The sequence below is a fragment of the Maylandia zebra genome, linkage group LG8 (genome assembly GCF_041146795.1).
Source record: "Maylandia zebra isolate NMK-2024a linkage group LG8, Mzebra_GT3a, whole genome shotgun sequence".
Taxonomy (NCBI): domain Eukaryota; kingdom Metazoa; phylum Chordata; class Actinopteri; order Cichliformes; family Cichlidae; genus Maylandia; species Maylandia zebra.
In genome coordinates, this window is record NC_135174.1 from 10,502,293 (window position 1) to 10,747,110 (window position 244,818).

Here is a 244,818-nt window from a genome sequence, read left to right on the forward strand (position 1 = left end):
ACTCGACGCGGCTGTTATACACCCTGTTATTGTCCTCTCCTGTTCACAGTTCAAATAGGAATTGAAAATGTTGCATGAACAGAGAACTATCGAGCATCATTGGCACCAGCAGTCGTGCTTAATATATTGTTTTCAGTTGTTTTGATAAGATTTTTTGTGTCTATATACTGATTACACATTAGCAGCTCCTTTTTGCAATGCAGTGCAAAATCAAAGGCAAAAAGCCTGAAAACCCCCCAATAGATACATATTTAACGTTCAATCTAATGAAGATCATTTCATGTGTCTGAGATGAGACCTAACGCACAAATTTGTAAATTTGCACCTAATCGACAGCCTTGCAATTACTGGCACTGCAGATGTCATTCGTTGACTTCAGCTCGAGGACATTTTCGAGATCCTTCCTCCTAGAAATAATAGTGAAATCTTGAAGCCTGGATTTTTAAAGCTTTTGATTAAAGACGGAAGATTTGTCAAGTTTAGTGTGGGCATAGGGGAGTAACCAAATTAAATACGGGAAACGAGACCTTTCTGCTTGCTCACATGTGTCATCTCTAAGGTGGTCGTGTGTTTTGTCTCCGCTCCCTCCTTCTCCTCCTCATGTTTTCCTCTGTTTTATGTGTGTGTCCTGCTCATCCTTTTCCATTCAAACCCCCGTTTACCATGACAATAGTTGCCTGCAGAGACCCTCTCCCATGTATAGCCCGACCACCGCTACTGGCAGGAGCCCATTCAATCCCATAACTCGACTCAGGCTATAAAGACCCTGGCAAGACCAACCAGGCCCCCCTGTAAATGGTCGAAACCACACTTGTTCTGTCTGTCGGCTATACTATCAGGGAAGGGAGGCAGGGTGGTAGAGCAATTGGGTTTAAATACTTGGCTTTGTCAGGGGTAAAAAGGAGGCGTTCAGCTTTATGTGCCCAACAGTATAGAGCTGCAGACTGAATGGACAGGAAAACTGTTAAGGACAAACTGTCAAGTGTTTACTTTGAAAAGGAGGAACAAAGGAAATAGTGTATGACCAGATTGTTTCAAGATGAGACGTGCTCATGTGAGCTTATGTGCTAATTTACTCTGAGAAACCTTAATTATGCTGTATAACAAGTACTGGGGTTACCTTTTTAACTATGTGACCTTTCACATCTAACTTTAAATGTCAGAGAAAGTCCAAAAATATTAGCTAATCTTGTTTTAAAGGATAAGCTAAGATTAGCTAAGATTAGCTAACTAGCTAAATGATGTCTACTTTTCATGTACACATTAATTTATCTTCTGACTTTCAGGGAAATTTGAACTCATTACCAACTTTTAAAGACAGTAAAGCGACAGATGGAGTTGCCATTTATAATAGTATATAACCATTTATTCGTTTTTGCTGAGTAAGGAAAATATGGACAAAAACTTGGTCCCTCAAGTCAGGTAAAAAGAGGCCTCAAAGTCCCCTCTTAATGAAGTTAAACAGCTACAATGCACACTAAAACATAATTTCTTTGTACCCTTTCATCAATTTAGACTCATTACAAACTTGCATATGACTACTGTATCCTTACGTTCTTTTGCTTACCATGTATACGTTTTTTAAAAAAAATATACTATTATATTAGCATTGCCTAAAGTTTTACTTGCTTACTTACTATTCAAGATTTGTTGAAAACTATAATTTACTTACTGTTGCTTGGTGACTGCACCAAATTATTTGGTAGCTGCGGTGAGCAACTCCTTCAATCGCAGTTTGATTACATGAGTCACCTGTTGGAAGGCAACCTGGCTCTAAATGATCATGGCCAGAATGACTGCAGTCTCTCAGATTTACAAGGTTTGCAAATAATCACAGTCTAGTCTTTAAACACAAACTTGACTGCAACTTTTTTGCAACAATTTTTTTGCAGCAGGGAACTCTACTCAGCTGGTTGCTAACTGCTTGAATTCCTGTTGTATTCCTACATAAAAGCAATGAATCTCTGTGCATGTTTGCTGATTTTTCACATTTTGTGATCTTGTTGCCATTGTATTGCCATCTTGACCAGTATTACCACGTATAGACGCATTACATAGTAAAGTGTTGATGTAACATTTCAGTAAAACTTACCTTTTTGTTCCTGCACACCTGTAGCACAGTCGTGTGATTTCAGTTCCTGCACTGGGAAGAGGAAAATTGTGGGTTTTTGAAAAAAAAATTTAAAACTCAAATAAATATTTTCCTGTCACGTTATCTTTTTAATTACACATTTGTCACTGTCTCACACTCACATCTATGCATTAGACAAATGTAAGTCTATTATTCTTATTTTTTAGGGGCTTGTATTACTGGGCACCATGGGTGAACGGCTAGTGTCAATGCTTTAGGTCATTTTTACAAATCTTTCCTAAAATGCTCTGAGCAAAATGAGTTACAGCTGCAGAAAAGAAGTCAATTCAAAATCCAGCTTGCCTTAAAAATGCAGCCTGACAGTCTAATATGAGGACGTTTGAAACTGTAATGTACCCACTGATTCTGGAGGTCATTCTGTTTTGTGCAGATGATTGCCAAATTATAAGAAACACAGTCATAAAATGTTGCCCGCTCTCCTTGGTGATACTTGGAGGTCATATGGGTTAGCAGGCAACTGTAGCCTCTTTAGCAGAAGCCATGTATGATTGCTCCCCATCTGAAGAGCTGCATTTGCTCCAAAATCAGTAATTTACTTGTGGGGCTTTTGCAAGGTCTCCATTTGATTGGGCAAGCTGTGTTTTGTGTGTGTGTGTGTGTGTGTGTGTGTGTGTGTGTGTGTGTGTGTGTGTGTGTGTGTGTGTGTGTGTGTGTGTGTGTGCATATATGATTATGTGTGTGCATGCCTTAGACCTTGGGAGGGCTGGCTGTGCAAGTCCCAGCTTGCCCCAGCGATGCCACACAGCCTGTCAGAAATGAAAGATAATGGCAGCCTACAGCCGGGAAATGTACGATATACACCAGTAATTCTTATGAGAACAAATACACAGCCAGCTGTAACACAAAAGCTGTGATATATGAGCCAGCCACACTTACTGGCATTTTTTTTCCTGTTACAAATCTGGGATTATCTCTCTAGAGAGAGAAAGAGCTGAGAAAAGAAAGAACAAGGCACTTATCTGGAGGAAGAGTTGCATCCAACCGTTATTGACGCAGGTGACCCACAGTCAACAGATTGCAGTGTTTAAGATAAAACAGCTGACAAGTACTGCTTGTGTATCAGTGTGTGTGTGTTTGACTGTGTGTGTTCACTGACCTCACACAGCCAAACACCTATAAAGAAACAGAGCACAAATGCCTACAAATAAGCAATGAGAGGAAAGAGATTGTCATTGATTTTACCTTAATCCTTTTTAGAGGGACAACAGAAGTTGTCGCAGAAGTTGTGATCAATTGGAGGCACCAGGTCGGATGTGGAATTTTCCACCAATTTGACCCAGGAAGTGTCACTTTTGTCTCTAGACTGAATCCTCTGAGCTGTCAGAGGCCAGTTAGCCGATTACAAGATCCTGGTATACAGTAACAAAGTAACGAAGAATAAAACCAATCAATACTATAGCTCATCAATGTTAGAATTTTCAAGCAAGTGTCAGAAATACAAAGCAAGGGAGTTTTAAAGATTAAAGCAGCATGGCTGGTGATAGTGTTTGGTCTGAACTCATCTTATGGATGAGTTCATGAAGCTGTGCCAAAAATATTCATGAGATGCTGAATTGCCTGTCAAATTGTATCTCCGAAAGGAGAGGCTCTGATTTGTTGCTCTGTGGAGAGATAATGGGAGTAGATGAGGAATAAGAGCGATGGGATGTTAAGACATTTCAAGAACTAAAATTGGGATTGAGGTTGATTTGGATTGTGATCATCGGAAGCTGAATGCATTTTCTTTGCATAAATTTGTAACGGAGATAAACATACAGTATCTGATCCAGTTTTGTGGTCGTCCTGCTATAAAAAAAACAAAACAAAAACAAAAACCCAAAAACTGAAGTGAAGTTTTACATTAAAAAAAACAAATAATCTGCTGCTTAAAAGAAACTAAAATGGGTGAATACAACCAGAGGTGAAAAACGACATGATATTACATTGTGTCTTTATTAATGGAATAGAAACTGAGCCAAAAAGCATTTTATGTGATGTTATTAATCTGTCATGTGGCAAACGTTAAATCCTGCTACAGCATTTCAGTCAGGTTGAGGTCTGGACTTTGACTGGGTCATTTCAGCACCTTTATTCTTTTCTTTTTCCGCCACTCTGTAGTAGATTTACTGCTGAGCTTGGGACCATTGATCTGTTGTATGATCTAATTTCAACCAAGTTTTAGCTGTTGCACACATCGTCTCACATCAGACTGTAGAATATTTTCAGCATACAGAGTTCACGGTTGACTCAGTGACTCTAGGTGCTGTGGCTACAAATCATCGCTCCTTCACAGCTGATGTGACGTTTTTGTGCTGATGTGCTGTGGCTGTTCTTCACTGTGCATTATAATCGGAAATCTCCGCTTTGGTATTCTTAGTCCATTGTTCCAGAAGCCTTATATTTCATTCGGGTGCAACTTTGCAAGCTTAAACCATGCTGCCATGTTCTCTTTTAAGAGGAGAAGCTTTCTCCTGGCAACCCTTCCAAACAAGTCCTACTTGTTTGGTCTTTTTCTAATTGTGCTGTTATCTTTAACATTTAACATACTAACTGAGGCCTGCAGAGCCTGAGATGTAGAGATGTAGCTCTTGGGTTTGTTGCAGTTTGACCATGGAGTGAAATTGCTTGGATGTCCATTTCTGGGAAGAATAGCATCAGTAGTTCAATAAGGATGTAATTTCTGTCAAATTTCATAAATGTAAGCTATACACTGCTAAAATTAGCCCTGTCTTATCCCCCCTGTGAAAACTTTATTTGTTGACAGGTACAGGTGTAGTAAATGACTTAATAAAAAAAAAATCATCATTCAAAAACTGCATTTTGTATTTACTCTGGTTATGTTTGATTAATATTAAAACTCGCTTGATGATCTGAAACATGTAAGTGTGACAAATATGCCAAAAATTAAGAAATCGGGAAGGGCATAGGATGTGAACAAGTGGCCTCAAGCCCAAGTGATGGACTGTGATGTGCTCAGTTCCTTCAAGTACCACAATCAAAAGAAGAACTGAGGACATGTCAGATGGTACAGATGGTTTTTTGCGCAGGTATGATGATGGCGTGCTTTGTGTGCAAAATGTTTGCAAAGCAGTCACTTAGAGAACGAAACAATTAAAATGCTCAAGTTTTGTTTGGATCAAGAATACCAGCGGCACTGGTTTTACTTTCACCACGTGTCCATATCCTTCACATATACTGAGTCGTAATGGCCCCATAACACCATCGTGACTGACTGGTAACAGCCAGCAGCTGCTCCTCAGTCCGGGCAGGTCCAGGCTTGCCTTGTTCAATGATTATTCCTGCTTGTCTTACACTGGACACAATGGCCCCTTCCTCTTAGCCTTGCACAGCTATTGACCCAGTGCTAACCAATTGGAACAGAACGAAACGAGCGGGGTAACCAAACCGTTTCATTAAGAACAATAAGAGAAGTGCGATGTGGGAGAGCCACATTCCTGATGTCTGTAATGACTGCGTATATTAGTGGAAATGTGACAGGCTGTTGCCATTCTTATTCACCTCACAGAACTACGCAGTGCTTTAGTGGCTACTTGGCACTGCCACATCATTCAAGCCTGCGACATACTAGATAGTAATGATATAGTAATGATATCTCTGCAATAACTTTAAGGTACTGTGTTAAAGTCCGGGGCACTATTTAGAAATAGATTTACTTTTTATATCCAAGACAGGGATCTAGTAGCTCCCCTATTCATTCATTTATTCAAATTTTCCAGAAATTGAGCATTTGGTTAGTTTAGGTAAACCATAGTGTGAAGCTAAGCAGCAATCCTACCATGTCAGCTGATCTCAGTTCCTGCCCACATCAGCTGAAGGCTCAGCTGATACCCTTCTGTACATATGTCTGGCAAATCTCATAGCAGTTACAGCACCTGTGCAGGCCGCTTTGCAACCCACTTCCAATTCAGCTTTTAATCCTCTACCATTATCATATCTGTTGCCATGGATGCCTCCTCTTTTCTTAGTGGAGGTTATGTTTCCTAAAATAAACTTAAAACCAGTGGTGGACCATTATGTCTTTGTTCTGGATACTGCAGGTCTTCTTCCTCAATTTCACCTTATCCCTAGCATCCTCATCTATCACGCCAACCGTCCACATGTCTTCCTCCACTACATCCCTCAACTTCCTCTGAGGTCTTCCCATTTTCTCTATATTGACTATCCTTTGTCCAGTATATCCACTATCCCTCCTCTGCACATGTCCAAACCATCTCAGCTTTGCCCCTCTACACCATAAAAAAATACACCCTAAAAACAGTAATATTCCGGCAGCTGGGGCACCAAAATAACACCAGAAAATAACAGAAAATAACTTTCCCATGAAAATATGGTTATTTTCAGTAATGACAATACAGTTTGTTGCCCTAATTTTCCATTGGATTTTGCCTTTTTCAAGTGCTTTTAAACATTAAATTAGGAACAATTTAATGTGATTAAACAATGAAATTACCTATAAACAAGGTCAATGAATGCGGCAATATGAATAATAATATGGTACTTAAATGTACAGAAATATACAGTTAACAGTTGGTTTAAATAATAACGGATTGCATTCATATAGCGCTTTATGAGACCCTAAAGGCACTTTACAATTCCCCTCTGGCCATCACCAGTAGGTGGTAGGTGAAGTGTCTTGCCCAAGGACACAACGACCGAGAGTGTCCAAGCCAGGGCTCGAACCAGCAACCTTCTGATTATAAGGCAAACTGCCAACTCTAGCATTACATTTGAACTTAGCAGTTCAATCTTTCAAATAACTGACACATATTTGTGAAATTATGATGCATTTGTGAATGTATTTTAACAATCTACATATGCATATGTACAGACAAATACATTTAAAAAACAAGATAATTATGTTTTATTACATTTACAGTGATTTTACGTTAATTTACATTTGAAATGTAAGATCACAGTCTATTTATGTGAATTTAATGTTATTCTAAAAGAACAGTACAAAACTGTAAAATACACAGTAAACTACTTTTATATTACAATTTTTCTTTACAGTGTAATTTAGTCTCCAAACCACTCAACCCGAGTTGTCCCTCTAATATACCATCTTATAAACCTTCTCTTTCACTCTTGCTGCTATGCTTCTGTCACAAATCACCCCTGATGCTTTACTCCACCCACGCCACCCTGACCACCCTTCACCTCCTTTGTACACAGTCTATTGTTGGCGTAATACTACAAATTTCAGTTTACAATTGCTGGGCAGATCAAATTTAACGGCACAATGACAGAACAGCACTTTACATGTATACACACTTCAGCATTGTTTTTGTTTTTGTTTTGTTTGGCAAACACAAGCACAAATCTTTGCATAAAAAGCAAAATCAGGAAAAAGAAGAGGACGTGGTTAAACAGCTGAGTCACAGATTGGCTGGTTTTCTTTCTTGCAGCTCTGGTGTTCCGCGTTGATTCCAAACTGCAGTTTAATGAAAAGTTTGTATGAACTATTAGAGGGATTTTTTAGTAAGAAGAACAAATATATTAAATAGGTGAATTGAATATGATGATATAGATCCATCCTTTTATTTATAGCTTTTAAGATTAGTTTGAAAAGGGACTGATGGTATAATTATTGCTTCCATAGCATCCATCCTATATGTAATACACTGATGTTAGTACTGAATTTCTCTAAATTTTATTTTACAAATGTACTATTTTATTTACTGATGAAAAATCAGTGTTAATGGGCTGCACATTGGCTTTGAGGAAAATCATTCCTATTGTCTTGTTAATATTTAAACCAGGACAGAACAGGTCAAGCTGCTATGTTAACCTTTCCATAGCCATTCTCACTGTTGCTTCACAGCTGTTAACTCAACTGTGTAAACCATGTCTGTCTAAGTAGTTTTTGCACTTATGGACAGATGCAGTGAAATAGTTGCTGCACATTTAAAATTTGCGTCAGAGTCTGCAGAAGACAACTGGGTTGGATGTTGGGTGCAAGAACCAATAAGCGGAATCAGTCGGTAAGCAGACTAACAATTCCAAGCAATTGTTTGTTGCTTTAGAACGACAATGCACCACTTACCTATCTAAAGCATCAAAACCAATGTTGGCACATGAAGTCTGGACTCCATTTACAGCTGCTCAGCACTATAGGGGTGTGCTGCAACAAACTAGAGATGCATCCCTAAATCACTTTCTTTAAATTTGCAAGAGTGTGCCCTTGCAGATGACCACGCTCTCTTAACACGCTTTGAGCTTTGCTTTCATTTTGGGGAAGGGACTTGCTGTTCAGAGGCATTTGGTATATGCTACTAGTATATCAGTTACTCTATAAACATGAGTGGAAAAGAAAAGTTTAATAATGCTGCAGCCTACTACAAGGGGATATTGTTACTAGAAATTTGTTATAACTTTCTTCACAGTGTGGATAGAAAGCATCATCGGGTTACAAATGATGTTTGGTTCAGAATGTAGCTGTGTATATGTAATGTAATTCCTCTGATGCAATGTGTGTTACAGTGTCGGTGTTATTGTTATTTTTTTGTCACAGTTCAGTTGTGGAATATTACAACATATAACCTAAATAATAGGGGTCCTAATACAGTTCCTTGAGGAGCACCCACTGATGACTTCATGTCAGCCCACTTAGTGCACGGTTAATTTTAGCACGCTTTTCTATTTTGCTTTTGAACGTTCTCTTCTCTTTCCCCTCCTCCCGTGTGTACTGTGTGAACATCTCATAACAATTCCATGAAAATGAATCCAGTGAGACGTAACCTACACACAGGGGGGAGCACAGGAAGGAGGGGGTGGGTGGTCACATAAACATGGACACGCAGAGCGAGGGGAAGAAAGAGAATTACTAACCATCGGAGAGAGTCTGAGAGGGCATTCAGGGAGAGAGCATTGTCAGAGTGATCGCTAATGAGGTACGTGCATGTCGGTGCACCTATGTGTGAGTGTTTGTTTGTTTGTGTGTGTATGTGAGTGTGTGTGTAATTAGTGACTGTGAGCCCATGAGTGCAGGATAAGAGCAAGTCTTCAGGGCGGCTGGAGGACACATGGCATAGAAGGGGAGGATTGTCCTCTGGAGACGTGTGTGTGTGTGTGTGTGTGTGTGTGTGTGTGTGTGTGTGTGTGTGTGTGTGTGTGTGTGTGTGTGTGTGTGTGTGGACGGTGTTGCACCACTTTGATATTATTTGGCACAAGTATCAACAAGATAATGTTGCATATAACAAAGTCCATTAAGAAACTAATGTCAAACCCAGCCCACAATTTCATGGAAAACATGAAACAAGACACACACACAGACACACACACGCACATATATGTGCATGACTTGTTGTTTGGAAAACATGAACCAGGTCTGTGACCACTCGCAGTCAGTTGCCACCCTCATCTTGAGTGTATCAAGATGGCAATAAAACAATAATTTGCTATCAGCCTGCTATGAGTTTGCAACTGAATGGGGTCAAGTCGGCAATTATATGCAGTCTGTGATGATACGGCAATTAAATGTGATAAATTGGCAAAGAGCAGGCACAGAAATTTGTATGAACTAACTCATATTCAGAGTCCATTCAGAACCTCATTGATTTGAAGCAGAAATTCAAATATTCACAAGATTAGTGACATCACATAGGTGCTCTGCAACCTAGCTTTTATGTAGAAATGTAACCAAAATGCAACCAGATGGCAACCTATTGCAAAGAGACACGCTGCATATGAGTTGCACTTAGCAGCGTAGGCTGACAGACCGCAGCGTGTTGCCAATCATCAAGCAATCATCAGTTTTTTTCTAGTTGCAAGGAGGTTGCTATCTTATTTTTGCTCTGGTGTGACTGAGCCATAATGGATCCAAGCTTTAAAGAAATGCAAATGAGCTACAGCTATAGTTGCAAATACAGGGAGTGCAGAATTATTAGGCAAGTTGTATTATTGAGGAATAATTTTATTATTGAGCAACAACCATGTTCTCAATGAACCCAAAAAACTCATTAATATCAAAGCTGAATGTTTTTGGAAGTAGTTTGTAGTTTGTTTTTAGTTTTAGCTATTTTAGGGGGATATCTGTGTGTGCAGGTGACTATTACTGTGCATAATTATTAGGCAACGTAACAAAAAACAAATATATACCCATTTCAATTATTTATTTTTACCAGTGACACCAATATAACATCTCCACATTCACAAATATACATTTCTGACATTCAAAAACAAAACAAAAACAAATCAGCGACCAATATAGCCACCTTTCTTTGCAAGGACACTCAAAAGCCTGCCATCCATGGATTCTGTCAGTGTTTTGATCTGTTCACCATCAACATTGCGTGCAGCAGCAACCACAGCCTCCCAGACACTGTTCAGAGAGGTGTACTGTTTTCCCTCCTTGTAAATCTCACATTTGATGATGGACCACAGGTTCTCAATGGGGTTCAGATCAGGTGAACAAGGAGGCCATGTCATTAGTTTTTCTTCTTTTATACCCTTTCTTGCAGCCACGCTGTGGAGTACTTGGACGCGTGTGATGGAGCATTGTCCTGCATGAAAATCATGTTTTTCTTGAAGGATGTAGACTTCTTCCTGTACCACTGCTTGAAGAAGGTGTCTTCCAGAAACTGGCAGTAGGACTGGGAGTTGAGCTTGACTCCATCCTCAACCCGAAAAGGCCCCACAAGCTCATCTTTGATGGTACCAGCCCAAACCAGTACTCCACCTCCACCTTGCTGGCGTCTGAGTCGGACTGGAGCTCTCTGCCCTTTACCAATCCAGCCACGGGCCCATCCATCTGGCCCATCAAGACTCACTCTCATTTCATCAGTCCATAAAACCTTAGAAAAACCAGTCTTGAGATATTTCTTGGCCCAGTCTTGACGTTTCAGCTTGTGTGTCTTGTTCAGTGGTGGTCGTCTTTCAGCCTTTCTTACCTTGGCCATGTCTCTGAGTATTGCACACCTTGTGCTTTTGGGCACTCCAGTGATGTTGCAGCTCTGAAATATGGCCAAACTGGTGGCAAGTGGCATCTTGGCAGCTGCACGCTTGACTTTTCTCAGTTCATGGGCAGTTATTTTGCGCCTTGGTTTTTCCACACGCTTCTTGCGACCCTGTTGACTATTTTGAATGAAACGCTTGATTGTTCGATGATCACGCTTCAGAAGCTTTGCAATTTTGAGACTGCTGCATCCCTCTGCAAGATATCTCACTATTTGACTTTTCTGAGCCTGTCAAGTCCTTCTTTGGCTGTAGCTCAGGTGGCAGAGCAGGTCAGCCACTAATCAGAAAGTCGGTGGTTCGATCCCAGGCTGCCTCCTGGCTGCATGCCAAATATCCTTGGGCAAGATACTAACCCCGTGTTTGCCTACTGGTGGTGGTCAGAGGGCCCGGTGGCGCCAGTGTCCGGCAGCCTCGCCTCTGTCAGTGCGCCCCAGGGCAGCTGTGGCTACAATGTAGCTGCCATCGCCAGTGTGTGAATGTGTGTGTGAATGGGTGAATGACTGAATGTAGTGTGAAGCGCTTTGGGGTCCTTAGGGACTAGAAAAGCGCTATACAAAATGCAGGCCATTTCTTTTGACCCATTTTGCCAAAGGAAAGGAAGTTGCCTAATAATTATGCACACCTGATATAGGGTGTTGATGTCATTAGACCACACCCCTTCTCATTACAGAGATGCACATCACCTAATATGCTTAATTGGTAGTAGGCTTTCGAGCCTATACATCTTGGAGTAAGACAACATGCATGAAGAGGATGATGTGGACAAAATACTCATTTGCCTAATAATTCTGCACTCCCTGTAGACAAGCTGGAACATTAGTACAAAAATGTCACTGTGGATACACATCTTACAGTTTCAGAGAGCAGAGATTGTCTTATAACCTGCACATGCTTGATGTTTGTGAAGCTCGCAGATTAAGCAGCTACTAGATAAAGATTTATAGTGAATACACACACACACACACACACACTAGAGGGAGAAGGTTTTTCAGCATTAGTCCAGGTGGTGTATGGGACCATGTTGGGGGAGGGTGCTATAACATTACTCTCCATCAGCTCTGACATAGGTGGGATCATCAGCCAGGTGTGTGCAAGCCCTGCGGTACAGGTACACCTCCCCCTTCTCTCTCTCTCTCTCTCTCTCTCACTCACACACACACACACACATATAAATACAGCCACCCCTCCCTTGCCCACTTAGTAGCCTCCTTCACCTGATGGCCAGGGTGCTGAGTCGGAGGAGTCTGTGTGTATTATTATGTGTTCCAGGCACAATGAAGAGAGAGGGTCTGTCAGTTGCCACCTGTTGGCCAGCTGTCAGGGTCCCATTTCAGGGTCACCTTTCCATCTTTCCACGCAATAGTTACATCTATCTATCTATCTATCTATCTATCTATCTATCTATCTATCTATCTATCTATCTATCATACCTGCAAGTGACATAAGTTTAATTTACTCCTATCAGGCCCGAAAAACCAACCAACCATTACGACACTACACAAGGAGGTGGGGGAAGGTTCAGGGAGCACCGAAGGGGTATCTAAATGTGTCTCGTTTGATGCTGATCAATGGGTCGCAGATACCACCCTCTTCATGTTACATTACCATCTCTATGGGAGCCTTGATGGAGAGTTTCAGGGGTGGGGGTGTGCAAAATGGATGGATGGACTAGAAAAACCAAATGATGAATGAGTGATGGAAAAAGGGAGGCATGAAATGAGCATGAGGAGGAGGTGGACGTGACAGGGGTTGGATTGGAGAAGGGATCAGTGCAGAAGTGTGTGTGCGTGTTTTGGGGGGGGTTGTGAGAAGGGAGAGATAATTTCCTCTGAGGAGTCTGAGTGGTGAGGTTGGGATGGGGAGGTGGGCAGGGTGGTGGTTGTTGTTGGGCGGGGGGGGGGTGTAATGGCTTTGGGTGCTGCCTTAATTACACCAAGCAGCCAGTAGATGACAGAATGAGATTATTTTTCAGGAATTGTACGCAGGGTCATTAACTTGTCACTGTTAGTTGCTCAGCCATACAGCATATACACAACACAGAAAAAGGAGATCATAGGAGACTTCTTATAGTATAAAATCACAAATCACCACAAAGTTTTAGTTTATGAAATTTAAATAAGCCCACAGAGAAAAAGGAGGTTGAACTCGGCGCCTTCTTCGTGTGAGGGAACAGTGTTACCCATTTATCCATCCACTGTGCCACCATGCTGTCCAAAGAGTCCAGACAGTTCCAACTGTAGAAATTGTGCAAACAAAGCAGTGCAGTGATTTTTTTATAGTGCTCAAGTTTTATTTCACTTAAATGCTACGTATAAAAATCTCAACTCGGTTACTGGCAGTCTCAACTTGATCAACGTATAATCAAATTCATTTAAAAAAAACAAAACACAATCTGCTGGTGATTACAAAACAACAAACAAAAAAACAGCCTTTGGAACAAAAGGTTTGGGGTTTGAATCCTGACCATGGCAAACGTCCAGTAAGTGTCCCCTGGCTAGGTCCTTCATGCTACTCAAGCTTACTTTGGGGTATGATTGAGAGACACATAACTGAAGCCATACCGGCTCAGTTGTTGAGGAACCAGGACACCACAGCAGGCAGGTCCCCAGGTACAGGGTGTGCAAAGATACCCCTGAGACAATCCAGCACATAACAGCAGGGAGCAAGAGGCTAGCAGGCAGGGCATACATGGAACACCAGAACCAAGTGGCTGGCATAGTATAGGGGAAAATGGGAGTGGTGGTTGACCATAACCAAGCAAAGATCCTGTGGAACTTCTAGATACAGACGGACAAACCAAGTGATAGTGATAGAAAGTGACAGCAATATCAGGAAGAAGGAACAGGAGAAGCTGGGGAAATAGGGTGGAGGGTGAAGGCAACAGTGGTCCCAGTGGTAATCGCAGCAGTCGGGGCAGAAACCCCAAACTGGGCCAGTGTCTCCAGATCCCAGGAACATCCAAGATCTCGGTCCAGAAGAGCGCAGTCATAGGAACAGTAAAGATACTGCTCAGGGCCCTCAAGCTGTAAGGAGTGGGGAACTTTTCTTTTTTAAATTTATCTGTCTTTCTTTCTTTTTATGCATTCATATATAATTATTATTTGTTTGTTTCTTATAATTACAATTCAATTTAAAGTCCATTTAATTACTGGGGAATTACACCCTTGCACAGGCTGTATTATGAAGCGTTACTGTTTTTTCTTTCATGCTTGCAGAACTGTCTTAAAGCATCTAATCAAGCCGGATTTTGATCAAATATGAGATTTTTAGATTAATTAATTAATTGTCAATTAATTGTTAATCCTGCATTCCTGGCCCAGTTGCATATTAATAATAAAAGAGAGTAGGACAACAATTATCACAACACCAAAGTCAACTCCAGCTAGTCGTACAAAGACGACTTCTGCTCCATTGTGTATGCAGATCAGTGTTGTCCTCTTAGCTCCTCTCTAGCATAAGTGCGCACTTATTTAGAGTCAATTACAGACAAGACTTAATGAATGCCAGAGCAATCACACGTGTGTATGTGCATGCAAACGCCAGCGTGTGCGTGTGTCCGTGCACGCTCAAAGAGAGGAGGAAGAAAGCGCCGGCGTCAACAAACCCATCGGTGCAACACGCGGTGAGCATCAGGGGCCGCAATAAGCGCTCTGCACGCTAATAAACCTTCTGCTTGAATTAATGACATTCAAATCCCCGAAAACACCACAACAGCATTGCTGTAATTTGAGCTTCGCACCCTCAGCGGCGGTCATGTTTCACCCAACCTGTAAGTTATTGGTCTCGGGTTGCCATCTATTGGCCGTTCCCCAAACGCAGCAAGACTTCTATTTGTCCGGCTCTGGGCTCTGACCAGTGTTAAGAAATTAGCCATCAGTATTTAATGGTGTTTATAGTTTCAGTGTAAAAGGGCACTATCATCATTGTCGGCTTACGTTATTGCACTCACGAGGCGTCACATCTGATTTGATTCTTTCTGCGTGCCCAAGAGAGGGTTACTGATTATCTGACAAACCGAAAAGGTCAGTTTATATGCCAATTTCATTATGATATACCATACTCAGAATTTTAAAAAGAATCACTTCTGTTAGCAGTAACGTAAAGTAAAATATCTATATTCACTGAAACAAAAAGTGTACGTGTATTATAATGGATTCTCCATTTCAAGGAGTGATTAATGATGTTAATGTATTAAAAACACAACTTCAAAGTTAAGAAATAAATGTGTAAAATGACAGAAAATGATCTGGTAGCTCACTGGCCAGACTGTCCTGTAATTATAAAACAAAGTTTCTGTGTTAACTCACAGAAAATGTCCTTTTTTGTGGATTTGTTGTAAATAAATATACATTTATATAGTCAGTAGTGAAAAAACAGGAACGTTTTTGTTATGTTATTGTTTATCTATTACTTGATTACTGTGGTGCAATATGAGCAGCTGTGGTGGTGGGGATGGGGTGTTGTTATCAGAAAAAGTTGTAAAATGTTTTCAAATAATTTAAAAGTCCAAAAAATGCAGCTTTTCCAAGTCCATTCAGCGGACCAGATTGGAGTCTTTCCCAGGCCAGTTCTGCCCCTGGTTGTCGACCATGGTCTAAAATAGGGGCGGGGAACTCCAGGCTTCAACGGCTGGAGTCCTGCAGGTTTTAGATCGCACCCTGGGTCAACACACCTGAATCAAATGATTAGTTCATAACAGGCCTCTGGAGAACTTCAAGACATGTTGAGGAGGTCATTTAGCCATTTAAATCAGCTGTGTTGGATCAAGGACACATCTAAAAAAAAAGATCTGTGCGAGTCACAGTCATTCATGACAATTCACAAACTCAAAAACCACAGACACAGTGGGCTCCAGTGGTGCAGTCTGGTAGAGAGTACTAACTTATGAAGCAATGCTGAGGTTGTGAGTTTAAGCATCAATCTCTGGCTATCTGAGAACAGACAACACACAGTCACGGATTTTGTCCTCTTGTGTTCATTGCCAGGTAGCTAAAACGCCACCACTTTTAATAAAACACACACACATACACAAATTCACCTTTTAACAGCTTTCTACGATTGAGCGCATGAACCCACCTGTTTTTGTTTTTGTTGTTGTTTTTTGTAAACATATATATATATAAAAAAAGAGGTGAATATTAAAAAAACAGAACATCCATTTGTGACTGGAGTGCTTTAAAGGCTGTGGTTTCCAGAGTGGTAAACAAATAAACAAAATGGCATTCCAGCCTCCAAATACTGAAGTAAAAAACATATTTGACATGATTTGTGTCTGAAAGCAGTTTCCACAGACATTAAAGTCAGAGGCTGTGCTGTATCAGTAAGGCACGCTGATGAATTTAGAGCCTTGTGTCCTTAGAGTTCACGGCAGAGCGTCCAGGAAGCTGTGACTGCTGGGTAAAAAGTACCAAATAAAACTTCCATGTGGCCACTAAGGTGTACTGTTACTGGCCAGTGCAAGTGGACATTGAATAGCCCAGGACAAGATCAGTCACACACAGATCAGTTATTAGTCCATTGTTCTCCTTGTTTTCATGCATATTGAAGGCTTTCATGCATGTTGTTTTGTATATTGAAAAAATACATCTGGAATTCACCAGTCCGTACAAAATCTAGAAATACTGATGGTTTTATCAGTCGTAAGTGCTGCCAAGCACCATTTCACACATCCTAATCTTATCAGTGGACATCAGCTTGGACTCCAAGGACTAACAGTCAGAGGAGATGTGCGTTTAGGTCGTACTTCTCGCAGAACTTGTCTGTGATGGGGATGCAGGTGAGGTACTCGCACCAGTCGCACTTCACGGGGTAGATGTAGAAGAGAACGGCCAGAGCGGAGAACAGACCCAGGAAGATCAGCAGGAAGACGCAGATTTGGACTCGCTTTCGGTACATATCGGAACGGCCGAAGCTGGTGGGTGAAAAAACAACAACAACAAAACAACAGTGACATCATTACTTCCCTCAGAGAACGGTCATTGTTTTGCATCAAACCTCTTAAATCATGAAAGTGATGAAGGGAATGAAAACACTGCATATAGACTGAGGAAACGTTCAGTCAAAGGAAAGAATAAAGAATCTAGAGGTAAGTCAAGTGAATGCTAAGCTAAGCTAACTAGCGCCAGCTTAATTTAGCTTTAAATATAAAGTAGTGGCAACAGTTTTCAGTCTCTTCAATTTCCACAACATGTGAACCGTTCCTTTCATTTCTTTATATTTTGCTTCCAAGGAGTCAGACCTTCCTTCAGCAGTAGTCCTCCAGGCTTTCTGAAGGTCTTTCACAGCTTTTCTTTGGACACTTACTGCTTTTTCACTCGTATTCAGAATCTGTTTTAAACTGTATCTTTAGGCACTTTGTTACTAGCAGCCTGTCTTAAAAAACATAGAAAAGATAAAAGAAAAGAGGAAAGGAGAAGTAGTAGAAGCAGATAAACAGTAGATGAAAGTGTTTAAGAGATGCATCTGGCCCTTCAGTTAATCCCTCTACTCCATCAGACAACACTGAGGTATGCTAGATTACACAAGAGCTACACAAGAGCTGGACTGAACACACATAAAAGTGCGGTCACATTTTGACCTACCATGTAATACCATCTAGAAAGCATCTGATTAGCAGCTGCTTCATTTCTTAGCATTAAAATGGCCTCGAATGTACTGCCAATGCAGTAAAGCCTGGATAGAAAAGCACACAGAGCAATAGTCACTTACCTGATGTATGGGAGGAAGGCGAAGGACAGGAAGAATCCGGAAACGAAACCACAGATGTGGGCAAAGTTGTCGATCCAGGGAAGCAAACCGAAAGAGAAGAAGAACACAGAGATGGCCAACAGCTTAGCAAACGCTCGCCACGGTCGCTCGAGGATCTGCCAGCTCTGAAACAGCTCCACAAAAAGACAAGCCAGGATGCCGAACTGGCTGCCAGCAGGACCCACCTGGGAAGAAAAAGACAGGCACCTATAGATCGCACACAGATCGACTAAATGAAAACAATGTATAACTATGATATTTTTTGGCAACATCAACATCAGCTTGTACCTCTGCTCTATAGGGCAGGAAGATGGCAGAGGCCAGGTTGCCAGTGATGCCACTGAGCATGTAGATAATAGAGATTCTGAGCCAGCCAGCCAACTTCTCTATATCCCTCAGCACCGTCATCTGGAACAACACCGAAACCAAGCAGTGCAGAATTCTGCAGGGACAAGCAACCAGTTATCCTTAACATTCCACAAATGCATGCACATTTTCACTGAAGTATTCAGGCAACTAAGTTTTTCCCATAATTTAACATCTTCATGGCTGCTTTAAATACTGAAGGGAGAAAGGAAGAGTGCAGTCACCCAGCATGAAGAAACAGGGACAACCAGAGCCGAGAGAACTGATCAGGGACCTCTGGGTTGAGGAAAGGCAGCAAACCGCAGACATCGTCCATGCAGGCCACCTGACACAAATGAAAACAACAATACAATCAGTCAGGGTTACGGCTACAACAGTCAGTGATGCTCTGCTGCCACCTTGTGGTGGAACGTGCCAGAGGTGAATGCAGTCCACAGTCCATTCTGTTGCACTGTGTGCTGCAGGCTCCAGTGGCGCAATCGGTCAGCGCGCGGTACTTATACGACAGTAACCTGCAGAGCAATGCCGAGGTTGTGAGTTCGAGCCTCACCTGGAGCAACAATGTTTTAAATCACCAGGCTCTCACTTAAAGGAGCAAATTTACACAGGCCACTGTTTTTAAACATGCAGTTAAAAAAGGTGTGTGTGTGCTGTTTGTCCTACCTGTGAGCAGAGCGTAGCCTCCTCATGGAAGTAGCCATGCATAAAATCACAGTACTCTCTAGAAGTTATTTCACACCTGCAACACGAATTCAGGTTTTTAAGTAGAGATCAGTGTACTAATCTTTTATTCAAACACATTTATAAAGATACTGTTAATGTTTGACGCTGTTACTGAGCACGTGTTGTAAATAAGTGATCCCGATCCTCACCGTCCTTTGGTTCCGATGCAGCAGGGCCGGCCTGTGATGGTGCAATCAATGTGGGGGAGGTTAGTGTGATTCCCCGAGTTGAACCTTGTGCAAACCTACAAATCAAAACCACAGTGAAAGTTTCTCATCGGATTACAGTTACAACAGTTTAGAAAAAAAAAAACCACACACACACACACAAGGAGAACAAGGAGACAACTGTTTGCCTCACATTGACTTGAACCAAACCACTTAAATGCAATATTACATTAGTCTTTAGAGACTCTCTTGCAGTACAGTTGTACTGAGCTACAGTTGTATAATCAGACATCTTAGCCTTTTGGTATATGACTGGCTTAGAAACAGAATCATTGCTATCTGATACTACCTGATCCATGTATCTACTCGTTGATAAATAATAGTATCAGATGAACACTTGGCCCATCTGGAGTTAGGGGTAGGGTTTGGCTTTGGTTACGAATTTTAGCTGTAACACTGAAAAATGCTTAAAGACTTCAGTGGAAATGTATCTCCTAGTTTCCGAACAGTGGCCTGTTTAGCATTTGTTTTAAATAAAACCAAACCCTTAATCTAACCCTGTGGATGTTGTGAGGTTAGACTGATAACATGTTAGTGCGCTTACAGGCCAAGAAGTGATGTCATCCGGCCACTCATGCGGTGAAACAGAGGCTGGCTCCAGACAGATTCTGCAAAATCAAAAGTACAAGAAATAAGAGTGAACACTGACGTCTTCCAGCAGGGTAAGTCGGCTCCAACAGCTCAGCCCACACATGGATAAAAACAAAGTCTGTCCGGCAGACTGTTGCTCTTGTCTTAAGTTATGAGTCCTTCATCCAAAATTGTTTTCTATTAAAGCTGAAGAATGATAATCATGTTACCTGGGGTCCTGATGGCAAACGGCACCATGTTGCCGGAGCTCACTGTTCAAAGAAGGAGCACTGGGGTGCTGAGGCCACTTCACCCACACTGCCAGTGTGCTCTGCAGAGCAAAGACATGCCATGTATATTCAGAATGCACTGACACTATACGTCAATGGACTGGTTCTTGTATAGCACTATCTGAGTACTGAAAGTGCTTTACACAACATGCTTCATTCACTGTTTTCTACCTAACATGCATACACACTCCAACAGCATCAGAGAGCAACTTGGGGTTAATATCTTGCCCAAAGATATTTGGCATGCAGACTGGAGCAGACAGGGATCAAACCATCAACCTTCCAATTGGTAGGTGACCTGCCCATCAGTAAGGTATCATTTTCTGAGCACAAGTTTCAATAAAATCATAGTGTGCCTGAAATAAACAGGTCATGGTTGGTGCTGAGACTCTTTCAAATCTAAGCTGGTGTGACTGACCGAACACTCCTCCTGTAGAGTCTGCAGGCAGCCGGAGCGATCATTCCTCACACAGCAGCCCGATTCTCTCTCTAGTGCTCGCTTCTCCTGGATCAGCTTGTGGATCTCTTCATCCTGACGCATGCACGGGGAAAACTTGGCTCCCAGGTGAATCAGCGCTTCCTGTGGCGAAGAAGAGATGACGTGACAATTTGAAAAGAAAAAATGTCCATGTAGATCCTATGGTAAATGGCCTGTATTTATATAGCGCTTTACTAGTCCCTAAGGACCCCAAAGCGTATCCAGTCATCCACGCACACATTCACACACTGGTGATGGCAAGCTACATTGTAGCCACAGCCACCCTGGGGCGCACTGACAGAGGCGAGGCTGCCGGACACTGGCGCCACCGGGCCCTCTGACCACCACCAGTAGGCAACGGGTGAAGTGTCTTGCCCAAGGACACAACAACCAAGACTGTCCAAGCCGGGGCTCGAACCGGCAACCTTCCGATTACAAGGCGAACTCCCAACTCTTGAGCCACGACCGCCCTCCTAACACCTCTGTCAAATAAGTCTTTCAAGACACCAGCCACAGGAAACAAACAAATACATTTGCGCATTCATTTCAACTGAAGATTGTGTGATTAATTTAAATATGGAACCTGGTGTGTTTAAATACTACTACAACAGAAAATGTATATTTTAACCATTTATTCCTTTATTTAGTCAAAAATCATACATGCATTTAATTTCGACATGCGTTTGAATCATTTAACTTTAAACTAACATTTAACCATTTTTCCATTGCTTTATTGTACTATTTATACATTATATTTATATGATATTTGTGTGTATTAGTAGCTAATACAACAAGTGTTCATGAATACATGAGCAGATTATACACACTTATGGTTAAAGAGGGCGTACAGCCTCTTTCAATTCTACATCACTTTGTTCTTTAATTATCGCATTCACAAGATTTTTAGAAAACTCGACTTCTGACCTCTGACCTTGAGGCAGAGGTCACTGAGATTCAAACTCGCCTGCGATTTTTAGTAGTGTGAAAGGCGGTGGATAAAAGACTGGAAGTACTTACAGAGCTCGGACCCACCCAGAAGTTTTGCTGTTGCACAAACTTCACGTTTTCATAAACCCCCTTGTTCCTCAGCACCTCAAAAATAAAAAAATAATAAAAAATAAAAATCTCAATATTCAAAAATTTGTAACAAAGCAGCATTAAACCCTTATAAAAGTCGAACACTTTACTTACCGAGTCGACAGTTTCGTGTTGCGAGAAGCCGATAGGGGCAATACCGTAAATGGTGACAGCCAGAATGGTAATGAGCAGGTGGACGCAGGTGATCCAGTAGGTAAAAAAAGGCCTGGAGAGGGAAGCATTTTTAATGCATTGTTTACTTTTTGCATTTAAACATTTCTAAACAGCCACATCCCGTCTCACCTGTGATCATCCATGTCTTCAATCTGCCGCTTGACGTAGCTGTCTATGCGTTTGCGATACGACCGGTTAGTGAGACGTCCGACTATGCCCAGCCCGTACGGCCTCTTCTCTCTGGCAAAAAGCTTCTTAACCGGAACCACGATTCTTTGCCCTCGCTGCTGATGGCTGTTGACGCTCACCACCTCCTGTTTCAGGCGGACTTTGGGTTGGACCGCAGAGCCGGATTTTGCCTTCCGCCACCCTCGCTCTAAAGGCCTGAATCGGGGAGGAGGAAGCATTCTAAGGGATTGCAGCTCCTTTCATTTTTTTGTGTGCATGTGAAGGATACAGTGGAGACCTACATCATGAGATGACTCCTCTCTAGTTCGTTCCTATCCAGAGCGCTTCCCGTGAGCTCGCTCTCATCTAGCTGTTTGAGGGCAGCCTCCGACGGAGTCTCAAAAACCTCGTCAGCATAGCTGGACAACTCATCCTGTAGGCCTTCCTGCAAAGACTCATCTCATAAATACATCGTAGACAGTATTTTTAATTTATTTCACAGAAATAAGCACACATGTTTTTGCTACATGAAGCCTCTGCGGGCTATCGCATTCAGAAGATTGCAGAACTGAAAATTATGCTGCAGGAAGTTCTTATCCTGAACGAAAAAATGCAAGCTTTATCAATCTGTGAATTCAAATGAATGTCACAGTGACTAAAAGTCGCTTTGAGAGAGTGTGTCCACTGCTCACTCTGGTGAAGAAAGAAGTATCTAGGTCATCAGGGAAATCCGCAGTGTCATCTTCGAAGAAACTAGGAGGCATGAAACTCCGTCTGCGCCGCCGCCCAGCGGTGCTCTCGCCTAACGTCCGGCCCTGAGAAACGATCATAAACAGGACATTTCAAACAAAGATGGAGGAAATTTTCTAAATCACATCGACAAAAGCACCTTAATAATAAAGGTATTACTTTATCATTGGGAAATGAGAGCCACAAGGTGGCTCACTGGGTTCATGGTAATAGTGAAAAAGCTCTAACCTGCTCACCTATGAACCCCTCGGCGTCACACTTAAATGAAATATCTAAGTATCATGTTTTTTGGCCTGTCTGTCACCGTTGCAACCAGAAAAATGCCCAACAGATTTACTTTCCCAAGTGGATCATTATGCCGTTTCCCATACTGGTCTACTTGATTGTCATTGCTTGTTCGATCTGCATTATTTATTTATTTTACTTTTAAGAAAAGAGAAGTTGGGAAGAAGCTCAACAGAAGGAGAGGGAAAGAAAAACAGAGGAGAAGAGAGACAGAGAGAGAAGATACAAAGGATCAGTTTGATCACCTGCTGGAAAAAAAACACAAGCAAAAAGAGAACAACACAGTAGTGAAACTTTTCCTAAATCTTCCCCAAGTAGTTTTTGGTAACTAAACCTAGCACTGATGCAAAAGAGTGAGACCGCGTATCTTAATGATGCGATGTGGCCTCTGCGGGTTTGCACCTATATGAGCTCAGCTCTTCCAGAGTGCTCTGAAAACAAAGCAGCAGATAACTGAGCATTCACTGGTGTTGTCACGGATCATCTGCTGGTAAAACCCCCAGTAATCCCCCCCCACCACACACACACACACTCTGAACAGTAGCATAATTGCTTTACATATGTGTTCTGTAGCTCGTGGTTCACACAAGGACAGTCACGTGCACACTGCTGTAAAGTATAGCGCCTGACTTTAATCCCCAACAGGACACGCAAATCTCCTGTTTTACACAACATGCTTGTGTACAGAAAAAAAACCTGCCAAATCATTATGGTAAGTGTATTTTTTCTGGGACAAATAAGAAATAACTTAATGTAAATCAAAGTCCTTTTATGGGCTATCTTACTAGAATCTGTTGCATGAGCTTTTAATACCAGGAAGGAGGAACATGCATGACTATCTTGACAGGCAGCAGTGTAGAAGAATTCAAAGACAGCAAGACCGTCTTAGGTAGGAATTCTGGAATAAACAACAAATATACACCTTCATTAGCGCCGCCGCCGCCTTGAGACTCATGACGGCGACAGATTCTCGCTTGCGTCGTCGTGGGAGACGATTGAGGGCAGAGCGTGAGCTGGAAAATGAGCAGAGGGAAGCTGTGCCGGGCGTCATGGGAGTTTGCAGGGCGCTCAAGCCATCTACTTCTTCCACATTGCGGAAGGCACGACCCCGAGCCAGGGGGTCTACGATCTGCACACAAACACAACGCGTCGCACAAGTGTGTCGGTTCACCACAACCTTTTTCTTTTAAGCTCGATTGACACGACAGAACAGAAGAGGCAACAGGGATGCACATACACATCGATATTAGGGTTAAATTGATGTAAAAGGGGGTAAGTAGATTTTACTTCACATGTGCTTTATGTTTTACGTCTGATATGATCTTTTATACTAAAATTAAGGGCAAAGTTTCAGATAAATTTGCTAAACCAAGGGCTTTTTAGGCTACTAGCACTTAGCGGGCTACGCTGACATGCTATTAGCTACACAGAATTCACAATGAAAGGAGTACAGAATTATTAGCCCCTCCCCTCCCCCGCCATGAAAATTTAATTTTTAAGCATTTAACAGAGCAAGGAATTTCAACACAGCTTTTCCAGCATCCTAGATTTATTTTGAATGCTTACATTAGTATTACTGTGTACTGTGTGACTCAATTCATTCAATTCAATTCAATTTTCTTTATATAGCCAAATCACAACAACAGTCGCCTCAATGTGCTTTATATTGTACAGTAGATCGTACAATAATAGATACAGAGAAAAACCCAACAATCATATGACTCCTTATGAGCAAGCACTTTGGCGACAGTGGGAAGGAAAAACTCCCTTTTAACAGGAAGAAACCTCAGACAGAACCAGGCTCAGGGAGGGGCGGGGCCATCTGCCGGGACCAGTTGGGGTGAGAGAAGGAAGACATTTCTTGATGATTTTTCAGTTCTTATAACTTTGAAATGCTGTGATAACTTTCTATATCCACCTCATTCTCTCAATAATTCTTTTTCTCAGCTCTAAAATGACTTCTTTGACTTTTGGGCTGATGCTTTCTAAAGTGACGGCTCAAAGTTTTGCAGTTTTAACTTGGGACTGATGATATTAACCCTGGTAATTTTTATTTTTTTCTGAAATAATTATATTTTTGTGTAACAACAGAAATAATTGATGCTTTCTAAAGACGTCTAATGTGTTTAAAAATGCTACTTGGAAAAACCGTCATCTGTAACTGTATAATTAATATCAGTGCTGCACTCATTATTGTGACTTTCAGTGGCTTGTTGTTTTTGCGGTTAGTCAAACAAATCGTCAATAAAAAGTTCTTTCTCTGTTAAGACCCCATCAATTGAACCCTACGAAAGCGAACAAAGCAAGGCGCTAAAGCGACCCCGATTTTCAAGATGTGACATGAAGAACAGGAGGAGAGAGGTGGGGGAGAAATGTGACGAAAGAAAAGGTGCCCATCTACGTCTCCATCCCTCTAACATGCGCCCCCCCCCCACATTGGCGCAGGCCTACCCTCTGCATGCCATAGTGGTGATGACTGGGGTGGAGGGGTGGGAGGTAGAGGGGAGGAGGGGTCTCAGTGCTGGCAAGGGAGAGATTGTCTTGGCTGTGAAGCTCCATCTCCCTCATCACCTGCGTCTTCAGACCCCCGTACAGATGACTGCAGTGCTGCAGGCTCTTCCTCCTCCATCGCTGGGTACTGTCGCTGTCTTTACTCACCCCAAACCAGTCAGCCGTACCCCTGGGGGAGAGGACACACTCTGCTTAGTGAAAGCATATACTTTTTTTGATGTAGTGGTAGTGTGTCAGAAATGAATCAGGTTCATCTTAGCACAAGAACTTAATAATGAATCAGGATGAAATACGGGCCATGATTTTAAAAAGTCAAGAAAACAACACTTTTATATTATAACATCTAAGATGCTCTTCTTGTACTTTTATCTCTGTCTAATGTGTGCAAGTTTGAACCCAGCTTTGAGAGCCTGGATGAAATACACTGTCTTGTTTCCTTATATAATTTACAGCCCTCTGCTGGCAGAAAAGAAGCAGATGTTGCCTCATATTCCCAGAGTAGATGACACAATATGGGTCTTTGTTTATTACATTTCAGTTCGATAAATGTGCATTCAGGTCCCCCTTTTTCCAAGAACTGTGTCCGCACATCAGGCTGCGTGTTAACCGATCAGTGGGAGGAGGGGGAGGCTGTTTAGAGAGCAGAACGTTTAGTAATAAACACTCAGCCCTCATCATCAAGAAAAACGCCAGCTGGGGAAGCCTTTTAAGGCTGCACAAGGACAGGGTGGGGGTGGCGCAGCCCTGATTACTGTCCCTCCAGAGAGGGATCTCTTAAAAAGAGGAAACAGGTTTGGAACAAAAACAAAACAACGGTAGGATTTAGACTGGATGCCTTGAGCAAGAACGGAGACGTAAACAGCGGGATTAGAGAGAGAGAAATAAGGAGGACAGGAGATCCAGACTTCTCAAAAACTTTTGCACAGTTACAAAATGTTTGTTTCCTTAAATGCAGCTAGCAATCACACAAACCTCATAAACAATATTAAATCCTGGTGGAACAACAAGGCCAAATTTCAGAAATGGGCTCATTTCAGGCTCGGTGACAGTTGTTTGTTTAGAAAAGCAGTTCTTTTTCTTTTTGGGCACACGCACGAGCAAGCGAGCACGTCTTTTTCTTTCTTTTCTTTTTCTTAGTCACCCACACAAAACGCGAACAAAACATTCAGACTGCTTGACGACAGCACAAAACAACCACACATCGCAGAAGATTAAAGCAATTTTAACACGCGTGCATTAGTCTCCACATCCTCCAGGTAAGGCTGGTACACATGAAACAACAGTCGACGTAATTATGGGCTCACACGGCATTTTGGGCATCAGGGAGAAGAAAAGGCAGAAGGGTAAAGCTTTGCACAATCCAAACAAACACTACACAAAAAATCCAGGTAGCTATAAAACAATTAGACTACTGCTGGTTCAGTTTGCACATGCCCAGTCTCATTCATTCATAGCCACATGTGGAGGCAGCAAGTGTGACCACTGATAAAATTACTATTAAAGTCAAAATAGACATTATTTTAAGAACGCATTGTAATTCACGGCAAACTCATTCAAGTTGTTTTCCTATGTACGACTTTATGTTGGTTTACATTTTTCCTATAATTTAATATTTACTTTTCAACTTTTATGTTTTCTAGAAACAATATGAATGAGTTTTTTAATACATAACTACAAAGTACAACATTGTGCTGTGAGGTAGGTAAATGGTTCATCTGCCCTAGTCTGAGAAGTCCAGAGTCTCTCTCATGAGTTACATTTTCTAAAGCCTGAAAAACGTGTGCAGCACTCTAGTTCCCTCTAATACTTGTGAACCACAATATGCTGAAAGGTCATCAGGGATTTATTTGTCCATCCATTGAAAGCTGGTTGTCAACACCATTTTTTAAAAGGCCAGCATGTCACTGACTTTCCAAAGCATCTCATGCTGAGCCAGATGTTTTGCTCTGCTCCAGTTTGCCTCAGCGCACTCACCTGTCCTGAGATCTCCAAGAGGGCTTTAGGGTATGGCTCATTCCTGATTGGGCTGGGGACTCTGGAGCTGAGTGATCTCCATCGCCAGTACTGTCCCCGCTTAGCCCCTGACTCCTAATAAACCTCAATCTGCCAAATACAAACTGATCCTTCACAAATCCCACATACAATGTTCCATAAGGGGATTTCCTGATATCCAGGCCAGCTCTACGTCACCGCTAAGCAAAGAGCGGAGGATCAGCACATGTCTGGAGTCTGCTGAACATCCCTTTCTTCTACTGTGCTCTCCTGGTTAATCAAAGTTTGAGAGAATCCAGTGCTAAACTCCTCAGTCAGACGGGAGGCTGATGTCCACATCATGACGTGAAAAGAAATCCACAGAGAGCTTCCAATTTCATCCAGCTGGACTATATAACACACAATGAGTGGGTGGATCTTTGTTTTCTGAACTTGTGTCACCAGCACACACAGCCTAAATTTCCATACCCGACAAAGAGCGTTAATTTGTCTGGAGACGTCCCTCCTTAAGAGCTCACATGAAAGGATGTGACCTACTGGGCAAAAAAGACAGCGATGCTGGTCCTCGTCAAACTGAACATTTTCCCCACATCAACAGCCCCCAACGATCTCTATCAGTGAGTCCCCTCTCCCTCTGCCGGCCTGTGTCTCTGCCTTGTTTTGCAGGAGTGAATGTAAACACCAGTTCTCCCTCTAACATACCACAGGAAATGGAACGTTAGAAGGAGGGAGAGAAGAAAGATCATCATGGGCATTAGGAGGGAGAAACGATGAAGGGAGTGCACCTTGGACATGCCTGGACATGACACATACACACATACTGTATATACACACACTACCGGAGAGGTTTATTTTCTCATCGCTCCAAGCTAAAACCCCAATGTGCTCTGCAGTTCGGAAACTCGCGTGAGCTTCTTTAAGAAGTCAAACTGAGCATGTGAACTTGCGGTGAATGGCAAAGTTATCTACCGTTTAATTTTGTGGCCTCCTTAACATGAATAATGACCCATAAAGAGCGCTCCGCTTGTCCTCCAGATAAACAAACATCAGGGTGTACTCCAAGATACCCCGCGTGCACACAACAAATCACACTCAGAGACGTGCTTTGTTTGAATAGTAAAGATTTAGCATGGATTCGTGAACTCTTGCGGAGGAGGGACCTCAGCTAACCTCCACGAGTCACATACAATCGCATTAATTCTCTCACGAACATCAAACGCGTCCTGTGCTTCTTCCACAAATGCAAATAAAAAGCTAATACATTTCTGCAAGATGAAATTAGAACATTAGGACACTCTCTTTTGAAGAGTATCTGTAGGTTTGAGTTGCGGCTCCGTCTTCAAACGTTTACATTAATTTAATTCTGTTTAAGCAGCCGCTTTGAAGTGGTATGACGCACATAAGATAGCCAGAATGAGCGTTTGTGTTATGTTGTCTCCTACAAACCATGTGGTCCTGTGTATGACCTGGACTGACACCAACAAACCCTCGCAGCTGTGGCATGAAGAAAATGTGACCAATGAGTTTGAAAATCTTTTAAACCACCATGTCAACTGAAAACATAACAAAGACAACACATTAAATGCTGAAACTTGTACATCTTAATGTTTTTTGGAAAAGACGTTGGGACAGTAATGTGTTTTTCTTTGTGTTGCATCAAGTGTGAACCAAAGTTAGTTTTGAAAAACACGTTTGCACAGTTATTGCTTGACACGCAGTTTCAGCCGCTCAACGCTGTCATATTTAATAATGTATCAGTTACTGCAGGCAGGCCAGTTTAGTACTGTCATACAGTACTGAGCAAAACTCATGAGTCACCCCTCATTTCTTTATGTTTTGCTTCCAAGGAGACTGACTTTTCCTATCACTTTTTAAAGTGTTCTTCTCTGGGCTTTCTCAGGCTCTTTCATTGGCTTCTTTCAGTCCCATCCTTGTATCTGACCATTTTCAGATGAATAATATTTTTGTTTGTAAAGCCACTTAACACTGACCTATGAATCATTCAAGCATAAAACAGGCACGTACCTCAAAGGATGGACCAGTGTTGTTTCTACATGTAACAGACAACTTAGCAGTAACCCATTGTAAACTGTATCTTTGGACACTTACTAACAGCCTTCTAAGTCAGGAACACATAATTTGTTCCAATTTCTTTGGCTGAATCAAAGAAAAATGCCAAAAGTAAAACAGTTTTGACAGACATAAAATAGCATTTTTGCATTCATAAATGATGACTGCCATAATATAATGTAAATATAAATATGACATGAAGCGTTCTGGGTGATAAACATGTCATCATCATAAAATGTATCAAATCTTACACGAACATTTCAAAAGAAAATCATTTTTAGGGCCCGAGCACTGACAGTGCGAAGGCCCTATTGTATCTGCTCCGTTTCTTATTATTAGGGCCCGAGCACTGACAGTGCGAAGGCCCTATTGTAATTGCTCTGTTTATTATTATTATTAGGGCCCGAGCACCGAGAGTGCGAAGGCCCTATTGTATCTGCTCCGTTTCTTATTATTATTATTATTATTATTAGGGCCCGAGCACTGACAGTGCGAAGGCCCTATTGTAATTGCTCTGTTTATTATTATTATTATTATTATTAGGGCCCGAGCACTGACAGTGCGAAGGCCCTATTGTAATTGCTCTGTTTATTATTATTATTATTATTAGGGCCCGAGCACTGAGAGTGCGAAGGCCCTATTGTATCTGCTCCGTTTCTTATTATTATTATTATTATTATTATTATTATTATTATTATTATTATTATTATTATTATTATTCACCCCAAACAAGGGCCTTTTTGAGGGCCTAAACATGCTCAAAAACTCATGAAATTTTGCACACATGCCAGGTCTGGTGAAAAATTTTGTATTTTAATGGTTTTACATATGAGCACTGGGAAATGGCTCTACAGCGCCACCTATGCCTTGTTAAATGCAGCCCTACGACCACATCGTTTAAGCTACATGTATGAAATTTGGCACACATGTGTATCATGCCAAGACGAACAAAAAAGTCTGTGGGCCCATTGACGCAAACCCAACAGGAAGTCCGCCATTTGGAAGAGAAGGTGACATTTTGGGTCTGATTTTGCCATTTCCATGCCTCGAACTTTAACGAACTCCTCCTTGGGATTTGGTCGTATAAGCTTCAAATTTGGACAGTGTCAACTACACCCTTGTGCCATGTTAAATTGCGGAGCTTTTGAGTTTTCACAATACTATGAGGCCGTGGCGCCATGGCGAATTTCGATGACTCGCCATGAAAATCTTATTGCCTCTCATTCTGTCATACATGTTCCGATCTGGACCAAAGAGCACACATATGATAAGGCTCCACCCCTGAACATATTTCAACTGCCATATTTGACACCAGGGACAGCGCCACCTAGTGGGAACAGGAAATGTCATGTTTTACACTTTGGGGTACAGTATTGTGATGGGTGACATCTGCAGCCTCAAATTTCTCCAGGAAAGCCTTAAGGAGTTGGTCTTGGGTTACAGTGAAAACTGTGACTTTTCGCAAAAGGGTGTGACCCCAGCGGCATGGCGAACTTTGATGTCACGCCATGAAGAAACAAATTAGTATAACTCAATGAAATCCAGTCTGATCAGTACCAGACTTTACAGGCATGATGTCAGACCCGCCCTGAACAGATTGATGTGCCCATTGTCGGGAATACGGACAGCGCCACCTAGTGGGAACAGGAAATGTCATGGCTTTAATTTTGTTGTACTGATTTTCACAGGTTCATCGTGGCCACCTCAAAAGCGGTGAATATCACCATCAGTCCCTTGTGATGCTTCAGTGCAAAAATTGTGACTTTAAACTGAACGCCGCACCCTGGTGGCAACGCGGTTCACCATGAAAGATGAAGTGGCTTTTGAGGGGCTTGGAAAGTTTAAAAAGTCTTGAAATTTGGCGCACACCTCCAATGTGGTTAAGGCTTTGTTGTTATGTGATCATTTACATTGAATATCCCAAAATGGCTCCACAGCGCCCCCTACAAAATTTCAAAATCACAGCCCCTGCTCTGTGTTTTATGTATGAGTCTGAAACCTGGTAAGCTTATAGGAGATATCAAGATGTACAAAAAAGTCTCTTGGAGCAATATCCCAAATCCAACAGGAAGTCAGCCATTTTAAAATTAATGTGCAATTTTGGCAACATTTTCCCCTCTTTTCAGGCATCGTTCTTTGACGAACTCCTCCAAGGGATTTCATCATATTGCACTATTCTTCAGTGTGTGGAATCCAAAGACCTTTGTGTTGTTAAATTGCGAAGCTTTTTACGTTCAGGGAAACGGGGTGGTTATGGCGGCACATAGACTCTCAATCACTCGCCAAAACGCAGTAATCTGCTGTTACTCAAAAACACAATGTCCAATCTCACCCAAAGGTCGCAGGCATAATGAGACTCGAGTTCGGAAATGTTTGTTATGCCATTTGTAAATAATGGTTAGAGTGCCACCTAGTGGAACGACTAGCTAATCATGAATGAATGAGTTGAAATGTTAGCTGGTGGTTAAATGCATGAATTCCATCAATGTGACATCGATCGGACGTGCTGGTTTTAGGTGTTGGGCGTGGCTCGACGCGCCGGGGGTGCGAGGGCCCTCATAACGCTGCTTGCAGCTTTAATTATTATTATTATTATTATTATTATTATTTCGGCAAATGAATTGGCCGTTTGAGGGCCTAAACATGCTCGAAAACTCATGAAATTTTGCACACGCGTCAGGTCTGGTGAAAATTTACGTATTTTAATGTTCTCAGACATGGCCTGGGAAAATTAGCTCAGTAGCGCCACCTAGAAAAATGAAAAACGCGAGCCCCCGGTATGGGTATGACCTACATGTTTGAAAGTCGGTACACCTATATAATGTTCAGAGTCGAACAAAAAAGTCTATTATAGCAATGTCCTAAACCCAACAGGAAGTCCGCCATTTTGGATTGAAGGTGACATTTTGGCTCTGATTTTACCATTTCCATGCCTCGAACTTTAACGAACTCCTCCTTGGGGTTTGATTTCATAACCTTCATATTTGGTCAGTGCCAACTACACCCTTATGCCATGTTAAATTGCGGAGCTTTTGAGTTTTCACAATACCATGAGGCCGTGGCGCCACGGCGAATTTCGATGACTCGCCATGAAAATCTTATTGCCTCTCATTCTGTCATACATGTTCCGATCTGGACCAAAGAGCACACATATGATAAGGCTCCACCCCTGAACATATTTCAACTGCCATATTTGACATCAAGGACAGCGCCACCTAGTGGGAACAGGAAATGTCATGTTTTACACTTTGGGGTACAGTATAGTGAAGGGTGACATCTGCAGCCTCAAATTTCTCCAGGAAAGCCTTAAGGAGTTGGTCTTGGGTTACAGTGAAAACTGTGAGTTTTCGCGAAAGGGTGTGACCCCAGCAGCATGGCGAACTTTGATGTCACGCCATGAAGAAACAAATTAGTATAACTCCATGAAATCCAGTCTGATCAGTACCAGACTTTACAGGCATGATGTCAGACCCGCCCTGAACAGATTGATGTGCCCATTGTCGGGAATACGGACAGCGCCACCTAGTGGCAACAGGAAATGTCATGGCTTTAATTTTGTTGTACTGATTTTCACAGGTTCATCTTGGCCACCTCAAAAGCGGTGAATATCACCATCAGTCCCTCGTGATGCTTCAGTGCAAAAATTGTGAGTTTAAACTGAACGGCGCACCCTGGTGGCAATGCTGTTCAACATGAAAGATGAAGTGGCTTTTGAGGGTCTTGGCAAGTTTATAGAGGCTTGAAATTTGGCACACACCTCCAAATGGATGAAGGCTTTGTTGGCATGTGATCATTTTCATTGAATAGCGCGAAATTGCTCCACAGCGCCCCCTACAAAATTTCAAAACCACAGCCCCTGCTCTGTGTTCTATGTATGATTCTGAAACCTGGTAAGCTTATAGGAGATATCAAGATGTACAAAAAAGTCTCTTGGTGCAATATCCCAAATCCAACAGGAAGTCAGCCATTTTAATATTAATGTGTAATTTTGGCAACATTTTCCCCTCTTTCCAGGCACCGTTCTTTGACGAACTCCTCCAAGGGATTTCATCATATTGAACCAATCTCCAGTGTGTGGAATCTAAAGACCTTTGTGATGTTAAATTGCGAAGCTTTTTACGTTCAGTGAAACGGGGTGGTTATGGCGGCACTTAGAGTTTGAATCACTCGCCAAAAAGCAGTAATCTGCTGTCACTCAAAAACACAATGTTCAATCTCTCCCAAAGGTCACAGGCGTGATGAGACTCGAGCTAGGAAATGTTTGTTATGCCATTTGTCAGTAATGGTTAGAGCTCCACCTAGTGGAACGACTAACTAATCATGAATGAATGAGTTGAAATGTTAGCTGGTGGTTAAATGCATGAATTCCATCAATGTGACATCAGATCGGACGTGCTGGTTTTAGGTGTTGGGCGTGGCTCGACGCGCCGGGGGTGCGAGGGCCCTCATAACGCTGCTTGCAGCTTTAATTATTATTATTATTATTATTATTATTATTATTATTATTCCGGCAAATGAATCGGCCTTTTGAGGGCCTAAACATGCTCAAAAACTCATGAAATTTTGCACACGCGTCAGGTCTGGTGAAAATTTACGTATTTTAATGTTCTCAGACATGGCCAGGGAAAATTAGCTCAGTAGCGCCACCTAGAAAAATGAAAAACGCGAGCCCCCGGTATGGGTATGACCTACATGTTTGAAAGTCGGTACACCTATATAACGTTCAGAGTCGAACAAAAAAGTCTATTATGGCAATGTCCTAAACCCAACAGGAAGTCCGCCATTTTGGATTGAAGGTGACATTTTGGCTCTGATTTTACCGTTTCCATGCCTCGAACTTTAACGAACTCCTCCTTGGAAATTGGTCCTATAAGCTTCAAATTTGGTCAGTGCCAACTACACCCTTGTGCCATGTTAAATTGCGGAGCTTTTGAGTTTTCACAATACCATGAGGCCGTGGCGCCACGGCGAATTTCGATGACTCGCCATGAAAATCTTATTGCCTCTCATTCTGTCATACGTGTTCCGATCTGGACCAAAGAGCACACATATGATAAGGCTCCAGCCCTGAACATATTTCAACTGCCATATTTGACGTCAGCGACAGCGCCACCTAGTGGGAACAGGAAATGTCATGTTTTACACTTTGGGGTACAGTATTGTGATGGGTGACATCTGCAGCCTCAAATTTCTCCAGGAAAGCCTTAAGGAGTTGGTCTTGGGTTACAGTGAAAACTGTGAGTTTTCGCGAAAGGGTGTGACCCCAGCAGCATGGCGAACTTTGATGTCACGCCATGAAGAAACAAATTAGTATAACTCAATGAAATCCAGTCTGATCAGTACCAGACTTTACAGGCATGATGTCAGACCCGCCCTGAACAGATTGATGTGCCCATTGTCGGAAATACGGACAGCGCCACCTAGTGGCAACAGGAAATGTCATGGCTTTAATTTTGTTGTACTGATTTTCACAGGCTCATCGTGGCCACCTCAAAAGCGGTGAATATCATCATCAGTCCCTCGTGATGCTTCAGTGCAAACATTGTGACTTTAAACTGAACGGCGCACCCTGGTGGCAACGCTGTTCACCATGAAAGATGAAGTGGCTTTTGAAGGTCTTGGCAAGTTTATAGAGGCTTGAAATTTGGCACACACCTCCAATGTGATGAAGGCTTTGTTGTCATGTGATCATTTTCATTGAATATCCCAAAATGGCTCCACAGCGCCCCCTACAAAATTTCAAAACATCAGCCCCAGCTCTGTGTTTTATGTATGAATCTGAAACCTGGTAGGCTTATAGGAGATATCAAGATGTACAAAAAAGTCTCTTGGAGCAATATCCCAAATCCAACAGGAAGTCAGCCATTTTAAAATTAATGTGTAATTTTGATGACATTTTCCCCCCTTTTCAGGCCTCATACTTTGACGAACTCCTCCAAGGGATTTCATCATATTGAAGCATTCTTCAGTGTGTAGAATCTAAAGACCTTTGTGATGTTAAATTGCGAAGCTTTTTCCGTTCAGGGAAACGGGGTGGTCATGGCGGCACGTAGAGTTTCAATCACTCGCAAAAAGCAGTAATCTGCTGTCACTAAAAAACACAATGTCCAATCTCTCCCAAAGGTCGCAGGTGTGATGAGACTCGAGCTTGGAAATGTTTGTTATGCTATTTGTCAATAATGGTTAGAGCGCCACCTAGTGGCATGACTATAATCCTGGTTGAATAAGATGAAATGTTAGCTGGTGATTAAAAGCATGAAATCCATCAATGTGACATCACATCGGACGTGCCGGTTTGAGGTGTTGGCAGTGGCTCGACGTGCCGGGGGTGCGAGGGCCCTCATAACGCTGCTTGCAGCTTTAATTAGGGCCCGAGCACCGAGAGTGCGAAGGCCCTATTGTATCTGCTCCGTTTCTTATTATTATTATTATTATTATTCACCCCAAACAAGGGCCTTTTTGAGGGCCTAAACATGCTCAAAAACTCATGAAATTTTGCACACATGCCAGGTCTGGTGAAAAATTTTGTATTTTAATGGTTTTACATATGAGCACTGGGAAATGGCTCTACAGCGCCACCTATGCCTTGTTAAATGCAGCCCTACGACCACATCGTTTGAGCTACATGTATGAAATTTGGCACACATGTGTATCATGCCAAGACGAACAAAAAAGTCTGTGGGCCCATTGACGCAAACCCAACAGGAAGTCCGCCATTTGGAAGAGAAGGTGACATTTTGGCTCTAATTTTGCCATTTCCATGCCTCGAACTTTAACGAACTCCTCCTTGGGGTTTGATTTCATAACCTTCATATTTGGTCAGTGTCAACTACACCCTTGTGCCATGTTAAATTGCGGAGCTTTTGAGTTTTCACAATACTATGAGGCCGTGGCGCCATGGCGAATTTCGATGACTCGCCATGAAAATCTTATTGCCTCTCATTTTGTCATACATTTTCTGACCTTGACCAAAGTGAACACATATGATAAGGCTCCACCCCTGAACATATTTCAACTGCCATATTTGACCTCAAGGACAGCACCACCTAGTGGGAACAGGAAATGTCATGTTTTACACTTTGGGGTACAGTATAGTGATGGGTGACATCTGCAGCCTCAAATTTCTCCAGGAAAGCCTTAAGGAGTTGGTCTTGGGTTACAGTGAAAACTGTGAGTTTTCGCGAAAGGGTGTGACCCCAGCAGCATGGCGAACTTTGATGTCACGCCATGAAGAAACAAATTAGTATAACTCAATGAAATCCAGTCTGATCAGTACCAGACTTTACAGGCGTGATGTCAGACCCGCCCTGAACAGATTGATGTGCCCATTGTCAGGAATATGAAGAGCGCCACCTAGTGGGAACAGGAAATGTCATGTCTTACACTTTGTTGTACTGATTTTCACAGGTTCATCGTGGCCACCTCAAAAGCGGTGAATATCAACATCAGTCCCTCGTGATGTTTCAGTGCAAAAATTGTGACTTTAAACTGAACGGCGCACCCTGGTGGCAACGCTGTTCACCATGAAAGATGAAGTGGCTTTTGAGGGTCTTGGCAAGTTTATAGAGGCTTGAAATTTGGCACACACCTCCAATGTGATGAAGGCTTTGTTGTCATGTGATCATTTTCATTGAATATCCCAAAATGGCTCCACAGCGCCCCCTACAAAATTTCAAAACCACAGCCCCAGCTCTGTGTTTTATGTATGAATCTGAAACCTGGTAGGCTTATAGGAGATATCAAGATGTACAAAAAAGTCTCTTGGAGCAATATCCCAAATCCAACAGGAAGTCAGCCATTTTAAAATTAATGTGCAATTTTGGCAACATTTTCCCCTCTTTTCAGGCACCGTTCTTTGACGTACTCCTCCAAGGGATTTCATCATATTGAACAAATCTCCAGTGTGTGGAATCTAAAGACCTTTGTCATGTTAAATTGCGAAGCTTTTTACGTTCAGGGAAACGGGGTTGTCATGGTGGCACGTGGAGTTTCAATCACTCGCCAAAAAGCAGTAATCTGCTGTCACTCAAAATCTAAATGTGCAAATTCTCCCAAAGGTCGCAGGCGTGATGAGACTCGAGCTTGGAAATGTTTGTTATGCCATTTGTCAGTAATGGTTAGAGCGCCACCTAGTGGGACGACTATAATGATGATTGAATGAGATGAAATGTTAGCTGGTGGTTAAATGCATGAATTCCATCAATGTGACATCAGATCGGAGGTGCTGGTTGTAGGTGTTGGGCGTGGCTCGACGCGATGGGGTGCGAGGGCCCTCATAACGCTGCTTGCAGCTTTAATTATTATTATTATTATTATTATTCAGGCGAAACAAGGGCCTTTTTGAGGGCCTAAACATGCTCAAAAACTCATGAAATTTTGCACACATGCCAGGTCTGGTGAAAAATTTTGTATTTTAATGGTTTTACATATGAGCACTGGGAAATGGCTCTAGAGCGCCACCTATGCCTTGTTAAATGCAGCCCTACGACCACATCGTTTGAGCTACATGTATGAAATTTGGCACACATGTGTATCATGCCAAGACGAACAAAAAAGTCAGTGGGCCCATTGACGCAAACCCAACAGGAAGTCCGCCATTTGGAAGAGAAGGTGACATTTTGGCTCTAATTTTGCCATTTCCATGCCTCGAACTTTTGCGAACTCCTCCTTGGGGTTTGATTTCATAACCTTCATATTTGGTCAGTGTCAACTACACCCTTGTGCCATGTTAAATTGCGGAGCTTTTGAGTTTTCACAATACGGTGAGGCCGTGGCGCCATGGCGAATTTCGATGACTCGCCATGAAAATCTTATTGCCTCTCATTTTGTCATACATTTTCTGACCTTGACCAAAGTGAACACATATGATAAGGCTCCACCCCTGAACATATTTCAACTGCCATATTTGACACCAGGGACAGCGCCACCTAGTGGGAACAGGAAATGTCATGTTTTACACTTTGGGGTACAGTATTGTGATGGGTGACATCTGCAGCCTCAAATTTCTCAAGGAAAGCCTTAAGGAGTTGGTCTTGGGTTACAGTGAAAACTGTGAGTTTTCGCGAAAGGGTGTGACCCCAGCAGCATGGCGAACTTTGATGTCACGCCATGAAGAAACAAATTAGTATAACTCAATGAAATCCAGTCTGATCAGTACCAGACTTTACAGGCATGATGTCAGACCCGCCCTGAACAAATTGATGTGCCCATTGTCGGAAATACGGACAGCGCCACCTAGTGGCAACAGGAAATGTCATGGCTTTAACTTTGTTGTACTGATTTTCACAGGTTGATCGTGGCCACCTCAAAAGCGGTGAATATCACCATCAGTCCCTCGTGATGCTTCAGTGCAAAAATTGTGACTTTAAACTGAACGGCGCACCCTGGTGGCAACGCAGTTCATCATGAAAGATGAAGTGGCTTTTGAGGGGCTTGGAAAGTTTATAGAGGCTTGAAATTTGGCACACACCTCCAAATGGATGAAAGCATTGTTGTTATGTAACCATTTTCCTTGAATAGCGCAAAATGGCTCCACAGCGCCCCCTACAATATTTCAAAACATCAGCCCCTGCTCTGTGTTTCATCTATGAGTCTGACACTTGGTAAGCTTGTGTAAGATATCAAGATGTACAAAAACGTCTCTTGGAGCAATATCCCAAATCCAACAGGAAGTCAGCCATTTTAAAATTAATGTGTAATTTTGATGACATTTTCCCCTCTTTTCAGGCTTCATACTTTGACGAACTCCTCCAAGGGATTTCATCATATTGAAGCATTCTTCAGTGTGTAGAATCTAAAGACCTTTGTGATGTTAAATTGCGAAGCTTTTTCCGTTCAGGGAAACGGGGTGGTCATGGCGGCACGTAGAGTTTCAATCACTCGCAAAAAGCAGTAATCTGCTGTCACTAAAAAACACAATGTCCAATCTCTCCCAAAGGTCGCAGGTGTGATGAGACTCGAGCTTGGAAATGTTTGTTATGCTATTTGTCAATAATGGTTAGAGCGCCACCTAGTGGCATGACTATAATCCTGGTTGAATAAGATGAAATGTTAGCTGGTGATTAAAAGCATGAAATCCATCAATGTGACATCACATCGGACGTGCCGGTTTGAGGTGTTGGCAGTGGCTCGACGTGCCGGGGGTGCGAGGGCCCTCATAACGCTGCTTGCAGCTTTAATTATTATTATTATTATTATTCAGGCAAAACAAGGGCCTTTTTGAGGGCCTAAACATGCGTCAAAAACTCATGAAATTTGCACACATGCCAGGTCTGGTGAAAAATTTTGTATTTTAATGGTTTTACATATGAGCACTGGGAAATGGCTCTAGAGCGCCACCTATGCCTTGTTAAATGCAGCCCTACGACCACATCGTTTGAGCTACATGTATGAAATCTGGCACACATGTGTATCTTGCCGAGTCGAACAAAAGAGTCTGTGGGCCCATTGACGCAAACCCAACAGGAAGTCCGCAATTTAGAAGTGAAGGTGACATTTTGGCTCTAATTTTGCCATTTTCATGCCTCGAACTTTTTCGAACTCCTCGTTGAGATTTGGTTGTATAAGCTTCATCTTTGGTCAGTGTCAACTACACACCTGGGCCATGTTAAATTGCGGAGCTTTTGAGTTTTCGTGATACGGTGAGGCCGTGGCGCCACAGCGAATTTCGATGACTCGCCATGAAGATCTTATTGCCTCTCATTCAGTCATACATTGTCCGATCTGGACCAAAGAACACACATATGATAAGGCTCCACCCCTGAACATATTTCAACTGCCATATTTGACATAAGGGCCAGCGCCACCTAGTGGGAACAGGAAATGTCATGTTTTACACTTTGGGGTGCAGTATTGTGATGGGTGACATCTGCAGCCTCAAATTTCTCCAGGAAAGCCTTAAGGAGTTGGTCTTGCGTTACAGTGAAAACTGTGAGTTTTCACGAAAGGGTGTGACCTCAGCAGCATGGCGAACTTTGATGTCTCGCCATGAAGAAACAAATTAGTATAACTCAATGAAATCCAGTCTGATCAGTACCAGACTTTACAGGCATGATGTCAGACCTGCCCTGCACAGATTGATGTGCCCATTGTCAGGAATACACAGAACGCCACCTAGTGGCAACAGGAAATATCATGTCTTTCACTTTGTTGTACTGATTTTCACAGGTTCATCGTGGCCACCTCAAAAGCGGTGAATATCACCATCAGTCCCTCATGATGCTTCAGTGCAAAAATTGTGACTTTAAACTGAACTTTAAATCTGGTGGCAACGCGGTTCACCATGAAAAATGAAGTGGCTTTTGAGGGGCTTGGAAAGTTTATAAAGTCTTGAAATTTGGCCCACACCTCCAATGTGATGAAGGCTTTGTTGTTATGTGATCATTTTCATTGAATAGCGCAAAATGGCTCCACAGCGCCCCCTACAATATTTCAAATCATCAGCCCCTGCTCTGTGTTTTATGTATGAGTCTGAAACCTGGTAAGCTTATAGAAGATGTCAAGATGTACAACAAAGTCTCTTGGAGCAATATCCCAAATCCAACAGGAAGTCAGCCATTTTAAGATTAATGTGTAATTTTGGTGACATTTTCCCCTCTTTTCAAGCCTCATTCTTTGACGAACTCCTCCAAGGGATTTCCTCAGATTGACGCATTCTCCAGTGTGTGGAATCTAAAGACCTTTGTGATGTTAAATTGCGAAGCTTTTTACGTTCAGGGAAACGGGGTGGTCATGGCGGCACGTGGAGTTTCAATCACTCGCCAAAAAGCAGTAATCTGCTGTCACTCAAAAACACAATGTCCAATCTCGCCCAAAGGTCGCAGGGATGATGAGACTCAAGCTCGGAAATGTTAGTTATGCCATTTGTCAGTAATGGTTACAGCGCCACCTAGTGGGAGGACTATAATCACGATTGAATGAGATGAAATGTTAGCTGGTGGTTAAATTCATGAATTCCATCAATGTGACATCAGATTGAACGTATTGGTTTTAGGTGTTGGGCGTGGCTCGACGCGATGGGGTGCGAGGGCCCTCATAACGCTGCTTGCAGCTTTAATTATTATTATTATTATTATTCAGGCGAAACAAGGGCCTTTTTGAGGGCCTAAACATGCTCAAAAACTCATGAAATTTTGCACACATGCCAGGTCTGGTGAAAAATTTTGTATTTTAATGGTTTTACATATGAGCACTGGGAAATGGCTCTAGAGCGCCACCTATGCCTTGTTAAATGCAGCCCTACGACCACATCGTTTGAGCTACATGTATGAAATTTGGCACACATGTGTATCATGCCAAGACGAACAAAAAAGTCTGTGGGCCCATTGACGCAAACCCAACAGGAAGTCCGCCATTTGGAAGAGAAGGTGACATTTTGGCTCTAATTTTGCCATTTCCATGCCTCGAACTTTTGCGAACTCCTCCTTGGGGTTTGATTTCATAACCTTCATATTTGGTCAGTGTCAACTACACCCTTGTGCCATGTTAAATTGCGGAGCTTTTGAGTTTTCACAATACTATGAGGCCGTGGCGCCATGGCGAATTTCGATGACTCGCCATGAAAATCTTATTGCCTCTCATTCTGTCATAGATTTTCTGACCTTGACCAAAGTGAACACATATGATAAGGCTCCACCCCTGAACATATTTCAACTGCCATATTTTACATCAGGGACAGCGCCACCTAGTGGGAACAGGAAATGTCATGTTTTACACTTTGGGGTACAGTATAGTGAAGGGTGACATCTGCAGCCTCAAATTTCTCCAGGAAAGCCTTAAGGAGTTGGTCTTGGGTTACAGTGAAAACTGTGAGTTTTCGCAAAAGGGTGTGACACCAGCGGCATGGCGAACTTTGATGTCACGCCATGAAGAAACAAATTAGTATAACTCAATGAAATCCAGTCTGATCAGTACCAGACTTTACAGGCATGATGTCAGACCCGCCCTGAACAGATTGATGTGCCCATTGTCGGAAATACGGACAGCGCCACCTAGTGGCAACAGGAAATGTCATGGCTTTAATTTTGTTGTACTGATTTTCACAGGTTCATCGTGGCCACCTCAAAAGCGATGAATATCAACATCAGTCCCTCGTGATGCTTCAGTGCAAAAATTGTGACTTTAAACTGAACGGCGCACCCTGGTGGCAACGCGGTTCACCATGAAAGATGAAGTGGCTTTTGAGGGGCTTGGAAAGTTTATAGAGGCTTGAAATTTGGCACACACCTCCAAATGGATGTAGGCTTTGTTGTCATGTGATCATTTTCATTGAATAGCGCGAAATTGCTCCACAGCGCCCCCTACAAAATTTCAAAACATCAGCCCCAGCTCTGTGTTTCATCTATGAGTCTGAAACCTGGTAAGCTTATGGAAAATATTAAGATGTACAAAAAAGTCTCTTGGAGCAATATCCCAACTCCAACAGGAAGTCAGCCATTTTAAAATTAATGTGTAATTTTGGCGGAATTTTCCCCTCTTTTCAGGCTTCATACTTTGACGAACTCCTCCAAGGGATTTCATCAGATTGGACCGATCTGCAGTTTGTGGAATCTAAAGACCTTTGTGATGTTAAATTGCGAAGCTTTTTACGTCCAGGGAAACGGGGTGGTTATGGCGGCACTTAGAGTTTGAATCACTCGCCAAAAAGCAGTAATCTGCTGTCACTCAAAAACACCATGTCCAATCTCTCCCAAACGTCTCAGGTGTGATGAGACTCGAGCTTGGAAGTGTTTGTTATGCCATTTGTACATAATGGTTAGAGTGCCACCTAGTGGAACGACTAGCTAATCATGAATGAATGAGTTGAAATGTTAGCTGGTGGTTAAATGCATGAATTCCATCAATGTGACATCAGATCGGAGGTGCTGGTTTTAGGTGTTGGGCATGGCTCGACGCGCCGGGGGTGCGAGGGCCCTCATAACGCTGCTTGCAGCTTTAATTATTAGGGCCCGAGCACCGAGAGTGCGAAGGCCCTATTGTATCTGCTCCGTTTCTTATTATTATTATTATTATTATTATTATTATTCAGGCGAAACAAGGGCCTTTTTGAGGGCCTAAACATGCTCAAAAACTCATGAAATTTTGCACACATGCCAGGTCTGGTGAAAAATTTTGTATTTTAATGGTTTTACATATGAGCACTGGGAAATGGCTCTAGAGCGCCACCTATGCCTTGTTAAATGCATCCCTACGACCACATCGTTTGAGCTACATGTATGAAATTTGGCACACATGTGTATCATGCCAAGACGAACAAAAAAGTCTGTGGGCCCATTGACGCAAACCCAACAGGAAGTCCGCCATTTGGAAGAGAAGGTGACATTTTGGCTCTAATTTTGCCATTTCCATGCCTCGAACTTTTGCGAACTCCTCCTTGGGGTTTGATTTCATAACCTTCATATTTGGTCAGTGTCAACTACACCCTTGTGCCATGTTAAATTGCGGAGCTTTTGAGTTTTCACAATACTATGAGGCCGTGGCGCCATGGCGAATTTCGATGACTCGCCATGAAAATCTTATTGCCTCTCATTTTGTCATACATTTTCTGACCTTGACCAAAGTGAACACATATGATAAGGCTCCACCCCTGAACATATTTCAACTGCCATATTTGACACCAGGGACAGCGCCACCTAGTGGGAACAGGAAATGTCATGTTTTACACTTTGGGGTACAGTATAGTGATGGGTGACATCTGCAGCCTCAAATTTCTCCAGGAAAGCCTTAAGGAGTTGGTCTTGGGTTACAGTGAAAACTGTGACTTTTCGCAAAAGGGTGTGACCCCAGCAGCATGGCGAACTTTGATGTCACGCCATGAAGAAACAAATTAGTATAACTCAATGAAATCCAGTCTGATCAGTACCAGACTTTACAGGCATGATGTCAGACCCGCCCTGAACAGATTGATGTGCCCATTGTCGGAAATACGGACAGCGCCACCTAGTGGCAACAGGAAATGTCATGGCTTTAATTTTGTTGTACTGATTTTCACAGGTTCATCGTGGCCACCTCAAAAGCGGTGAATATCAACATCAGTCCCTCGTGATGCTTCAGTGCAAAAATTGTGACTTTAAACTGAACGGCGCACCCTGGTGGCAACGCGGTTCACCATGAAAGATGAAGTGGCTTTTGAGGGGCTTGGAAAGTTTATAGAGGCTTGAAATTTGGCACACACCTCCAAATGGATGTAGGCTTTGTTGTCATGTGATCATTTTCATTGAATAGCGCGAAATTGCTCCACAGCGCCCCCTACAAAATTTCAAAACATCAGCCCCTGCTCTGTGTTTCATCTATGAGTCTGACACTTGGTAAGCTTGTGTAAGATATCAAGATGTACAAAAAAGTCTCTTGGAGCAATATCCCAAATCCAACAGGAAGTCAGCCATTTTAAAATTAATGTGTAATTTTGATGACATTTTCCCCCCTTTTCAGGCCTCATACTTTGACGAACTCCTCCAAGGGATTTCATCATATTGAAGCATTCTTCAGTGTGTAGAATCTAAAGACCTTTGTGATGTTAAATTGCGAAGCTTTTTCCGTTCAGGGAAACGGGGTGGTCATGGCGGCACGTAGAGTTTCAATCACTCGCAAAAAGCAGTAATCTGCTGTCACTAAAAAACACAATGTCCAATCTCTCCCAAAGGTCGCAGGTGTGATGAGACTCGAGCTTGGAAATGTTTGTTATGCTATTTGTCAATAATGGTTAGAGCGCCACCTAGTGGCATGACTATAATCCTGGTTGAATAAGATGAAATGTTAGCTGGTGATTAAAAGCATGAAGTCCATCAATGTGACATCAGATCGGAGGTGCTGGTTGTAGGTGTTGGGCGTGGCTCGACGCGATGGGGTGCGAGGGCCCTCATAACGCTGCTTGCAGCTTTAATTAGGGCCCGAGCACCGAGAGTGCGAAGGCCCTATTGTATCTGCTCCGTTTCTTATTATTAGGGCCCGAGCACCGAGAGTGCGAAGGCCCTATTGTATCTGCTCCGTTTCTTATTATTATTATTATTATTATTATTATTATTCAGGCGAAACAAGGGCCTTTTTGAGGGCCTAAACATGCTCAAAAACTCATGAAATTTTGCACACATGCCAGGTCTGGTGAAAAATTTTGTATTTTAATGGTTTTACATATGAGCACTGGGAAATGGCTCTACAGCGCCACCTATGCCTTGTTAAATGCAGCCCTACGACCACATCGTTTGAGCTACATGTATGAAATTTGGCACACATGTGTATCATGCCAAGACGAACAAAAAAGTCTAGGGGCCCATTGACGCAAACCCAACAGGAAGTCCGCCATTTGGAAGAGAAGGTGACATTTTGGCTCTAATTTTGCCATTTCCATGCCTCGAACTTTTGCGAACTCCTCCTTGGGGTTTCATTTCTTAACCTTCAAATTTGGACAGTGTCAACTACACCCTTGTGCCATGTTAAATTGCGGAGCTTTTGAGTTTTCACAATACTATGAGGCCGTGGCGCCATGGCGAATTTCGATGACTCGCCATGAAAATCTTATTGCCTCTCATTTTGTCATACATTTTCTGACCTTGACCAAAGTGAACACATATGATAAGGCTCCACCCCTGAACATATTTCAACTGCCATATTTGACATGAAGGACAGCGCCACCTAGTGGGAACAGGAAATGTCATGTTTTACACTTTGGGGTACAGTATAGTGATGGGTGACATCTGCAGCCTCAAATTTCTCCAGGAAAGCCTTAAGGAGTTGGTCTTGGGTTACAGTGAAAACTGTGAGTTTTCGCGAAAGGGTGTGACCCCAGCAGCATGGCGAACTTTGATGTCACGCCATGAAGAAACAAATTAGTATAACTCAATGAAATCCAGTCTGATCAGTACCAGACTTTACAGGCATGATGTCAGACGCGCCCTGAACAGATTGATGTGCCCATTGTCGGAAATACGGACAGCGCCACCTAGTGGCAACAGGAAATGTCATGGCTTTAATTTTGTTGTACTGATTTTCACAGGTTCATCGTGGCCACCTCAAAAGCGGTGAATATCACCATCAGTCTCTCCTGATGCTTCAGTGCAAAAATTGTGACTTTAAACTGAACGGCGCACCCTGGTGGCAACGCTGTTCACCATGAAAGATGAAGTGGCTTTTGAGGGTCTTGGCAAGTTTATAGAGGCTTGAAATTTGGCACACACCTCCAATGTGACGAAGGCTTTGTTGTTATGTGATCATTTTCATTGAATATCCCAAAATGGCTCCACAGCGCCCCCTACAAAATTTCAAAACCACAGCCCCAGCTCTGTGTTTTATGTATGAATCTGAAACCTGGTAGGCTTATAGGAGATATCAAGATGTACAAAAAAGTCTCTTGGAGCAATATCCCAAATCCAACAGGAAGTCAGCCATTTTAAAATTAATGTGCAATTTTGGCGACATTTTCTCCTCTTTTCAGGCTTCATACTTTGACGAACTCCTCCAAGGGATTTCATCATATTGAACCATTCTCCAGTGTGTGGAATCTAAAGACCTTTGTGATGTTAAATTGCGAAGCTTTTTACGTCCAGGGAAACGGGGTGGTTATGGCGGCACTTAGAGTTTGAATCACTCGCCAAAAAGCAGTAATCTGCTGTCACTCAAAAACACAATATCCAATCTCTCCCAAAGGTCGCAGGCGTGATGAGACTCGAGCTCGGAAATGTTTGTTATGCCATTTGTACATAATGGTTAGAGCGCCACCTAGTGGAACGACTAACTAATCATGAATGAATGAGTTGAAATGTTAGCTGGTGGTTAAATGCATGAATTCCATCAATGTGACATCAGATCGGAGGTGCTGGTTTTAGGTGTTGGGCGTGGCTCGACGTGCCGGGGGTGCGAGGGCCCTCATAACGCTGCTTGCAGCTTTAATTATTATTATTATTATTATTATTATTCAGGCGAAACAAGGGCCTTTTTGAGGGCCTAAACATGCTCAAAAACTCATGAAATTTTGCACACATGCCAGGTCTGGTGAAAAATTTTGTATTTTAATGGTTTTACATATGAGCACTGGGAAATGGCTCTAGAGCGCCACCTATGCCTTGTTAAATGCAGCCCTACGACCACATCGTTTGAGCTACATGTATGAAATTTGGCACACATATGTATCATGCCAAGACGAACAAAAAAGTCTGTGGGCCCATTGACGCAAACCCAACAGGAAGTCCGCCATTTGGAAGAGAAGGTGACATTTTGGCTCAAATTTTGCCATTTCCATGCCTCGAACTTTTGCGAACTCCTCCTTGGGGTTTGATTTCATAACCTTCATATTTGGTCAGTGTCAACTACACCCTTGTGCCATGTTAAATTGCGGAGCTTTTGAGTTTTCACAATACTATGAGGCCGTGGCGCCATGGCGAATTTCGATGACTCGCCATGAAAATCTTATTGCCTCTCATTTTGTCATACATTTTCTGACCTTGACCAAAGTGAACACATATGATAAGGCTCCACCCCTGAACATATTTCAACTGCCATATTTGACACCAGGTACAGCGCCACCTAGTGGGAACAGGAAATGTCATGTTTTACACTTTGGGGTACAGTATTGTGATGGGTGACATCTGCAGCCTCAAATTTCTCCAGGAAAGCCTTAAGGAGTTGGTCTTGGGTTACAGTGAAAACTGTGACTTTTCACGAAAGGGTGTGACCCCAGCAGCATGGCGAACTTTGATGTCACGCCATGAAGAAACAAATTAGTATAACTCAATGAAATCCAGTCTGATCAGTACCAGACTTTACAGGCATGATGTCAGACCCGCCCTGAACAGATTGATGTGCCCATTGTCGGAAATACGGACAGCGCCACCTAGTGGCAACAGGAAATGTCATGGCTTTAATTTTGTTGTACTGATTTTCACAGGTTCATCGTGGCCACCTCAAAAGCGGTGAATATCAACATCAGTCCCTCGTGATGCTTCAGTGCAAAAATTGTGACTTTAAACTGAACGGCGCACCCTGGTGGTAACGCGGTTCACCATGAAAGATGAAGTGGCTTTTGAGGGGCTTGGAAAGTTTATAGAGGCTTGAAATTTGGCACACACCTCCAAATGGATGAAGGCTTTGTTGTCATGTGATCATTTTCATTGAATAGCGCGAAATGGCTCCACAGCGCCCCCTACAATATTTCAAAACATCAGCCCCTGCTCTGTGTTTCATCTATGAGTCTGACACTTGGTAAGCTTGTGTAAGATATCAAGATGTACAAAAAAGTCTCTTGGAGCAATATCCCAAATCCAACAGGAAGTCAGCCATTTTAAAATTAATGTGTAATTTTGATGACATTTTCCCCCCTTTTCAGGCCTCATACTTTGACGAACTCCTCCAAGGGATTTCATCATATTGAAGCATTCTTCAGGGTGTAGAATCTAAAGACCTTTGTGATGTTAAATTGCGAAGCTTTTTCCGTTCAGGGAAACGGGGTGGTCATGGCGGCACGTAGAGTTTCAATCACTCGCAAAAAGCAGTAATCTGCTGTCACTAAAAAACACAATGTCCAATCTCTCCCAAAGGTCGCAGGTGTGATGAGACTCGAGCTTGGAAATGTTTGTTATGCTATTTGTCAATAATGGTTAGAGCGCCACCTAGTGGCATGACTATAATCCTGGTTGAATAAGATGAAATGTTAGCTGGTGATTAAAAGCATGAAATCCATCAATGTGACATCACATCGGACGTGCCGGTTTGAGGTGTTGGCAGTGGCTCGACGTGCCGGGGGTGCGAGGGCCCTCATAACGCTGCTTGCAGCTTTAATTAGGGCCCGAGCACTGAGAGTGCGAAGGCCCTATTGTATCTGCTCCGTTTCTTATTATTATTAGGGCCCGAGCACTGAGAGTGCGAAGGCCCTATTGTATCTGCTCCGTTTCTTATTATTATTATTATTATTCACCCCAAACAAGGGCCTTTTTGAGGGCCTAAACATGCTCAAAAACTCATGAAATTTTGCACACATGCCAGGTTTGGTGAAAAATTTTGTATTTTAATGGTTTTACATATGAGCACTGGGAAATGGCTCTACAGCGCCACCTATGCCTTGTAAAATGCAGCCCTACGACCACATCGTTTGGGCTACATGTATGAAATTTGGCACACATGTGTATCATGCCAAGACGAACAAAAAAGTCTGTGGGCCCATTGACGCAAACCCAACAGGAAGTCCGCCATTTGGACGTGAAGGTGACATTTTGGCTCTAATTTTGCCGTTTCCATGCCTCGAACTTTTACGAACTCCTCCTTGGGATTTGGTCGTATAAGCTTCATCTTTGGTCAGTGTCAACTACACACCTGGGCCATGTTAAATTGCGGAGCTTTTGAGTTTTCACAATACCATGAGGCCGTGGCGCCACGGCGAATTTCGATGACTCGCCATGAAAATCTTATTGCCTCTCATTTTGTGATACATTTTCTGACCTTGACCAAAGTGAACACATATGATAAGGCTCCACCCCTGAACATATTTCAACTGCCATATTTGACACCAGGGACAGCGCCACCTAGTGGGAACAGGAAATGTCATGTTTTACACTTTGGGGTACAGTATTGTGATGGGTGACATCTGCAGCCTCAAATTTCTCCAGAAAAGCCTTAAGGAGTTGGTCTTGGGTTACAGTGAAAACTGTGAGTTTTCGCGAAAGGGTGTGACCCCAGCAGCATGGCGAACTTTGATGTCACGCCATGAAGAAACAAATTAGTATAACTCAATGAAATCCAGTCTGATCAGTACCAGACTTTACAGGCATGATGTCAGACCCGCCCTGAACAGATTGATGTGCCCATTGTCGGAAATACGGACAGCGCCACCTAGTGGCAACAGGAAATGTCATGGCTTTAATTTTGTTGTACTGATTTTTACAGGTTCATCGTGGCCACCTCAAAAGCGGTGAATATCACCATCAGTCCCTCGTGATGCTTCAGTGCAAAAATTGTGACTTTAAACTGAACGGCGCACCCTGGTGGCAACGCGGTTCACCATGAAAGATGAAGTGGCTTTTGAGGGGCTTGGAAAGTGTATAGAGGCTTGAAAGTTGGCACACACCTCCAAATGTATGAAGGCTTTGTTGTTATGTGATCATTTTCATTGAATAGCGCAAAATGGCTCCACAGCGCCCCCTACAAAATTTCAAAAAGTCAGCCCCAGCTCTGTGTTTTATGTATGAGTCTGAAACCTGGTAAGCTTATGGAAAATATCAAGATGTACAAAAAAGTCTCTTGGAGCAATATCCCAAATCCAACAGGAAGTCAGCCATTTTAAAATTCATGTGTAATTTTGGCGACATTTTCCCCTCTTTTCAGGCTTCATACTTTGACGAACTCCTCCAAGGGATTTCATCATATTGAACCATTCTCCAGTGTGTGGAATCTAAAGACCTTTGTGATGTTAAATTGCGAAGCTTTTTACGTTCAAGGAAACGGGGTGGTCATGGCGGCACGTGGAGTTTCAATCACTCGCCAAAAAGCAGTAATATGCTGTCACTCAAAGACACAAAGTCCAATCTTTCCCAAAGGTCGCAGGCGTGATGAGACTCGAGCTCGGAAATGTTTGTTATGCCCTTTGTCTATAATGGTTAGAGCGCCACCTAGTGGGACGACTATACTCATGGTTGAACCAAATGAAATGTTAACTGGTGGTTAAATGCATGAATTCCATCAATGTGACATCTGATCGGACGTGCTGGTTTCAGGTGTTGGGCATGGCTCGACACGCCGGGGGTGCGAGGGCCCTCATAACGCTGCTTGCAGCTTTAATTAGGGCCCGAGCACTGAGAGTGCGAAGGCCCTATTGTATCTGCTCCGTTTCTTATTATTATTATTATTATTCACCCCAAACAAGGGCCTTTTTGAGGGCCTAAACATGCTCAAAAACTCATGAAATTTTGCACACATGCCAGGTTTGGTGAAAAATTTTGTATTTTAATGGTTTTATATATGAGCACTGGGAAATGGCTCTACAGCGCCACCTATGCCTTGTTAAATGCAGCCCTACGACCACATCGTTTGAGCTACATGTATGAAATTTGGCACACATGTGTATCATGCCGAGTCGAACAAAAAAGTCTGTGGGCCCATTGACGCAAACCCAACAGGAAGTCCGCCATTTGGAAGAGAAGGTGACATTTTGGCTCTAATTTTGCCATTTCCATGCCTCGAACTTTAACGAACTCCTCCTTGGGATTTGGTCCTATAAGCTTCAAATTTGGACAGTGTCAACTACACCCTTGTGCCATGTTAAATTGCGGAGCTTTTGAGTTTTCACAATAGTATGAGGCCGTGGCGCCATGGCGAATTTTGATGACTCGCCATGAAAATCTTATTGCCTCTCATTCTGTCATACATGTTCCGATCTGGACCAAAGAGCACACATATGATAAGGCTCCACCCCTGAACATATTTCAACTGCCATATTTGACATCAAGGACAGCGCCACCTAGTGGGAACAGGAAATGTCATGTTTTACACTTTGGGGTACAGTATAGTGATGGGTGACATCTGCAGCCTCAAATTTCTCCAGGAAAGCCTTAAGGAGTTGGTCTTGGGTTACAGTGAAAACTGTGACTTTTCGCAAAAGGGTGTGACCCCAGCAGCATGGCGAACTTTGATGTCACGCCATGAAGAAAGAAATTAGTATAACTCAATGAAATCCAGTCTGATCAGTACCAGACTTTACAGGCATGATGTCAGACCCGCCCTGAACAGATTGATGTGCCCATTGTCGGAAATACGGACAGCGCCACCTAGTGGCAACAGGAAATGTCATGGCTTTAATTTTGTTGTACTGATTTTCACAGGTTCATCTTGGCCACCTCAAAAGCGGTGAATATCACCATCAGTCCCTCGTGATGCTTCAGTGCAAAAATTGTGAGTTTAAACTGAACGGCGCACCCTGGTGGCAACGCTGTTCACCATGAAAGATGAAGTGGCTTTTGAGGGGCTTGGCAAGTGTATAGAGGCTTGAAATTCGGCACACACCTCCAATGTGACGAAGGCTTTGTTGTCATGTGATCATTTTCATTGAATATCCCAAAATGGCTCCACAGCGCCCCCTACAAAATTTCAAAACCACAGCCCCAGCTCTGTGTTTTATGTATGAATCTGAAACCTGGTAGGCTTATAGGAGATATCAAGATGTACAAAAAAGTCTCTTGGAGCAATATCCCAAATCCAACAGGAAGTCAGCCATTTTAAAATGAATGTGCAATTTGGGCAACATTTTCCCCTCTTTCCAGGCACCGTTCTTTGACGAACTCCTCCAAGGGATTTCATCATATTGAACCATTCTCCAGTGTGTGGAATCTAAAGACCTTTGTGATGTTAAATTGCGAAGGTTTTTACGTTCAGGGAAACGGGGTGGTCATGGCGGCACGTGGAGTTTCAATCACTCGCCAAAAAGCACTAATCTGCTGTCACTCAAAAACACAATGTCCAATCTCTCCCAAAGGTCGCAGGTGTGATGAGACTCGAGCTTGGAAATGTTTGTTATGCTATTTGTCAATAATGGTTAGAGCGCCACCTAGTGGAACGACTAACTAATCACGAATGAATGAGTTGAAATGTTAGCTGGTGGTTAAAAGCATGAAATCCATCAATGTGACATCACATCGGACGTGCCAGTTTGAGGTGTTGGCAGTGGCTCGACGTGCCGGGGGTGCGAGGGCCCTCATAACGCTGCTTGCAGCTTTAATTATTATTATTATTATTCACCCCAAACAAGGGCCTTTTTGAGGGCCTAAACATGCTCAAAAACTCATGAAATTTTGCACACATGCCAGGTCTGGTGAAAAATTTTGTATTTTAATGGTTTTACTTATGAGCACTGGGAAATGGCTCTAGAGCGCCACCTATGCCTTGTTAAATGCAGCCCTACGACCACATGGTTTGAGCTACATGTATGAAATTTGGCACACATGTGTATCATTCCAAGACGAACAAAAAAGTCATTGGGCCCATTGACGCAAACCCAACAGGAAGTCCGCCATTTGGAAGAGAAGGTGACATTTTGGCTCTAATTTTGTCATTTCCATGCCTCGAACTTTAACGAACTCCTCCTTGGGATTTGGTCCTATAAGCTTCAAATTTGGACAGTGTCAACTACACCCTTGTGGCATGTTAAATTGCGGAGCTTTTGAGTTTTCACAATACTATGAGGCCGTGGCGCCATGGCGAATTTCAATGACTCGCCATGAAAATCTTATTGCCTCTCATTTTGTCATACATTTTCTGATCTTGACCAAAGTGAACACATATGATAAGGCTCCACCCCTGAACATATTTCAACTGCCATATTTGACATCAAGGACAGCGCCACCTAGTGGGAACAGGAAATGTCATGTTTTACACTTTGGGGTACAGTATAGTGATGGGTGACATCTGCAGCCTCAAATTTCTCCAGGAAAGCCTTAAGGAGTTGGTCTTGGGTTACAGTGAAAACTGTGAGTTTTCGCGAAAGGGTGTGACCCCAGCAGCATGGCGAACTTTGATGTCACGCCATGAAGAAACAAATTAGTATAACTCAATGAAATCCAGTCTGATCAGTACCAGACTTTACAGGCATGATGTCAGACCCGCCCTGAACAGATTGATGTGCCCATTGTCGGAAATACGGACAGCGCCACCTAGTGGCAACAGGAAATGTCATGGCTTTAACTTTGTTGTACTGATTTTCACAGGTTGATCGTGGCCACCTCAAAAGCGGTGAATATCACCATCAGTCCCTCGTGATGCTTCAGTGCAAAAATTGTGACTTTAAACTGAACGGCGCACCCTGGTGGCAACGCGGTTCATCATGAAAGATGAAGTGGCTTTTGAGGGGCTTGGAAAGTTTATAGAGGCTTGAAATTTGGCACACACCTCCAATGTGATGAAGGCATTGTTGTTATGTAATCATTTTCCTTGAAAAGCGCAAAATGGCTCCACAGCGCCCCCTACAATATTTCAAAACATCAGCCCCTGCTCTGTGTTTCATCTATGAGTCTGACACTTGGTAAGCTTGTGTAAGATATCAAGATGTACAAAAAAGTCTCTTGGAGCAATATCCCAAATCCAACAGGAAGTCAGCCATTTTAAAATTAATGTGTAATTTTGATGACATTTTCCCCCCTTTTAAGGCCTCATACTTTGACGAACTCCTCCAAGGGATTTCATCATATTGAAGCATTCTTCAGTGTGTAGAATCTAAAGACCTTTGTGATGTTAAATTGCGAAGCTTTTTCCGTTCAGGGAAACGGGGTGGTCATGGCGGCACGTAGAGTTTCAATCACTCGCAAAAAGCAGTAATCTGCTGTCACTAAAAAACACAATGTCCAATCTCTCCCAAAGGTCGCAGGTGTGATGAGACTCGAGCTTGGAAATGTTTGTTATGCTATTTGTCAATAATGGTTAGAGCGCCACCTAGTGGCATGACTATAATCCTGGTTGAATAAGATGAAATGTTAGCTGGTGATTAAAAGCATGAAATCCATCAATGTGACATCACATCGGACGTGCCGGTTTGAGGTGTTGGCAGTGGCTCGACGTGCCGGGGGTGCGAGGGCCCTCATAACGCTGCTTGCAGCTTTAATTATTATTATTATTATTATTCAGGCGAAACAAGGGCCTTTTTGAGGGCCTAAACATGCTCAAAAACTCATGAAATTTTGCACACATGCCAGGTCTGGTGAAAAATTTTGTATTTTAATGGTTTTACATATGAGCACTGGGAAATGGCTCTACAGCGCCACCTATGCCTTGTTAAATGCAGCCCTACGACCACATCGTTTGAGCTACATGTATGAAATTTGGCACACATGTGTATCATGCCAAGACGAACAAAAAAGTCTGTGGGCCCATTGACGCAAACCCAACAGGAAGTCCGCCATTTGGAAGAGAAGGTGACATTTTGGCTCTAATTTTGCCATTTCCATGCCTCGAACTTTTGCGAACTCCTCCTTGGGGTTTGATTTCATAACCTTCATATTTGGTCAGTGTCAACTACACCCTTGTGCCATGTTAAATTGCGGAGCTTTTGAGTTTTCACAATACTATGAGGCCGTGGCGCCATGGCGAATTTCGATGACTCGCCATGAAAATCTTATTGCCTCTCATTTTGTCATACATTTTCTGACCTTGACCAAAGTGAACACATATGATAAGGCTCCACCCCTGAACATATTTCAACTGCCATATTTGACACCAGGTACAGCGCCACCTAGTGGGAACAGGAAATGTCATGTTTTACACTTTGGGGTACAGTATTGTGATGGGTGACATCTGCAGCCTCAAATTTCTCCAGGAAAGCCTTAAGGAGTTGGTCTTGGGTTACAGTGAAAACTGTGACTTTTCACGAAAGGGTGTGACCCCAGCAGCATGGCGAACTTTGATGTCACGCCATGAAGAAACAAATTAGTATAACTCAATGAAATCCAGTCTGATCAGTACCAGACTTTACAGGCATGATGTCAGACCCGCCCTGAACAGATTGATGTGCCCATTGTCGGAAATACGGACAGCGCCACCTAGTGGCAACAGGAAATGTCATGGCTTTAATTTTGTTGTACTGATTTTCACAGGTTCATCGTGGCCACCTCAAAAGCGGTGAATATCAACATCAGTCCCTCGTGATGCTTCAGTGCAAAAATTGTGACTTTAAACTGAACGGCGCACCCTGGTGGTAACGCGGTTCACCATGAAAGATGAAGTGGCTTTTGAGGGGCTTGGAAAGTTTATAGAGGCTTGAAATTTGGCACACACCTCCAAATGGATGAACGCTTTGTTGGCATGTGATCATTTTCATTGAATAGCGCGAAATGGCTCCACAGCGCCCCCTACAATATTTCAAAACATCAGCCCCTGCTCTGTGTTTCATCTATGAGTCTGACACTTGGTAAGCTTGTGTAAGATATCAAGATGTACAAAAAAGTCTCTTGGAGCAATATCCCAAATCCAACAGGAAGTCAGCCATTTTAAAATTAATGTGTAATTTTGATGACATTTTCCCCCCTTTTCAGGCCTCATACTTTGACGAACTCCTCCAAGGGATTTCATCATATTGAAGCATTCTTCAGGGTGTAGAATCTAAAGACCTTTGTGATGTTAAATTGCGAAGCTTTTTCCGTTCAGGGAAACGGGGTGGTCATGGCGGCACTTAGAGTTTCAATCACTCGCAAAAAGCAGTAATCTGCTGTCACTAAAAAACACAATGTCCAATCTCTCCCAAAGGTCGCAGGTGTGATGAGACTCGAGCTTGGAAATGTTTGTTATGCTATTTGTCAATAATGGTTAGAGCGCCACCTAGTGGCATGACTATAATCCTGGTTGAATAAGATGAAATGTTAGCTGGTGATTAAAAGCATGAAATCCATCAATGTGACATCACATCGGACGTGCCGGTTTGAGGTGTTGGCAGTGGCTCGACGTGCCGGGGGTGCGAGGGCCCTCATAACGCTGCTTGCAGCTTTAATTAGGGCCCGAGCACCGAGAGTGCGAAGGCCCTATTGTATCTGCTCCGTTTCTTATTATTATTATTATTATTATTATTATTATTCAGGCGAAACAAGGGCCTTTTTGAGGGCCTAAACATGCTCAAAAACTCATGAAATTTTGCACACATGCCAGGTCTGGTGAAAAATTTTGTATTTTAATGGTTTTATATATGAGCACTGGGAAATGGCTCTACAGCGCCACCTATGCCTTGTTAAATGCAGCCCTACGACCACATCGTTTGAGCTACATGTATGAAATTTGGCACACATGTGTATCATGCCAAGACGAACAAAAAAGTCTGTGGGCCCATTGACGCAAACCCAACAGGAAGTCCGCCATTTGGAAGAGAAGGTGACATTTTGGCTCTAATTTTGCCATTTCCATGCCTCGAACTTTTGCGAACTCCTCCTTGGGGTTTCATTTCATAACCTTCAAATTTGGACAGTGTCAACTACACCCTTGTGCCATGTTAAATTGCGGAGCTTTTGAGTTTTCACAATACTATGAGGCCGTGGCGCCATGGCGAATTTCGATGACTCGCCATGAAAATCTTATTGCCTCTCATTTTGTCATACATTTTCTGATCTTGACCAAAGTGAACACATATGATAAGGCTCCACCCCTGAACATATTTCAACTGCCATATTTGACCTCAAGGACAGCGCCACCTAGTGGGAACAGGAAATGTCATGTTTTACACTTTGGGGTACAGTATAGTGATGGGTGACATCTGCAGCCTCAAATTTCTCCAGGAAAGCCTTAAGGAGTTGGTCTTGGGTTACAGTGAAAACTGTGAGTTTTCGCGAAAGGGTGTGACCCCAGCAGCATGGCGAACTTTGATGTCACGCCATGAAGAAACAAATTAGTATAACTCAATGAAATCCAGTCTGATCAGTACCAGACTTTACAGGCATGATGTCAGACCCGCCCTGAACAGATTGATGTGCCCATTGTCGGAAATACGGACAGCGCCACCTAGTGGCAACAGGAAATGTCATGGCTTTAATTTTGTTGTACTGATTTTCACAGGTTCATCGTGGCCACCTCAAAAGCGGTGAATATCCCCATCAGTCCCTCGTGATGCTTCAGTGCAAAAATTGTGACTTTAAACTGAACGGCGCACCCTGGTGGCAACGCTGTTCAACATGAAAGATGAAGTGGCTTTTGAGGGTCTTGGCAAATTTATAGAGGCTTGAAATTTGGCACACACCTCCAAATGGATGAAGGCTTTGTTGTCATGTGATCATTTTCCTTGAATAGCGCAAAATGGCTCCACAGCGCCCCCTACAATATTTCAAAACATCAGCCCCTGCTCTGTGTTTCATCTATGAGTCTGACACTTGGTAAGCTTGTGTAAGATATCAAGATGTACAAAAAAGTCTCTTGGAGCAATATCCCAAATCCAACAGGAAGTCAGCCATTTTAAAATTAATGTGTAATTTTGATGACATTTTCCCCCCTTTTCAGGCCTCATACTTTGACGAACTCCTCCAAGGGATTTCATCATATTGAAGCATTCTTCAGTGTGTAGAATCTAAAGACCTTTGTGATGTTAAATTGCGAAGCTTTTTCCGTTCAGGGAAACGGGGTGGTCATGGCGGCACGTAGAGTTTCAATCACTCGCAAAAAGCAGTAATCTGCTGTCACTAAAAAACACAATGTCCAATCTCTCCCAAAGGTCGCAGGTGTGATGAGACTCGAGCTTGGAAATGTTTGTTATGCTATTTGTCAATAATGGTTAGAGCGCCACCTAGTGGCATGACTATAATCCTGGTTGAATAAGATGAAATGTTAGCTGGTGATTAAAAGCATGAAATCCATCAATGTGACATCACATCGGACGTGCCGGTTTGAGGTGTTGGCAGTGGCTCGACGTGCCGGGGGTGCGAGGGCCCTCATAACGCTGCTTGCAGCTTTAATTATTATTATTATTATTATTTCGGCAAATGAATCGGCCTTTTGAGGACCTAAACATGCTCGAAAACTCATGAAATTTTGCACACGCGTCAGGTCTGGTGAAAATTTACGTATTTTAATGTTCTCAGACATGGCCAGGGAAAATTAGCTCAGTAGCGCCACCTAGAAAAATGAAAAACGCGAGCCCCCGGTATGGGTATGACCTACATGTTTGAAAGTCGGTACACCTATATAACGTTCAGAGTCGAACAAAAAAGTCTATTATGGCAATGTCCTAAACCCAACAGGAAGTCCGCCATTTTGGATTGAATGTGACATTTTGGCTCTGATTTTACCGTTTCCATGCCTCGAACTTTAACGAACTCCTCCTTGGGGTTTGATTTCATAACCTTCATATTTGGTCAGTGCCAACTACACCCTTATGCCATGTTAAATTGCGGAGCTTTTGAGTTTTCACAATACTATGAGGCCGTGGCGCCACGGCGAATTTCGATGACTCGCCATGAAAATCTTATTGCCTCTCATTCTGTCATAGATTTTCTGACCTTGACCAAAGTGAACACATATGATAAGGCTCCACCCCTGAACATATTACAACTGCCATATTTTACATCAGGGACAGCGCCACCTAGTGGGAACAGGAAATGTCATGTTTTACACTTTGGGGTACAGTATTGTGATGGGTGACATCTGCAGCCTCAAATTTCTCCAGGAAAGCCTTAAGGAGTTGGTCTTGGGTTACAGTGAAAACTGTGACTTTTCGCAAAAGGGTGTGACCCCAGCGGCATGGCGAACTTTGATGTCACGCCATGAAGAAACAAATTAGTATAACTCAATGAAATCCAGTCTGATCAGTACCAGACTTTACAGGCATGATGTCAGACGCGCCCTGAACAGATTGATGTGCCCATTGTCAGAAATACGGACAGCGCCACCTAGTGGCAACAGGAAATGTCATGGCTTTAATTTTGTTGTACTGATTTTCACAGGTTCATCGTGGCCACCTCAAAAGCGGTGAATATCACCATCAGTCCCTCGTGATGCTTCAGTGCCAAAATTGTGACTTTAAACTGAACGGCGCACCCTGGTGGCAACGCGGTCCACCATGAAAGATGAAGTGGCTTTTGAGGGGCTTGGAAAGTTTATAGAGGCTTTAAATTTAGCACACACCTCCAAATGGATCAAGGCTTTGTTGTCATGTGACCATTTTCCTTGAATAGCGCAAAATGGCTCCACGGCGCCCCCTACAATATTCCAAAATATCAGCCCCTGCTCTGTGTTTTATCTATGAGTCTGAAACTTGGTAAGCTTATAGGAGATATCAAGATCTACAAAAAAGTCTCTTGGAGCAATATCCCAAATCCAACAGGAAGTCAGTCATTTTAAAATTAATGTGTAATTTTGGCGACATTTTCTCCTCTTTTCAGGCCTCATACTTTCACGAACTCCTCCAAGGGATTTCATCAGATTGAACTATTCTTCAGTGTGTCGAATCCAAAGACCTTTGTGTTGTTAAATTGCGAAGCTTTTTACGTCCAGGGAAACGGGGTGGTTATGGCGGCACGTGGAGTCTCAATCACTCGCCAAAAAGCAGTAATCTGCTGTCACTCAAAAACACAATGTCCAATCGCTCCCAAAGGTCGCAGGCATGATGAGACTCAAGCTCGGAAATGTTTGTTATGCCATTTGTCATTAATGGTTAGAGCGCCACCTAGTGGGACGACTATAATCATGATTGAATGAGATGAAAGGTTAGCTGTTGGTTAAATGCATGAATTCCATCAATGTGACATCAGATCGGACGTGCTGGTTTTAGGTGTTGGGTGTGGCTCGACACGCCGGGGTGCGAGGGCCCTCATAACGCTGCTTGCAGCTTTAATTAGGGCCCGAGCACCGAGAGTGCGAAGGCCCTATTGTATCTGCTCCGTTTCTTATTATTATTATTAGGGCCCGAGCACCGAGAGTGCGAAGGCCCTATTGTATCTGCTCCGTTTCTTATTATTATTATTATTAGGGCCCGAGCACTGACAGTGCGAAGGCCCTATTGTAATTGCTCTGTTTATTATTATTATTATTATTATTATTATTATTATTTCGGCAAATGAATTGGCCGTTTGAGGGCCTAAACATGCTCGAAAACTCATGAAATTTTGCACACGCGTCAGGTCTGGTGAAAATTTACGTATTTTAATGTTCTCAGACATGGCCTGGGAAAATTAGCTCAGTAGCGCCACCTAGAAAAATGAAAAACGCGAGCCCCCGGTATGGGTATGACCTACATGTTTGAAAGTCGGTACACCTATATAACGTTCAGAGTCGAACAAAAAAGTCTATTATGGCAATGTCCTAAACCCAACAGGAAGTCCGCCATTTTGGATTGAAGGTGACATTTTGGCTCTGATTTTACCATTTCCATGCCTCGAACATTAACGAACTCCTCCTTGGGGTTTGATTTCATAACCTTCATATTTGGTCAGTGTCAACTACACCCTTGTGCCATGTTAAATTGCGGAGCTTTTGAGTTTTCACAATACCATGAGGCCGTGGCGCCACGGCGAATTTCGATGACTCGCCATGAAAATCTTATTGCCTCTCATTTTGTCATACATTTTCTGACCTTGACCAAAGAGCACACATATGATAAGGCTCCACCCCTGAACATATTTCAACTGCCATATTTGACACCAGGGACAGCGCCACCTAGTGGGAACAGGAAATGTCATGTTTTACACTTTGGGGTACAGTATTGTGATGGGTGACATCTGCAGCCTCAAATTTCTCCAGGAAAGCCTTAAGGAGTTGGTCTTGGGTTACAGTGAAAACTGTGACTTTTCACGAAAGGGTGTGACCCCAGCAGCATGGCGAACTTTGATGTCACGCCATGAAGAAACAAATTAGTATAACTCAATGAAATCCAGTCTGATCAGTACCAGACTTTACAGGCATGATGTCAGACCCGCCCTGAACAAATTGATATGCCCATTGTCGGAAATACGGACAGCGCCACCTAGTGGCAACAGGAAATGTCATGGCTTTAACTTTGTTGTACTGATTTTCACAGGTTGATCGTGGCCACCTCAAAAGCGGTGAATATCACCATCAGTCCCTCGTGATGCTTCAGTGCAAAAATTGTGACTTTAAACTGAACGGCGCACCCTGGTGGCAATGCAGTTCATCATGAAAGATGAAGTGGCTTTTGAGGGGCTTGGAAAGTTTATAGAGGCTTGAAATTTGGCACACACCTCCAAATGGATGAAAGCATTGTTGTTATGTAACCATTTTCCTTGAATAGCGCAAAATGGCACCACAGCGCCCCCTACAATATTTCAAAACATCAGCCCCTGCTCTGTGTTTCATCTATGAGTCTGACACTTGGTAAGCTTGTGTAAGATATCAAGATGTACAAAAAAGTCTCTTGGAGCAATATCCCAAATCCAACAGGAAGTCAGCCATTTTAAAATTAATGTGTAATTTTGATGACATTTTCCCCTCTTTTCAGGCTTCATACTTTGACGAACTCCTCCAAGGGATTTCATCATATTGAAGCATTCTTCAGTGTGTAGAATCTAAAGACCTTTGTGATGTTAAATTGCGAAGCTTTTTCCATTCAGGGAAACGGGGTGGTCATGGCGGCACGTAGAGTTTCAATCACTCGCAAAAAGCAGTAATCTGCTGTCTCTAAAAAACACAATGTCCAATCTCTCCCAAAGGTCGCAGGTGTGATGAGACTCGAGCTTGGAAATGTTTGTTATGCTATTTGTCAATAATGGTTAGAGCGCCACCTAGTGGCATGACTATAATCCTGGTTGAATAAGATGAAATGTTAGCTGGTGATTAAAAGCATGAAATCCATCAATGTGACATCACATCGGACGTGCCGGTTTGAGGTGTTGGCAGTGGCTCGACGTGCCGGGGGTGCGAGGGCCCTCATAACGCTGCTTGCAGCTTTAATTAGGGCCCGAGCACTGACAGTGCGAAGGCCCTATTGTAATTGCTCTGTTTATTATTAGGGCCCGAGCACTGACAGTGCGAAGGCCCTATTGTAATTGCTCTGTTTATTATTATTATTATTATTATTATTATTATTATTATTAGGGCCCGAGCACTGAGAGTGCGAAGGCCCTATTGTAATTGCTCTGTTTCTTATTATTATTATTATTATTTCGGCAAATGAATCGGCCTTTTGAGGACCTAAACATGCTCTAAAACTCATGAAATTTTGCACACGCGTCAGGTCTGGTGAAAATTTACGTATTTTAATGTTCTCAGACATGACCAGGGAAAATTAGCTCAGTAGCGCCACCTAGAAAAATGAAAAACGCGAGCCCCCGGTATGAGTATGACCTACATGTATGAAATTTGGCACACATATGTATCATGCCAAGACGAACAAAAAAGTCTGTGGGCCCATTGACGCAAACCCAACAGGAAGTCCGCCATTTGGAAGAGAAGGTGACATTTTGGCTCTAATTTTGCCATTTCCATGCCTCGAACTTTTGCGAACTCCTCCTTGGGGTTTGATTTCATAACCTTCATATTTGGTCAGTGTCAACTACACCCTTGTGCCATGTTAAATTGCGGAGCTTTTGAGTTTTCACAATACTATGAGGCCGTGGCGCCATGGCGAATTTCGATGACTCGCCATGAAAATCTTATTGCCTCTCATTTTGTCATACATTTTCTGACCTTGACCAAAGTGAACACATATGATAAGGCTCCACCCCTGAACATATTTCAACTGCCATATTTGACACCAGGGACAGCGCCACCTAGTGGGAACAGGAAATGTCATGTTTTACACTTTGGGGTACAGTATTGTGATGGGTGACATCTGCAGCCTCAAATTTCTCCAGGAAAGCCTTAAGGAGTTGGTCTTGGGTTACAGTGAAAACTGTGACTTTTCACGAAAGGGTGTGACCCCAGCAGCATGGCGAACTTTGATGTCACGCCATGAAGAAACAAATTAGTATAACTCAATGAAATCCAGTCTGATCAGTACCAGACTTTACAGGCATGATGTCAGACCCGCCCTGAACAGATTGATGTGCCCATTGTCGGAAATACGGACAGCGCCACCTAGTGGCAACAGGAAATGTCATGGCTTTAATTTTGTTGTACTGATTTTCACAGGTTCATCGTGGCCACCTCAAAAGCGGTGAATATCAACATCAGTCCCTCGTGATGCTTCAGTGCAAAAATTGTGACTTTAAACTGAACGGCGCACCCTGGTGGTAACGCGGTTCACCATGAAAGATGAAGTGGCTTTTGAGGGGCTTGGAAAGTTTATAGAGGCTTGAAATTTGGCACACACCTCCAAATGGATGAACGCTTTGTTGTCATGTGATCATTTTCATTGAATAGCACGAAATGGCTCCACAGCGCCCCCTACAATATTTCAAAACATCAGCCCCTGCTCTGTGTTTCATCTATGAGTCTGACACTTGGTAAGCTTGTGTAAGATATCAAGATGTACAAAAAAGTCTCTTGGAGCAATATCCCAAATCCAACAGGAAGTCAGCCATTTTAAAATTAATGTGTAATTTTGATGACATTTTCCCCCCTTTTCAGGCCTCATACTTTGACGAACTCCTCCAAGGGATTTCATCATATTGAAGCATTCTTCAGTGTGTAGAATCTAAAGACCTTTGTGATGTTAAATTGCGAAGCTTTTTCCGTTCAGGGAAACGGGGTGGTCATGGCGGCACGTAGAGTTTCAATCACTCGCAAAAAGCAGTAATCTGCTGTCACTAAAAAACACAATGTCCAATCTCTCCCAAAGGTTGCAGGTGTGATGAGACTCGAGCTTGGAAATGTTTGTTATGCTATTTGTCAATAATGGTTAGAGCGCCACCTAGTGGCATGACTATGATCCTGGTTGAATAAGATGAAATGTTAGCTGGTGATTAAAAGCATGAAATCCATCAATGTGACATCACATCGGACGTGCCGGTTTGAGGTGTTGGCAGTGGCTCGACGTGCCGGGGGTGCGAGGGCCCTCATAACGCTGCTTGCAGCTTTAATTATTATTATTATTATTATTATTCAGGCGAAACAAGGGCCTTTTTGAGGGCCTAAACATGCTCAAAAACTCATGAAATTTTGCACACATGCCAGGTCTGGTGAAAAATTTTGTATTTTAATGGTTTTACATATGAGCACTGGGAAATGGCTCTAGAGCGCCACCTATGCCTTGTTAAATGCAGCCCTACGACCACATCGTTTGATCTACATGTATGAAATTTGGCACACATGTGTATCATGCCAAGACGAACAAAAAAGTCAGTGGGCCCATTGACGCAAACCCAACAGGAAGTCCGCCATTTGGAAGAGAAGGTGACATTTTGGCTCTAATTTTGCCATTTCCATGCCTCGAACTTTTGCGAACTCCTCCTTGGGGTTTCATTTCATAACCTTCAAATTTGGACAGTGTCAACTACACCCTTGTGCCATGTTAAATTGCGGAGCTTTTGAGTTTTCACAATACTATGAGGCCGTGGCGCCATGGCGAATTTCGATGACTCGCCATGAAAATCTTATTGCCTCTCATTTTGTCATACATTTTCTGACCTTGACCAAAGTGAACACATATGATAAGGCTCCACCCCTAAACATATTTCAACTGCCATATTTGACATGAAGGACAGCGCCACCTAGTGGGAACAGGAAATGTCATGTTTTACACTTTGGGGTACAGTATAGTGATGGGTGACATCTGCAGCCTCAAATTTCTCCAGAAAAGCCTTAAGGAGTTGGTCTTGGGTTACAGTGAAAACTGTGACTTTTCGCAAAAGGGTGTGACCCCAGCAGCATGGCGAACTTTGATGTCACGCCATGAAGAAACAAATTAGTATAACTCCATGAAATCCAGTCTGATCAGTACCAGACTTTACAGGCATGAAGTCAGACCCGCCCTGAACAGATTGATGTGCCCATTGTCGGGAATACGGACAGCGCCACCTAGTGGGAACAGGAAATGTCATGGCTTTAATTTTGTTGTACTGATTTTCACAGGTTCATCGTGGCCACCTCAAAAGCGGTGAATATCACCATCAGTCCCTTGTGATGCTTCAGTGCAAAAATTGTGACTTTAAACTGAACGCCGCACCCTGGTGGCAACGCAGTTCACCATGAAAGATGAAGTGGCTTTTGAGGGGCTTGGAAAGTTTAAAAAGTCTTGAAATTTGGCGCACACCTCCAATGTGGTTAAGGCTTTGTTGTTATGTGATCATTTTCATTGAATATCCCAAAATGGCTCCACAGCGCCCCCTACAAAATTTCAAAATCACAGCCCCTGCTCTGTGTTTTATGTATGAGTCTGAAACCTGGTAAGCTTATAGGAGATATCAAGATGTACAAAAAAGTCTCTTGGAGCAATATCCCAAATCCAACAGGAAGTCAGCCATTTTAAAATTAATGTGCAATTTTGGCAACATTTTCCCCTCTTTTCAGGCATCGTTCTTTGACGAACTCCTCCAAGGGATTTCATCATATTGCACTATTCTTCAGTGTGTGGAATCCAAAGACCTTTGTGTTGTTAAATTGCGAAGCTTTTTACGTTCAGGGAAACGGGGTGGTTATGGCGGCACGTAGACTCTCAATCACTCGCCAAAAAGCAGTAATCTGCTGTTACTCAAAAACACAATGTCCAATCTCACCCAAAGGTCGCAGGCATAATGAGACTCGAGTTCGGAAATGTTTGTTATGCCATTTGTACATAATGGTTAGAGTGCCACCTAGTGGAACGACTAGCTAATCATGAATGAATGAGTTGAAATGTTAGCTGGTGGTTAAATGCATGAATTCCATCAATGTGACATCGATCGGACGTGCTGGTTTTAGGTGTTGGGCGTGGCTCGACGCGCCGGGGGTGCGAGGGCCCTCATAACGCTGCTTGCAGCTTTAATTAGGGCCCGAGCACTGAGAGTGCGAAGGCCCTATTGTATCTGCTCCGTTTCTTATTATTATTATTATTATTATTATTATTATTATTATTATTATTATTATTATTATTATTATTATTCACCCCAAACAAGGGCCTTTTTGAGGGCCTAAACATGCTCAAAAACTCATGAAATTTTGCACACATGCCAGGTTTGGTGAAAAATTTTGTATTTTAATGGTTTTACATATGAGCACTGGGAAATGGCTCTACAGCGCCACCTATGCCTTGTTAAATGCAGCCCTACGACCACATCGTTTGAGCTACATGTATGAAATTTGGCACACATGTGTATCATGCCAAGACGAACAAAAAAGTCTGTGGGCCCATTGACGCAAACCCAACAGGAAGTCCGCCATTTGGAAGAGAAGGTGACATTTTGGCTCTAATTTTGCCATTTCCATGCCTCGAACTTTTGCGAACTCCTCCTTGGGGTTTCATTTCATAAGCTTCAAATTTGGACAGTGTCAACTACACCCTTGTGCCATGTTAAATTGCGGAGCTTTTGAGTTTTCACAATACTATGAGGCCGTGGCGCCATGGCGAATTTCGATGACTCGCCATGAAAATCTTATTGCCTCTCATTTTGTCATACATTTTCTGACCTTGACCAAAGTGAACACATATGATAAGGCTCCACCCCTGAACATATTTCAACTGCCATATTTGACATGAAGGACAGCGCCACCTAGTGGGAACAGGAAATGTCATGTTTTACACTTTGGGGTACAGTATAGTGATGGGTGACATCTGCAGCCTCAAATTTCTCCAGGAAAGCCTTAAGGAGTTGGTCTTGGGTTACAGTGAAAACTGTGACTTTTCGCAAAAGGGTGTGACCCCAGCAGCATGGCGAACTTTGATGTCACGCCATGAAGAAACAAATTAGTATAACTCAATGAAATCCAGTCTGATCAGTACCAGACTTTACAGGCATGATGTCAGACCCGCCCTGAACAGATTGATGTGCCCATTGTCGGAAATACGGACAGCGCCACCTAGTGGGAACAGGAAATGTCATGGCTTTCATTTTGTTGTACTGATTTTCACAGGTTCATCGTGGCCACCTGAAAAGCGGTGAATATCACCATCAGTCCCTCGTGATGCTTCAGTGCAAAAATTGTGACTTTAAACTGAACGGCGCACCCTGGTGGCAACGCTGTTCACCATGAAAGATGAAGTGGCTTTTGAGGGTCTTGGCAAGTGTATAGAGGCTTGAAATTTGGCACACACCTCCAATGTGACGAAGGCTTTGTTGTCATGTGATCATTTTCATTGAATATCCCAAAATGGCTCCACAGCGCCCCCTACAAAATTTCAAAACCACAGCCCCAGCTCTGTGTTTTATGTATGAATCTGAAACCTGGTAGGCTTATAGGAGATATCAAGATGTACAAAAAAGTCTCTTGGAGCAATATCCCAAATCCAACAGGAAGTCAGCCATTTTAAAATTAATGTGTAATTTTGGCGACATTTTCCCCTCTTTTCAGGCTTCATACTTTGACGAACTCCTCCAAGGGATTTCATCATATTGAAGCATTCTTCAGTGTGTAGAATCTAAAGACCTTTGTGATGTTAAATTGCGAAGCTTTTTCCGTTCAGGGAAACGGGGTGGTCATGGCGGCACGTAGAGTTTCAATCACTCGCAAAAAGCAGTAATCTGCTGTCACTAAAAAACACAATGTCCAATCTCTCCCAAAGGTCGCAGGTGTGATGAGACTCGAGCTTGGAAATGTTTGTTATGCTATTTGTCAATAATGGTTAGAGCGCCACCTAGTGGCATGACTATAATCCTGGTTGAATAAGATGAAATGTTAGCTGGTGATTAAAAGCATGAAATCCATCAATGGGACATCACATCGGACGTGCCGGTTTGAGGTGTTGGCAGTGGCTCGACGTGCCGGGGGTGCGAGGGCCCTCATAACGCTGCTTGCAGCTTTAATTATTAGGGCCCGAGCACTGAGAGTGCGAAGGCCCTATTGTATCTGCTCCGTTTCTTATTATTAGGGCCCGAGCACTGAGAGTGCGAAGGCCCTATTGTATCTGCTCCGTTTCTTATTATTATTATTATTATTATTATTATTATTATTATTATTAGGGCCCGAGCACTGACAGTGCGAAGGCCCTATTGTAATTGCTCTGTTTATTATTATTATTATTATTATTATTCCGGCAAATGAATTGGCCGTTTGAGGGCCTAAACATGCTCGAAAACTCATGAAATTTTGCACACGCGTCAGGTCTGGTGAAAATTTACGTATTTTAATGTTCTCAGACATGGCCAGGGAAAATTAGCTCAGTAGCGCCACCTAGAAAAATGAAAAACGCGAGCCCCCGGTATGGGTATGACCTACATGTTTGAAAGTCGGTACACCTATATAACGTTCAGAGTCGAACAAAAAAGTCTATTATGGCAATGTCCTAAACCCAACAGGAAGTCCGCCATTTTGGATTGAAGGTGTGATTTTGGGTCTGATTTTACCGTTTCCATGCCTTGTACTTTAACGAACTCCTCCTTGGGATTTGGTCCTATAAGCTTCAAATTTGGACAGTGTCAACTACACCCTTGTGCCATGTTAAATTGCGGAGCTTTTGAGTTTTCACAATACTATGAGGTCGTGGCGCCATGGCGAATTTCGATGACTCGCCATGAAAATCTTATTACCTCTCATTCTGTCATACATGTTCCGATCTGGACCAAACAGCACACATATGATAAGGCTCCACCCCTGAACATATTTCAACTGCCATATTTGACATGAAGGACAGCGCCACCTAGTGGGAACAGGAAATGTCATGTTTTACACTTTGGGGTACAGTATAGTGATGGGTGACATCTGCAGCCTCAAATTTCTCCAGGAAAGCCTTAAGGAGTTGGTCTTGGGTTACAGTGAAAACTGTGAGTTTTCGCGAAAGGGTGTGACCCCAGCAGCATGGCGAACTTTGATGTCACGCCATGAAGAAACAAATTAGTATAACTCAATGAAATCCAGTCTGATCAGTACCAGACTTTACAGGCATGATGTCAGACCCGCCCTGAACAGATTGATGTGCCCATTGTCGGAAATACGGACAGCGCCACCTAGTGGCAACAGGAAATGTCATGGCTTTAACTTTGTTGTACTGATTTTCACAGGTTGATCGTGGCCACCTCAAAAGCGGTGAATATCACCATCAGTCCCTCGTGATGCTTCAGTGCAAAAATTGTGAGTTTAAACTGAACGGCGCACCCTGGTGGCAACGCGGTTCATCATGAAAGATGAAGTGGCTTTTGAGGGGCTTGGAAAGTTTATAGAGGCTTGAAATTTGGCACACACCTCCAAATGGATGAAGGCATTGTTGTTATGTAACCATTTTCCTTGAATAGCGCAAAATGGCTCCACAGCGCCCCCTACAATATTTCAAAACATCAGCCCCTGCTCTGTGTTTCATCTATGAGTCTGACACTTGGTAAGCTTGTGTAAGATATCAAGATGTACAAAAAAGTCTCTTGGAGCAATATCCCAAATCCAACAGGAAGTCAGCCATTTTAAAATTAATGTGTAATTTTGATGACATTTTCCCCCCTTTTCAGGCCTCATACTTTGACGAACTCCTCCAAGGGATTTCATCATATTGAAGCATTCTTCAGTGTGTAGAATCTAAAGACCTTTGTGATGTTAAATTGCGAAGCTTTTTCCGTTCAGGGAAACGGGGTGGTCATGGCGGCACGTAGAGTTTCAATCACTCGCAAAAAGCAGTAATCTGCTGTCACTAAAAAACACAATGTCCAATCTCTCCCAAAGGTCGCAGGTGTGATGAGACTCGAGCTTGGAAATGTTTGTTATGCTATTTGTCAATAATGGTTAGAGCGCCACCTAGTGGCATGACTATAATCCTGGTTGAATAAGATGAAATGTTAGCTGGTGATTAAAAGCATGAAATCCATCAATGTGACATCACATCGGACGTGCCGGTTTGAGGTGTTGGCAGTGGCTCGACGTGCCGGGGGTGCGAGGGCCCTCATAACGCTGCTTGCAGCTTTAATTATTATTATTATTATTATTATTCACCCCAAACAAGGGCCTTTTTGAGGGCCTAAACATGCTCAAAAACTCATGAAATTTTGCACACATGCCAGGTCTGGTGAAAAATTTTGTATTTTAATGGTTTTACATATGAGCACTGGGAAATGGCTCTACAGCGCCACCTATGCCTTGTTAAATGCAGCCCTACGACCACATCGTTTAAGCTACATGTATGAAATTTGGCACACATGTGTATCATGCCAAGACGAACAAAAAAGTCTGTGGGCCCATTGACGCAAACCCAACAGGAAGTCCGCCATTTGGAAGAGAAGGTGACATTTTGGGTCTGATTTTGCCATTTCCATGCCTCGAACTTTAACGAACTCCTCCTTGGGATTTGGTCGTATAAGCTTCAAATTTGGACAGTGTCAACTACACCCTTGTGCCATGTTAAATTGCGGAGCTTTTGAGTTTTCACAATACTATGAGGCCGTGGCGCCATGGCGAATTTCGATGACTCGCCATGAAAATCTTATTGCCTCTCATTCTGTCATACATGTTCCGATCTGGACCAAAGAGCACACATATGATAAGGCTCCACCCCTGAACATATTTCAACTGCCATATTTGACACCAGGGACAGCGCCACCTAGTGGGAACAGGAAATGTCATGTTTTACACTTTGGGGTACAGTATTGTGATGGGTGACATCTGCAGCCTCAAATTTCTCCAGGAAAGCCTTAAGGAGTTGGTCTTGGGTTACAGTGAAAACTGTGACTTTTCGCAAAAGGGTGTGACCCCAGCGGCATGGCGAACTTTGATGTCACGCCATGAAGAAACAAATTAGTATAACTCAATGAAATCCAGTCTGATCAGTACCAGACTTTACAGGCATGATGTCAGACCCGCCCTGAACAGATTGATGTGCCCATTGTCGGGAATACGGACAGCGCCACCTAGTGGGAACAGGAAATGTCATGGCTTTAATTTTGTTGTACTGATTTTCACAGGTTCATCGTGGCCACCTCAAAAGCGGTGAATATCACCATCAGTCCCTTGTGATGCTTCAGTGCAAAAATTGTGACTTTAAACTGAACGCCGCACCCTGGTGGCAACGCGGTTCACCATGAAAGATGAAGTGGCTTTTGAGGGGCTTGGAAAGTTTAAAAAGTCTTGAAATTTGGCGCACACCTCCAATGTGGTTAAGGCTTTGTTGTTATGTGATCATTTACATTGAATATCCCAAAATGGCTCCACAGCGCCCCCTACAAAATTTCAAAATCACAGCCCCTGCTCTGTGTTTTATGTATGAGTCTGAAACCTGGTAAGCTTATAGGAGATATCAAGATGTACAAAAAAGTCTCTTGGAGCAATATCCCAAATCCAACAGGAAGTCAGCCATTTTAAAATTAATGTGCAATTTTGGCAACATTTTCCCCTCTTTTCAGGCATCGTTCTTTGACGAACTCCTCCAAGGGATTTCATCATATTGCACTATTCTTCAGTGTGTGGAATCCAAAGACCTTTGTGTTGTTAAATTGCGAAGCTTTTTACGTTCAGGGAAACGGGGTGGTTATGGCGGCACATAGACTCTCAATCACTCGCCAAAACGCAGTAATCTGCTGTTACTCAAAAACACAATGTCCAATCTCACCCAAAGGTCGCAGGCATAATGAGACTCGAGTTCGGAAATGTTTGTTATGCCATTTGTAAATAATGGTTAGAGTGCCACCTAGTGGAACGACTAGCTAATCATGAATGAATGAGTTGAAATGTTAGCTGGTGGTTAAATGCATGAATTCCATCAATGTGACATCGATCGGACGTGCTGGTTTTAGGTGTTGGGCGTGGCTCGACGCGCCGGGGGTGCGAGGGCCCTCATAACGCTGCTTGCAGCTTTAATTATTATTATTATTATTCACCCCAAACAAGGGCCTTTTTGAGGGCCTAAACATGCTCAAAAACTCATGAAATTTTGCACACATGCCAGGTCTGGTGAAAAATTTTGTATTTTAATGGTTTTACTTATGAGCACTGGGAAATGGCTCTAGAGCGCCACCTATGCCTTGTTAAATGCAGCCCTACGACCACATGGTTTGAGCTACATGTATGAAATTTGGCACACATGTGTATCATTCCAAGACGAACAAAAAAGTCTCTGGGCCCATTGACGCAAACCCAACAGGAAGTCCGCCATTTGGAAGAGAAGGTGACATTTTGGCTCTAATTTTGCCATTTCCATGCCTCGAACTTTAACGAACTCCTCCTTGGGATTTGGTCCTATAAACTTCAAATTTGGACAGTGTCAACTACACCCTTGTGCCATGTTAAATTGCGGAGCTTTTGAGTTTTCACAATACTATGAGGCCGTGGCGCCATGGCGAATTTCGATGACTCGCCATGAAAATCTTATTGCCTCTCATTTTGTCATACATCTTCTGACCTTGACCAAAGTGAACACATATGATAAGGCTCCACCCCTGAACATATTTCAACTGCCATATTTGACCTCAAGGACAGCGCCACCTAGTGGGAACAGGAAATGTCATGTTTTACACTTTGGGGTACAGTATAGTGATGGGTGACATCTGCAGCCTCAAATTTCTCCAGAAAAGCCTTAAGGAGTTGGTCTTGGGTTACAGTGAAAACTGTGAGTTTTCGCGAAAGGGTGTGACCCCAGCAGCATGGCGAACTTTGATGTCACGCCATGAAGAAACAAATTAGTATAACTCAATGAAATCCAGTCTGATCAGTACCAGACTTTACAGGCATGATGTCAGACCCGCCCTGAACAGATTGACGTGCCCATTGTCGGAAATACGGACAGCGCCACCTAGTGGCAACAGGAAATGTCATGGCTTTAACTTTGTTGTACTGATTTTCACAGGTTGATCGTGGCCACCTCAAAAGCGGTGAATATCACCATCAGTCCCTCGTGATGCTTCAGTGCAAAAATTGTGACTTTAAACTGTACGGCGCACCCTGGTGGCAACGCGGTTCATCATGAAAGATGAAGTGGCTTTTGAGGGGCTTGGAAAGTTTATAGAGGCTTGAAATTTGGCACACACCTCCAAATGGATGAAGGCATTGTTGTTATGTAACCATTTTCCTTGAATAGCGCAAAATGGCTCCACAGCGCCCCCTACAATATTTCAAAACATCAGCCCCTGCTCTGTGTTTCATCTATGAGTCTGACACTTGGTAAGCTTGTGTAAGATATCAAGATGTACAAAAAAGTCTCTTGGAGCAATATCCCAAATCCAACAGGAAGTCAGCCATTTTAAAATTAATGTGTAATTTTGATGACATTTTCCCCCCTTTTCAGGCCTCATACTTTGACGAACTCCTCCAAGGGATTTCATCATATTGAAGCATTCTTCAGTGTGTAGAATCTAAAGACCTTTGTGATGTTAAATTGCGAAGCTTTTTCCGTTCAGGGAAACGGGGTGGTCATGGCGGCACGTAGAGTTTCAATCACTCGCAAAAAGCAGTAATCTGCTGTCACTAAAAAACACAATGTCCAATCTCCCCCAAAGGTCGCAGGTGTGATGAGACTCGAGCTCGGAAATGTTTGTTATGCTATTTGTCAATAATGGTTAGAGCGCCACCTAGTGGCATGACTATAATCCTGGTTGAATAAGATGAAATGTTAGCTGGTGATTAAAAGCATGAAATCCATCAATGTGACATCAGATCGGACGTGCCGGTTTGAGGTGTTGGCAGTGGCTCGACGTGCCGCGGGTGCGAGGGCCCTCATAACGCTGCTTGCAGCTTTAATTATTATTATTATTATTCAGGCGAAACAAGGGCCTTTTTGAGGGCCTAAACATGCTCAAAAACTCATGAAATTTTGCACACATGCCAGGTCTGGTGAAAAATTTTGTATTTTAATGGTTTTACATATGAGCACTGGGAAATGGCTCTAGAGCGCCACCTATGCCTTGTTAAATGCAGCCCTACGACCACATCGTTTGAGCTACATGTATGAAATTTGGCACACATGTGTATCATGCCAAGACGAACAAAAAAGTCAGTGGGCCCATTGACGCAAACCCAACAGGAAGTCCGCCATTTGGAAGAGAAGGTGACATTTTGGCTCTAATTTTGCCATTTCCGTGCCTCGAACTTTTGCGAACTCCTCCTTGGGGTTTGATTTCATAACCTTCATATTTGGTCAGTGTCAACTACACCCTTGTGCCATGTTAAATTGCGGAGCTTTTGAGTTTTCACAATACGGTGAGGCCGTGGCGCCATGGCGAATTTCGATGACTCGCCATGAAAATCTTATTGCCTCTCATTTTGTCATACATTTTCTGACCTTGACCAAAGTGAACACATATGATAAGGCTCCACCCCTGAACATATTTCAACTGCCATATTTGACATCAAGGACAGCGCCACCTAGTGGGAACAGGAAATGTCATGTTTTACACTTTGGGGTACAGTATAGTGATGGGTGACATCTGCAGCCTCAAATTTCTCCAGGAAAGCCTTAAGGAGTTGGTCTTGGGTTACAGTGAAAACTGTGACTTTTCACGAAAGGGTGTGACCCCAGCAGCATGGCGAACTTTGATGTCACGCCATGAAGAAACAAATTAGTATAACTCAATGAAATCCAGTCTGATCAGTACCAGACTTTACAGGCATGATGTCAGACCCGCCCTGAACAAATTGATATGCCCATTGTCGGAAATACGGACAGCGCCACCTAGTGGCAACAGGAAATGTCATGGCTTTAACTTTGTTGTACTGATTTTCACAGGTTGATCGTGGCCACCTCAAAAGCGGTGAATATCACCATCAGTCCCTCGTGATGCTTCAGTGCAAAAATTGTGACTTTAAACTGAACGGCGCACCCTGGTGGCAACGCAGTTCATCATGAAAGATGAAGTGGCTTTTGAGGGTCTTGGAAAGTTTATAGAGGCTTGAAATTTGGCACACACCTCCAAATGGATGAAAGCATTGTTGTTATGTAACCATTTTCCTTGAATAGCGCAAAATGGCTCCACAGCGCCCCCTACAATATTTCAAAACATCAGCCCCTGCTCTGTGTTTCATCTATGAGTCTGACACTTGGTAAGCTTGTGTAAGATAGCAAGATGTACAAAAAAGTCTCTTGGAGCAATATCCCAAATCCAACAGGAAGTCAGCCATTTTAAAATTAATGTGTAATTTTGATGACATTTTCCCCTCTTTTCAGGCTTCATACTTTGACGAACTCCTCCAAGGGATTTCATCATATTGAAGCATTCTTCAGTGTGTAGAATCTAAAGACCTTTGTGATGTTAAATTGCGAAGCTTTTTCCGTTCAGGGAAACGGGGTGGTTATGGCGGCACGTAGAGTTTCAATCACTCGCAAAAAGCAGTAATCTGCTGTCACTAAAAAACACAATGTCCAATCTCTCCCAAAGGTCGCAGGTGTGATGAGACTCGAGCTTGGAAATGTTTGTTATGCTATTTGTCAATAATGGTTAGAGCGCCACCTAGTGGCATGACTATAATCCTGGTTGAATAAGATGAAATGTTAGCTGGTGATTAAAAGCATGAAATCCATCAATGTGACATCACATCGGACGTGCCGGTTTGAGGTGTTGGCAGTGGCTCGACGTGCCGGGGGTGCGAGGGCCCTCATAACGCTGCTTGCAGCTTTAATTTAATTTATTTCTATTATTTTCAATATAGCGTGTAAATGCTTCACAAATCAGCTCCATTTTTACTGAGAATTTCAACATGTTTTAAAGATAAAGCACAAACACAACACAGATATGTCACCTTTGGAGTTAAAGGTGTGATCTTACAAGCAAATAGCATCTGTTTTGAAGACTCAGTAGTTATTTGATGTCTGTATGTTAGTCCACCAGCTTTCAGTCTCAGTTTAGCTGTTTTACTCAATGTTAAGGCTGGATTAGACATTAAGCAACAAACATGTTTTTAGCATCACTGGACAAAAAAAATAAACCCATATTAACCTTTCAGCATACTGCAAATCAAGTGGAGTGACAGAGAACTGGAGTCCTTTACTTCCTTTTGGGCTTTGTCTTTGGGATTTAGGAAATCGAACCTGTGCTGAAAGCCCATTTTCAGGTCCTGTTTTAGATCAGGTGAGTAGTTTAAAGGATAGAATTTGTGTTGCAACGGGTTAAGCAGTAGCTTTTCACCTGAAAGTCTGAGTCAAGACTCACATGACAAGATGTTTCAACTAACTAAGTCCATGCTGGCATCCCTGGAGCTTGCTGAAACCCAATAATCTACCACTAGTCAAAAAAAATCAACTAACAGCTTCTACTCGCTGTTATCCTGGCCCCCTACTTCACCTCTCATGTACCTGATGATTTGTTTTGGTATAGATGAACGCCGCCGGGTCAGTATCTTGGGGATACAGGACCGCCTTCGGATGGTTGACACCCTCCTGGGGCTCCTCTGGCCCTTTGGGGGAACGGTGTTGATGCGTTCAAAGTGCACCCTTTTCTCACTACGTTCACATCGGAGTAAGAGGTTTGAAGGGAGACAAAGAGGGAAAGAAAAAAGAAAAAAGCAAGGCCAAAGTAAAAGGGGGGGAAAGAGAAAAAAGAGAGCAGGATTAATTGAAAGGAAGCAAAAGCATCTAATAGTTTAGTTGAGGAATTATTAGAATTATGGATTTTGCTTGCAGAAGCAGAAAGAGGAAATTAGCAGCTGGAGAAAATAGGAAGAGAGGACAGAGGAGTTCTCTTTATATACCCCTGTGTGTGTGTGTGTGTCTAACCTTTTAATGGACTGAGTGATGGAGGGCAATCTCTCCGCAGGAGGTCTGAGGTAGTTGTTGGAGGTTTCCAAGGCAGCAATGCAGGTCTGAGGGTTTTCCCCTGGCATGCTGACGCTGCGCAGGCGCCTCACTGGCTGTAACGTAAACACACATAAACACACACACAAATGATACAATCATGCTCTGTACCACTGGGAATGAGTGACTGCATGTCAAGGAACAAGCTAATTCCACACAGAAGAAGCAATCCGCTAGGGTTAGAGTTTTCAGTGCTACGGTCTTCTTCATTTGATGGAATTTACTGAGTTGCCACCAGAGATGGGCAGTAACGTGTTACAAGTAACGCGTTACTGTAATCTGATTACTTTTTTCAAGTAACAAGTAAAGTAAGGGATTACTATTGCAAAAAAACGGTAATTAGATTGCTGTTACTTCCCGTAGGCACGCTGCGTTACTGTGTTACTAAAACCGTGATTTTTTTGCTAGAGTGTCTCATGACAGTGACGTAAGCAAGTGCGACGTTTGTGACAACAGCTGTGTGCAGATCAACAATGGATCATATATCGAGTGCGGAGAGAGTATGAGCGTGCAGCGTTTAAAGCGTGGAAGTACTGACCTTACTTTGAGTTTGATTCCATAAAAAGTGACAAAAACATTAGCGTCCGTTGTGCGTGGGAAGAAAACTTCTTTTTACAGCGAAAAAAACCCCCTAAAAGCAAGCACCGAGTGCTCAACGACGTAATGGGAAATTCACAGAGAAACTCGCGGATTCTTCAACTGACCGCGGCACACCTGCACCACACTCAGAAAAATAAAGGTGCCAACTGGAACCAAAAGTGGTTCTTTAGACTGATGCCATAGAAGAACCTTTTTTGGTGCCACAAAGAACCTTTCAAACAATGGTTCTTTGAAGAACCATTTCTTTCAGTGGTTCATTGAAGAACCTTTAAAGGTGCCCCAAAGAACCATCAAGAAATGGTTCTTTGGGGAACCTTTAATGGTTTTCCAAAGAACCTTTTTAAAAATGGTTCTTTAAAGAACCATTTTGAAGGACCTTTTTTGAGTGGTTCTTTAAAAAAAACCATTTTAAATCTTTCAAAATAAAATGCATCATAAATTGAATTTGAGTAGGGTAAAATAAATACGAGCACAGCGTAGACATATATTAATGGTTTATTGTCATTTTGTAGTTACAAAAAGGCATTTTAACCCTCAGCACAACATCACTACTAATACATGACACATATTAGTGTTTTAAACAGTAATAATTAAATAAATTTGCTATACTATAAATAAATATATATAAATACTATAGCTACAGATAACAACAATACATGTATTGTTTAATTAATAAAACATCAGAAAGTGATAAAACACATTAGAAATAGCAATAGCTTCATAACAGACCAATAAATCAACACATTTTCATCAGCAGATGTTTGCATGTTCAGTAAAAATATTTCAACAACAAGTTTATGATTAAAATGATCAATGAACTTTAGCATTACGCCATGTAATGTACGTTTCATGTTGTACTCATGGTCCTTTGTTAGTCCAGTTTAGGATAATGTCTCTGACGTATGTTTCATATCAAATACAGGGAGTGCAGAATTATTAGGCAAATGAGTATTTTGTCCACATCATCCTCTTCATGCATGTTGTCTTACTCCAAGCTGTATAGGCTCGAAAGCCTACTACCAATTAAGCATATTAGGTGATGTGCAACTCTGTAATGAGAAGGGGTGTGGTCTAATGACATCAACACCCTGTATCAGGTGTGCATAATTATTAGGCAACTTCCTTTCCTTTGGCAAAATGGGTCAAAAGAAGGACTTGACAGGCTCAGAAAAGTCAAAAATAGTGAGATATCTTGCAGAGGGATGCAGCAGTCTCAAAATTGCAAAGCTTCTGAAGCGTGATCATCGAACAATCAAGCGTTTCATTCAAAATAGTCAACAGGGTCGCAAGAAGCGTGTGGAAAAACCAAGGCGCAAAATAACTGCACATGAACTGAGAAAAGTCAAGCGTGCAGCTGCCAAGATGCCACATGCCACCAGTGTGGCCATATTTCAGAGCTGCAACATCACTGGAGTGCCCAAAAGCACAAGGTGTGCAATACTCAGAGACATGGCCAAGGTAAGAAAGGCTGAAAGACGACCACCACTGAACAAGACACACAAGCTGAAACGTCAAGACTGGGCCAAGAAATATCTCAAGACTGGTTTTTCTAAGGTTTTATGGACTGATGAAATGAGAGTGAGTCTTGATGGGCCAGATGGATGGGCCCGTGGCTGGATTGGTAAAGGGCAGAGAGCTCCAGTCCGACTCAGACACCAGCAAGGTGGAGGTGGAGTACTGGTTTGGGCTGGTATCATCAAAGATGAGCTTGTGGGGCCTTTTCGGGTTGAGGATGGAGTCAAGCTCAACTCCCAGTCCTACTGCCAGTTTCTGGAAGACACCTTCTTCAAGCAGTGGTACAGGAAGAAGTCTGCATCCTTCAAGAAAAACATGGTTTTCATGCAGGACAATGCTCCATCACACGCGTCCAAGTACTCCACAGCGTGGCTGGCAAGAAAGGGTATAAAAGAAGAAAAACTAATGACATGGCCTCCTTGTTCACCTGATCTGAACCCCATTGAGAACCTGTGGTCCATCATCAAATGTGAGATTTACAAGGAGGGAAAACAGTACACCTCTCTGAACAGTGTCTGGGAGGCTGTGGTTGCTGCTGCACGCAATGTTGATGGTGAACAGATCAAAACACTGACAGAATCCATGGATGGCAGGCTTTTGAGTGTCCTTGCAAAGAAAGGTGGCTATATTGGTCGCTGATTTGTTTTTGTTTTGTTTTTGAATGTCAGAAATGTATATTTGTGAATGTGGAGATGTTATATTGGTTTCACTGGTAAAAATAAATAATTGAAATGGGTATATATTTGTTTTTTGTTAAGTTGCCTAATAATTATGCACAGTAATAGTCACCTGCACACACAGATATCCCCCTAAAATAGCTCAAACTAAAAACAAACTAAAAACTACTTCCAAAAACATTCAGCTTTGATATTAATGAGTTTTTTGGGTTCATTGAGAACATGGTTGTTGTTCAATAATAAAATTATTCCTCAAAAATACAACTCTCCTAATAATTCTGCACTCCCTGTATATGTCATATCAAAACAAGCCCACACCTGCAGTTGTTTCAGTTTTTCACTGGCGTTTCCTGTCAGCTGGTCAACCTCACTCAGGCGGACATCCATATCAGCCAACCAAACGACAAGTTCCTCCCTTTGTGCTTCAAATCCCTCCCACTCTGAGACAAGGAGCTGAAAGAGAGAAAAGAGTCAATTATAAAGAAGAGAGAAAAGTGAAACCCTCCTCAGAAGGTCTGACTCGCATACCTGCAGTTGACCTGTGATGGACTCCAGTTTGGCGTTCACGTCATCCCTCGTCGATGCCAACAGCCGAGTCTGCAGGGTGCCCTGGAAGAGCTGAGTTAATGTTCGACTCGTCCTGGTCAGGCTCTCCAGCTGGATGACCCGAGGTCTCCCCTCTCGCCGCTGCCTCTGAACACAGAAACACAAATTGCATCTGAAGCAGGAGGTGCAGATTTTTATTGCTATTCATTTCTAAATGCAGGCTAGATCACGTGGAGGTATTTGGAAAACTTTTTTGGCCAGCGGACGACTGTTGTCCTGCAGAAAGTCAAATCAAACATATGCGATACACAATCAATTCACAAGAACACATTATAAAAAATAAGTCCAGTTCTTGCCTGATTTCAAGTGAAATCTGCATCAAAACAGGGTGACAGAAATAAAACGAGTGCACAAAGCCTCACTTTGTACAAGCCTGCTATTACAGTTCTCCTCTATGCAGACGACTTTCCTGTTTTCAAGGCACAACTTGGATCTGCTGTACGAATCTTATGGACACACACTAAATGAAACAATAGTGTGCATGACTCCAGATTCTGATCCCTCATCCTAATACGGTCCCAACATAGCAACAGCAATAAAGCAAATGTTGAGGCTTCAAAATACAAAGTCCATAAACCAATGGCTGACGTGGGTTTTATCATAAGGGTGATAAATATACAGATTTCAGTCTGTCTTAGAGATTTGATGTTCATTTACCTGCAGATGCCCTATACATACCTGCTCCATGGTTTTTCACAACATTTTGCACATCACTATTTAATACAGGAAGTAGGTGAACTAAAACAAGTCATCTTTCTTTGTGAGAGGACCATATTAATGAAACAAACCTCATCATAGGGATCCCTACAGATGCTCCTGCTGCTTTTCTTCCTCCTCATCCTAAGCTTCCTTCTCCTTGTCCTCGCCTTCCATCCAATTGTAATTCAACCTAATTGTGTTTCTCCCCCTCCTCTTCCTCATTTTGTTGGAGCTGTGAACACAGTTAATGTGAATCTGGATTAATTTGTGCAAACAAGAAAAATCTACAGCTTTTTGGTCAGAGGTGCTCTTGTGATTTAAGCCGGGTAGAGTAGATTTATGTGTTGATGCTACCTGCTTCAGCTCTGGCTGCTGAGTGATATTTACACCCTGGCTGGATTACAAACTTTAACCATGTGCTGAACTTTGGCCCAGCGTTGATACCTCTTGTTAGTATAACGACCTCTTCTTAGCTTGTATGTATGATGGTGGATAAATGAAATATACAAAAAAATTAACTATATTACAAAAGAACATCTATCTTGGAAACATCAAATGACCGGAGTTATGAGTTATGACTTGTCAACTAGTCCGAAACTAAGTTATGCAGGAACAGTCAAAGACACACCTTCTCATGTCACATTTCTATTCATTTCTATATAATTCGATTAGACAATAAAGAGTTATCTAATCTAATTATTCATTCAAAACTCTTATGCATAGCTGTATTTTATACAGCTCATACAGAATTCAAAGTACAGGTTCATGTGAGTATTTAATGTACAGCTCATATCTACAGAATTTCAGAGTTTCTAGAGCAGACACAGAGCTCACGTCACAACAGGCTTCAGGCGCCATTTTAGTGACTTTAACAATATATTACATTTTAATTTCGGTCTAGCTGACATTAGGTTATGTACGCAGCACGCAATTGAACCACATATTTTAGAAGCCAAAGGTTCAAATTAGCTGGGAGCAGCTTCACTTCATTATAACAGTGGTTTTGTTAGGAAAACAGTTGGATACTAAATTGCGCTGACCTCAACGGCTAACGTATCTAGCTAATCGCTACTGTTAGCACAACATTAACAGCAAGCTACAATGACGAGTAACAAAAACAAAACAGTAATAAGGTTTCAATGAAAATGTTTTACCTTTTCTAACAGTCCCAGAATCCACAGCTCCAAAGTCCAGCAGGTACTGAAGACTGTTATCCGTTTCGCTGTCACCGTCCGTGAGTTTTTTTCCCGAAAGGTCAAGGCCCGCCGCTCGCGCACTCTGTCTGCGCATGCGCATCCCAACGACTGACCCCCTCCGTCCGCTCCCGGGAGGTTATAGTATGACGTGTTCTGACGTCACTCTCTCTCTCCCTGTCATTTATTTGGCTCGAAACACATATTAACAAATTGCTCAGTGATGAACAACTACTCAGATCATTTACCTAAGCAGTGCGCTTTGTCAAAACGAAGTGTGTTCATTACACTGACATTCTGTTCTGCAATTGTTATTTACTTGTATTTTATAATTTGACTTTACATACTGCTGGGTGGTTTGTAAAGTTTACAATAACTAGTATTATCATTATGCTATATTTTCAAAAATATATAATAATCTCAAAAGTAATACCTTGGAGTAGAAAATAGTAATGCTTTATTAAAATTTAAAACTAAAGTACAGTATTTGAATGTGTGTATTGTGTCTACTGTTTGCAAATATTTCTAACTTTTATTTGAATATTCAGTTTCCTACCATCTTCTCTTAAAGGGTAATTGCCAGGTATCCCGCCCTCCCCCTTCGCACACACATGCACACAAAGAAAACACACAGTATAATTCACAGCCTCATTATAGTGAATAAATATTTATGCCATTTACACCATCAAACTTAGATTGCTAAGGATGAAGAACCTTTTGTTCTTTAAAGAACCATTTGTAATAGCTGAAGAACCATCCACAAAATAAAAAGGTTCTTTGACGTATGATGGTTCTTTAAAGAACCATGAAGACATCTGAAGAACCATTTAAGAACCATAATTTTTCTGAGTGCAGGGTAAACCTCCACCTACCCCACTCCTGGTTTACAGGTGAAAATAGAGCAACAGGACCGCTAGTCTTTGACTTTATTTATTTTCTGCTGTGTTTTACTTTCATCTACAGTGGGGCAAAAAAGTATTTAGTCAGCCACCGATTGTGCAAGTTCCCCCACCTAAAATGATGACAGAGGTCAGTAATTTGCACCAGAGGTACACTTCAACTGTGAGAGACAGAATGTGGAAAAAAAAATCCATGAATCCACATGGTAGGATTTGTAAAGAATTTATTCGTAAATTAGGGTGGAAAATAAGTATTTGGTCAATAACAAAAATACAACTCAATACTTTGTAACATAACCTTTGTTGGCAATAACAGAGGTCAAACGTTTACTATAGGTCTTTACCAGGTTTGCACACACAGTAGCTGGTATTTTGGCCCATTCCTCCATGCAGATCTTCTCGAGAGCAGTGATGTTTTGGGGCTGTCGCCGAGCAACACGGACTTTCAACTCCCGCCACAGATTTTCTATGGGGTTGAGGTCTGGAGACTGGCTAGGCCACTCCAGGACTTTCAAATGCTTCTTACGGAGCCACTCCTTTGTTGCCCGGGCGGTGTGTTTTGGATCATTGTCATGTTGGAAGACCCAGCCTCGTTTCATCTTCAAAGTTCTCACTGATGGAAGGAGGTTTTGGCTCAAAATCTCACGATACATGGCCCCATTCATTTTGTCCTTAACACGGATCAGTCGTCCTGTCCCCTTGGCAGAAAAACAGCCCCATAGCATGATGTTTCCACCCCCATGCTTCACAGTAGGTATGGTGTTCTTGGGATGCAACTCAGTATTCTTCTTCCTCCAAACACGACGAGTTGAGTTTATACCAAAAAGTTGTACTTTGGTTTCATCTGACCACATGACATTCTCCCAATCCTCTGCTGTATCATCCATGTGCTCTCTGGCAAACTTCAGACGGGCCTGGACATGCACTGGCTTCAGCAGCGGAACACGTCTGGCACTGCGGGATTTGATTCCCTGCCGTTGTAGTGTGTTACTGATGGTGACCTTTGTTACTTTGGTCCCAGCTCTCTGCAGGTCATTCACCAGGTCCCCCCGTGTGGTTCTGGGATCTTTGCTCACCGTTCTCATGATCATTTTGACCCCACGGGATGAGATCTTGCGTGGAGCCCCAGATCGAGGGAGATTATCAGTGGTCTTGTATGTCTTCCATTTTCTGATGATTGCTCCCACAGTTGGTTTTTTCACACCAAGCTGCTTGCCTATTGTAGATTCACTCTTCCCAGTCTGGTGCAGGTCTACAATACTTTTCCTGGTGTCCTTCGAAAGCTCTTTGGTCTTGGCCATGGCGGAGTTTGGAGTCTGACTGTTTGAGGCTGTGGACAGGTGTCTTTTATACAGATGATGAGTTCAAACAGGTGCCATTCATACAGGTAACGAGTGGGGGACAGAAAAGCGTCTTACAGAAGACGTTACAGGTCTGTGAGAGCCAGAGATTTTCCTTGTTTGAGGTGACCAAATACTTATTTTCCACCCTGATTTACGAATAAATTCTTTACAAATCCTACCATGTGAATTCATGGATTTTTTTTTCACATTCTGTCTCTCACAGTTGAAGTGTACCTCTGGTGCAAATTACTGACCTCTGTCATCATTTTAAGTGGGGGAACTTGCACAATCGGTGGCTGACTAAATACTTTTTTGCCCCACTGTATTTGAAAGACTGAGTGTAAACACACAAAATATTTTATTTTATGTGCTGGAATGTGCAGAAAATAGTTTTAAATGTTAAACAAATTTCTTCCAGTCAGAGAATGTTGCATATAATTTAATTTTTGCTTGATGCATAAAGTTAAAAGATTAAAACTAATAAAACAAGTTTTAAAAAAAGAGACTTTTCCATTTGATTACATTTTGTATGATGGATTATGTAGAAAAAGTAGAATTGGGCTGAAAGATCTATCGCTTTATCACCTCTTCAGGTTGTAAATCGTGTTTTTAAAAAGTAACTAAGTAACTAAGTAATTAATTACTTATGAAAATAAGTAATCAGTAAAGTAACGGGATTACTTTTGGGGGGAAGTAATCAGTAATTAGTCAGTGATTACTTTTTTCAAGTAACTTGACCAACACTGGTTGCCACCAGGTGAAAGACCGCCAGATGTTGTTGAAAGCGCTCAAAAACATTGATTTTTTTCCAGTATAACATGTGCTTGTAGTCAGAATTTTACACCTCTTATCTTGCTTTTACTCCAGACATGCTTTTGAGTCCTGTGCCTTCACCTGGTTGGGCGCTGGCGTGTCATCCGGTGTCAGCTGGATGGTTGGGATGTCCAGTTTCAGCCATGGTGGCTTCTTCCTCTGCAGGCTGCTGTTCCTGCTGCTCGGCTCATCCATGCTCGCTGCCTCTCCTGACACCTGCCAGCTGGGCAACACAAACAGAGAAGGAAATGGGTTTTTGGAAAAAGTGCTCAGACAAATTACCGAACTGTCACAAGCCAAAAAATCCAAAGTGACCAGCTTGGTCGATTAATCGCAGACAGTAGACAGAGCGTGCTAACAATAAACAGCTGTAATCCACGTGATGTGACCTCGCACAGACACAGTACTGAGGCAAATTCCTGAATAATCCAAATTATGAGCCACTAGTCTGCCAACAACTTGAAGTCTTTTCCTAACAAACTGAATCACAGTGTGGAGTGACACTGAACCACAGTTGAGCAGATCTACTATATGATCTTCTTTCAGATGATTGTGTCAACTGAATTACTGACTGAAATAAACATGCTGATATTATTAGGAGCAGCGGCCCACTATTTTCTTATTCTGGCCACAAGCAAGCTGCACCGTTCCGCCTCCGGTGTCCTGAAGTTTAACTCCTCAACACTGATAGCTTCAGTTTGCTCCTTTGCTCCAGGTAAGGCTCAAACTCACAAACTTAGCATTACTCTGCTGTTTGCCGTCTTACAAGCAGCACTGCAGCACATTTAGATAACTTAATGCAAACACATGACACATTATTTCAGCTGAGCTTAAACTTTTCTCAAACACCAGTTAATATTTTCTCCATTCCCACAGGATACTCAGCATTTATCTGCAAACTAAGATCTACCAGTACTTACTCCTCCCCTGGAGTTTTGGAGGCACGTTGGTGCAGCTATGTTTCACAACCACAAGGTGGCACTAAGCTGCTCACATGGAAGGCTTGTGCTCAGATAAAACACAAGCACGCCACTTGTGTGGAGAGAAATGGATGCTGTTGCACTGCAGGCCGCCCGTTAACAGACAGCATCAGACAGAAAATTTGACCCAAGCTGAGCCACACCAGCAGACGGAAAGATAAAAAAAAGAAAATAAAAGGCCGAAGCTTCCACTGATCTCAGTTGCTCACTGGTTTATGACTTTGAAGGCATTCAGAGAGTGAAAAGGGGTTTTCCTGTTTATCTGTTTCCACAGCAGCTGTATGGGAATTCATGAGACATTTCCTCAGTTTGTGAATGTTTGCTCTGGAACTTTTTAATAATGTGCAGAACCAAAACTGTCATTTGTTTCTCAAAGCTGCTGCTGCTTGATGATGTGTGCACATTTTGTCTGTTTACTGTCTCACTGTTTATTTAGTTACTCTACTCTAAAAACGATCCTGACCTACTGGCATATGTGAATTATCTGATTAATTATCTGTGTTGGTGTAATTGATGTTCTATATGTGATATATTGTGAAAAGTTCTTGCTGTGCTGAAGAGTCAAGCACCGTCTTTAGAGTAATTTTTAAACTACTTTGTGCTCATTGCTTAAAGAATATCAGACAAAGTATTGTGTAGCTATCAAAAGCCAGCAGTGTGTTTGTGGGGTTAAAGTTGTCATCAACTTAGCACTACTCTACCCTCCCACGCACGCACACACACGGTCTAGCTTAAATCTCATAAATCGAAGAGCCTAAAACTCCACTGCTCCAGGTGAGGCTCGAACTCACAACCTCGGCATCGCTCTGCAGGTTACTGTCTTATAAGTACCGCGCGCTGACCGATTGCGCCACTGGAGCCCCTGCAGGACGTCTGCATTTCAGCTCATTTTGAGAAGTCTTTCTCAGATCACAGTTACAGCCTGTGCCAAGTGGAAGTCCTTATGCATGAGTGAAGGGGACTATTACTGCATAATAGGACATCTGCATGGGGCTCTAGTGAGAAGTAATGAGCGACCACCGCCGAGGTTTCTGCTGCGAATTGTTCTGTGATTCGTGGCAGTGAGTGAAATTACAGGCTCTCCTCTTTTGCCATAAAGTCAACAATAATCTCTTCCATCATAGGTGATCCCGGAGCTGATATTCAGACTTCTGGCCAGAAAATCAAAGGCGGCAGCAGGAGTACTTCTTGATGCAAACGAATCCAGACAGGACGGCATGTACTTCCAAAGCCCAAGAACTCCTGCACACAAACCTATAGAGTTGCAGCAAAAACGCGAAGGAATCTCTTTTTTGGATAACTTGGCTTGTCATTTCGAGAGTGTATTTTTCAGTAAAATCCGATTTTCTTGTGTATCTGCTCTCAGGCGAAAAGGCCATGTCTATTTTGATAGTGATCTTTACATGGCAGTGCCTACAGAGCAGGTGTGAACTCGATGTTGTCAGTATAGGGTGGGCGTTTGCACAAATAAAGCGTGATTACTCAGCTGCAGATGGTAGTAGGAGTAGTGACACAACAAGGAGCGTGAGTTGTGCATGTTCTTTGTTGTAGACAGTATGTTTAGCTGTATTATATGCTGGAGCTATTCAGGTTGGTGGAGTCTGGGAGGTTTGGTTTGGCTAAAACAAACTCATTTCTGCTAAGCACAGTTTATTTTGGAGGGGTTGTGACAGATTTAAGTGAAAAGTGGAAGGGTTCACCACAATCATTTGTCTAGGTGGTAAAAACGTCAGTCCTGACAGAATAATCGTACCTTCTGTTAGATTGCTTCAACCTTAACTGTATTGTTCTCTAATACTCAGCCTACACTATAAATATTCATGTTAAATATCAACACAAACCGTTAGTGACAGCAGAACATAAGACTGAAGGAGCGGCAGCGTCATCCCTTATCAAATAATGTATCTCAATATTGCATTAGACTGCCAAATATTTTGTGCAGACATTCATGGTTCCCAGGGGATAAGTCTACTGACTTTGACGATCCCCCCGATTGCTCAGCCGCCACCATGAGGTTTATATTTGTGGTTTTGCATGAGCTGTCTAGACTGCCATGAAATTTTGCACAGATGTTTCTCTCTCGAGGTAAATCGTTAGGCTTAATTTTCACCTTATCCAATACTTTGTTTTGCATTTAAAGTCTGCAAAACTAATCACACCCTCATCAGCTTGCTCTTTGCGCTTTGTCTTTAGTCCAGCAAGATTTCTTAATGACCTGTTTAAGATGATTATAAATGCTTTTTAAGACTTATTTCACATCCATATTGGCAGAAGAAAAGGATGAGGGATACGAATGAGAATCACAGAGCCAGAATTAGTCCAGAGCACCACCACTTTAATGTCAGCGTAGCTCCAAGCACTGTCTGGAGTTACAGGAGTGATGCTGCTAATGCAGAGTGGGTTTCACTGGAGTGGGATTTTCGGTACTGCTGTTGGTGTGTTATGGCAACCGATGTTTTTCTGACTTCCTGCGCAACTGTACAGCTTTAACACCTAACATGTTCACTTATGAGTGGGTATGTCGCATTAGCAGACACCTCACACTGCAAAACAAAACACAAGCTGGGTGTTTTATACACGCTGTAGTTTCCATTAGTGGCTACTGGCAACATGTTGGTTTTAATTTATAGTTTTGTTACTGCATGGTCAATAATACCCCGCCCCTTCCAAAAAAAGATAATTAACAAATGTATAAAAAAAAACTTCAGAATGTGGAGGTTTTCAGACACTTTAAGGCCCAAAATTAATGTGACTGGAATTTACACTTTAAAGACCCTGTTATAAATACCTACTAACATGCTAAAACACTAACAAAAATCCATTGTGTGGTTTTCTATCCAGAAATGGAAATTTTTACTGTATTGGCAGCGTGTTTGGGATCATTGTCATACTGGCTAAACATACAACAATACTTCAATCTTTCTGGATCAGTAATTCCATCTATTTTGAGAAGATCTTCAACACTGCTGTCTGAAATGCAGCCTCAACCCATGAAAGAGCCTCCACTGTGTTTTACAGATGGCTGTTATTTGACCTCTTTCCTGACCTAGATGAGAATCCGAAGCAAAAAATTTAGACCTAAAAAAGACCTAAGGCATAGGTGTCAAACTCTGGCCTGCGGGCCAAATTTGGCCCGTAGCCTAATTACATCTGGCCCGCGAAGCCATACAAAATTACTATTAGAGCTGGCCTGCTGGTATTATACCGTTCATGTACTGCTAATACTACAATTCCCAGAATGCTCTGTTGGTGTTTTGGCTGCAAATACAATTTTTATTTAAGAAATGAATTCCACTGATGTGTTATTTAATTGGAATTTCGATTTTGCATGTGTGCAATATTAAGTTATATATATACGTTTATATAAGTTATATATATTGCTTAGTATTAAGCTTTGCTTGTTCCATACTCAGTTTTTCAGCAAAACTTGTTTGAGTCCATAAGAAAAGATTCATTCTTATATTTGGAGGAAGATTTTTTTCAATGAATATTAATGTTAGCCCGCGACTTTGATCCAGTTTTGAATTTTGGCCCACTGTGTATTTCAGTTTGACACCCCTGACCTAAGGCAACTGATTTTAAATCCAGTTCTTGTGTAATTTGGCACATCTCTGTCTTTTCTCCCTGTTTCCTTTCCTTAAGAATAATGGCTTCTTGACAGCCACTCTTCACTGAGACAGACTGATGAACCAAAAGGCCAGATGCATCTCTAAGGTCCTGTGTCAGGTCTTTGTTGGATTATTTCCTATTTCTGTAAGTCATGACTTTCATGTACTGTTCATCTGCTGTAAATAGCATTTAGGCCTGCCACTTCTTCTCTTGTCCTCCACTTGTCTAGTTTCCTCAAACTTTTCAAGGAAACACTGAACAGCATGCTCAGATTAGACCAAGTTTTAGGCTTTTTGTAAAAATGTACGGTTTATTGGTGCAAAAATACTGTTTTACGTCTGTCAAACATTTTTTATAGATTCAACGAAAGAAAACGTGTGTTTTTTCAACTGGCTGCTAGCAAAGTGATTCAGTTTAAAATGGGTTCTTTGCTATGTTGTCTGTTATGTGTAGACACAACGCTCTCTCCTCCTTTGAGTTGGGTTCTTTTTCATGATTGAATGATTCGTAGGTCAGTGTTAAGTGGTTTTACAAACAAAACATTCCTCTGAAAAGGTCCGGTACAAGGACTGGACTGAAAATAAGTGCTGATGAAAGACTGAAAGGCCTTTAGAAAGCCTGCAGAACAGTTGCTCAGGACCACTTTTTAAAAATTACAAGAAACTCTGGGACAGTACAGTATACAGTAAACACTAGCGTGCTACTGCCAATTTTCAAGGTGATCAAACAGATGTAATTACAATGTGGCTTTGAACTCAGATTATCTAATAAAGTATTTTAGAATTCTTCTTTGTAAGTTGAGAATGCACATGTAGATGTAGAGTGCATTCATGCACTGGGCCAACGCAATTTTTGGTCACAAAGTAAAATATCAAACAAAAGTTGGATTCTGTTCTTTTCGCCTCTCAGCTGCCTGTGTCAGTGTTTTGGTGCCTCTGCGGTCACATGAAGGAGTCTGCGCGTTCTTTTATAAACACACCCCTGCAAATAGAAGGCTTCACTAAAATCCTTTGCTTCACCACATCCTTTGCTTATTTTGTAGTGGTGATATTGTGTGTGCACGGCAACATGAACTCAGGCACTCTGATATGCACTTTTCAAGTAAGGTCAAAATTCACTCACATGCATGTACTACACAGCGCTCGCCTCAGCCCCCCCGCATCAGGTCTTTGTAGGTCTCTGCTAGAAGGTGCAAAGCGGTCCAAAATCAATATCCCCATTTTTTATCTGGTTTTGTAACATTCGCCATTTGTTATTCCATAATCTTGATCTCTCTCCTCTTTTTTTCCTCTAGTTGGATTTTTCATGACAGGCAGATTAGGTTATGTAATCCCCGTGCTGTATGCCACATGACATCGCCCTGCTGTTCAGCCACAGAAGCTTGTACTGCCCACGATTCGATGGAGGTGATGCTGTGATAGTGTCGTGAGCAGGATGTGGTGTCACTGATATCGGTGAGTCAAATTGAGCAAAAAAGCAAAAGATAGTGTCATCACATAATCCAACTTGCCAGTAAAGAGCCTTCATATTTCAGTTCTGAAAATTATCCTCTCCTTTTGAAAGCATTAAGACTGACTACTTGCTCTGGATGAAGTAGCATACTTTTTATGATAGCAAAAAAGAACGTTTAAAGGCTTTTAAGTTCTTATTTTGGCTTCAATTTGCCATCAAAACTCCAATGTTGTCATGTCAAAGTGTTACCTCAAAGGAAATATGAACTTCTGTGCACAGCCTGCTGTGCTTTCAGGGGACTGCAGCAGAATGGTAGCGTAATTGGATCTGCTTTACATGGAGTGACATTTGCTGACGTGTCGAGACAGAATAAAACAAAGGCATCTCTTTGGCACCGAAGCAGGACTTGTCCTGACACTGCTCCCTGATCCTTTGCCTTTGGGGTGGCTGTAGCTCAGGCGGCAGAGCAGGTCATCTACTGATCGGAAGGTTGGTGGTTCAACTCCTGGCTTCCCCTAGTCTGCATGCCAAATATCATTGGGCGAGATACTAACCCCAGATTAGTCTCTAATGCATCAATCGGAGTGTGAATGCGTGTTATTTCGCTAGAAAGCATCGGGTGAATGCACAAGTTGTGTAAAGTGCTTTGAGTGCTCAGAAGAGTAGAAAAGCGCTATATAAGAACCAGTTCATTTACCATTCTGGTGTTTGAGGCTGCAACCAGTAACTGTACCATGTAAAGCTACCGTGACTGCATGTCAGTAAGCTTTGATATTCAGTGGCTCATCATGTTAAGCAGGCCACAATCTGCTCTCTGCACTGTCTCCCTTTTATTCTCTAAATCTCTTGCCTTCTTTGTTCTTTTTCTTTCTTTTTGGCTCCTCTTTGAGGGTGCAAGACTTTCATTTACTCTGCTTTTTAATATTCAGTGTACTGCCCAAAAATTGTTTGGGTGCTTTGGTAGGATGGCTAAAAAAAATTCTGTATATTGAATATTTAAATCAGAGTGCTGTATTACATCAACTTCTTTCATGCAAAGACCGAGTAACACAGTTAACTTAATCCATGCATCTTTAGAATATTTAGCTTTAAAAACTCTGTGACAATGTGACACTTGGTAAACTAGCGTACCTGCCAGCCCAGCTGCTGCTGCTCCTGCCAGCCAGGCAAAAAACAGTCAATTAAAACACCCAGGCATCAACTGTTTCCTGCTGTCCAGTATAATCTCTGGGCACTGGGTTGGTTTTAGTGTTACTTTCCATTGTTTCCATTGGCAGGATCCATCTGAACTTCTTTTCTATTTTCTCTCCGGTAGCACATTTAGCAACCCTGGCATTTTATCTGTGATTGTACAGAATTTCATTCAGCAAGAAGTCAGAGAAGAGCAAAAAAGGCTTCTAGAGTTCTGGGAAGTAAGCAGGCTTAGCTTAGCTAGATTTCCACGACACAAGACGTCAATGCGTCTCTGTATCAGTGACTCCAGGCACTGTCTTCTACTTTTTGTAACAATTCATGTTCTCAGAGAGAAATGTTTTCTTCATTTTAAAACCCTTGGCTCGCTTTCCCTCAAAGATCAATGATGTCTGGCTAAATTTCTGTGCTTTGGTTTCATTGCTGGAAGCAAATCCACAAATCCCAATGATTCCACTTGATTTAAATACACTTGCATGGTGTGGCCATGCCTTAATACCAGCATAATTTTATTTTTACATATTTTGAATTGTGGAAAACCAATAAAAGTTTTTCAGCTGGCTGAAGCCAGTTTCATTGCAACCTTAATATACTGACTTTTGACAGATTGCCCAGACTAATCTTTTGCATTACTGTTGCCTTTGATAGCAAAGCAATAGCAACTCAAATAACAGTTCGTTACAAACCAAGATGTGCAGAAGAGCATCTTTGAATGCACAGTATACTGAACTTGAAGCAAATGGGCTACAGCAGCAGAAGACCACACTGCGTACCTGTCAGCTAAGGACAGGAAACTGAGGCTACAGTTTGTACCAGCTCACCAACTGCTACCAGTTGGACAAGATTGTAAAAGCATTGCCTGGTTTGATGTGTCTTGATTCCTGCTGCAATATTCTGATGGTGGGTCAAGGATTTGGCGTGAACAACATGAGGACATGGATCCATCCTGCCTTCTAGCTTGCTTCAGGGTGGTGATGTAATGGTGTAAGAGATATGTTTTTGGCAAATGCTGGGCCCCTTAGTACCAACTGAGCACCATTTAAACATCACAGCCTACCAGAGTATTGTTGCTGACCATGCTCATCCCTTTATGACCACATGGTATCCATCAAGATCACATAGTATGTCACATTCCTCAAATCAACTCAAACTGGTTTCTTGAACATAACGATGAGTTCACCGTACCTAAACAGCCTCCACAGTCACCAGCTCTAAATCCAACAGAGCACTTCTGGTATGTGGTGTAATGGGAGATTCATAACCTGAGTGTGCAGCCAGCAAATCTGCAGCAACCGTGTGATGTTATCATGTCAATATGGACCAAAATCACTGATGGATGCCACGAAGGATTAAGGCAGATCTGAGGGCAAAAGCAAGCTGTACCTACTACTGTATCCACTGAGTGTTAGTGAAGTTGTTACTTGGATTTTATTTGTGCAGTTCTTTCTAATAATAATGCCAGACAACTGTTAAATTTCAGGTCATATGTTTATTTTCATTTGAAGGATATATGGTATATTTAGTAAAGAGCCCTGGTGTTTCCTTTGCTCTCCAGCAAGAATGTGTTATAAAACTGACAATTATCAGTGCAGTTCCAAGTTGACTGGCTTGGACTCAGCATAAGATTAAAACTCAGACAGCCCAGGAGGGTTTGAACTTTATTACATTGGCACTGCTCTGTTCTAATAGGCACTACAACCTGCCAAACAGCACCACTGGGCCCATTTCAACTTCAGTGTTAAAGTAGTTTTTCTTCGCAGGGCAGCGCTTTTCTGATTTACTGCCATTTCATTGCATTCATCTGTTCCTACAGATCCTTTTGCACACAAAAACCCTTCTCCCAGAGACTTCCCACAACTGTGCATCTCAGTTCTTTTAATTATTTGTTATGGTTATGTAACAATGCATGAAAATTGAATTGCATTGAATTATCTTGCGTGCTTCTATCATCCTACCCTCAATCCCAACCCCCTACAAAGGGACTACATTTGCTCTGGGCTCTCATCTGTGCCAGATGTTAGTCATAACACAGTAGGTCATTTCCTTTCTGTTTGCAGAGTTTGGATGATGAGTGCATGCGTGTGTTTCTCTAATCTGCTACTACCTCTAAACAAACACTAATAAATGATTAAACATCTGCCGCTACAGAAACAGAATTTCGGTCATGTCAGTAAGTAAAAACAAGAAATGATGAATGACAAATAAAAGAGAAGAGCAGTCACGTCTTTCCTTGCCAAAAACATTAATTAAAATTGTATGTTGACTTTTGGACTTCCTGACTTTCTAAATTTGGCAGCATTAAATGCTTCTTTTAGAGGGTTTCTTACTGTAAAAACATAAAAGTACTGTGCTGAATAAAAGATTTACAATAACATGTATAAAAGTAATTTAGATCTTTAGACATTATTAAGAGGAGACTTTAACTTTTGTGTCTATACCCCAACTCCTGGTTATAAGACGCAGCCTTATTTAACATTTTGGCAGCCACTCTGAGGCCGAACGCTGGCCAGAAAAGATTATTCACCACAGAAGTCTAAGTTGGACTCATTGCTAAATCGTGTTCTCAGCTGCATATCCGAAACATGCAATATGTTTGAAAAAGAACAAATAAACGAATAATATGAACATAACAGTTTATATTACCATCAGTCTTTGTGCCATAATCCAAGCAGCCACCTCCTCTCGTTGATACTATTTTTGCTTTTTCTTTCTGCAGCCTGCTTATTAAATGCGCTGGATGACAAAATGATTTTGCCCAGGTTAGTTATAATTAGGCTCAACCCAAATAAATGAGACTCAAATTTGACAAAATAAAAACATTGTAAAACAGAACAAGACTGTAAAGCAGCTCCTCAGAGACATCAGTGTTCAGAGTATTCAGCTGCACTGAACTGAATTATCTGGACTCACAATCAGATGAATTCAGCTATTTATCAATTATAAAATTCTATGTCCCAGACACAGGAAGGAAAGTGAGGATGTCGACTGATATTCATACCATTATTTGGTGATTTAAAAAAAAAGATTCCCGATATATCGGCCAACATATCTTTTTTCTTTCAGATACATGAAACATAAACAGATTTCCTAACATTTGTCATATGTAGTTATTTGTTTACTTATTTACAGTATCCCTCCGATGTCTATCTTTTAAATGTTCATTCATTGGCCAATATAAATTCCAATACTAATAGATTGGTAAAAAGCTAACAGACTGGTAAATCGGTAAGTTTCTATGCATTCTTACAAGAAAGCCCACCACTGATTGCCTGTTTAACATCAATCTGTAGATTGTTCACTTACAAGTTTGATTGTGCTGCAAAACGCGCTGACAGACTCACAGTGGGGGGTCTTAATGAGTTCAAACCATCTGTCTAAACACTGCTTTGATTGTCCTGCGGCGTCTGTCTTTTATCTTCTTACCGAAGATTACACGACAGTGAGCAATTCATTAGTTAATCAGCCGCTGTGCAGATCAGCGCACAGGGGTGCGGGAACATATCCCACCCACTTAGACACACACACACAAAACCACCAAAAAGAAACCCACACACAAGTGATGCTGCTACTTAAGGCTACTGTATGTGTGTACATAAACACATCCCACTGTCAAACACAACACACTGGAATAATTTATAAAAGAGACAGGCTGATTAAGACCACACTGTAGTCTAAACCTGTCACAAAGACGTCTTTGACACCTTGCATCCCATTCCTTAGTGATGCTTGGTTTTCTCATTCACAGAAGATGAACGTTTTTCAAGCAATTTTTCCATCTGCTTTTGAATCTTTGCACCATCTGCCATGACAAAAACTCTCAAGAGCTCCTCATCTATTTTAGAAGAAAACCACAGCCCTCACCTTCCTCTATAAGCAACCTCCCTCTGTGCCATAAAACTGCTTTAGTCAAACGTGATCTGGTTGCACACTTTGCAAAACAATTTTGAATTATTAAATGAAGCTGCAAGGCTTCTTATTGACAGAATCGCTTGTTTACAGCAGTTTGATGTTTCAAATGTCACAAAAAAGAATAAAATGTCAATTGATTTTATAAACTTTTGAAACTTTGCCTTGAGGACACTGGTACAATCAGAAGCAGAATTAAAATAAATAGAAATGTGCCGTGTTCATCCTGTCTGCCTTTCACAGCTACACTGTAGGCTAGGAAATGCCTCACATTCCTGGAAAGTACCTTGCAGCCTACTTCTACTCTAATTTGTCAGCTGCAGTATGATAAGTGTGAGAACCGTGACCGATCAACATCAGACTAGATATACGATGATCAACTTTTCCAAGGAATGTGTTACTAAAAAGCAGATTTTTATTCTTGTGAAACTGAAAAGCTGACAGGGAATAATATTGACTACAAGAGATGCGAAATCTTTAAAAAATTCAATTTGATATTGTGGTTTGACACATATTAATAAATGTAATAGGGGCAAGTTTTATTATCTCTAGTAAAGCTTTATTGCTCTCCCTTAACAATGGGTTAGAGGTACTATCACCCAGTAAAGGCTAAAAAAAAAAAGACACTTTTTATTCAGTTTTATTTACAGACCACCAGTTTGCAACAAAAGCCTTTTATGCTGTAAGGAAAAAAACTTACATATATGGAGAGTAACCCATGAGTCTCCTGTAGGCAAGCAGAGAAATGTTCCCTTTTACTCCAAGAACCAGATTTTATCATTACTTTCTAATAATTTATACACTCTAAAATCTAAATGCAAAGTTTATCTGCTTACAAATATGCTTGGCAGAATTGCTAGAATGTCCTTTTGCCTTAATGCAGAGGGCAACGGCATAAAAAAGCTGCTTAGCTATACAAAGATAAACAGAAGCCCAAACAATGAGAGCAGGTCAGAGGTCAAATCTGCCTCTTAGTACAATCATGTCTCTCAACTAGTGAGCTATCGAAGCAGGATGGATTTAATTGGGGCAGAAGCGGGAAGTAAAAAATCGACACCTACACTTCCTGCACTCTTAGTTTTGCATAATCCAAAAGTCTCAGATGTGTTTCACAAAGGAAAAAAAATGTCTCCTATGAATGTCATTAAGAGATTAAAGGATTGGCACAGACTAACGGCATCAAGTGTTTCCACACTGTAGATTGACACGTGGCCCGTGGGGAAGCAGTTTCAGACTGACAAGCAGGAAAGGCAAGCAGACGTGCGTGCATTCAAAATCCGACCCGCTGCACTTTAATTCACACCCACACAATTCTGATGAAGCAGTCTGCATAGGAAGACAAGCCTTTTTATCTGTGCAGAGCTAGCGATCGCGTCGAACCTCAAGGTAACCATTGCTGGGAAGCAAACAGTTCATAACACATCAAACTGTGACAGTGATGCCAGTAAAAAAAAGTGGCAAAAGTTGCAAGGATGCATTCATTAAGGCTGGGAAAAGTTCTCCAAGGACGTTATAACGTGATAATGGGACGCGACCTCACGCTGCCTCTTGACTTGAGATGACCTGGAATGCATCAAGGCAGAGAGGAGAGGAAAAACAGAAAAACAGATGGAGAGAAAATGGTTTTTATGTCATGTTGGGAGAAGATGAAAGATGGGTAAGAAAGAAAAAAAAAGACATGCTGCACCAAGTCAAAGAGCATAAAAAACCCAAAGGAAATCCAGTGCAAAGCAGAGAACAAACAGTGTGATACTGTGTGGAGAGGAGATGGACACAGAACACACAAAATATCCCTCTGAAACGAAAACAGTCATCTGCATGTCCAAACAACATAAACAAGCTGTTTGTTGTGTATGTGTATGCATCCATGTACACGTCTGTCTGTCTGCTATGCCAAACATCTGCATCCGTTTACCTGTTTCTGCCTTTTAGTTACAGAGTTTCGTTTCGGTGCATGAAATCCTTCACATGTTCATCTTGTCAGAGCATTGAGAAGCCTGTAACTGAATTTCCTGAGCAATGCAGATACGATCAAGCTTTGAATTACACTGCACTATTAGGACGTTATTTACACATTAAGCAAATGAAGCATTCGTGTGGCAATCGCCATCTTTGTGTACTGAAACTGGATGTGACAAGCGGATATGGATCACACTGTCAGACAACACATCAGTCGGCATTTGACTCGTCAGTCTCAAGTCCGAGGCCCACTTGTCCTGTAAACTTTCCACAGACTTGTAACCACAGCTATCGTCCCCCTGGTGGCTATCAAAAACATTGCAAGCTTAAAGGCTAAAAGCACTTCTCTTCATTTCGCTCAAAGCACTGAATCCATCTTTTATAGTTTTACGTATAATCTTTTCGGATTAATTGATGGTATCATTATTAGTTTAAACAGTAGGTAATTATTGGCAACTGCAGATAATTCAACACAAAAGACTCGATGGAAAACCTCTCTGTAAGAATTAGCCTGCAGCATTGCCATTCATCACTTTAAATGTTCCAACACCTCATAGCTTCATAGCATATATCGCTGCCAAAAATGCAGCTGGAGAGAGCGCAGCAGTTTACAGCCCCTGTGCCTGGTATGGGACTTGAGATGATGGTGCAGAGTTTTGCCAGCAAGAACGGAAGACTGGTTCCCCCGCCTACCATCCTGGTCTGTTATAAGGTGGCAACACCAGACTGAACAATAACGTGAGGGAAGAAGAGACAAAAAGAAAGGAAGAAAATACTGAACAAAAAGTCAGTGACAGAGGGTAAGAGAGACAGAAGCCAAAACAGAGTGAAAGAGACTACACAGTAACAGCCCCGGGAGAGCAGACTGAGACTGACGATGGGTTTTATGTTTCATGGCATCTTAGAATCAGTGATCATTAGATCCTCAATAATAAATAAAAGGAGCACTTTATAAGGTTGATTCTGGGCGCTTTTAGGACTTCCCTTTCAGCTAAAAACAGGACTAGCCGACCAATCACCATGCCCTCTTCTGGGGCGGGCAAGGGGAATTCATGTAAAACCAAAGACTGACTTACGCCAAATAACTCTGAGTCTGATGGTTAACCTGGGTTAGAGCACTGCGTTCTAGCTGAAATAGCCAGAAAACACAAGATTTAACCCTCATTTAATGTCAAAGGCAAAGATAAGAGTTATACATAACCAGAGATGGGAAGTAACGCATTACAAGTAACGCGTTACTGTAATCCGTTTACTTTTTCAAGTAATGAGTAAAGTAAGGGATTACTATTGCAAAAAAAGTAATTAGATTACTGTTACTTTCCCATAAGCACACTGCGTTACTGCTTTACTAAACTGTGATTTTGTGAGAGTGTCTCATGACACATGCGACGTCTGTGGCGTGTGATCAACAATAGATAATATGGAGTGCGGGAGAGAGTACGACCGTGCAGCGTTTAAAGCTTGGAGGTACTGACATTACTTTGAGTTTGATTGGTTAAAAAGTGATAAAAACATTAGCATCTGCTGTACAATCTGCGTGGGAGGAAAACTTCTTCCTAAAGCGAAAAATTAAACTTCAAATCTGAGCAAGCACCTAGCACGCTGCCACGGGAATGTGAGATTCATAGAGAAACCCCCGGCACCGGGCAAACCTCCACTGGCTCCACTCCAGCTCAACAGCTGAAAATAGACTTAAGGGCAACAGGACTTAGTGCTGCTGAATCTTTGATTTTATTTGTTTTTTGCTGTGTTTTACTTTCATCTATTTGAAAGACACAAAACATTTTATTTCATATGCTGGAATATGTAGACAATAGGTTTAAATGTTAAACAAATTTCTTCCAGGTCAAGCCAGTCGCATATAATATAATCTTTGCTTGATGCAATGTGCATGAAGTTAAAAGATTAAAACAAATAAAACAAGTTTTAAAAAGAGATTTTTTTTTCATTTCATTCAATTTTACATGATGGATTATGCAGAAAAAATAGAATTGGGCTGAAAGGTTTGGTGCTTTATTCAGGTTGTGTTTTAAGTTTTTAAAAAGTAACTAAGTAACCTGCCGCTAACCAGTGAAGTAACAAGATTTTTTTCTTGGAGAAGTAATTAGTAATTAGTAACTAATCACTATTTTCATGTAACAAACTAAACAAAGCATTAAAAAATGACTGCTCAGGGAAGAAAAAACGAATTTCCACAATAAATTTTTACCACCATTGATTGCAAACACTCACATCAAGATAACAATTTAAATGTTTCTTTAAATGTGGTGTTGATGGCCAGTCTGAGCCTTGCACAGGTGCAGACTAATCGAACAGCAAAATCTGTCTAAAACAAATGAACCCTTGAACTCAAGCCAAAAGGACTTTAGAAGAACACTCATATACTGTAAGTCAGTGACCTTAACTGGCTAATACTGTCACACTTGCGATAAATAAGTTACTAATTAATTAAATAATAATATAATACAATAACTGTTAAAAGGGGCTTTAAACCAGCCAAACACTGGGGCATTGAGAGAATGTAATAACTAGGAAAAGAAATATTAATAACGACTAAAAACGAGACCAAGGGAAGGGTTGACTCGCAGGGAAGGGGACAAACAGCACATGCGCCTCATATGAAGCTGTTTTGTGTTAGCTGCATGGTGACAGGAAGGTCACCACTACAATAAGTGTCTAGTCAAGTGTGGGCTCGCCTGGAGACATGAATAGGCCTCCTCAGCAGCCGTCTAACCCTCCTACTATTCCTCCTTCCTGCCGTCTCTCTACGTTGCCAGCAAATCCATGCTGTGAGCGCCAATACAACAGCTTCCTCTGTTGGCTGGCCTTGTATGAAAAGTTAATGGTAATTGCCCACAGATGCCACATTAGAGTAAGATACCGAGGGGGACAGAGAATTGGCTCTGAAAAGAATATGAAGGAAAAATGGTGGTCATAATTGTGGTTTCAAAGAAACACAGAGGAGTTATTCAGGATTTTCATAAAGCAGTCTGGCCGGGGGAAAGCATTGTCATCAAACAGACACTGAAGAAGTGTTTGGAGGCCACATAATGGCCAGATTAAAATTCTTTTTTGACAGGCAGCTTTCTATTCATCCGGACTTTTATTTTTTAAATTTCGAGATAAAGATGATCTTTTCTCACTGATTTTCTTTTCATGCTGAGTGAAAGTATTCTCGCCAAAGTCACAAAGAGGCCGGAGTGATTTGATGTTCCAGCAATCCTCTACGCTTTATGATATTACCACCTGCAACAAGTCATTTAGCAAGTATGTCTCCAGTTAGAGTGCAGTAGCTGTGGAGCAATAATTAGCCAACAATGATGGATAAACAGATAAAATATTTGTCTTAAAGTTAGGATTAAATAGTAAAATACACTGGATACACAGCTGAAACATGCTAGGAATACTAATACTGCCTAAGAATTCTGGATAACTAGGTAAGATTAATATTGTAATACTATATTTTCCCAGCTGGCCATTACAAAGAACACAGGTTTAATTTTGGTACCAACTGAAAGACCTCCATAGTGGGTACACTGCTAGCTGTTCATTTTAATCCATGTAGAAGCAAGTCTCACCATTAGGCAACCATTCTGGTAGCACCTCTGAGCAATTATTATCTAAATGAATGGAGAGAAAGTCTTAACTTTTCCAATAAAACTGCTTGAGTAGAATTACAAAGGATTATTACTGGGAAAAAAACAAAGCTTGTTCCATAGTGTTGACATGAACAACACCCCTGGTGCATTCCAGAGCTCTTGAGCAAATGCCGTGGTAATTCAGATTTTAGATTTAGTAAGCCAAGAAAAACAATAAGTAGACTTACCTGCATTTATGCTAACAAGCACATGTGCCTCACGTCCTTCCCTGTTTGTCTGTTTATTGCTTCTTTGGAGGCAGAGGCGAGGCAACCGCAGCCTTTGTCATTCCAGAACTCTCCTAAAAATTTGATTCAGGATACTTGGAGCGCCATCTCTTTCACTTTTAATATTGAAGTAAGGTATTGTCCCTCCAGTATCACTGCACACCCACTGCAAGTCTACTCTTCAAAGACTCAACATACACTCGGGAAATCTGTTCATGCAGCTCCTACCCAACTCATCCTGAAACAAATGTTTCACAGTAACTGCAAGACTGCACATCTGCCCATCGGTCATCACCCCATCACACACTTATCACACTGATCCACTCATGACTGTTCCGTGACCTGCATGTCCGCACTTACACTGTATAAATAAGTGAACCCACAACAATCTGTTGCACGGTACTTCATCGAATTTATGGAGTCTGATTTTTATTTTTACGCGAGACTTGAACGATCGAGGAAACTTTAGAGAATATTAAAATCAAACTAAAAATGCATACTTATGTCAGAGTGCAGAGGTTTCTCTCTATTTATTGCTTACAGTAAATAAAAATAACACACATATGAATGTGAACACCTTTTTTTTTTATTATCTGTCACTACTTGCATGGTGCACTGAAAGCACCTGTCTGATCTTATCTGAGGAAAAAAAATGAAAGCGCAAGCACCATGTAGTGACAGGAAAAAAAGAAAAAAGAGGAAGAGACACAATAATGGAGAGAGAGGATTAGAGAAATCCCCGTCCAGATCTGTGCAGATCAGCTCAAATCTTGATCATTTGTTTCTTGGGGGGTGGGGGGTGGATGCAGGGTAAAACAAGCTGCACATACTCAACTATTTAACCATTACCTGTTAGTGCACATTTAGGAAAGTCATGTCATCGTACTGTTAATCATTCATGCTGCAGCTGAAGGTCTGAATTTGTTGCCAGCCATGAAAGGCAGCCGCGGTCTGCTGCCCCTCTGCACACTCTGTAAAAACAAACTTTTTTATGCAGCCAGCACCAGACAGTTACCAAACAATCAGACAACTCCTCTGTGTACACTATCTACCCAAAAGTATGGGTTAACTCATGTTGGACTTGTTAAAGATGGCTAGAGGATTCACACCTTTTACCTGGCTTCACTACAGAATTTGAGCTAATCTGCTGATGCCTCAGACTTTCCTCTTCCAGAAAAACACATAGGTAATTTGTGTGGTACACGTGCATGTAAATCATGTGCTGTGCTGTTGTCATTTTTAGATGTAACAGCATCCTGGAAGGGCAGGAAAGGCAATGGAGGCAAGTGTTAGTGCCAGTATGCAATTGCATGTGCACGTGCAGGCACACAAACGGAAGTGCACAAGAATAACAGAGATCGTCAGCTGCCCCGGCACAGAGAGAGGAGACTTTAAGTCTACCTTTTTAAAGTAAACCTTGTTCTGCTCTGCAGCTAACATGAGCCTGACGTAGCAGCACACACTCAAGGTTCTCCCTAAAAGGGCCTTCCATCTGTTAGCTGATCTCCATGACAGTGGAGTAAAGATACTGCATCAACACAAAAGAGCTTCTGGAGAAGCAGCTGAACAATATGAAGAACTACCACAACAGCAGCCAAGTCAAAAATGACAGAAAAGGCACGGAGAAGCTGGTTAGCAGCAACTCAACTTTCAAAATAAGAGTCAGGGGATGACACAATATTCAATATTAGTACAACAATTGTGATTGGATAAAGAATATCTAAAAAGCACTGCAGAGTGCACTTGTGATTCTATGTGCAAAGCTGAGAAAGCTTAACTATTTAAAAAATCTAAATATTGTGACAGTACGATTCAAAAGCTTTTTGAGTTTTCTCAACTCGTGATAGTTTTTGTTGATTTTACAAATATACACACATTTAGACAAGAGTTCTGACAACTTGAACTTTCTTGTTCACATAATTGCACTATACTGATGGGCTTAACAATAAAATTTAATGTTAAAAAGCTAGTATTAGAAACATAAAATTTGCAACAGCCGGCCAGCTGGTTGTATTCTGGTTATATTCCTGTAGAACGGGAAGTTTGCTGTGTGAAAATGTGAATGTCTGTCTACGTAAACAGCAACAGATGTGCGATTTTTGACAGTTTATCCCAGTTAATTACTGTATTATCAGAAACAGACTGCATGTAACTACCAAACTTGACCTTATTCAATTGCAGATATCTGATAACACACTGACTCCAGCATGTGGCAACATTTACGTCAGGTTTTAGTGACAGTGTTGGAATACTTAATCACCTCATTTTGGAGAAAAAAAATAACAGATGTGACATAACTTTATCTCATTGGATAAAACAGACAGGTGGGATAGGCTCCAGCCCTACGATACTCTGAATTGGAGAGTAGAAGAAAATGGATGAATCACTAGATGGAACAGATATTCCAAAACTCAGCATATTGCAAAATGTTAAAAATCTCAATAATATTGTATCGTGAGTGAGGCATTGTGACAATACTGCATCATATATTGTCAGCAACTAGGAGCAAACACAAACCCAAAGGTCAAAGCCTAGTGCACTCCCACTGCCAATCATAAGTCTGGAAAAACAAGAATGGATTAACCTCACGGGAATATTTTAAGTAGATGAACAAGAAAATTCAAGCTGCCAAAACTCAAAAACGTATTGATTCAATTTTTGTTGATATTTTGCTTTTTCTCAGCTTTTTCTTTTTATGTTGTGTGGAAAAAACTGCATGTAGTTAACCCAAACTGGGGGTTTTCCTGAACTATAACCAAATAGGTTTTGTGCCGAACCCTAACCAAACCACAAGTGAAAGCAAAACATAAAAGCAGCCAAGACAAAGCTTGAACTCCACTGTCAAAGGAGCTTGCAAAGAAAAGCGTCTGGACTTCTTTAAGTTGCTTGAAGACGTTTCACCTCTCATCCGAGAAGCTTCTTCAGTTCTAAGGTCAAATGGTGGAGAGTCCCAGATATAAACCTAGTGGGAGTAACCCCCCACAGAGGGACAAAAGGACCCCCTGATGATCCTCTAATCGCCTGAGCCAAGGTGTGAAACTGGGTGTGGGTCCCCATCAGCCAGAACTCCACTGTTGATCAGAAGTCAAGAGTTTGTGTGTGTCTGCCACTTAGACTGCAGACTGGCCAGGGATGCCTGCAGCAGCCAGCTGAAATGACAGGCACAAATCGCCAACACAACCATTTAGTTGGAGGGTTTCTTGAGATGTTTAGGAGTCATCAAAGATTACACTTTCACTGAGTTAGTTTAGCATCAGTATACCATTGTTTAAATACTTCTAAACTGAAATTGCCACTAAGGCTGGGGAGAATGTTGCTTCTTTTGCAGTTATTTGATCAATTTGACCTCCTTTTGTAAAAACACGCCTTTAGAAAAAATGCCTTTTAAAAAACGGACGACCAAAGGAACCACGACACCTCCCATTCAAATTTGCGCAAACCTATTTACCGACATATCCTACATGAATGAACTAGTTGCCCGATAACAAGTAGTTGCATAAATCACATGAAAAATGTAGAGTATGGCTTGTAGGCACTAGAGATGATCCACTCCTGGGCAAGCTGCCATGAAAAATGAGTTGTAGAAAATGCTTGAGGGCTCCTGTAAAACCAACGCAGTTTTCCACCCTGGTGCACCCAGCGGAGAGGGCTCAGTATAAACATGAAGGTGCATTTCACTTGTGAGAGCAGCGGCCCAGAAATAAACCTGCTATTGTCACCGTCGCTTTTATGTCTAACTTGTTCAAACAAGCTCGATGCGGCAACCTCAGTGCGCCCAGGCAAGAGACAAAGACACACCTGCAAAATGTCTTCATGCTTTACAGATGCCTACCGTTTTACATCTAGGTTATGCTGTTGGCTTCCTGTTTAGCGCTGTGGGTGCATGTGTGCTGTCGTACTTTTGTCATCAGGTTATATTAGGCGCTTTCAGTTCTAATTTAGGGCCACCATCATAATCAGGACTTCACAGCAGAGGTGATTTATGACACCATGAGCTGCTTTTCCACGTGTATTTATAACAGAGTTGTAGAGTGATGAAAGGATCTGTAATAACAGCAATTTAAAGCAAAGTTTAAAATCACCCACATATATTTCCTTTAACGTGAGAAATTGAATGTTTTTCGCTTTAGAAATGTTAGTTTGTTTTGATTATTATATTTTAAAGATCAAATGATATGTACAATCTCCAACCACTCTCTTTGGTATGCCTGTTCAACTCAAACATCCAAGCAGCCAATCACAAGCCACCATCTCAGTGCATTAAGGCGTACTTGGTCAAGACGACCAGCTGAAGTTCAAACTGAACATCAGAATTGAGAAGGAAGGGTAGTTAGTTGGCTTTAGTGCCAGACGGTCTGAGTATTTCAGAAACTGCTGATCTTTCGGGGGTTTTCCTGCACAACCATCGAACCAATGATGGCCTGAAAAAGTGAAAATATCCAGTGAGCAGCCTTGTTGATGTCAGAGGTCAGAGCTCACAGGAAGACAGCAGGAAGTCAGATAACCACTCTTTTAACCTGAGGCATGCAGAAGAGCATCTCTGAACACGCAAAATGGCGAACCTTAAAGTAGATGGGCTACAGCAGCGGAAGACCACACCAGATGTCACTCCTGTCAGCTAAGAATGGAAAACTGAGGATAAGATTCACAATAACGTGGGCGACCGTGGCTCAGGGGGTTGGGAATCGCATCTGTAACCGGAAGGTCGCCGGTTCGATCCCTGGGCTCTCTGTCCTGGTCGTTGTGTCCCTGGGCAAGACACTTTACCCTACTTGCCTACTGGTGTTGGCCAGAGGGGCTGATGGTGCGATATGGCAGCCTCGCTTCTGTCAGTCTGCCCCAGGGCAGCTGTGGCTACAACCGTAGCTGCCTCCACCAGTGTATGAATGTGAGAGTGAATGAATAGTGGTAAAGCGCTTTGGGTGCCTTGAAAAGCACTATATAAATCCAATCCATTATTAATAATTGGGCAAGTTATGCCTGAAAAAGCGTTGGTTGGTCTGATAAGTCACGATTTCTGCTGCAGCACTCGGATGGTAGTGTCAGAGTTTGGTGTAAACAACACAGCAGCATCAATCCAGCCTGCCTTGTATCAACAGTTCAGAAAATCATAGAAAACAGCAGGTTTACTTGTTTAGAAGTGGTATAAATCTAGACATTTTTCATAAAATACTTCATTGTATGTCCAAATTCACTGCCAGATCCATTTCCCTCCTAAATAAAGAGCATCCTGCATCCTGTCTTATTAGTAACATCAGGTACTACTAACATACAACACAACACAGTTACAGCTGAAAGAACAGAATCTTAACGAAACATGTGTTTGTGACAGCTGAGCAATGAATTTGTTTTTGCCACACTCCATTAAGCCATCACTGAGATCGCAGGTTTTAACCCTGACCAAAACTGCTGTGTCCCTCAGTAGGGAGTTTTTTACAGCTGCGCCAGGTGATGTGTGTGTGTGTGTGTGTGTGTGTGTGTGTGCGCGCGCGCGCTTTACAAGTGTGTGTGCAAGTGTATGCTCCTGCCATCTGGCCCAAAAATTCAGCTCCCTACCACGTTTCCGAACAGGAAGGCAAAACAAATCCTTGATGACACGGGTCAGTGGTTTAATTGTCTCTGTGGGATTCCTGCGCAGCCAGCAACTCTAGCAGTCCCCTTCATCTCAGCAACAGACGAGCCTGCAGCACTCTGAAATCAATTCATCACTCTTAAAAACCTGCAAGTGCCCTAGCGTGTGTGTCTGTTTGTGTGTGTGAATCATCCAACCCTGCCTTGACTTACTATATCATTTAAGAGTAGACAACATACAGAGATATTTTGCCAGTGGGTAACAAGGTCTGCCTTATTCTGACTTTCCCTTCCTCTCTTTCATACCTCATTAGACCCGCTAATGGTCCTTATGTCTTGGACTTCCACCCATTTGACAGACCAAGGTATGTGTCACACACATTTGCTACACAACAGCGTGGCGTTTTAATTCACAAGGCTTAAACTCCCTTAGTACACACACACACACACAACAAGCATGAACGCACAGTGCCACCAATGGGTGTTTGGTGTGAGCCTCGGGAGACCCCACCCAGAGAGCCCGTGTGCTGCAAAGCAGTTAAAACACAGCGTACCTGCACCACGAGTGAGATGCTGACAGCTCAGCTCCCGCCTTATAAATACTACACGGTGTGTATTCATTGAGCAGCGACGATGTCCGCTATGACAGGCGACGTTATTCCCACCTACCTTCAAGATGAGGCCGGTTCCTTCTGCCGAGTACAGCACAGAGGGGTCCCCGCCAGTGAAACGCTCACTGCCCTACATAAGTTCTACCTGCCTCATCACGCGGCCAAAAGGAAGAGTGGTCTCCCTGTTAAGCGCGAGCTCCAGATGTTGGTGAGGGCGGTACCGTGTTCACGTGCCATAAAAATGTGAAACAGCTGCCAGCTGAAGCTTCCGTACTATAGCGCGTACACCGGATTCTCCGTCAGCCACTGAGCTGCTCATGTGTAGTCTCTCACCCGGTCCGCCTACTTTGCCGCTGCTGCCGCCACCGCTGGATGGACGCCGACCGACAGACCGACCTAAGGGCGACTGGAGGGCGCGTCTATCGGCGATAACGAGCAACTACAGGCTAGGCGATAAAACAGGCTAAGAGTAATCTACATAGTTGTAATTGTAAGGTTTTTAGGCCAGGGAAGATTAGAAATACCATCTGGTCTCACAGTTATTTAAGACGGGGTTTTTTTTCAGTTTAAATTAAAAGTTGTACATCTATGTGAGAATTACCTACTTGAATAATAAAGGTTGTTTGCTTTAACACTATTTACTTTCATTTATTTTTCCTTGAACTTTTTAGATTGTGAGCACAGTCAGCCAAAACTAAAAATTATAAAACAGTATCTGAGAGTGTATTGTTGTTTCTTTTCCTATGAGTTTGACCTTATCCCAATACAGTATACAGAAATCACTGTAAATGTCATATGCAGTATTTTAACCTAGTTGCCATAGGGCAAGAGGCAGGGTTCTGGGACAGGTTACCAGGCTAACACATGGAGACAGATAACTATTTACACTTATGGGCAGTTTAGAATCACCAGTTAACCTAACCCCACTAACTGCATGTTTTTGGACTGTAGGAGGAAGCCGGAGAACCCATGCAGACACAGGAGAGAAGAGCCAAACTCCACACAGAAAGGCAGGATAATGGATTTGACCCCAGGACCTTCTTGCTGTAGGGTAGCAGTGCTAACCAACATGCCACTGTCCTACCCCTCATTCCATCAGTTGCAGCATGAGCAAGGTCGATATAGCAGAAATCCAAATTTCTGCTAATTTGGATCTGGAAGCAAAGTGATGTATGAAAAAGTACTTTCCTCAACATTCCTTTATAAAGCACCTTGAACACTAATTGAGAAGGATATATAAAACTCCTACAATTTCTTAAAGCCTATAAAAATGTCACAGCAGTAAAAGTATGTGTATGATCAGGAAATGCCCTTAAAGCATTACAAGGAATAATAATTCAATTCAATTCAATTTTATTTATATAGCGCCAAATCACAACATAAGTCGCCTCAAGGCGCTTCATAGATACAGAGAAAAACCCAACAATCATATGACCCCCTATGAGCAAGCACTTTGGCAACAGTGGGAAGGAAAAACTCCCTTTTAACAGGAAGAAACCTCCGGCAGAACCAGGCTCAGGGAGGGGCGGCCATCTGCTGCGACCGGTTGGGGTGAGAGAAGGAAGATAAGAAAAAAGACATGCTGTGGAAGAGAGACAGAGGTTAATAACAGATATGATTCAATGCAGAGAGGTCTGTTAATACATAGTGAGTGAGAAAGGTGACTGGAAAGGAAAAACTCAATGCATCATGGGAATCCCCTGCAGCCTATGTCTATTGCAGCATAACTAAGGGAGGATTCAGGGTCACCTGGTCCAGCCCTAACTATATGCTTTAGCAAAAAGGAAAGTTTTAAGCCTAATCTTAAAAGTAGAGATAGTGTCTGTCTCCCGAATCCAAACTGGAAGCTGGTTCCACAGAAGAGGGGCCTGAAAACTGAAGGCTCTGCCTCCCATTCTACTTTTAAATACTCTAGGAACAACAAGTAGGCCTGCAGAGCGAGAGCGAAGTGCTCTAATAGGGTGATATGGTACTACAAGGTCATTAAGATAAGATGGGGCCTGATTATTTAAGACCTTGTATGTGAGGAGCAGGGTTTTGAATTCAATTCTGGATTTAACAGGAAGCCAATGAAGGGAAGCCAAAACAGGAGAAATATGCTCTCTCTTTCTAGTCCCTGTCAGTACTCTTGCTGCAGCATTTTGGATTAGCTGAAGGCTTTTCAGCGAATTTTTGGACATCCTGATAATAATGAATTACAGTAGTCCAGCCTGGAAGTAATAAATGCATGAACTAGTTTTTCAGCGTCACTCTGAGACAGGATATTTCTAATTTTAGAGATGTTGCGCAAATGGAAGAACGCAGTCTTACATATTTGTTTAATATGTGCATTGAAGGACATGTCCTGGTCAAAAATGACTCCAAGGTTCCTCACAGTGTTACTGGAGGCCAAGGTAATGCCATCCAGAGTAAGAATCTGGTTAGACACCATATTTCTAAGCGTTTCAGGGCCGAGTACAATAACCTCAGTTTTATCTGAATTAAGAAGCAGAAAGTTAGCGGCCATCCAGGTCTTTATGTCTTTAAGACATTCCTGCAGTTTAACTAATTGGTGTGTGTTATCTGGCTTCATGGACAGATAGAGCTGGGTGTCATCTGCATAGCAGTGAAAATGTATGCTATGTCTTCTAATGATGCTGCCTAAGGGAAGCATGTATAATGTAAACAGAATTGGTCCTAGCACTGAACCCTGTGGAACTCCATAATTAACCTCAGTGTGTGAAGAGGACTCTCCATTTACATGCACAAACTGGAGTCTATTAGATAGATATGATACAAACCACTGCAGTGCAGTACCTGTAATACCTACAGCATGTTCTAATCGCTCTAATAGGATATTATGGTCGACAGTATCGAATGAGTCCACTGTCAGAGGCCATAAGAAGATCATTTGTAACCTTCACTAAAGCTGTTTCTGTGCTGTGATGAGCTCTGAAACCTGACTGAAACTCTTCAAATAAACCATTCCTCTGCAGATGATCAGTTAGCTGTTTGACAACTACTCTTTCAAGGATTTTTGATATGAAAGGAAGGTTGGAGATTGGCCTATAATTAGCTAAGACTGCTGGGTCTAGAGATGGCTTTTTGAGTAAAGGTTTAACTACAGCTAGCTTGAAGGCCTGTGGTACATAGCCGATCATTAGAGATAGGTTGATCATATTTAAGATCGAAGAATTAATTAATGGCAGGACTTCTTTAAGCAGTTTTGTAGGAATGGGGTCTAAAAGACACGTTGATGGCTTGGAGGAAGTAATTATTGAAGTTAACTCAGAAAGATCAATTAGAGAAAAAGAGTCTAACTTAACATCAATGGTACTAAGAGTAGCTGTAGAAAAATAAGAAAAATGCTCACAATTACAAATGCCGCCAGTGTCCCAGTAATTCAAATCATTCCAAGAGCAAATTGTACTCATATTGTAGGATTTAGAAGTGTTAAAAGAGACAAAACATTGTTAACTAAGAAAGCATATTTAACAACTGGACATATCCCTCATTATTAGGGTCTAAGTGAAGAAATAAAGTTTATTATGTTCCAGAAGCACTAAACATGCATGAAATCTATATTTAAGATCCCGCTAGACCCCAGGAATATTTGTGTACTGTTAAGCTAGTGAAACCTAATGTAATGACTGAAGAGCAGAATTGTCACGATCAGAAATACATAACCGATATGTTATTGCATTAGTTCAACAAGGTTTTGGAGAGATGAAGATAATGGCTTTGGCTTTTTTGTTTGCCACCAGGTAAAGAAGTGAAAATACCTTAAATCTATTTTGCATATATTTTGGCTCAATGATTCAGTCAACATATATGCAAAGACTTGAAACCGACAACAACAACACAATTAAATGCAAAAATAAAATACAATAATTTGGGTAACTTCAAGGTTAAATATTACAAAAACATATGCATAAAAAATAAAAAACAAATCAAAGCATGAAAAAACAGGTCAAATTAAAAAGAGGGAATCAATACAGACTAACCAAATGCAAAAAAACGAAATAAAATTATAAGTTTATCACATTTCATAAATGAAATAATGTCTGCATGAATTTTATTACTATTGCTGATGCATTAAATGGCATTTTCTTTATTTATCTTAGATATTGGCGTTTTAAACATCCATATTTCTCTGTATGTCAAGGATAAATCTATCCAAGGGTCCTACATATATGCTGGAACAAACATGTCATATATATATATATAGTAAAGTAATTTTATCTTCTTGGTCAGAGATCTCTTCCAGCACAGGTACTGCAGTAGTGATTTATTCGCCCTAAAACAGACTCCCCTTCAGGGTCAGTGTCTTGGTCTCCTGGATCTTCTTACCATCCTCTTCTATACAAAGCCATCTAAAGTCTTTAATAGGTTCATCTGACCACTGTCTCTCATCATAACCCCCACAACATTTAGTTCACACGGCGATGTGATTGTTGTAAGCGAAACAATATTGCCCACAGGTCATAGCCTAGAAAACGGATCATATTTGCGGTCACAGGTTGTGCAAGCCTGGCCAGGTGTTCCTGGGTGTGTTAGGGATAAATTTTCACTTCAGTAGAAATGGAGGTTACATGAAAAAATAAAGAATGCAAGGCAGTTATTTAAACCTGCAGAAATGGTATAATGACTAGAAATATGCATACACAAAAAATCAAAGCAAGAAGCCATTGAACCTTTGGAAATTTGAGGGATTACAATGTCCAAAAGTAACTTAAAGAACTATTCAAGGATGGATGGAAAGGAAAGAAGCTAATGTAGAATATATTGTATTTTCAAGTTGCTTTTAAAATTAGGTTACATCTAGTTATACACAAGAAAATGTAAGATGTTAAAATGAATTGGGAACCAGTTGCTAAATAAAGTGTTTCAATTATGCTTAAATAAACATGCTTACATGCTCCTTGAAAAAAAGAATCATTGCCAAAACTGTTTAGCTTTGCTGAGGTTTGAAAAGGGATGTTGTGTGGTAAACAGCTGTGTGCAGTTTGTCTTTTCTGAGTATTGGAGAGCAGGTTTCCTCCTGCTGCCTGTTTAGTTGTGAGTTGCTTGGCTGCATGCAGCACTTCAAAGGCCACTTCCTTCTACTGCTGGAGGCCAGAACAGGAAACATCATTTGCCAAGTTCTTTTTTCTCAGCACTATACTGAGAGGGACAGAACCTCCGCGATCGTAAATGCTGTATCGACCATCCAAATCCTGGTTTAAGCTCATTTACAGACACTCAGGTAACAGCACAAATACAAGAAGCCATAAACATGTGCACACATGTCACTTAAAGCTATTTCCAGTTTGTTGTGTGGCACATCACGTGGGAGTACAAAGAACCGCTTCTGTCTGTAAAAACTGCTTGTGTTGAGGAGCTGCACCAAACTAGCTTTGAGGATAATTACCTTGGGTAATCAGAACAGACTCGTGCTGTGCTTTTAGGAGACTTTTATCAGTGTTAGAGGGAAATATGTTAACTTTTTTGAGTATTATTTTAAAGGTTGAGATTTAAAAAAAACATTAGAGTACAATTTAACACAGGATGAGTGAAAGATAAGTAGCTAATGTAAAACAATCATAACTGTATGGTTGTATTTATTTTACTGCTGACATGCAGTTTATAAACATTCAAATCACACAGTCTGGAAACATGTTGGAATGATTGTGCTTCTTGTTGCTGGATTGAAAACTGCTGTGTTGCCAAGACCTGATTATTCATAAATGCAGATGTTGTACAACCTGGAATTGTACAATCACACCAGTGAGTTAGTGGTTACTAATTTATATAAGGCAAACAAATGTAAATCAACAAATAAAGTCAACAGCATACAGGTTTGTTTGGGGTTTTTTTGCCTCATATTGTTGGACTTCATTGAACTGTCATTAGATGGATCCCACAGCTTATTCGGTTTATTTGGTTTTGAAGGCAGCAAACTTATTTATTATTAATATTATTTCTCTAACAAATAAAGGGCTCTCTGTGTGTTGTACTGCTCACTGAAACATGTACTCCTGCTGATGCTGGCTTTTTTTGTTACAGCAGGTAGAGAAATCATTTTATTCGTAAATAAAGGAATCTCTGTATGTGTGTTCATCTTTCTTTCATCCTAGTCTAAGTGAGTGAGTTTGAAGTCATTTAGGTAAGCGGTGGTCTTTTGGGGCGGTCTTTTATTGTTTTGTGAAATAAACAAATAATTTATTACACATAAACCTCCAGCAGAACTAGGCTCAGGAAACGGCAGCCATGTGCCATTAAAAGCCAGCAAAACTATTTGGTTGGTTTAATCAACAGTTATCAAAAATTAATAATTGATTTAATCTTTATATTGCAACTCAGCTCCAGTGGTGCAGCTAGTCAGCGTGCAGTGTTTCTAAGGCAGTAATGTATGAAGAAATACTAAGGTTGAGGGTTCAAGCCTCACCTGGACTCTTCAGTGTGGAAATTATGTTACATGACCATAAATAGCAATTTAATCTGTGTTAGTCTCACTACTTGATTTAAGTAAATGTTCATAAAAATCATTCAAAATCTTCCATTTTCATTTAAAAGAGCTTAACAGAATTTCAACACCATTAAGGAAATCTTCAGTCACAGTCTGGTGCTCCAGTGGGGCAATCAGTTAGTGCACAGTACCAATGACTTAATATACTGGAAAGCAGTTCTGAGTTCAAGCCTCATCTGGAGCAGGCAGCTTTAATCAATAGCAAATATGGTGAACAACAAAGAGCACATTCTAGAAAACCTAACAGTCCACCTATGGACCATCCATTTCATTTCTTAAGCACTACAGGACACATACTCTACATTAAAAGGCTTTTTAAATCCTCATGGCCAGTCAGTTTGAAGCAATAACTGGAATATATGTCTCTAACAAAAAAACTGCATACTTGTTTTAAGAATACAAGCTTGGTCTTTGTAGGTGTGGACAGATTCACACTTGGCACCTGAAGACTCAGAAGACTGTTGGTGCTTGTTTGAAATCATATATCTTGCTCTATGGTGGTGTCATTTTAATGTATTTACTTTTATTTTAATTATCTGTGCATGTTCTCATTTTTGTGAATTTGTGATATTATTTATAGTGTGGCTACAAACAGTGGTAGGGTTTACCTGCTGACAGGAGACCATTATCAAAACTATGTTCCTATAGATGTTCAGTGTATGTAGGCGAGTAATTGTTTGGAGTTGTTTCTTTCAAACTGAACGATTCTGGCTTTTTTAATCTCATCTCTTTGTTTTTCTATTCAGCTCAATTCGTGCGTTAACTTACTTTGGCACAGTATATGTGTAACACTAAATTCAAGTCGACAATCATAATAAAAAGGTTATTTCTAATTTACCATGTTAAGCTTTGGTAATAATTTTGAGCCACATAAGAGGTTTTATGTGACTTTTGACATGAGAAGGGTTTTTTTTTTTATAGCTTATTATTCTTCCAATTATTATTGATGTAATGTTATTTAATCACTATAAATATTAAAGGGCCACTTGAGTAACTGTGACTCTTCAACATTAAACATCACTTTTAATGTATATTTACCCAAACAAAAAGACACTCTTGCTGAGTTTTTTTGGTTCACCATATAAAACTGCTATGGACAGCTAGAGTCAATCAGGAGAATTAGGAGTGGCTTAAAAGGAGAGGAGCTAAAAATAAAAAATAGCTTGTTTCAGTGGATGATCTGACGAGCTGTTAAAAAAAAAAAAAAACGTGGATCTGGAAATGAGCAAAACAGCTCCCCAGTAAGTTTACCATTGCTAGAAATCCAAAGTTTACAACTCTGAATTTTGGTATCCAGAAGAAACGTTTAGTTTCTTTATTTGTTGTTTATTTATTTGTTTAAACTTCACTCAAGCTTCAAATTGGAAACAGAAACAAGTCCAATAAACAATATTAGCTTACATACAAGGCTCACTGAGTCCAGTGAGGTAGTTTTACACTGGCTCATTTTCACGTCTTGTGTTAAGATCAGCAGAGGCATTAAAACTTGGCTTATATGTATGTGATCTCTATGTGCACTGCAGTGTGGTTCATAACGTTATGGGCTGGGCTCACACCCACTGTTCTGTAACCGGCAACTTGTGGACCTGCAGATAAGAGCAGCTGAGACAAAAAAGATTATCATCCAAATTACACTAGTATTGACTCATTTTCTTTATTTTAATGTTGCTAACAGAAGCACTAAATTCTGTTTTAATAGTTGCTAAGGTTTAGAGAACATATTCATTAAAATAAACTTATGATTCAGTCTTAGTTTTTTAAAATGTTACTTTTTAATGTGCGTGTGTGTCTTTGTTCATTACATGGGAGCAAAAAGCCCTGAAGCAGATACAGCAACTAATCTGCTGAAATGCCTATAAATTAAAAACTATTAACAATAGGCTGAAGAAAAAGAATTCTACCATCAATGAAGGGGGGGGGGGGCTCAACTACAGCTGCACCTTGAGCTCTACCCCACCAATGATATGGTAAATATGCAGTGTGACGCACATACGGTAGCAGATAGTGTGGTGGTGTGTCGCCCGCACCCTGCCCTGGCTGCGGTCTGATAACACAGAGGCAGAGAGAGACAACACATCTGCTGAGAGGTCAACCAGTACAAGCTGTTTTCTTCAGACAGTAGGAACTATTACTTTTGCTATTTCACTCATCCTTCTTTTTTAGCATTTAGGTTAACAGGTTAATGCAGCGCAAAAAATGGTTGATTAGTTTCTTGTTTGTTTTTTTGGCTGTAAAGACCTAACACTTTGCATATTTGGCTACAGTGGTTCTGTGTATGATAGGCCACAATGTTGTCCAAGAAGGAAAAAGACTTAATTAAGGAAATATGGGAAAGACTGACTCCTGTGGCAGCAGAGATTGGAGCAGATGCACTCCTTAGGTAGGTTGAGACTTACCTGTGTAACCTTCATACTTTACTGCATTGTCTTTAAATGGTTTTGCATGAAGATTTAGGCTCCTACACACAAAGTAACATCTCCAGTAAGAGTGTGTGTTGTGATAAATAGATTCCTCTACCAATAAGCTTTCATTTCAGTTTGCAGATGTTAATATTAGATTTTAGTATTGTTACAGGATTTCCTAGCCATTACTAAAGTAAGTAGTTACTGCAAACAAATCCCGCAAGAGAATGTAACGCTTATCTAGTGCTCACTGCTGGGTAATTCCTGAAATCTCTAATAGGGATTTCAAGGTGTTGGCAATGATCCGAGATCATTTTAGAAACTTGTGGGCCTCGAGTTCACACAAATGATAGTTGGTGACCAAAGACAGTCAACATGTAGCACTTACTCTGTTGCTCCTATCATATCAGCATGGAAATAATTTCACTTTTCCCTTCTTAAGGATGTTTGCCTCTTATCCGGGCACCAAGACATATTTTTCCCATGTAGACATCAGTCCTAACTCCTCCCACCTGCTTTCTCACGGGAAGAAGATAGTCCTGGCTATAGCTGAGGGGGCCCAAGACATCAGTCAGCTAACTGTCACCCTGGCTCCCCTGCAGACTCTGCACGCCTACCAGCTTCGGGTAGACCCCAGAAACTTTAAGGTGCCTAAACACCTCAGACCTATTTACAGCCCTTCCATCCCCTTCTTGCATTGGATTTTTTTTTAATTTACTTTTAATCTTTTAATCAGAGATAATCAGTTTTTTGTTATTCAGATTTTCCTATTAAGTATATCTACTAATCCAGTAAAGCCTGAACCACAAAATAATTGCCAGAAACTCATGTATCAAATATGATGCACTTGCTACAGGGTTAATATATATACTTGTGCAATTTCTTTGTTGTATGCTATAAGGCGTACAGGTGACTGCAATGTATGAAATTGTATTTATTTGTGCATTTTAATTCTGCATGCAAAAGATAATCCTATTAGTATGTAGGGATTTTTTCAGTAATTCTATAATAGAGTTTAACTGAACTAAAAAGAAAACAACAGATTTACTAACTGTAAGTCTGCTGCTGTTTTGTTTTTCCAGCCTGTTCAGATGACAAATCAACTAGTTTGTTTTATGGAGGAGGAAAAAAAATGGAAAAATGTTTTTTTTAATCTTTTGACAGCACTAATTAAAATAAATAATACATTTGATTAAATGGGTTCCTCCAGGAATATTGAAATGGGGTGCAAAAAGGCAGTATGTGAACCAGTCGGGAAATCTGAAAAATGGTTAAAAAAAATTATAAGTGAACAAAATGACAATGTGTATAAGTATACGGTATTGTATTATACATATATGACAATTGTGGATGTTTGGGGAATTACAAGCTGTGAAACTAGCCGTTGTGAGGCGAGAGGGTGAGGAGGAGACGATATTTTTAATGCATTGTTTGGCACTTAAAATTATCAGACATGCTTTCTGTGCAAATTACACAATACTACATCACTATATTAACAATAACACACTGAGGACGACAAATGGCAGTGTGTGGGTTCATGATTTTCAGAAAACTGACACATACTATAAATTATGTAAGTATGTTGTTCACTTTTTACCAATCTTTTGTGTTTCTCCTGCAGCTGCTGTCGCACAGTATGCTCGTCAGCCTTGCCTGTTACTTGGGGGATGAATTCACACCGGTGGCTCACGCCGCCATGGACAAGTACCTGTCAGCGTTTGCTGCTGTTCTTGCTGAGAAATACAGATGAGACTCAAGCACTGGGTTTCCAGAAAGCATACGAGGCATTTATGATGCTATGTAAAATCTTTTTGTTTTTCTCTGTATGTGTCTCTGTCATTACTTTGTTACATTTTTAATGGTAAAAAATGTGCAATTCGTGTGTTAGTTTTTGTGCTGTTATATTATCAAATAAAAACAAATCGAATCTGTGGTGTTTCACGCATTATCATATCACGTTCAAAATGCATTGTGTTGATCATTTTCAAGGAATTCATCATTTGACTGAGTTAAGTTTTTTTAGTTGCTCACCGTCATGTCAGCTGATAATTTACATTATTTTACTTAAGCAAGCTTTCCTACTGTAAAATATTTTCATAATAAATAATACATTTACAACTACAAAGGCACATTTAATATTAAATCTAATCTGTTTTTTGTTTTATTGTTTTATTTTTCTAGTATTACAGAAACAAAGGATTCAGGTTTTAACACCAGTGAATTGGGAGGACTCTCCAGGTTTATCTATGGACCTCAAATAAAGTATTTACGGTACACAGAGCAACAGTGCCCCCATTTGGTAAACTGGTGGTAATACAGACGCATGCTGATGCAATATTCAAAGCAGCTCATAGACAAGATGTTAAATGTCAGTTTTTTAGATATTTAAGTGAAATAACTTCTGTAATTTACAGACATCTTTGTTGTGAGGTTGATTACACAAAAATTAACTTTTTTTAGGATTGCCAAAACGTGCTAATACTCTTTTTTACTTAATGGGAGTGTAAATGTTTTTAATATCATGACAGCAGAATGAACTGCATTCATTTCTTCATCCTTGCTTTTACCTTTGCTGGGTTTTTGTTGTTGTTGTTGTTGTTGTTGTTGTTGTTTTTAACATTTTGAGTTGATTGTAGCAGTCATCTCATGTGAAGAGCATGAGAGATAATTTATGCCTTCTGTTTGTATCTGCGCACAGTTACGCACGGTTGTAATTTTACAATCTACATTTTACAGGCTACATAGTCCAAATAATGCCAAATTACTCATAATTTAGGAGCTGTACTACGCTTAAGTTAAAATCCTCAGACTTCTTTCCCAGTAAAGTAAAAATGCACAGGCTTGATAGTTCCTGTGAACCCTAAACTTGCAGAGACTGGTGTTCTCACCTTTGGTTCTTATCTGTAGCTTCGCGTACGTGAAAATCCATGAGTCAGACAAGGTTGAAATATTTTTAATGAGAGGGAAAAAAGACAAAACATCAGAGACACAGATGAAATTTTTATACACCTGACATCTGTGAGGACCGTGCCCTGTTGGCCTGAAGTAAGAGTCTGCTTGAAGCAATCTTAGCATTAAAATAACTGGGAGACTGCGCAATATGTAAGGAAGCAGTTACAGTTAGAGCACATGCTGAAGAGTAGGTGGGGTGTGGGTGTAGATGAGATTGGTAGAGGAAGGGCAGGTGATTGGGGGGATTTGAGAAGATGAGAGTTGGAGATAGGGAGGGTGAAGGGAGCTACTGTTGTTCAAACGTTGAGCAATCAGCAGTCTTCTCCACCTTTCGGCTGCTGTATTGAAATGTAGTACTGTGGGACACCCTAAAACGTACATTTTTCTTCATAACTCACTAATAAATAATACATTTTCTATCATTTTAATAATAATAATATTACAGTAATATTACATTTAATGTAAGATGTCAGAATATCTAATTATGTGAGGGTTTTTAAAAAAAATTTAATTTTTATATAGTTAAAAACCAGGTGTAGATGTCAGGTACGCAGTGGGGGGAATAATTATTTGATCCTGGGGTAAATTTGTACGTTTGTAATTTGCAGGTTTACTGTACAGTGACTGTACAGAATATCAAACAAAAATCTAGAAAAACACATGAGACAAACATTATAAATTCATTTTCAGGTCACTGAGGAAATGATTATTTGATCCCTACAGTCCAGCCAGAATTCTGTTTGTGCTCATTTCTTTGGAAGTGAGAAAAATACAAATTCACCAGAGAATAAAACAATTATTTCCTCATCTGTACCATCAGACTTCTGTTCTAACGTCATGAAATGTGACGTCCTTGCAAGTAAAAGTGACCCTAGGTAATTTTGAAGAGTCTAATTCAATCGTTAGTATCATAGACATGTTCACAATTTCTCTTAAGAATATTGTTTGAATACATGAATTAGATACTTTTTAAAAAAACCCAAATAGCCTGTGTTTAATAAGGAGCTGTGATTTAGCTCTTCAATACACCATTTTTCAATGTCATTTGGTGAAAAATATTTTTTTATTGACAGAAAAGTTTATTCTCATGGAAAGATAAGGTCCTTTTGTTGGGCCTGATTTTACAGCTATGACTCCAGATGTACATTTACAAAAGTTACTAAAGTGGAAGAAAATAAAAACTGTAACTGGTGATCTCTCTCTGGGCATTTGTTCTCGGTAGGTTATGAAGATATTCTTCGATCGTTATGTGTTTGTAGTTTTACTTTTTCAGGGTTGAGTTAGCACGTTTATTGTGTAATGTATTTTCTGAAATTATACGTTTTTGTTTTCCATTATTTCCTCAAATGTGAAAAGCATAAATATCTACTTCTATCTTGTTGATAATGTTTAAAAACACAGAAGGAGCCCGTTTAATCTTTCGTATTAAAAATGAAGCTGCTGTGAGGAGGGTTAGGGTTAACACGGGTGAACACGGCGCTGTCTCTGGTGCTGAAATTAGTTTGATTCCACTGCACTTAGCTATAATTTTGTATTTTCTAATTAGTTGTTTTTGTATTCAATGTCCTTTTTTCATTCATTTTTTTAAGTGTAGTGTAGGTTTTTTTCTGTTAATTCAGATTTTTTTTCCACACCTCATTTTATTTTGTAGCTTAGCTTCGGTTAACTACATTAACTCTTCTATAAATAAACACAAATATCTTTATGCCCAGTTTGTGGTGTATAAATAGCTCTATTGTAAAGATGTGTAGAGGTGAAGGGCTAATTGATCAAGTAGTGGGGCGGTCACGTGCCCGCCCAAGTCCATGGGTTCACTGTTGAGTTCTCATTAATTTCTGGGGCTATTCCGCCACATTTGATAGTTTGCGTTATTCAGCTATAACTAAATAAACTAATCAAATGACCGAGTGACGTAAAGTCATCCGCATGACCATTTTTATCACTGCCAATTCTATCACAGCACCCTGCTGCTTTTCTGTTTCTTTCCCCGTAGGATTGTCTCCCACTTCTTTAATGTCATTTCTCTCCCTTACCTATCCTCTTGTGAATTATGAATTCCGCCGCTTTTCACAGGCTTAATGTCAGAGTTACAGATATATGGGACAGCTCAGGAACTGCACTGTATCACAAAGTCTTCCACCGTGTAAACCTGAAATCAGTGTTGCAGCTGACCTGTTCCGCTGTGGAGAAGAACAGCTATTGAACGGCTTAGATTTAAGACATTAATCTTAGACACTTCCACCCTTTGAGTCCCGTCAAAACTTTCAGTTTTGTTTGTTACAGATTAGAGGGAAGAAGGAAACAATAGTCTAACGCGAAACTTACCGCTGTGGGGAAAGGGGGGGACACGCGTCATTTCGGTTGTAAGATATGCGATAGTTGATGTGTGTTCATTTATTGGAAGCGAGTGCGTAATTGTGACTGGTGGGTGGCCCAAAGCTGTGAGCGGAATGCTAAATCTTTGGCTCTGTCCTCTAACTTGGTCCTTCCTGCTGCAGTGGGCAGACAGAGATTTTAATGTTGCATTAATGTATTTTCTATCATTAAAAAGGGGTAGGTGTCAATGTGACTGTGTTAGTGCGCAATCTGCAGAAAAAATAAAAAACATGGGCAGTGTGAGCATTTACGCATGAGACACATTAGCTATGTCTTCATTGCTAAATAGAGGGGTCGGGATCTGACGGTAAATGATGTTTGGTGTTCTTCTCGGTATAGCACAGGTCAGCTATACACACGGATGTCAGGTTTATAATGGAATAGTTTATAACAGTGTAGCTCTCCTCTGGATAAATCTTGCGCTCCACCTCAGTCTTGTTCCCCTGGAACACACTCATTCGCGGTGCTTTCTAACAAAATACTTCAACCTTACAGAAAACCATGCTGGTTCTTCTTCCGCCTCCTCTCATTTATCTTAACAGCAGAGACAAACACCTGCAAATCTCTCATTTGCACTCCCTCGTATGGTGTGTACACTTTTGAGCAACTAATCTGCGCTGGACATTGGCAGGCAATTATGGATTACTGATTCCATCTTTGCAATTAAATTAGCCCAATATTATATAACCCAAAGAGCGTTCCACTCATCATTCTGACAGCTCTGATAGCTATAGTTCAATTAAACTATTGACCTAACTAACTGCAGTTATTTAGTGTCACTCCGATGCCCTCAAGTAGCACCACACCTTTACCTATATAGCTTCATAGATTATGAATGAATAATTGTGGGAAAAGGTACAGTTGATACAGATTTCAGTGCTTTCATTTTTTTCTCTCTTTTCTAAACATAATACAGCGTTCCTGCGGGAAAGTAACAGTAATCTAATTTTTCTGCTCTTGCTCTTGATGAAGGCGGTCGCACTTTTCTCCTCTCCTCCTCTCCCTTAGCTTCCCTGCTTAGCCTCTTATGTCCTTGTCTAGTGTCATGTTTTTTGTATTACTTTTCCCTGGAACACTCTCTCACAGTCTGTTCTCTAAAACCTAAAAGAGGAATTATGGATTGGATCAACTGGTCCCTAGATGCAATTGACACCCCTTTCTCAACGAGAAGTTTGGGCTTGGGTGGGCCTGAGTGCTGAAGATATCTACCTATTCGGAATCATGGTAACAGGGTTCTGGCTAATCGGAGCTGGCTTGGCCCTGACTTATCGAAGAATTAAGAAAGCAGAACCGGCTGTTCAAACCCCCACAAGGCTGCCCGCTGGGATTGGAACGATGGGAGAGGCGTGAGTTTCTCAAAATGGGCTCATTGAGTGCAGCACGGATAAGATCTTGGAGATGCTACGGCTGCTAGCTCGGAATAACATCTCTGGGCGCAAATTGGATGACATCTCGGGGAGGCACGCTGCCGTGAGTTCTCAGAAATCGGCTCCTTGAGCACAAGAAATGACAACATCACAGAACCCAAGTATGGCGAAGCTCGCGGCTCTCCAACGGGAGGTTGAGAGACCAGTGTTGGACTGTAGAACTGCTTTGAAATTCATATGAGCTGTTCGCACTAAAGTAAAAACACCATCACTTATGCGGATACCCGTTTGGCGCCAGCTGCAAGGCTGGGGCTGAACAACAAGGACACCTGGGTTGGCTGGAAGACTGTTTACTTAGCCTAGCAGGGCGAAGGACACTGTCTCAGCTGAACTCACACATACATATACACTGATATGCACACACTCATCCCCCCTCCCTTTCCAAACGCCTTCGACGCTTATTCCCTTCCGATGCTGACGGTGGATCAAGGAGACCAGCGCACGCAGGCCCGGATGCACTGTCTAAATCGGCTGTCTCTCACCCTTTACCCACCCCTGTTGCTTGTCATGTGTTTCTTTGGTGTATTTAGAGTTTTTTCATGTGCAGAGGTGTTTTTTTCTGTTCTCAAACTGGTCTCCCTGTTGGAGCTCAGTCTGGGAGGAGTTATTTTTTTCTCCTTATCTTTCCTCATGTGGTGCATTTTCCATTGTTATACCTCTCTGACCTGTCTTCCCCATGTGATGTTTGTGTAATGTATGTGTGGTCAGAGGGTAAGATGGCACCGCCATTGCGTGCAATAGGTCGGCAGCCTTAGGAAATTTCCCCTTGTGGGACCAATAAACGTTTATCAAATCAAATCAAATTACCATTTTTGCAATAGTAATCCCTTACTTTACTCGCTACCTAAAAAAAGTAATCGGATTACAGTAACGCGTTACAAGTAACTGCCCATCTCTGATTGAGAGTGAGGAGAGCGGCATAAACAGTGAAATAGAAAGTGCAAGCAAGATAAATAAAGTACATTTAAAAAATATAATCTTAAAATTAAATGTATGTATGTTTGTTTGTTCCAGTTGTAATTTACAACAAATCCCCAGCTGTGCACGCAATTCATCGCCCAACAGAAAATGAAATAAACAAAGTAGTATCTATAGTGAAAAACAATAGGGTACTCTCGTTAGAATGAAGAACAGCCTGTTACTGGTTATTTTGCGGTTATGGTTGTTTTTACTTACAAATCCTATAAAATATATGGTTTCTATTTTGAAGTTGTTATTATTTATTAGTTTAGTTTTTATTATAACCTTTGCAAGAGTGAAATCCGCTCTCATATTTCGCCATGTTACAGTCTAAAAACCTAAAAGTACAAACGAGATCCTTTATTTGCCCTCTACTCGGCATCCAGCCCCCCAGTGTGATATAAGATATAACTTATAAGCATGTGTAAAATTTAAAAAAAAAATACAAAGGGAAAACGTAAACTTTGCTTCAGTGGGCCTTTATTTCTCTTTTGAGGTGATCCATAACATATTGAAACGGGCGTTAGATCTCCTTCTGGCTTCCAGATGCAGACGGATCTACATTTTAGTGGTACTGCTTTCCGAGAGCGGACACCACCACGGCCAAGAACTTCTGGAAGGTAGCCTGAACCTCTGGGGTGAAAGCGGAACCCAGTTTTCCAGCAACAACAATGGTCAGGCAGTCAGAAAGCAGCTGCATGGAGAAAGAAAAAAAGGTATAAGAAAATGTCGTGTTTGCATTAAAAAGAAGAAGAAGAAAGGCGGGTTCTGAGGTTTACCTTGAAGTTGTCGGGGTCGACATGCAGCTTCTCTGAGTGCAGGACGCTCAGCTCGGCGTAGGTGGCTTTAATGTTGTCCATGTTCTTCAGAGCGCGGTCCAGACCGTGGAGCACTTTGATTCCGTGGGCAGCGACTTTCGGGTTGGTGCTGATGGCTTCGGCGTTGTAGAGGTTACCGAAGGAGGTGAAATACCTCTGAGTCCAGGGGTAAACGATCAGACACCTGCAAGGGAGAAACACACGTGAGTTTGGCCACAGGGCACGTCATAGGAAGGATTGTCCTCTTGCAGAGGTGTTCCTTACCTGACCAGAGCCTTGGGCCCAATGTCGTTATAGTCCAGGTTGGAAAAGATGTTGGAGATGATGCTGCGTTCGTTTTCGCTCCACTCAACCATGGTGGCGTTTGATTATGATTTTTTTCTTCAGGCTTGAAGGAAAAGGCTGAATAGTGCTTCACTAGACCCCCTGCATCTATTTAAATGCGTCGAAGCTCCCCCACCCCAAATGAGAAGTCTGCTGTGATAGGCTGGAGATGATGCGCGTGAGATAAACTGCAGACTTCACCAGAAGTTTCTGGATTTGTTGATACGGTTTTGTTATTCGTGTCCTGCGCAATTTAAGCAAAGCCAAAAACAAAATTTCAATTAGCGCAGTTATTGTGCGGCCAAAGATTCCAAAGCCCAATATTTTATGCGCAAAATATTCCCAACATATTCTATTACAGTTATTTCAAATGCAGTCCTCAAGTCTCTGATAATTCTTATTATTATTTTTATTTTATTTATTTTTATTTATTTTTATTTATTCAGCTGTTATTAGCTGAATCCTGAGTTGCTGTTGAGTTTTTTATTTTATTTTATTTATTTATTTATTTATTTATTTATTTATTTTACTTTTAAACAAATCACACAGAGGATAAAATTCATAAAATGCGAAAAAGGCCTTTTGAAAATTATCTGTCAACATTGATTAAAGTGCGTCCCCCACTTTTTAAAATCTAAATAAAGTGTGTATATATTTTAAATGTGAATTCAGATTTTTTTTTAAAATATGGAAATGCATAATTCGTCTGTATCTGCCTGATATTATACAAATAAAGGTTCAACAACTTCACATCTTCACAAAAATATCAACATTATATAGAAATATAAGTAAAAAGGCTAAACATTTATGCGGAGAAAAATGAAAGAATTTATTTATTTATTTAGTCTTTATTTGTCTTTATTTTAAATGTGAGGAATGGTTGCCAAGCAGCTCGAGAGTGTTTGACGCTCTTTAAGTTATATCTCGTAAACCACACCGGTGTTATCTGCAGCAGCGAACCCCCCTCCACCCAAACCCCCCTGCGTCCACAGATGCATGTGTTTTGATTAAGAACACTTGAGCTGGCTGATAAAGGCCGTCTGCTCTATTTTCTACCACTGATAGGAACTTATTTTATGAACCGAGCCAAAAAAGAAAAAAATGCTGAATTAAAAAATTAAATCTGATAAATCTGAGAAAGCTTTAAACAGCTTCAATTTGATAAGAAGAGCTGTTTTTTAATCTTGTATTTTTAGTATATCCTAGATCCACCGAGTGTACTTGCATATATTATAGAATTTTGCGCTCTTTTCTGTAAGTGCGTAATGTGCATGCACGCATTTTTGTAACTCCCACCTGCATCCATAAATGACCCACATTCTTTGCGATCACGAAATCTGTTTTTTTTAATAGATCATTTTCTTATACTTATATTGTACTTCATTGGTAAAATTGTTTAAATGATGATCACATCACGAAAATATACTTAATTTTTTTATTGATTGATTTAAGTAGTACGAATCGAATCGAATTGTTTTGTAAATATTCAAAATTATCATTATTATTATTACTACTACTATTACTATAATTTACTTGGTTCAGGCCTCAGTAAAGCTGGAAGTAATAGAAAAATGTGTTCAGTTTTATGAATCAATCAGTTTTATTGGCATTAATTTCACAGCAACTCCTTAGACACGAGTTCACTCATTGTTCTTAGAACTGTAGACTTTCTGCACATGATATCACTCCGCCTGAGATGTTCTCCACTCATCAGTCATCAGGGGACCATGTGCTTCACCTCTAACTTCTCACAAACTTGCAAAGCAGAAAATGTGGTTACGTTGCACTTTTGGTATCCTACACGAAAAAAATGCAGAGTGTTTTTTTGCAAATTCACACCCAAGATGTCACCAGCAGATATCACCCTCTGCGTTGGCCTAAAGCCAAACAAGTTTCTATCAGGTCCGGTGAATGAGTCCTATCTGCGTCACAGCTTGTGGCTTGGTATCAGATGCCCTGGGTGTGACCCAGGGGGGCAACTGAATTTAAGCACAGCTCCTCGCCGGGTAGCATCATCAGAGAGAGAGAGACAACCGATCCAACATGAGTCTGACTGAGAAAGACAAGGCTGCCGTCAAGGCACTCTGGGCCAAGGTCTCCAAGGTTATGGATACTGTTGGAGGCGAAGCTTTGGGCAGGTAAGGCTGTATTGGCACTTCTTTATTGAATTCAGTACAATTGAATTTTATTTATACAGCGCCAAATTACAGCAACAGTCGCCTCAAATATTTAAACACACTTCAGATGTGTGTTTCCACTACTTAAAATAAGCTCGTGCTCCAGGTGAGGCTCGAACTCACAACCTCGGCATAACTCTGCAGGCTACTGTCTTATAAGTACCGCGCGCTGACCGATTGCGCCACTGGAGCTTGTGACCCACCATGTTCATCTCTGCTTCCACAGGATGCTCCTCGTGTATCCGCAAACCAAGACTTACTTCTCCCACTGGCCGGACCTGACTCCCGGTTCTGAGCCCGTGATGGTTCACGGAAAGCTGATCTTGGGTGGAGTCACTGAGGCCGTGTCCAAGATTGACAACCTGAGAGGCGGCCTGCTGGAACTGAGCGAGCTGCACGCCTTCAAGCTGAGGGTGGATCCATCTAACTTCAAGGTAAGACGCGGATCATGTGCATATGCGATTTCAGTTATAAACAGAGGTTATTGTCTATTCCTATTTCACGCACGGTTAATTTATGTAACAAAGTAATCCAACGTATTGAAAAGATTGTTCTTAAGAAGATCGAGTTTATTGACTATGCATTTGCACTAACAAACAGTCTGTTTATTAAAAGCGATTTCTGCCGAGCAAACTTCATATATTTGGTGTAAACTGTTTCCTCTCTCTGCAGATGCTGGCTCATTGCGCTATGGTGGTGATCGCCATTATGTTCCCTAAAGATTTCACCCCGGAAACTCATGTCGCCTTCGACAAATTCTTGGCCGCCGTGGCCCTGGGTCTCTCTGAGAAATACCGTTGAGATGTCGGCAGCGAAAAGCGCAGTTTGTGACCATTAAAATCATGGTTGGAAAACGAAAATAAAGCATGTCGCCAAAAATAATCCTGCTCTGTGTGTGTGTGTTTTTCTTTTTTTAAATATCCCACTGTGTCGTTTCACACCTGCACACGTGACACTGCAGAAAAAAGTCCCAATAAAGAGTTTAGATTAAATGGCAGTGTTCTTTTTCTATGGGGAAGAACTGAGAAAAAATGATTTTATGTATTTTTATTTATTTATTTTATACTAAACAACAATCCATAGATTACAAACTGCCATGGAATAACAGTATCAAAAAGAAATATCCAAAAGTATGCCCTTTTTTAAATATATGGAGTGAAAGACAGAGCTTATGGATATATTGAATCCTGCACCACAGCTGTAAATGGAGTCATTTCATTATGATTCGGAGTTTATCATCACCTAGAATGATCCTGCAAAAACGAAGAGACAGTGACACTGGTGTATCATTCCTGTGGTTTAATTTAGTAATCCAGTTATGTGTAACTTCTCTTACCTGACCAAAGCAGCGGCCACAAGACCTCCCCCAATGGGACCGACCCAGTACACCCAGTGGTAAGTCCAGTAACCGGTCACCACAGCTGGACCGAAAGCTCTGGCAGGATTTAGACACGTTCCTGATATATCACCCCTGCACATAAGTGATAAAGTTAAACAAGAGGAAAAACAAGTTTTTAAATCATTTACTTAAGCACAAGATAAAATCCTGCTTAAGTAGGCCAATAATGCAAAACACTTTAGAATATGCCTAAAGCACCAAAAGCAATCAGACCAGGATATCATATATTTTTACAATATTATTAATGGGTCAAAATTTTTGATTCATTAATATATCAAGGTGAACAACACTAGAGGGCAATTTCAAGCCAATAGCACAAGTCATCTTCAAGTGCAGGATCTACCATGGATCGCACTACCAGAAGGAAACATTGCAGAAGTTGAGGACAGCTACAAGTATCTGGGAATCCCACAGGCAAATAGCAAGAACAAGATCCAGGCTATCAAATTAATATCACCGCCCTGCCTGTGATCAGGTAAAATGGTAAATGGCCTGTATTTGTATAGCGCTTTACTAGTCCCTAGGACCCCAAAGCCCTTTACACATTCAGTCATCCACCCACTGGTGATGGCAAGCTACATTGTAGCCACAGCTGCCCTGGGGCGCACTGGCAGAGGCGAGGCTGTGGGTGAAGTGTCTTGCCCAAGGACACAACGACCGAGAACCAGCAACCTTCCAATTACAAGGCGAACTCCCAACTCTTGAGCCAAGATCGCTGCTGGACAGGGCCCTGTGTCTCACCCTGCCAAGACATTGATTATGACCGTACAGCCCACCAGGAAAGGAGCCAGTGGGGTTTTCGTCCTGGTATTGACAGCCACCAGCAGCACCACCAAAGTTATCAGGCAGGTCATGGCCACCTCTCCGAATATGGCTCGTGACAGCTGGCTGTCTGACTTGAGGATAGTAAACGCTGCTCCCGTGGCATTGATGAAGCGTTCTGGAGGGGTCATCAGCTATGAAACAGTAGAGTTGTGGTGAAAATTTCACAGGATACTCAAACATGCATTTAGAAGATGTGAAGGTGCTGAACCTTCAACTGACCTTGGCCATTCCAGCCCCCACCACTCCTCCAATCAGCTGGCAGACAATATAGAGCCCCGCCATCATCAGGTCCATCCCTCCACACAGGTAGATGGCAACAGTGAAGGGAGGGTTAAAGTGAGAGCCACTGGGAGGAGGCAAAGGAGCAACAAAGACAAAGTTGAGAACAAACTGAGCTAACTCCACTCAAATCTGGTAAATGTCTACACCGTAAACCTTTAACCCAGAGTTATCAAACATAAGGCCCAGGGGCCAGAATGGGCCAGCAAAGACTCCTGATAAACACCTCCCCATGAACACTCATGCTACTTCAAAGTAAAACAAGGTGATAGATTAACAATGAAATGACAGAAAAGTTATTTTTGTCACTTACTGTAAAAATTTATTTTTGTTACAATGAAGCCACAGTCAAATAAATAAATCTGTGCATTAACAAAAATGGTCTGTTTTATAATTACAGGATAGTTTGGGCGATGACCTATAAGAAATTGTTATTTGTTATGTGATTTTACACATTTAATTCAAACAATTTAACCCCAAAGAGTTATGCCGACAGATTTCTTGCATTTTCTGCAGTGACGCGCTGTCGAAACTGACCTTCCTTTTCTTATATAAAGACATCACAAGGATTAAATGTGTCATGTGGCACGCTACGTCAAATCCCTGCTTTACCCTCTAGATTTTTTAAATTGATTTATTTGCATCAATCATACATACACTGCCTCGTTTATCTACAAAAGATATCCTGAAAAGATTTAAGGTAGGTAAATGAACTTTATCTTTAACCTTCAAGTAACCAAGGTTAAAGTTTGACATAAATGATATTCAAACAAACAATCCAACAACTAAAACATAAATGCCAACGTTTGACTTAATAAATAACTTTACCTGATTTTATCCATGACAGCCACCAGCACGGCTACAGCCAGACCGTGCACCAGGGCTGGCTGTAGCCGTCCAGCTTCTGGTACGTTCTCGATCACAGACACACAGCCGATGAAAACAAAGAACAAGGTCCCCACAATTTCAGCCAAGCAGGGCTGGTACAATCTCTCGTATTTGTTAGGTTGAGGTTTCAACACGGGTTTAGTCTTCATAGGCTCCATTAGAGCAGAATCTCCCATTTCAATTTGCTCCTCGCCCATTGTCGCTCCTTATTTGCCTGCACCTGCAGCTGGCTTCTCTGTACTCGGACCAGTGTGCCGAAGTGCCGAAGGTGCTGCAAGGTGTTGGGGTTTATTAATAATCATCCCCCATAACCTGCACACTGCAAACATATTGCATCACTGGTCATAAAAGCATAAAGAATGAATTATTGAGCCATATAAATGTTCTTCACACCTGTTCAGCCATGCTTGGCAGTGTTTGAAGGAGTGCACTTAAGTGACATCTTTAAAAAAAATAAAACATAAAACGCATAAAACATAATGATGCATGAGGGAGGGGTGGAGGTCACAAGTTCCAGAGTTAAAGTATTCTTCTGTCATAACAATCATTGTCTTTGCTTTATTTGCATCCCCTGCCAAACCTAAAGCAATCGCCAAGCGTCTATATAGATAAGCTAGATTAGAGACTTTGCAGAAAGTTATGGTCCAGGGTAGGTGGATTTTACACTCTTGGATAACAACACTGAACTTTAGATTATGTCAGACTAATTACATCCTAAACTAAGATAAACATGTATGTACCGAAACATATTTATATTATTTAATAGACAAATGGCATCAAAGAGGCCAAACGTCACAAAGAACAAAGAGAAAAGAGCGGTCAGAATCGTGCATCTGACCGTGAATCAAAATCTTGTTTCTCAAATTTATAACACAAGCAGCTCAGCCAGTGCAAATACAGCAGAAAATAATCAAACAGTGTCATATGACAATATATCAACCATTGGGACGTTTTCTTTTTCGGCAAATCCTCTTTTTTTAATATGTGTGACATTTTTTTAGCGTTTATGCACTGCTGCAAGTACTTTGATACTTTCCCTCTATTGACCCTGAGACGCGACGGATTCAATAAAAAGAACTGAGAAAGTAAGTAAGTAAAAATATTATTTATATAGCACCTTTCAGGACAAAGATCACAAAGTGCTTCACAAGAAAAAAACATAATGTTGGTCTGTGCTGTTTTGACTTTGTTTTGTATTTTTGTTTCCTTATATTGTTGGAAATATGTTAAGTTCTTGTGTTGCCGCTAGTAGTTAGGATTTAGTCGAGTTTCATTCTCGTTTTACTACTTTTATAACATTTATAAGTCTTCTCTTGTCTTCAGTGTCAATATGTCGTATTTCTTGTCTGCGTGTTACATGTCATCAAGCTTGTGTGTCACGTCTTCATTTCTCTGTTTCCTGTTTTATTTTGAAAGTCTCTTGTTTCTCTGTTCAATGTGTTTACTTTTCCCCTGTGAGGTAGTTATGTTCATTTGTGTCAGCTGTTTCTACTTCCCCTGATCACCTCCTGTGTGTATTTAATCTGTTTGTTTTCATCCATTCCTTGTCAGGTCATCTGTTGTTTCTTGCCATGTTTCCAAGTTTCTTGTCCAGTTTCATGTCAGGGTTCTTCATGTTGTTTTTTTAGTTCTCCCAGTTTAGGTTAATGTTTAGTTTTGTATCAGTGTGCCTTACCTTATGTTCTGCTTCTGAATACTGTGACAAATACCAGGGCATTTAAAACAAAGACAAAAAATTAACCAAATGCAATTCCAAAAAGATGAGTTTTTAAGTTGTTGGGTTTTTTTTTTAAAGAGACTACTGAATCCACAGATCTCAAGCTCACAGGAAGAGAGTTCCTTAATGTGGGGGCCACAGTGTCAAAAGCTCTGTCTCCCTGATTTCACAGCCTTGTTTGCTGTATAACAGGGGTGGGCAACTCCAGGCCTCAAGTGCCGGTGTCCTGCAGATTTTAGATGTGTCCAATTAAAAAAATTTAAACGACCTCCTCAACATGTCTTGAAGTTCTCCAGATGCCTGGTAATGAACTAATCATTTGATTCAGGTGTGTTGACCCGGGGTGATATCTAAAACCTGCAGGACACCGGCCCTCGAGGCCTGGAGTTGCCCAACCCTGCTGTATAACAAATAGGCCCTGATCACATGACCTCACGGACCTGCTAGGGACACAGGGCTGTAGAAGTTCAATAATCTAAGCTGGTGCTTGTCCATGAAGAGCTCTAAAAGTCAGAACCAGAATCTTAAAATGGAGCCAATGGAGCTGTATTAGCAATGGCGTCACATGCGAGTACTTTGGTCAGAAGCCTTGCTGCAGCGTTTTGAACAACCTGCAGATGTTCCAGGGAGTTTTTGCTTAGACTTATAAATGATCAATTACAGTAGTCCAAATGTGATTAAATAAATACATGTATAGCAGCCTCCAGTTCAGTACGTGACACAATAGGACTTAGTAAATAAGTAAGTTAGATTTCTTGATTGTTTCATTGATTGATTGATTGACTAAAGCTTACTTACAAAACACTAGAAGGTGTTGCGACCCAACTTGTTTTCCTTGAAGTTTACTATTTCTGTTTTTAATTCGTACAACCTGTTTCTTCAATCTTATCACATCTCACAGTGAGGTTAGATAAGATTATGAGATGGAGATCAAAAGATTATAGTGATAAGATTGTACTATAATGTTATGTGTATTATACAACACATCTATTGACAGCATTCTTCAACGGAGTAATTGTACATCCACCTTTTTTCCTATCTTAAATCCAGTACTGTGCAAATGTCTCATTTCTTTTTATCTTTTTTTATATCTTTCTCCCAAGGACAGACTTTATTGTTTTTTGGTCTGGAAGTTCTCCGGGCTTCCTAAAGGTCTTTCAAAGTTTTTCTTGGACATTGACTGCTTTTTCACTCACTTTTAGTCAACTGCTTGTACCTGAGCATTTTCAGAGAAAACCAGAGCCACTTAACACTGACTCGTGAGTCGTGATTTATCTAACCACTTAAAAAAGCACATAACTCAAGGGATGAACCAGTGTTGGGTTTTCACATAAAACACGAGTTAACAAATAACCTATTTTAAATCTTTAGGCACTTTGCTAATAGCAACCTGTTGAAAAACACATCATTTATTCCTTCCAAAAGGTTGATTCTGTTCATCTGGACGTAGCATTTTCAGCATAGCGTAGCGCAACATAGCATTTTCAGCGTAGCGCAATGCTATGTCCAGATGAACAGAATCAAACCTTTTGGGATTTACTTACCTGAATGATTGAGCATGCATCAAGACATTATTTATTTCTATTTGTACAGTTAAATGATGCTGACATGGTTTGACGGGCATAAAATTATAGTTTTGCTCCACGAAGCTGATTACCAAAGAGCTATTAGCTAAAAGCCTGACATATCTCAGCATTCTGTGGAGGACAAAAACAAGAAGTGGCAGGCTAAAACCTAAAAAACAATCAACAGTAGGGGAACAGTATCTGAAAGTCATGTCCTTAAGACTTGACAAAGGCCTGTTCACTGAAGCCTCATCAGAAATGGTCTCTGTGGAAGACTGGCTGGAAACTGGAGACTGGAAAGGAGGGAGAAAAGGCTAAGGCATGCTAGCTTACACGAGAACTGGACTGAAAAACGGCGGGAACGGGTTTTATGGTGTGTTGAATTGAGAATTGAAGCAGGTCAGGAGAGAGGTCCAACAGCGAGTGCTTACAGCCATCTGTAAAACAGGTGGAGGCTCTGTCATGGTTTGGAGAGCCAGTGGTGTTGAGGATCTTGTCAACATTGATGGAATTATGAAGACAGACAAGAACAGTCAGATTTTGATCTGCCACGCAGTAACATGTTTAAGGCATCTGATTGGCAAAGGCTTCATTTATTAACCTCACACCACCACTGCAGTAAAAGCATACGTGTATAGAAACACACACAGTGGACACTATCAGTCATGGGCTGGTCTACCTAGGCAGAGTATAAAAGCGCTACATAAGAAGCAGTCCTTTTACTTTCAAACTCAACAGAATTGTACAAGCTAGGTTTTTTCGTTATATGCTGTCTTTCATCAACATGTATTAGCACGTTTCAATAATTCCCCAACGAGATTTACAATGAGTGACTCAAGACTTTTGTTCATTTTGATTATGAAATTTTCACTTGCAACGGAGTATTTTGTCTTAAAAAAAAAGAAAAAAAAGAATCTACGTTTCAAATATCATTGGATCGAAGTACACCAGTTTATGATTCTAATCTGCCTTTATATTTTAAGCCACTGGCCTGTCCTTGTACCGTCATTTAAGTAATAAAACTATTAAAATACTCCTTGCCATGTGGGACTTTGATTCAAACAAATACAAAAGACTCAACTAAGTAGTGCAGAGAGCAGACAGTGTGAGCGTTTGAAAGAAACTTTTATTGTTAAATATGCCTGGACTTTTTCCAGCCAAACAATAGAAGCCAACAGTTATGGTGGATATCTGTAGGCACAGATTCTTCCCATGTTGCTGAGAAATGTATGACCATCCGAATGGAAAAGATGCCAAGATACCCATCAACTGGTTGTGGTCTCTGCAGTCCTCTTTAATGAATTAGGCCTTCACTTTAGCACAACTCGAGTTTTATGGTCACCGATCAACAACCTGCGAAAAAAGATAATCTTTACTGGTTGTTTCCATCACATTTATTATCCATTTATTGTCATGACCTTTCATTCATCTAAGAAAGATTTGCTAAAATGCACATGATGTGGTACAAAGCCACTGTGTGCTTTTTACACATATTCCATCTTTTGTAGGATGTGTGTATTCTGAATACACAGATTCTTCAAAGAGGCATAATCTAAATAGAAACAACATTAGAGAGACTTAATGTAACTGCAAAGTGTTTCTCATAAGACCCCAGGAGTTCCAGTGTAGTAGGTGTGTTGGGTCTATAAATGGTTAAGAAGGATTTAATACTTAAGCATTATGATTGGCCTTGCAGAAGTAACTAATAATAAATAAATAAGACCTACCGAAATACTAAGAGTATTTAAAAAGGTGAACGTAATATTGTGGCTGACTATCGTACTTGAACTGACTTGCCACCCACTTTCATCCCAACAGTAGTACTGCAATGCTACATGAATATGGCCTTTTTTACGAGGAACTACAAATCTATACTAGACATATGTGAAATGTGCACGTTTGACTTTTGGACGCAAAAGCAAATAACATGTCCTGAATCTTTACCTGATGATGCTGACAGTTAGCAGTGCACCAGCAACGGGTCCAACCCAGAAGACCCAGTGATTGTCCCAGTGGTTGGCAGCCATGGCAGGACCAAAGGCACGGGCAGGGTTCATGCAAGCTCCAGACAAAGTCCCTCTGAAATAACAGTCATGACAAACCAACACGTTAATACAGCTGGAGATCAGTGATGCAGATCAGCAGCACACTTCTCATGCAAGAAAAACAGGATATACAAGCAATGGGATAATGGTCCACATGCTTGTGCATGACATAAAGACTCATTTAAAAGGGAAACTTGACGAAGTTAATAAACTCATGAGGATACATTAGAGGAAACAGAGATTAACCTGTTCCAGTGGTTCTCAGACCTTTGCTGCCATGTCTTGCTTTATGAGCTGAAAGAAGTTCACACCCTACATCTTTTAATTTGTATCAGTGATTTAAGTTAAAAAAAAAAAAAAAGTTTAATTTTAGTAAAGTAAAAAGATGATGTAGTAGCAGTAGAACGCTCTTGTTTATTTTCCCTAAAAAAAAAATATCATATTATCATATCATACTAGTTTCACTTTCATTCCCCCCCATTAGCAACACCCCCCAAGGTGGCACTGCCCCACAGTCTGAGACCCCCTGGGCTATAATAAGAACCAGTATCTTTAGGTTCTGCCATTTTGAATTTTACTTTTTCTCCTTTTCAGTACTTATTACAAAAGTCAACCAAAAGCAGGACAAAATAAACAAGTAGACCTTTTTTTATTATTATTATTATTTTAAATCTGAAACCACGGCTCCTATCAATGCCCTAATAGTGATCAGAGTCTAGCTCCCAGTGATTCCTCCTGAGATTCTTACCCAGCAAGTATGTTGGCAGCCACAGTGAGGCCAATGCAAAAAGGAACCCCGTCTGTTTGGGTTCTCCTGTTGACGGCCCCCAGGCACACCACCATGGTGAGGATCAGGGTCAACAACATTTCTACCAGGGTGGATCCACCAGCGTCAGCAGAGACCACTTTAAAGGCTCCTCCGAGGGAAGCGGTATAGTTATTAGAGGGATACACTGCCTAAAAGCACAACAAGTAGAACACATAGGATATAACATGACTGGAACCTTAACTCTTTTTTCAGTAAATCAAAATATCATTTAATGATCTTAAATTACAATCTTGTATGGTAAATGTTTTTGGCTCAGTCTTGATAAGGTCAAGTCAATGATGTTATCAATCTTGAAGTCAAAGTGCTGCTTGGTAAGTAATCAGAAATCACAATTCTGAACTGTCATAGTGTGTCATCCATATTTATACACAGCAAGTCGAAAATATTGGGTTCAATGATGTAAAAATGATGACATAACCTTGTAAATTCACATTTTACATGACAAAACATTAGAGTCATGCCAGAATAAACAAACACTGACTTACTCAAAACTAAGATCAAAGTAAAAATGATGAAAAAATGAAAATTCAAGTCTTGAGAGCCCATTTTGACTGATTTTTACAGATTTTAAAACATATCACTCCATCAGTTAATTCATTTATTAATTATTATTATTTCTGCATTGCAAGTTTTTTTTTAACTTTTACATTGAAATATAGAAATAACATAATTAAATGAAATATATAGTGATTTGCACAACTTACAGAAAACTATTTGTAACAAAATAAAACCCTAAACATATTGTTGACATCTTCTTACCACTATCTAAAGGCCAATGATTACAAAGAAAAACAAATTTTCCACACTGGCAGTGCATGAAATAACATTTTTTGCATTTTAGCATTTAGTTAAAAAAAATCAACAATTAGACTGACGACAAAATTTAACATCTTGACTTATAATGAATTTGCGTCTTTAGTATTTCATCTTTTATTTAGACTATATCTTACCTTTGACAAAAAAGCACCAACCACTCCTCCGGCCATCTGAGCTACGATGTAAGGTACGAGCAAAATCAGCTTCATCCCCCCGCACAGGTAGACGCTCAGCGACACTGCAGGATTAAAGTGTCCCCCACTGCAAGAATTGGAATTAATTTTAGTCTATAAAGTGATCAAGCAGTCACAACTGTCCGTCAAAAATGGATGAATAGATGAAAAAGGATCAAAGAATAGAGTGGGATGAAAAGAGCATTTGAATAATGTGTTTATGTGTGTGCTACCTTTGTTGTATCAAACTGAGGCAATACAAAGTGTGACAAAAAAATGCATCAGAATATTTTTAAAAGGGTTTTTTTGCTGTGGTTTCCAACACCTAGATGCTCTTTAAATTAAAGCAACTTCTACAAGTTAGGGCTTTTTACTCTAAGCACTAAATCCTAAAAATATCCATAAATTTCTTTTTTCTTTGCTTTTACACTAACCAAAATCCCCCCAAAATTCTATTTTAATACTGTAAGAACAAGAAGAAAAAACAGTATATAATAAATCTGTACCTGATTTGTCCAAACACTGTGATCAGCACTCCCAGGGCCAGTCCATGTGCCACGGCAGGCTGGATGACACCCCCCGTTTCCACGTTCCCGATAACAGAGGCACACCCCACAAATACGAACAAGCAGGTTCCCAACAGCTCAGCCAGACAGGGCTGCACGTACAGCTCATATTTGCATCGTATCTTACTTCTGTTGCCAATGTCTTTCTCCACCTTCGGCTCCCCCATTTCGGTTACTGTGAAGACCTCTGTCTTACTTTCTAGCCCTGACATGCTGTATTTGAAACCTTCTGCCCTGTGCTTGACTCCCTCCACTTCCACTGGTGGACTACAGTACGATCAGCATATAGTTCTGTATATAAGCCACACATATGATGATGCAAAAGGGAAATGCGTCCATGCGTTTTCGCTGTGATGCCCCTCCTGCCTGCAATTTTTTATACTGCCAAAATATTTAAGATGAGCTTGTTAAATGATTAGTCTTGTCGTGGAACATCAAAGTAGTCAGGGTGAAGGTCCTGTTACACAATCAATGTTTAGTTGTGTTTTTTTTTTTTTTATTGCTGAACCTAAGCTCATCAATAAGCCTACAGATACCAATACAAATAAATAAGTAACTTTTATGATCTATAAGGTCCCCTAAATAAAGTCATCAGTCAATGATACAACCCAACACAAAGTCTACCTGCGCAATTAATGCAATCAAGAATTCTCAGAACTTATCGTGGTGTTCACTCCCAAGAATATCGCACGCACTCTGGATAAGCCAAGGCTTTAAACATAATCGTTCAGATATGACGTCCATAACAAAGTAGATAACTGACAGTTCAACGACATCTTACACAAAAGATTTTCTTTAATTATCTGCACTTGATTGATCATCAAATATAATCAATAACAAACTAATCTGTCACTTTCTCTCAGCTAGGGTCAACATTTTGCAGGTAAATGTGAAATTAACGAGCATTTGTATGTATTTCACTATTTATGGCATGCAAGTAATAATCTGATCAATAAATTAAATTAAAATGGCACATGAAAATCAGGAAAGCACAAATAAGTAACATCTGTGATTCTTAATACATTCTTTCATCTCCATCACACAAGAGCAGATTTGTTGATGTTTTGGACATGTTCACAATTCTCATCATGTCTTCGACACATACAGGGATATCAAGGATGCTTGTGAAACTGCATTTTGCTGAGGCCGGGACTTTTCACACCGGAACGAATCCCAGATGAGGGGCTCGGCAGAGAATTAATGACTTCCTCTTTCCTTAGGCCTCCTTTAACACGTCTTCTCCCGCTGTTGGTTTTGGCGGACACACACAAAAAGTGGCGCAATTTAATGCTCAAAACGCCAACTGAGAGAGACCTGTGGAAAGAGAACATGACCTGTTCTTGTTAATGGCCACAGCAGACATTCAAACTGATGAGCGGGGGATCTGAAAAACACGCACGAGTACGACAAAGTAAATACGCTGACAGTCAGTTTGTCACCATTGTAGTCAGAGAACATCCTGAAACATAGCGTCTGTCACTTTGATGTCCTCTCACAGCTTACGTGTCCATTCATAAGGCTAACATTAAAGTGTGCATTACCCAGATTAAGCTTATCCTTGGTGGCCCAGCAGATATTGTAGTGCTGAAGAAGTTGTTGCAACAGTTCCTTCTCATCCAAGAACTCCAGACGCTCAATTCTGAAAGAAATGAAAATCTACTCAAGACTTTGTCTTAAAATGTGACTTTTCATTTCAGGAAGCTACAGTCATGTAGACTGTGGCGGGACCTTAAAAAAGCTAAACTGAAGCAACACTGAATGATTTCAAACTAGGTTTCAATAGATTGCTGCACTCAAAAAACAATATAAATAAATCGGGGGGGCTTGATTCACAGTACTGGATAATGCAACAATCCTATAAATACCTTTCACCGAGGCTTTTTCCAGATGAATTCCTCATAGTAAAACTCCACAACATTCCATATACAATATTCAATATTCTCGTTATCTCCAGTCAGAGAATCCATAAAAATGGACATCAATTATAATGTCAGGACTTCAAACTTTACTGGCCTTCACTGGCAGCTTTACTAGCGCATAAAATGGTAACAGTCGCAATTTAACTGGATTAAGATGAAGAAGCAAGACAAGAACCCGAGCAAGTGCACTCTACGCTCGGCGAGTATCAAACGTAACCACCAAAGCCGGACCTATCGACAATAAGAAAACTGGAGATATAGATTAAGCTAAAAAGTTCTTTAATGAGCTAAAAATCACATAAAACTCAACTAATGTATATAAAGACATAAGACATAATTAAGTGAAACAATTTTAAAAACATTTCCATATTTTAAAAAAAAAAACAGATAAAGATGAATTCATAGCTGAAAATGAGGAAAAAATGTGGAACATTTGATTTGCTAAATATATATTTGCTTACTTAATCCAGTGTAAATGTATAATGGTAAAATAAGGAAGTGAAAGCACTGTGGGAAAAGAGCAGAGAGGTGGAGAAAGGGGAAGGATTTGAAATAAAAGAGTGTTTTAATGAGTCAGCAAGGTCACGAGTTCATGGACGACAAGAAGCGAATTTCGGGTAAATGGCCCTGGAAATTTACCAAAATGTGTAAATCATGACTCTGCCACGGCATTCACAGCACTTCCATTTACCAACTGCAAATGAGCTAACTTGTAATATCCGTATCGGAAAAGTGAAAAGGGTTATAAACATTTAAAGCATTCAAATAAGTTCAGAATCGTCTGCTTCAGCACAGCTGAGCTGCTTTATTTAACCAAGATAAATAAAGCAGCTATATGTTGATATGTTAGAGGACCTGAATACTAGAAATCCCTCCACCATCCACACACAGGTGGAGATGGGGAAAAAAAGACAGTAAAATAAACTCTTTTCCACCAACGCAGAGCCATTGCTGGTGCAGAGCCAACACTCTGACAGTACTTTAGTGCATCATGACATAACGTAACCAAACATTACATAGAGTTACATAATAAGTGTTTGGGTAATTTCTACAGAAGCACAGACCAGATAAGCAGATATCCATCCTTCCATAGAGAAAGCATTTATATAGCCCCAAATAGCAACAACAGTTGCCTCAAGATTCTTGATACTGCCTGCATTACCTTGCCACATCATCCTGAGGGAGCATAGTGTAGACCGTCATCATATCTAGAGCGTCAACGTGTTCCCAGCCAGTTTTCAGAAACCGATCCTTCTGCAAACGAAGACAAATTAATGTCCTCCCAAATCAAAATAAATAATACAACCAGCAACGCAGTGTCATTTGTTAGTGTACACAGCATCTCTTGGATGTTCAATTCAATTTTATATAAGGAGCTTTATTATTGTAAGGTAAAGACCTCACAATAATAAAGAGAAAACCTCCAAAATCAGCCGACCCCATGTGAGCAAGTACTTGGCAACAGTGGGAAGGAAAAACTCATTTTTAACAAGAGAAAAAAACCTTCTCCAGGCTGAGTGAGGGGACTCAACTTGTTGGGGGTCTGTCTAAAACTTGACAGCTAGTTAACCTGCTCATAATCCCTCATGATGTGTATTGATGCTAACAAAGTCACTGATGAGATGGAGGTTACCTGAGAGTCCAGAGTCTGGCAGGCCTCCACTCCCGCCAGGGTGCACTGGCGACGCTGCAGGTTCTCGATCATCACTTGACCAAATCGATCGCTCATGTTGACCTGGACACAAAGACAGCGCATAAATCACATTTTGCTCCCTGTTACTCAGCTCCAATCTACATGAAGCATTTCAAATACTCAGTGTGTCGTACTTAGGTTGCAAACAGTTGATGACTAGAAAGGTACAAAAGAATTTGCAACTAATGCTTGGGAAAAAAAAAAACAAGTACTTAATTATGAAGTTGTTAAATTTGTTTACCTGTTCATAGTTGATGAACATGGCAGTGTGAAAGGTTTCTGCTGCCCAGTGAACAAGGTTGGAGGAGTGAGATGGTGTCATGTAGACCAGCACACACTCTGACAGAAGCAATGTCGGTAACCTGGAGACGAGACCAGCACGTAAAAGAACAACATATCAAGAATGCACTTAGTGAGATCTCGGCAAAGACAAAACATTTATCCACATGCAGAAGAATATAATGTGCAGAAATGTCTTCATTTAATCCAGTGTAGTGGAAAAAAGTGAAGGTGCTCATATTCCTGTAATGCTGGTAGATGGGGAAAAAACAGCTTCCTGTTCTTATGCAAGCTTTCAATAGTAAATTAGGCCAAAAAAAAAAAAAAGTTCCCAGCTATCTCGAAAAGGTCCACTGGCCCTGCTGCAAAAATGTCCTTGTCTTATCTCTCTATGCCCTATTTTCATTCAACACAACTGGTAAAGTGATGCTACAGCTGAAATCTAAATATCAAACAGCTGAAGGATAGAAGGTGGCTGTAAAGATTCCTCATAAAAAAAAAATGTATTAAAGTGGTGTCTAAGGTTGTAAAGGCAACCACAATAACACAATAACTTAAAAATGAATAATCTATTATGAGGTACACATTCATATAATAGACAGAACAGGAAACCATAAAAGCACACCACTGTTAAGGTTCTTTGTGTTTCATTTATAAAGCCAATTACTGTGTAAAATGTAAATGAAAAATTAAAAAGCAAATGATTTCCAAATCTCACAAACCCATATTTTATTCACAATAGAACACAGAAATGTCACAGTAAGAAAATGTAGCATTGTAAGAAAAACGTTTTTTGATGGCAGTAACATCAAAAAGTTCAGAAAATCTGTAGGAATCTCTGTGCGCAAGAGACAAGAACGTACATTTTGCACATCGTTTACAGGCTCCCCAATTGCTCAGTGACCTCATGGTTCTACTAAGAGTTTTGGGCTCCTAACGCACAGGAAGTGCAAGACACAATATTCTAAACTCTTATTTCAAACATTTTTTTCTACAGATCTTAAACAGAATCCTGCATAATTTTAAACTTAAAAAAGCTCATTTGTAATAAGTCATAAATAATCTACAGTGCTGTGTAAAATATTTCTTTTAAAATGTATTTATTTGAGACATGTGTCACACTTGCATGTTTCACAAATGCAATTTTTAAATGATCATTTCTAAAGGGACAAAACTTTTGCTTGTGTTTCTCGCTGGCTCTTTTTGTGTGTTGCAGAGTTGTATGTGTCATGTACCTGTAAATGCAGTGGTGTGTGGCATACAAAGAAACACAATAATATAAATAAACTACAACTATGGCGGTTAAAATGAATCTTCCATGTCGCGTTTCGCAATAGAACAAATTAGCGCTCAGATCTGCTGTTCATGAGTCATGCTAGCTCCCCGAGTTAGCATGTTTAGCAGAATGTAAGCAAAACCATGACTAAGCATACAGACGCATTTTAAGTCTGACTGAGTTTTAGTGTTTCATACTCAAGCGTGCCTTATGGGCGTGGCATGCAAGCTGCAGAAGGTTGACATTCCATCTGCTTTGCAGCCACACACATCAGTAGGGTGCCTCTTGTTATCTTCAGCTACTTACACACAACAAAGAGATAAGCTGCAATTCTTGAGGCCCTGAGCGAAAACAAATTACAACTGATAGAGAGCTGTAAAAGGTACTAATAAAGTGGAATGATAGGGAGCTTTTTTAAAATAGATTTTTCCATTTAAGAGATAAAATACAAAAATGTATAACACATACTCTGGGTTAAGTTGAAACTTTTTCAGTTTTTCATCCAAACTGGAGATGTCTCTGAGGTCCGCCCCAATGATACAGTAACGATCTGATTCGAGGCTGTGGGCATCTGGAGAAAGACAGAACCACAGTTAGAAAGAGTTGGAGTCATATAATTGGTATTTAAAGCCACTGAAGCATCATCTGGATACCAAAATAACTGCACCAGTTACTGCGTACCTAGCAGTAAGGAGTCTGTTGAGTGGGTTTCGATGATGGGTTTGGACAGAGGAGGTTTTGTCCTAATCAAAGAAAGCAAAGTCATAATTAAAACAGAATATCAGCAGTAAATAAGTATCCAGGTGTTCATACAAACTAGCAGAGATTTTCAGTTCCAAAGTGTTAAAAATGTATTTATACATTATAAATATACAAATCAGAACTATATAATTATTAGTTCATTAAGTGCATGTAGCTTTTAGTGTATTTTTCAACTCAAATTCCCTGTTAGTAAATTAATTAATGTGGCGTTTAAATTTTTCTTACAGGCTGATTTGTTTTGCAAATACAGTTACGATGTTACTCCAGCCCTTTTGTGGCCCAGCTGTAAATGATCTTTTTTATGAAACAAGAGGCTCTAGCTCCCTCTATGGATCGCTCCTCTACATTACAGTCACCAAAGAAACCAATATAAACATGACATTCCCTTTCCTTTCATTTAGTCATAATTAAATCCGCAGAGGAGGTTATAAGAACCATTCTGTATGCAAATATCATTGAATGAGGCTCGCTTCATTCCCCTAGAAAAATCCCAGATCCAGGCATTTGATTCTTGCATGCATGCACAAAAGGTTCAGCCTTGGGTGATCTTGTTATATATTTAATGGATATAAATTAAGATAATTAAACCTAAAACGATGACTAATATGCAAGTTCAAACTTAGAATTTTAAAGACTGGAATACAGCAGAAAAATCACGTTGTCTTACTTTATATTGTGTATTTTCCTTGCCACAACAGTTGGAAAGTCAACTTCAAAGAACTTCCGTGGCATGAGGTTTTCATCCTATAACACATATAAACACAAAAGATTAGCAGTAAGTTTTTTGAGGGCAAATAGAAGGTATTTGGATGCAGTCACGTCACAACATGAGACATGATTAAAGTCACAGATTAATGAAAATCAGATTTAGAGCAAGCTGATTGCTTGCAAACCTTTAGCCTCCAAAATGTGGTATCCAGTCCAGCACCCAGGTTGATGACTTGACAGTCACACTGTGTTTTCCTTAGAAACGCATCGAGGAGGTGGTTCACTCCCTGCACACGGGCGTAGTAACCTGTCAAATCACATGAGACACGCAAAAACTAACTAAACTGTACAACAAGTGTTATGAGCTGGTTATATTTCACCAGCTTATATGTTAAATGACAAATTATGAAATTATATTACAAATACTAGACAGAGATTGTCCAACAAGCTATAAAAGGCCACGTGGTTTTAAGGAAAGCTGCTTCATTACTTGCCTCTGTTGATTTCAGGGGCCTTTCGGTCTCCTACAGATCTTACAAAGTATTGGATATAAGGGTCCTTCCAGTAGCCTTTACTGGTAGCAAACCTATAACATAGATTTTATATACTACATGAAGCTGTGTCATACATTCAAAGCCAGATTACTCATTGAAATATTAAATTGATGCTTATGATAGAAACCCACAAACAATACTACTAAACAGCCTAGTTGTGTCAACAACAACCAGAGAGGAGTTTCTGTATTTCAATGGTGTTGCTGTAAATAACGATAGCATTGAAATATCAGGGTAACTGACTCATGCAGAATGAGCTTTAGCCTTTGACTTCTTCGCCTTACGTTACCTTTACTGACTCCAAATGATGTTGTTACCTTTTGCATGTGGTTGCATCGTCACACGTCGCCCTCACTGCTTCATCAGCAGTGTCCGTGTCTGTGAAGGGTTGCCGAGCTGCCATTGGTGATTCCCGTCCTGCTGCTCGTCCACCTGCTGGGCTCTGGTTACCTGCTACAAGCTAACTAGTAAAACTGCAGAGAAAACACCGCGAGCGTAGTCGGGAGGCGGAAGTCCTGGTGAAAAGCCTGCAAGTTACGAGATGGCAGAAATAATAACCGGTACGTAACGAGGTTATAAATATCGCTGCCTATTTACAAACTACTTGGAGCTGAAAATGTATGAATAAACAACTGCCCGGAAGCAAAATATAATCACCTCCGGCTTGGGTTTGCTTTTCAGATTAAGAGTACTACAGGTGCTCTTATTTTGAAAAAGGAGGAAATAAACCTCGAGAGGTTAAAGGGGGGAAAAAGCAACGCAGAGTGCTGCAGTACTTTTGTGCAGTACTGCAAATGTTAGTATTGATCATATTGTGGTGGACCACTAGAGGGCTCCACTCACACCCAGTGTACAGGAAGTGTGTTCCTGTGTTTTGTGGCGCGATATGCGCAGTTGATGTTGGAGACGAATAAAGAAGGAGTGAGAACTGAGAGCTGTGTCGTTGATGCTTACCTCCACAATATACCAAATAAATAGAGGGTCAGTACAGACAATACCAATACCAACATTAATACCTTTAACGTATAAAGACCACTTATGCAGGGGAGAACGGTGTGTCGTGATTTATGAGATGAATCATGACCAATTAGCACATTTTTGACACATTTTAATGGGCCACTGAATCACTGTGATTGTTAGTTTCTATAATAATTAGTTAATACATGGGGGGAAACACCTTGAAATATTTTGAAACTGGATTATTTATTTATTTATTATTTATTTTGAGACCTGGGATCCAAATGCACCTGTCTTTGAAGCACTTTGGGTCACTTCTGTTGTTTCAGTGTGGTATAGGCTATAAATAAATTAGACATGAAAGTCGACACAAAAATGTTCAGACATTTTTTATTACGTATGTTTGAGATATCTTCTTCATCGGATGATACCCTAGACAAAATATGTTAAATTTGGAGCTGCCAGAGAGGACGTTCATGCAGAGGGCTGGTGTGACAGAAAGCTCTGGATCGGTTCAGATGGGAGGCAGATGATCCGCAGTAGCGACCCCTACAGGGGACAGCTGGAAGAAAAAAAAGGTGTGTGAGGTAAACCAGCTCTTACAGGATAACACTAACAAAACCACAACGATCAAAAGAGTTAAATAAGCACGTAGGCGTGCATATGCAGAACAATAACATATGAAATTGGACCTCTGACACAGGTGTGGGCAAACTGAAAGGGAAATCCCACCACGTTAAAGTCAGTCTCACCGAGGACACCGAATGTCACTCAGATGATCAGACAATTAATCCTTTTGAATTCTGCACAGGAAGATAACAAAGTGTACAGCTGCTGAGATCATGAGACAAAGACTGTAATAAGCAGCTGTGAGGTTTGCATTAAACAGTCTGATACTGTCAGAGTGATTTCCGAACAATCCACATGACTGCATTAATGAACAGCTGAGTGGCAAATCTTTAAAATCCACAGTTTCGATCTTACAGAAGCGTAATGCATTTGGCTCTTGGCATAAGTCTTTTGGAGCCATTTCACTGGTGTCGGTTACTTGAGTTGAATGGCATTAAGGGTGAATATATAGCCTTTTTTATTGCTGCATAGCAAAAAGGATGTGGGCTCCATTCCCAGACTTGGTGATGCCAATGCTTCCTGTAAAATCCATCTCTTTCTGTGTATTGTCATTGCTTTCGTTTTATTTATTTATTTATTAGAAAGAACATCTTTTGTGTTCATTCTTGGTGGGTTTGACATAAATTTGAGATCATTAAACCCTGGAAGCCACGTTAAAAGAGTAGATCTTTATCAGTTGAATGAAATTCCTAATTATTATTAACATAAAGCCACATAAAAAGTCTGTAATATCAACAGCTTTGAAAGTGTCTTTTGCAGCAGCTGCATACCCTGCTCCCATTTTTTTCACTTCCAAGCTGTTTAGTCACTGGTCTTTGTGGAAAGTGCCATCTTTACTTGCATTTTTTCCTTATCTTTTTGTTTTATAATGTGCCTAATTTCTTTTGTTTCAGGTCAGTGAAACTTTTTTATTGTATTTTTGACTGGCTTAGGTCAGAATATATTCAAATGGTAATATGTTTTTTTCTTTAGATTTTAGTGACTTGTCGTTTAGGAAAGCAGCAAACCAAAGGCTCTTATCTGTCCTGCCAGTTTAAATTAAGTCTTTTTTTCCTTTGCTTAAATACAATGAGTCTGGAGACTTTTATTAGATTTTGCATAGTGAATTTTTGGTGGTGTGACTGTAGTTAATGATGTGGTCCATCTTCATGTTAAAGAAAAGGAACATTACTGGAGTCAAAGTTCATTACTGGAACTTAAAACAAATTCCTATAGTTTTAAGTTTTACAGTAGAACAAATTATCGGCCAAAAAAATACACTGCGTGAATGAGCATATAGAGGGCTTTCAAGCCTGCAGGAAACATAAAGCAGGAAATATTTACAAATTCACAAACAAGCTAACAAAGTTAAATCTACAGTTGTGTGAAACAAAGAAGGTTTTTAAGCACACCCTCAACTACTTCTGTTGGAATTAAGAGGGTCAGAAGGAGCCAGCTGCTAATGCACTTGATTCATTGGCCATTAGCAAGTGTGAGCACCTCTGTTTTGGCAGTTTGTAGGTCTGGAGCATTCAGGTGCATTAACATAATACCACAAGAGAGCACATTTACTCCGAGGTCAAACCGTGCAATGCTCAGAGAAACTGAAAAACAAAAACCCTTGAGCTACATCCTAGACTCTGCAGGCTTCAGTAACTCATTAAATATTAAAGTTCATGACAGTACAATTAGAAAAAAACAAGTATGACTTGTTTGGAAAGGTTGCCATGAGCCCTTTCTACCCCCCCCCCCCCCCCCCCCCCAAGAAAACAAACAAACAAACAAACATGGAAGCATGGTTTAGGTTTCCAAAGTTGCATCTGAACAAACCACAAGACTTTTGGAACAAGGCAAGAACAAAGTGGAGATGTCTGGCCATAATGCACAGTGCCGTGTTTGGCAAAACCCGAACAAGCACAAAAACACCTCAGACCAGCTTTCAAGCACGGTGGTGGAGGGGCGATTTGGGCTTGTTTTATAGACACAGGATCTGGGAGCCTTGCAGTCATTTAGTCGGCCGTGAACTCCTCTGTACATGCAAATATCTGGAGTCAAATATGAGCTCCAACAGAAAGACTGAAACAGGAAGGAAAGGTGCTGCAATCACTCAGCCTGACTGAAGTGCTGTGGCGGGATCTCAAGAGAGCTGAGCATAAGAAACAGCCTGCAAACCTCAATAAACTGAAACAACACTGTAAAGAGGTTTGGGCCAAACCTCCCCAACAAATATGCAAGAGACTGATAAACTCACACAGAAAGCAAACACCTGAAATTACTGCTCCTAAAGGTAGCTCTACAAGCGGCTCAATCACTTGCACTTAGTTTTTCACAGAACTGACTGAAGAAAGAAAGCTTCCTTTTTCACACCACTGTAGATACTATTTTTTAAACCATTTTAAGCTGCTGGGAAGAGGAAAGAAGGTTGAACAAAATGAATGTGGTTCTATGTGGAAACCCTGTGAGCAAACTCCTAGATGCTTTATATTAACTAGATCCACAAGGTTTAAGTGCATTCAACCCATTTGAGCTAAAACCAAAAATGTGTCTGTTTTTTTTAATTTTCACTATATTAGTGATATTATATGATAGTGATAAATTGCTAGAAGCCCTTTGTACCCCCCCTTCCCCCATTTTCCACTATACTAATATTAGTGATAGAAATGAAAAACAAAAACAAACAAACATCCTGGTGTTTTAGTTTAGGAGGGCATTGTTTTGAGTAGGTTTCTCCTGGCAGTGTCCAGGTGGAGGTGGTGCTGCCTGGCAGATGCTGGCCGTGCACTTACGTTACTTCCTGCCGCTGTGTGTGTGTGTGTGTTGGCAGTGGCAGAGGTGAGGTGCTGCTGCTGCGCATTCAGCTCTCAGTCATCTGCTGTGCTCTGGTGGAAAAAAGCGGCCGACGGATTATCCAGCTCCCCTAACAGTGTTAGCTATTCGGCTAACAGACAAGCCAGCAACCGAGAGGAGCCATGAAAAGCCGCCGGAGCCGGTGAAAGTTAGCCACGGGTTACTTTGGGACTTTAATGCACGCAAGGATACCAAAAAGGAGGTTCGCGGGTCATGCCGTCGCCCCCAGCGGGAACTTTTGCCTAGAATTTCCACTTGGGAAGGGCTAGCTCGGGGGGCTAGCTCGGCTACGAACTATTTTTAATTGGCTTTGGGCTCAATGGCTCTCGCTTGTTTTTCCCTGTCATAGCGACAGCTTGGAAAATTGGGAGAGGCCCCCTTGTGAAGTTCATGACAAACCAAAGGCCGGTTTTGAAGCTTAACTTCGGACGACTAAACTGGCAAGGGAGCGAAAATGAAGAAGCAGTTCAATCGGATGAAACAGCTCGCCAATCAAACAGTCGGCAGGCAAGTATTGTGTTCAGCTCCGAAGCTTTACAGGCGAACTAGCAGACACACTTTTCTTCTTGCTGTTCTGAGCAGCTTTCTAAAGCTTGTTGGACCGGAATTTAACTCTTAACCTTATTGTAAATTAACACCAACTTGTTTGGTAGCAGTTCTGACTGTGAAATTCAAAGAAAGAGAGTCACATGAACTGATATTAATTTAAAAAAACCTAATAAAAGGAAAGGCTACACTGGCAAGTAGAGCAGGTTTCATGAATGAATCGTTTGACAACCAGACTGAAGGATGAAAAACTCTTAAGGCTGAACTGATTTAGCAGCTTTTCAAATGGTTTTTTTGGTAAGTGCTTATGTAGAAGAGGGTGAAGATTTCAAACCTGGCCATTTATTATTAGAGCATTAAAAAACAGTTATAAAAGATACTGGGTTTCCTACCATATCAGCTGTTAGTCATATAAAATGATAAGAGTCTGTGTCTGATATCTCATGAACACTATACTGATTATGTCTGTGACAAAGGGGTTAAACCTTTGCTGTCTAGTCCATGTCGTTTCCTGCTTGCCCCCGTGCAGCTGAGTGTAGGCATCAAATTCAAGCGCTGTGCTGACTCTAAAGCCTATGAGACCGTGGCAGTGGCTTTATGTGCCGCCTCCACTTTTATTTTTGGGTTGTTTTACAGTTAAAAATAGCCCTCTTTTATTCTTGACGGAGCCCTTCACTCAATAATGGGTCTGAAAATCAGTGTTTTAGCTCATCTCTCTTTAACACAATGCTCTTCTGGTTGATTGGCTGACCCTTGCAAACAGAAAGTTTGAGCAGCTGCTTCAGCGCTGGCATCCAGAGCTGTGTGGCTGAGATCACTCCAGAAGTGATATCCTCAATTATTAAAACTGTCTGAAATGGAGCTTTAAAGCAGTCCAAAGCCTGAGATATGGTTTAATATTCACATCCGTCATTGTAATCATATTTAAAGGAAAGAAAACAGAGAAGAGCATAGCAAATCTCCTTTCGTCATTCCTTTGAATTTGAGGCGTGCGGCAGTGTTGAGGCTAGATCCGTTCTTAGAAAAAATAAGTAAGGGTTTATTTTGTCGTGTGTGGACCTGTCGGCAAGTGCTTTTATGTTTCTGTGTGATGACACATGCTGTCCCTGTGTAACTGGATATCTAAAGCTGGCGATAAGCTCAGCCTTGTGAAAACATGAGGGTGAGACATGTCAAAGGATCTTTTCACCCTCAGAGGTTTTTCTCATGATGTCAGGTGTTATGGGTATGCACCTTAGGCAGATATTGGGCACAGCCAACAGTGGATGGTACCAGATAAAAGACCCTAACAGGTGGGTTCAAGGATTTTTTATTTTATTTTTTTACAATGGTTAACAGTGGTTTAAAAAATAGAATATATAAGTCGCCTAATTTAGAAATAATTTGTGTAGTTTGGACTTGTAACATTTATAAGTAATAAATCGACCAACTAATCAGCAGTAAATGAAAATGCACATGAGCAGACAGGGCTGGCAGAAAATAAGTTGTTGGCAGCTTTGTTAAGTTGCGGTTATTAGTGTGTTGATGCGCATTCTGTGTTTACTTTAGCAACAGCAGCACTGACATGGAGGTCTATGGAGATATTCTGCTCCTAAAGCCAAAAACTCAGGACCAGGAGAAGCAGGACAGCTGGAATACTCATAATTCCCTGTCTGCACTCAGCAGCAGTAAATTAGAAGTGGAGAGAGTGTAATGCAGAAAACAGACACGTGTGTGCATGCAGTAGTTACTTGCTCTTATGTATGCACAAGTAGGGTTAATCCCTCATACACTCATATGCACGGCCTTCTGAGTGAGTGGTCTGTCAGCGGTTGGATTTGGAGCAAAGCGAGCATGCTCTGTTTCGTCCATTATGTTTGTGGCTGCTTGAGTCTGCAAAAAGCCTGGGAGTGCAAAAGGCCGTCTCGGCCGGCCCCCCTGGGTTCCTGTGATTGTGCGAAGGCAGAACACTGTGTCCAGCGAGCAGCCGCTCTGAGGAAATCTCTCCTTCTACAAACAGGAAGCTGCGTCCCAGAGCCACGCTTTCTAAAGAAGAAGGAGAGAGAGTTTCGGGAGAACTGATGTTGAATCAAGACAGTGAAACAGAAAGATAGCGGCATGTGATTCATGTTGGGGATTTTATTTTCTCCTCTCCTTTTAGATTACTGTGGCTTGCTGTCAATGAACTTTCTGACCCTTGGTCTATCTTTGTTTGCGGCAGGTAATGTGCTCAGATAGTGACACCTTTGGAGGAGATAACTTGGCAATAGGAAGTTATAGACTATGACTGCTGTCTGCATTAAAATGAACGCTCACAGACCTTGAATGAAGTGAGAATTTTACTCCATATAACTTTCAGTTAATGGGGACTTCATATGCTTTTCCTATTTTTTTTTTGCCATACAGTTGATGATCTGCATATTAAACATGAACAAAGCCTCCGGTGAGTTAAAAGTTACAGCTTCAGGCTGCTCTAAACACTTTGTTTCAGATAGTTTTTCTGCTTGTGAGAGAGCGTATATCCTTAATATCTTAGGCACGCATCAAACCCACAAACCTGCCATTCAAAGTTGATGAAAGCATAGCTTAAGATAAGAATTATTTTGAATCGGAGATCTACTCTTGTTAGAGAATAAAGCATAAGGAGCTGGAAATGCACGTCACATGTCTTATCTGTGTTTCATGTCAGTAACTAGAGTGACAGTAACACTTTGGCAATAATGGGTGGTGCTGAAGTGTGAGACAAGCACATGTATGTGTGGGAACTCGGACATAGATGAACCAGAAGAGTTTTTCAAGTTAAGCATGTTGGCACACCCCACTGCCTACCACCTCAACTAAATTTAGATGTGTGTGACATAATCTGGGTTGCAGAGGTAGATTGCCACAGTCACTTGCATCTCTTTTAATTATAGCTGCTTTGTTGTGTGCCTCTATTCTCCCAGGCGTGCGGTCAGCACATTGACAAATACTTTTAAATATCATCCTCTCAGCTTGCACTGTTTTCATCAACGCTTTTATCCTTCTCCCCCATTGTTAATAATTGACTGGCTTTATAAACAACAATATTATATAATCCTCTTTTGATGGTATATCTAACAACATAGCTGAGTGTTATGCAATTTAATCATGCATTGTATTTGAAAGTCCTTGATCGACTTGAAGAGAGGCTCAAGTTGAAAAGAAACTCTCCCTACAGGAATCAACAAAATGTCACCGTAGAGCTAACAAAGATAGGTGACTCTGGGCGTTCCCCCTCCACATTAACAATGGCATGTATCAGCTGGGATGCCTCTGTGGCACTGGTAAGCTATACGTGCAAGGTTAGGCTGCTGTTTCCAAGTGTTGCTTAAAACCAAGCGCTACATCTCAAAGACTGAAAATGACAGTGTACTAACAAGATCACTACCATGTGTCTCAATAATGGTTCCATCATAAAAAAAGTTCAAATAACTTAGAAAACTGCCTGTCACCAGGGGAAAAAACTGGTGGTTGTCAAGTGACTGCACTGAATATTTTTTGCATTTGGTGATTGACTAAAAGTATAGTTGCTTGCTTGGTTGAGTGTGGAGTCAATTCAATTCATATGTTGCCAAATCACAACAGCACTCACATCAAGGCACTTTATATTGAAAAATACAGACCATACAACTTTACAGTGAAAATCCCAACAATCAGACGTCCCTCTTTCAGCAAGCACTTGGCGACAGTGGTAAGGAAAACTCCCTGTTAACAGGATGAAACCTTTAGCAGAACCAGGCTTAGGGAGGATGCAGCCATGTGCCGTGACCAGTTGGGGGTGAGGGGAGGAAGAGATGACGAAATAAAAAGCACACTTTAGAGAGAGCCAGAGCCTAGTAATAACTAATGATTGAATGCAGAGTGGTGTATAAACGCATAATGAGTAAACAACCCAGCGTCCAATTTATCACAAGGTCGTCTGGTCGGAGGTCACCTGTCTCCACCCAGCTGCAGTCTGACTCACACTGATTGCTAATTTGCCGACGCGTTGCAGTCAATCTGAGCCAGTCTGCGCTGAAGAGCACATCTCGTGTGCACACGTGGCTTTGTAGCAGGTGACTCCATCTTATAGCAGTTTAATCGCCGCCTTGATGCACCACAGTCACTTTGAAGATGGCAGCTAATTATGAGTGGTTGCTGCAATTTCAAAGCAACCATTTCAAAGCCAATGAGATGGCACTTCATTGCACACAGCCACAGTAATTACTCTAATAGTAAACATGGAGCTTATTTAAGTTTCAGTTTGACAAAATAATTTTTAAAACTCATTTTCTGCAACTTTCTGTCATATTTGAGACTTTTGAATCAAGAAAATAATTGTTGTTTGCATCCCTTTTACGGTTTTGCACACTGGACTGTAGTTTAATTACCTAGTTATTATTAGAACATTTGGATATGAATATTGGTGGTTAGCTTTATCTTGATCTGTCTCTATACATCTTTGCTGTTCATCCCCATCTTATGCTTCAGGTTAATTTATCGGCTTACGTAATCAGCCACATTAGATGCGCCGTATGAGCTGAGTCACTCCATTATACCTCCAGCTCCTTTCATCTAGGCCCAGTATCCATTACCGTATGCCTTAAGCTGCCAACTGTTGCTGCTGTAAGTGCAGACCCTTTTTGGCTCCTGAGTTTAGTGACTGTGTTGAGTGGCCGGTAACAGCCGCTGTATTGTGTTCACGGCTTTACTTAATCGCTTTCTGCGTTCATAGTAGATCACCATGGTTACCATTCTGAACAAGCAGCATCCACGGCCGTGCAGCGAGGCGCTCTTGTTGTTAAGAAGTCACATGCAGCGCACAGTTGACACACTTTTCTCCAGAGGCTGCTGCTTCAGTGAGGCACGTCGGGGTCAGCTCTATTCACTGTCAGTCAGCTGATGCTGGCAAAACAATTATTGTTTTGTTTGTTGTTTGTCCTCTGATCTGGCTGCACACAGCCTATTTTTGACTCTGTGACACTGCATTTAAAGGTTTAAAGTGTTGCTTTCAGGTGAAATACCAGCGTCTCCACGATTGGGCACGTCATAAACACACCTCACCAGGTTCCTTTGTTCACATCAGCATCAGGAAGCTTAGCTCAGGGATACCAGTCAACTTCTTGTGTTTCTCTTGGCTTGTAAATGGTTTAGTCTGGTTTCGATTCAGCTCATAAATCACACATGTCATTAATTGGGCCAGTTGCAAAATGGATTTAAATGGCATGAATATGGCAGTGAGTTTTTTAAGTGCCTTTCCCGCAGTTTTTGTTGAGGTACCCTAGAAGTGTGGCTACTTCTTATTTTTTATTATTAATATGATCCTTTCTGTTAGCAATCAGAAATATGATGCATATTCTTTCAACCAGCTACATTTAGGCCAGCAACTGGAAATTGCTGATGCAATCGCAGGGCTGTGAGTGCAACACCTCAACCTTTGCATTCATTCAGGTTTTGCAACAGAAAAACAATAAAATGATATATTTAGGGGTTTTTTGTTTCAAAACAGGCAAGGGACCTAAACCAAGGGTGTCTTGCAGCATCTACATGAACAATTGAACAAACTGGTTGGATAGTATGCCCTGTTTAATGATCTGTGAAACGGTAGCGCCACTTGGCCAGCTTAGGCCTCAATCACACAGGCCTGTATTTTCCAACTGGTTGGCAAGTGTTTTCTGGAGGTTGCTGTCAGTCACTGGTTGGAATCAGACACAAAGAGGGTACTGCTCTCAAAACCTCCTCATGATTTCTTTGGTTGCTAACATATTTAATCTAAAATTAAATTAATTAAAATGATTCTAGACATAACCAAGTGGCACAAGGGTGTGATCTGTAGTGTTGCAATGAAGGGAAAAGTACTTGATTTTTAAGATCAGGACCACACCAAGAGCACTCCAGCATGTACACTAGACCAAAACATGGATTGCATATTGTGGTTTTGTAATCACTTTTTGCATGTGTGCACATTACTGTGTGTGTGTGGGGGGGGGCGTTTGCATTTTTCCACATCTATGTTGAAGTCTTGTCTGTAGGTTTCTGTGGGTTATTAGATGTTTTACTGTGGCTTTCTTCTGGAGAGCATCTTTCCATTCATCTCAGATTCCAGATTATTCTGGTTTGGAGTCTTTAACTCCCCCCTAATCGCCTCTGAAAAACATAAATAAATAAATGGATTACCCTATTTGTGCGTCTTTCCTTCGGACCCCAAACCTATGGTCCCTTCTCTGTCAGTCTGTTTCTCCTTGCTCCCTGCCTCTGTGTGGTAATTGAAAGCAGCTGTGTGGAGGTTACCATAGTTCATAGAGAGCAGTTTTTGGAGGAGGGCCCAGGATTTGTTTAGAGCTCAAATTTCCCAAAATTCAGGCAAATGACCGTCTTCAGGTTCTCTCAGTTGGAGGACTGAACCTGCACTTGGAAAAGTTTGCACAATAATTGGGCACAACCGCATCAGTGTAGACTACTTAAATGTCATGCCTCCCTTGCTTGACTCACAACTAGGGATGGGTATCGTTTAGGTTTTATCCGATACCAGTACCAAACCGGTACTTTTGAAATGGTGCCGGTGCTTAAACGGTGCTCGAACCGGTGCTTAAAGAATGGAGAACACACACTTTGTCCAAAAACCTCTCATGTTCAGCTGTTTTTTTTGTAAAAAAAAACAAACAAAAAACAAAAACAATGTTAGCCTTTTCTGCAGCTATAGGGGATTTATGGCATCACTCTTGGCTGGAAGCAGTGCTTAAACAATGGAAACAACACAAACTTTGTCCAAAAACCTCTCATGTTTAGCTGTTTTCCACTTTTTCTTTGGTCATTTTAGCCTTTTTGGCCAGGGTGAAGGGAGCATCTGCCATCAAACAAGAAGACAGCCGCATGTAACTACGACGGTGTTTGCTAGTTCACCTTACGTGCATTAATGTAATAACGTGGTTAGCCTACTCAACGTAAATTACACACGAACAACATTAAGCTACTCACGCAGAAAAGAACGGCTGCTGCGGCCATCATCATCCGTCATCATTTCTGCTACACTGGCAGGGCTAGGGGCCAGGACTCTCCTCTTCGGGTTTTGGGGGGATGTTGCTAACTCCGGGTCTGATAACAGACACCACACTCGCAGTAGATGTGCACGGTGTGAGGTCTCGCAGCAATCTATCAAATACAGTGCATTTCTTGGCTTTTAAAAGAAACGCTATGCATCGCCAGGTGTTTCATTGGATTTGAGGTGTTACCTCCTTTGCACAATATCACCTTAAAGCACTTGTTGCAGGCTGCTGAGTTTGCATCTTTTGCTGTGAAGTACAGCCAGACTTTTGGGCATTTTTAATCTGTAGCTCTGCTCTAAAAAAACGTATGTACCTGGGTCCGCCTACTATCCTCAGAAACACAAAATGATTGGCTAGAATTCAAAGTGTATCACAGCTCAGGAAAAGAAAGCACCGAAATAAAGCACCGAAATGTGCGCTGCTTTTTGGTCTGGTTACTACCGTTTATGTCAGAACCATACCGGTACCCATCCCTACTCACAACCATTTATTAGTTCATCCCTAGAAATTCAGATGTTGGCTAAAATACAGCACTTATTCATTGGAAGTATTGCTTGTATGAGCTTAATATAACTATGGCACACAAGGAAAAAAAATAACAATACAGCAGGCAGTAAACTGTCCCTTCTCTCTAACAAGAAGCCACCACCCCGTGTGAAGGCATTAACAAACAGTCTGAGGTGTGCCTGTGTTTTCCCAGCCTTCTCTCTTTAAGTGAATCTAATCTGTCTGACCTCTTCAAGTCCAACTATTAGTTTGCTATTAATAGTTCAGGCAGAGCAGGGCTGCATGCTGTGCGCATGAAGACATGAGTCTGAGCTCTTGCAGCTTAAGGAAATCAAGGCTTGTTGAGCAAACAAGAAAGAAACTGAAAGAGTAAACAGAAACACACCTTCTGTATTGTTGCTCGTTTTATTCACTTTAAGGACACACTGAAGTTTGAAGAGAAACATGACTTGCTTGACTGCTTGAGCCATGGAAACAAACTAAAAAGATCAACACACTCTTTCAACATTCCCACAGATTCCAAGGGCACAGCTTTGATTTTAATTTAACTGTGGAAGCCAGCGTTTCAGGGTTAACGTCATTTCCCTCAGATATTTTTCAAAGTGTATTGAACCACTTGTCTGCCGTCATCTGTCAGTGCTAATTTGTGCTCTCTTGTTTATTTTTTCTCACCCACAGAGCAGAGAAAACAGAAGTTCTCAGTGATGACCTCCTGCAGGTAAATCATTAACCGGACACTGTAGAGCTCTGACCAGCTCTCAATGTGGGCGTATGTGTCAAGCAGGGGTTGTAGCTGGTTGTGCCATTGTGTCTGTGTTTTGTATGAAATCAGTTTTTATTTACATCTCTACAATTAAAATATTTGGAACAGGTTAATTGATGACATGTTCCTCAATAAGGAACCAGGAGTGCTCTCAAATGCACTGAGTATTGAATCCAGCACTCCACTGTGGTGCTGACACTGAGCTTGAGCTTATCGTCTACTGAAATTTCTAAAGTATTGTGTAGTAGTGTATAACTGATTGTCATTAGTATTAGATGTACAATGCTGTGGAAAAGTCTTGAGTCACTCCTCATTTCTTTATGTTTGACTATAAAAATAAACAATACATGCAGTGCTTTGTTGAAATATCTGATGTATAAGGCTGCTGCCGATTGGGAACCAAAAATTTCCCTTTTGAGTTCATCACCTCTTGCTACCGACTTTAAGTCCTTGAGCCTTTTCTCCCTGTTTCCCTTCCCCACAAATGGCTTCTTGACAGCCAAACTAAAATTGATACCATTTCAGATTCTGCTTTAGCAAACAGTAACTGGATCAACTGAAGGTCCAGATGCCTTTCAGGTCCTCTGTCATTTCTTTGCTGGATTTTGTTCTGTCTCTCAAGGACATGAATTTGCTCTAGATGGTTTTTTACACCTGCCAACTTGTGCAACAAGTTGAAAAAAAAATATGTATCTGAAAATGGGCATCTACAAGGACTGGATAGAAAATGACTGAAACCAAACCAGAAACACTGCAAAACTTTCAGAGGGGCTGGAGAACAGTTGCTTAAGACTTTCTCAGCTTCAGCAGATTAATACTATAAATTTGCCATTCTGTTGCTGCTTCATGCGACAGTTACAGCCACAGTGTAGGACGGATCGCTGTCGTAGGAACTCGATCTCAACAGCAGTCAGACTGTACAATATCCACACAAGATAAATGCTGTATAAAAGCACATGTATATTTTATCATTCCCACTGCACTTTATGTACATTATAAAAAAAAATATTGGTGTATTCTGGCTTTTCTTTTTTTCTATTTAAATTTTTCTAATATAGCTCTAATTCGCCCTTTCTTCCTGTCGCTTGTGCAGCTGTAACAAGTGAATTTCCTCAGTGTGGGATTAAATAAAGTCTATGTTTATGCCAGTTACTTGTCTTGTCTTCTAGGGTAGTCACTGGGAGCACTTTGCTGTTGACTTCTCGGTACTATGAAGTGACGAGCCAGGACATGAATTTCAACCACGGAAGCGTTAATTTTTAACTTAAAGAGTGACTTCACTGAGTACTGTAAAATTTAGCAAAGAGTTGTCATGACAAGTGCTGGGTGAATAACGGTATATCAGTGCATTCATTTGAGTAGTACTTGTGTAACTCATGTGGCTGTTGCTGGTACAGGTGAGAGTCACCAGGCACTCTGAGACACAATATTGTGATTTTTAACATTTTGAGATATGCCGAGTATTGAATAACATATATTATAACATCTGTAGTACTGAATATTGTAATAACGTATATTGCAATTTATCACCTTTTTAAAAACTGCTTTGTCTATATCTGTTTTAAACGATAAGATACAATCATCTCACTTTGGCTAATTTTTGCTGCAAGATAAGATTGTCAAGCACGCCATCACTGTCCATAAATGTCAGTCAGTCTGCAATTGAATGTTGCAGTCGAGTTGGCAATTACATGCAGTCTATTTCTGATAATATAGCAATTAACTGTGATAAGTCTTGAAAATCACGTATCTGTTGCTGCCTACAGAGACAGAAGTTCACAACACCCTCACATTCCAGACACAAGCTGCAGTCGGTCACAGAATATGTAAAAATTCTGTGCAGCCACTGATTTTTGTAGATGCAAGGAGGTTGCTGTCTTGTTTTTACTCATGTGACTGAACAGGTAGGAGACAGCTTTGTTAGGCTAAGGTTGTCCAGTGTTGAATGGTGTTACGATTAAGCTGATTTAATGTTTACTTGGGTAACGTTAATGTGAACGTGCTTGAGATGAGCTCTCTTGTTTGTAATATTTAATTTATTTCATAAAAAAAAATTCAAATACTACATTGATACAATATCACCATGCTAAACATTGCGATACTATGATCTATCAATTTCTTTCCACCACCTCATTGCTAGAAAAGTGCTGTGAAGCACATGCAAAGTACTTCTGAACTCTGCGTGCAGAGCAGCAGATATATCTGTCTGCTGCCTCTGAGCTGATCTGAGGCAGACAGCAGGTGGGGCTGGGGCAGAATACTGGCTGCTCAGCAAAGACATTCCAGCAGTGAACATGGTCTCTGTTTTAATGGGAGATGAATATAAACTGTCAAGGAAGCTCGGCTGCCTTTGCGCTACTTCCTGCAAAGAGATGCAATGTCCATCACCCTCCATTATTTTCATTGGTCTCTGCACTGTCACCTTATATTGCTGATTATCTAAACCAACAGTAAATGAGAGATGATGGACGTGAAAATGAAGTGAGCCTCATATGGACAAAATGCACATTTGAGTGACAGCTAGAACATCAGATTCAGAGCCAGCTGGACTTACTATAATTCAAGTGGACAACAGTGGTGACTTTAACCGCTTGGGGTGCTTTTTCACTGAAGAAAGGAAGTTATATTTTTCTGACAATTGACTTTGACCGCTCCTCAAAGACACTGTTGTTCTACGTCTGTCTGGAAATCAGCTGTTGTTTTCCTGGAATCAGTCTCTAGGATCTTTCTGATAAAGAAAAATGGAGTGAGTCACTCAGAGATGGCGACTCAATCACCTTTAATTTCTCCGAAGGCTGCTTTCACTTCTTGTCTTGAAATAGGAATTCTCTGTTTGTTTCTTAGTAAACTTTTGTGTTGTTCTAATGTTTTTGCAGAAGACAGTTTAATTTGTTGTGGTACATCTTCTGTTAATACCCAGTGATAATGTATAATTTCCAAAAATGCTTTTAATCCCACCTACTGTATAGCCACTACAGCAACAAATACTCTGCTTTGGCAGTAGATGTGTTGAGTATTGTTAATTTCTCATTTCTCTCAAGTATGGAACGCCAGGACTGCCATAATGAATTAATTAAATACACCATTAAATAATTAATTAAATGTGGCAATAATTAATTAAAATGTGAAATACATAAATAATTAATTAAATGTGTCAATAATTAATTAATTAAATGTGTCAATAATCAATTAAAATGTGAAATACATAAATAATTAATTAAATGTGTCAATAATTAATTAATTACATGTGTCATAACTATTTATTTAATTAATTAATTCCAATTTTAATTAATTATTGCCACATTTAATTAATTATTTAATGGTGTATTTAATTAATTCATTATGGCAGTCCTGGCGTTCCATACTCAAGGGCCTTCTGAGCATGACTTAAAACGCTAGTAAGATACATTAGCTAACATAATGATTGTCTATACACTTAATTAATATCCACTGAGGTTCTAATACATACCCTCATAAAAAAACAACAACTTTGTTTGGATGTACTGTATAGAGGTAAGTGTGGCCACATCAAAGCAGTAAGAAAATCCTCATTGCATCTTTGTATCCAAGCAGTGAGTCGAAAGAATTCTCATTCATGTTTTTGTTTTTTTTATACTGTCATGTTGCACACCTTGGTGCCCATTTGCAACCACTGTAACTCACTCAAAATGCCACTGGTAGAATATGGATGAACAACAAGTAAAGATAAACCAGTGCTCCAGTTTTTTTAGATCCTTAAATAGCTTCCGGTTAAATATCGAGTTTAAGTCTCATTATAGATAGATGTCATAGATGTGTTTGCTTAGTACATCCCCAATAGGAACAAGGACCAGTGATAACAATAATGACCACTGTAAGTCCAGGCAAGTACTCTTAGTAGTTTATTTTGCTCCAGTCCACTCATAAAATCCAGTTAAAGCCTGCATGTTGGCATGGTAACCCACTAGTGTTGACTCAAACCTACATTAGACGAAGGTGGACAGTTTGTTCCTGAGTGTCTGGCTAGAGATAATCGAATTCCCTACGTAATCACTGCTTACTATTAATCTGCTATTGTGCCTATGTTCATGTTTTACTTATTTGTGTCTTTATTAAGTTTGTCTGTAATATATTTGGTTTTAATTAATGGCACTTTGATTAATCTCTTTATGTAATAAGGGATGATGGAAGTACTGTCTGAGAAGCAGCTTAGATTAGAACAAAATAGAATAGAAAAGAATAGCTCTTTATTCGTTATACATGTAGAACAAAATTGTGGTTGCTCAATGCCAACTATGCAGGAATAAAATATAAATGATAAGACAGCAGGCAAAAATAACAAACAGGGGAAATGTACAGAATCAAGAAGAATATATGCAAAGCAAGAGAAAGGCGCAGAATGCAGAACAAAGTGCAGTCAGGTTCAAAAAGTATTTGAGCAAAGACACAATCTTTTTTTTGCCTCTGTACACCACCACAGTGAGTTTGAAATGAAACATGGTGCGATTGAATTGCAGACTTTCAGAACCATTTTTATATGTAGACCCACATTTCAAAGGCTTCGGATGGATAAAATTCCTTTGGAGTCTGTGACTGTCTGAAGTCAAGAGCCCATGGACGTCACTAAATGCTGTATTTCCTCTCTTGGGATGCTCTGCCAGGTCCTCAGCTGCTGCTTATTTGTGGGCCTTTCTCCATTCTGTTTTGTATTTAATAACTGGAAAGCATGCGCTGTTGGACTGAGATCACATGACTCAGTTGGCTATTGAAAAGAACCCACTTCTTTTCCTTGAGAAACTCTTGCTTTTGCTGTAAGCTTTGGGTCATTACCCATTTGCACTCTGAAGTGTTGTCCAAGCAGTTTTCAGGATTTGAAAGCTGAGCAGACAGTACAACCCTGTGCACTTCACAATACATCCTGCTACTTCTATCAGCAGTCACATTATCAGTATATCTTAGTGACGTAGTTCCAGTGGCAGCCTTACATGCCTCCACTATGTTTGACAGGTGTTGTGCTATGCTTCAGATCATGAGCTGTTTCTCTCCTTTTCCATCTTTTCAGTTGTCATTCCAGTACTTGTGGAAACTAACCAACTCTTTACAGTCAGCTTCTTTCTTAGCTCGATTGCCTCAAAGCGGTCCTCTGCTTGATCCTCCGAGGTGGGAAAGAGTCAGCCAGCATTCCTGTGCCAGCTGCCTGCCCATTTCTTCTTCTCTGTATATAGCATCAGTCCACATGGGTACTGCAGAAGTACTTCAGAAATATCGTGTTGCCAGTGTAATAAGTTCGGAGCCACCTGTTTGAACACTTCTGTCATTGATCCCTCCTGCAAACAAAGAATATTTTGTTTCCCATCCAAGGCTTACAGAATAATTCCACCCTTAATGCGTCATCTCAAGCTATTTTTTGCTCTTTCAGGACATGTTCAGACATGTTAACATCATTTCTCTTAGGAACCAATAAATAAACACATCCACTGTCTGTCTTTTTCCTCCCTGTCTGTCCTACATATTATTGGGATTCCCTTTCCTATGACGCATCATGGGATTGACCAAGTATTGACCTCATCACACGGCAGGAGGGGAAAAAAACACGCCCCGCTGCTTTTCAGCTTCTTTTCGGATCTGCCGAGACTCCTCAGGATAATTTATTCTTTCTCTGGCCCCACTTTCTAACAATGTAAGGAAGAAAGTTCCTGCCATGTAATCCAAACATTTCCCATACACCCACACAGGAATTTAGGCCCTTCTAGAGGGGAATCCCCTGAATGTTTTTGTACCAGGCACTAAATGAACTGGGTCTAATCACTGTTCCCAAGCCTATAACGCGTGTATCCTTGTGTTCATGTGTGTGTTTTGGTTAGATTGTATTTAAGCCAGCTGTTTTAGGAATGCCGGGGGCCACCATGGGTCGGTACTGACGTAAGAGCACAAGGAGAGGGGAGGGAAGGGGCGGCACACGGAGGCGGATATCTGCTGTGCAGTTCCTGCGTTCCGACTCCGTTCTGTTTTTGGAACACAATTGTGCGGTATTTGGTTTATCCTCCTCCTGAAGTCGCCTCCCTCCATTTCTGCTCGTGTTACCGTCTAGATCTCACTGTTCCCCTTTATAATTTGAACATCTCGTAAGTGCATGTTTAGCGCTTTGAGACATTTATAGAGTTCTGATTTCTCACTTCAGTAGAAACCTGTTCTGTGAAGTTGCTTTCCCATTTTTCACAAGTAAGGCCAACTTTAACCAATCCCTTGCGTTGTCACGCTGTGTTCACCAGGCTTCTAAGTACATGTGAACAGTAACTCGCCATCAGCCCTTCCATTCCATAGCGACAGTCGGCCTAATGTTGACGCTGACCATCGCAGTCAGACACCTGGCACGACAAGCACAGTGAATAGTGACCCTGGGGCGTTTCAGTTGGCCTCTGTCCTTCAGCCTGAATAGCTGTAACTTCAATCAATGACAGTATTATATCTGGTGTCAGGCTAAAGGCACAGAGTGGATCTGTGGAGTCAACTGAGTAAACAGGAGAAAGTCTGTGTAATCAAAAAAGCCTTTTCAAAGCCAAAGAGCTGCTCGCCATGGGTCACATCTCGGTGGGCGCTGCTGGGAAGACATTTCCGATGAGTCACGTGTTTCGAAGATAACATTCCAGCGTTGCTCCGCAGGAGCAGGCCTTATCAGTCACGCTTGAACTTTGACCCCTGACCCTGACAAGGCCATCACAAATCATATTTCTGCATGGAGCTGGAGCTCATTAGCCCTCAGCTGGGCGCTCTGCCATGTTGGGTTGTGATGACAAGTTAGTGGGGTTGATGAGATTAATCTAAAGTTCTTTAAAGAGGCTGGTTACACTTTTCCTTTTACAGTGGTTGACACTAGCGTAGTTGATACTACGTTTAGTTTTTGCATAGGCCAGTACAGACAATAACATCAGTGACAGCACTATTAAATTGTCTAACACAGTGGTGGACGTACAGTAACATAAGTGTAATGTATTTGTGACACAGTTCAATGTTCTCTTAGGTAGTGCAGAGACGAGGAAAATAGTTTTGTTGTCTGAGGTCGTGCTGTGCTTCTGGTTACTTGGCATCATATTTCCACGCTATCAGAGGTTGGCTCCGACTGCTTGTCTAGCCGCTGATAGACTTCCTCAGCTTCAGTCTGGGATTTTAACAGAAAACGACACAAATAACTGCTAATCGGTTGAGTTGACAGGTTATGGGCAGGATTCATCACTTTTGCTGCCTAACTGCTGCATAATTATTCTGTTATTAGCCACAGCGGCTATCGGGTATAGTGAATGTTTAGCATTTAACATGTGCACTTTCCAAGTTACCTTAAAGTGTTGCTCAGTGTTGTAAACATACGCTACTTCAGCTGCTAGTGGGGGGCAGAGCTGTGTCAAGTTGTGTATCAACTGCATTTTCTCTCTGTAATCTTCATTGCTGCGTTCCAGTTACCTTGGAAGTTGGGTGTCGGTCACTTCTGAGTTATTTAGCTTGTGGCTCTATATAATGTTAGTGACAGCTAATATCCCTCTCATTGGTTCTGACTGTGATCACTGCAGACCCACCCAGCTGCTGTTTAAACCTTCTGTTTGGGATGGGCAGCCAATCAGAAGATAAATGAAATGTAGGCAGGTAGAGGATGACGTGGTGGCTATGAGTCATGTGAAGTACTCTAAAGGAGTGCCTGAGCCTGGTTCTGCTGGATGTTTCTCCTTCCCACTGTCACCAAACTGCTTGCTCATTGTGTTTTTCTCTGTTGCGTTATTGTACGGTCTACCTTACAATACAAAGCGCCTTGACACGACTGTTGTGGTGATTTGGCGCTTTATAAATAAAAATATGGTTGTCTCCTTTTCTAATTGTGATAAAGTATAACATTTCTTGGGTGTTTGTGTTCTCAGTGTGCTCTTTCTACCTCAGCAAAAAGCTCTTTATTTGCCTAAAATCTCTTCTTGTATGTCTTGTGCACAGATTGAACGGCGCATGGAGCTGGTACGCGTGGTGTCCCACAACACACACAAAAAGATGGTGTCGTGTCTACAGGGACACATCGGTGCAGAGGCAGAGAAGAGACATGTAAGCCATCAAGCTTGTGGCTATAAAACCTGTTAAAGCAAATCAAGCAGCTGTTGCAGGATTTAGCTGTTCCTCCCACACACGTCGGGTTCTTTTTTATTTATATATATTTTTTCCTTGAATGTGTCCACAGTAGGAAGCACAATCTATAATTTCTCTTTTGTTTTGTTTTTCTACCCTACACCACCCAAAATATCCACCTCAGTCTGTACCACGCCTCTATACAGGAAATGGTCAGGTAAAAGCACTTATTCCACTTCTCCAATCCTCAGCACCACTTGCTCCATTTCCCATTTCCAGCATCTGTCATCTTCATTCACTATGCATGACACACTCGGCTTTGGGGATTCTCTCGATTAAAAACAGGATGCTGCACACACATCAGTGTTTATTCGCTGATGTAAATCATATAACTGTAAAAATAAGCTGTCATTTAGCAGAAGTGTCACTTCCTTAGTTTTCGTCTTAAATTGTATTCATGGTCTATTTTTTTCCCTCTTCTGCTCAAAAAGCTCGCTTCCTCTTTCTGAATTTACGCTTGATATGTTCAATGGAAAGTCCTAAACCAGTTTTCCATTGGCTTGACCTTGTATGCATAAGTTCATGTGTTTGTGCACCCGCATCTAATCACTGTTTGCATTTTTTCCTCCACTAAACACACAACAGAAAAAGCTTCCCCTTACGGCACTGTCCCAGGCAATGACTGAAGGTGGAAGCCAGTTGGGAGAAGACTCCTTAATAGGGTGAGTGTGTGATTGATTGACACACCAGAAATCTAATTGCCTTGTCTGGGCAACGGTTGCCGATATAGAGCAGAAGCACCCCAGAGAGTGTGAAATGCAAGGTCTCACATTCAGGGTAAGCGGCCTTCCCGGTTCTGTTTGTCTGTCAGGGGCTTTCAGCAGTTCCCTTACAGAAGAATCAGATCAGCTATTCTGGTGCTCATACGCAGAGTAGTTGAGGATCTAGAAAGTAGATGTCTACAAATCTACACTGCAGCTATGAGTCTGTCTGGAAAGAATAAGGAAGGGGAAGTATGAGAGTCTGCTTGCACATGTGATTCAATCATGCCAACAGTTTTATTGATATCTGGAACTCGCTGTTTCTCGTGTCAAGGCTTATAGGTTTCATATCTGGGAAAACTGCAGCTCAAAACTGATTCACTCGTAGATAAAGTGTCACTAGGTCACTTTGTGCTCCTGGCTTTGAGCGGCTACAAATGATGACATCAGTGACCTGGTTTTGTTCTCAGCTGTTGGCTGTGGACAGATGAAGGCCTGGTTACGCAGACTGTGGTCCTTCTGTGTTGTTATGTAAATTCCATTTTGCAAAGAACACGTGTGATTACACTGGTTACAGAAGACCTAACATCCACATCTGTTAGTGCGGATATGTTAATGAGGCATATGTGTGACTTTGCTTGATTTTAACAGGCCTGTCTCTCTCTCTCTTCATGTGCTTGTCAATAGGAAAATGATGGAGGTGTGCGGAGATGCAGAGAATCGTCTGGCATCAGAGCTGATGCAACATGAGCTGCAGATAGAGAAGGACGTTCTGGATCCACTTAGCCAGTTAGCCGAGGTCAGAAACCCTACGCATTAATATTAACTTAATATAAAGGAACTGCTTTTTGAATGGCTAAAATATCAGCTGCACCCATTTCTCCACTTTAACTGGTGTCATTTATACTTTATATGATTAATTTTCTCTTGCTTTGTGCTGCCCAACTCCAAATGAACGAAAGCTTTTTAGTAAAAAGCAGCTAGTTGCTAGAGCAGTGACCCATTATGGTGATTGTCCTGTGTTTTTCGAAACATCCCAGCCCTCATAACACTAGCCAAAGTATCCTTGTCCTAGATACTGAACCCCGAGTTGCTCCTGATCAATTCACTAGAGTGTGAATGTTGGATAGTAAGCACTTAGGCATAGAAAAAGTGCTTGTGTGGATGAGTGAATGAGACGTTTTTTAAAGCTGTTCTGAGTTAGTAACTAGAGTACAATAGTGCTATATAAGAACCAGTCCATTTAACAATTACCATATTTTATTAAACCTCCAATAGTCATGCAGGAAAATCAGTGGCAGTGCCTTGCAGGTCTTCTTCAGAGGTATATTTTCTTAAGCTTGGTGTGTTTTAACCATTCATTTAGGTGGAAATCCCTAACATCCTGAAGCAGAGGAAACAGCTGGCCAAACTGGTGTTGGACTATGATTCTGCCAGAGCAAGGTGTGTCTGAATGTCTTTCTGCTTGTTAGGCGATGCATTCTAAAATACCTGGAACTGCTAACACAGTAGCATAAATCACATTTATTCACAGGCATTAACTTTTTTACAGTGCCCACATTTCAGATTGCCGTCTGCATTTCCTGCTTTTTCCTCTTTTCTTTCCGTATTCAGATGGTTGCAGGCAACCAAGTCAATAATCTCAGGAACAAACACTCAAGCACTGACGGCCAAGGCTGACTTACTCAAGGAAGAGGTGGATGAGGCCATGAACAAAGTGGAGCTTTGCAAGGTAATCTTTATGTGCAAACATACTGATTCATTTCTGCAAGTCTATATCAAGGCAAACTACCAGTCATGTCAAATCATCAAATCAGGACCGTATCGAAGAAATGCCACTTGCAAGGTCATGACCTGATTGATAATGTAACTCAACTGATGCCATTAAATGTAGACTACTTTATTCATGGCTACTTGTTGTGTTTAAGACTACTTAGGCTTAAAAGCAATCACATAGCAGAGTTAAAGTGATCTGAGTAAAAGAAACTGGAAATAGGCCTGGGAGTAAACTCATTAGAGCAACAACTGGACATTCCAAGACCCTTGGAATGGCCGGTTTGCTGACGCATGCAAACTGACTCTGTCCTGTCAGCTCTCTGTGTGTTTGTGTGAATCTACTGAACTGAGTCACTGGTGACTTTAGTGTCATGACTCCATGATGTGTGTTTCTGTCCAGGACGTACAGAACTTTCTGTAAAACTTAGGATTTATGAGTCGTGCGAAGCTTAACCGGCCACTGACGCCTGAACTTGTGCCACCTGAAGCACTTTTCCATTCGAGGGATGACATTAGTAGATATGATCCTCTTTAATAGCCTCACTAATTCCCCTGTTTTCCCTTATAAATGATAACTTAACATCATCTTTATATATCTAACATCATGCCTTTTTGTTTCTTCTACAACAGGATCAGCTTGCTGCCGACATGTACAGTTTTTTCTCAAAAGAAGGCGACTATGCCCACTATTTCGTAACGGTGAGTTCACTGTGTCAACAAGCCAGCGCTGTTGTTGCATGACTTTCCGTGGGAACATTCACAGCTGCAGAGTAGCTGTGGGGCGGATGCTTGGCAAGCTGTTTGTATTTACTTTGCTGTCATGTACTTTACTGCTCTTATTATTCTGCTGTGTGTGTCTCTCTGTTTCTGTAGCTCTTAGAAGCTCAGGCAGATTACCACAGAAAGTCTCTCACTGTTCTGGAGACTGTCTTGCCAACCATCCAGGCTCAGCAAGGTATAAGATATGCAAACATGCTTTAAGCACACACACCTGTTTAGCACAAAATAGTGCAACGTTGTTATGGGGAAAATAAAAGTCACTTTCCCATGCATAACATGTGACGTGACCCTTTTGCTTATTTCTTGGAGGAACCTCCTGTACCTCCTTCCCAGCAGCAACCTCTGTTTTACCTGTTTTTTTGGCTCCCCCTTTTAAATATCTACTTTACATGGAAATTCACTCATATGTGTCCTGACTTGCAATGAGGAGAATCAAGTTTTCATTCTCAGCTGACTCTAGAAATCCAAAACCACTGCTTTCAGTTACATCCCGCCAATCTCTTTTTCTTCCCCACGTTTTGACATTGTTAAAGGTACAGCGTGTAAAATATCACCACTAGATGGTCAATAGATTACAGATTGCAGTCAACTGAATTCTGTCTTCTTACCTTGTCAGATTCGAGTGCATAATCTTAACGACGCTGGCTGCTCTAGGACAATCACTTGGCCCTGTTTCTATTACTATTTATTATAACATAGTTGAATATTATCAACACTTAGCAATAGATCAGGAATAAAATGAAAATGGATATGTGTTAATTAAATATTTTGGAGTATTTTGCATATTAACTCCATGCCTCTAGCTACGGTGGCCGTTTTAGGACAAACAACTCTGGCTGCCGTTCATCTGTAGTGTGTAGGCGGTCAGTGCGCTGTTTACCTCAGCTGCTCATCCTCGTCTATTCACGGGGAGAGGAGGAGACTGCAAAACTTTGAAAAAGGTATCCAATGCAGTGTGATGAGTCAGGAAAGCTCACTTAGCTGTTGTTGTTGAAGATGGCGGGGCTTCCACCAGTCTGTGCCCGCTCCTTTGTATATTTAATGGGTTAATTCTAAGTTCAGTTTTTTGGAAAATGTAATAAATAATCATATTTATGAGTACGGTATTTTTCTTTTCTATTAAATAAACTCTAAAAATGACTGACTATACCTTTAAAGGGGTCCTGACATTAAACAACAGTCCTCGACTCTGAGAATTTTAGGATTGTGATGTCTCCTCTCAGTTTGTTTTCATCTTACGTGCACTCTTTAGCTGTGTCTTGTTCAAGGAGTTTGTTTTTTCTGCATTAAACGCATGTGGTCTTACACAGACTAGCCTGGTCTCCCAGCATGTGGCAATGACTCATGAGCTCCACACACACCCACCTGGTTTTGGAGCGCCCCACACCACCCCAAAATTCTTTCCCCGGCCCTCCCTCCTTACTTGCCTTTAAGCTCACGTGCTCACACTCGCTCATAAACACATAAAGATTACAGAACAGTCACTTCTGTTGGCTGAGAGCCTGTGGTTATTATTTGGCGACACCTTGTAAGGGGAGTTTTTTTTTTGTTTTGTTTTGTTTTTTTTTTAACAAAATGGCCCAAAGGGAAGTTTTTGACCCAGATATCTACCATCCAAACCAGTAACAGGCCTTACTCACACTTATATGTATTTTACAATTATAATAATCTGGTCTTTCATGTGTTTCTAATTCCACTCTTTGCTCCTTTCTTCTCCTCTCTATTTATTATTAACTCTCTTTACATTCAGATTCATGGACGGAAAAGCCGGCGTTTGGCACTGGTTTGGATGAACACCTGAAGAGGAGTGGGAGGGAGATCGCCCTGCCAATAGAGGCTTGTGTCATGATGCTTCTAGAGACGGGCATGAAGGAAGAGGTATGGAAGTTATAGATTGTGGCAGGGAGTGAAGACGAGATACTGATTAAAATTTAAGTGCTTTGGATCATTGAAGTAAGATATACGGTCACCAGATCCTTTCAGTTAAACCTTATTAGTAAGTGGTTGCTTTATGGCCGAGATTCAGTAAGGTGCTCGCAACCTTCCTCAAAGATTTTGGTTCATATTGACATGATAGCATCACATAGTTGCTGCAGATTTCTTGGCTGTGCATCCATGATATGAATCTCCCATTAAACAACATCCCAAACGTGCTCCATTAGATTGCGATCTGGTGACTGTGATTTGAGTACAGTGAAGTCATTGTCACGTTCAAGAAACCAGTTTGACATGATTTGAACTTTGTGGCGTGGAGCATTATCCTGCTGGAAGCAGCTAACAGAAAATGGGTACACCGTGTTCATAAAGGAAGGTCAGCAACAATACTCAAGCTGTGGCATTTAAACAATGTTCAGCTGTACTAAGTGGCCCAAAAATATCCCTCAAACATTACACCACCATCCTGAAACAATGTTTTTTACATCCGATTCACCATCCAAATGTTGCAATAGAAAACAAGACTCATTGGACCAGGCCATGTTTTTCTCTTATGAAATGTAGCCTCTGTGTCCTGTTCTTAGCTGACAGGGGTGGTGCCGAGTGTGGCTTTCTGCAGCTGTAGCTCATCGGGTTCAAGGTTCAGAGATGCTCTTCTGCATGGAGTGGTTGTAATGAGTGGTTATTTGAGTTACTGTTGCTTCTCTGTTAGCATGGTTGTGTCATTCGACTTGTGGCACTGTGGTGGAAAATGCCAGCAGATCAGCAGTTTGTGAAATACTCAGACCAGCCCATCTGCCACTTAAACTGCCTTGATGCTTCATTTGACCTTCAGCGGGTCATCTTAATCATGTCTATGCACATAAATTAATTCATTTGCTGACTTATGATTAGATATTTGCCTTAAGGGGCAGTTGAACAGTGTATAAGGGAGCAGCCCAAAGCAGCTTTAGAAGAATTTCCATTTTTGTCTTGTTGCTGTTTTGCTTGTTTAAAATGTGCTCGTCCGTTTGTTAATATCAGTTGGAAATAGTGCAATAAGGGAGTTGTCATCTAGCATGTAGCATGTATCAGCTGCATAACTACGGTGATTAGTGCTTTGCTGTCTCATAGGGTTGCCAAGTGGCAGCATGCATAATGAGAACAGTAACTGATCGAGACAACTGCCCGTGCAGAACCACAGGAAGTGTTACGACTGTTTGACAGCTGATCTCCAAAGGTGCTGATATGTGATCTAAACCACTCAAGAACGTTATTGGAAAAACGTAGACGCACTGCTCCAGAGAGTGAGCGAGGATTTTGGGATCGGTCTTGTCAACAGCTGCACTTAAGCCAAATAAATAAGAACAGCAATCTTATTAGCATCATACCGCAGTGAACACTTACTATGGTGAGGGCAGTTTCTGTGCTCTTTATCAGACTGGAACCTATCAGGGATGACATATCGCTTTAAGAAAGCACAGACTTCCATGTTGTTCTGCATTTACTCAGTGTGCTCCCGCCAAAGTTTGATTTCTATAAGAGGTTTTAGTACAGCCTCTTTTTAATGCTTTTGATAGGTTGTCGATGCTCGTTTTAGAAATCAATTCTTATCTAGTTTGATGAGCTTATTGGCTTTTACTTTATTACTCGTTTTAACCAGTGAACTAAAAGTAATGCTGGCATTTTAATTAGAAGTGGCATAAACGGCTCGACTGGTCATTGAGAAAATTGAAACTAAGCTTTTAATTGTTTGTTTACACGAACATCTAAGGAGATGGGCAAATTGCAAATGATTTTCCGTAACGCTGTTCCAGAGAAATGGTCGCCATGTTATGATGAACGCGAATAGACATGAAATGTTTACGTCTCTCCACCCTGATACAAATTTAGAATACAATGTGCTGGGACGTGGTCGTCTCCTGTCCATAAATCAGAAGGTTTTGTTTCCCCTGTGATTGTGTAAAAAGGGAGGGAGGAAAGAGGGCAAGTGTTAACTCCAAAGCACATTATTTGTTTCCTGATTCATTCCTCTGTGAGCCCAGTCTGTGTCATTATGGTGTGAAGACAGCCTTTGTTTATGTGTAAAGTAAATAGCTCGCTATGCTGTGACTGGTGGGTGTGTTTGTTTGCCTGCTTTAAGGTTTCATTGTGTGCAGCTGGCAGAGGGAGTATACGTAGTGGATACAGAGTCCGTCTGTAACTGTCTGTGTGTGTGTGTGTGTGTGTGTGTGTGTGTGTGTGTGTGTGTGTGTGTGTGTGTGTGTGTGTGTGTGTGTGTGTGTGTGTGTGTCAGGGTCTATTCAGAATTGCAGCAGGGGCATCCAAGTTAAAGAAGCTAAAGGCGGCGCTCGACTGTTCCACTTCACAGCTGGAGGAGTTCTACTCTGACCCCCACGCTGTCGCTGGTACGTTCCAAACCGGCACCGTTCTTCAGCTGTTGTATCTCTTAGTGTAAAATTTGGACCAAAATCTAAAAAGCAAGCAAATATTTGCTGTTTATTATAATTAATGTTTCTTTCAAACTTTGTCTTTTCTTCTTCATATTTCAGTGACAAACTCAGGGATAGTTCAATTTCACTCTTCACGATTCTAACTGATAAATGGCGTAGCGGCTCGATTTTATTTCATCTACATTTTTGCCTGTAATAGTGTTTTTAAATAAAACTATTGTGCACATGTGTGGTTACAGGAGCACTAAAGTCCTACCTGAGGGAACTCCCTGAACCTCTAATGACCTTCCAGCTTTATGATGAATGGATCCAGGCATCCAGGCAAGGCTCTAAATAGTCCTGCTCAATCTATCTTTGCACAGCACATTACTTGCCATCTGGAGATTACACCAGCAATTATAAAGGACGGAAACTTCAAAAGTTGATAAATAAACATGTAATCAAAGGTTTTTAATATGCTTCTTTAAGTTTCCTGTATAATGTGAGAAGTGAGAATGATGACAAAAACTCTCAAATGAATTTGATTAAAATAAAAGCAGGGTAGTTTATATAAACAATTTTAAATTTGCCATGTGAAACCTATAAATAATTAAATTTTAATGCTTTATTTTGGTGGATTTGAAATACATATTTTTATGTATATTTTTGGCTTCTTATGTCTTCCATAAATAATGAGCTGTGCTGTTATTTATCTACTTTCTTCTATCATTCTAGTGTGTCAGACCCAGACAAACGGCTCCAGGCGCTCTGGGTTGTATGTGATAAACTACCAAAGAACAACAAAAACAACCTGAGGTCAGTCGCTGAAACCTACATAGGGACTGATTTTGCTTTTGTCTGTCACGCAAGACTATTCTCAGCTCTCTGCCCTCCGTGTTTTCTTTTAGGTATCTGGTGAAGTTTTTAGCCAAACTGGCTCAGGAGAGCGAGCAGAACAAAATGACCCCTAGCAACATTTCCATTGTCCTGGGACCCAATTTGCTCTGGGCCAAGACTGAAGGGTGAGCGGGCAAGACAGAATAATCTGTTGCAGCTTACTTGTCAGTCATGTTTAAAACAAGGGAGATGTAACAGTGTCTGGGAGGTCAGAGCCTAGTCTAGGGTGGTGAAGAAAACGTAGAAACGATAGTCTGTTATTTAAGCTTATTTCAGTTCATCCCTCATTATGTCAGAAAGCATCTAATTTTTGCACATCTATGTATGCACACCCAGGAGTCTGGCTGAGATGGCTGCAGCTACCTCTGTGCACGTGGTGGCCATTGTTGAGCCCATTATCCAACATGCTGACTGGTTCTTTCCTGAGGGTAGGTCTTGGGTTTCCTCTATAGCTGCTTATTTTCAGTCTGACCTTATTTACCTTCTTTGAAGCCATTAGTCCTATCAGTATATACGGCAGTCATGGGGAAGGCAGCTGATATTGATTGCCTTGCAAGGCCGATAATCAGGAGTGAAAGGGGACTGAGATAAGATGACCAAGGTCAAACAGTTTTCGTACTTTAGAGGCTGGCTGGAAGATGTCTTATACATACAAGTTGCTTTAAACACTCACCAAATCCAGTGAACTGAAGAACTAAATGAAAGTAAAACTCCCTCTTACTGTTAATATGTAACAGAGTCAGTAGTTTACATGCTGGGTTAAATAAACACACACGCCCCCACTAATATCTTAGAGAGTCACACCTCGACCAGGTGCTTTTGGTGGATTCCAGAAAATCCCAAAGACTTGTTCATCCAATTCTTGTTTTTTAAAGTCATTAAGGATGGATGGTGTGCATTCATTGCATCCTGGAAAAAAACTGTTTAACAAAATCATGAAAAGCCAGAAATACCATGACATCCATACTGATGTTGGATGTATGTAAAGTTCTGAGGCAGCTGCATATTTGTCTGGGTTGCACAGGCAGGTTAGTTAAAGCCTCTCTTATAGTCTCTGTTGAGGGCCTGTATCTTAGGCAGAGATGATATATTACTAGTGTTGCCATAATTGAGCATCTCTGGTGCACATACAGAGAGGGATGATGAGACAGTGGGAGCTATCACCTCACAATAATAAGGACTTTGGTAAATTGCTGACTCTGTTTGTGGAAACTCCTTTCACAGTCTGTAGACAAACACTTTCAGGCAAATCTTTGATTCTTAATTTCGTTCAGTTAAATTTGAATTGTCTTTTTGAGCAGCTTATGAGAGGTTTTTGGAGCATTCCAGCCTAATGTAAACTGAATAATAGGCTAATGTTTGTGTCAGAATAAACAAAGTAAACATCTGTCATCTGGCAACATCTGCTTCTTCTTACACATAAAAATGAGTGTTTTCTGTGTTTCAGTCTAACAAGCTTGGATAACGACCCGAGACCTCCATGGTCTTGTTCAGTTAGGTTCTCCCTCTATCACAGGTCACAAGCTAGCGTAAAGTAAAGAATGCAAACATGGATTGATTGAACATTCTGTGCATTACAGTGAATAACGTTAAATTTACGTTAAATTGTTCGTTTGCTGTTTTTTTTTTTTTTAACCAAAAGGGGGCGCTATAACACCCACCTGCACTCTTTCTTTATACAGTTTAACCTGTTTTTCTTAACTGTGTTTTTATAGACGTGGAGTTCAATGTTTCTGGCATGTTTGTGATGCCCACACCTGCATCCAACCACAACAATCACTTAGATTATGACTCCGGCACCATTGAAAGGAAGAGACCTGGCAGCATGGTGGGACCAGAGAACGACACAGGACGCAAAGACAAGTAATCCTCCAGAAGTTGCTCGCTGATCACTCTGATTCATTTGTGCCTTTTAATCCAGCTGCTTTCTTATGCTTCTAGATAATGTTGGTGTAAATAATCCGGTCACTTTTCTCGTTATGCTGTGGTGATTCTGCCCTAATCATGAATCTCTTTTGGTGGTTTTTGTTTCTCTCCTTCACCGTCTCCCTGCTATCCCTGTGTAGTACCACTAACAAGCACTCGGACCACACCCTTCGTAGAGGCAGTAACACTTTAGGTAGAAAGCAGCACACTTCACCTGCTTTCCAGCCTCCTTTACCCCCCGTGGAGGCTCAGGGACAGGGACACGGGGCTGGGCAGGTTCCCCAGGCCTCGGCTGAGCCCCAGTCACAAGCTTCACCTGGGGGTTCAGGGTCTGATCCTTTCCAGCAAAGTTTGGCACAGGGTCTTGCTGCTCTTGCAGCTGCTCAGCAGCTTCTAGCCCAGCACACAGAGGAGCTCAGGTAAGAGGTGTTTCCCTGCATCTCTGCTGCTGGTGGCAAAAACGTAGCATGCCTTACAAGCACACATGCATGCTTTTATGTTTTCAGGGTTCGAACTGCAGGAAGACATTAGTGAATTGTCGGTAAACGCACAACGTCAATCTGATTAGTTGCATAAAGTGGAGAGGTTTATTAATGCATGGCTCACTGGCACCTCATAGACATCAGCTCTTCTCTTGGTCACCTTAGTTCAGCTGGTGGTTTCTCTAACAAAACCACAAGTTTTCTTACGCCACCACCAGTTGCAGCTATGCAGACGACTCTAAAATCAGCCCACTGAAATGGCACAACAATGGCCTCTGTCATTCCACTAACAGTCGCTCTCAGGGCCTCTTGACTTCCCATCCCTCTGCTTTCCTCCCCAAATCACTAGAATCAGCAGGAAACTCACACTAACTGGCTTCATCTGCTTTGAAAAGCCTGGACATTGGCGCCTGTTATGCAAAGACTGAACGAGTGTCTTTGATTTAGTTGCTGAAAAGACAACATTCATTTTCAGACAGATGACACTATTCAGCTCAGCTTTTTTGGCTCTACAGACTCCACTGGGAAAGCAAATTTAGATGAGCCTCCCAGATTATATTTGTGGCACATACTATGCAGCACATGAGAGGGGTTTGCTACTACTAAAATAAATCTGATTCTACTTTAATAGCTCTTAAAAACATTCAAGGCTGGATGCTGTTGCATATGTGCTACTCAGTTTCGGCCAACTTGAAGGTTTAAAGCTTCTTCTTTTTTTTCTTTTTTTTTGGTGTGTGTGTGTTCTTTCTCTTAAGCAGCCCAAAGCTACGTGACTCTACATCCACCCCAACCCCTGCGCTCCAGAGGAATGGCTCTGGAGGAGGCAGCCAGGCTGCTGGCCAGCTGGGCACTGGAACCCCTGCGGCTGGATCCATGGGGCCCAGTCCACATATGATGCGCAGAGGTAAGAATCTACACCCTAAAGTGGTGCAATAAGTCAGTCATTCATTGCTTAGAAATACTAATTAAATAAAGATCTAAATATGTTTAGGACATCAGTACAGCTTCTGCATGGGTTGAATTCCCATAATTCCTCCCTCTGAATAGCCAGACCCATGCAAACAGACTTTAGGGTGGGACCATCACTGTTTGCATGGCTCTTGGAGATGGTATGAGATTGATGGCTAGTGAAAAATTAAGCCAGTACCCAAGTCCCAAAAAAATACAGTTCCTCTAATGGTCACTTCAGGTTCCAGCAGCTACTCACAATTGATCAGGGAATGCACGTCTTTCCCTCGTGACCTGTGGTTGGCAGAAGGTGCCTAGGCCTGTGGGACTGGGGCCTAGATTTTCTTATACAGATGGATATCGTATGTATACTTTTGGACTTTTATTTATGTTTCCCACCAATAATGGCAGTTTACCTTTTGCTTCCAGGTACCAAGAAGCAGGCTCCTGCTCCTCCCAAACCCACAAACCCTCCACCCAGTCAGCCCTGTAATTCTGTAAACCACTCCTCATCCTCTGTCTCCTCCCAGACTTTCAGTTCCACCCCCAGACCCCTGTCTAGCCACTCGTCCACCTCTGTAACCTCCCCCACCTCACATCCAAGTGCCACACATCGGCGCCATTCGAGTAACCAGCCCCCGATCCAGGCGCCGAGCCATCCACCCCCAGAACCTCCGACGCAGGCCAATCCCTCTGTGCAGCCCACATCCCTCGGCCAGCCCAGCGGAGACCAGCACAGCGCCGACCCCTCACCCCCGGGAACCCCAACCCCTCCAGACACCCCTCCACCCTGCACTAACAGCCAGGATGCAGTTACCCCTCCATCCCCATCTCCATCTCCCTACCAGTCGGGCTCGCTTCCCCGGCCGCGGCCTGTCCCCAAACCACGGAACAGACCCAACATCCCCCCGCCGCCCCAACCCACCACAGTGACCAATGAGACCAACGGGATCTGCACCAAGATGATGGGTGGGTACCGTTTCTTATGTGAAGTGTGTGTAACAGTGTCATTACTAACCTAATACTAATGTACTGTAATTCTAACACTCTTCACTGTAATACCTCTGCAGGTTAAAGACACACTTGTGAGGTTTGTTGATAATTGACACTTGCAGTAGCACTTTTTTTTTTTCCTTTTAAATACATATCATCATCATCACAGCCTGCCGGCTCTTTCACATCCTTTTTTTTTTTTTTAAACTTTGATGCACGACTGTCCCATGATGTGTGATGGATTTTAGTGAGAAACCCACTTCTGATGTGAAAAGCAGATATTTGATACGGTTGCACTTGCTGCTTCCAGTCGAATGATGAGGAAGAAATCTGCAGATAATATTTGTTCCTCTTGAGATCTTTAAAAAAAGAAAAGAAGAAAATGTTGTGTTTTTAAACACTCAAACTTCAATTCATCAGTTGAGTTGCAAAGTATAGAGGGAATATAGCCTCACTGATCTTTACCCACTTATAGTGGGCCATTCATTCGAGTCATTGAGACACATTTCACCCCATGTTTTCTAAGCACCTCCCACAGGTTGGATTGGATTAATGTCTTCTTCTTCTGTACCATACAGACTTTGCTAGCTACTCCATTATATAAAGAAATACCTGAAGGTGAAACACGAATCATTAAAATCTTTCCACCGAATTCTTTGGCTTATGTTTGTTCACTAACTTTAAAAATGTTGTGTTTTTTCCATTAACACGGAAAGACACCAGAGAGCTTCACACTGATGGACTCGATTAAACTGTTCACTTTATCTTCCACTGCTTCTCAAAAACATGTTTCTAGAAGTGAATGTCTCACTACAGGTAATACGGCAGTCTGGCATCAGAGCTGTCATTGCTCACGAGTCATTTTCATCGGCTGTCACTGTGTAATCACAAACAAAGGGGTTTGAAACTCTGATCAGCTCTTAGCGAGGCTTTCAAACCCTTCACTGTCCGGGAAACTCCGTTCAGATTTTCAGAAATATGAAGTGATCCGTGTTGTGGAGTTTTTAAGCTTTTGTATTTTTTTAACTCATGTGCACCTCTAACATGCATGTTTGTGTTTCCAGTATTCAGAATCATGTCCACCCCTCCACCCACCCCCAAAACAGTGTAATGCCCTAGTTTTAATAATTGCATTCAAATGCAAATGAGTTTTCCAGCTAAAATTAAACAGAAACATCTTTCCGGACTTTACATTTTCTCTCTGCTTTCACTGGTTTGTTGCACTGCTGCTTGTCAGTCTCTGTTGCACAGCGCCACCTGCTGGCTGGAGAACTCCTCACTTGCCAAACCTCTGCTCCAGTTTAGTTTTAATCTGCGGAAAATGTGACACAGTTTGACTGCTCTGCAGCAGCTTTAAGTGTTTTCATACGTCGGGCACGTGTTTGCCATTATGGCTGCTGTTTGTCATGTGGGCATTTATCTTTTTGGGATGTTTATGTAGTGTTTTATATGAATTCCTACATGCATGGGAAACCCATTTGCAGTCCCTTGCTAACATAAACAGTAAGTGGAATTATCTGCTTCAGCTGTTACCACACACATCTCCTTTTATCTAAAGATTATTTGCTATTGTGACTAAGCTTACGTGTTTCCTCACTGCAACTAATCTGTCTTCCATGATGTGTCCCACTTTGTAGATCCGGTGATTCCTTTCCTCACGGCAGTAGACCAGCAGCTGCCGACTGCCACCGCCTTCTCCTCCTCCTCCTCCTCGCCGCCTCTTCCTAAAGACTGTGACCTGGAGAGCGAGAGCACTGTCCTATAAGGAGGCGCCTGCCCATATCTGCAGCCCTCGTATAAAAGATGAACCTCTCCAACTGTGCCTGGTCATGAAGGACAACAAACTAATGGTGGCCATCATGGAGGTCAAACAGCTTCCTGTCAGCAAAATACATAAAACATTTCTCCAGTCACATGATTAATCTTTGACATGCTAGTTTATTATATGCGAGCTCTATTAGTATTTTTACCCACTACTACACACACATTTTAACATCACATTATTATAGGGGGTAAGCTAGATGAGTGGCAGTGTGTCTTAGAGCGTTACTACTGGTTGTCTTCACTTTTATAAATGCCATAAGTACAGCTTACAGTCAGTATAGTTATTGATTATATAACACATCTTTAAGCTAAAAGGGGTAAAACATCACTATAAATTAACAGAACTGAGCTGATCCCAGCTCACATCAGCTAAAGGATCTCACACGCAAGCCACTTTGCAACCCCCAGCTCCTTCGCTTCATTCTGTTTTTAATTTAATTCATACGTGTGAAACAGTGTACTAGGAAATCTAGGAGTGATAGTCATGTAAATGCCAAATTTTTGGTTTATAGTCCACATGCAATTGGTGTTTTCCACTGTTTCTACTGTTGTTTAGTGCAGTTCGTGTGTCTCAGCTGTCATCGGCACTCGCTTCCCGACAGTCTTTTCGACCTCCATGATGTTGCCAGATGTGATTTTTGCAGGGAGACTCGTGATACAAAGCCTTCACCCTGCGACATGTACCGGCCCCTCTGTCTTTACACCGCACTCCCTGCAGATCAAGCTCCAGACAATCGTCAAAGAAGAGCGTAGCAGAAACGAAGGGCAGATGATGGATCAGCACTGCTGTTAGAGACGGTGTTACGGCAATATAAAAGAACACGGTGGGGTAATGTGGGGCAGCTGCCAAACTACGGACTGATAGGACTCAGTTGTATTTGGTGTGAGGTGGGGGTTTTCTGTGTGTGAGTATTTTTCAGTGTTGAACATGGCCTTAGATCAAGAAATAAATAAGTTGTATTTTTAAAAGGTGGATGGAATAGAAACCAAAACAGTTGAAGTGTAGCTGTGACTGCAGGTTTCCAGTCGTCTCAAACACTTAACTTTCCCTTTTCTCCCCCTTTATACTTTTATTTCTTTTTCCTCCTGCCTGTATTTATTTACCAATTTAAAACAAAAATACATTCCCTAGTGGCTTGACATCTTTAATGCAGTCTTTAAATATGCACCATGCCTTATTGGTTCCTCCCAGAACTATGAAATACGCATTTACTGTATGGAGGGGGGGGTATTCCCTTCTAGTACCACAGTATTTCTAAGAAGCTGTGTCGGTAGCGGGTATATTTCAGGCCGTGTCCGATAAGAAACTGTGCGCGTCTGCATTGTTCTGCAGAAGTTGTGTATTTAAATATATTTTGGGTTTTCTAAGCAGACGTAGCAGGGGTCGACCTGACCCTCCCAGCCTGAATGCAGTCAGTATTTTTTGCCTTTCTGTTTCTCCAGTCTATCTTAGTGTGCTCTCCGGCGTTCGCCAGGGCATTACACACAGCGGGGCTGAGCGTGAGCGAATGTAGTGAAACATCACCCTGAGCAGAAAGATGCATAAAGAGCTGATTTTGCACTTGAGCGCAGGCCAGACTCATTGAGTGGTTTTCTAGTGAACTCGGTTATAGAGGGCTTGGGTTTTTTCCCCTCTCTCTCTGTCTTTCCCACTGAGCTGAGTGAACACGGTGCTGTGATATCTCAGTAGTGATGTGGTGTTAGATTTTTGCCCGGTCTGTTGTTTTTGGATTTTTTTTTTTATTTTAAATGGCTTTGTTATATTTTCTGTGTAAACTTTGCTTTATTGTTATTATTATTTTTTTGGCCTCTGATAAATGCAGATTTTGGTTCTTAGAGAGCTGACCCAACATGGTACCAGGTGAGAAGGTCTTGGATGCTGGAGTTGCCCTGAAAAGAAGTTGAGTTGTGTTTTTCAGAGACAATCAAAGCATTATGATCCCCTCCTTTCTCTCTCTGTGCACTCTTGTACCTTGCTGCCTTATCCTTGTGCGTTGAGAGAACAAACAAATGCCATTAAACTAGAAATGATGATAATGATGCTGCATTTTTAAGTTCCATAGTTTTATATGTATGCTGTCTGGTGAGCTTAAATATGGGGGGAAAAAACATGTAATATGAATGCTTTCCTTTCCAAAGAAAATAAAGTATATGAAGAAACTATTTAAATCTGTTCCAGGTTGATTGTCTTGTGCCTCGACTCTTGTCCTGTAACAGCCTTAAAGAATGAGGGTTAAAATATTCCTGTAATATGATTTTAAAAAGGGTGACAAATTGCTAATGTCACTGATTAAAAAGCTTTTTTTTTTTTTGAAATTGCATTAACAAAATGTTACCTATAAACATTTGTTCCTGTTGCCACTGAAGGGCTATATGCAATTATGCTAAAACAATCAGGTTAAACTGAAATAAGATTATTTGGGTCATTAAAATATTTCAGTTGACTGTAGACTGAGCTGTTCACATGACGACTATCCACGCTTTCCACGAGGAGGGTAAGCCACAGAAGCCTGGCCCTTCAGAGTGCTGCCACAGAGGATATTAATGGAAAGATGACTGGAAGGGGAAATGGTGCACAAGCAACAGGGATGACTGCAGCCCTGAGAGGATTGTTGGAAAAAGTCGATTCAAGAACTTGGGAGACCTTCACGAGGAGTGGATTAGAGCTGGTGTAAGTGCACCAAGAGCCTCCGTCACGCTGCTGTCACGTCCCTAATCTCAAGCCACCAAAGACCAACCAGATGAAGTGTTTTACGTGGGCTAACAAAACCAAACTGTCGCTAAGTTGTTCCCTTTTCAGATGAAAGTACATTTTAAATTGACTAAAGTCTGGAGTAAGAGTGGAGAGGGTACTGTTTCCAGTCACGTCAGGTGCTGCTGCTGGTGGCGCTCTGTGTTTTATCACGTCCAGAGTAACAGCTGTATATCAGCAGGTCGATTTATGATACTTGATATGCTTTCTTCCTTTTACTGCAGATTAGAATTCAGCAGAGATTTGCACATGGACTGATTCATGTTGATACTTATATATCTGCTATCAGCTGATAATAATGGGCGTTCAACACGTGGGTCACTCTAAACCTATCACCTGAAAGCACAGATAAATCAAACGGCGTTACTTTCAGGCATTTGTTTTTATTTAAAACATTTTAAACATATCCTCCATCTGAAAGCAAACAGAAAGGTAAAATGATCACAAAACATTAGCAACTTTTCATGAAAACATATAAAACGGTTATAAAAGAGAACCAATAAGTTAACCTAGCTAGACTAACAGAAGTGTATTTAAACCTAAATATCCAGGGAGGGTAAATGCTACCAGCTGCACAGCTTTTATACATTAACTGCACCGACATGCAAATGACGGGGACGAGAAACACCGTTACTAGACCTGTAGCAGCTAGGAGTGTATTTTTTATTTGTTTATTTTTACAAGGTCACAGTCACCTCGTGAGCCTGACTAAAGCTATGCATTAAGAATAAATAAAACGGTAATTTCCTGGTGACACACTTGGATAAGAAAGTGAACTGGGACTTGGAGGACAGGGGAATACAATTTAAAAAAAAAGAAAGAAACGAGCAGTGCATAGCAAAAAACAATGAATTTACAATTTCAATAGTTCATAAACAGAAATACAACACAGCTACAGGTACACTGTACTGTAGAGGAGTCATGACATCACCATGACAACCAGAAATGCAGGAAATGTCCATTTACAGTGTGTTTTTCCTCCCCGCACCCCCTGTTGACGCGCATTCATCCAGAGGCCGCCCACTTGTTGGAGCAGAGATGCATTCAGAACACTAGAAAGACTCGACAAAGTGCACAACCATTAGCCGTTTGCCAGAAGCAAACAGCTCACGCTTCACAACGAAGCTGGCTTTCACCTTTGAGTACAGCCAACAACAAAAAAGGACACTAATCACCCACATGCTCTGAAACTACAGAATTTGACGATGTGCCGATGGCGGGCCGTAAAAGGTGCAGCATTGTTTGCAAAACGTCACTCAGAACCCTCAAAACAAATGTGCAAATGAATGTGGATTTCACCGAGTCCTCACAGGGAGAACAGCAGTGATGCTGGATGAATACGAGCGGACGTTCACAGGCTTTAGTTCGGGTGCAAATGGGCTGCATTTACTCAGTTGGTCAATGCGCATGTTGCAATGGATTGTAAGTTGCAGTGACCAGCTGCTGAGGAGTCACAAGGAGACTGCAATTGTTTGGAGACCGGTTGCCTGGTGGGAGGCAACATGTCTCCAAACAATTGCAGTCTGCATCTAATTTATAAACGCAGACAGATTGCATGTTACACTGACTCTGAGTCAGTCTACGCCAGTGTGCGCAACTCATCTGTGTGGTTTCTCTTTGCAGTAGGGAATTCAACTCAACAGTTTGCCAATTGGTTGTATTCTGTTTATCTTCCTGTAAGGTTGCCTAGCACCTATTTGATTTGCAGTTAAATCGCCAACCTGCAGCAACTACGTCACTAGTGGTGGAGGAATTTATGGGCTTCTGGCTGGACTGGGAATACAAGTGGTTAATTTTTGTTTTATGTGAATTTTGACATCAACAGATTTCATGCGATTGCCGGCTTGACCCCCTTCAATCGCAAACTGATAGCAGTCAGACTCCATCTTATTGCCGTTTTATTTCCATCCGAGTCTTCAACGCAACAATTCAAAGGCAAAAAATTGATTGCGAGCTGTCATGGTAGAGTGTTTACACTTGACTGACATAACAATGTAACCTTAAAGGATGCAGGCCAAAGAATCCTCTTCAGATCTGTTTGTTTGTTCAAATGACAAATTTGATTTTATCACTGCAAGATGAGTTTTGACATTTTGAGTTATTTTAACACATTTTATAATAATAATAATAATAATAACAAGAAGAAGAAAAATTAAAATATTAATAAAACTTAAATTTGTAAATTTCTACAATCTTTACGGCCTTGCTTTGCTTCCATAGACATCAGATCCTCAACACTTTAGGACCAGAGCTGGGTGTGTGTGACGTTAACTCGCCTCTATCAGAAGAGAAAAGAAAAAGGATTTTCATCATAGATGTCACAGTAAAGGAAATAAATATGACTACAAGTCATACAATTCATGTTCTAGATTCACAATTTGGACATAAATTGTTTAAAAACTCCTACCGTCTACTATTTCTGAATGTTTAAAATATATCCTGCAGTATGGGTGGCAGTGAGCGCACCATCAAACACTAACACTGAACTACACCTGTCAGTCATCTTGAGTCCAGATAACTGTCATCAGCCTACATTTATGCTTCGTCTTTACAATTTTCAAATATGATCTGATAGAAAATATAAACTTTATATAGTCGTATAATAAACATGTAAATAGTCATACCAGTTGTTGTCGTTGCTTAAACCTCACTTTAATGCAGCATCACAATCAACGGCCTTGAAAGGCTTCCTTCTAACAATCTTTACAAATTTACCAATTAATGCGCATTAAAAAGAGATGTAAATAACGTTGATAAGTGGCGGGAGTATTGCGTGTGTGCTGTGGAGTTCCTATTGATCTGTGGACACCTGAATAGTCCTGCTCTACCAGCACCTGAAGTAATAGCACTGCTGCACACGGGGCACTCGTTAACTTGTGGTTTATCTACATACAGATACAGCGCATTTCCATTGTGTTTGCTATAGATGACGTGGTCTCTGTTCCCGTTGGTTTGAGTGTCTGTGTGTGATCTTGGCACTTTGGTTATGGAGAGCAGAGTGAAAACTGAGCCAGCCGGCCTTTTCGGTTTGGCCCGACATCTGCCCGCATTTCTTGCTTCTACCAGGCCAAAGGGGAAGACAGTCTGGGGCTTCTGGGGTTTTCCGGAGTCTGGATCTCACTGAGAGCTCTCTGCAAAAGAAAAACCATAATCTCCTCTTATTTATACTCATTTTACCCCATTATTTTCAGATTTAGAGCACATTCATTTATTCCATAGACAGGGCCGCTTTGCAGCCTAATCAGTTTATAGCTGCAGGCAGCCGGTCTGTGTGAGAGCACTGTTTGAATGCCTCATTGTTTAGTAGGTTTGAGTCTGTCACACGCCTGCTGAATATATCCAAAATATGACTGTCACCTTCTGGAACAAGTCAAATTTAGCCTTGCTCATCTATCAACACCTTGACAGAGAACAGTGGAGTAATAGCTCACCTCAAACTTGGATACGAACTCTGAAAAAATGCCAAAGAAGGTCTCTGTGCTGGAGGACTTGCTGTCCTCTCCAAAGTAGGAGGCCACCTTGGAGAACTCCTCCATGGCTCTGGTCTGCAAAGATTCAAGAGACTGGATCGCAGGGTGGCTGTTCTCCAGGAAAGTCTGTGGGCACAAACATACAAATATACAGGGGCTCTTAATGAATGGTGCAACTGGGTGAAGATTTAGAAAACAATTAGTGATGCTGCCATGATGCCCTGATTTCTCTTGTCTCTATATTTACACTCCTCCATGATAATGGATGGGTGCTACAAAATTGTTTGAGGCAAAGCAAGGTGCCACCACCTGTACACTAACAACTCTTTTACTGAAGTAGTCCTGGTTTGGAAATGTTATTGATATCTATTGAGAGTCCATACAAATATGTCTGGACTTTCCTCTTATACTCCTGGTTACTGACACCTAATAACACGAGCACAGGGAATGTATCGTATTGTTTCTTTGTTGTTTTTCTCCAAATACCCTGCTTTCCTCCCACAGACCGAGGAGCTTGCTTGTTAAATTCGGATTAAATGTCAGACAGATACAGTGCACAAATAAATGTTTGAATGAGTAGCTTTGTGGTCAATTAGACTGTTGAAGTGCAACATTATCATATTATTTGTGTTTGTGTTACTATCCTAAACAACCAGGAAACGGTTAGCTTAGCAGTGCGAAACGGGCAAGTCATTATGTCGCTTGTTTCAACAATATGGAACCCAGACAACAAAACCAGCTGATTTTGTCAAGTTTTTCCTGAGCTTTTATAATATTTTTTACACTTATATTATAACCTGTATGGTAGTAAACATCAGAGTGCTTGTATTCGATGAGAACTGGACAGGGCCAGCCAAGTGATTCCTTTGCTAAGCTGAAACTGCAAAGACACAAGAGTGTCTCTTTAACTCTTAACCGTTGATAAACAGCATTCATTTATTTACAGATTTTACTGTAGGGGTGCATGGTGGAACAGCGGTTAACACTGTCACCTCTCAGTATAAGGGTTCAACCCTGCTGCCCACCTGGGCCTTTGTGTGCATGTTCTCCCTATGACATTAATCTGAGTGTCGTTCCTACTGTTTCAGCTTTGTGATAACATGCAAACTACCCATTGTACACCCTGCGTGTGCTGGAATAGGCTCCAGCCTTGAAAATGGATGGGTTTTATCGTACACTCATGACTGAAGTGAAGTGATCGTCAGGGGTAGACTGGATCTTCTGACAGGCCGCCCTGATGTCCTGCACGGTGGAGTGAAGGTCACTCAGCTCTGTTGTAATGGCCCTCTGGTTCACTGTCACAGGAAAATATTGGAGATGAGGTAACAAACCCATTGAAACTCAAAGGAAATATGCAAATCAAACTGTAACAACAGCATAAAATATGCAAAAGAAGCACACCTGATTCTACTGTATATTAACTATTAACTAAGAGCATTGTACCTTTAGCTGCCAGAGGCACTGTTGTGAGGTCTCTGGGAAAGCTGAGCAGCTCTGGGAAGTGTTGGCACAAAGACTTGGCCAAAATGTGGAGAAAGGTGGATTTCCCGTCGACTGTTTTGGTTGTGCTTAGCTAAGAGACAGAAGGAGAAGCGCATGAGCGACTAAACACTGAACTCGAGCTTACCGTGTTGAAGGCACAGACATCCGTGCTGTACCTCAGTTAGGAAGTTGATCTTAAAACTGGTCGTCCTGTTGCTCTTCGGCTGCCCGTTGTTCAGGTAATTTCCCATTGCAAGAACAAACTGTTGGTAAAGTAAAGCCGTAAGTATTCACTGCTAACACAGATATTCACAGATTTATTTTCATTTCGACTGCTCATTTCATACCTCCAGGATCTTGGCTAATTTCTTGCTGCTCCTGAGCTCCACTGAAGCCTTGTAGATGTAATCGTACGCGATCTTCATCTCCTCCGTCCTCTCCTGTAGGGTCGTTTTAAAGTAGAGGCTCCGCAGGCGAGTCTTATAATCAGGCACCATTAGCATCTGAAACACAGACAATGTTAAATCATTTAGTTTTACTCTTTAAAACATGTCTGATCATCTCTGACATTTTTCCCTCACAGTCACCTGGAAAATGAACTGGTCCGGCTCGCTCAGCTTGCCCGGGTCCTGATCAAACTGTTCGTACTGTTTCACCTCTTCTTCGTCTGGGGCATACAGCAGCAGCTGCTTGATGTGGGCCGGCTCCAGCCTGTCGGTGGTCATGTTCATCAACACCTGACGCAGCTCTTCGGGGGAGATTTTCAGATGGGCGATGAGGATGGCTGCAGGGAGGAGGAGGAGGGTGAGTAGGCGGGGGGAAATGTGGAGAATTTATGTACCAAAGAGGATCACTGTGTTCCCGCTCTGCTGACAAACCCTTCATCTGCGTGTCTTTCACTCACATTTATTACCATGTGTCTGTAACATGTAGCTCTGAAACCCAGAGTCACATCATAAACCCGCTAATTAACAGTGAATTAGCAGTGCCGTGACAGAAGACAGAAGTTGCTGTGCCAAAGAGTCCAATCTGGATAACTGCAGAGAAGCAAGGCATCATTTTTAGACTTTTCATTGTCTTGCTATATTGCTACACTGGCCTCTATTGTTACACTGACGTAAGATGACTCTTTGTAATTCTTTGATCAAATTTGGCCAAATCTGATCCACGATCTAAGAAGAACATAAATATACATGTCTTTTTCTTCTTGTAGAGACTCACTCTTTTTCCTTGTGAATGAAACATGAACGACCTGTTGGTACTGTTAGGTTTGCCTACTTCGTGACTTGCTTGCTGTGTAATTATATTGTCCTCAACGTTCCAGCGAATAGGTTCAAGCTACAAACCTATCAGGTACCAGTTAGCACAAAGCAAATCTAGAGAAAAATCAGTCAGAAGGTATAAGGAGAGAGCAATGATCTGTGGCCAAATCCATTTTCTTTAAGGGAGTTATCTCGCTGTTACTTCTGCAGTGCACTTGTTTTCACCTTCATTCCAACCAAGGGAGGTGAAATGGACTCATGATGGTTTATAACTGATATTCCTGAACTTTAACTCACTTGGATCATCCAGTGTTCCTTTAATTTACTTGAACAGTGTAACTGTATCCATTACGGTGGCCCTGAGAGGTCAAATGCAACTTAAAATGCAAGCAGGTAAAAAAAAATGCTGCAAAAGCACAGAGCACACATGGGAAGCTGAATAAGTAGTAGCAGAAGTTTAACAGCTGCAGAGTCAGTGGTAATTTTCAACTCTTGATTCTGTTCCATTATCCTTGTTATGCTAATATATATGTCTGAGTGCGCTCTCACCTGAACCCTGCCCTTCGATGCAGCGTTACTACTTCAGGCTAACATGTTTTTATCAGGTTAATCACTTTATCAGTTAATTTTCATCAAGTTTATCAGCTATATATTATCTTGTGGGCACAATGTGGATTTGATACCTTGTCTAAATAGTGTCTATAATTCCTCTTCCACATCAGTTACGCAGAAAATGTTTGGCCTTCGTTAAGTGATGTTCTTTGTCTTCTACTTGTGCAACGTTTTTGTAACTATAAAAGGTATTTTTGCTGCAGTCTCACATCCTTGATCCTCGACCCTTGTGTCGTGTTTGTGTGGCACTCACAGGCATTGTAGGCTTTCTTATGAGACAGAATCTCCACCACGTCTTTCTTTTTTAAGTTCTCTGGCTGGAAGGCTGGCTCTGGAGGAGAGACTGATAATTTTAACAAACAGTGTAAGGATGCGTTCTCCTGGCACCAGGGGTCAATACGCAAACTAAGTCTAAGAGGCTGAACGTGGCGGGTTGGTGGGTTAATAACACACTCTGCCATTAGAGGCCAATAAAATGATTTTTAATCGGTAACAGCAAGTTGTGTGGTTTGTTTTTTACATAGGCAGATCTGTGTTATTACTGATAATCATGACAGAAAACAAGAGGGGGATATGGTGCCGTATGGAGAATGGATTTGAGGTGCAGGTGAATGAAGCAGCTCCAATGGAGAACATAACTGTGAAGGTACAAACACAACAGGCGACGTCAATAAAGACACACATATATTCAGATGCAATGCAAATGTATCGTTTTAGACACAAAGAGGTTAAGATGACTTGATGTGTATGAATTGATGAAGACGTGACAAAGTTACAAAATCACTCACTGGATCTGCGTTGAGTCCCAAAGTGCAGGTCCAGGTCTAAGTGCTTCACCATGTCGGTGAGCTTGTCATACTCTGAATCCTCCCCGAGCTAAACACAGACAAGGACACACTGTACTCTCCGAAGGCACAGTCAAACTCAGCTTTTTTAACTTATTTCTTTTATGTTTGGTGTTCAGATTTTATTCATGTCTGATAGGAATATATGCTGGGATCAAAAAGGCTCAACGTTTTAACATCTAAAAGCAGATCAAGTCTGGCACAGCCTCTGTTTACAAAAACAACATTGTTGCCTTGATGACTCATCGGAGACACATAAGGAGGTTTTTCCAAATATGGATGGAGATATGTAGGAGTAGTGAGAAAACTCACAGTCCGAGTGGGTAGATTCACATGTTGTTTTCTTTTTTTACCGACAGAGCCATACATATATGTATCCGTACAGCCTCTAACCACAGGGTAATGCAAGATAACTGGAGATCACCACTCACCTGACCCCATATTGTTCCCTCAGAGTTCTCCACCTGCTCCCAGCGGAGCCTCTTTACACTCATGTGGTTAACGTCTGAGGCTTGCTGGCCCGGCTTGGGCAGCGGAGGTGGGTCACAAGGAGGAGGTAATGGTGGAGGAGGTGGTGGTGGAGCCTTGAAGATGGAAAAACAGTTACTTAACACTTAAGCCATAGTGTTCTAGTTCAGCACAAAGACAGCAGTTCTCACTACTGAATCATATTCCCACTGTGCGCATGGACCTCACAAGTTTCTTGTATACTCTTTAGCAGTTGTAGACAAAGAAATTATTACTGCTATTATTAGTTATTTAGGGTATGGGTCTGTCGTGGAAAGCAACAGCAAAACCGGGGACAGAGCACGAGGTTAAGCTAGAAAGAGCATGGCAGGAAGTACTGGGGTTGAGATGGGTTGCAAAGTGGCTTACAGCACACTGTGGACAGGATAAAGAAGATTAAAACAAAATAAATAGATTTCCCACTCAGGTCTATAGGAGAATATCAGCTGAACTGTGTTGCAAAGAGATCATGTGACCTATCGGGATGAAGTTGATGGTCTGCCTGAATGCTGTTCTCGAGTAATGAAGTCCAATTAAAATCTGGAATCATGTTAAATTCACGAACAGTGTTGGGGGAATTTGGGGTTTTGGTGGAAGAATACAGTCTCAGACTGGTCATGTAGTCCTTTTATTTCTCCTTATCCTCTGACGTCCCACAGGTCAAACCACACAGAGTCAAGGTTGGGCTACACTTAACATACTGAAGGCGTTAACTTTCAAATCAAGCCTCTTAAGTGGTTTTTGGCCTAATAGATCTTCTGTCATAAAAGGCACATTTGGGGATGAAATAGATTTTAAAAAGTTGATTATAGATCAGACGGTACATCAAATCCGAAACTGGCTGCTGGCAAACATGAGCGATGTTAAAAGGTTAAAATGGGGCAAATGATGCAGAATCTTGATTAGCACCAGAGTGTTTAAGTGCTAGTTTGCACCTCTGTTGCTAAGCGCTCTTGGTTGCAGCACTGATGGAGTGAACCTCTTTGTGTTTTCATTTTCTATTTCTGTGTGCTGATGTCTTATTTGTACTTCAAGTAACAAGACAAAAAACAAACAAACCACAAAGTGCAGATGTTACCTGTTTGGAGGTGTGGTGTTCCTGCCTTGTGGTTTCCAAGGTCTTCATGTGACTGGGGAGGGTGGAGTGAGAGGTTGGAGGCTGCGAGAGCAGCGAGGAGCCCGCGTGGCCCTGGCTTTGACATTGGGATGGGCTGTGCTCCTGGAGGGACGGCGGCAGTGGGCCCTGGTAGCTGTGTTGGTGGTGGAGCTGGTGGTGCCTCTGCAGGACGAGCTGGCTCGGCCGCAGCAGCTGCGGGGAGGGCTGCGGGGAGGGCTGGCGGATAGGCTGAGGCTGGCTGAACTGTCGTGGGAGGTAGGTGGGGCGGGAGCGCAGGGTTTTGGTGGAGGTCAGGGTTGTGTGGCCGAGGCGGGTGGTGGGTTGGAAGCGCTGGAGAGTCTTCTCATTTTCGTCTCTGCTCGGGTGCTTTTTGTGTAGGGGAGAGCGGCAGGACAGGATGGTCCTCGGAGGGGGTGGAGGAGGAGGGATGATGGGGTGGTGCGGTTGGAAGGGCATCCGGCTGCGGGGCACGTGCTCGGGTGAGAAGCGCACTGGTGGGAGAGGGTCGGTAAACGGAATGGGAGGGGGTATGAGAGCCTGCAAGGCCGGAGGAGGCGGGGGGCTTTGGGTGGGAGGTGGTGGGATCGGTTCGGATCCAGAGGAGTAGCAGGGAGAGGAGGCCTCGTCGCTGCTGCTGTGATCCTCACTGCCGCTGCTGAGCTGCCGGGGCATGAAGCCGATTTCCTGGTCCTCCTGGAAGCTCATCTGGAGGGAGGAGGAGTGCACCATCAGCCCCGAGAACCACCTTCACCTCCACATAGTCTAGTAAACGGCTAATAAACAGCTTCTACGTTTTAAAATCCAGTCTATTCAAGCTGATTAGGTTATTATTAGGTTCATTACGGCTTTGACGTTTGCTTGAAATGTTGTACTGAAACTTACTCCACTGCCTGTTTATATTTGAACAGAAAAAGCGACACGGGGTGCGATCAGAATGTTTTGGAACTCTGACAATTTATTTTAAAGAAAGGTTTTGTCTTTGTGCACCTCTGGACTACTTCTAATAGTGCTGCTTTTTACGTCCCATTCATCTGTGATTTCTATCTAGACCACAAACGTTGGCTAAAAGCCGACATCTGTGTCAGACTGACCCAGCTTTAATGTCCTGAACCATCTGTGCTGGTGAGAGGTGGGTGTCCGGCTACCACCAGCGAACCAAAAAGCAGTTTTCAGTACATAAAGTCCAAGCTTGCTCAGGAAGGTCAGACTGTTCACACAAACTTCTACTTCAGCTCCATGCAGATCTGGCTCCCTACAACTCTATCTTTTCCCCAGAAATAAAGTTAAAGTTAACTAGTTCACTAAAATCAATGCAGAGGTGCACGAAGATGCAATCTTGAAGGGGTGACTAGCCAAATTCAAGTTTGCTTGTTTAAAAAGGAGATTTTAATTTACAGGTGTAATCCCAAAATATATTTATCACACTTCATAGCAAGTTCAGAAATTCTGCTTTTTTTTTTTCTCTCTTTTTGACTTTTAGAATAGAAAATATCTACAAAATAACATCAAATCAAAGTGCTGATCTACAGAATTTAAAACCCATGCACTTAAATATCTCCAAACCTCTATATAAAAACTATGAAAATAACAATACAATATATTATAATATAACATAATGTGAATGGAAAAGAACCGTGACAATGCTATAAAAAGCCCAGTACTTATTCTAAATACAGATTACTAAACAGAAACATGTAGATAAAACTATGATATAACTGAGTATCGTTTTACTTACAGGCACAACTCTTCTTCTGAAACCATGACAACCACCTTGATATATCTGTTCGTGTGACACAAGTGTTCATTGTAGCGTACATTAGAGGTGCTCTAATGTAAACATGCAACACTACAACGTTAATACTTCTCTAAATGTTCAACTTGCTTACTGTTTATTAAGGAGCAAATGCACAAACAACAGATTTTCTCCTTATCATGCTAAATATATAAATCGAGATCACGGTGGTCTAACAGCTTCCACGCCGCAGCGGCGCACATTCTGTGCAACTGAGTCAGACAGGATGACATTTTCCCGTCTGGCCCAATCAATATTGTGGCAGTGAAAGTGAAAGTATGACCAGCATTAGCTTTTATTACAGCATTACTCGCACTCTGCATTGAAATTTAAACTCACTTGTAATTTAAAAGTAATGAATGTAGCAGCTTTAAATGTGAAATATAGACAATAATAATAATCCTGTGATGCATGACGCACGTTAATTGCAGGCACGGCTTCCAGTTATTCCTCTCACTGAACCAGCACCTACAAGAGTCTGAAGGTTTAATCAATGGAGATTTTATACTTGTAGAATGTAAACATTACAGAAGCTAGCTCCTTCTGCATAGGCTGCTGTAGGCTGAATAGTAAGTCACTCACTCTTAAGGTTAGGTCCATAAATTGTTAGACAAGTCTGGTTTAAAATCCACTGCGGGCTAGGGGTCAGGGCTCAACAATGAGAGCGTTCCACTTTTTCTGCTCCTGCTCCAAATAAAGGTAAAACACTTGTAGCATAGTTCTGCCTCTCACAGCTGGCAGCTCAGCGGTGGAATAACTGAAAATCACGTCTTAAGAAACAATAACGCCTGTTTTTCTTCCTCACCTCCTCGTAGTCGTTCTCCCCGGGCACGAAGTCATCCACCAGAGTGACCCGGTGGCCCAGCTGCTCGCTCAGGGAGTCCAGGAACTTGTCTGTGTCTCGGCTGCGTGGCGGCCGGGAGAAGGTGAACAGTTTTTTGCGGTGGGTCAGCACGTTGTGGCCGCTGTCTGAGTGATGAGGGGAGGCCGGGGGGCTCTCCAGACTGACATAAGGGTTGGAGTCTATGCTGCTTTGATGGTGGATTTCATACACGGGAGTGGGAAGAGGCTCCTTCCAAGACAGGGACAGGCCAGATTTACGATTACCTGTAGAGACGCACATTAACAACGATGGCCTCGATTTATATTTAGGCCACCTTGACGTGAGGATCTTTCCTCTTAGTAAATATCTGACATTCTAGACCATGTAGTCACCAGGAGGATTATTTCTTCTGAGAGGTAACCATTGCAAAATAAATAAAAAAATAAACTGAAAGCTTGTGTGTTTGAGTGGTTGCCATGCCATGTTCACATCAGACTGGCAAAAAAATAGCATCACTTAGCAGCAATTCTGCTTGTTTGCCACCTATAAGGACACATCGTCCACCACAACCCCCCAAATCTCATCATGATGTAAACATGGCATCAGTCACGTGCCACCAAGGCCCAAAACTGATCGGCTTCTATCACTTTGCATGTCATTTTATCTGTTCATTATGCAAATATGGGACCCTGGTGGCTTAAAACAGCAAGATGAAAGCATGTATCTGAAAGCGTGTGGATGCGGTGAGTTTTTAGGAACCCAGAATACCTGTGAGGGTGGGGAGTGTGAGGGGAGAGAGAGGGCTCTCGGGCTCTGGTGAGGAGCCGCACTGCAGTGGAGGCACACTCTTTCCTGCGTACACGTTCTCCAGCTCCGTATACACACCTGTCATCTACAGATGAAGGCATGATCATCTCATTAGCACATTATTGCTGGGCACATTTTCTTTGAAGGTCTGCTGCTTATTAGTGTTTTAATTTTTTTTTTTTTTCGGTTAAGCTGCAGACTCACATCTGACCAATTATCAAAGTAATAGTAATGATCAGCAAACCTTCAAATCAAGTGAGACCAGAGAGCACAGAGATCATAGCTAGCGTTCCGTAAATGCCAGTCGCTGAGGAGCTAGGCGCGGGAAAGCTGCGGGTATACCTACATGATTGAGGTCAGGGGACTCGGGGAAGGAGGTTCCATCTCCTGACTGCCTCTCCTCCGGGCTCCCGGATTCATCGATATGAATTCCTAAAGCACAATAAAGCATGAACAGTGACACGTGTTCATCCACCATCCACCTCCAGCCTGGGAGGAGAGCGGATGAAGCAGAGCAGAACAGCGCAGAAGGAGCAAAAAAAGCTCAGGTCCCGCAACGGGGGTTAGCAATGGTAATGGAAAACTGGGGAAAAGTAAAGTACCTGAAGCCTGAAACAGCCAGGAAATAAACACTGTTTCAAACTGAGAGGTTGGGGAAGTTTTTAAAAGCAAACGGATGCTGAGAAATGGATGTAATGTATGACCTGGTGATGACTTTTTTTCTTTTTGTTAGTAGCAGTCCTATGTGAGCTCAAACACTTACACACATTCCCACCTGGGACTTGGCCACTGCAAATAAAGCCTCATTACTTATCTCTGATAAGACCTGGATCAATGGGAATTTAGGTAGCGGCGGGTGAATAGTACAGTAACTTCATCAGGAATCCCCATTTACTGTCTCATCGTCGATTTCTCTTGTATGAGTTGTGTTATAACGATGGGAACACAGATTTAAATAAGCACACAGCTTATTAGCAATAACAACCCCATTTAAATCCCTCTTGCTTTACAGATTTCATTAAAGCGGCATTAACATTCTGTGTTGGTCACCTGGGGCAAACAACCTTGTTACGACACCATTTCAGTTCATCCAGCAGTGACGAAGCAACGTTCCCACTCAAGTCTCTCTTTTTTTGCCTCCCGAGGGAAAAAAATCTTCATCTTCATCAGCTAAATGTTCACCGGCTCTACCTTTAATTGCTAACTTTGTCTTCCAGCTGTCTTTGCGCTGTAGCCTACAGTGGCTTATTAAAGCTTTTACATCAAAGAAAGGTTGCCCGACGACAAGATAAATTGCTTAAAGTGGTTATATTGTAGCAGATGTGTTGCAGGAAGGAGCTCGAAGGCTTTTTAAAACCTTTGTATCAAACCCAGCTGAACAATTTCTGGAATTATAATGATTTTGTGCTAAAGGACAACAGGCTCTCATTGAACATGTTTATCCCGCTGGGACGTTGCCGTGCATAAGCGTACCCATTCCTAGGTGAGTCCCGATGATGCAGTCATCGGAGCTCCTCTCTCGGACGTTGTTGCGGTACGACGACCCCGTCACCCGCATGGAGCTGCTGCGCCGGTGGTGCTCTGGACCGTTGTCAGGCTCTAATAATGCTGCAAAACACACACACACACACACACACACACACACACACACACACACACACACACACACACACACACACACACACACACACACACACACACACAGGGTCAGATTGGCTCTACTTTGCTATTTATATAAAAAGCACGATAAACATCGATAGTACATCATGATAAAAATCCAATTCAACTTCTCATTCGTTTCATGCCTCACCGTTGCTCTTGTAGCCAAGGAAACGAGACAGCTTGCCCTGGCAGCGCTCCTGTTCATCGTAGGTCAGCAGCTGGTAGATGAACTTCCAGATCAGCTGCTTGGCTGGAGTGTCCAACACTGGAAACACGTCCACGATCAGGGTGTCCACGTTCCTGCAAACACACGTGCTCCATATCCACTCACTGTCTTCTTTATATAATTCCTGCTCATGGCTGACTATCATTCAGTGCAAGGGTTTATTTTATATTCTTTGTACCATGTAAAGCTGAAAAAGAGACGCTGGGAGAGAGCAATGAAAAGGGTGGGAGGATAACAAAGATGTCACTTATGGTATGATTTATGTTGTTGGGTGTACGCTGTATGCATATAGAGTTGAATAACAGTGGTATTTTAATCCTGCTGCCTCACATGTTTGCATCATGTGCTGAGCTAATTCATCATCCCGTCTTTCTCGATCCCTTCATCCTATATAGGAAATAATATCAGAACCTAACTTAAGCTGTAACTTCCTGCTTCCGCTGCTAACCCTTCATTTGCTCAATAATCCATGTCTTCTTTTGCTAACAGATTCCTCTGTAACCCTGTAACCCTCTGCTCCCTGTCCCTTCGCTCACTGACCTGTGCTGGAAGAATGTCTCTAAAGCTTTGCAGACACTGTATCTCTCCTGGATGGTCAACAGGTGCTCCAGCTGCTGGCTGAAAGTCCGCCCGTGGACTTTGATGCTCGGTGGAAGAATCTCTGCAACCCACTGCAGAGAACTGAGACCAGGAGACCTGGACAGCATGTATGGAGGAAACCAAACATTAATTTTTCCATTCCTACTTACTGAACTAATCCTTCTCCTTCATTCAAAACTAATACACTGCTACAGGCTAGGTCTAGTGTCAGATTTTTGGTGTGCTAACCTAGAGCGTGGCAATGTGGTGGGGGCCAGACTAGAGGATTCATCTGCATCTGTTTGGTCTGAAGAAAAGTCAGATGGACCCTCCTCCACCACGAGAGTGGGCACTGCCCCGCTGCCCTGCAGCATAGACACCACCTTCTCATGGGAGCAGTTCCTAAAGCAAGGGAAACAAAAAGGAGAGACGATGGCTGTTAGCTGTATAATAGAAGGACTGAAGCAATGTGCACAAACCAGCAGAATCACTGTGTTATTATGTAATACTAAGATAAGTATTGAAATTGAAAAATTATGTAAGCAGACATACATAAAAACTACATTTAACAGGATTATATAATAAAAAATATTTTGTTTCAGTCTGCCCAGAAACACTGCTGCTGCTCTAAGACACCTTGCAAGCCACGAGAAGCTTCCCACACTTACTTCTATATTTTGGTACAATATGTGAGAGCATCTTGTTCTTTATGTGATGTACACAGACACTATGAATCCAAATATAAGCCCTGGTAATCACGTACTGCAAAGTTTTAACAAATACACGTTGTTGTTTTTTTTACCTTAAAGGTATGAGGACTGCAAAAATAATTGTTTCCATCATTATAACAAATATATCATTTTCCACATTGTTGCAGACGCTTTGTAAACACTAGACTGTAACGTCCAAATCTCTTGTACTTTCTTTTCCTCCTTCTTGCTGGCGAGCACCTCCCACTGTTTTCCTGATCACCTCCTACGGCTGCAGCAGCATGTTATCAGGGAGAGCAGCGAAATTATACATTGCCAATCAAATGAGTACATCAAGCAGCCTGGGAGATGCGCTGTGACTCTTCTTTCACATGGTTATCAGGGTGACAGGATAAGTAGTGCTGTTTCCTCACATGGAAATACTGTCTGATGTATTGCTTGGTATAGTGTATTTGCTGAGCTCGCACATGTACAGTTCAAATTCAGATTTCTTATGTGCACTCCCACACTCACTCACGAGAAGGAGAAGGTCAAGAAGTTGTCAAGTCTACAGAAGAACTACAGTGACTCCCACGAGGAAAGTTCAGTTTACATAAAGGCTGTGATCACGTTCATCAGCCCATGCGCGCATAGGGCACCTGCACACGTGTCAAGGTATGTGAAGGAGCGCTTCATTCACATACCCCTCAGGATGGGCTGTAAGAACCCATTTTTCCTGGAGATGTAATTACTTGAAAATGTGGAGATCTGATTGTCAAATATCCAATAAAAAAGAGCTGAGTACTGTGCAAAAGTCTTGAACCACCAGTCATATTATCATATTTTGCTTAGAAAATGCGAATAGGTACATCATTTTGTTTGCACAGTTTTAATTAGCTTTAAAGTCAATATTTGGTATAACCACGTTTTTAATAAAATCCGACTTTACTTTTCGGTGCTCATTATTAGATCCCCTACTGCAGCTGTAAACATGACAGTCTCCACTGTGTTTTACAGATGGCTACAGACATTCACTCCAGCATCTTGCTTCTGACGTTCTCTACATACTGGCCAAAATCTGATCCAGACCTGTCAAATTTCATCACTCAGACCTGTTACCACTGCTTTTCAGACCAGTTCTTGTCTAATTTGGTATACTTCTGCATTTTCTCCCTGTTTCCCTTCCTTGAGAATGGCTTCTTGACAGCCACCTTTCTTATTATCTTATCTTATCTTATCTTTCCACTGAGAACCCTTCTGATTGGACATTATGTGTTTTTGTAACAGGCTGCTAGTAACAAAATATCTAAAGATACAATTTAAAATGGATTCTTTGCTTAGTGTAGACACAACACTGATTCATCCCTTCAGTTAGATGTTTTTTTTTAATGCTTGAATGACTCATAGGTCCGTGTTAAGTGGTTCAACATGAAAAAAGTCCCCAAGACCACAAAGAAAGTCTGGCTCATTGGCAGCAAAATATAAAGAATGAGGACTGACTCAAGGCTTTTGCTGAGGGCTGATAAAACGTGCTGGTGTAAAAAAAATGCTATCTTTGTGGGTTTTTCAAAACACTAAAAATTCTGCTCATATATAAAGATAACAGGCGATAGATAGTAACAGATATAGTTATGGTACACATCCCTGAACTAAATAATGACTCTAACGAAAACACTGCTGTACGTCCTGACATTGAACTTAATGCCAGAATTTAGCCTGAAAACGGTCACTGTGTAACAAATTTAACAGTAACACCATCATTCGTGCTGTGAGTTGTAGAAATGAAAGATTTCCTGTAAGGTCTTGACTCGTCTTATCTTGTGTTGACTGATCAATAAAGTTAGTGCTGCTGTGCAATATGTAAAAATGCAGGCAACTCCCTCAGAGTGGGGATACTCATATGGATCCTGCTGCTTTAGATCGTTTTATGAAACTCCAGGTAAATCAGAGGAAGAAATCCTGTAAACAGCTGAAAGCAATAAACACTGTTCTCTTACAGACAGCACTCAAGCATGTCTAGGGCTTTCTGTGTTTTCTTTGATATACATATGTTGATTTGCATCAAAGTAAAGAGTCTGATAACTAGACTTTAAATTGTGTGCCAAAAAAACTGTCTATTTAATGTGAGATTTGTTTGGGTAGTGATGAACAGTTACTAAAACCTATGGTCTTGCAGTGCACAGCTGAAGACACAGTCCACAAACTGTTTCTATGATGAAAATCTCATAAAATTCAGCACAGAAACTATGAGCGTCATGTGCTTGTGAAAATATCGAGGAGAATCTACGTCAGAAAAAAATCAGAAGGGTTATGTGTTTGTGATGGATTATCTGGCTCAGTGAGAGCTGTTTTTCAAACTGAGGCAGAATAAATGGCAGCAGATGGCTTCTGCTGGAGAAAGACAAGTGCTGATGTCTAAATATACTGTGTAAGGTCAAGAACTCAGGCAGCAGGGAAAGGCAAAATACTACAAACTACTACTGCTGCTAACAATAATTTCCATTAAAGACAAACCTCATGTCCAGTCCGTTGAGAAAGAGGATACGGTCGCCTGTTTTCAGTCCACATTCCTCGGCAGGACTATCTGAGAGGTCGACAAAGATGGCAGAAAATCAAACATCAATCAGAGACTGAAAAAACCCCCTGAAACCAATCCTTCCAGCTAACGAGGTGCACAGAACAGACGGGCACAACGGGGGGAGAGATGGTGACTAATGTGATGCTGTCAATCTGTGTATGAGAGCCAACAAAGCCCATCAACAAACAAGATGAGCTCCATGCTAAATCTTATTACGTAAGGAAACAGTGCTGTCAAAACAATCCCTGGCAGAATAAGTTCTGACTGGACTGTACCCATCGCCTCCTCATCTGTCAGCACACTGTGGATGAGGAGCTGTCATGTCATTTGTTTTTTTTTCTTGTTCTTTTGGATGCAGTAAAGTCTTAATGGGGAAACGGGGTTGTGGCTTCCGGGCTATCGGCAAAGAATCTGTGGTCAGATCACGATGAGAACTATGCCACCCACCTCCACAAGGGCCCACTGAGTCAGTCCGCTCTGGCTGTTTCAGCACATGTTGGTGGGGGATGATGGTGGGCGGGAGCAGTGCCGTCATCGTCAAACACACACACAACGCACACGCACACCGCCTTCCTCACCAAGGAACCTGGCAAATTCCCTCAGCAGTAGCTTCACAGCCTCCTTGTCTGCTAGTTTTGCTTCAAAAAGCAATAACTGTGAATTAAATAACCTTTTACTGCGGGAAACTTAAGAAAGTAATTATGAATATTTCACATAAGCTCTAAGTGGAAATTAGATTTAAAAGCTAGCTTTAATAAAACAAGCAAAAACCACCTGTGAGAGTCGTTCAGCCTTATAGTCACCCTATATGTTGATGCAAGTCTATAAAGGAAAAACATATTAAACCACGGCTGCTTGTAGAAATAGTCGACAATAAGAAAAAGAACAAATGGGAAATCAGCCTAATTGCATGTTTGGCCAGAGTTAGACAAGGAGATCAACAGCTAGGCTGGCTAGATTGCTATCAGGCATTTAACTGCCCACAAAACCCCAAGCTGACAGCTCTAAGATGACGTTTTCTGCATGGCTTAAATATTAACGATGAAACCTGTTGGTAAGTAAGCTCTAGAAGAGATGATTACCACAGCAAGCTGTTTTGTCTTGTCCTCAGTCCCAGAAGCATTTGAGTGCCCTTCATTGTAAGTATATGACACTAATATATTTGCAGTATGACTTGATGTACAAAGGATTTACTCCTCCACCCTATGACCAGTTAAACTGCACAGGAAGAGCAATAAACAGAATATAAAGTACATCTGTGCGGCACTGACTGACCACAGGTGTACCTGCTGCCGCACAGCACAGCCTGTTAGCATTTCACTAGTGAGTCAGATAAGTCCACTTCCGACAACACTCACAGTCTCTCACACACACACACAAACGCCTCCTGATCACCTTCGGCCCCGAGCGGCTGGCACCACAACAGCCTCACCCGCGTAAAATACATCTGCCCCCCTCACCGCCCACAACGCAGAACGGCGCACGAGTGAAAAGCCGCCACACAAAGAGAGGAGGCGTCAGTCAGGACTGCACTGTACTTGGTTTCATTATAGAAGCAGTACCTGGGATGACGGAGTCGATGCAGACGGGAGCGTGACCCCGCAGCGTGAAGCCAAAGTTCTTCTTCCCCCTGTAGACACGGATGATCCTGAGGAAGGGATGCAGGCAAGAAGTGAGATGAGCAGTTCATTCGTTCGGATTTAGAGCTCTCTGAAAAACCTTCGTGACTAAATGTTTCTAACAACGAAAAGCTTTGTGCCTGTCTACTGGCCTTCAACTTTCAAAGAGGGTGACACAAACTCTACATGAAGCAGAGCGCATTCATGGCATTTATGTCCAAAGCATTTTTCCTTTGTTCTGAACACTTTCAGCCGACGCTCTCTGCTGAATCACATTTTCGAATTTCTTGTGTTTGCGTCAATCCATCCTCCAAAAGCAGCACCTTTAACCGACTTAAAAACTTTCAATTTGAGCAGTAACCAAAACCTGTAATTTATTTTTTGGGCTTTTTTGATTCCCTCATCACCCATTTAGCCAAAATCTGAACAGTCTAAAACGCAAACAAAGGAAGAAAAAGCTGGAAGTGGAAAATGTGTGGAATTTGTAAAAGTGATCAGTCAAACAAAATCGGACGAGCGAGTTCTCAGTGTTGCTCGTGACGTCATTTAACAGCATTGATGGCTGTGAATGAATGAATGGGAAGCCCAGCTGTCCCTGGAGTGAGCACTCACTCGCTGTTGTTTACAATCCTGCCTGCGCTTCGTTTTTGCTTTTGTCACTTCCTGTAAGTGGGAGTCTGAACAAGCACAGACGTGACCCTCTGTTTGCCTCGATCCAAGCTGACATTTTTCTAACGTAACCCAAATCAGTCCTGCTTGAATGCCAGACATTGTTTTTTGTTTCCGGCTTTAATAAAAAAAATTTGGGACATGTTCAGAATAGCTTTGACATTTTGCTGAATGCGGGGCTCCTCTCTCTCATTCACCCCAGTCGGAAGAATATGCGTCGGAAAACCTCCCGGTGTATCAAAGATGAGGCTCGTTCAGTCTATCCGTGGAGCGTTGCCATGGAGATAACTAAAGGCAACGCTGCTTTGGTATATAAACAGGAGGAAGGCAAAAAAGACAACAAGAGAAAAGAGACAAACCTATTCTTTGATAGCCGTGGTTATACGCTCTTATGTAAGCCAAGCTAAATGCAGAAAGGCACACTGGGTGCTGAATGTGGATTTGTGTGTGTGTTTGAGGGCTGAATAGAAAAAAAGAAGCATCAGCTCTGAGCACACTTGACAAACTAAGTGTCTGTGACTATCAGGCTGCTTGAGGCCTCTCCTCATTCCCTCCGGGCTACACCAGCAGAGCTTCATACACTTATGTATAATTTCACATGACCTCAGCTGAATGCACTCTGAAAAGGTATCAGTCAGTCTGCTGGTACATCAACAACCGTCACATTGTACACACACTATGCAGACAGCTACCACACTATAGTGCTTGATTTTGTGTATCAATAGTCAGTAGAACATTTTGTACAACAATACATCTGGGGGTGGATTTACCCGAAATGTTATGTCGACATCTCTCTCCACCTGTATCCCACTGGTCTATCGATCCCTTTCTCCATCTCCCTACCGAAATGTCACCATGTTTCTCGGTCTATTTCTATCTCCCTGCCTTCAGCCATCTGTCTGTCACTGTTTCTTCACCTCTGCCAATCAGCTTTTGTGGTCGGTTTGTTTGTCTGGCAGGATTACTAATGAAGTTATGGACAGTTTGGCGCAACTTAGAAGCAACTAACTTTCACAGTCTATCTAGATCCACATCCAAAATCTAGTGTTTTTGAAGGTTTTTTTTTTTGACAACTCCTTAGTATTGCCAGATAACTGGAAATGGGGAAAACTGGGGGACATTGTCCTGATGATGTCAGGAAACCTAAATAATCTCTTGGATTCAGAGGCTCACTTTAATTTATGCAGATTTTCAGTTTTCAGTTATGCAGTCTCTTGAATTCTCTCGTTCCTATATGTTTTATCTATATTTATTTCCTTCTGTCTATATTATTTCGTCTAGATATAGATATATAGACTGCATCTATATCATCACCTCATATCACTCTTTATCACTCCGTTTACCTGTATTCCCCATCTCTCTATTCTCATTGCCATCGATCTCCATCTCTACATCTGTTTACTCCTTACTTCTGTTCGTCTCTTTTTCTGTTGATATCTATATCTATCTCTCTGTTCCCACCTCTAGCTCTGTCTCTCGCTCTCTCTCACTGCTCTATGCATATTTCCAGTTACTGTGGAGACACAACAGTGTTACACAACAGTCTTTTGGGTTTATTCAGTGCATGGAAGGCACCAGCAATGCAGCGCGACTTCTTACTGACACATGATGCCCCTTTAACACAATCAGCTCACTTCCTGCTGCATTGTGCCCGGCCTGTATGATCACATTTGTCATAAAGGGCCACATGTTTTTTAAGACCTCCTGTTGCTGAATACTCAAAGACCCCAGGATTTTATTAGTTAGCTCGCTACAGAGATTTACTGCCACAGTCCTGTGCTGCACCATGTCCACTGTGGTGTTATTAACTGGACAGTCGTGTAATCAAGTGTGTTAGTGGGTGGAGGAAAAGTGTCAAATGGTTAGGGGGGGGGGGTCTACCCCATGTAGGATGGTTGCCAAGAAACAACCAAGAAGATGGTAGAAGATGGTTACAATGTGATGTTTTGTTAAATGAAACAAATACGCAGCTGTGTGTGAACATCTTCGTGCATGCACAGACTTGCTCTAAGTGCAGCTTTATAAAACTCTGAGGAAGAGGAGTTTTAGCACACGTTAACAGATAAAGCAGTCCCTGGATTCTGCTATAATTTTTAAAAGGGACTTCTCGGCTCTTGAATTATGAATTAACAGTTAACAACACTTAAAACAGAGCGAAAGGACTCGTGAAACCTGCTGTGTTTGATATGTGTGCTTACCTCTGATTGGGTCCAATGGGGGGATGCACGGGTATCCCTGAGACGGACTTCCTTAAGCCCCTGTCTCTCTCTGCTTCTCCCCTCCCTCCGGGTTCTCCTCCATCCCTTGGCACTGAGCTGGCCCGTTTGGACCCGCGGTGGCGGTCGGAGTGATCCTCGCTCCGACTGCGACGGATTCTGCCATGCGGCTCGCTGATGCTCTTGCTGCGGCAGAGTCGGTTGATCACGTTCTGGGAGACGGTGTCGTCGAAGCGCTGCCGGTGCTTCTTGGGAATGAAGATTCTGGCCAACATGGCAGCATATGAGGAAAACAAATTGGTTGGTGTTAACTGTTTTTCCATAAGAGTTCCTCTACGAAAAGCAAAGAGATGGGTAGAGGATGGATCTACATCACAGATCCACCTCGATCCATTTTAAAGACACAAATTCCACAATCACGACTCTGAGAGCGATGACAGCCAGTGTTGGAAGAGATTAAAAGTTATGATATACTTCAAACTCTACTGAGAAAATGTTCACAGTCCTAGTCGGCACAGATTCGGCTCAACAGGCTTCCATCTTCATGTCTCAGATCTGAAGAAAAGATGAAAAGGTTTTGACTGAATGGAGAGTCTTTCCCCTGACTGAAAAAGAAAAGAAGTTGAATTTGATGCAATCTTTCTCTGAGGAAATAGACGGTGAAGAAATCGTGGCGTCACTCACTGCTTGCTGGAGTCTTACTGCTGCAGCAGGGGTACCAGAGCCAGAATACAGCATGAGAAAAAGGTGTGGGAGTGAGTGAGCAAGGGATTTCTCCTCTCTCTCTCTCTCTCCATACAGCAACTGATTCTCGGTCTTTCCTACACTTCCGTCTACACATCACCTACAACTGAGGCAGGAAGCTGTCATTTCATCCACCTAGGCCCTGACAAGGAAACGCAAAGTGTAACGCACTGGGATAAAATAGGAGCAGGGGCATCAATTACAGTGAAATACTGAGTTAAACTGTATGAAATCACAATGTTTTTTTATTTTGTAATCCAATGTGATTTCCTACTAAACACCTACTGTTTTCATTTAAATATCAATATACAGCTATGACATCGATAAAAGTTATTTTCCTGAAGTCTTACTTTGAGAAAAGTCAAACACTTGAAATGTTATGCTTGTAATATAACATTTTAAACATAAGCAGTCACAGTGACTGATATGTTATAGCAGCTGAACATTGGTAGGGTTAGTCGTCATCACTCATGAGTGATGAGTAACTATCCCCTGTGGAGCCTACAGTTGGTTGCTGGGGTGCTGAAGGGTTTCAAACAGTAGCCGTGCTGGCTTGTCAGATGGAGGGGTGGGACATGCAGCTGGCATCGAGAGTGGGAGCATTTATCTGGTTTATGCTGTAAAAACAATAAGACACATTGCAACAATCCAGAGGGGATGAATTCATTATTTTAACCGCTTACAAACGATGTATCTAACAATGGAATGTTTTTTACATAACCCTAGCCCTAATCCTAGCCAATCAGAATTGAGATTTAATGGTATTATTCTCCCAGAACAAAGAAAATAATCTAATAATCTAAAACTATACATCTGTTTTTCTCCCCCCAAAGAGTTAGGTTTTGCCTTTCTCTAGGGTTATGATCTATGACGACCGATATCGAAAGCTACGTTATCCACACACAATAATAGAAATAAACATTGTGTAACACTTATGAATTAATGTGCATTTAATGAGGTATAAGTATTTGATCACATTTGTTACTTGGTGGAGTAACCATCCTTAGCAAGCACAGCTTTTAGATATTTCTTATAGCTATTGCTAGGTTTGAGCTAAGTTTTCAGATCTCCTCTTTCCTGATCTTCTCCAAATTCTTAATGCTACTTCACCTCGAGACTATGATGTGCTTCTTCTTCTCGAGGGACTCCTTTGTTGTCTTGGCATATGCTTTGGATCAGTGTCCTACTGGACCTGCCCATGATGCGTTTGTCGGGCCCCGGCTGAGTGAAGGAGATTCTTGTCCAAGATTTGTCCATCTTTCCAATTGAGCGATACAGTCATCGTGTAGCTTTGGCAGAAAAACATCCTCAGAGCACAAAGCTTCCACCACCATGACAGTAGGGATGCTGTTCTTTGGGTCACATTCACCCTTCTCTTCACTCCAAACACAATAAGTGGATTGATACAAACCAAGTCAATTTTGTTCTCATGTAACCACATCACATTCTCAGAAGTCTCACCTGAATCATTCAGGTGTTTCTTTGGGGGGTTTGTGTTCTTTTTTTTCTTTTTTCTTTTTACAAGTTTGTAAGAATTTGACAATTTTTGCTACGTAGCGTTACAGATACTTTTCGCTGGTACCGAAAACATGTAGAGGTTCTCTTGCTCGTCTTTCTGAGCAGACTGGGAACAAACTAAATATCAAAGAGGGGGATAAGAGTGAACTGTACATGCTGTTTCTTATGGAGTGCTGCAAACAATAGCAGTGACTAAGAGACAAAACAAAACAAGTCCCCACTCACCAGCAAACACACACACACACACACACACACACACACACACACACACACACACACACACACACACACACACACACACACACACACACACCAGAAAACAACTATTCATTCAAAAGATTAGAACTGCTGCCAGGAGACAAGACAGCCACCCACACACACATACATGCACACACACTTTCTGGAACTATATTTCTTAAATGTAGATGATCTAACATTAAATGACTGATCATCAGGTTTTATGATATGCATAGCTCCGAAATAAAAAACAGTTGGAAAAGTCAATTATCCTAATATTAGGTATACAAAGTAAACAAAGTATCCAAGAAAACTGGAGTAACAGGAACCCCCCTCCCATGTTTATGTGGTTATTCCGATCATTTCTACCTTATAATAGCAGTTGAGCTTAGATTACATACTGAACACAGTGGGAGAAACAGCTCGCATGGCACCGTCCACTCGTTTAAAGTGGATTTTCTATTCATTTCCTTTTTTTTTTTCATTAATAGATAATTACATGCTCATACATTTAGGGCGAGAGGTGGGGTACACCCTGGGCAGATCGCCAGTCTGTCACAGGGCTAACGCAGAGACACACAATCATTCACACCTATGTCAGTTAGATTGGATATTCTTAATATGGTGGTCATCACAGATACATACGTTTGTAGCTGTGAGCACAAAAGTTCCTTCAGCTTTTTCTTTACGAGGGGCAGAAAACTGAAATGTAGGGAGTGGGGTAGCTTTTTTTAGTAGATGAATTTAGGGATCCCTCAAAGTCCTTGTATAGAGTCTGACTGTTTGACTATATAGATAGTTATTTATCCCCACATGAATTCGAGGAGATCTAATTCTATAAGTATGCTAAGGCTACTTTCAGGTTGTCACAGGAGGTTGTCACAGCAGATAGGCTCTGCCTTTTTGATTTGGCAGATTGTTTTAAGCTGATGCCCTTCCTTATGCAACTCCCAGGGGACTTTTGTCTCCCACCACTGGCAGGAATCTATCATTTGTTAGGTGAGTGTGTAAACCACTACACTGTGGAGCTACTCCTTTCAGTACACCAAACCAGCTCATGAGCGGTGAGAACTGGAAAAAACCCCAAAAGAAATCACGCCACCTCTGAGAATTTATTAGCACAAGCACATACTGCCACAAGAAGGCAGCAGCCTACACATCCTGAAAACAATGCATGCTGTATAAAGTCTATTAACACTACGCTTTTTCTTTACTTCTCAAGGACCACATGTGAAGGACGTGTAGAAAATTCAAAGAGCACCAAAAACATTTGAAGTTAACATTTGATGATTGTTGGATCAGTGAGCTGAGGCCGGACACATATTTGCACAAACAACCATTTTGATTCCCACCTACATCAGCCTGTTGTGCTCTGACTGTCTGCTGCCGCTTATCTGCTGATCAGATGAATCAGTCATTAGCAGACAGGGCGCAGGGTCGGTGAAAAACAGCACCAGTCAAGCAATTAACCACGAACGCGCAAACAGAAAGGAGGGAGGAACAACAGCTACCACTGTTCATGTCCACGCGGAGCTAATTAAGCTGCAGCAACAATTCTGACAGCTAAATAAAGCAATTAGGACACTCGTTGGACAGAGAGAGAAGCAACTTCACAGCAGATGTGACTTTTCGCCAGCGTGCATTTAATTATCCATGGCTGCTGAAGTGCTTTATTAGGAGGTATTCAGGAAAATATGCAGCACCTTCAGCCCTGTTCTGTACTTGTAAGTGAGGCAAATAATGAAGACTCACTCACATCCAGAACCTACCGGTCACAGCTGCTGTTAACAACTTGTCAACTAATGAAGAGCTTGTTTTTGAAAAACCTGCCCAAAACATTTTCACTCTTTATAAGCTGTAGAAACAGGCCTGTAGAGATAACAATGATGTCATTAGAGCCTGAACCATTGTCCTTCTGGCCAGTGGTGGTATTTGACACTGTAATAACTACAAAACAGCAGCTGATGTTGACAACCAGTATAAACCCATCAGGCACATTTCAGCGGCAGTCTTTAATGACAGCAGCCGCCTCCAGCAGGAGACGCCACAATCTTCCAAGGTCACAAATAACAACACCAAAAGCATCTACTGCCAACGTCCCACTGCAGCTATAGGTGTGGTGTTTGTGCCCCAACCTGTCACAGCTGTTTTGCCAGCATGCACAGGGAGTACACAATCTTATACTAAAGGTAAAATTATTATTTAAGTAGTCTTCAGGAGTAATTTTCCAGGCCTCTTGAAGGACTTTTTGGATGTTTGCTGCTTTCTGATCTCTTCTCTATGTCAAGATGATCCCACACTGCTTCATTAATGCTCAGGTACAGGCTCTGAGGAGGTCAATCCATGACTGATGCTCTTCCGCTGCGTGTTTTTCTATCCAGGTACGGTTTTACTGCATTGGTAGTGTTTTCTGGGAGCACTGTCATTGTCAAAGATGGTGCTGGGAAGGGCACGCTCTACTCCATCCGCCAACCAACATCTCTAGGCAGGCTCTCAGGTGGAACCCTCAAGGCGAAAGAGAGGCTGCCCAAGAAACACCTGGAGATGAGACCTCGAGGCAGAAGTAAAAAAGATGGAGCCAACTAGAAAGAATGGCTCAGGACAGAAATCTCTGGAGATCTATCTTTGGCTGCCCTTACCCTGGCAGGGGTGATAGACAGTAGTCGTAGTAGTCATGCTGAAAAATGAAGCTGTTTCCAGACACCTTTCAGATTGCATTGCATGATCTGAAGGCATTTTTTTGCATTCATAATTCCATCAATTTTAACATGAGCTCCAACAATACTGGCTGAAATGCAGCCCCAAACCATGACACAGCCTCCACCATGTTTTACAGATGGGTGTACCCAGGGGTAGGCAACTCCAGGCCTCAAATGCCGGTGTCCTGCAGGTTTTAGGTGTGTGCTTGAACCAACACAGCAGGTTCAAATTGTTAAATTACCTCCTCAACATCTCTTGAAGTTCCCCAGAGGCCTGATAATGAACTAATCATTTGATTCAGGTGTGTTGACCCAGAGTGAGATCTAAAACCTGCAGGACACTGGCACTCGAGGCCTGGAGTTGCCTACCCTTGGTATAGACATTCAGCGTTCCTCTCTCCGTACATCCAGTATTAATGATCTGAAGGAATTTGTCAAGATTTTTGCACAAAAATACACACCAAGATACAACTGTTTTAAACTAAGTGGGCAGGCCGTGTGGGGCCTTGGTAATTCAAACAATTAGCATCTTTTTTCTAGACGCTTCTGTACAAATGCATAAAGAATTCAGACATTTCCAACTTGGTCCAGTGGTTACCTTGCAAAATTTCCCGGGAAAATCGAACCACAACTCCCATTTAAACTGGAGGTTTCTTCCTGTAAGAAGGGACTTTTTACTTCCCACTGTCACCAAGTGCTTGCTCACAGTCTGACTGTTGGAGTTTTTGTGCAGTCTTTACCTCACAATATTAAGCACCTTGAAGCGACTGTTGTTGTCATTTAGCACCACATAAAAAAAACTGAATTGAATTGGAAAAAAATTTTTTTTTTCCCGATTTCAAGGGTGTCACAGAACACATAAGAATAGAGTGATCAGATGAAATCAGCAAAACAAATATTGTACTTCTGACAGCGACATATGTGAAATTTTAAGTGTCAGCTCCTTCCTATAAGCTCTTTGGTCTTTGGTCAGCTGATAGCTGATGCTGTGGAGAAAATGACACTGACTGTGTCATGGCGATGATATCATGTTGTCACTGTGCCTGTGTGGATGCATGTTAACAAGCTAACTGGGAGTTTTAAATTGACTATAGGTGTGACTGCGAGTGTGAATGACTGATTCGTCTCTTTGTTACCCCTCTTTGTAACGGACTGCCCTGAATCTCGCCCAATGACAGCTGACACAAGCTCCAGTCTAGGTTAAAAAAAGTGGATGGATGGATACTAATTCGCTAAATCGTTAAAACGCTAACAAGCTGCATTATGGGAAATGTGAAATACAAGGTTTAGAGTATGTGAACCATAAAAGTCAGGATTACCTAAGCTCTACTGTATAAGCTTTGAGGTTTTTCCAACATTGCTAAACAACATAGTTTACAGGTGTAATTTTGCACCCATCTGAAACCACACCCAAAAGTGATGTCAAAGTCCACAGGCATGCCTGAGAGTACACTCCCCCATCATCACAGCAAAGTGGGAAATTAAACAGCTGCAGATGCGCAAGATCAATGTTTTCTGGGTGTTTTGAGGTACAGGGCAAAATATTCACAGAAATAGTCTCACCAAAGAAGTTTAAATAAATATGACTTTTCAGAAATATTACTTTTTCCCCTCTAATATAACCTGCCATTTGCAGAAAACTGCACAATCGTGCTTCCAAAAATGTCTTAATCATCAGCCAGGCTCCAGGTTTAGCAACATTATTTTTAAAGGCTTAAAAATCCACATGCTGCAACTTTAAGCGACCTGCCATCCTACACCATTTGTTAAATCTTCTTTGAGGTTTTTTCCTATCTCTTGTTTTAGAGAAGCTTTTAAGCGCTGGTGTGTACCGTCTCTTTGAAACAAATCTGCTCAGTTAAAGATATAGGACACATATTCTTAGCCCGCTGTCACTGTCTCTGCAGACTTTGATCAGGCTGAGGTGTGGATGTATCTGCAGCCTGAGACAGTGTTGCCTGAGCACAGACTACTGGCTACAATAAGCAGACTCCCTAGATATAAATAAATGTTCTCTTAGTGCCGTAGGTGTTGCAGCCCACACAGCCCTTCTCTGCTCTCTGTGCCCGCCTGCTATTTGCCATTTATTCACATCACAGCACTATTATGCCCTCCCATCTCTCACACAGAGATGTGGTACCTGTCTACGCAAGGCTAATCTCTGTTGGTGTGTAGCTGTGGCTATTAGCATCTTTTTATATATATGCAGCTGTTTACCCACCATATAAACACAGCTATCTGTTGCAAACAACAACAACATAATCAAAAGAAGTTTTCCGCGTCAACTCTTGGAAACTAAATGAGCGCTCTGATTTGACCTCATTTATAAAGAACGGAGATCTATAATTATCTGAAGGAGGGTTGTGGAGGAGGAAGCAAGCTGGGAGGAAGGGACAGATTTCTCAGAAGGGAGGAATGACAAGCAGAAAACTACAAAGACCTCATTTCATTTTGAGTGTCCAGATGTGACTCTGATGCAGAGAAGGAAGTTTGGTGCAAAGCCTAAATACATATAGGTTGGATAAGTAAGATGGGCAGATGATGTGATCTGTTAAAGTTAGCAGAGCATCTGACCTTTTGAGGGCAGATCATTAAAAACACTGCAGTTTAAAATTAAAGTGTTGCAATCAAACTATGACCACAGTGATGAAAGAAATAGCAATTCCAGATAATTAATATAACATAAATTATTTACAAGGGATATACACTCACCAGCCACTTTATTAGGTATGCCTGTTCAGCTGCTTATAAATAAATACCCAATCAGCCAATCACATGGTAGGAACTCATTACATTTAGGAATGTAGAAATATATTGAATAAGGAACAAATTAGGACATTAGGAAGTAAACTTAGTCTTTGTCATCTTATAAAAACAAAGAGTCTATCTTGGACAATCACTCTAGCACCTCTGCGAGGCTGTTCCTGAGCAGAAATCGCGCTTTAATATCCTCTCACGCTCGAGGTGACGGCGCTAACGCACTAATTCAGCAGGTTCGTGGTAGCATATGTCCGCTATCCAGATAGTGTGTTTGCCATCAAACTGACTGGATAGTCTGAACATAAAAAAGTGAGTGATGATTCAGAGCACAGAAAATAAATGTTGTAAAAGGATCAGAAACTTAATTTAACTTATAATTTCCACGAGGCAAAAAAAAAAACACACAAAAAGGCTGCTAGAAAAAAGGCCGTATTTAAAAATACTGCAGAATCCCCCAAAGCCTGCAAGCTGTGCATAAAGGACAAGGCTCAGAAATGCATGAAGACTAATACTCACTGTTCTAGTCGCACAGAAATGCTATCGTGATACACAACGTGGTTCAGAAAAATGCGTGACACTTGTTCATTGATGATCTGGGTTTGCCGTGATTAACAAGGCTGGCCCTGTCAGGGGCCTCGGGGGTCTTATAAAGGCCATCTGCAATGTATGCAGTTCTTAACTGATTATTTCTTTCATGCAAAGAAAACTCTTTCTTTGGTGCCTTTCAGAGGACTTCCTGCATGATACTGAACCATCGCCCTGCTACAGAAGACCACAGAGACACCAAAGACTCGGGTACTATGTTAAAGAGACTTGAAAGACCACCATCATTCCTTTTTAACCTGTGGAGAATCTGTGAAGCAATCACACTCGGAAAATCTAAAGGTCAGACAGTATACCCTGAGGCAGCTGCTTGCTTGGAAGGCAACTGTCATCCTCAGCTGGATGGTGGTTGAAGTGATATCAAAGAAGTTCATTTAGCGAGAAAAGCTTTCTCTAAACTGAAGAACATTCTGTCATAAAAAAATATAACAGACATCTGTTCATTACGATCACCTGGATCTCTCCAAATAATCAAATGCCATCTGCATTTTGTTTTGTCCCGCAGCTATTTTCATACTATAACATATTTATTGAGTATCGATCTTCTCCGGCAGACTGTTCTGGAGGAACAAACACATTCTGCAAGTGCTTAATCATTTGGAACAAGGTTTACACTAATAGAAGGAGGCAACTTGTTCCACTCTTGACTGTACCCACTTTGTACTTTGTGTTCACTTCATTGAAGACGCTGTACAAGGCTCCTGTGAGGAGCTTTTTTTTTTTTTTCATGTACAGAGTACAGTGCAGCAGTAGCTCGGGAATCGTTAGAAACAAGCTCCAGCCTCTGATTCCTGCAGTCAGAACTAAACACCATCATTATCAGCACCACTAACAAAGCAAGATTTGTGCTCAGTGTGCAGCATGATGAGGCAGACTACTGCCTGCGACCACATCTGGATAATTGTTTTTAATGTCTGAATGGCTACAAATGAGAGATTTTTTGACTGATGTATACATTTAGCCGTTAAAAAAATAATAAACAACATAATAAATATTTTCAACTGATTATTTACATAATCTCAGAGTCAAAACGATGGTCCAATTCTAGCACACAGACATTAACTGAACCACACCCTCTGCTCATACATGTGAAAAGAGAGTACACCTTAAAAGCAGAGACTTAGTGATCCTAAGAACACCCAGTCACTTCATACACAGACACGAAAGCGTTGCATTGTTAACTGTGTTGTTAACCACAAACAGTTTTTATCAACCCAAGTGAGACTGCATTACATCAAACTATATGAATAAACTGCCAATGGTCCAAATGAGCTTTGTTATCCCCGAAATCAGGGGGATAATGAATTTAAAATCTATCAAACATCAGCAGCAGCTGCAGCAGCAGCCTGTCCTATACTTTAAGGACTGCATTAAACATCCACTCAAGCTCTCACATTATTACACCTGCACAGCCACCAGCAGATGGGAGGTGATAAAAATTCACAACGTCTGCAAAAACACACAAAGAAGCCACATTTCACACAACACTGGAGAATATCAGCAATGAGAGGAGGATATACTCACCCCAGGCAGTTCATTGCTTTAGCTGTCAGCCATAGCTCAATAATCAGCTAAACATCTGCACAAGTCTAAAAGCAGCAGTGAGCAGAATACTGGGCTCGTGCACTGCTCCTGAGCTGCTCCTCTGTGGGGGATAAAAGGTCTTCTGGGACCTCGGTGCGGCCAGGAGGCCGTCTTCACCAAGTGTCAAGAAAAAAATGGTCACCGCACAGAGAAAGCAGGGAAACAGTCTGAGCGGTATAATGAGAGGACAATCTATCAGTGCTAAACACAAACACCCCTTAAGAGAGAGGGAGAGTGAGGTAAGAGAGCTGGGAGACGGGCAAGGATGGAAGTCCACAGAGAGATGCTATTAATGCTGGTATCGGTCCTTGTAGCAGATAGGAGTGTCCCTCATTGCACAAATACCAACTCTCAGCTTTGGATTATTCATGCCTAATTGAAGGCACTAAAAATCTTGTTGCCTATCTCAGCAGTGACCTCATACAAATGGAAACCCTTCTTACGGTATATTAATATCACGAAAGAGAGTTGAAAGTGGTGTAGTAGTACTGGAGGAAGGAAGCCAGCGTAGTAACAGAATAAAAGCTTCAATTGGCTGGACTTGTGGATGGAGAGGAATCTGTGGACACACTGTCTGGGGATTTATTTTGGCACACAGACAGCCCATAACTAAAGAGTTGTTCACATTTGGTTACCTGGCACAATTCTGTCTGGTAGAAAGCCACCTCCACGCATCTTCAAAAAAGAAAAAAAAAACCTGCTGGATGTAGCTCCAGATTTTATTTTAATTTTTTTTTTATTTGAAAGGGCTGCAGAGACAGAGAGAGCAGCATGGCTACCAGTAGTTCCACGAAGCGAGTACTCTACTAAATCTGTGAGTGGCTCATCATCACAGGCACCTCCATGCAGTGAATGCAGAACATTTTGCCAATCCTCATTTCCCCCCCTAAAACTCTAAGCTCCCAGTTATAGACCCGTCCTTGTCAGTTTAGTCTCTCAGTTTCTCTTTAAATGAAAGTTTAAGAAACTCGGGTGGGTCACTGTGGATTTACCATGTGTTGCAGATGGAACCCACACATTTCTCTAATCTGCAACCAAATGTGCAGGAAAATCCAGTTTACAGTCATCATGAATTCAATCCATGCAGATTATTTCAGTCTCACTAGGACCGAACACGTGCAAATCTCTGTGATGCAACACAAAGAGATGGCCTAGTATGGTAGCGTACTTTAGAGAGCATTTGACGTTTACAGCTCACTCACAAATTGCTTGCATTGTTTGCATCTTTTTGCATCTTCTCCAATGAAGACTAATCTACTTCCTACCTGTGCAATGTGAGCTCAAACCTCTGTCCCCTACCTGATGCTGGAGATGAGCTGTCGATGTTCGTCAGTGGTGAGTATGTCCGGCAGGACAGAAGCTAACCACTCAACTTTCTTCTCTGCGGCGTACTGCTTCAGCACAGCAAAGAGTCTCTCTTTCACTTCGGGATCGTCACCTAAAATCTGGTCGACCTGTTGGAGATTCAAAAGAGGGTAGCTTCTGGTAGAGAGGAGGGTAGTCAGTAAAAGAGGAAAAGCTATGACCTCACTGTTTTTAGCATAGTACCAAACAGAAGTATTTATTTTTGTGTATATTTTATGCTGTAATTTTCATTTCTCTTGTCATTATTTAACCAAAAAGCAGCGTATGAAAAACTAGTACACCCCATGATTCAGTAGCTTGTAGAACCACCTTTAGTAGCAATAAGTTGAAGTAATCATTTACTGTATGATTATCGTTGTGGCATTCATTCATGCATAGCTCTGTTAACTACAGCACTTTTCAGCCAAGATTTTGTAGAGTAAGGGAGATCATTGTTTTTTTGCATGACCCAGTTTGAGACAAGTTTTAGGTGCTGGACAGATGGCCTCACCTTTGACTCTAGAACACTTGTGCTATACAAAGTTCATGGTTGACTCAGTGATTGCAAAGTACGTAGGTCCTGTAGCTGCAAAATAGGCCCAAACCATCACCTGTCCATCACCGTGTTTTGCAGTTGGTATGTGGTGTTTGTACCAATATGTTGTGTTTGTGACGCTATACATTATAGCCAAACATCTCCACTTTGGTCTCTTCTGTCCAAAGCACATTTTTCCAGAAGTCTTATGGTTTGTTGCAGGAGTACTGACAGGGACAAGAAAGCAAGCCTTCAGCTTTCAGGCCAGTCTTCTGTGGAACCAGCTCCAAGTTTGGATTCAGGAGACAGACACAGTCTCTGCTTTTAAGATTAGGTTTGAAACATAGTTAGACTTTGATCATAAACCCTCCCTTAGTTATACTGCAGTAAGCCTAGGCTACTGCAGGCTTCACTGGGTGTTTCTTCTTCACTCACCTTTTTCACTCACTCTGTGTTTATACACTTCTTTGCATTTAATTACTAGTTACTATGAAGTTCTGGCTCTTTTCCACAATGTGTCTTTTGTCCTGACTCCCTCCACTGAACCCCAACTGGTGCTGGGAGATTTTCCTGTTAAATGGAAGTTTTTCCTTCCCACTGTTGCCAAGTGCTTGCTTATAGGGGAATCAGATTGTTGGAGTTTTCTCTGTATTATTGTGGGGTCTTTACCTTACAATGTAAAGCTTCTTGAGGCAACTGTTGTTGAGATTTGGTGCTAAAGTGAAATTGAATTCAAATGCAACTTTGCAAACTTAAACCATGCTGCCATGTTCTTTTTAGAGACAAGAGGTTTACTCCTCGCAACCCTTCCAAACAAGTCACATTTGTTCAGTCTTAAGTTTAAGATTTAACATGATAAGTGAACCCCGAAGAGTCTGAGATTCCTCTGACCTTGGGGTAAATTTACTGGGATGTCCAATCCTGGGAACTGGCAACTGTCCTGAATGTTCTGTACTTTTGAACAATCTTTCTCGCTGTAGAATTATGTACTTCAAATGCAATGGCCTTATAACCCCTCACAGACTAATGGGTAGCAGCAATTTCTTCTGTTGAGCACCACATTTCACACAACTAGAGCATTCAGGTGTGTTATAACAGACAAGCTACCAAATCTTTTGCTTTTATAGAGGTGTTCATTCTTGCTGATGACTATTTACATCTTTATACTTAGTGAAGCAGTAGAGTACTTAGTTTTTCACACACTGATTCTGGATTTGTTTTTCTTAAACTAATAACAGCATGGTGTAATATTTTATGTGCTGCTTTTTTATTTTAAGTTATGTTTAAATAATTTGATAACCTGGTACAAACCAGAATAATATTTTCATAGTGACCTGACACATAAAGCCTTCAAATTGAAAGAGGGTGTGTTTTCTTTTCCACATGACTGTAAACAGAACGTTGTTGAATTTTGAGTGATTTTATAGAGTTACTATCTGGCCTGTCATAAGAAGGTGGATAACTATAGACTTTCATTCATTCTGGTCTCAAAAACATGTCGACATTCTACATTCGATTACATTAAATATTCATGAAATAGGCACTAAAAACACATACAACTTAAAATTTAAAAAACAAACATTGTTACATGACATCCCCGACCTCATCTGAAGTGTGTACAATTGATTAGTATATATATAAAATGTTGGCAAGTATATAAAAGTAATCCCTTTTAACCCAAAGCTCATATTCTGTTGAGCATCAGGCTTCTCTGATCTTTGACTGTCTAAAGCACTCTGATGATACAAATTTCTTTATATGGTTATCTGCAGTAAGCACACAATATACAGACAGTACAGCTCAGAAGCACTGGGTGCTGCCCTTCATGTGGCTTCTGGAGGTTGGCCAATCATAAGAAAGACAGGTTTTAGTAAGGGAAACCTTGAAAATAAAGGCGCTTGTTTCAGACACGGGACAAATTGAGGGACTTAAGGATAAATAAGGATTTTATTTTAACCATGACTCATGCAAAATTATTCCAGTAGAGGCACAGAAGAAATAAACAGCAACCATAATAGGTCCTTAAATTCATATAAGGTTTTGCAAAACTCTGCTTGGTGCACAGAAATACTTGTTTATTTTTTTGTCAAATAAGCCCTGCCCTCTCCAAAACAGTTGCATGGGAACAAAAAAAACAGCTTAGGCAGAGAATGTTGTCTTTAATTAGAAAATACCTTTTAATGCGAAACCTACCTTCCTGTTGAACTCCAGAGCCTTGTGTTTGCGGTCCAGTCTCGCCCCCTCTCCACCCATCTGACTGTCCTCTATGCTGATGCTCCATTTGTGCCTTGGCCCAAGGCACAGCACTCCCAGGCGGAGTGTCCTCCCCTGGGATGCCTTGATTAGTGCTGCAGCCATCTCGTGCTGCCTGACTGGGATACCGTTCACTTCCATGACATAATCCCCAGCCCTCAGGCCTGCACGGCCAGCTGGAGAACAAGGAGAGCAGTCCTCCACCAGTAGGGGGCAGTCTCCCACAATGGTAAACCCAAAACGACCATCTGGACCTGGCGTGATGTCCATCTGTACGAGACATTTGCCTCAGTGTTTGACCACAGAACATATCCCCCAACAGGTATCCACAATAGTGCAGATCTACTGCTTACTATATTATGACATGCATTTCCACACCCATTAACCTACGCATGCAGTATAGATCTGAAGGATTTGAGAGCTGCATGACCTGCTGTATGCGGGACACCACTCCAATGCTGGGAGGGATGTTCTTCTGAGTCTGGGCGATGGCGATGACAGCTTGAGGACCTAGCGTCGACACATTGTGGCCTTCGATCTCCAGGACCTGGTCCCCTGCCTGCAACCCTGCCAGGTGGGCACTGCTGCCTTCCTCCACTGACAAGATGTAGCTAGGTCCAGCCCCACCAAGGTGGAAGCCAAAATCCTCAGGCCAGCCCTGGTTGGATGTCGGCATGCTGAGGACTTTTAGAAACAGGGAGAAAAGGACAGTGAGGTTTGCTTCAATATGGAGTCTCGTGGTACTTAAAAATACTTACCCACTGTAGCCAGTGGATTCAAGTTCAGCGACATCGCAAGAAAACTCTATGATACAGTCTTTTGTTTTAAAGATATTCAGTTTGTTCTCTGTCTCCTTCCCTGTCTTAGCTGTACATCAAGTGTGGCTCTGTAACCCTCTATGCTGAACCATGACACACTCAGCAGTCCCTGACCTGGTTCATAAACTCTTTCACAGCCAATCAAATTAAAGCATTGAAAGATTGTGACCTTAATTAGCTCAGGAGACAGAAGTTCCTCTTGCTATTTTTTGCACTCAGAGCACATGCATGTCTCTCCTGTCGAACGGTAATTGAATGGAAAAGCAATAACGCGACAGAGCACACCACTGGCTGCATGGATGAACAGGTAAGAGGTTGAATTCCAGGTTAAATAACAGGATTATTTCCAACCAAATGGGAAAATAGCAGGAAATATAAGGCTTTCAGAACCACCTCTAATGGAACAAGTACAAATTTCACAGCAATGAATTGCTATAAACCCTGTAGCTCAGCTGTAGGCTAATGATGTGCTGCACAGCTTTCCAAAAGCCACAGCGCAGCAGAATTCACAGAGCTGACGAAGACGAAGGTTATAAAGACTTACAGAAATCTTTGGCTGGATACCGAGAGCCCCGTTTGCTCTGGCGGAAAGAGTATCTGCCCTTTTTGTTTTGCAAAAATTTCTTCATCTTGAATGTCAGATACCCGGTGGCCTGCTAGGAGGCTGTTATCCAGTCTTCTCAAGTGTAGTGTTTTTAAAAAAATAATATCCCCACCACCCACAACCCAAAGTCAAAGAGAAAAGGTGACAAACTCAAAATACTGCCCCATTCCTCCTCCCTGAAACCACAGCAGTCTCCTCATGAGCAAAGGGTGAGTGTGCATGAAAAGCAAGTGCAGTCTCTTCCTGTGAGTATGTCAAGGAGTTGGTCCTGCATCTCATCCCTGATTCATCCTAGGGCCAGCCTGCTTGCACAGTGTTAATCAGAAAACTGGGACGCGTGCACCCGCGCACCTCGGTTCCTTAATAATTCTCTCTCCAAAAAGGGTATTGTAAGGCCTCATTTTTCTATAAATACACCCATGTGTCTTTTCTTCCTCCCCCTCCTCTCTTGGCAAGGTGGCTCTCCGTGGGACCGCTCCTGGCCCAGAATCACTCTGCGTCGATGCGAGAAAGCCCGAGGAGCTCTAATTGGAGCGTCTGCATGCCTGTGATTCTCTGCGTACTCTGAAATGGTCGGTCCATTGATAAGGAGCGGGGGCAATTTAAGACTTTAGCCTGTGGGATTAGTAGGATTATCAGCTGAATCTGCTCTCCTCCACCCCCCCTTGTTATTAATACTGTAGGAACACATGCTCCCCTCCCGTATTAGATATTTAGAGTGCCTCTATTGAAGTTTATTTTAGCACTGTGCACACTTTTAGACGTGTATTTATGATGAAATAGGCTAAATGCTGCTCTAGTTCAATTCAATTCAATTGTATTTATATAGAGCCAGATCAGAGCTGAAAACTAAAACTTAAAACTGAAAATTTATGGCGTCAGTGTGCTGATTAAAAATTAGCCCGGTGGATTTATCAGCAGATATCAGCTATTTGCCAACATATCAATATCAACATCAAGAAGGAAAAACCCTTCAACCATGCTATGGGTGCTGATGTTGTGCTCTGCAACTTCCCTGTTGGCAACACACGTTTACCAGCAGAGTCGAGCAGAGCATGAAGATCTTGCTGTGACGGTAAAACATGACTATTTTTTTAAACTGCAATGCTTTATCTTCTTAGTAAGGACTAATGAATCAATACACATAACAATTGCTAATCCATTTATGTATGTGCGTCTGAAAGAAAAAAAACATATCAGCCAATATATCAGATTTTTTAAATCACCAAATGTTGGCATAGGTCTTAAAAATCCTATATCGAGCAGGCTCTAAGCTGCACGTGTGACTATCTGCTTATATCCTTGAACTGAAGCTCACATCAAGTTTTACTTTTACAGTATTACACGTATTTTTTAACTGACATGCATAACAGCTGGAGAGGAAGCTGAGGAAGCGCGCAGGTGGGCTTATTGGAGTGTAAACTGTCATTAGTGCCAAAGCGCACAATAAGGAACAAACAGTTCAGTGCAAACTGAATAATTAAACACAAATGACTGCATCTCCAAACACACTTTTCACTTCAATCAAACTCTCCTCTTACACTTACAGTCTTAAAGACGATTGAGTCGTCTATGACAAGATGCGTGACAGAAAAACTTTAAACCACCTGAAACAATTTATCTTTTGACAAAGAAAATTGTCATTTCAGGTATAAAGCTGTAATTTTGATTTCAAACTGTAACAGCAGATACGCTCGTGGCACTGTAACTTGATTTATCCGACATAAGAGACAATAAAAAATGATTAAGGCCCCCAGCACAGCACATCCAAACATTCAGTACCTGTTTAAGCAGCATTCGGAGATGAGCCTGCGCAGCTCCCGAGTAATGCTCCCCTCTGCAGCTCTGTGAGCTGTAATATGAGTGTTGGGCCATGTCCGCAACAGTATCCACTGACTGGTGTCCTGTGGTGCCTTGATGCATTGTGTGGAGGACTGGATTGCAGAGACAAACAGCAAACAGTTAATGATTTTATTCAGGCACCAAAGTCAAACACTATAGGCCTAAATTAACCTCGATGGCGGGTATCAGTCTATAATCAAACCAGATGACAGTAGCTGATATTTGTTTGTCATTGTCGGATCAATTTTTGAACAAAATACATGTTCAAAGCTAGTGTAATGAAGAGTTGAAAGACATTTCTTCATGTCTCTGGCACAAAGGGTGGGATAAAAGCATTGCTCACAGCACTGTAACTTGATTTATCTTATATAACAGTCAATAAAAGATGATTAAAGCACCAGCACAGCGCATCCAGGCATTCAATAAACAAAAGGAAGTTAACTGTTGTTATACTGAAATTATATATTTAAAATTCTCCTTTTTGAAGTTTGTGTGCTAACTTTTAGACAAAACCTTTTATACTTCAATGCATGTTTTGAAGTCCCAAAAAAGAGAGAGAGAAAGTATAAAATACTCTAATTACTCACATGTATTTTGGACACAGGAAACAAAACATTACTGTTGATGCTATCTCACACTGGATTCCTCAGGTAGCAAAGCTCCAGACATCACCTCTCTCTTTCTTGAACTATAGAAACTGCAGGCAGAAATTCTCTCAATGAAATAGTGAATTAACCAGTAACACATTTAACAGTAAAATCAAGAGTAATGCATTTATAAAACACGTGTATTATTGGCTCTGGCAAAGGCCTCAAAACTTCCAGTTTATACACTGACCAGTCACTTCGTTAAGTACACCTTGGACACCCGTTTGCCTTCAGGGCTGCCTTCATTCTTTGTGGCACACATTCAATATTCCTCCCTTGACACTGCACATGATCCAGCTAGAAGCAGCCATCGTAGAGAGATGCACATGGTTGGCAATAATACTCAGGTGGGATGTGGAATTTAAATTATGCCCATTTGGTAAAGGGGCCTAAAGTGTGCCAAAAAATGCCCCACACACCATTACACCAGCAGCAGCAGCAGCCTGAACCATTAACACAAAGCAGGATGAATCCCTGCTTCATGGTTTTTACTCCAAATTCCAACCTTAACAATTACATGTCAAAGCAGGCTCCAGGCAACATTTTTCCAGTCTTCTGTCCAAGTTTGGTGAGCCTGTGAGAATTCTAGCCTCAGTTTCTTGATCTTAGCTGAGATGGCACCTGGTGTGGTCGCTGCTGTAGCCCATTTTCTTCAAGTGTTGATGTGTTTTGAGTTTAGAGTAACTCTGTGATGAGTTATTTGAGTTTTTATTGCCTTCCTGTTAGCTTTTTCTTTGACATCTAGCATCAACAAGACATTTTCACCCAGAGAACTGATGCTCACCGGATATTGACTCTTTTTTGGTACCATCCTCTGGAAACCCTAGAGATGCTTGTGTGGTGGAAAATCACAGTCAACCAGCAGTTTCTGAAATGCTTGGACCAGCCTGTCCAGCCCCAACAGCAATGCCACATTCATAGTCACTTAAATCACCTTTCACCCTTTTCTGATGCTCAGTTTAGTGAACTTCAGCAGGTCGTCTTGGCTACGTCTGCATGGGTAAATGCACTGAGCTGCTGCCATAGGCTGATTTAACATCTGTGTTGACAATGTAGTAACCAGTGAGTGTATGTGGGTAGTGATGTGCATCATAGCTCTCTCTTCTTTTTTAAATAGAAGATGTTTAAGCAAACTTTAGAAATGTCTGAAGCCTGTTTTAGATATTGGGATGGGGATGTAAACTGTCGAAAAATAACAGGATTTTCAATAAAAGAAAGAGCTGGCTGAATGCACTTGTCTTGCACACCTCCTTGTATGGCTATTAATACACGTTTATAACAGGAGACAGGGACTTTTAACGCAAAGTATACTTACAACTTTTAAAATTAATAATCCCCTCTCTTAATCAGCCGAAAAAAACCCAAAAAAACAAAACACACTGTTCATTTATATCAGTGTAAAGTAAAAAGGAGTAGGACACATTTCCACTGTCCTCTCACAGCGGGGAGGCTTCGACGTTAGCCCAGCCCATTAGCGATGCTAAGGAAGTAGCATTGTTTACAGGGGCAGGACGTGAGCATGGAGCAAAAGTAAAACTAGAAGCCTCCTAAACCGACTCTGTTGACTTGAGACAAACACTAAAAGGCAGCTATGTGTAACCTCGACTAGATGGTAAGGTGAGAGCGAGCATGAAAATGGGTTTACAAGGAGAAGAAACGAAGACTTGGTTCAGTTTTGCTAACGCTGCAGTGTGGGTACTGAGAGGTTTCAGCGGATGCTAATGTAACTTGTTCACCTGAGTCTTTAACGCGTTTAAAGGAAGTAACTATGACTGAAATTTAACTGTAACAAAGCCTAATTGTTTCTTTTTAAGCTTGCTACCTGCTGTCGGTGAGTTTGTACCGTAAACACCTGTTGTTTGCCTCTCTGCGATGCTGCCAGGTGAGATATGGATTTCCTGACGCTGTTTGGCATTTACGTTGTGGTGGTGCTCACATGCATAGCTCTAGTGTGCAGATACTCCGGCCAGCAACACAGCCCCCTTAATTCACTCTACAGCTTTGCATTAAAGGTAAGAAAAGAGCAGAAACGGGATGAGTATGAAGCTTTTCTTTTCATGCAATTCCAAAGACCGACACTCTGTGGCGCTGTTGTCTCAATATAAAGAAAACGTATCCACTTCACTTACAACTATGTGCTTTTTTTCACAGAGACTTTCATCGATTACTCCAAAGTGGCTGCAGAAGTTTTCACAGTGGACTTTGCACAGACTGTTCCATCAGAGGTTTGTAGTTCTCTCTTAGCGTTTACAGAGTTTAATGTTTATTTGAGGCTTGATTCAGTGTTATTTGAATTTGACTGCAGGAGCAACGCGTTCATATACCTGCACATCCTGCTGGAGGGCGCCGTGTATGCAGAGTTCACTTACGAGGTGTTTGGCTTCTGTAGGGAGATGGACACCACTCTGATCAGCCTATCTGTGCCTTATATCCTGTTGGCCATCAAGACCTTCTTCTTCTACCTCTGCATCAAGACAGACCCAGGTTCATTTTAGTTTGACCACATCTTGTTTAAATGTGCGGTGGTGGTGTCAGCAATGGCAGTGTGTTATCTCACTTCTCTCCATCTGTCAGGCACAGTGACAAAGAAGAAAGTTGCCGGTCAGCTGCACATCTATTCGTACGATAGGAGGTTGTTTCACCCGGGAATCATATGTTCGACTTGCCAGCTTGTCAAACCAGCCCGCTCGAAACACTGTAGTGAGTGCTTTTTAATTTGTCAATGTCAGCACCTGAGGTACTGGGAGAAAAAGAAAGGTAGCGTGTCTCAGTGCTGACTGTAACTCCTCCTGTGATTCAGGGGTCTGCAACAGGTGTGTGCAGCGTTTCGACCACCACTGCGTCTGGGTGAACAACTGCATCGGTGCTCAGAACACACGTTACTTCCTGCTTTACCTCTTCAGCATCTGTGCCATGGCGTGCGACATCGCCCTGTTAACGGTGGACATGCTGCTTCATGTCGTGCTGCGCACAGGGCTCCTGGGGGCCAGTTACTTAGATGAGAATGGCCAACGGCAGCCAGCAGGATTTCTGTTTGTCGTGCAGGTACTGCTGACACACTGAATATTGCACACAGCTGTTTTTGCTTCTAACTGAAATTCAATTTTAATCATCCGCCCCTCCTCCCACTTTTTTCTTCCAGCATCTCTTCCTTACTTTTCCCCGAATTGTCTTCATGCTGGGCTTCTTACTCTTTGTATTCTTCCTCCTGGCGGGTTACACCATGTTCCATTCCTTTCTTGCTGTTGTGAACCAGACCTCCAATGAGTGGTACAAAAGTCGAGGCTACGTTTGCCAGCACTGCCACCCATCTACAGCGGCCGATATTCTCTGTAGCCCCATCCCAGATCACTCTAAAAGATACTACTACAGCAGGGGGGTCCTCCGAAATCTGAGGGAGATTGTCTTCCCTCCACGGCTTGTTCAGAAAAAAGACAATTGATTGGTTCCATTTACTGTCTACCATAACTACTGTAAACACTACTGGAAAATAAAGTTTATTGGTTTCTTTATGGCCTCTGGTTTGTGAATTGAAGATTGTTTTAATTAACTGTTGCAGCTACAAGTTTACCAAATCAAACACTTAGAGGTAGCTTCTATGATTATGTTTAATCTCAAAGTAGCTGCTGCTTGTGGGATTAATGGGGATGTATTTACACAAGTTATTTTGATGGCTGAGGAGGGTTTTTTTTTAATGTTATTACATTTAAAAAGAAGTCTTTACATTTAAAGAAAGGAGAAAAAAATGGAATGTAAACTTCAGACCATGAAGAAACAAAACAAAGTCTTGCAAGTAAAGCTTAATGAAGCACTGCACAGAAATGCAGAAATGTTTCACGATGAAAGTCTCATAAACCAGCAAGACGAAGAAAATAAAAATACACAAAACCTGCCCAGTGTAGATATTGTAAATAAGGGCTGGGAAATAATCTTTATTGAAGATCCGCAGCATATTGCAAGCCTGATGACAACAAACAAGCAGAACTGCGACCAGTTAAGAAAAATGTCCTACCAGCTTCAACAAACAGAAGCTATTAATCAGGAGCTCTATGGGAATCTCAAAGACACTGAGAACAAGAATCTGCAGCTTCACCTAAAACTTGATGAAGCCCTGGAGAAAAACAAAGAGTTTCTTCAAGAGAAACAGCAACAGGAAAAAATGCAGAAAAAGACACAAGTTATTCTCCAGGACTTAGAAAGGAAAAATCTACAGCTACACGCATGTTCTAATGAAATGAAGGAGAAAATCATGGAACTAGAAGGAGAAAGGGAAAAACTGATAAAACAATACTCAGGCGCGCAGCACATTTGCAATGAAATGCTAAGCAAGAACTCAGAGCTTGTGGAACTTTCTAACATCATAAAATACAAAATTGATGAAATCCTGAGAAAGAGCACAGAGCTTGAGGAACTTCATAACAACTTAAAATACAAAAAGAAGAAAATGCTCAAGGAAAACACAGAGCTCGAGGAAATTAATAACAACTTAAAATACAAAAAGAAGAAAATGCTCAAGGAAAACACAGAGCTCGAGGAAATTAATAACAACTTAAAATACAAAAAGAAGAAAATGCTCAAGGAAAACACAGAGCTCGAGGAAATTAATAAGACTTTAAAGTGCAAAAACAATGAAATGCTCAGGGAAAACAAAGAGCTTGAGAAACTTAATAACAACTTAAAGTGCAAAAAAAAATGAAATTCTCAGGAAAAACAGAACTTAATAACAACTTGATGTCCATACCAAGTGCTTCTGACCACTCCAACTGCCTGCAAAATTATTATTTAAAATTATTTGGACAGTTTAAGTGTATTAGTTGACATCAAAGTGACTCTTTAAATTGGCTAACAACAAACGATTCAAACAAGCTAATTTATTTCACATGGTCACTTTAAAAATCCCACGACCGGTCGAGGCAGATGGCCGTCCCTCACTGAGCCTGGTTCTGCCGGAGGTTTCTTGCTTTTAAAAGAAAGTTTTTCCTCCCCACTGTCGCCGAGTGCTTGCTCAGGGAATTGTCAGATTATTGGGGTTTTATTTATTTTTTGTCAACTAATACACAACTCGAGGCTCGCAAAATCTCTAGCCCGATGTCCCGGAGCTAGCGATATCTCCGGTCGGGCGACCAAAATCTATCTCAGCCCCGGCGATTTTGCGAGCCCTGCGATCTTATTGGGCATTCCAAATTGATTTTTTTTTTTATTCATTAATAAAGTCCTACAAAGATTATATTGTGAATATTGCATGTTTTCATTGTCACACAAATGTGTACATTTTCAGCCTAGACTGAACATGTGTGTTTGTCTTCTATTCAAAATCAAACATTTTAGTAGCAACTACTGTATTAAAATATGGCAGAGGTTTTACTCTGATTACACAAACTTTATGTAGGAGTAGGTTATTTGTAAATTTGACCTCTGACCTCACAGAGACACAGGATGACAGGATATGTGATATTAGAATCCACATATATTGGTATATAATCTCCTAAATGTTGCCAATGGCAGTAAGGAACATAGCTCTAAATAACATTATCATCTTTTTGACCCTCACTATCCGGTTGTTCAGTCTGACGTCACTAGCCGTGTCTGGACCTAAACTCCGCTGCAGGTCCATATATCAAACGATCACTATGGCATTACTGAGAGTTGAAAAACTGTCTAAAGTCTTTCATCTTTAATAAAATTATCAGCGTTCTGCTCTACCAGGTGTAACAATTGAGTTTGGCATCCAGGCATCCATGAAAACGGAATTTATGACATTTAACGGAGTTAGCTCGCTAGCTTCTATCTAAATACAATATAGCATGTCCTGACTGCGGGGTTTTGGAAACAAATTAAAACTTACAGCTCTGTTATCACTTCCAACATAAATGAAGACAGAAAACATTAGCTTGAAGCTCAAGGTCGTCATTTTATTTAATTTCTTTTTCTGGGCTTACAAACAGGACACACAACATTTAGATAACCGTTACACTGAATCTTGGGTCTGTGTTGAGTCTTCCAGCTGCTGACTACAGAAGCTAGACTGACCTTTCAGCATGTTTATAGCGGCTGTGGCTATGTGCTGGTAATGTTACCGTGTGTGAGCAGTCACATTGGCAGCAGACATGTTTCAACAAACTAGTCATATCCCGGCCCTACATTAGCTTGTTTAATAGTTAAGACACTGCAGGTACCACTGTAACCAATACGTCTACTCACCAAAGAATGAGTGAAGCAATATGGATAACAGCAGAGGACAATTTATTTAGGGTCTGATGGCAATTTACCATCGGTGTCCAGCACTTTAAAGGATTGATGGACTGGAGCACATCTGTCCTTAACATACCCTCTTAAACATCAGCTTGACACTGATATATCAAAGGAAACTTAACTGACTTTAAGTGCAAATGTTTCAACCTGAACAACTTAAAACTTCTCTGGGATACAATGTAAACAAAGACAAGAAGAAGAAAAATATTTCCATCAATAGTCACTTCTCCTAACCAGGAGACAAGTGAATATATTATGTAAAGAGTCCTTTTTCTCAGTCCTGGGGTTGTAACACCACAACCTCCTCAGTCCGTAATCAGAGAGTGTCTATTTGACAATAACCAAAATGTCTTTGGATAGTCTTTGTGAATGCAAACAAAAAAAAAAACCAAGGGTATTAGCTGGCCAGCAAAATAAAGAGAGTGTATGGCACCGAGTGCGGGCGTGTGTGTGAGTACTTCGGTCCAAATAACCAAGGTCCGGATGGATGAAGGGATGGCAGCCGCTTGTCCTTTAATGGCACCAGCGAGACAGCACAGCAGTAAGGCAGCACAGCAGCGAGGCCTCTGGCAGGAGAACGAACAATAGTCTTTTTTTAAGGCTACTGCAGAAGGAGATATTCCCCGCTAGCTCACCCAAGCTTGCTCTCTGGCACAGCTGACGTCACTAGCCGTGTCTGGGTCTAAACTCCGCTGCAGGTCCATATATCAAACGATCACTGTGGCATTACTGAGAGTTGAAAAACTGTCTAAAGTCTTTCATCTTTAATAAAATGATCAGCGTTCTGCTCTCCCAGGTGTAACAATTGAGTTTAACATCCAGGCATCCATGAAAACGGAATTTATGACATTTAACGGAGTTAGAAGTTAGCAGGGAGTTAGCTCGCTAGCTTCTATCTAAATACAATATAGCATGTCCTGACTGCGGGGTTTTGGAAACAAATTAAAACGTACAGCTCTGTTATTACTTCCAGCATAAATGAAGACAGAAAACTAAACAGCAGTAACGTTTGTAGGGTTACTGAAGTTGGGCTAGCTGGTATATAATGATGTGCTGCGTGACTGCTAGCGACACAGCTACGTTAGCATAATATAAACAAGCTAACTTTTTTTTCCACTTGATAAAAGTTACCGTGAGTGTTCTCGGTGGTCAGGAACAAATGTAATCGCATGGCAGGATGCTGTAAAAGGACCAAACTTCAGCCAGGAGAACAACTGAGATAATCCATCCACAATACGAGGTTAGTCATTCATATACTGCTGCATGGGCTGGGCTGTAGTTACATCCTAAGGTTTTAAAAACTGAGCTTAAATAAATGATTAGCGGTAATAAAAGCCGAGGGAGGTCAACAGTGATCACTGACTGTTTTAGGAGCTTTTTGAGATCAAATAGAAGAAAATACATAACATTAAACATGTTAACAACACAAAAGCCATATTAAACGCAGACTACTTTAGACCCGGAAGTAGGATTCGTCGCGTCATCACTGAACAACCGGATAGTGACATACGAACTTGGCTACTAACGTCCGCTTAGCATGGCGGCTAATTGTCAAGCTTGCTAGCTTAGCCTCGATTAGCACCTTAATAACCATTACTACACATCACATCATAGCAAACACACGATAACACATGGAATACTATAATATACATACGAAACAGATTTTTACCTGGCAGGAGAATGAACAATAGTCTTTTTTTAAGGCTACTGCAGAAGGAGATATTCCCCGCTAGCTCACCCAAGCTTGCTCTCTGGCAAAGCTACAAGCCATGTGAGCTCATAGCCCCTCCCGCTAGGATGTACTACCACAGTCGACTGTCGTAAAGCAGCCGCAAACCAATAGCAATTAAAAAAAAAAAAAACCAACAACCTCAAAATCATTGAAGAACATTTTATAACACCCAATATAGATATATACATATATACTGAATATCACACAATATCAGATAACCAAATTAACACTGGGTTACACCACCACTTACTACAGACACCGATGCATGTTTGTAATAGTCTGTTAATTTAGACTGAAAGAATATACAAACAATATTAACTCACATTATATATGTTAATTACTAATTTGCTTATCACATAATTTCGGTTACCATTAGCTGACTGGAGCCTAACATTGGCCTTTCATGGTTTTCGATAAACAGCCCACATACCTGTAAAATAACAACACCCCAGTAAAAGTCCACATATATAAAGGGTCTAAACTCTTTCTCACTGGTGTGTTAGCTTTAAAATCTTATTTACTTTCAACTGTAAAACTCCAGATGATAGTAGATTTTCCAAAGCGAGAAACAAAATGGCGGACAGTGCAGCCGATTTTTCCTTTCCAGGGGGCGGAGCTTGAGGATAAAACGCGACTAACATGTGAGTGAGCGCTTTGTTTAGACCCCAAAATGGCGGATCGGGCCAAAATCCTTTCCACGCCCACCCCCGTGACATCACGCTCCAAAGCCCTATGACATCATATAGATCAAAGTCATGTGATCCATTCAAAAGGTATAAATAGGGGTGAGAACTGCAAACTTTTAGTCAGTTTATTCGCAGCACTCGTGTTCGCAGCATTCAAACATAAACCTGAGAAACATTTTGAAACAGTTGGATCATTTACACAGTTGTTTTACTAAGATTCCAACATGTCTCAGAGAAAACACAGCAAAAAACAACAAGCTTACGCTGGCCCTCTGCTCGAGGGTCCATCCATCCAAAGGGCATTAGCTGAAAGTAGGCAGGAAAACCAAAATCTACACAACATGATTGAACAAATCCAGGCAGAGAAAATTCAGCTTGTAGAGAAGTGCAGACACATGGAGGCCCTAAATAACCAGTTGGAAGAAAGGCATAATGAATTTGTCAAGAACCAACGAGAAAAAGAAAATAATCGAAGGCAGCCCAATGTGGATAATATAAATGAGGGCTGGAAAATACTATTTAATCGAGCACAGGAGAAGATTTTAAACTTGATGACAGAAAACAAACACAACTGTGCTGAATTAAGACAAATGTCCCACCTGCTCGAAGAAAAAGAAGATATTAATCAGGAGCTCTGTGGGAAACTGGAAGACACTGAGTTTAAGAACCTGGAGATGGAAGGAAAACTTGATGAAGCCCAGGAAAAAAACAAAGAGTTGCTTCAAGAGAAGAAACAACAGGAAAGAAAGGAGAAAAAAATGGAATGTAAACTTCAGACCATGAAGAAACAAAATAAAGTCTTGCAAGTAAAGCTTAATGAAGCACTGCACAGAAATGCAGAAATGTTTCACGATGAAAGTCTCATAAACCAGCAAGACGAAGAAAATAAAAATACACAAAACCTGCCCAGTGTAGATAAGGGCTGGGAAATAATCTTTATTGAAGATCCGCAGCATATTGCAAGCCTGATGACAACAAACAAGCAGAACTGCGACCAGTTAAGAAAAATGTCCTACCAGCTTCAACAAACAGAAGCTATTAATCAGGAGCTCTATGGGAATCTCAAAGACACTGAGAACAAGAATCTGCAGCTTCACCTAAAACTTGATGAAGCCCTGGAGAAAAACAAAGAGTTTCTTCAAGAGAAACAGCAACAGGAAAAAATGCAGAAAAAGACACAAGTTATTCTCCAAGACTTAGAAAGGAAAAATCTACAGCTACACGCATGTTCTAATGAAATGAAGGAGAAAATCATGGAACTAGAAGGAGAAAGGGAAAAACTGATAAAACAACAGTCAGGCGCGCAGCACATTTGCAATGAAATGCTAAGCAAGAACTCAGAGCTTGTGGAACTTTGTAACATCTTAAAATACAAAATTGATGAAATCCTGAGAAAGAACACAGAGCTCGAGGGACAGAATAAGAACTTAAACTACAAATACAGTGAAATCCTAAAAAAGAGCACAGAGCTTGAGGAACTTCATAACAACTTAAAATACAAAAAGAAGAAAATGCTCAAGGAAAACACAGAGCTCGAGGAAATTAATAACAACTTAAAATACAAAAAGAAGAAAATGCTCAAGGAAAACACAGAGCTCGAGGAAATTAATAACAACTTAAAATACAAAAAGAAGAAAATGCTCAAGGAAAACACAGAGCTCGAGGAAATTAATAACAACTTAAAATACAAAAACAAGAAAATGCTCAAGGAAAACACAGAGCTCGAGGAAATTAATAACAACTTAAAATACAAAAAGAAGAAAATGCTCAAGGAAAACACAGAGCTCGAGGAAATTAATAACAACTTAAAATACAAAAACAAGAAAATGCTCAGGGAAAACACAGAGCTCGAGGAAATTAATAACAACTTAAAATACAAAAAGAAGAAAATGCTCAAGGAAAACAAAGAGCTCGAGGAAATTAATAAGACTTTAAAGTGCAAAAACAATGAAATGCTCAGGGAAAACAAAGAGCTTGAGAAACTTAATAGCAACTTAAAGTGCAAAAAAAAATGAAATTCTCAGGAAAAACAGAACTTAATAACAACTTGATGTCCATACCAAGTGCTTCTGACCACTCCAACTGCCTGCAAAATTATTATTTAAAATTATTTGGACAGTTTAAGTGTATTAGTTGACATCAAAGTGACTCTTTAAATTGGCTAACAACAAACGATTCAAACAAGCTAATTTATTTCACATCCAATGAGTCACTTTAAAAATCCCACGACCGGTCGAGGCAGATGGCCGTCCCTCACTGAGCCTGGTTCTGCCGGAGGTTTCTTGCTTTTAAAAGAAAGTTTTTCCTCCCCACTGTCGCCGAGTGCTTGCTCAGAGGGAATTGTCAGATTATTGGGGTTTTATTTATTTTTTGTCAACTAATACACAACTCGGGGCTCGCAAAATCTCTAGCCCGACGTCCCGGAGCTAGCGATATCTCCGGTCGGGCGACCAAAATCTATCTCAGCCCCGCCCGTCGGGTTATCATATAGCCCGACGGGCGATTTTGCGAGCCCTGCGATCTTATTGGGCATTCCAAATTGATTGTTTTTTTTATTCATTAATAAAGTCCTAAAAAGATTATATTGTGAATATTGCATGTTTTCATTGTCACACAAATGTGTACATTTTCAGCCTACACTGAAAACAAACTAATCAGTGGGATAAACATAAAAAAATTATTGTAATCGGTTGCACGAAATTAAGTTATGTTTGGTTAACCTTAGTTTTTATGTTATACCTGCACACATTTTTCTGGTAACATGAACATGACTTTGTTATGTTGTTGTTATGTTTTTCATTCCGGTCAAATATTTATAGAAACCACTTGTTTATCAGACATGAACTTTTTGTGTTAATTGTATTGGACTACTATGTGGTATAGTGACAAGATTATTTTATGGTAAGCTTATTTTATTTTATAACAAATTTCTAATATATAATATATAATCTAATATATAATTGAGTGTTCAATAAATAAAACTAAATTAAGGCTGATCTTACTGTATGTACTGTACACTTTCTCTTCAATCAAAGAAATAAGCAAAACATTTTTGAACAATGACCTGTATCTTTGAAAATACTACACAGTTGTAACAATGGACTTTCAATTCAGGCTTCCAAAATATACATGAGTCATATTTGTACAATGCATCTCTTGAAAAACATTCCACAACATTCCTCAAAGTTATCTGCTGTAACCTGAATTCAACATTGTGGGGCCTTATGACATCGCGCTTATGTAAAAAATAGTTTTTTAAATGTAAGAGCCATAAGGTAATATGGCAACAGGGGTGTAATTATTAAAATGACACAAAGAAGAGACTTAAAATAACATTATAACCCACAGGCACAAAACCAAGAGACCTAAACTGATTAGTATTGGCTTGCTTCTATCACTAAACATCACAATCACTATACTAGACGATGCAATCTGTTTGTAGCGGTGCACCTTGGGAAAAAAATTGCAAACTGGTGAAATTGGTGCAAGGCACCATTTCCATTGAGAAAAATGGACATTCAAAGTTTGAATTTTTTTTTTAAACGAGCCATGGCTTGAAAAGTGAAAACTTTACCAGTGCTGGCTTAAAAGAAAGGATGGCACATATTCGAAGAGGTAAACATGTTGTTCCCACATCATAACTGGAAAACTGTTCAATCGTACAGTCTGGTCCTGAAAACCTGGGCCTTCTTTGAAAGGCTGTTCCTTTTGAGCTCCATAACCAGTTTCTATAATACCTCGAAGGTATACTTTTCCAGTGGGTAGGTGAGGTTCAAAGTGTACATTAGTCCAAACAGCATTGCAGCTGCTAGGGTATAGTTATCCAAATCCTGCCAGACTCTCTGACCTTCAAGGATTATCCCGATGTCCTCAGGGGATAATCCTGCCATCTCTTGACTTTATGATGTAAATTCCCATGGTTGTTTCCTTATTAGATCGTTGGATAATGGCTTCATCTGTGGCCTAGAAAATGCAGAATTCCGAAATTTAATTAAACAGAACACTAGTCAAAGAACATTATACCAAATCTTATTTTAATCTGTGTCACTATTCCAAAAAATGTTAACATTAACACATTAGGTGAACAAAAATGGATTCATTACAGCAACTGATTTGAGTCCTCAGAATGCTTAATGCATGAAGTGAAATCTCCATGCAAAGAAGCAGAATACTGTCAGAGCATAGAGAGGTGTTCAACTATGAACTCCACACACAGTTCTAATGCAGGTAAAAGAAAACAAAAACAAAAAACGCACCCATGGTAAATTGTGAAAATCCCAGGTGATTTTCAACATACTCCTGGCATAGAGTGACAAGCAGCATTTTGTTAAAATTATTATTTTCCCTAAAGTGTATACACAAATTAATTTTTTTCTTACCTGGGCCATGGGCTCCAGAATGTTCTGAAGTCTTCTTCCTATTTGTCCTCCTCGCCTTTTGAAGACCTTTATTAGTTTGTCAGATAGCACATCTATCTGCGAGAGTAATCTGGACTGCAGTGGCATGGTGGTAATGCGCTTAAACTCTGCATTTATCTAAAAAGAGAAGTTGTCACATAAAAATGCTGTCAAAATGTCAACTCTCACAAGGTTACATCCACACAAAGTTGTTATTTTTTGTCATATTACTATTTATTAGCTATGGGTCCCATGTTGCTGAGCAGTTCCATAGTTGCCCTTACTTCCATACCACCCAAAGCCTGTTTGCAACCACAGCAGTTGCCTCCTTCTGGCCATTTTGCAGTTCTGCCAAATGACCCAGAAACTACATCTATTATTGTCATATACACATCGAGGTCTTTCATTAATACTTAGTTAAATTAGTTAATTTGACCTTTCCAGAAAATTTACCTTACAGAATGTGAGATAACATATGCAAATCTTCACTAGTAAATAAAATAATGTTATTAAAACCTTAACTGTAACACCTCTACGTAACAGCGCTAGAGAATTGTTCTGAAGCAACACCAATCTGCCCTTCAGCAGGGATAAGCACCATATACCTTTACAGAAAAAATAAATTTAACATATTTATATTGTCATTATTTTTATCTCTTTAAGCCCTCCTCTCAGTCTGTCTATAAATCAGTTAAAATAATTTGTTTTTGTGTGTACAGTACATTACATTCACTGCCCCAGAACATGAAATAAAGCCCCACGTCATGCACTTCCTCTCCTAATGAGTACTGCATAGGTGTCATGCCCTAAATAGACCCACTTTAGACCCACTTACTGTTTTCTGTTATTTTGATATGACTGGTTTTAAAAGACTGAACATCCTTCTAAAACAAGTGAAAGGCGTGAGACTTAATTATGTTTAGACCAAAAATATAAATGATTCATGTTGGATATATTTACTGTATTTTTACTAATTTAACAACCTCATCATTGCATTAGTCGCTTTATGCTATAGCATTACGCTTACATTAGCTTGAAGCTCAAGGTCGTCATTTTATTTAATTTCTTTTTCTGGGCTTACAAACAGGACACACAACATTTAGATAACCGTTACACTGAAGCTTGGGTCTGTGTTGAGTCTTCCAGCTGCTGACTACAGAAGCTAGACTGACCTTTCAGCATGTTTATAGCGGCTGTGGCTATGTGCTGGTAATGTTACCATGTGTGAGCAGTCACATTGGCAGCAGGCATGTTTCAACAAACTAGTCATATCCCGGCCCTACATTAGCTTGTTTAATGGTTAAGACACTGCAGGTACCACCACTTACTACAGACACCGATGCAAGTTTGTAATAGTCTGTTAATTTAGACTGAAAGAATATACAAACAATATTAACTCACATTATATATGTTAATTACTAATTTGCTTATCGCATAATTTCGGTTACCATTTGCTAACTGGAGCCTAACATTGGCCTTTCATGGTTTTTGATAAACAGTCCAGTAAAAGTCCACATATATAAAGGGTCTACACTCTTTCTCACTGGTGTGTTAGCTTTAAAATCTTATTTACCTTCAACTGTAAAACTCCAGATGATAGTAGATTTTCCAAAGCGAGAAACAAAATGGCGGACAGTGCAGCCGATTTTTCCTTTCCAGGGGGCGGAGCTTGAGGAGAAAACACGACTAACATGTGAGTGAGCGCTTTGTTTAGACCCCCAAAATGGCGGATCGGGCCAAAATCCTTTCCACGCCCACCCCCGTGACATCACACTCCAAAGCCCTATGACATCATATAGATCAAAGGCATGTGATCCATTCAAAAGGTATAAATAGGGGTGAGAACTGCAAACTTTTAGTCAGTTTATTCGCAGCACTCGTGTTCGCAGCATTCAAACATAAACCTGAGAAACATTTTGAAACAGTTGGATCATTTACACAGTTGTTTTACTAAGATTCCAACATGTCTCAGAGAAAACACAGCAAAAAACAACAAACTTACGCTGGCCCTCTGCTCGAGGGTCCATCCATCCAAAGGGCATTAGCTGAAAGTAGGCAGGAAAACCAAAATCTACACAACATGATTGAACAAATCCAGGCAGAGAAAATTCAGCTTGTAGAGAAGTGCAGACACATGGAGGCCCTAAATAACCAGTTGGAAGAAAGGCATAATGAATTTGTCAAGAACCAACGAGAAAAAGAAAATCATCGAAGGCAGCCCAATGTGGATAATATAAATGAGGGCTGGAAAATACTATTTAATCGAGCACAGGAGAAGATTTTAAACCTGATGACAAAAAACAAACACAACTGTGCTGAATTAAGACAAATGTCCCATCTGCTTGAAGAAAAAGAAGATATTAATCAGGAGCTCTGTGGGAAACTGGAAGACACTGAGTTTAAGAACCTGGAGATGGAAGGAAAACTTGATGAAGCCCAGGAAAAAAACAAAGAGTTGCTTCAAGAGAAGAAACAACAGGAAAGAAAGGAGAAAAAAATGGAATGTAAACTTCAGACCATGAAGAAACAAAATAAAGTCTTGCAAGTAAAGCTTAATGAAGCACTGCACAGAAATGCAGAAATGTTTCACGATGAAAGTCTCATAAACCAGCAAGACGAAGAAAATAAAAATACACAAAACCTGCCCGGTGTAGATATTGTAAATAAGGGCTGGGAAATAATCTTTATTGAAGATCCGCAGCATATTGCAAGCCTGATGACAACAAACAAGCAGAACTGCGACCAGTTAAGAAAAATGTCCTACCAGCTTCAACAAACAGAAGCTATTAATCAGGAGCTCTATGGGAATCTCAAAGACACTGAGAACAAGAATCTGCAGCTTCACCTAAAACTTGATGAAGCCCTGGAGAAAAACAAAGAGTTTCTTCAAGAGAAACAGCAACAGGAAAAAATGCAGAAAAAGACACAAGTTATTCTCCAAGACTTAGAAAGGAAAAATCTACAGCTACACGCATGTTCTAATGAAATGAAGGAGAAAATCATGGAACTAGAAGGAGAAAGGGAAAAACTGATAAAACAATACTCAGGCGCGCAGCACATTTGCAATGAAATGCTAAGCAAGAACTCAGAGCTTGTGGAACTTTCTAACATCATAAAATACAAAATTGATGAAATCCTGAGAAAGAACACAGAGCTCGAGGGACAGAATAAGAACTTAAACTACAAATACAGTGAACTCCTAAAAAAGAGCACAGAGCTTGAGGAACTTCATAACAACTTAAAATACAAAAACAAGAAAATGCTCAAAGAAAACACAGAGCTCGAGGAAATTAATAACAACTTAAAATACAAAAAGAAGAAAATGCTCAAGGAAAACACAGAGCTCGAGGAAATTAATAACAACTTAAAATACAAAAAGAAGAAAATGCTCAAGGAAAACACAGAGCTCGAGGAAATTAATAACAACTTAAAATACAAAAAGAAGAAAATGCTCAAGGAAAACACAGAGCTCGAGGAAATTAATAACAACTTAAAATACAAAAAGAAGAAAATGCTCAAGGAAAACACAGAGCTCGAGGAAATTAATAACAACTTAAAATACAAAAACAAGAAAATGCTCAAAGAAAACACAGAGCTCGAGGAAATTAATAACAACTTAAAATACAAAAAGAAGAAAATGCTCAAGGAAAACACAGAGCTCGAGGAAATTAATAACAACTTAAAATACAAAAAGAAGAAAATGCTCAAGGAAAACACAGAGCTCGAGGAAATTAATAACAACTTGATGTCCATACCAAGTGCTTCTGACCACTCCAACTGCCTGCAAAATTATTATTTAAAATTATTTGGACAGTTTAAGTGTATTAGTTGACATCAAAGTGACTCTTTAAATTGGCTAACAACAAACGATTCAAACAAGCTAATTTATTTCACATCCAATGAGTCACTTTAAAAATCCCACGACCGGTCGAGGCAGATGGCCGTCCCTCACTGAGCCTGGTTCTGCCGGAGGTTTCTTGCTTTTAAAAGAAAGTTTTTCCTCCCCACTGTCGCCGAGTGCTTGCTCAGAGGGAATTGTCAGATTATTGGGGTTTTATTTATTTATTTGTCAACTAATACACAACTCGGGGCTCGCAAAATCTCTAGCCCGACGTCCCGGAGCTAGCGATATCTCCGGTCGGGCGACCAAAATCTATCTCAGCCCCGCCCGTCGGGTTATCATATAGCCCGACGGGCGATTTTGCGAGCCCTGCGATCTTATTGGGCATTCCAAATTGATTTTTTTTTTATTCATTAATAAAGTCCTAAAAAGATTATATTGTGAATATTGCATGTTTTCATTGTCACACAAATGTGTACATTTTCAGCCTACACTGAAAACAAACTAATCAGTGGGATAAACATAAAAAAATTATTGTAATCGGTTGCACGAAAT

General features: G+C 41.4%; 12 protein-coding genes and 3 non-coding genes across 38 annotated transcripts; 6 read left to right on the forward strand and 9 right to left on the reverse strand.

Moving 5' to 3' along the window:
• Window positions 1–16,140: 16,140 nt before the first annotated feature.
• rhbdf1b (rhomboid 5 homolog 1b (Drosophila)) lies at window positions 16,141–109,518 on the reverse strand. 6 transcript variants are annotated; one of them, XM_004562276.3, is made up of 20 exons: window positions 109,234–109,518; window positions 86,113–86,254; window positions 77,609–77,742; window positions 77,189–77,335; window positions 25,414–25,642; window positions 23,885–24,091; window positions 22,620–22,742; window positions 22,230–22,372; window positions 21,889–22,143; window positions 21,700–21,811; window positions 21,526–21,600; window positions 20,449–20,610; window positions 19,971–20,071; window positions 19,715–19,778; window positions 19,093–19,187; window positions 18,884–18,959; window positions 18,445–18,545; window positions 18,143–18,296; window positions 17,816–18,039; window positions 16,141–17,018 (listed from the first exon to the last, which is right to left on the reverse strand). In XM_004562276.3, exons 2-20 carry the CDS (start codon window positions 86,224–86,226, stop codon window positions 16,823–16,825), a joined length of 2,712 nt encoding a protein of 903 aa, XP_004562333.1. In that variant the 5' UTR covers window positions 86,227–86,254; window positions 109,234–109,518; the 3' UTR covers window positions 16,141–16,822. The 6 variants fall into 6 exon arrangements, with proteins under 6 accessions (XP_004562333.1, XP_004562334.1, XP_076743407.1 ...); XM_004562277.3 differs by having other exon boundaries at window positions 25,534–25,642; window positions 109,234–109,517; XM_076887292.1 differs by lacking the exon at window positions 109,234–109,518 and adding an exon at window positions 102,955–103,152.
• On the forward strand, window positions 18,685–18,778 carry trnai-uau (transfer RNA isoleucine (anticodon UAU)). The gene is made up of 2 exons: window positions 18,685–18,722; window positions 18,743–18,778. It is a non-coding gene; the product is annotated as a tRNA-Ile (tRNA).
• Window positions 78,951–83,398, reverse strand: LOC143419797 (uncharacterized). Of its 2 annotated transcripts, XM_076887295.1 has the most exons (4): window positions 82,938–83,398; window positions 81,873–82,015; window positions 81,007–81,171; window positions 78,951–80,931 (listed from the first exon to the last, which is right to left on the reverse strand). In XM_076887295.1, exons 2-4 carry the CDS (start codon window positions 81,921–81,923, stop codon window positions 80,731–80,733), a joined length of 417 nt encoding a protein of 138 aa, XP_076743410.1. In that variant the 5' UTR covers window positions 81,924–82,015; window positions 82,938–83,398; the 3' UTR covers window positions 78,951–80,730. The 2 variants fall into 2 exon arrangements, with proteins under 2 accessions (XP_076743410.1, XP_076743409.1); XM_076887294.1 differs by lacking the exon at window positions 82,938–83,398 and having other exon boundaries at window positions 81,873–82,333.
• On the reverse strand, window positions 87,778–87,871 carry trnai-uau (transfer RNA isoleucine (anticodon UAU)). Its single transcript has 2 exons — window positions 87,834–87,871; window positions 87,778–87,813 (listed from the first exon to the last, which is right to left on the reverse strand). It is a non-coding gene; the product is annotated as a tRNA-Ile (tRNA).
• Window positions 109,519–117,648: 8,130 nt separating the features above from the next.
• Window positions 117,649–119,995, forward strand: hbae4 (hemoglobin alpha embryonic-4). 2 transcript variants are annotated; one of them, XM_004562282.5, is made up of 4 exons: window positions 117,649–117,780; window positions 117,927–118,042; window positions 118,507–118,711; window positions 119,686–119,995. In XM_004562282.5, exons 2-4 carry the CDS (start codon window positions 117,951–117,953, stop codon window positions 119,812–119,814), a joined length of 426 nt encoding a protein of 141 aa, XP_004562339.1. In that variant the 5' UTR covers window positions 117,649–117,780; window positions 117,927–117,950; the 3' UTR covers window positions 119,815–119,995. The 2 variants fall into 2 exon arrangements, with proteins under 2 accessions (XP_004562339.1, XP_004562338.1); XM_004562281.4 differs by having other exon boundaries at window positions 117,670–118,042.
• Window positions 119,996–126,242: 6,247 nt separating this feature from the next.
• Window positions 126,243–127,021, reverse strand: hbbe2 (hemoglobin beta embryonic-2). Its single transcript, XM_004562280.6, has 3 exons — window positions 126,862–127,021; window positions 126,559–126,781; window positions 126,243–126,473 (listed from the first exon to the last, which is right to left on the reverse strand). The coding sequence occupies exons 1-3, from the start codon at window positions 126,951–126,953 to the stop codon at window positions 126,345–126,347; spliced, it is 444 nt and encodes a 147-aa protein (XP_004562337.3). The 5' UTR covers window positions 126,954–127,021; the 3' UTR covers window positions 126,243–126,344.
• A 1,878-nt stretch (window positions 127,022–128,899) lies between these two features.
• Window positions 128,900–129,980, forward strand: hbae5 (hemoglobin, alpha embryonic 5). The gene is made up of 3 exons (XM_012922217.4): window positions 128,900–129,059; window positions 129,325–129,532; window positions 129,771–129,980. The coding sequence occupies exons 1-3, from the start codon at window positions 128,965–128,967 to the stop codon at window positions 129,897–129,899; spliced, it is 432 nt and encodes a 143-aa protein (XP_012777671.2). The 5' UTR covers window positions 128,900–128,964; the 3' UTR covers window positions 129,900–129,980.
• On the reverse strand, window positions 129,197–129,290 carry trnai-uau (transfer RNA isoleucine (anticodon UAU)). Its single transcript has 2 exons — window positions 129,253–129,290; window positions 129,197–129,232 (listed from the first exon to the last, which is right to left on the reverse strand). It is a non-coding gene; the product is annotated as a tRNA-Ile (tRNA).
• Window positions 129,981–130,161: 181 nt separating the features above from the next.
• Window positions 130,162–132,743, reverse strand: aqp8a.2 (aquaporin 8a, tandem duplicate 2). Its single transcript, XM_004562283.3, has 5 exons — window positions 132,430–132,743; window positions 131,542–131,668; window positions 131,239–131,453; window positions 130,435–130,569; window positions 130,162–130,351 (listed from the first exon to the last, which is right to left on the reverse strand). The coding sequence occupies exons 1-5, from the start codon at window positions 132,684–132,686 to the stop codon at window positions 130,309–130,311; spliced, it is 777 nt and encodes a 258-aa protein (XP_004562340.1). The 5' UTR covers window positions 132,687–132,743; the 3' UTR covers window positions 130,162–130,308.
• A 4,136-nt stretch (window positions 132,744–136,879) lies between these two features.
• Window positions 136,880–140,869, reverse strand: LOC101468427 (aquaporin-8). Its single transcript, XM_004562284.3, has 5 exons — window positions 140,141–140,869; window positions 139,596–139,722; window positions 138,565–138,773; window positions 137,716–137,850; window positions 136,880–137,124 (listed from the first exon to the last, which is right to left on the reverse strand). Exons 1-5 carry the CDS (start codon window positions 140,410–140,412, stop codon window positions 137,082–137,084), a joined length of 786 nt encoding a protein of 261 aa, XP_004562341.3. The 5' UTR covers window positions 140,413–140,869; the 3' UTR covers window positions 136,880–137,081.
• Window positions 140,870–140,975: 106 nt separating this feature from the next.
• lcmt1 (leucine carboxyl methyltransferase 1) lies at window positions 140,976–148,053 on the reverse strand. Its single transcript, XM_004562286.6, has 11 exons — window positions 147,709–148,053; window positions 147,332–147,423; window positions 147,023–147,144; window positions 146,797–146,873; window positions 146,049–146,110; window positions 145,836–145,938; window positions 144,054–144,174; window positions 143,753–143,854; window positions 143,282–143,373; window positions 141,742–141,839; window positions 140,976–141,514 (listed from the first exon to the last, which is right to left on the reverse strand). The coding sequence occupies exons 1-11, from the start codon at window positions 147,792–147,794 to the stop codon at window positions 141,492–141,494; spliced, it is 978 nt and encodes a 325-aa protein (XP_004562343.1). The 5' UTR covers window positions 147,795–148,053; the 3' UTR covers window positions 140,976–141,491.
• A 3,674-nt stretch (window positions 148,054–151,727) lies between these two features.
• Window positions 151,728–185,623, forward strand: arhgap17a (Rho GTPase activating protein 17a). Of its 8 annotated transcripts, none has more exons than XM_004562287.6 (21): window positions 151,728–152,311; window positions 160,561–160,600; window positions 168,602–168,706; window positions 168,912–168,944; window positions 169,373–169,449; window positions 170,176–170,287; window positions 170,855–170,931; window positions 171,103–171,220; window positions 171,895–171,963; window positions 172,138–172,219; window positions 173,795–173,922; window positions 176,255–176,366; window positions 176,651–176,732; window positions 177,126–177,206; window positions 177,299–177,412; window positions 177,624–177,715; window positions 179,003–179,150; window positions 179,354–179,632; window positions 180,451–180,599; window positions 181,073–181,612; window positions 183,274–185,623. In XM_004562287.6, the coding sequence occupies exons 1-21, from the start codon at window positions 152,259–152,261 to the stop codon at window positions 183,399–183,401; spliced, it is 2,619 nt and encodes an 872-aa protein (XP_004562344.3). In that variant the 5' UTR covers window positions 151,728–152,258; the 3' UTR covers window positions 183,402–185,623. The 8 variants fall into 8 exon arrangements, with proteins under 8 accessions (XP_004562344.3, XP_014265240.3, XP_004562345.3 ...); XM_014409754.4 differs by having other exon boundaries at window positions 180,454–180,599; XM_004562288.6 differs by lacking the exon at window positions 168,912–168,944.
• A 952-nt stretch (window positions 185,624–186,575) lies between these two features.
• Window positions 186,576–227,700, reverse strand: grid2ipb (glutamate receptor, ionotropic, delta 2 (Grid2) interacting protein, b). Of its 5 annotated transcripts, XM_076887298.1 has the most exons (28): window positions 227,546–227,700; window positions 227,296–227,405; window positions 226,649–226,800; window positions 223,875–224,128; window positions 223,385–223,714; window positions 220,612–220,766; window positions 209,150–209,431; window positions 206,226–206,311; window positions 204,600–204,669; window positions 201,646–201,798; window positions 201,358–201,513; window positions 200,740–200,891; window positions 200,403–200,537; window positions 199,276–199,361; window positions 198,891–199,014; window positions 198,105–198,406; window positions 197,243–197,287; window positions 195,469–196,212; window positions 194,315–194,467; window positions 193,827–193,914; window positions 193,292–193,381; window positions 191,752–191,948; window positions 191,512–191,667; window positions 191,341–191,427; window positions 191,126–191,255; window positions 190,859–190,977; window positions 189,644–189,808; window positions 186,576–189,343 (listed from the first exon to the last, which is right to left on the reverse strand). In XM_076887298.1, exons 4-28 carry the CDS (start codon window positions 224,118–224,120, stop codon window positions 189,272–189,274), a joined length of 4,323 nt encoding a protein of 1,440 aa, XP_076743413.1. In that variant the 5' UTR covers window positions 224,121–224,128; window positions 226,649–226,800; window positions 227,296–227,405; window positions 227,546–227,700; the 3' UTR covers window positions 186,576–189,271. The 5 variants fall into 5 exon arrangements, with proteins under 5 accessions (XP_076743413.1, XP_004562348.3, XP_004562347.3 ...); XM_004562291.5 differs by lacking the exons at window positions 226,649–226,800; window positions 227,296–227,405; window positions 227,546–227,700 and adding an exon at window positions 224,807–225,440 and having other exon boundaries at window positions 193,292–193,369; XM_004562290.5 differs by lacking the exons at window positions 226,649–226,800; window positions 227,296–227,405; window positions 227,546–227,700 and adding an exon at window positions 224,807–225,439.
• Window positions 227,701–228,802: 1,102 nt separating this feature from the next.
• On the forward strand, window positions 228,803–230,865 carry zdhhc4 (zDHHC palmitoyltransferase 4). Of its 6 annotated transcripts, none has more exons than XM_004562294.4 (7): window positions 228,803–229,078; window positions 229,170–229,367; window positions 229,507–229,580; window positions 229,661–229,839; window positions 229,930–230,055; window positions 230,156–230,400; window positions 230,498–230,865. In XM_004562294.4, the coding sequence occupies exons 2-7, from the start codon at window positions 229,245–229,247 to the stop codon at window positions 230,795–230,797; spliced, it is 1,047 nt and encodes a 348-aa protein (XP_004562351.3). In that variant the 5' UTR covers window positions 228,803–229,078; window positions 229,170–229,244; the 3' UTR covers window positions 230,798–230,865. The 6 variants fall into 6 exon arrangements, with proteins under 6 accessions (XP_004562351.3, XP_004562352.3, XP_004562354.3 ...); XM_004562295.4 differs by having other exon boundaries at window positions 228,803–229,046; XM_004562297.4 differs by having other exon boundaries at window positions 228,803–229,046; window positions 229,238–229,367.
• Window positions 230,866–242,095: 11,230 nt separating this feature from the next.
• LOC143419993 (uncharacterized) lies at window positions 242,096–244,254 on the forward strand. Its single transcript, XM_076887856.1, has one exon. It carries the CDS (start codon window positions 242,386–242,388, stop codon window positions 244,252–244,254), a length of 1,869 nt encoding a protein of 622 aa, XP_076743971.1. The 5' UTR covers window positions 242,096–242,385.
• The last annotated feature ends 564 nt before the right edge of the window (window positions 244,255–244,818 follow it).

Coding starts and splice junctions, on each gene's coding strand:
- LOC143419797 (XM_076887295.1), bottom strand. CDS start 81,923: ATGAGGAGGAAGAAAAGCAGCAGGAGCATCTGTAGGGATCCCTATGAT. Junction 81,172..81,872: donor GTAGGGATCCCTATGATGAG/GTTTGTTTCATT, acceptor TTCTGTGTTCAG/AGGCAGCGGCGAGAGGGGAG. Junction 80,932..81,006: donor CCATCACAGGTCAACTGCAG/GTATGCGAGTCA, acceptor TCTCTCTTTCAG/CTCCTTGTCTCAGAGTGGGA.
- rhbdf1b (XM_004562276.3), bottom strand. CDS start 86,226: ATGGATGAGCCGAGCAGCAGGAACAGCAGCCTGCAGAGGAAGAAGCCA. Junction 20,611..21,525: donor TCTGGGTGGGTCCGAGCTCT/GTAAGTACTTCC, acceptor TCTTCGCCACAG/GAAGCGCTGATTCACCTGGG. Junction 18,546..18,883: donor AGGCTACGCTCTGCTCACAG/GTAGGACAAACA, acceptor CATTTGTGTCAG/GTGGCCTGCATGGACGATGT.
- hbae4 (XM_004562282.5), top strand. CDS start 117,951: ATGTTGTCCAAGAAGGAAAAAGACTTAATTAAGGAAATATGGGAAAGA. Junction 118,043..118,506: donor GGAGCAGATGCACTCCTTAG/GTAGGTTGAGAC, acceptor TCCCTTCTTAAG/GATGTTTGCCTCTTATCCGG. Junction 118,712..119,685: donor TAGACCCCAGAAACTTTAAG/GTGCCTAAACAC, acceptor TTTCTCCTGCAG/CTGCTGTCGCACAGTATGCT.
- hbbe2 (XM_004562280.6), bottom strand. CDS start 126,953: ATGGTTGAGTGGAGCGAAAACGAACGCAGCATCATCTCCAACATCTTT. Junction 126,782..126,861: donor GGGCCCAAGGCTCTGGTCAG/GTAAGGAACACC, acceptor TCTCCCTTGCAG/GTGTCTGATCGTTTACCCCT. Junction 126,474..126,558: donor TCGACCCCGACAACTTCAAG/GTAAACCTCAGA, acceptor TTCTCCATGCAG/CTGCTTTCTGACTGCCTGAC.
- hbae5 (XM_012922217.4), top strand. CDS start 128,965: ATGAGTCTGACTGAGAAAGACAAGGCTGCCGTCAAGGCACTCTGGGCC. Junction 129,060..129,324: donor GGAGGCGAAGCTTTGGGCAG/GTAAGGCTGTAT, acceptor CTGCTTCCACAG/GATGCTCCTCGTGTATCCGC. Junction 129,533..129,770: donor TGGATCCATCTAACTTCAAG/GTAAGACGCGGA, acceptor CTCTCTCTGCAG/ATGCTGGCTCATTGCGCTAT.
- aqp8a.2 (XM_004562283.3), bottom strand. CDS start 132,686: ATGGGCGAGGAGCAAATTGAAATGGGAGATTCTGCTCTAATGGAGCCT. Junction 131,669..132,429: donor GCTGTCATGGATAAAATCAG/GTAAAGTTATTT, acceptor GCCTCCTCCCAG/TGGCTCTCACTTTAACCCTC. Junction 130,352..130,434: donor GTGGCCGCTGCTTTGGTCAG/GTAAGAGAAGTT, acceptor TCGTTTTTGCAG/GATCATTCTAGGTGATGATA.
- LOC101468427 (XM_004562284.3), bottom strand. CDS start 140,412: ATGTCAGGGCTAGAAAGTAAGACAGAGGTCTTCACAGTAACCGAAATG. Junction 138,774..139,595: donor TTGGTGCTTTTTTGTCAAAG/GTAAGATATAGT, acceptor TTGTGCTTTTAG/GCAGTGTATCCCTCTAATAA. Junction 137,851..138,564: donor GCTGCCAACATACTTGCTGG/GTAAGAATCTCA, acceptor CTGTTATTTCAG/AGGGACTTTGTCTGGAGCTT.
- lcmt1 (XM_004562286.6), bottom strand. CDS start 147,794: ATGGCAGCTCGGCAACCCTTCACAGACACGGACACTGCTGATGAAGCA. Junction 143,855..144,053: donor TGTTCATCAACTATGAACAG/GTAAACAAATTT, acceptor CTTTGTGTCCAG/GTCAACATGAGCGATCGATT. Junction 141,840..143,281: donor CCTCAGGATGATGTGGCAAG/GTAATGCAGGCA, acceptor CATTTCTTTCAG/AATTGAGCGTCTGGAGTTCT.
- arhgap17a (XM_004562287.6), top strand. CDS start 152,259: ATGAAGAAGCAGTTCAATCGGATGAAACAGCTCGCCAATCAAACAGTC. Junction 177,207..177,298: donor AACAACAAAAACAACCTGAG/GTCAGTCGCTGA, acceptor GTTTTCTTTTAG/GTATCTGGTGAAGTTTTTAG. Junction 180,600..181,072: donor TCCACATATGATGCGCAGAG/GTAAGAATCTAC, acceptor TTTTGCTTCCAG/GTACCAAGAAGCAGGCTCCT.
- grid2ipb (XM_004562290.5), bottom strand. CDS start 224,891: ATGAAGAAATTTTTGCAAAACAAAAAGGGCAGATACTCTTTCCGCCAG. Junction 220,767..223,384: donor CTCTGGAGTTCAACAGGAAG/GTAGGTTTCGCA, acceptor AATCTCCAACAG/GTCGACCAGATTTTAGGTGA. Junction 200,538..200,739: donor CCTTGGCTACAAGAGCAACG/GTGAGGCATGAA, acceptor TGTGTTTTGCAG/CATTATTAGAGCCTGACAAC.
- zdhhc4 (XM_004562294.4), top strand. CDS start 229,245: ATGGATTTCCTGACGCTGTTTGGCATTTACGTTGTGGTGGTGCTCACA. Junction 229,581..229,660: donor CACAGACTGTTCCATCAGAG/GTTTGTAGTTCT, acceptor ATTTGACTGCAG/GAGCAACGCGTTCATATACC. Junction 230,056..230,155: donor AGCCCGCTCGAAACACTGTA/GTGAGTGCTTTT, acceptor CCTGTGATTCAG/GGGTCTGCAACAGGTGTGTG.
- LOC143419993 (XM_076887856.1), top strand. CDS start 242,386: ATGTCTCAGAGAAAACACAGCAAAAAACAACAAACTTACGCTGGCCCT.